Genomic DNA, 288358 nt, shown 5'->3' with positions numbered 1-288358 from the left:
CATAAGCGGTTTGGATGCTATTTTAATAGGCAAACCCATGTGTTAACAAGGCAGCAGTACACGGTCATGTCTATTGTGTGCTCAAATTAATAGCATCCATTGTGGTTTTATGGGCTACAGCATGAGCCCCGAAGAGCAGATGTGTACTATCCACTGAAACAAAAGAGGTGCAAAACTGAACAGCTGAGGCCCTAATGATTTGTAACAAGTAATGATTAACTTAGACTTATTACTCTAAAACCCATTATCTGTGAATGTGATTACATATTGCTTATTGTAAAACAGCATATGTCCTTTTTTGGTTGTAACTTTTCAGTGAACCATACATAGTGGAAGTATTTTTTTTTTTTTTTTTTGCTTTTTTTCTATAAATAGATGCACCCAGTTCTGTTGGGTAATGATTTTGGGGAACTATAATGGCTTAGGGTCAATTTTATTTAACATCTTTTGTAAGTTTTTCACTATATGTACTGTGCCTTGAAAAAGTATTCATACCCCTTGAAATGTTCCACATTTTGTCATGTTACAACCAAAACCGTAAATGTATTTTATTGGAATTTTTATGTGATAGACCAACACAAAGTGGTACATAACTGTGAAGTGGAAAGAAAATGATAAATGATTTTCAAAATATTTTGCAAATAAATATCTGAAAAGTGTGGCATGCATTTGTATTCAGCCCCCTTTACTCTGATACCCCTAAATAAATCTAGTGGAACCAATTGCTTTCAAAAGTCACCTAATTAGTAAATAGAGTCCACCTGTGTGTAATTTAATTTCAGTGTAAATACAGCTGTTCTGTGAAACCCTCAGAGGTTTTTTAGAGAACCTTAGTGAACAAACAGCATCATGAAAAAAAAACATTACATTTTCTAATGGAAACTGATATTCTGCCAGTTTTATGCCCTCATCCAGAGTATCTATACAGCCAATATATTATTACCTGCATCTAAGCGCTTCTATGGAACTTTCTGCAGCTTTCTATGAAGGCCAAGGAACACACCAGACAGGTCAAGGACAAAGTTGTGGAGAAGTTTAAAGCAGGGTTAGGTTATAAAAAAAATCCCAAGCTTTGAACATCTCACGGAGCACTGTTCAATTCATCATCCAAAAATGGAAAGAGTATGGCACACCTGCAAACCTACCAAGACATGGCCGCCCACCTAAACGGACAGGCTGGACAAGGAGAGCATTAATCAGAGATGCAGCCCATGGTAACGCTGGAGGAGCTGCAGAGATCCACAGCTCAGGTGGGAGAATCTGTCAACAGGACAACTATTAGTCGTGCACTCCACAAATCTGGCCTTTATGGAAAAGAGGCAAGAAGAAATCCATTGTTGAAAGAAAGCCATAAGAAGTCCCGTTTGCAGTTTGCGAGATGCCATGTGGGGGACACAGCAAACTTGTGTAAAAGGGTCCTCTGGTCAGATGAGACCAAAATTAAACTTTTTAGCCTAAAAGCAAAACGCTGTGGCAGAAAACTAACACTGCACATCACCCTGAACACACCATCCCAACCGTGAAACATGGTGGTGGCAGCATCCTGTTGTAGGGATGCTTTTCTTCAGCAGGGGCAGGGAAGCTGGTCAGAGTTGATGGGAAGATGGATGGAGCCAAATACAGGGCAATCTTAGAAGAAAACCTATTTGAGTCTGCAAAAGACTTGAGACTGGGGCGGAGGTTCACCTTCCAGCAGGACAACGACCCTAAGCATACAGCCAGAGCTACAATGGAATGGTTTAGATCAAAGCATATCTATGTGTTAGAATGGCCCAGTCAAAGTCTAGACCTAAATCCAATTAAGAATCTGTAGCAAGACTTGATAATTGCTGTTCACAGACGCTCTCCATCCAATCTGACGGAGCTTGAGATATTTTGCAAAGAATAATGGGCAAACATTTCACTCTCTAGATGTGCAAAGCTGGTAGAGACATCCCCAAAAAGACTTGCAGCTGTAATTGCAGCGAAAGGTGGTTCTACAAAGTATTGACTGAGGGGGGCTGAATACAAATGAATATTTGTAATACATTTTGAAACCCATTTATCATTTTCCTTCCACTTCACAATTATGTGCCACTTTGTGTTGGTCTATCACATAAAATCCCAATAAAATACATTTACGTTTTTGGTTGTAACATGACAAAATGTGGAGAATTTCAAGGGGTATGAATACTTTTTCAACTGTATGTAATTTTTGTTTCACAAATAAACATTTAATACTCGACAAAAGAACACTATTGGTACTCTAAAGAGACAGCACAGCAGAAGCTGCTAGTCCCGGGGCTCAGTTTATCTGACTCAAACTTTAAGCCTCGTACACACTAGTAGTTTTTTTTTGTTCAACCCAGCAGAGATAAACAAAAAAAAATAAAACTGACAGCTCAGGAGGAGCTGCTGTACTAAAGCCTAGCACACATGGGCCGAATGTCAGGTGACATCGGCCAGTTCAATAAAAACGGTCGGCGTCCGGCCTGTGTGTATGGCAGCTGGTCCAACCAGACATGCCAGCTGGAAAACCAGCAGCCGACCGACTCCCAATCAGCGCTTTCAGCCAACAGCCGGAGTGTTCTGGCAGGGAGGCCGTTCCCCTGTCAGAACACAATAGAACAGCAGGGAAGATCGATGTGCTAACATCGGACTGTTAGTACAGTGGCTCCGACCGGAGCTATCATTTTTTTTTTTTTTTCAATCTACTGGGTTGAACAAAAAAAAAAACTAGTATGTGCCAGGCTTAACTATCCGACATTAGTACGGCGATCATCCCTGCTGTTCTATTGTATTCTGAAAGGGGTTGAGAGCTCTGATTGGAAAACTGATCTGCAGACCTTTTTCGGTCATGCCCCATGCTGGCCGAATGGCTAGCTTCTGTGGGGCCGGCTGCAGTACACACGGGCCAAATGTTGTTTGGTTTCTATTGAACAGGTCGATGCCTCCTGACATTCAGCCAATGTGTACTAGGCTTTAGACAAAGCTGTCCAATCAGAAAGGACTCTCTTAATGCATTCACTCATTTCTGTAAATTTTATCTTGGACAACTGAGCTCTGTAAACAGACATAAGCCGGTCATACATGCATTGGAATTCGACCATTTCAGCAGGGATCGGATGAATTTGAATCCATGTATTGGCAGGTTGGTTGCACAGAAGTCGATCTGATCGACTTCTGTACAAACAGCCTGTCCAGTTTTCCCCACTCGATCAGCACCGCCAGCTATATCCAGCAGCTCTGATCAATGTATTCTGACAACAGGGAAGTCCCCCCCACTGTCAGAATACAATAGCTCGGGGGGGGGGGGGGGGGATTCCCCCATCCACCTCCTATGTGTGGATGGGGGAATGGAGTCTTTTTTTTTTTTTTTTTTTTTTACGCTCAATTAGCTGGTTGTATGATTAAAAATTACTCATCTATGGGCTGGTTTACAAGTTGTAAGGAGAAAGAGAGGAAAATGTGTAAAGAAAAGAGCATGACACTTCACCTGCCAGCTAAAAATAAGAATGTAAAATATTAATAGGCAGAATTTCACATGCTGTATACCTGACTGAAAAAAAAAAACCTATTTAAATACATTCCTTGCTATAACAGAAAATATATACAAAACTACAATAAATTCCCTTGAAAGCCCATCTCCAGTCTGATAAAAGAACTCCCCCTCCAAGTGCAAAAAATAGAATGATTACATACCTAAAATCTAACAGTGTTCTGGCCAGTCTAGTGACATTATAAACCTACCCTCTCCACCTCCTGGACTCAAAGAAATGGGATGTGTTGAATGACATTGCCCATCATTAAACCGGAAGACTGGTGATATTTATTGTCAAAAAAAAGGAAAATTTCCTATCAAATACTTACCGTAATTTTCCTTTCCTGATAGACTCCATGGCAGCAACGTGTGGGTAGGCTCCGCCTCCATAATTACCCTATAGGATACTTCTCCCAGAAATCTTTGCTCTGGACTACTGACCATGTTTCGTAACTAGCCTATTCCAGACATTTGGGAGGGAACTCCTGCTGCCATGGAGTCTGGCTACCATGGAGTCAGGAAAGGAAAATTACGGTAAGTATTTGATAGGAAAGAAACTAAAACTAAACTAAAAACTAAATTTATTTAACACTGTCAACCGACAGAACTTGCAAACCAAAATTAAGGGAAGACAATGCGGCAGGTTCAACATAATAGTGAGACACAAATGTGTTAATAGAAGACCAAGAAGCCGCTCTGCAGATTATTTCGGGAGCGACATATTGAGAAGCTGCCCAAGAGGTCGAGATACTCCGGGTTGAATGAGTGGTTACTGCCTCTGGAGGGGCCAAGCCCTTCGCCATATAAGCCCTCTGGATGGTCTGTACAATCCAAGCAGCGATGGATCTAACCGAAGCTGTCATTCCTTAATTTTTTACGTGTAGAAGAATGAAAAGAAACTCTGATTTCCTAAATGGAGCTGTGACCTCCAGGTACTGTTTCAATGTGTTTCCGACATCAAGAGGATGAGCAATCTGATTCTCCGATGACCTAAAGGTGGGAAGCACAATCTCTTGATTTTCATGAAAAATTGTGGTCACTTTAGGGTTTGAACCCAACATGGGAATCAACACTGCTCTATCCAGGAAAAAAGGAAATCCAGAACAAGAGGAAGGTCCCATTTGGTGAACCTCAGTTTCCTCTGAGGTCTAAGCCTAATAGCTCTTTTAAAGAACTGAGGAACCAGGGTACGATTCGCCCAAGACACTCCCGTGAATGCTGAGATGACTGATACTTGAACCCGAAGTGAACTTATTGCTAGGGACAGGTCAAGGCCTGTTTGTAGAAAACTAAGGATGTCCTGCACTGCTGAAAAGACACAAGGATTAGGTCTGGAAGCCACGTGATCTGTGAACCTGGACCATTTTGTAGACCCTGTTGGTACTTTTCCTTCTGGCATTAAGAAGAATCATAATAGCTTCTTCTTCTAGACAACCTAGGGCCTCAAGCCTTCCCCTCTCAAGAACCAAGCCCTGAGGTGCAGGTGAGAAGGACAAGGGTACAGGATTGTGCCTTGAGACAGAAGATCCAGCCTGAGAGTCGGGGGGACTGGGTCTTGAAAACTGAGGAGTGTTAGAAGGGGAAACCAAGGCCTGTTGGGCCAGAAAGGAATCACTGCTATGACTTCCACCATCTCTGTTCTGAGCCTCCGAAGGAACTGGAGAATCACCGGTACTGGAGGAAAAGAGTAGGCCTTGTGGAACCTCCACTGGTCCGTGAGGGCATCTATCCCGTATGCTTGAGGATCTCGGAACCCTCGAATAGTACTTGGTCAGCTTGTAGTTGCATGGGGATGCAAAGAGGTCGACTCCTGGAGACACTCAAAAGGTCAAGAGCCAATTTAACACCTCTTTGTGGAGAGACCACTCGTTGTTCATTTGGACACGAGAAAGTAAGTCCGCTTGTACATTCTGTATCCCTGAAATATAGACCGCTGAGATGTTGGACAAGTACTTATGAGCCCAATTCATAATTGGTTCCACCTCCTGTAGCAGAGACCAGCTGCGAGTTCCGCCCTGCTTCCTTATGAAGGCCACTGCGGTTGTATTTTCCAACCTGAGCATTACTTAAGAGTTCTCTACTAGATGAGGGAATGAAAGAAGTGCCTGAAAGGCAGCTCGCAGTTCCAGGATGTTGGACACAAACCCCAGGGAAGGGGAGTTCCATCTGCCCTGAGCCACTTCCGGTTGCTGGCATCTGAGGTTATCGTGACCCAAGAGATGGGAACAATCGAGTGGCAATTGCGGAGATTTTTCCCCTGGAGCCACCAAAGGAGAGACACTCTCATGGCTGGAGTAAGATGGATGCATTGGCTTTTGCTGTGGGAATCCCACTGTTGAAGAAAACCTTTCTGGAAAGGCCGTGTGTGCCATTGTGCCCACTTCACCATGGGAATGGTAGCTGCCATGGTGCCAATTACCTTTAGACATTGGAGAGCGGAGAGGTGAGACGAAGCGAGCGTTAAGCGAATTCTGTCTCAAATTACCACAATCTTCTCCTCAGGAAGTGAGATAGTTCCTCCCACGGTGTTGAAGAGGGCACCGAGGAACACGAGAGACTGTGCTGGTTCCAGGTGGCTCTTCCCCAGATTCAGAAGCCACCCAAATTCTTGAAGGGTGGAGATGACCAGGCTCCTGTGTTCTAATAGTTGACCTTTGTCTTGGGCTAGGAGAAGTAGGTCGTCTAAGTAGTGATGAAGACGAACCCCTTTGACTCGAAAGAAGAGCAACAACAGCCAACAAAACCTTGGAGAAGACATGAGGTGGCGTTGTCAGACCGAAGGGGAGACAGGTGAACTGTAAGTGTTGTTCGCCTGCCGCAAAGCAGAGGAATTGCTGGAAGTCCACAGCCACCGGTACCGGAAATAGGTGTCTTTCAGGTCGATTGACACCAACCAGTCTCCTGGATGAATCGACTGCTGGATAGTAATTAAAGACTCCATCTTGAATTTTTCTTTTCGGATGAAGAGGTTGAGATGGGTCAAGTCTATGACTGGCCTCCAAATGCCGTTCTTTTTCTGCACCAAGAACAGGGGAGAATACATGTCTTTGCCTCACTTGTCGTCTGGAACAGGAATGGCTGCGCATTGCTCCAATAAACAGTTTACGTAAGCTAATAGGATCTGCTGTTTTTCCTCTGAACCTGGCAGAGTCGTAGGAAAAAATCTGAGTTTTGGAAAACTGTTGAAGGCCCAGGTGTGACCAGAAGAGACGTTTTGACGGTCCAGAAGTCTTGAATTAAGGCCGCCCAGACATGACGAAAGTGGAGAAGATGAGCTCCCACCTGGAATGCCTAAGTGGGCCCAATCTCAAAAGTACTTATTGGAATCCTTATTCCCAGAAGAACCACCTTTTGTTGGTTTCTTAAATGATGATTGCCTGGCTTTCCAGGATCTTGAAAATTCCCGACCAGGCCTATAACTGCGTGCCTGTCTGGCTCGATCAGTATTCTGTCTTCTTGGAAAGGAACGTTTCTGGTTCTGTAAACGCCGATCCTGAGGGAGGAACCCCGACTTATCACCCGTGGCTCTAGTTATGGCACTATCAAGCTTGTTGCCAAAAAGAGATGTTCCCTCAAAGGGAATTCGGCACCAAGCTTGCTTGGAAGCTGGATCCCCCAACCATGGACGGAGCCATAAGGCATGACGTGCCGAGACAGCCAACATAACTGGAGCCACCAGACGGATGACATCAATGGAAGCCTCCCCCCAAAAAGGCGGAAACCAGCCTAATCTCCTGAATAGGAGAACCTCTAGCCACATCACTGGAGATGCTTCTTAGAGTCTCATCAACACTGTGTGCCCAGGTCTCCATGGCTTTAGATACTGCAGCTACAGCTAGGACCGGTTTACAGGCCATTCCTGCTGTCAGGTAGATCCTCTTCAAATCAGAGTCAATCCGTCTCTCCAAGGGATCTTTAAAGGAAACGGTGTCTTCCAAAGGAAGGGTTACATATCTGACTAATCTCTTCAGGGCTGCGTCCACCAAAGGAGCTGACTCAAGATGCTTTACCTCTTCCTCCTTGAAAGGATAAGGCTTCTGGATCTTTGACTGCATGGAACTTTTCTTATCCATCTTGTCCCATTCATCAGAGATGATGTCACCCAATTCAGAAAGAAAAGGAAAAAACAGACGCTCTTTATTGAGCCGTTTGAAAAATTTTCTCTGTTTTGGAGGAGAAGTTACAGGGTCTTCCCAATTGAAAGCTTCCCTTACAGCTTTCACCAGAGAGGGGACCAAGGCATATTCAAAGCCTATTCCTAGATCTTCTACTTCTGACTCGTTCTCAAAAGGAGGTGCGAATGGGCGGCTCGGCTAGGAGGATTCCCATGTTTCATGGGCCTGCCCTTCTCCTGATGGAGAGCATAGTGGCTCTGGTGGAGTGTCACGAGGCTGACGAGCTTCCCTTCCTTGCAGAGACTCCCTAACGACCCGCTTCCCCAAGGATTCCAGGCTTGGTCTGTACCCTCCCTTTCATATGCTGCTTTAGAGAAACAATGGTCACAGAGGGATTTTCCGACAGGGACAGGAGCCTTGCACCCCCAACATGATTTTTCTGGTCCTTTACTAGAGCGAGATGAGTGGGTGTGAGGAGGATCCCTACTATGCTGTCTGGATCTTGAGGGAGATCTGTGATTCCTGGATCTGGAGGAACAGTGCTGATGGTGCGATTTTGAGGACTCACTTCCCTTACGGGAGGCAACATTGTGAATCAGACCTAGAAAGGCTGTGAAAAACAAAGAAAAGAGCAGAGAGAAAGGGCAGGTATATATTAAGCTAGTGCCCTATACCCAACTCTCTCCCCTCCCCAGCAGGCAGAACACAGGAAAAACCTTAGACATACCTGCTATGAGAGGGCTGGCCACCAGGAGGCAGTGAAGGATCCATGTTGTCAAAGCAGGATACTGCAGGGAGAGATACAGAGTTAGCTGCCAGGCAGGGAACTCACTCAGACCAGAGGAGTAATACTTACCAGGAAGAGCCAAAACAGGCGCCCAGGGAAGTCGCCGCAATGCCCACGATCATTCCCAGACTCTGCAGGCTGTCTTCCTTGTTTTTAAAAGTGGCGCCGTATGACATCACTGAAAGCGTCAAACCCGAGACGTTCGTGCGCAAGCGCGAGCCAAGTCTCGTTCTTATTCCGGGCCACACATGCGCAGAACGCTCGTCGAACCAGGAAGAAGAGAGGGTGGCGGCTGGAACGCAGGAAGAACCAGCCGCCATACACAGGGCAAAAGGCACACAGCAAGAAAGAAAAGAACCAGAGGTACAAACAAATACAAACAATGCTACCATGTATGTTTAAAGAACAAACTCACCACTCCACCTACGATCGACTGCGCTGAGGTAACACACACACACACCGGACTTCTCAGCAGATAATGGCCGCCCACATAAAGCTAGGCAAACAGGCCGAGCGTGCTAACCTGTTGATGACCAGGCTTCTAGCTCTTCCGTGCTACTCTGATACCAATGATGGGGCACTATTCCTCTCACTGATACCAAATGATGGGGCACTATTCCTCCCACCAATACAATGATGGGGCACTATTCCTCCCACTGACACCAATGATGGGGCACTATTCCTCCCCTTAGTAGGAAAGAGGGCACATTGTTTACTTCCACTGACATCATGACATTTTCTATTCCCACCAGCTACAGTTCGGCCCAACCTGAAGTTTGAAGAACAGTTAACTGGCCCTTTGTTAAAAAAAGTTTGGAGACCCCTGGGCTAAGCCTAATGGGGCGTACACACGGTCGGACTTTACAGCTACAAAAGTCCGACAGCCTGTTTGACAGACTTTCGACGGACTTTTGACAGACTTTTGGCGGACTTTCTAACGACCGGACTTGCCTACACACGATCACACCAAAGTCCGACGGATTTGTACGTGATGACGTACACAGGACTGAAATAAGGAAGTTGATAGCCAGTAGCCAATAGCTGCCCTAGCGCCGTTTTTTGTCCGACAGACGAGCGGATTTCTGGGTCCGGCGGAGTTACGACGTAAAGATTTGAAGCAAGTTCCAAATCTAAAGTCCGTCAGATTTGCGACTGGAAAAGTCCGCTGAAAGTCCGGGGAAGCCCACACACGATCAGATTGTCCGCCGGATTTGGTCCGTTGGCGTTCGTCGGACTTTTGTAGCCGAAAAGTCCGACCGTGTGTACGCAGCATTAGGAATACTGTAGATGACAGTTTTTTTTTCTTTAGAATAACCATATACCTAAAATGTTAGAAGGTTCAGCTGCTACATGATCATTTTAAGCAATGACAATGGAATAAACAGGCATGCTTGTTTATGCCATGTAGATACCCTGGTGCTGTCTCCTTTTTGAAGTTACAATGGTAACCAGTTAAAAAACTCCATTACAGCAGACCAGTGCTTCTCCTGAAAATGAGGCTTGGACTTGATGGCACTAGTTTGGGGTAGCCCATACACATACGCTTATTTTTCGATTCCAATCCAGCTGAAAGATACATCTGGAGAACACCACAGACTATCATTTCTACTGACTGTGCACCTTATTTTTGTACCTGATACTCATATCTATTGGGTGGAGGAGCCTTCTGAATAATAAAATACATGGGCTAAATAAAACATTGCTCAAGTCTGAAGAAACACAATAACAAGTATCCTGCTCTCTAGCCTACAGCATGAAGGAATGTAAATGATTAAATAGTGTATCTTGAGTCTGTTAGACATGTAGATTACAAAACCAGTTCTCTGAGTGCTGTTACCAAACATTTACAGAGGACATCTCAATGGGTGCATGTCTACAAAGACAAACATTTCTTTGCTTTCTTTTAAATTGTATCTATCTCATAACGTAATGCCTATAAGCTTTCAGATTTGAAAATCAGAGCTAATAAAAATACCACATATATACATTATTTAGTAAAATGTAAAAACTTTAGAATTATGTTTTATGACACATGTATGACTATTTTTTAACCTCTAGACATCCGCGCTATAGCCGAATGACGGCCACAGCGCGGACCTACATTCCCGGGAGGCGTCATATGACGGCCTCCCCTGTGCACGCTCCCTGCGCGCCCTACAGGGCGCGCGCCGGGCGCGTTGTGATCACCGAGTCACTGAGACTCGGCTGATCACCGATCTGTGTAAGGGGCTGGTCCCGGCCCCTTACCATGTGATCAGCTGTCAGCCAATGACAGCTGATCACATGATGTAAACAAAAGATCGGTAATTGTTTTTTTTTTTTACTCACGCTGACAGCGCGAGTAGAAAAAAAAGCCGATCACCGAATCGGATGTGAGGGACATCGGTCCCCAAGTGGAAGAGGCACATCTGCCTCATCAGTGCCCACTAAAAGTGCCACCTAATAGTGCCCACAGTGCCACCTAACAGTGCCCACAGTGCCACCTATCAATGTCCACAAGTGCCACCTATCAATGCCCACAAGTGCCACCTATCAAGGCCCACCTGTAGTGCCAATCAGTGCCACCTGCCAGTGCTGCCCATCACTGCCACCCATCAGTGCCCATCACTGCCACCCATCAGTGCCCATCACTGCCGCCCCATCAGCGTACATCAATGAATGAGAAAAATTACCCGTTTAAAATTTTTTATAACAAAATATAAAAAAATAAATATTTAAAAAAAAAAAAAATTCAGTTTTTTACATTTTTTTAATAAAAAGTAAAAACCGCAGAGGTGATCAAATACCACCAAAAGAAAGCTCTATTTGTGGTGAAAAAATGATAAAAATTTCATTTGGGTACAGTGTTGTATGACCGCGCAATTGTCATTCAAAGTGCGTCAGCGCTGAAAGCTGAAAATTGGTCTCAATAGGAGGGGCGTTTAAGTGCCCTGTAAACAAGTGGTTAAAGCAGCCTCAAATAGGATAGCAATATATTAGAGATGGGCCAAACACCCCCCGTTCGGTTTGCACCAGAACTTCCGAACAGAGAAAAAGTTCTGATCCGAGCGGCAAACCCTATTAAAGTCTAAAGGAACCTAACTTAAAATGGGGAATAAAAATTCCCCATTTTGAAGGCTTATATGCAAGTAATTGGCCATAAAAAGTGTATAGGGTCCGGGTACTGCCCTGGGGGACATGTATCAATGCAAATTTTTTTTTTAATTGTTTTTACAGGAACGGTGATTTTAATGATGCTTAAAGTGCAACAATAAAAATGAAAAAATCCTTTAAATATAATACCTGGTCCTCTTAGTCTGCTGCAGCAAAACTGACATTTTTGAAGAAAAAAAAAAATGAATGAAATTACATTTAAATATCGTGCTCGGATAAGAGTCTGATATGGATTTTGGGGGTACCCCAGGTCATTTTTTCTTCTAAATTTTGGCGTGGGGTTCCCCCTAAGATACATATGAGACTGGAAAGTCGGCTAGCAATATATATATATATATATATATATATATATATATATATTTTTTTTATTCAGCTGTCAGTGGAGAAGACCATTGACAGCTTATGACTCATCGGTTGTTAAGGACGCCACGGACAGCATCCCAGCCCACTCCTTAACAACCAGCTATTCACTTGCCCCGATTGGGCAAAGCTTTGCCCAATCAGGGCTTAGAATGCCCTGTGCAGGGCGGAACGCCCTGCAAATTCAGGTATTCGGCGAACAGGCGATGTTCAGGCCAAGCTCATTTCCCCTAAAATGACCTAAAAAGGATCAGTTTTCTTAAAATGTCCTTATAAAAAACCCTTAAAGTGTCAGTTCCCCTTTAAATTATTTTAAAGGGCACGTGACACTAAAACTCATAGAGCAACTTATGATTTTAGTTATTTTTTAGATTTTGAGTTTAATTACCAACCAGTTTTATTTTTAATTCTTTAATTCAATATCAATACAGGAGTAAAGCCAACCATACATGGACCAAAAATGAGCTGGTTCAGCAAGGACTGGATGAATTTCGATCCATTTTTGGGTTAGCTGGTTGTACACAAGCTGATTTATTGATTGACTTGTGTAGAACTAGCCTGTCAGGTTTTACCTAAACGGTCAGTGCCGCTGGCTACAGCTGGCAACACGATTCATTGTATTCTGCAGGCAGGGAAGGCTCCCCGCTGGCAGAATACAATAGCACAGCAGGAGTGCTTCCCCCATCCACATGGAATGTGTAGATGGGGGATTAGTTTCATTTTCTTTTTATGGCTAGCCTAAGGCACCCAGGTAAACAAAGACATACCATAATTGTACAAAAGAAGTTGTAGGTATTCAAGCACATGGAGTAATCAGGGTAAGTCAGTCACCAAAAGACTATAATAACATCTTCAAATACCCTTTACCATCAAGGTAGAGTAAAAAATAAATACATACCGTAAACAGATGTTACACAGTGGAAAACTCACTGCCTTCTACCAACCATTTTATTTTTTTTTTTTAGAACAGTGTCAAGCTTTGTCCACCAAAGTTGGCAGCTATTTCTCGAGTATAGTTTCGAGTGTAGTTTTCACAAAGGGATTGTATTCTCAATTCTGAATTTTCTTAAAATCATAATATACATGAGATAGTCATACAATGGCTTCATATAACAGTGAACACCTGATTCTTAAAGTGGAACAAACTTCTATCATCATCATTACCTATTTTTAATCCTTATGCTGCTTGCCTTAGTAAATAGATAGGAAGATAGACTGCCTTGAAAAAGTATTCATACCCCTTGAAATTTTCCACATTTTGTCATGTTACAACCAAAAATGTAAATGTATTTTATTGTGATTTTATGTTATAGACCAACACAAAGTGGCACATAATTGTGAAGTGAAAGGGAAATGATAAATGGTTTTCAAATATTATTAACAAATAAATATGTGAAAAGTGTGGTGTGCATTTGTAATTACCCCCCTTTACTCTGATACCCCTAACTAAAATCTAGTGAAACCAATTGCCTTTAGAAGTCACCTAATTAGTAAATAGAGTCCACCTGTGTATAATTTAATCTCAGTATAGATACAGCTGTTCTGTGAATCCCTCAGAGGTTTGTTAGAGAACCTTAATGAACAAACAGCATCATGAAGGCCAAGGAACACACCAGACAGGTCAGGGATAAAGTTGTGGAGAAGTTTAAAGCAGGGTTAGGTTATAAAAAAATCCCAAGCTTTGAACATCTCACGGAGCACTGTTCAATCCATCATCCGAAAATGGAAAGAGTATGGTACAACTGGAAACCTACCAAGACATGGCCGTCCACCTAAACTGACAGGCCGGGCAAGGAGAGAATTATTCAGAGAAGCAGCCAAAAGGCCCATGGTAACTCTGGAGGAGCTGCAGAGATCCACAGCTCAAGTGGGAGAATCTTTCCACAGGACAACTATTAGTCATACACTCCACAAATCTGGCCTTTATGGAAGAGTGGTACGAAGAAAGCCATTGTTGAAAGAAAAGCCATAAGAAGTCCAGTTTGCAGTTTGCAAGAAGCCATGTGGGGGACACAGCAAACACGTGGAAGAAGGTGCTGAGGAAGAAGGTGATGAGACCAAAATTTAACTTTTTGGCCTAAAAGCAAAACGCTGTGTGACGGAAAACTAACACTGCACATCACCCTGAACATACAATCCCCAACGTGAAACATGGTGGTGGCAGCATCATGTTGTGGGGATGCTTTTCTTTAGCAGAAACAGGGAAGCTGGTCAGAGTTGATGGGAAGATGGATGGAGCCAAATACAGGGCAATCTTAGAAGAAAACCTGTTGGAGTCTGCAAAAGACTTGAGAATGGTACGGAGGTTCACCTTCCAGCAGGACAACGACCCTAAACATACATCCAGAGCTACAATGGAATGGTTTCGATCAAAGCATATTTATGTGTTAGAATGGCCCAAAGTCCAGACCTAAATCCAAATGAGAATTTCTGTTCACAGATGCTCTCCATCCAATCTGACAGAGCTTGAGCAATTTTGCAAAGAATGTGCAAAAATGTCACTCTCTAGATGTGCAAAGCTGGTAGAGACATACCCAAAAAGACTTGCAGCTGTAATTGCAGTGAAAGGTGGTTCTACAAAGTATTGACTCAGGGGGGCTGAATACAAATGCACCCCACACTTTTCACATATTTATTTGTAAAAAAATGTTGAAAACCATTTATCATTTTCCTCTCACTTCACAATTATGTGCCACTTTGTGTTGGGCTATCACATAAAATCCCAATAAAATACATTTAGGCTACTTTCAACTGGGGCAGGGGGCGTCAGCGGTAAAGCATCACTAGTTTTAGCGGCACTTTTTACCCGCTAGTGGGGCACTTTTTACCCCCGCTATCGGCCGAATAAAGGGTTAAAAGCGCCCGCTTCGGCAGTGCTGCCCATTAATTTCAATGGCAGGAGTGGCCCCAAAAATTCTGCTTGCAGGATTTTTTTTTCTCAGTCCTGCAAGCGCACCGCCCCAGTGTGAAAGCACTCAGGCTTTTACACTGAGGTGGCTTGAGAGCCACTTTACAGGCGCTATTTTATGCGCAAAAACGCCTGAAAAGCGCCCCAGTGTTAAAGGGATCTTACGTTTTTGGTTGTAACATGACAAAATGTGAAAAATTTCAAGGGGTATGAATACTTTTTCAAGGCACTGTATATTATATTTTCTTGTTTTAAACTTTTTTTATACATTTCTTCTATTGTTTCCTGGTTTCTGGCCTAGGCCAAAATTATATCATACATCCCAAGAGTTTTCATGGCCATTTTGCTTTATTTTCTAAATGAAGCACGCCCTCCTGTCTGTATGCCTGAGCTGGGTTGATAGATTTTAGGAAGTAAATGCTAAAGTAATCAAATGCCATTATGTAAGATGGCCACGGGTAGAAATGCCAAGGGGGTGTTTTTCAAAGTGATTTCTCTACAAATGAAATCAATGAGACATGGATGGATGTTTGGGTTTTCTTTGAATATTAAAAATGAATTAAATAGCATTTTCAGTTTGTGCTGCTCAGGAACAGTTTAGTTTCACTTTAAGGCCTGGTTCACACTAGTGCGATGATATCAGATGCAAATTGAGAAATCATATTTTTTTCAATGGTGCCCATTCACATCAATGGTGCACAACACGGTTTTGGAAAAGGGTCTCTATACCACTGTGGTGCGATTATTTTTTTAAATTTTTTTTTTTCCCGTAATTTTGGTCCCATAGACCTCAATGGAAATACACCAAAAATGCATGTGCATGGGTTTTTTGTAGGTTCCCAACAACCAGTGACTCATCCCTGTTGTCAGCCAGCAGGAATGAGTCATTGATTGTTAAGGAGCCGATATCCCCCCCTTCCGTTGAGGGCATGTGGCCTGATATGGTTCAGGGGGAGGGGGAGGTACACACTCATCCCCACCCCCTTTCCTGCCAGGCTGCATGCTCGAATAAGGATCTGCTATGGATTTTGGGGGGAGCTCCACACCTTTTTTTTTTTTTTTTTTTTTTTGCCATGGGGCCTACTATGGATTGTGAAGGGGTCCCCATTCCATTTTTTTCTGTTTTCACTGACATGCTCATTTGTTTACATTCTGCTGTGTGTGTGTGTGTACACACACACGTCAAAAGTATTAGGACGCCTGCCTTTACAAGCACATGAACATTAGTGGCATCCCAGTCTAATGCTGGCCATACACTATACGAAAAATCGTTCGTATAGACACTTCGTTCGTTTTTCGGCAAGTTAATGGGCACAAATCGATAATCGTTTGTGACGTTTTTGTGGGAAAAAAACGAACGGGAAGTTTGGAAAATTTCTGCCGAACGTACGATAAATTGCAAGGTTAATGTGTTTCCCGTCCGAACTGTCTGCACTAGGTATATGTAAAAAAACGAACAAAAAATTATTTATTCATGTCCACTGAACAATTTATCGGTCATTATATGATGGCACGATCGTTTGCGGTCACGGTCGAACGTTCGTTTTTCGAAAATGGGTTTGGCCGATTTTCTGTATAGTGTATGGCCAGCATTAGTCTGTAGGGTTCAATATTGAGTTGGTCCACCCTTTGCAGCTATAACAGCTTCAACTCTTCTGGGAAGGCTGTCCACAAGGTTTAGGAGTGTCTATGGGAATTTTTGACCATTCTTCCAGAAGCGCCTTTGTGAGGTCAGGCACTGGTGTTGAATGAGAAGACCTGTCTCACAGCCTCCGCTCTAATTCATCCCAAAGGTGATTTATCGGGTTGGGGTCAGTCAAGTTACTCTACCTCAAACTCGCTTATCCATGTCTTTATAGACCTTGCTTTGTGCACTGGTGAGCAGTCATGTTGGAACAGGAAGGGGCTATTCCCAAACTGTTCCCACAAAGTTGGGAACATAGAATTTTCCAAAATGTCTTGGTATGCTGATGCCTTAGGACAGTGGTTCTCAACTCCAGACCCCGGGACCCACCAACAGGCCAGATTTTAAGTATTACCTTGGGGAGATGCAGACTAGAATACTGCAATCACTGAGCAACAAATGATATCACCTGTGATGTATTTCAGTTATCTTGCAAACCTGGCCTGTTAGTGGGTCCTGAGGACAGGAGTTGAGAACCACTGCCTTAGGAGTTTCCTTCAATGGAACTAGGAGGCCAAGCCCAACTCCTGAAAAACAACCCCACACCATAATCCCCCCTCCACCAAATGATTTGGACCAGTGCATAAAGCAAGGTCCATAAAGACATGAATGAGCAAATTTGGGGTGGAGAAACTTGACTGGCCTGCACAGAGTCGTGACCGCAACCTGATAGAACACCTTTGGGATGAATTCGAATGGAGACTGCGAGCCAGGCCTTCTCGTACAACATCAGTGCCGGACATCACAAATGCACTTCTGGAAGAATGGTCAAACATTCCCATAGACACACTCCCAGAAGACTATATCAAAACTGATATAGCTGAAAAGGGTGGGCCAACTCAATATTGAACCCTACGGACTAAGACTGGGATACGTGTTAAGGCAGGCGTCCCAATACTTTTGACAATATAGTGTATATTAAAAAGGAAGGTAATATCCGTGCTTGATAAAAAAACAGCATGCAGCAGCTGAACGCTGTAACCCAGATATAAGGTATAAAATAAATGTGTAGAAAAAAGTGCAGCGCTAAAATATATGAAGAAAGTTGTTGGGCACAATTTACAAAAAAGTGCAAATTAGTGACCATATAATGTGAACAGTGTTACCATAAATCGCATATAAAACAAGAAAATGCTAAATACTGCCAAAAACTTGCATAAATCGCATATAAAATTGCATATAAAACAAGAAAATGCTAAATACTGCCAATAAATAAAACTTGCTTAAATCAAGCAAAACTAAGGAATATACAAAACCAAAAGATCATATATACACACACCCATATATATATATATATATATATATATATATATATAAAAGTGCTACAATAAAGTGAAAAAAATATATAGTTAGTATAAAAAAAAAGTCCATAAAAGTGACAAAAAAATCTTCATATGAATATGTGACTTGATGTGATTGCTTGACCTCTTACATATATATATATATATATATATATATGTGGAAAGTGCTACAATAAAGTACAAAAAAAATCATTTACTCCAATAAACCTTCTTGATGAGACAATATCACACTGTTTGGAGTATTATCTCTTTTTTGCAAGATTTGCACAATCTTTTGAACACTTGGGATACTTACCGTGATTGAGAGACCGTCTGGGACACAGAGTTTATTGACAAGAGACGCCCGGGAGATCAAGGAAGCCCAGGAGATCTGGAGTTCATTGCTGGGGATCTGTGATCCAATTCTCGCTCTTTGACCTCCCTGAGTAAGGGGGGGGGGTCGCTGGCGGTCCGGTAAGCCTTCCTTTTACTAGAGGTGACGGGTATCACGAGGTCAAGCAATCACATCAAGTCACATATTCAAATGAAGATTTTTTTGTCACTTTTATGGACTTTTTTTGTATACTAACTATATATTTTTTTCACTATATTTTTTGCACTTTATTGTAGCACTTATATATATATATATATATATATATATATAATCTTTTGATTTTGTATATTCCTTAGTTTTGCTTGATTTAAGCAAGTTTTATTTATTGGCAGTATTTAGCATTTTCTTGTTTTATATGCGATTTTATATGCGATTTATGCAAGTTTTTGGCAGTATTTAGCATTTTCTTGTTTTATATGCGATTTATGGTAACACTGTTCACATTATATGGTCACTAATTTGCACTTTTTTGTAAGTTGTGCCCAACAACTTTCTTCATATATTTTAGCGCTGCACTTTTTTTCTACACAATATAGTGTGTGTGTGTGTGTGTGTGTATATATATATATATATATATATATATATATATATATATATATATACACAGTATATATATCATTTTACATACCATGCGCCTTAGTTATACAGTATGTATGGTGTGTATGCCATTACCTGCTGGCATCTTCATGAGTATAATGCAAGTTCAAAAGAACGAGTATGGAGAGCTAAAGTAGCACACCTACAGCTTTACAAAATTGCTGACACGTCCTCTATTCTGTGTAGCCATATAGAACAGTTGGGGTGGGTGGATGAAAATTGTATGCATGTTTCTTTTTCAAATCTCTTGGCAGTAAAACAGTTCAATCCATTCCCTGGAGTGCCCTTTAAGATAATTTAGTGCTCCAATCGTATATTTCCAGCTGTTTTAAGGGAAAAAGCAAAAAAAAAAAAAACACCTCCTCAATTGACAACACCTGGGGAAAATATCTAAGAACGAAGCATCTCAGTCATGCAGGATGATTGCTACAGACAGGGTTCAATCATAAATATGCAGTTTAATGTAAGGTTTTTGTTTTTCCACAAATATCCCTATATTACATCTACCATTACATATTTGTTTGGCTGGAATAAGTGTAGCCAGGGTACATGTGTGCAGTTTCTTCATTAATTGGAAAATGCAGAATACTGGTAAACCAAGTAGGTCGGCATTTAAAATGTATAACAGCCCGCCTGCTAAATAAATGTTAAATATATTCGTTTTTTTTTTAACAAAAAGAATGTTAAATATGTTTGCATCTTATATTTTACTACAGCATAAGAAACTGGAATTGCCATTATGAGACCTCAGAGGAACAAAGCCCTAGTTGAACGTACCATCATATTTACTGCATCATTTTCTGCCCAAGAATATGCTCCTTTACAATGTAAGTACAGTTTATATCTATTAGGAACAAATATTAGGTTATTACTGAGCCATCAGCTTGAAACTAATTTTTGACACGACTCATATTTTTACTTGATAGCTTTTCCACATGTAGCACCCTGGTTCTAAATCTAGATGTGCTAGGTGGTAACTAGTCTGGCTAATTGGTAGTTTTTGATCCATCGATTTCTGTCCTAAGTCTGAGTTTGGTTTGTAGTCTCTCTCTTCTGTCAATAGGTTGCACTGTTGCCTTTGGCATTGGAACGATGGATTACAGTGAATTCAGGTGACGGGTAAATAAGTTGTCTCAGCCAATCAGCAGGAGTTTCTTTGGCCACTGTGCATACCTAGGATAGGCTATTTATTTGGGAGGAGTCAGATGATCGGGGTTCTTCCTGTCCGGGTTGCGGCCTGGGTGGGTGTGTGTCAAGTAACTCCTGATTGCTAGGCCTGAAGCCTATCCAGGAGTCATACTGGCTGCTAAGTCTACGTAAGGCCTATCCAGTAGTTCAGGGTTCCGCAAAGGAGGAGCAGCAAAGATTAAGCCCGAAGCCTTGGGCAGAACCGTGTGTGTTAGAGGCTCAGCCCGATCATTGCCGGAGGTAAAGGAGAAGCAGTTGCCACAAAGGGACGACCACCCCTGTTACCAGAGGCAACGTTTGGCAGGGATGAAGTTCTGAAGGAGTACCAGAGCAGATGCTTCACTAGCCGGGAATGGTGAAGTAAGTGGGAAAGCTTTCAGGGGAGACTCATCCAGGAATACAGAGGGTAGCTGTGAGTAAAGCTTGAAGGACTACAATGGGTAGCTGTAAGTAAAGCTTGAAGATAAGTACAGTGGTTAGCTGTGGGTGAAGCTGGAGGGATCCAGCAGTTAGCTGAGAGTCCAAGAAGTCTAGTGAGAGACAGCGAGCTGAGCTTAAGGATCTACAGTGGGATACTGTGAGTTAAGCTGGAAGATCTACAGGGAGATACTGTGAGATAAACTGGAAGATCTACAGTAGGATACTGTGAGAGAATTTGTTGCTATAGGAGACAGCAGTTGCTACAAGATATAGATTGCTGCATACAGCTTAAAGGCCCTTTATCTGTATTGCTGTCTGCCTAGTTCTACTTTTGTCTACGGAGTTAGCCTAATTGCTATTGCATTTGCCTAAGGATGCCCTGAGCCCCAACCCTCTCTCCCACCATTCCTGTTAAGAGAAATAAAACTCTTTGTACATTTTTAGAAAAAGTGACTGGCCCCCAATCTTTTCACCTTGCACTACACCCACTATGCTTAGTAATCTGCACCCTGAGGAGGAATGTCCGTTCTCCCTGGCTCTGCAGGTCATCATCAGGTCCTTAGAGGTTGGGGAGACCACTACACACATATTATTATTATTATTATTATTATTATTATCCATACACAACACTGTGTATGTGGTGTGTGTGTCTATGGCTACTTTTTTTGTTTACCGTCACTTGGCTATTCACTACACAGCTTGGTCTGCTCTAATTCCAGCTTCCCTGTTGGATTTGTTGTCTTAGGCAGCCCATAGTTGGGCTACCATGAGTTAAAGGAAAGAAAATTGATAAATTCCCCATCAACACATTCAGTGTTATTGGGGGAATGTCTCCTGCAGCGCTAATGTGTTCTGTCGGGGGGTAGTAATTGCACTGCAAAAATCGGAAAGGCTGATTGTACCCAAGTCTATCGATGGATCGACTAAGGTACAATTAGTCTGCCCATACATGGATCAAAATTCAACCAGTCTCTTCTGAAATTGCCGAATTTCGATCCAAGCATGGCTGGCTATAACCTTTGGATTAGGCTCTCAGGGGTACTCACACTAGGTGCCCAGGCACAGTTTACCTCCTTAGTCCGATTTGTCTGTGTAGTGTGAGCGCTCTGAACCATACCAGGATCTCCTTAACCATACTCTACCTGGGACCACTGGGAAGAGGTTGTCTGGGGCATGGTTCAGTTGGAGTCTGATACAGTTCACTTTGGTGTGAGAGCAAACTATTCATAGATCACAGGACATGAAGCAGGGATCACTATGGTCTAGCTGTTGAAGTATGCATGCCCAAGAACACTTCCTTTCAAGCATAGTGTGAGGGCAGACCAGTGGGGGAGTAGAGAAAGGGGAACAATCATACTCAGGCACATTTCTGATCAACTATGGTCAGTGTGAGTGCACCCTTAAGATGGCCATTGATGGGTAGAAAATTCTCAGGAAAAGAATGTTCTAAAAAGGTTGTTTTTTTTTAATCATTAGTAGGATCAATTTCATCGTTCATGTTCAACAGTGACGTGAAAATTCAAAGGAGCAGGTTGGAATTTTTTTCTCGAACAAACAAATGTATTACTATTTATGTAGTTTAGGTTTTGTAAAGTCCATTCATTCCAAAATCAAATGTTGAAAGCAAAAGAAGTCTTTTAAATGACATTTGAATGTTCTGAGGACCTTCCTAAAACTTTCCTAAGAATTTTCATTTTAAATACTATCCATCTATGGCAGATTAAACTCCGTGGAGGCCCTAGGCCAAGGATATGCAATTAGCGGACCTCCAGCTGTTGCAAAACTACAAGTCCCATCATGCCTCTGCCTCTGGGTGTCATACTTGTGGCTGTCAATGTCTTGCTATGCCTCATGGGACTTGTAGTTCTGTAACAGCTGGAGGTCGGCTAATTGCATATCCCTGCCCTAGGCAGTCAAAACCTTGGGGCCACCTTCGCAGGTTTCTGGAGGCTTATTGTGGGATAACATTGAGCTAAGTAGTGTGCACATCAGACGCTAGATGGAGATAACCATCAGTACTGTACATTACACGTACATAGGTTGCACCACGCTGTTTGAACAATTTAAGAAAGCTTCGTTGTAATTTTAAGATATAATGAATATAATTTTAATCCATTGTCGCAGGGCCCTTAAATGGCATGGGGCCAATAGGCCGATGCCTACTCTGCCTATCTGGTAATGCAGTGCTGATCCATGGCCAACTTTAGGGCTGGTTCACACCAGATGCAATCCAGTGCACCACACATTGTTTTCTCATGTATTCCAATGGCCCTACTGCTTTGCATTCCAGTGCAGTCAACAAAAGTAGAACATGCTGCATTTTTCTGTATGGAACATAGTCAAATGCATCAGAAATGCACCAGAACACATCAAAAACACACTGGAACAAAAAAAAATTCATAAAAAAGTCACATACAGAAATGCATCCAGAACGCAGAAATTGTGGTGTGACTGCCCAGGCAATGATCTAATAAAGCCTCTCATTTGATGGACCTCGATTTGCCACATGTCTTTCTACAACCACCTGCCTCAGCAGCAAAGCCTTATGCCTAGTACACAGGGACCAAATGTCGGGAGACATCTGTCAGTTTAATAAAAAACCGACTGACATTCGGCCCCTGTGTCTGTCAGCCGGTCCGACAGAAGCCTGCCGTTTGGCCGTGTTCTGTCAGACGAGCATGCTGGAAAACCAGCAGCCGACCGACTCCTGATCAGCACTCTCAGCCAATGGTAGAGAGCGCTGACTGGAGTGTTCTGGCTGGGGGGCTGTCCCCCTGTCAGAGCACAACAGCTCAGCAGGGGAGATCACTGTATTAACCACTTCAGCCCAGGAAGAATTTACCCCCTTCCTGACCAGAGCGTTTTTTGCGTTTCGGCACTGCGTCGCTTTAACTGACAATTGCTCGATCGTGCGATGTTGTACCCAAACAAAATTGATGTCCTTTTTTTCCCACAAATAGAGCTTTCTTTTGGGGGTATTTGATCGCCTCTGCAATTTTTACTTTTTGCGCTATGAACAAAAAACAATTTTGAAAAAAAAACACAATATTTTGTACTTTTTGCTTTAATAAATATCCCCCTTTTTTTTTTAAAAAAAGAGAATTTTTTCTCAGTTTAGGCCGATATGTATTCTTCTACATATTTTTGGTAAAAAAATCGCAATAAGCGTATATTGATTGGTTTGTGCAAAACTTATAACGTCTACAAAATAGGGGATAGATTTATAGCATTTTTATTATTATTATTATTTTTTTTTTTTACTAGTAATGGCGGCGATCTGCGATTTTTATCGTGACTGCGACATTATGACGGACACATCGGACAATTTTGACACATTTTTGGAACCACTGGCATTAATACAGCGAACAGTGCGATTAAAAATGCATTGATTACTGTAAAAATGTCACTGGCAGTGAAGGGGTTAACACTAGGGTGCAGTGAAGGGGTTAACTGTGTTGCCTGAGAGGTGATTCTAACTGAAGGGGGAGGGGATTAACTTGAGGAAGTGACGGATCGTGGTTCCTAGCTAATAGGAACACACGATCTGTCACTCCTGTCAGAACAGAACAGGGCAGTGTGTGTTTACACACACTCGTCCCTGTTCTGTGTCTCCTGCTCACGATCCCTCGTGGCCGGCGGTCATCGCGACCGTTGGCCACGAGCATCGGCACCCCCACTGTGCAGCGCGTGCCTGCTATCCGGACCCCGCGAGCCAACGTATAGCTATGTGGTTTCTCGCGGGGGAGCAGTATAACTGGGGCGGCTGGTCTGGAAGCAGTTAACATTGGATTATTAGTACAGTAGCTCCGACCGGAGCTGTCAGCTTTTTTCATTCAATCCCCTGGGTTGAAAGAAAAAAACCTATTAGTGTGTACCAGGCTTTATACAGCAGTTCTGGCTTAGACACCCACCCACAGGGTGTCCTCTACAAAGGCTGCCCCAGCTGCATGGAGCCCTGGCTGCTTGCAGAAAACCCATCCGTCCTAAATTAGACTTTTCCTTTGGGCTACCTGTCCTGTGCTATCAGACACTTTTTTTCTGCCAGTCCTGGCTCTCCCAGGGTCATTAAACACATATATAACTCAGTCATTGCTTCTGTCCCTATATGGTCACAAGATTGTACATTGGGTTGTGGTTTGTGCCTTTTTTTCTAGATAGTGTCCTTTACTATGGAGAAAACAGAATTATCTTTCTAGTGTAGCATCCTTGTCATAAACAGGGCTGCTAGTAAATTTAGTGGTGCTAGGTGGTAGCTAGCCTGGTTAATTTGTAGTCTTTGATCAAATGGGTTTCTCCTAAGCTTGGGTTTAACTGTGGTTTCTCCCTTTTGTCAATAGGTAGCACTGTTACCATTGGCATTAGTATGGTGAATTACAGTGAATTCAGGTTATGAGCGAGTATACCTCTCTCAGCAAATCAACAGGAGTTTCTTTGGCCGCCGAGGCTCCTGGGAGAGGCTATTTATTCGGAGGTGGTCAGATGATCTGGGTTCTTCCTACTCGGGCTGCGGCCTGGGTGGGTGTGTGTGGAGCAGCAGCAGAGGTGTGGGCCTGAAGCCTGAGGCCTAACCATATGCAAAATGGGCTCGGCCCGAGGGGAGCCTGATCATTGCCGGGAGGTATGGGAGAAGGGTTGCAAGAGAGGCTCAACCACTCTTGTTGCCAGAGGCAGGTGTAAAGGGATGGAGTTTTGAAGGAGTACCAGAGGAGACTCTTCATCAGCCGATGACTGTGACGTGGCTGAAAAAGCTTCAGGAGAGAACTAATCCAAGAAGTACAGCAGATAGCTGTGAGTAAAGCTTAAAGAGCTACAGCGGGTAGCTGTGAGTAAGCTTGAGAAATCCAGCGGGTAGCTGTGAACTAAGCTTGAAGTACAGTGGGTAGCTGTGTGTGTGCTGAGCTTGCTGCTATAAGAGACAGCAATTGCTAAGAAATACAGATTGCTGCATTCAGCTTAAAGGCCCCTTTTCTGTATTGCTGTCTGCCTAGTTCTATTTTTCGCTAAGGAGTCTGCCAATTTGCTATTGCATTTGCCTAAGGGTGTCTTGTGCCCTACCCCTCTCTCCCACTGTTCCTGTTAGAATAAATAAAATCTCTTTGTTAGTTTTTAAAAGTGACTGGCGCCCATCTTTCCACCTTGCACAACACCCACCATGCCTAGGAACCTGCACCCTGAGGAGGAATGTGGGCCAATACAAGACAATACACATAGCATTACTAATGTCACATTAAAAAAAATCACCATTTAAAGCAGTCATTGTTCTTAATTTGCCAAATGCTTGTTTACTGATAGATGTGTAATAAGGGATTATATTGGAACGGGAAACAATATGAGTCACTCCTTCAAAACACTTGTAATTTAATCAGGGCACTGGTTTATCTTGTGACACACATTCAGTTGTTTTCATCCTCGAATTATCATGAGTTAGACTTTAGAATCCTGTAATGAATAACAAAGGCTTCACGCTGCCAACCATGGCATATGTAAACTGGCTCGACATATCTGCAGTTAAGGTTAGTGTGGGTACAGATTACACTATAAATACTCACTGCATGATGTATGGTATTTACAGTGGTCATGAGAGAAATATCTGCTTCTGCCATTTCTGGCCTCCTTATGAAAATGCTAGTTTAATGGCTGTCCTGCTTCCGTATTTTAAGTCACTGACTAGGAACAAGCATACAACAAATAAAAGTCAGAGGAGGCAGAATTCCTAATTGATACATTAGTTCCAGTTAATGGCTCAGAACGTAATTATGCCAGAGCATCAACCTCACAGACAACTGGGGACAGGGGGAGTACAACTGGGGGAATTAATGGCGGAGAAGGATCTGGTTGTTCTGGTAGTTCATAAGTTAATAATAGCATGCAATGCCAAGCTTAGGTTTCCAAAGCTAGCAAAGTCCTTTCTTGTATTAAACAGTCTTTGGACTGCACAGAGAGATATCATTTTGCTCCTGTACAAATAATTAGTAAGACCTCATCTGGACTATGCTGTTCAGTTTTGGGCACCAATTCACAAAAAAAATGATATAGGGGAACTAGAGAAAGTGCAGAGAAGAGCAACCAAACTGATGAGACATGGAGGAGCTCAGATTTGAGGAAAGATTAGAAGAACTGCATTTATTCTCTCTTGAGAAGAGGAGATTAAGGGGGGATATGATCACCGTGTATAAATACATACAGTAAGTGGTACATACAGTGAGTTATTGACTTTAAGGTCATCACGGAGGACAAGGGGACACTCTTTTCGTCTGGAGGAAAATAGATTTAATCTCCAAATATGGAAGGGCTTCTTCACAGTAAGGGCTGTGAAAATGTGGAATGGACTCCCTCAAGAAATGGTTCTGGCCAGCTCAGTAGATTGCTTTAAAAAGGCTTGGATTCTTTCCTAAATGCATATAATATAACTGAATACTAACATTTATAGCTAAAGTTGATCCAGGGAATATCCGAGTGCCTCTTGGGGGATCAGGAAGGAGATGTTTTCCCCACTGGAGTAAATTGGATCATGCTTTATTGTTTGTTTTTTGCCTTCTTCTGGATCAACTGTGGGTATTGGATAGTGCATATGGAGGTTTTCTATATGAGTGAGCTGGTTTTCTTTTTTTTCTTTTTTCTCTTTCTCTGTTGGTTGAACTGGATGGACTTGTGTCTTTTGAACTGGATGGACTTGTGTCTTTTTTAACCAGATGAATTATGTAACTAGCATTTGATTTTATGAAGCGTGATCAGATGAATTGCAAAGTCCCTCTTTGCCATGAAAATTAACTTAATCCTATAAAAAATATTTTCACTGCATTTGTGAAGAAGGCTTCAGGGTGCCCAAGAAAGTTCAGAAAGCGACAGGACCGTCTCCTACAGTTGATTCAGCTGAGGGACCGGTGCACCGCCAGTGTAGAGCTTGTTCAGGAATGGCAGCAGGCAGGTGTGAGTACATCTTCCCGCACAGTGAGCAAAGACTTTTGGAGGATGGTCTGGTGTCAAGAAGGGCAGCAAAGAAGCCACTTTTCTCCAGGAAAAACGTCAGAGACAGACTGATATTCCGCAAAAGGTACAGGGATTGGACTGCTGAGGACTAGGGTAAAGTAATTTTCTCTGATGAATCCCCTTTCCAATTGGGGCATCCGGAAAAAACCTTGTCCAGAGAAGAAAAGGTGAGCGCTACTGTAACAGAATCCCACACTCTGCTTGAGTGCTTCCGTCAGTATATCGCTTCCTAGGCTCTGGAACATGAGACCAGTTGATCTGGCTAGTTACCGCAAGAACTAGGCAGCGCCAGTTTTTAAGTAAACCAGAATAAGACTTTCAAATATGTTTATTTGAACAAGTATACAGGCTTTTATACACTTGAGAAGGACATTCCCCCCTTCTGATCAGATTACCCTAACAATACAAACTGCACTCAGGAATATAATTAAAACAACAGACATCTACTATAAACATGATGTTAAATAACCCCCTGGATGACTCAGAAGCCTGACCTTCCAGGTCAGACTTGCTGTCTCCTAGCTCACAAACTATAATACACATCATAATGTGTCTGGACATGCGTTAGTCGTGTGGAGCGAACTCATATAGTAAGTCTGCATGATCTCCATTCCTGGCTGCAAGGAATAGTGTAAGGAATCGTTGTCATCAGTAGGTGTGGGGCAGAGGTCATTGACTCTTTGACTGCCAGCGCTTCAGCTGCGAGTTTTGCAACATTCTGGCGCTCGGTCTGCTGGGGAGAGAGGCCAATCGCCCCAGCTACCTAAAGTTGTAGAGGGCACTATAGGTGCTGGGCAGAGGCCAGCGGTGCTCTGCCCTGTTGCCAGTGATTCAGCTGGGAGTAGAAGCTTCACTACATCAGCTTGTCGCTGGAGAGAGGGGCCGACTGCCACGGCTCCCTAGAACTCCACGGTTGTTGCTGGTGCTGGGCAGAGGTTGGTATCACTCTACCCTGTTGCCAGCACTTCTGCTGGATTTCTGTTAGTGGAGACCGCAGGCCCATCCACCGACACCAACTCAAGCTGCAGTTGTGAGGTGCCGATTGCATTCTCTCCCTGGAGCTCCTGCGGAGTGGATTGTTGTGTGCAGAGGCCAGTAGTGTTCTGCCCTTTTAGTGCTTCAGCACTCACATCATCTGATCCGCCTCACTGTTGGTGAGGCAAGACAGTTCCTCCACTCTGGCTGACTGTTGGGGAGGGAAGACGACAACCTCCTCTCCCTTCTCCACCTGCATCCTGATCTGCTGCCCAGGAATGACCACCACCTCCTCACCCTGGGCCTCCAGAACTGCCGCAGGTGTTGGACAGAGGTCTTGGACCCTCTGTCTTGGACCCTCTGTCCGGTTGCCAGCACTTCAGCTGGGTTGGTGTCATCATTCTGGGGCGCCATCTGCTGCTGGGACGACCTTTCTCTGGTACTGTCTCCCAGGTGCACGAATCCTTGTTGGGGAGGGGGAATGGCTGCTTCCCCTCCCTGCATCTCTGAAATCTACTGGGGAAGAAGAACCACCACCTTCTCAACTCGGGCCTCCAAAACTGCCATGGGTGTGGAGCAGGAGTCTGCAGTCCCCTGTCCTGCTGCCAGCACTTCTGCTGGGGGCTCGCTAGGTGGTTCCTCCTCTACAGAAAAGTCACTTAAATCCCCAGACTCAGGAATTGCTGAAACTCTAGGGCATGGGCTGGTGGCCCTTGGGCCCAGTGCCAACACTTTGGCAGGTGACTCATTATCTATAACATTCTCTGATGAAAAATCAATTAAATCCATGCTCTCTGTGATCTGTGCCTGGGGCAATGAGCCACCTGCTCCATCTCCCATACCCTTATCTGGCCCTTGGACAGGTGCATTCCTCCATCCAAGCTCATCCTATGCAGAAACAGGTTCATCTAGGTCAGTCAACACTTGCTGCATCTGCCATAAGACCTCTGCATCCATAGCTGTGGGCGGAGATGATTAAAACACATTGTTACTCTGCCACATTGCAGACACTTCAGTCAGGATTTCAGGACTATCGACTGGTACTTCTGGCTAGTCCTAGGCAAAGGAAGCCCAGACCTACTGCTGAGCAGAATCTAGCAGCCGTCTGTAGGCGATCTCCAGCTCCCATTCCTGATTGGCTAGAAACTCCAAAATTTTCCAGTGCCCAGGGAACTTCCGAGACATTCAGCATCCGTTTTCTGTATCCCAAGATTTTTTCCAAAAGCCACTCCAAATCGCTCCCAAAGTCAGGGTCCTTAGACAGCTTCTCTAATAACAGCCCCAGTCCGCCATAGCCAAAGCCTTCTGTTGGGGTGTCGTCTGCTGTCCACAGGCACACTTGGGCTACATACCAGCGGAGGGCTCTATAGCTCTCTTCCAAACAAATTTCCGCCTGGACCAGCCTGGTTAACTCAGCTTTCCATTCTTTGTGTGGTTGTTTTCCCAAAAACACCATTCGCACTTTGTACCAATACCTTTCCTGGAAGAAGGAGAGAATTTTTCCCTGGTTTTGCTGCTCGCGGGCTAGCACTTCCTTCCAGACTTCCCAGCGGATAGAATCATACCATCCCAGCAGGATCTGCTCTGACATTGGTCCCCTGTGCTATATCTGCATCTCTTGCAACCTCCTTCCGAATTCCTCTTCCATGGTGACTGGTATCTGTACCTCTCCTCTCCTGCTATATGGACCTTGGATCTGAGTGGAGGTTTGGATGTCCCAGACTACAGGAAGCAACCCACTGCTGCCACCAATGTAACAGAATTCCTAAGCTCTGGAACACGAGACCAGTGGATCTGGCTAAGTTACTGCAAGTATAATAAAACTTGGGACAATCAGCGCAAACTAAACAGTGAAAGATATATGCAAGCTGGACACTACAGGATTCACCAAGCCTATGTAATAAACTAAAAAAACAAAATGAGTGCAGTGCAAATAATATAAAGAAAGTCTTTGCATTCAAAGATAAAATCTCTCATAATAAAGCCAGTTCTTCTATGTGAAACCTCGATCGTCTCCCCTTAAACACATGTATGTGCTTACCCGATAGGGTGGACCTCTTAAGTTACAGGAGGTCAAACGGGCATGGGTTCCATATGGGCTGGATGGACTCTGCACGGCCCCTCTGGATGTCCTCTGTGGTTACCGAGAAGCAGCTCTCCAATACGGCAGTAAGGCAGATGAAACCAGATTGAGTTGACCACCTAATTACAAGTGGTCAAAACACCCAATTATCAGCCAGGTATGGCTCGCAGAAAATCCAATCTGTTAGCCAACAGATTTGGCTTTAAGCCCCTCCAAACTGGGATGATCAGATGGTGTAGAGCAGTGGTTTTCCAATGGCTATATCTCGCTAATGTACTGGGGAGGACCTCTCCCATCCGCTCTGTGCTGTCTCTCCTCTTTGGTCTGATGACTCCTGGTGGAATCTCCTTTTTGGTCATGCTCCAGGCCACCTGTTGATTGCAGTTGGGGAAAAGGGAGAGAGTGGAGATTCCACCAGGAGTCATCAGACCAAAGAGGAGAGACAGCACAGAGCGAATGGGAGAGGTCCCCCCAGTACATTAGCGAGATATAGCCATTGGAAAACCACTGCTCTACACCATCTGATCATCCCAGTTTGGAGGGGTTTAAAGCTGAATCTATTGGCTAACGGATTTGATTTTCTGCGAGACATACCTGGGGGATAATTGGGTGTTTTGACCACTTGTAATTAGGTGGTCAACTCAATCTGGTTTCATCTGCCTTACTGCCGTATTGGAGAGCTGCTTCTCGGTAACCACAGAGGACATCCAGAGGGGCCGTGCAGCGTCCATCCAGCCCATATGGAACCCATGCCCGTTTGACCTCCTGTAACTTAAGAGGTCCACCCTATATGGTAAGCACATACACGTCTTTAAGGGGAGACGATCAAGGTTTCACATAGAAGAACTGGCTTTATTATGAGAGATTTTATCTTTGAATTCATAGACTTTCTTTATATTATTTGCACTGCACTCATTTTGTTTTTTTTTTAAGTTACTGCAAGAACTAGGCAGTACTAGTTTTGGAGTAAACCAGAATAGGACTGTTTATTTGAACTGTTTGCAGGCTTTTATACACTTGAGAAGGACATTCCCCCCTTCTGATCAGATTACCCTAACAATACAAACTGCACACAGGAATATAATTACAACAGACACCTACTATAAAAATGATGTTAATTAACCCCCTGGATGACTCAGAAGCCTGACCTTCCAGGTCAGACTTGCCGCCTCCTAGCTCACAAACTACAATACACATTATCCTAAGTGTAAACACAGAACGCCTTCAGACAATAGCACAGTTAATTAGCACAAACAAAAATTGGTGAAAGACCCTTAGGTGGCACACTAGACCTACTTAAATTAAACAAATTATGGCAGGGGGCCCCAGACAGATGGCTTGCTGATGACATTAGCATCTGCTATGAGTCCCAAGCTGGCAGAGACCATCATGGCCCCCTTAATAATATCCTTTTGCATTACATAACAGAACATCTTCCCAAATGCTTGTAGCTCCCTCAAATGCCAGGGCCCATAGTCAGTAGGCAAGAAGCTAGCATTCAGTCCCCTCCAAAAGCCTCTGTCCCGGGTGAATCTATCACAGCTATCATCAATCCTATGTCATGTCAACAGTAAAGGATCCTGAGACCATTCATGTGTGGGGTTGCTTCTCAGCCAAGGGAGTGGGCTCACTCACAATTTTGCCTAAGAACACAGCCATGAATAAAGAATGGTACAAAAACATCCTCCGAGAGCAACTTCTCCCAACCATCCAAGAACAGTTAGGTGATGAACAATGCCTTCTCCAGTATGATGGAGCACATTTTCATAAGGCAAAAGTGATTACTAAGTGGCTTGGGGAGCAAAACATGGAAATATTGGGTCCATGGCCAGGAAACTCCCCGGACCTTAATCCCACTGAGAAATTGTGGTCAATCCTCAAGAGATTGTGAACTAAAAACCCCCCACATATTCTGACAAACTCCAAGCATGGATTATGCAAGAATGGACTGCCATTAGTCAGCATGTGGCCCAGAAATTGAATGACAGCATGCCAGGGCGAATTGCAGAGGTCTTGCCAAAGAAGGGTCAACACTGCAAATATCGACTCTTTGCATAAACCTTAAAGTGGACCTTCAGTCATTTTTTCAACTTTCCATCTATTAAATCTTCTGCCCTTGTTGTTTTAACTTTGGATAGTAAAACATTTTTTTTTTTGAAAGTAAATACCTTGTACAGCCCACTTCCTGTTTCTTGTCTGGTAAAAAGCCTAGGCTTATGACATCATGCACAGTTTTCTCTCTCACTCTCGAGAGAGTTTGTCAGAAAGGGACGGTGAGTCATAAGAGGGCCAATGAGAGCTGCAGAGCTGGAGTGTCTGTGTAAATCCAGGAAGTGAACAGCTTCAGCTGCCCACAGTTAAATTGGCTGCAGACAGACATAGTGGAGGGAGATTTCTTCAGCATGTTTGGCAAGTACAGAATCACAGTATATATAAAATAATATGCAAAGTGGTTGGAGGGAAGCTTCAGAATGATGTTTTTATTACAAATTATGTGAGCAGACTGCAGTTCCTCTTGGAACGCTTTCCGCTCGCCGGCCGTTGTTTCTCGGCTGGGCGGCGCGGCTTTTGTTCTGGGTGGACGTCATATGACAGCCTCCCAGAACGACCACCCTCGCGCGCCTCTGTGGGAGCGCATCGCGGCGATCGGTGGTGCGGTGTGTCAGTCAGACACACCGCTACACCGATCTCGGTAAAGAGCCTCTGATGGAGGCTCTTTACCACGTGATCAGCCGTGTCCCATCATGGCTGATCACGATATAAACAGGAAGAGCCGTTGATCGGCTTTTCCTCACTCGTGTCTGACAGACGCGAGTAGAGGAGAGCCGATCGGCTGCTCTCCTGACAGGGGGGTCTGCGCTGATTGTTTATCAGCGCAGCCCCCCCTCGGATGCCCAACCAGGACCACCAGGGATTGGCATCACCCTGGACCACCAGGTATGCCACCCTAGACCACCAGGCAGCTGCCAATCAGTGCCCATCCCCAATGCCTGCCAGTGCCATTAGTGATGCCTATCAATGCCATCTATCAGTGCCGCATATCAGTGCCCATCAGTGCCACGTAGCAGTGCTGCCTATCAGTGCCCATCAGTTCCACCCATAGGTACCCATCAGTGCAGCCTTTCAGTGCCCACCAGTGCTGCCTATCAATGCACATCAGTGCCACCCATCATGCCACCTTATCAGTGCCCATCAGTGCCGCCTTATCAGTGCCCATCAGTAAAGGAGAAAACTTACTTATTTACAAAATTTTATAACAAAAACAAAAGAAAATTTTTTTTTTTTTTCAAAATTTGAGGTCTTTTTTTATTTAGCAAAAATTAAAAAACGCAGAGGTGATCAAATACCACAAAAAGAAAGCTCTATTTGTGGGAACAAAATGATAAAAATTCTGTTTGGGTACAGTGTAGTATGACCGCGCAATTGTCATTTAAACAGTGACAGCGCTGAAAGCTGAAAATTGGCTTGAGCAGGAGGGGGTGTAAGTGCCTGGTATTAAGGTGGTTAATGTAATTGTCAATAAATGCATTTGACACTTATGAAATGCTTGTAACTATACTTTGGTATACCATAGTAACATCTGACAAAAAGATCTAAAAACACTGAGGCAGCAGACTTTGTGAAAATGAACATTTGTGTCATTCTCAAAACTTTTGGCCACGGCTGTATCTGTGTGTATACTGTGGAGGGGCAATGATGGGCAATTTTAGAAAGTAAGCAGCACAAGAGTTACTGCAAAGATTCCCTTAATCACTCTATCATTTAATGTTTGAAGCTATCGGCTCAAAAAGGGGTGGTTTGCGGGCAGACTTCTACCGACTGACCTGTATCCCCTCAGTTGAAGCCACTGGCTAGCACTAGCTGCAGGGGTAGACTATGGGCACAAATCAACAGAGTTACTCACTCATAGGCTACAAAAGTTTCATCCACTGCTTGACCTTATGAAAAATGGACAGTAGGGCAGCACAATGTTTAATCAAACTGTAGTTTCTAAAAAAGGACTGTCCAGTTCAAAACAGGGCATACAGCAACCTAGCTTGTAAGGGGACTCTGTGCGGCATTGTACTTCTGCAGTTCTCAGCACATTGTTGTTTTAGAATACACCCTGCTGGCTGCATACTGATTCTACAGCAATATAGGAACTACAGTGGGGGAGAAAAGTATTCAGACCACCTTAAATTGTTCACTCTTTGTTATATTGCAGCCATTTGCTAAAATCACTCAAGTTCATTTTTTTTCCTTAATGTACACACAACACCCCATATTGACAGAAAAACACAGAATTGTTGACATTTTTGCAGATTTATTAAAAAAGAAAAGATGAAATATTACATGGTCCTAAGTATTCAGACCCTTTGCTGTGACACTCATATATTTTACTCAGGTGCTGTCCATTTCTTCTGATCATCCTTGAGATGGTCTACACCTTCATGTGAGTCCAGCTGTGTTTGATTATACTGATTGGACTTGAATATTAAAGCTACACACCTGTCTATATAAGACCTTACAGCTCACAGTGCATGTCAGAGCAAATGAGAATCATGAGCTCAAAGGAACTGCCTGGAGAGCTCAGAGACAGAATTGTGGCAAGGCACAGATCTGGCCAAGGTTACAAAAAAAATTCTGCTGCACTGGAAGACATTTGGGATGACCAGAACCCTTCCTAGAGCTGGCCGTCCGGCCAAACTGAGGTATCGGGGCAGAAGAGCCTTGGTGAGAGAGGTAAAGAAGAACCCAAAAATCACTGTGGCTGAGCTCCAGAGATGCAGTCGGGAGATGGGAGAAAGTTGTAGAAAGTCAACCATCACTGCAGCCCTCCAACAGTCGGGGCTTTATGGCAGAAGCCTCTCCTCAGTGCAAGACACATGAAAGCCCGCATGGAGTTTGCTAAAAAAACACCTGAAGGACTCCAAGATGGTGAGAAATAAGATTCTCTGGTCTGATGAGACCAGGATAGAACTTTGCATCAAATTGGTCTGCATGGCAGTTGTCCCAAAAGGAAGCCTCTTCTCAAGATGATGCACAAGAAAGACCACAAACAGTTTGCTGAAGACAAGCAGACTAAGGACATGGATTACTGGAACCATGTCCTGTGGTCTGATGAGACCAAGATAAACTTCTTTGGTTCAGACGGTGTAGAGCGTGTGTGGTGGCAACCAGGTGAGGAGTACAAAGACAAGTGTGTCTTGCCTACAGTCAAGCATGGTGGTGGGAGTGTCATGTTCTGGGGCTGCATGAGTGCTTCCGGCATTGGGGAGCTACAGTTTATTGAGGGAAATATGATTGCCAACATGTACTGGGACATACTGAAGCAGAGCATAATCCCCTCCCTTCAGAGACTGGGTCACAGGGCAGTATTCCAACATGATAACAACCCCAAACACACCTCCAAGATGACCACTGCCTTACTAAAGAAGCTGAGGGTAAAGGTGATGGACTGGCCAAGCATGTCTCCAGACCTAAACCCTATTGAGCATCTGCGGGGCATCCTCAAACGGAAGGTGGAGGAGCGCAAGGTCTCTAACAACCACCAGCTCTGTGATGTTGTCATAGAGGAGTGGAAGAGGACTCCAGTCAGTGGCGGAATTACCACGGTCGCAACAGTCGCACTTGTGACAGGGTCCTGGCATTCCGTCACTGTCAGGGTGCCCAGCGGGGTTGCTATTCAAATGGCTCTAAGCGGAGAGTGTGTCTCTCATGGAACAGCAGCACAGAGACACTGGCATTGACCGTTTTATTTCCTCCTTCGTCCGTCCTTTCTTGCACGGATGACAGAGGACACAGCTGATCTGCTCCCCCTTCCCACCTCCCCTCTCCTGTGTGCTCCGTGGACAGTCAAGTGTGAAGCTAACGAGCTCACATTTCCCGTGGAGCACACACAGGAGAGGGGAGGGGGGAGAAGGGGGAGCAGATCAGCTGTGTTCTCTGTCATCCGGTGCGAGAGAGGACAGATGGAAGGGGAAATAGAGCTGTCAATGCCGGTGTCTCTGTGCTGCTGTTCCATGAGAGACATGCTCTCCGCTCAGAGCCGTGCTGTCCTGAGAAGGCAGACGGCACTGATAGGATTCACTGATGGGCACTGATAGAAGGCACTAATGGACACTGATAGAAGGCACTGATGGGCACTGATAGAAGGCAGTGATTGAAGGCACTGATGGGCACTGATTGAAGGCACTGATGGGCACTGATAAAAGGCACTGATGGGCACAGATAGGCCACATTGATGAGCACTGATACGTGGCACTAATAGGTGGCACTGATGGGCACTAAGGAACACTGATAGGCAGAACTCAGGCCGTATTGATGGGCAGCATTGAAGAGTACTGATAGGTGGCACTGATGGACGCTGTTAGGCAGCATTAATAAGCACTGATAGGTGGTGCTCATAGGCAGAATTGATGGGCACTAATAGGTGGCATTAATGAGCACTGATAGGTAACACTTGTAGGCGGAATTGATGGGCACTGATAGGCAGCATTGATGGGCACTGAAAGGTGACATTGATGAGCACTGATAGATGGCACTGATGATTGGGACACTGATTATCATTGTAAATAATTTACTGAGATTCTGGACAGTTAACGGCAGTCCTTTCCTAATACAGACACAGTGTGGGAGGAAAGGGCTGCATATAACCAGCAAGTCTGTTTACATGTGATCAACTGATCACATGCTAAAGGGCCGCTGTGATTGCGCTGGATGCATGTCCCAGGGGGCATGTGGGAAGCACAGTTTTAGGAGGATGTCCATGTACACAGTCCCAAAATTGGAAGCCCGGGGCTTGGATGGAAGGGGAACCCCCATCATGGTTTCTTGCATCGGGGCCCTGAAGGTTCTAGTTACGCCTAACTGCAGTGGCTACCTGTGAAGCTCTGGTGAACCCCATGCCCAAGAAGGTTAAGGCAATGCTGGAAAATAATGGTGGCCACACAAAATATTGACACTTTGGGCCCAATTTGAACATTTTCACTTAGGGGTGTACTCACTTTTGTTGCCAGTGGTTTAGACATTAATGGCTGTATGTTGAGTTATTTTGAGGGAACAGCAAATTTACACTGTGATACAAGCTGTACACTCACTACTTTACATTGTAGCATTTCTTCAGTGTTGTTACATGAAAAGATATAATAAAATATTTACAAAAATGTGAGGGGTGTACTCACTTTTGTGAGATACTGTATATGCAAATGCAAATAAATCTTAAGTGCCAAAAACTGTATGAAGCTTGAAAAAACTAAAAATCACAAAGCCAAAAAGTGTGTTCTTTTCATATATTATTGTGCTGTCCTTGTGCCAGTACTTATTCTTATGCTGTGCTGTGCCATGCTCCCCTCCTTATGTGCCCACACTCACCAGATAATGGTCAATATTACGCCTGTATTAAGAGCAATTGCTTATCAGGTAATCTTTTCAATTTATGGTCTGCTTGTCCTTGCAGTACCTCCAGCAGGTGGGGATGGGTCCAGGTAATGGTGGATATTACGCCTGTATTAAGAGCAGTTACTCATCAGGTAATCTTTTCAATTGATGGTCTGCTTGCCCTTGTAGTTCTCCAGCAGGTGGGGATGGATCCTTATATATATCATAGTGAATATAACCAGAAGATATCCATAGTGTAGTACTGTTTATTCAATTAAAAATGTACAAGATTCTCCTCTTGTATCTGAGCATATGCTAACGCCGTCCTGGAATTCAAAGAGCCGCAGTTTGCAATCCAATCGGCAAATATGACGTCACCGGAAACATCCACCCCCTTATGCATTTCGCTCCACCCAGGAAGCGTAATAGGAAAAATGCTGCGTCGTCTTGTATCTTGTATTCTGTGATTTTCTGCATAATGCAACGGACATCTCCCCAGAAATTCCTTAATCTAGGACAAGACCAGAAGATGTGCAGCAATGACCCCTTGTCCCCCCGACACCACCAACAACGGTCCAAAGTGGCAGGGTAACACCTATGTATTCTAGCGGGTGTGCGGTACCATCTGGTCAGTATTTTGAAATTAGTTTCCTGTATTATGATACACAGGGACAATTTGAGGGAAAAGCTGATGATAAACTCTTTGTGTCGCAGAGAGCTTGCGGTTGATATCTGTCTCCCATCTCTCCAGACAGGGTAGATGTGGTTGTTCTGAGGGTGTGTTCAAAGGATCAGTCCCAGAACAATACTCTTTAAAGATCGTCAGTTGACGAGAGAAACTCTGGGGGTCGGGGATAGAGTGCAGGAAATGGTGCAATTGTACCGCATTACAGAATGAAAGTTGGTAGGGGCCCGCAGTGTTGGTTAAAGCGGAGTTTCACCCAAAAGTGGAGCTTCCGCTTTAAGTACTCCTCGCCCCCTGACATGCCACAATTGGCATGTCATTTTTTTTTAGGGGGGGGGGGTTGCGGGGGGGCGGGGGGGCTGATTACCTGGTTTGGAGTGGGACTTTCTGTCCCACTTCCTCCTTCCGACTTCTGACCGCCTAGTCGATTCCTAGGCGGCCCCTCCCTCCCGGCAATGTTCTGGGACACACGACAGGTCCCAGAACATTGCCTGGCCATTGCCAGAGCGCAGCACACCTCGCACATGCGCAGTGCACGCCCGGCTGTGAAGCTGTAAACTGTCACAGCCGGGCGCCCACACTCACGATGTCGGCACCACGAAGAGGAGGGGGAGAGAACGGAAGCTTCGGGCGGCCACATCGCTGGACCGTGGGACAGGTGAGTGGCTGTTTATTGAAAGTCAGCAGCTATACTTTTTGTAGCTGCTGACTTTTAATAAATGAAAAAACCAGTGGAACTCCGCTTTAACTCCGGGATGGAAGGCCACTGCCCCACAATAACAAACTTAGAGGCATGGTCACAGTCTGAGTTACATAAGATTTTGAATACTGCGGGTTGTGGATGTCCTAGAATCTGGGATAATGGGACGCATACACATTTAGTTAAAGCAGATTCCTGTTAAATTATGAAAAAAAATAAAAATAAATAAAGGTTGCAATGCACTAACCATTTACATTTCAGCAATGCCCTATGTGTTCTCCTTTGCCAAGTTGAATGTTGTTCAGCATCATTTAACCCAAGCAGTCATTAAAACACTACCTAGGGATGCACAATGTCAGCCTGGGTTTACAGTACAATGCTGATAATGGTACCAAAGTCATAACATGAGCAGTGCCCTCTATAAGAATAATCAACCTTCACTGTTGTGGAAAGACCCCACTACCGTGACTGGCCAGAAGATAGCTGGGAAAGTAGGCATGCAGAGGTGTGCGCAGTCTATTGCATTAGGGTGTGCACCCTAAATCTCAAACACACACTATCGATCACTCACAATGTTCATTTAGAAAGAGAAGGGGCCAGTAAATTGCATGTTTACCGGCCCCTTCCCCCACTCATCCTAAAACATCTCCGCAGCAACAGTCAGCAGAAGAGGAGGGAAGCCAGCAGCACTGCGGGGGAGGGGAAGGGGGGGAGCCAGGGCAGTAGGGGGAACTTGTGCTGCACAGGATGATTAGGGTGTGCCTGGGCACACCCCGTGCGCACACCTATGTAGGCATGTATACTTTTTTGTGTATATGATGCTTTAATAACTCGGGGGTATTAAAACATTCAATAGTAAATATGACGTGTGTATTCAATAGTTGTCTGATAAATTTTGCTTTGGCATGCATATTACACACAGTTCTCTGACTTCACCACAATAGCTAAGCAGACTTTGAAAATCCAATCACAAGTAATTAGCAATCCCCCTTTCTGACTTGTATGACATGTTGAGGTAATACTGGCTGTATGCACTGCCCACTTTACTTTACTAAAGGTTTGCCATGTGTCCTCTCTGCATATGTTGGTGTTTGTGCTTACAGGACTTTGTGCTGCATATAGCCTGGTTATATACACCATTTCTTGTCAAAAGAAGTTTATTGAGTATACAATGTTATAAAGATACATAAAGTAAGTTTACAAGGATCTATAAAGTAAGCTCATTGTTTTACAGTAGGGTTTATATAGGTAAATATCATGAAATTTCAAATATTAAACATTGGGTTCACGTAAACCTAAATTAAAGATATATATCATTTCCTTAGTTACTTTTGTAGGTATTTAAATGATTTATACCTACTATACATATTGTTTACAAGTAGAGTGTATATAGGTCAAATAAATTCTGATAATGAGCTTTAATCGTAAGGTGGAGAAAAGGAAAGAGAAAGAAGAAAGAGGGTTGAAAGGTAGAGGTATGGTCCACAAGGTTGTCCCACTCGTCAGTTTATTATTCTTTTTAGTTCTCTTTGAAGCCTTAGAATGGGTGTCTCTGTAAGTCATTTAATCTGTTACCATGGCAACAGGACAGAGTCATTGAAGTTTGACAGGAACTGTTGTTTTATCCAAGGATGCCAAAGTTTTTCAAATTTTGGAATTTGATTTTGATCGATGGCAACCATCTTAGCATGGGACATTGTATTATTCATTCTGTGAATTGTTTCTGCTAGTACCAATGTAGGAGATTTCCATGCCTTGGCCACTGTTTGTTTTGCAGCCGTTATTAGTTGGATCATAAGTTTGAATTGAGAGAGTGTTAACCATTCCGGTTTTAGATTAAGTAAAGTTAAATATGGATCTGGTTGTATTATTTTTTTAAATATTTTAGATGCAATCACGAAGACTTCCTTCCAGAAGGTTTGGATTACTGGGCACGTCCACCATATGTGTAAATATGTGCCTATTTCTGGGCATCCTCGAAAACAAAGAGCTGAGGTATTAGGTGAATATTTTGCCACTCTAGCGGGTACAAGGTACCAGCGAGTTAGGACTTTATAATTTGTCTCCAGTGCTAAGATGTTGGGTGAAGATGACTTAGATGTGAGCCATATGTTAGACCAGTCCGTGTCTTCTAAAGTTCGTCCCAGGTCTTCCTCCCACCTCTGAACGTAAGAGGGTCTATTAAGATTTGCTACTCCATATAATTGATTATAAAGTGATGAAATTGTACCTTTAGCAAATGGATCTTTTGTACAGATTGATTCAAAAATGGATAATTGGGATAATGGTGTATCCCCCTTTAGGAATGGTGTATAGAAATTTTTGATTTGGAGATATCTAAATATCTCAGAGTTTGGTAGATCATATTTTTCTCTAAGCGATGGGAATGAAAGGAATGATTTAGATGCTATGAAGTCATTTAGTGTCTGAATGCCTGATGTTGTCCAAGCTTTAAAAGAATTTGGGTAGATCCATGCCGGATAAAAGGCCGGATTTCTGATAAAAGAAAGGAGAGGATTGTGTGGAGATTGTAACTGATATTTGGTTTTTAGTTTATCCCAGAGAGATAAGAAGTGTTTAGTTATGGGATTATGAATTTTAAAGCGGTCTTTAGGATCAAGCCATAAAAAATTTGATATTAATAGAGGGTCATTTTCTGAAGCCTCTATAAATACCCATAATGGGATTTCCTGTTTTGCATGGTATTTGGACAGACTGGCCAAATGTGCTGCTCTGTAGTAGTTAGTAAAATTAGGGTATCCCAGGCCTCCTTTATTTTTGGGAAGATGTAGTGTGTGTATAGGTATACGTGGTTTAGAAGAGCCCCATATAAACGAAGTTGCTCTTTTTTGTACTATTCTCAAAAAATAGGAAGGAATTGGAATAGGGAGGACTCTGAATAGATAAAGCAATTTGGGTAGAATAGTCATTTTGATTGCATTAATCTTCCCTATCCAGGATAAAGGAAGTTGCGACCATTGTTTTATTGGATTTGTGATCTGTCTTAATACAGGAGGATAATTGGTTGAGAATAAGTCAGAATGAGATGCTGTTAAATGAATTCCAAGATATGGGATTGATTTTTCTGCCCATGTGAATGGGAGTGCAGCCCTAGCCGGGATCAATTCCATGTTTGTGAGTGAAATATTAAGCACTAGGCATTTCTTAGGATTAATCATAAGGCCGGATAGGGCTGCAAATCCATCAAGAGCTGGTATTAAGTTAGGACCAGAGACCTGTGGTGATGATAGAAAAAGTAATATATCGTCTGCAAATATACATAATTTGTGTGTAATACCTCCTACTTCAATGCCAGTTATAGTTTGGTTTGTTCTGATGTATTGGGCCATGGGTTTGAGTATAAGGGCAAATAATAAGGGAGATAATGGGCAACCCTGTCGGGTACCTCTTTCGATATTAAAGGCTTCAGATTTGTATCCAGCATATTTTATATAGGCTTTGGGTTTATTATATAATGCTTTGATCCATGTTAAAAAGTGGGGTCCAAAACCCCATTTTTGTAATGAATATTGCATATATTGCCAGGATACTGTGTCAAATGCCCTCTTAACATCGAGAGATAGAAAACATAAAGGGATTTTCCGTTTTTTTAGCAATATGTGCCAATAACACTGCCCTGCGTATATTATCGCCTGCCTGTCTATTTGGCATGAAGCCTACTTGATCTCTATGTATTAATTTTCCTATAATGCTATTGAGGCGTTTTGCTATTATTTTTGCTAATAATTTAATATCGAGGTTTAACAGAGAGATAGGCCAATAATTCACACAGGAAGTATCATCAGAAAGGGGTTTTGGGATCATACAAACAATTGCCATTAGTGTTTCTTGCCGAAAAGAATGTCCATCTAGAAGTTTGTTAAAAGTTTCAGTGAGAATGGGAGAGAGTATTTCTGAGAATGTTTTATAGTATAAAGCCGAGTAGCCGTCTGGGCCTGGTCTTTTGTTAAGTTTTAGGTCTTTTATGGCGTTAGCAACTTCATCTATAGTTATAGGCTCATCCAAACTGCTTTTTTGATTCTGAGATAACTCAGGTAAGGTTATTTTTGAGAAGAAGGATTCAGCCTCTGTAGGATTAAATTCATTGTTTGTCTTGTATAAAGTTGCGAGATGTGAGTGAAATTTATGGACTATTTTAACTGGATTACAAGTGTAAACATTTTTTGATAATTTCAAACGTATTCGTTTGAAAGATTTGTTAGTTGAATTTAATGCCCGAGCCAAATATGTACCTGGTTTGTTTGTATTCATGTAGAAATTGTGTTTGGAGCGTTTGAGGGATTTATCAACTGACTCAGTGAGAAATAGATCGTATTCCAATCTAGATTTTTCCAGATGAGATTTTGTACTCTGAGATGGATTATCTTGAAATGATAAGGCTGCATTAAAATTGAGTTCTAGTTTTTTTGCTAGATTTTTGCGTTCCCGTTTAAATAGTGCCATTTGTCTTTGTATTGTACCACGCAAGACAGGCTTATGAGCTTCCCACAGTGTTATTGGGGAGATGTCTGTTGTATTATTAATTGATATGTATTCCTTTAAAGCTTGTTCAATGGCCATCTGATGTAGTGGGTGTTTGAGCATTATGTCCGGTAAGTACCACGTTGGGTCATGCGCTTTTGGTATGGCTGAGGCTATAGTAGTGTATACTGCATTATGGTCAGACCACGGAATCGGAATTATATCTGATGCAATAATTTCTGGTATCATTCCTATTGTTAGAAAAATATGATCTATTCTGGTGAAGGTTTGATGAGGGTGCGAGAAATAAGTGAATTTCTTTTTCATTGGGTTACTTTCTCTCCACGAATCTACCAGATTGTATTTGGAAAGAAGTTGAGAAAAAGGTAATCTAGAGGTTATTTTGGATGGTGTAAAAGGTGATTTATCTAGAAATGGGAGGAGGACCTGGTTCGAATCCCCACACATTATCACTGTTCCTATTTTGTGTGTATTAATCACTTGTAATATATGTGAGAGGAATGGTGTAGGTTGTTTGTTAGGAGCGTAGTAGGAAATCACAGTGATTGCTGTATCCATTATATAACCCATGAGTATCAGGTATCTACCTTCTGGGTCTTTAATTTCTGATGATAAGGTGAATGGTGTGGATCGGTGAAATGCAATTAGAGTTCCCCTTTGCTTGGTACAGGCAGAAGCCGTGTAAATTTGTTGATAAAAAGGAGAAATATATTTTGGAGTAGAATCTTTGGTGAAGTGTGTTTCTTGGAGGCATACTATGTGAGCCTTTTTGTTATGGAAAGTACGGAAAGCTTTGGTCCTTTTTTGAGGGACATTTATTCCCTGAACATTCAGGGAAAGTATATTCAGTGGTGCCATGGCAATAGATCAAATAGTTTTGACTTACTTTTTGTTCTGCAGAGCTGACTGCGCAGATCAACCTGTGTGGACTGAAGAGATGAATAGATAGAAAAGAAACCAGTGAATTCTGGAGTAAAGAGTAAACAAAAAACATATGAGATTAGATGATACATTGTATAAATTATTTTTTGCAAGTAATCACAATTTACCCGTGAAAGAGAATAAATATCTCTCTCAGGGGAATAAGTGCCTTCGTCGCACTCCCACATAATATGGTTGGGAGAATGAGGAGGGCTAATGGGGGTACACGGATCTTCCGCTTACAGGAGAGAAGTGCTATGTCAAAAGACATCAAAATGATGTTTCATTAATTGGAGTGCAGAATATAGTTTTTGTTGAAATTATTTATTCCAGGGTGGTTGTATATGGTTAGTCTTGCCCTAGGCTAAATAATTCAGTTAGAAAGGTACTGTTAATAACTTTGGTATTGATGAAGATAGTTTGAATTATTTTGGGATTTTAACCCTTTTAGAGTAAACAATTACATATTTTATTCATATGTAACTGTTTAGATATGTTAACTCATAAAATTGAGGTTGTATTGCTTCAGATTAGAATAAACAAAAACATAATTCTAAGAACTAGTTAGGTACTAATATATTTGTTTTAAGAAAAGAAAGAAAAAGCTTCCATTACTTCTGGGTTATTGAACATATTTGTCTTAAAAAGTAATAAATCTATTGTTATTACCTGATAATATATAACTGAACAAGAATTTCCTTATTTCACTTATATATTCTAAGGCTATATGAATCAGAAGTAATAAGAAATATAACTGGAATGTAACATGATCCCACACAGTGTGTGACTATCAGAATGCAGTTACATTCAGTTATAAATATAGGTTTTTTATAGAGAACCATCTCTTAGTATAATAAATGAAGAGATATCAGGAATTAGGATGTCAGTCCATTGAATCTTCTTGGTCCATGGATGATGTGGCATAACGGCCGCTTTTGTGAGAATGATGATTCCCATTTTGTTCTGAAATTTTCTGGGTGCTGCCTAAAGGTGAAGATGATGCCATTCTTCTGCGTGTGGGAGTGTTGCTGCTTGTGGGTTCTGTCAGATTTAATTTTAAAAGGGTTTGTTGTAGTTCATCTGCTGATCTGCTTCTGTAAATTGTACCTTGGTAGTTAAATCTGACTGAAAAGGGGAAGCCCCATTGATACATAATGTATCAATGGGGCTTCAATGGATACCTTTTAAGCCTGCAGGCTCCGCTTTGTCCTTCTCTTCTCTCCTCAGCGGTGTGGAGCTCTAACAATGCATGTCTGCTCTGCTAGGCTCCGCCTCCTGCCCCTCATATACACCATTTCTAAGAGCTGGTTTGTACAACCGCCAAAAAAAAAAATGGAGGTGGATCATGCACGGTAGAAGATAGGGTAAGAGGCCAGTTTGCTGACAACAGTTACAGGCAAGTGGCACATGCTTATTACTTGTATTTGAAAAAAAAAAAGCAGTCACAATGCAGTAGCCACCTAAATTTATTGTCAATACAACTGGCCACTGGCTTGCTCTTATGAAATAATTGCTCATACATATTGGCTGTGACCCCACTTCTGCTGAGCTTGCATTTCCTCCACATTTCTGTGGTTTGTAAAAAGCACTTATCAGAAATGTCAGCTAATCAAAAATAGAAAGAAAATTAACAATTAAATACTTTACACTGAGGGTCATGTCACACTAGCGATTCTGTCACCAGCACCAGTTAGGAAGCAACGTCTCCCTGATCCAACCAGTGAGCGAGCAACACATGGAAACAGGTGAGTATTTCCGTAGAAAATTAGCCGTGTGTGGCGGTCCTGTCACTGGTGAGCTATTGCCAGCTACAGAATCACTGGGGTGACATGGCACTAGAAATGCCATCTAAACTCAGAAACTGACTCCTTCCCCTTTTGCTGCATATGTTCACTAAAAGCAGGTGCAGCTACATCTACATCACATGCTCCATCGAGAAGGGGTTTACCACAGCTGTGGGGAGATCTTTGGGAATTTAACCCATTCTGCCACAGTTTAACAGATTAAATGTTGCAGCCATGATAGGGTGATGGTTAGCATCTGCCAGGGAAAACTGAGTGTTATGGAGAGTTTCCAACAGATGGTCAGTAGGATCCTTAAAAGTAAGCAAGTTGTCTAGTGGCTTGGTGTTTTTTCTGTTACAATGGTTCACTGGTCAATTTACAGTGGGTAAAAACCAACATTTAACAAATTTCCTCTTACAGGGGAAGAGTTCTAACACATGCTTAGGTGAGGATCAGAGCCCTTTAGGGTGCTTTAGTCTGCGTAGGGTAAAAGCCTGAAAAGTCGGTGTAGTCAATAGGAGGCAAAACCATCTCCTTAAAATCTGGGGAAATAACAGGAGAGCGTGGCTCCTCATTCTCATCAGAAGGACTGTGGGGAGACTGTGACCAGTGGCCCAGCCTATATTAGGGGTTGATTCTGGAGGGGAGGGCACAGGAGCATGTTTAGAACCTCAGTGACCAGCATTCGCAATTGGGCAAATGCGGCCACAAAATCTTGTGTGAAGGCAGTAGAACCCCCTAAATACAGAGGACTTGAACTCACTTGAAAATATAACCATAGGGTAACAGGCAGGGCCGTCTTTAAGGCAGGGCAAAAGGGGCAGCTGCCCTGGGCCCTGTCGTTGTGGGGCCCAAAGCAGCTGCCTCACCAACTATCCCAGTTTAAATTCCCCTGTCCTTTGAAGTTTTAGTCCTGTGCTTTGTCCCAATATCTCAGTGTGAAGTGCTGGTACTAATGCTGCCCAGCTTTGTCTTATTGTTGTGTACAGATGACTCACCTGCAGACCCTGTGATTACATGTAAATAATCGACATTCATATGTAAATGGTGGAATTCATAAGTAAATAAAGGCGGCATTCATATGTATATCATGCCCCCTTGCAGTGAGGAGATGATGTGCTGTAACTTCTAGCAACCAATCACTGAGCAGTAATACTGTACAGTAATCTATAGCAACCAATTAACAAGCAGAAATCATTTGCTGTAACCTCTAGCAACTAATGAGTGAGCCGTAATGTGTGCTGTAGCGACCAGTCAGTAAGCAGTAATGATGTGCTGTAACCACTGGCAACCAATCGCAATTGCTGCCTGGTCTAATACAGTAAACTGATTTTAAGTCTAGCTGCTATTTATTGTATTTCTCAGAGCAGGTGGAGAGTGAAATTGCATGGGAGGGGGGGGGGGGACGCTAGAACATTTTTGCCCAGGGTTCAATCAATATTAAAGTGGTTGTTCACACAATTTTTAACGTTTATCTCAGTCCTTTTTAAATACAACATAGAATGCAAAATGGAACTTTTTTTTTTTCCCCGGGTGTATCTGTATACATGTGCCTTGGTTTTTCTTTGCTGCATACACTCTCTGCGGCTGTGGGCGGGTATTTTGCGGGTATTTGCATAATTTCCTGCCTCGCCGCACTGTCTCCTGGGATCTCGTGTCATTGCTCCCAGGGGTCAGTGCGGAGGCCTGGCGCAAAATCTCACGGGATTTGTTGTGTATACTATTGTTAGACATCACAACGGGGCAGGAACTTTCTAAGACGCCGCCCGTTGTGATGGCAACCAAGATGTTTACGACGCTCCACGCTGTTACAACTGAACATGCGCGGGAACCAGCAAGGAATGCTGGTAGATCTGCAATACTGGAACCAGGAAGTGATTGCTTGTGGGCTTCAAATGCCGACAAGCAAGATGAAAATGGCAGTACACATTTTATATAACTTAGTATTTGAAACAAAAACGGACATCTCAGGAGGAAATGACTGCAAAAAGTGAGCGTGACATTGTAAAGATGTGAATTTTTAAGTATAAAAAAGAAAAAAAAAAAAAAACGCGAGTACACATCCGCTTTAAAGATGGCCCTGGTAACAGGTACTCATAAATAAAAGCACTGAATGGTAGTTTAAAGGGCAATTGCATGTGCAAAACTTCATCCAGCAGAAGGCATCTGCAATCAATCCTTCAGCGTTAACCTCTTCCGCAGTACAACCAGCAGTAGCGGGAAAATGAAAATAGCTGGCAAGTAGAGAGCAGTTCAAGCAGTGATGTAGCAAGGAGACTAGACTGAAAAAAATTTAGCCAAAAGAATCAAAGAAAAAATCTAGCAACAAAAAAAAAATCTTCAGCCTATTTCCAGCATGGCTGAAGAAAAGACATCCATCCTCCTAGGACACTAGCATAACTCTAAGGCATTCTGGGCAGAAGAATAGTTACTCTGGATTGGCCTACAGATTTTTTGTTTGCCAGTGTCTAGTCCTCCTGTAAGTAGTAGTTTAACCTGACAATCTATGACTTTCTGCATCCCTCAATATACGAATAGGAAACACTATTAAGCACAACATTTAACACCATTCCTGACAGACTGAACCACAAACTTTGCATTGAATTTTCTAGGTATGTATCTTCCAGTCAAATGAACTAGGCCATACTCAGTGTATCTATGTCAACCAGTAAAATAGCAGACTTTTAATGAAGATAATTAAACGGTAATCTTCTAGCAACTGAAAACCATGTGAAAAAGTAGAACAGGTTTGTTAATTGCTGGTGGTAACTATTCTTAAAAGGAAGTGATAAATGACACAAGACAGCTCAGCAGTTTTCAATATATGCTGTTTTGCCCGGGCCAGTACAGTATGTGTCACTGCTTGTTCAGCTCCTTACCCTGCAGGGTTACTGATTAGCAGGTTACAGCACAATTGAATGCTTAGAACCATGCAGTGCAAAGGAAGCCATTCTTTTTCAAAGAAAATTAAATGCCTGCCTAACTACTGTATACTGTATGTATAAGCCACTGCATTCCAGATTGTTGCCAGTTTCTCAGTTGTACACACACTAAAAAAAAAAAAAAAAAAAAAAGTCTGTAAAGACCAGCGACTTCCCCTAAAGAAGATACTAAACCTTCAGAAAATACAACAGTTTCAGAGAGTACAAAAACAATTCTTCCAGGGACAGTAATTTTTGTATCAAAACTGCATGCGTGAACATTGTGTGCATTTGTTTAATTATATTACTATGGCAAAATAGTCAAGCAACATAAAATTCCATCTCCACTGATGCATTTTGTTTGCCGATTTTGATTTGTGGCAAGGATATCTTTATCAAAATTTCTCTCCATTTTTAATAAATTGAACAAATAATCTACTGTGAACTGCACATTTATTTAAAAAGATCAGTCATGAGAGAGTCATGGCTGCTGCCAACATTGACTTACTCCTGGCTACCTGGCCATGTGGCTTTAGTACTTTCTAAAATTCTGATTTGCAACAAGTGTACAGAAAGTGAAGCCAGAAGGAACTAGAATTCCAGGACAGATCAGAAATGGCAGTCACCATACTCTTATACCCCGTACACACGGTCGGATTTTCCGACGGAAAATGTGTGATAGGACCTTGTTGTCAGAAATTCCGACCGTGTGTAGGCTCCATCACACATTTTCCATCGGATTTTCTGACACACAAAGTTTGAGAGCAGGATATAAAATTTTCCGACAACAAAATCCGTTGTTGGAAATTCCGATCGTGTGTACACAAATCAGACGGACAAAGTGCCACGCATGCTCAGACTAAATAAAGAGTTGAAAGCTATTGGCCACTGCCCCGTTTATAGTCCCGACGTACGTGTTTTACGTCATCGCGTTTAGAACGATCGGATTTTCCGACAACTTTGTGTGACCGTGTGTATGCAAGACAAGTTTAAGCCAACATCCGTCGGAAAAAATCCATGGATTTTGTTGTCGGAATGTCTGAACAAAGTCCAACCGTGTGTACAGGGCATTACAGTGTTTTGTTTTCTTTAAGGCCACCAACCTATATCTAGTGGTAATCTCAATATAAAAGCACTCGAGAACAAAAAACATTCATAGTAGTGTTTCCCAAAGTGTGAAATATGAGCAGCTGGTTGTACACATATAGTGCCTTGAAAAAGTATTTATATCCGTTGAAATTTTCCACATTTTGTCATGTTACAACCAAAAACGTAAATGTATTTTTTTTATGCCGTGTACATACGGGTGGACTTTTCGAACAGACTGGTCTGACGGAACAAATCCGTCAGACAATCTGACCATGTGTGGGCTTCATCGGATCTGCAGTAGACTTTTTCGGTCAAAAATCAGATGGACTTTAGATTTAAAAAATGTTTCATATCTTTCCGATGGATTCGAGTCCGCACGAAAAATCCGTTCGTCTGTATGCTAGTCCGACGGACGAAAACCAACGCTAGGGCAGCTATTGGCTATGAACTTCCTTATTTTAGTCCAGTCGTACATCATCACGTACAAATCCGTCGGACTTGTGTGATCATGTGTAGGCAAGTCCGTTCGTTCGAAAGTCAGTCGAAAGTCCGTCGGAAAGACTGTCAGACCTTTGATGCCGAAAAGTCTGCCCATGTGTTACCGGCATTAGGGATTTTATGCGATAGACCAACACAAAGTGGGACATAATTGTAAAGTGGAAGGAAAATGATAAATGGTTTTCAATTTTTTTTTTAAATAAATATCTAAGTGTGGCATGCATTTGTATTCAGCCCCCTTTACTCTGATACCCCTAACTAAAATCTAGTGGAACCAATTGCTTTCAGAAGTCACCTAATTAGTAAATAGAGTCCACCTGTGAGTAATTTAATCTCAGTATTAATACAGCTGTTCTGTGAAGCCCTCAGAGCCTTGTTAGAGAACCTCAGTGAACAAACACATCATGAAGGCCAAGGAATACACCAAACAGGTCAGGGATAAAGTGCTGAAGAAGTTTAAAGCAGGGTTAGGTTATAAAAAATATCCCAAGCTTTGAACATCTCATGGAGCACCGTTCAATCCATCATCCGAAAATGGAAAGAGTATGGCGCAACTGCATGGCCATCCACCTAAACTGACAGCCCGGGCAAGGAGAGCATTAATCAGAGAAGCAGCCAAGAGACCCATGGTAACTCTGGAGGAGCTGCAGAGGTCCACAGTTCAGGTGGGAGAATCTGTTCACAGGACAACTATTAGTCTTACATTCCACAAATCTGGCCTTTATTGAAGAGTGGCAAGAAAAAAGCCATTGTTGAAAGAAAGCCATAAGAAGTTTGTTTGCAGTTTGCGAAAAGCCATGTGGCGGACACAGCAAACATGTGGAAGAAGGTGTTCTGGTCAGATGAGACCAAAATTGAACTTTTTGGCCTAAAAGTAAAACGATATGTGTGGCAGAAAACTAACACTGCACATCACCCTGAACACACCATCCCAACCGCAAAACATAGTGGTGGCAGCATCAAGTTGTGGGGATGCTTTTCTCCAGCAGGGACAGGAAAGCTGGTCAAAGTTGATGGGAAGATGGATGGAGCCAAATCCAGTGCAATCTTAGAAGAAAACCTGTTCGAGTCTGCAAAAGACTTGAAACTGGGGTGGAGGTTCACCTTCCAACAGGACAATGACCCTAAACATACAACCAGAGCTACAATGGAATGGTTTAGATCAAAGCATATGCATGTGTTAGAATGGCCCAGTCAAAGTCCAGAACTAAATCCAATTGAGAATCTGTGGCAAGACTTGAAAATTGCTGTTCCCAGTTGCCACCTAATCTGACAGAGCTTGAGCGATTTTGCAAGGAAGAATGGGCAAAAATGTCACTCTCTATATGTGCAAAGCTAGTAGAGACATCCCCAAAAAAGACTTGCAGCTGTAATTGCAGCAAAAGGTGGTTCTACAAAGTATTGACTCAGGGAGGCTGAAATTAAATGCACGCCACACTTTTCACATTTTTATTTGTGAAAAAAATGTTGAAAACCATTTATCATTTTCCTTCCACTTCACAATTATGTGCCACTTTGTGTTGGTCTATCACATAAAATACATTTAAGTTTTTGGTTGTAACATGATAAAATGTGGAAAATTTCAAGGGGGTATGAATACTTTTTCAATGCACTGTATGTGTACAACCAGCTGCTCATATTTCACACTTTGGGAAACACTACTATGAATGTTTTTTGTTCTCGAGTGCTTTTATATTGGGATTACCAAAAGTATGGTGACTGCCATTGCTGATCTGGCTTCCACTGTAGGTGGTAAAACTGGATGAGTCCAATGGAAGATGACACTGCTTTGTCTCAGATTAAATATCTATGCTCCTTCTGCTGCTTGGTAGTTCTCTGCATTATATACAGTAATACTCACCTAAGTAACAAGTATTTAGAGCACCACAGAAATTTTTCAAGTATACACAATGGGATCATCATTTCAAGGGTCAGCCCACCCAAACGTTATATAGTGGTTTGGAAGTTCCATGAAATGGGAATCTGCAATAAAAGCTGTGTAAAGAATTTACAATGTATTGCTTTTATTACAACTATAAAAATAGTTTTCCAAAAGCATAACAAAAACAAACTGATGCATTGAAATACAACAAAACTATTTTTTATCACAAAAAGTAACACAGCCATACACTAAGCATTACTGACAATCTGTCAGTGGCTCATAGGAATTATGTTTTATATGGCTTGCTGGGGAGGCAGTAACACACTATTACCAAATTAGCCATTTCACATCCCAACTCTAGAGTATACAATAACCAACTTTGTTTCCAATGATACTTCCCCACTGATTCAGATTTTTGGATGCTTCTAAATAAAAATGATAAATCTCATCTAATCGCTGTGTTTGATGTTACAATGGGTGACAATCTATAAAACTTAATACTGTTCTATTGGTACTGCAAATCATAATTTTTTCTTAGTAAAATCCTTTTCTTGGAGTTCATTAAGGGACACTGTGAAGTAATTCTGAGACACTGGGTTATGCTGCTGTCCTAAGAAGATCTGACATTGGTAAACAAATCTGTAAGATAGCCTTGTTTAACTCCTCCCACTCTGAGCATGCTCCAGTTTTGTGAATCATAAGTATAGAGGGGTGGGATCAGTGTCCATTAATGAACTCCAAGAAAAAGGTTTTACTGTAAGTCAAAAAAACAGCTTTCTTAATCGTTCATTAACCACTTGAGCCCCGGACCATTATGCTGCCTAAGGACCAGAGGTCTTTTTCCAATTTGGCACTGCGTCGCTTTAACTGCTAATTGCGCGGTTATGCAATGCTGTACCCAAACGAAATTTGCGTCCTTTTCTTCCCACAAATAGAGCTTTCTTTTGATGGTATTTGATCACTTCTGCAGTTTTTATTTTTTGCGCTATAAACGGAAAAAGACCGAAAATTTTGAAAAAAAATGATATTTTCTACTTTTTGTTATAAAAAAAATCCAATAAACTCAATTTTAGTCATACATTTAGGCCAAAATGTATTCGGCCACATGTCTTTGGTAAAAAAAATGTCAATAAGCGTATATTTATTGGTTTGCGCAAAAGTTATAGCGTCTACAAACTAGGGTACATTTTCTGGAATTTACACAGCTTTTAGTTTATGACTGCCTATGTCATTTCTTGAGGTGCTAAAATGGCAGGGCAGTACAAAACCCCCCCAAATGACCCCATTTTGGAAAGTAGACACCCCAAGGAAATTGCTGATAGGCATGTTGAACCCATTGAATATTTATTTTTTTTGTCCCAAGTGATTGAATAATGACAAAAAAAAAAAAAAAAAAAAATATTTACAAAAAGTTGTCACTAAATGATATATTGCTCACACAGGCCATGGGCCTATGTGGAATTGCACCCCAAAATACATTTAGCTGCTTCTCCTGAGTACGGGGATACCACATGTGTGGGACTTTTTGGGAGCCTAGCCGCGTATGGGACCCCGAAAACCAATCACCGCCTTCAGGATTTCTAAGGGTGTAACTTTTTGATTTCACTCTTCACTGCCTATCACAGTTTCGGAGGCCATGGAATGCCCAGGTGGCACAACCCCCCCCCAAATGACCCCATTTTGGAAAGTAGACACCCCAAGCTATTTGCTGAGAGGCATATTGAGTCCATGGAATATTTTATATTTTGACACAAGTTGCGGGAAAGTGACACTTTTTTTTTTTTTTTTTGCACAAAGTTGTCACTAAATGATATATTGCTCACACAGGCCATGGGCCTATGTGGAATTGCACCCCAAAATACATTTAGCTGCTTCTCCTGAGTATAGGGATACCACATGTGTGGGACTTTTTGGGAGCCTAGCCGCGTACGGGGCCCCGAAAACCAATCACCGCCTTCAGCGTTTTTAAGGGCGTGAATTTTTGATTTTACTCTTCACTGCCTAACACCGTTTCGGAGGCCATGGAATGCCCAGGTGGCACAAAACCCCCCCAAATGACCCCATTTTGGAAAGTAGACACCCCAAGCTATTTGCTGAGAGGCATGGTGAGTATTTTGCAGCTCTCATTTGTTTTTGAAAATGAAGAAAAACAAGAAAAAACTTTTTTTTTTTTTTTCTTTTTTCAAATTTCAAAACTTTGTGACAAAAAGTGAGGTCTGCAAAATACTCACTATACCTCTCAGCAAATAGCTTGGGGTGTCTACTTTCCAAAATGGGGTCATTTGGGGGGGTTTTGTGCCACCTGGGCATTCCATGGCCTCCGAAACTGTGATAGGCAGTGAAGAGTGAAATCAAAAATTCACGCCCCTTAGAAAGCCTGAAGGCGGTGCTTGGTTTTCGGGGTCCCGTACACGGCTAGGCTCCCAAAAAGTCTCACACATATGGTATCCCCGTACTCAGGAGAAGCAGCAGAATGTATTTTGGGGTGTAATTTCACATATTCCCATGGCATGTTTGAGCAATATATCATTTAGTGACAACTTTGTGCAAAAAAAAAAAAAAAAAAAAAAAAATTTGTCTCTTTCCCGCAACTTGTGTCGCAATATAAAATATTCCATGGACTCAACATGCCTCTCAGCAAATAGCTTGGGGTGTCTACTTTCCAAAATGGGGTCATTTGGGGGGGGTTTGAACTGTCCTGGCATTTTATGCACAACATTTAGAAGCTTATGTCACACATCACCCACTCTTCTAACCACTTGAAGACAAAGCCCTTTCTGACACTTATTTTTTACATGAAAAAGTTTTTTTTTTTTTGCAAGAAAATTACTTTGAACCCCCAAACATTATATATTTTTTTTAAAGCAAATGCCCTACAGATTAAAATGGTGGGTGTTTCATTTTTTTTTTTCACACAGTATTTGCGCAGCGATTTTTCAAACGCATTTTTTGGGGAAAAAACACACTTTTTTAAATTTTAATGCACTAAAACACACTATATTGCCCAAATGTTTGATGAAATAAAAAAGATGATCTTAGACCGAGTACATGGATACCAAACATGACATGCTTTACAATTGCGCACAAACGTGCAGTGGCAACAAAATAAATACATTTTTAAAAGCCTTTAAAAGCCTTTACAGGTTACCACTTTAGATTTGCAGAGGAGGTCTACTGCAAAAATTACTGCCCTCGATCTGACCTTCGCGGCGATACCTCACATGCATGGTGCAATTGCTGTTTACGTTTGACGACAGACCGCCGCTTGCGTTCGCCTTAGCGCAAGAGCAGGGGGCGACAGGGGTGCTTTTTTTTTTTTTTTTTTTTTTCTTTATTATTTTTTTGCTTTTTTATCTTATTTTTAAACTGTTCCTTTCATTTTTTTTTTTTTTTTAAATCATTTTTATTGTTATCTCGGGGAATGTAAATATCCCCTATGATAGCAATAGGTAGTGACAGGTACTCTTTTTTGAAAAAATTGGGGTCTATTAGACCCTAGATCTCTCCTCTGCCCTCAAAGCATCTGACCACACCAAGATCGGTGTGATAAAATGCTTCCCCAATTTCCCAATGGCGCTATTTACATCCGGCGAAATCTAAGTCATAAAATGCTCGTAGCTTCCGGTTTCTTAGGCCATAGAGATGTTTGGAGCCACTCTGGTCTCTGATCAGCTCTATGGTCAGCTGGCTGAATCACCGGCTGCATTCTCAGGTTCCCTGTTGAGACAGGAGAGCCAGAGAAAAACACGGAAGACGGTGGGGGGGGGGGGCATTCCCTCCCACGGCTTGTAAAGGCAGTCTAGAGGCTAATTAGCCGCTAGGATTGCTTTTACATGAAAGCCGACCGCTGGCTGAAAAGAATGATACCAAGATGATACCTAAACCTGCAGGCATCATTCTGGTATAACCACTCAAAGTTGTGAATGGCGTACCTGAAGACAAAAAAATGGTTAACAATAAAGCACAGTAAACAGTAAAGTATAAATAATTACATACCTGAAAAACAAACATGATAAAACATAATAACAATAACAATAAAACACTGCAGAATAGAATACAGTAAAAAAAGAGCAGAACAATAGAGAGAGAGAATAGAGAGAGAGAACAATAAAACGACAACTATTTTTTTTTATTTTATATATATATTTTTTTTTTTTTACACTTTTTTTGTAACTAACTTTTATAACTGTAACCGGTTCCAGGTTCGGGTCTCTCAAAATGCGATGGCATCTTGGGAGACCCTGTGAAAGTGTGCCTAGTCTGTGCAATGCTGTACCCTACGCTAATACTCAACTAGTGTATGGTAGCGTTCAAAACATTCACCAATGCAAAGACCAGGATTGTCAGGACAGGAGGGACAATAATAGCGGGTGTCACGCCTATATCCGCGTTTGCTGCAGACACAACATCTTTTTGGGGGGGTTCGTTGGGTAGGGGTACTCGGGAGCACATAAAAATGCCTCTCATGCAGCCGACTGCATTTCGTTGGGGGATGTGAATGGGGGAAGTACGGGCGCTGCAGAAGTGGTGGGTTCCCAATTAGGATTGGCGAATGCAGCAGGAAGGGCACTATGGGCACGACGGGCCTGTGTTTGTCTTTTTGGTGGCAGCGGGACACTACTTGTGCTTGCCACCTCACCAGCTTGAACTGCACTTATGGGACTCGCCACGTCACCAAGTGTTACTGCAGCGCTGGTTTGACTACGACCGGGGTGTACTAGGCCGCTGGTGCTTGCCAGTTCAATAAAAAGCTTCCAAAAAAACTGTTAGCGATCGCAGGGATCAGGCCTGACTCTGCGAACGCTGCAGTTATGCGTTTAGTGTTTTGTAAGTGACAGTGATCGATCGATACTGCACTTGGGTGGGCTGGACTGGGCCGGGCGGAGGGGCAAAACGCAGGTGCTAGCAGGTATCTGGGCTGATCCCGCTAACACTGCGTTTTTGGGAACCCTAAACTGCTGGGGACGCTAGTATAGATCTGATCTGATCGGATCAGATATTGATCCGTTCAGATACTATACCACTAAAGGAGGCGTATGCTGCGTGCGTGGGTGTTAGTGGTACTGGCGCTAACCTGACGCTGCCTGGGGCCGGTGCTTGCTAGTTCACCAAAATGCTACCAAAAAAACTGTTAGCGATCGCAGGGATCAGGCCTGACTCTGCGAACGCTGCAGTTATGCGTTTAGTGCCTTGTAAGTGTCAGTGATCGATCGATACTGCACTTGGGTGGGCTGGGCTGGGCCGGGCGGAGGGGCACAACGCAGGTGCTAGCAGGTATCTGGGCTGATCCCGCTAACACTGCGTTTTTGGGAACCCTAAACTGCTGGGGACGCTAGTATAGATCTGATCGGATCAGATATTGATCCGATCAGATACTATACCACTAAGGGAGGTGTACGGTGCGTGCGTGGGTGTTAGCGGTACTGGCGCTAACCTGACGCTGCCTGGTGCTTGCTTGCCAGTTCACCAAAATGCTACCAAAAAAACTGTTAGCGATCGCAGGGATCAGGCCTGACTCTGCGAACACTGCAGTTATGCGTTTAGTGTTTTGTAAGTGACAGTGATCGATCGATACTGCACTTGGGTGGGCTGGGCGGAGGGGCAAAACGCAGGTGCTAGCGGGTATCTGGGCTGATCCCGCTAACACTGTGTTTTTGGGAACCCTAAACTGCTGGGGACGCTAGTATAGATCTGATCAGATCAGATATTGATCCGATCAGATACTATACCACTAAGGGAGGCGCATGCTGCGTGCGTGGGTGTTAGCGGTACTGGCGCTAATCTGACGCTGCCTGGGGCGACGCATATCACCGCCGGGCGATCAGGGGGCTAAACCTTTATTAGGTAATAAACGGCGGGTGCCCTGACACTATAAAAAATAAACGAACTAACCAGCGTCACCCGTAACGGTTATACAGTGATCAGTGGTGAAAGGGTTAACTAGGGGGCAATCAAGGGGTTAAAACATTTATTAGGTAGTATATGGGGGTCCCTGTCACTATAAAACGCTGACGGCGAACCTAAATATTTACCTCACTAACTAGCGTCACCAGCGACACTAATACAGCGATCAGAAAAATGATCGCTTAGCGACACTGGTGACAGGGGGTGATCAAGGGGTTAAAACTTTATTAGGGGGGGTTAGGGGGGTACCCTAGACCTAAAGGGGGGTAATACTCACTGTCCCAACACTGTAACTGTCACAAACTGACACTATGCAGTAATCAGAAAAAAAAAAAAAAAAAAACCTGCTGGTGTCAGTTTGTGACAGGGGGGGGGGTGATTGGGGGGCGATCGGGGGGGGGATCGGGGTGTTTTGTGTGCCTGGCATGTTCTACTGTGTGTGTAGTGTGTTGTGCACTCACATTGATGTCTTCTCCCCTCGGCGCTGGAACGGAAACTACCGAGCCGAGGGGAGATGACATCATTTCCTTTGCTGCTGTTTAGCATACAGCAGCAAAGGAATGTTCCCATTGGCCGGCGGCGATCGCGAGGGGGGGGCCACGAACGGATGGCCTCCCCCTCATCTCGGATCGCCGGGGAACAGAACGGGACCGCTTCGGGCACCGGGGGGGGTCCGATCGGACCCCCCACCCGCGAGAGGCAAATCACGTACATGTACGTGATTTTGCCTGCCCGTGCCGCCTTGCCGACGTAAATCGGCGTTAGGCGGTCCTTAAGTGGTTAAGGGACACAAGATTAAGTAATTTTGAGACACTGTGTCCAAATGTAGTTAAACTGAGGGGTGGGCAACACAGCAAATGAAACACTTACAGGCCCAAAAGTATCAATATTTTAACAGATGGGCTTGACAGAGCTTACAGCGCCACCAGAAAAAATCCTTTGACCAAAGATGGCATCAGATGTGGCTTGAACATTCACCTGGTAAAATCCAACAAAAGTGTAACAGGAGACTGTCAGGTCACCTCAGTCCAGGTGACAGATGCACACCGTTGGAGTCAGGAGTGCACCGCTAAGGTAGTGGACCCTACGGCTGACTGCTTTGGATGGAACTCTGCGTGGTTCAGGAAGACAGGTCCACTGGAGCACCAACACGATCCCACTCGGAGATTGAGCATAAGATTCCCCAGGGCGCAGAGTCTAAGAGCCAGCAGATGTTCACCAGAGCAGCCCAGGACAACAAGGGATAGTCAGGAGATAAGCCAAAGGTTGGGGCATCTAGCAGACAAGGATAGACAGAGAACACGCCAAAGGTCAGGGTAACAAGCAGGCAGGGATAGTCAAAGAACAAGCCAAGATCAGTAACAGAGACAGAAGTAGAGCACGCAGCAAGCAGGAGACAGGAAACCAAACACACAATATTGCTCGGCAAGGCAGGCTTGGAGAACACAGTGTTAAATAATGCTTCCTCTTGAGGCTAGGGTGGAGCCACACTGAGGGAAGATTACTTAACCATGCAGGTGTGAGAGTGCAAGCCCTAAGGCTGATACACAGACCATGTAAGAGACAGACAGGGCATGAAAGTACTACTGCAGAGTCATGACAGAGACCAGATGGCAGCCTTGCAAATCTGATAGACTAATGCCTGTTGCTGAAAAGCCCATGAAGCACCAATTCATCTAGTGGAGTACACTTTGAGAATAGGGTCGTTGTCGCTCATCATGAGCAGCCAAATCCACCTAGAGATGGTGGAACAAGAGGCAGGCTATACCCTAGGGGGAGCCCTCAGATTGGTCTATCTAAAGCAGGGGTCTCCAAACTGTGGCCCGTGGACCGAATGTGTCCCTTTGCTTGCCTATATTGCCTTGAGGGACTATTTCTTTCTCTGACACCAAAGACGGAGCACTATTCCTCCAACTGAGACCAACAATGGAGCACTATTCCTCTTATTGACACCAGAGATGGGGAACTATATCTCCTGCTGAGGCCAATGATAGAGCACTATTTCTCCCACTGACACATATGATGTAAATTTTACTTCCACTGACTACCAAGCCTATGGCATTGTTTATACCCACCGATGCCTGGGCATTTTCTACTCCCACTGGCCACAGTCCAGCCCCCATAAAGTTTGAAGGGCAGTAAACTGGCTTGGTGTATCAAGAGTTTGAAGAACCCTAGTCTAAAAGGAAGCTAAAACAGAGAGATAAACTCAAACAGCACATATGACTGTGGAAGAATATTTCCTTAAGATGTTTTGGAGCAGGGCAGAGAGAAAGACACGGGCCTTTTTTTAATATTCTGTCAGAAAGTTGAGTTGCAACACTCTGGAGTGAAATTGGGCATGCCTTAAACAAGGCCATCATTGAGCCCAGAACTCTCATTCAAAAGCAAGTGGTTCCATGACTGTACAGTTCATAGGAGGCAGTAGAGCCTCCTAAACACCTGCCAACAATTGCTATACCACCCTCTGAGGGCAGTAAGCATTACCACCTGTCTGAAATAGCCCTAATTATCAAAGAAATGCGTTTGTTTCTCTCCGAGTAGAAAAGACATCTATTATCCTAGAAAAAACCTGGAGCATGGTGGCAGTGAAAGTGGTTGGGATGGGGATGAGCAGCTATACTAGGCTTTGTTTGGCAGTGTTCTGTCTCCCGAAGACAGCAACATAATGTGGTTCCTCAGAATTACTTCATCCTGCATCCCTTAAAGAACAATTAAGAACATGCACAGCATTAGCATTCCTGAATAGTTTCACATATTAAACTAAGTCCTTCACATTTTGTATAACGGTGGGATTAATACAGTTGACACTGATAGAGTGGTACATGTGATAAATTACCATGCCTCCTCAAAGCCTAACGCCCCCTGCATACTTTGTCAAGAAGCATGGCATAATGACTCCTATTCAGGAATGTGTACAGGAAAAAAAAAAAAAACTCTTTCTGCAGTATAAAGCTGTTTGATGTGTTAAAGTGGACCTATCCGTAAACATTTTAGAAGCCTGCATAAAAACCATTGCTGACCAGTCACACTGTACAGCAACAGTATACATTTTGAAATTAAATTACTCCTTTTATCATTAAAGTGGTACTAAACCCATGGTTGGGTCCTTACGGTCTGCGCCGCCGTCCTAATCTTGAGTTTCAGAGACATGTATTGAGGGCAGCAGAGTCATAGGCTCTTGCTGCCCTCAGTCAAATTGCTGAGAGAAGAGAGCAAGGGCATGGCACTATGCGCGTCTATGGACATTTAGGAGTATGCATGAGTGTCTCCTTAGCTGGCTAGATATAGAAACGCCCACAGATAGACAGTGGGGACTGTGCTGAGCTGAAGTACATAAACATTTTTTTGGAAGAATCATCTTCTAAAGATATTGTGAACCTCCTCTTGAAAAATAAATAAAAAGTGTTTAATATCATTTTAAACACTTGAGTTCCATTTCAAAATAACACAATTGCATTGGCTTATCCCAATGCTGTTTTAAACAACCCAGAGGCTGCACCCGGTCCCAGGAATCTGACCACTCTGATATCATCAGTATTTCCTGCTAGGTGCGAGGCCCTGTTTGATCAGAGTAAAGTTGATCCAGGTTTAAGTAAATTGAAAAACTGTTAGCCGGAATACTCTGACCTATCTGCATGGTAATAACACTAATGCCGCGTACACACGGTCGGAATTTCCAACAACAAATACTCGATGTGAGCTTGTTGTCAGAAATTCCGACCGTGTGTAGGCTCCATCGGACATTTGTTGTCGGAATTTCCAACAACAAAAATTTGAGAGCTGGTTCTCAAATTTTCCGGCAACAAAATCCATTGTCGGAAATTCCGATTGTGTGTACACAATTCCAACGCACAAAATTCCACGCATGCTCGGAATCAAGCAAAAGAGCTGCACTGGCTATTGAACTTCATTTTTCTCGGCTCGTCGTACGTGTTGTACGTCACCGCGTTTTTAACGTTCGGAATTTCTGACAACATTTGTGCGACCATGTGTATGCAAGACAAGCTTGAGCCAACATCCGTCGGAAATAAATCCAGGATTTTGTTGTCGCAATGTCCGATCATGTGTACGCGGCATTACAGTACACTACTTATCCTGCACTGAAACTAAAAAAATAAGAGAGGACAGGTCAGACTTGTTTTAAAATGACTCTGTCCGAACAACTGCAAAGCCATCTTGATAACCTCTACTGACAGGCAAGTGGACCGCCTCCAACTCCCAACAGGCCTGACTTCTCTGTTGACTGGTTTTATGATGGAGAGTGGTAGGACACTGGTGATTCTGAGGCCAGATAGTTTTTCAATTTATTAATGTGATACAGTCATAGAATTTATATTTAGTTGAAAACACGTAATTGGATTATGTATGTGTGTATTAAAAATATTTATTTTTTAACAAAAATATAGATTTCATAACGAGCAATGCACAAAATTGAGACTATAATCTTTGTTATTCTTTATGTTCTCTGCTTTCAGGAAATATATAAAGTTTTAACAAGGTCTTTAGTAACATTTGCAAGCCAATAATGTGCTTTTAAACGTGCATGAAAAATGGAAAACTGCTTCAGGCAAACAGCTAAATGCACAGTTGGAATGAATATATAAGAGCTGCATTACCTGACTAAAGCTGGTCAAAGATGGATTGAAATTCAGCCAGTTTAGCAGGGATCGACTGAATTTTGACCCATGCGTGGCTGCTCCCACTTGATAAAAGTTGATCTAAGGATTGACTTCTGTTGAACAGGAATAATGATTGGGCAAGCGAGGATGGGAGTTTAAAATATGAATGATAACACAAAAACTTTTCTTTCACTCATGGTTAGTGTTTGGCTGAAGCCATTATCAACTGTGTTTACTTTTTTAAATCCTGACAACAGAAACTACCCAAATGACCCTGATCAAAAGTTTACATACCCCAGTTCTTAATACCATGTATTGCCCCCTTTAACATCAATGACAGCTTGAAGTCTTTTGTGGTATTTGTGGATGAGGCTCTTTATCTTCTCAGATCGTAAAGCTGCCCATTCCTCTTGGCAAAAAGCCTCCTGTAAATTCTTGGGCTGTCTTGCATGAACTGCACGTTTGAGATCTCCCCAGAGTGGCTCAATGATATTGAGGTCAGGAGACTGAGATGGCCGCACCAGAACCTTCAATTTATTCTACTGTAGCCAATGACAGGTCGACTTGGCCTTGTGGTTTGGATCATTGTCAAGTTGGAATGTCCAAGTACGTCCCATGGGCAGCTTGGCAATCTTGCCAACATTTTGACCAAACTTCCTGTGCCTTTGTAGCTCACACATCCCCAAAACATCAGCGATCCACCTCTGTGCCTTTCATCATAGGCCTTGTTGACTCCTCTCCAAATGTAGTGTTTGTGGCCAAAAAGCTACACTTTGGTCTCATCCTTACAAATGACTTTATGCCAGAAGGTTTGAGGCTTGTCTCTGTGCTGTTTGGCGTATTGTAAGCTGGATACTTTGTGGCATTTGCATAGTAATGGCTTTCTTCTGGGGACTTGACCATGAAGCCCATCTTTCAAGTGCCTCCTTATTGTACATCTTGAAACAGCCACACCACATGTTTTCAGAGTCCTGTATTTCACCTGAAGTTATTTGTGGGTTTTCTTTGCATCCTGAACAATTTTCCTAGCAGTTGTGGCTGAAATTCCAGTTGGTCTACCTGACCGTGGTTTGGTTTCAACAGATCCCCTCATTTTCCACTTCTTGATTAGAGTATGAACACTGCTGATTGCCATTTTCAATTCCTTGGATATCTTTTTATATCCCTTTAATGTTTTATACAGTACAACTACCTTTTCCTGCAGATCCTTTGACAATTCGTTTGCTTTTCCCATGACTCAGAATCCAAAAACATCAGTGCTGCACTGGATTAAAGATACAAGAGTCTGTCAGGAGTCCAGAAATGTATCGACCTTTTATACACATACACTAATTACAAGCTAACAGATCACAGGTGAGGATGGTTATCTTTAATAGCCATTTAAACCCCTTTGTGTCAACTTGTGTGCATGTTATCAGGCCAAAATCACCAGGGTATGTAAACTTTTGATCAGGGTTATTTTGGGTAGTTTCTGTTGTCATTATGATTTAAAAAGAGTAAACAGAGTTGACTGATAATGAATGGCTTCAGCCAAACACTAACCATGATTCTCATATTCTCTGAAAAATGACCAAGAAATCATACATTCTGCCAGGGTATGTAAACTTATAAGCACAACTGTAAAGGTCTTACAGGAGCTCCAGAAGAAGCCATGTGTATTTATTTTGTTCTGGTAAACGGGAATGTTGGTAAATTTTTACCAATGATGCAGCCGCTGATCAATGTATTCTGACAGCAAGGGGTCCCCACTGTGAGAATACAATAGGGTCGATTTACTAAAACCGAAGAGTGCAAAATCTGGTGCAACCGTGCATGATAATCAATCAACTTATTAAATTAAAGAGATTGTAAAGCATTAATGTAAAAAAAAAAACTCTGTGCTGCACGTGTCCGCCCTCACCCCCCCCCCCCCCCCCCGCCTCGATATTTACCTGAGCCCAATCCAGCAATGTGCATTAAACAACAGCTCCGGGTCTCTCTCAATGCACAGACTGATAGCAGAGGGAGCCATTGGTTTCTGCTCCTGTCAATCAAACTCTGTGTTAAGGGGGAGCAGGGCTGAGCTGCCCTGTGTCAATAGGACGCAGACAAGGCAGCTCGGGAGTGAGCCTGCATAAGGGCTGCTGTAGGAAGCAGCTTCCTATGGGGGGCACTCGCTGAAGAGGAGGAGCCAGGAGCGCCGGCGGGGAACCCAAGGAGAAGAGGATCAGGGCTGTTCTGTGCAAAACCAGAGCAGGTAAGTATAATAGGTTGGTTATTTTAAACGAGAAAAAAAAAGGAACCTTAAGCCCAGGTTCAAACTGACAGTGGGATTGAAATTGTGCAAGTTCAGCTGAACTCGCACGATTTCATACCCGCATGTCAGTCCCAACTTTGGGGGTGATTTCAGACATCTGTGCGGGTTGCTGCACAGATGTCTATACCAATCGCACCTGTAGCCTCCCTGGCAGTTTTCCCGAGTGTGGCTCGGGGTTAAAATTCAGTACCATTAGCGGTAACCCCGAGCCACACTCGGGATCGCATTGCAGGATCCTGGGGCGGCTTTACTTACCTTGTCCCCGGGATCCTGCGATGTCACCCGCAGTGTCCGAGGGCTCCGTCCTCCTCCGAAGCCTCTCCGTGCCAGGCTCCGTTCCCTGCGAGCGGCGCGACGCAAGGGGGCGGAGCCTGGCGGCAAATTCAAAAAAAGTAAAAATCATAACACATACAGTACTGTAATCTTACAGATTACAGTACTGTATGAAATGATTTCACATCCCTTTTGTCCCCAGTGCTTTGGCCCATGCCCTGCATGCAGTTTTACATGATATACACTGTTCTTTCTGCCTGGAAACTAGAGATTGTCCATAGCAACCAAAAAGTGTCCCTTTACGTCAAAAGTGGCTTTAGACCAGCTAGAAAACAGCGATAGTAAATTAGAACGCTTGCAGAATTGAGCGATAGTGAATTGTGGGGAAATTTATTTTATTACAATTTTTTTTTTTTTTTTAATTATTTATTTTTATTTATTATATTATAATTTATGTTTTTGTGTTTCAAACTTTATCATACCCGGGATATCTACTAGACTCTGGTTTGGACAGATTTAAGTGTGTTATTGTTAAGATTTACAGACCTACAATATAAAACGCCAAATTTCCATGCAAAATAATGGTACCGCTTTCAGCACCTAAAATCCAAAATAATCATACCGCCAGGGAGGTTAAGTCACCAAAAGTAGTACAGAAACTACTTCTGGGAATCGGTGCGACGTCGCAAAGTCAGCATCGCACCGATTCGGACGGTGCCAGTGCAATAGCCGCCGATTTGACATGTAAAATCGCTGCAATGAATTGGTTAATATGCAGAGCTGCACCAGATTTTGCAGTCTCCAGTTTTAGTAAATCAACCCCAATGCATCAGCAAGAATGTGTGGATGGAGGAATGGATGGATAGCATAGGTGTGCACCCCAAAGCTCAAACGTGTGTACGTGTGTGTGTGTGTGCAATGGACGGTATCAGTAGAGCAGTGGACAATGTCAGTAGGGCAGAGGTTATTGTTAGTAGTTTATTTTATTATTACTTTTTTACAATTTTTTTCAAACACAAAATTTTTTTTATTGCAATTTTTTCGGAGCCCCATTGGGGGGATTTTGTGAAATATCAGCCGCTTTCTCTGCAGCCAAGCAGCAGCGGTTATCTCTACAGCACTGGGTGATTAGGGTGTGCCCAGGCACACCTGGAACACCCTGTGCGTACGCTTATGATGGATAGGCTGAACGAAAAAAAAAAATCCTTCTATGGCCAGCATAAGGCTTCATAAATTTGTTCACCCAGTCCTGAAATTTACTTAGTGAGGTTGATGACTTCACTTTTCTTATCAATACTTAAGCAGTACAGCTTGGACATCTCCCTGCCCTGCCCCCAGCCTGTAAATAAACAGTGAAGTTACAGCAGCAGACTCTCTCTCCTTTTTCATCCTATTTACATGTTCCTTGTCAAAGCATGTGCACCCAGGTTTCTAGTGTTTCTCCCCCCTCTTCTAGTCTGGGTGCTACTGAATGGGTGATTATAAGAGGCCGACATCAAAATGGATTCATCATAAAAGCTACATTTAAAAAACTTTCTTGGATAACTGCACTGAATGGTGTTGTCGGCCTGCCTTTAGTTTAGCTGTAAACTTTATCCAGACAAGAAAAAGTACCAATCAGATAAGCTTTTCTTTTGCGCAACATACACAAGAAACTGGAGATCAACTGCTGGCCCAGTTTGTTAGTTGAATCCAAAGGGTACATTAGCTTTCACTTTTCTCAGTCAAAACAAGTTTATTAAAAGGTTTGAGCAAAGAGGAGAAGGATTGGAACCGCTTTCATGTTATCATTGTCAGTGGCTCTGCTGTCGAGTTAACATTTCACTTCTTGTTCAGGTGACCATACTGCACTACTGAAACTGAACGGAAATCTCTTTCAGGATCACAATTGCAGTAAAATCTTTTATTTTATTTATAGCAGAGTGGGAAGGCTAGATCATCAGAATGTATTGCTGTCTATATACCTGCTGAAGATTTTTCTCATTTATTGTCCTAGTGAAATTGTCACAGATATGAAATTTCTCTTTAGACTGCATTAAAAAACCTCACCAAGCTTCTAACCCCTCCCAACTTCACCCAAAATCCTAAAAATATTTTGATGGAAGGTACACTTCAAAGTAGAACTATAGGCAAAACTTTTTTTTTCCCATTTTGGATAGAGTAAGGGAGGGTTATAATTATTATTATTGCCCTCTTTGTCCCAATGGGGAGATTTACTTTTTTTTTTATAATCAAGCTTTTTAAGCTTTGTATGTACAAAAAAGAGAATACAGAATACAAAAATATACAGGTATACAAAAGTACTGGTTCGTACAGCAGGAACCAGTCTAACATAGTCAATCTATAATTAAAATGTATGGGTCCGGTATGTAATACTCCAAAGACGACACAAGGGTCCTCCAACCGTCCCCACGCCGTCATCAGGCTTGAGGACATTGGGGGGGTAGACCCCAATGCTGCATATAGGGATATTTACATTTACTTTCTGTCCCATAGCCAAAACAGGAAGTGAGGGGAAATCCCTGCACATTAAGGGCATCTGTTGGGGCCCCCCAGGTCACCAGAACTAGTATTCCCATTGGAACATTTTTCCTCTATTTCTTTTCTGGGAACAACCCAAAACTTGGGACTTTTTATTTTCAATGATAATGGTAAACAGGATAAATAGAGAGAGTGATTCTCCTGAACGGGGGCACAGACAGCAATAAAAACCTGACAGGTGTTCTGTTCTAATCATTTTTTTCATTAAATGGTTTCTTGAGAAAAAGGAGGAACATTACAAAGCAAAGCATCCAACTATCCTCATATGGCTCTGTATATTCAAAGTAGATACACACAAGAGGGAGCAACAAGGGAACCTGACAAATGGGTTAAACCATCTATGAGGTCTATTATAGTTGCATATAAATAGGAACACCAAATATGTGGTGGATAACTTCACATTATAGATCAGTGGTTCTCAACTCCTGTCCTCAGAACCCACTAACAGGCCAGGTGTGCAAGATAACTGAAATACAACACAGGTGATATCATTTGCTGCTCAGTGATTGCAGTATTCTAGTCTGCATCTCCCCAAGGTAATACTAGCCTGTTCACATACATGGCTCGGCTCCAGTCTCGCCTAGCTTAGACATTGCATTGTTGGCCCTGGCATTTAAGCGACTTGTCCAAACGAACCAATATTCTGTGGTCAACAACCTTACTAATATTGTGTCCAATTAGCCAACAAACCAGGTGTGAACATTTTGTAATGGATATATGAGTGGAAAACCTAATTCACGATAGTTCATGGTATTTCAAGATGTCATATGCTTTTAAAAAAAAAAATCTTTGAGGTATGTATCCACTCCTTATCGTTCCTAGTTAGGATTGGGATCCTCCTATCCCAGTGATGGTGAACCTTGGCACCCCAGATGTTTTGGAACTACGTTTCCCATGATGCTCAACTACACTGCAGAGTGCATGAGCATCATGGGAAATGTAGTTCCAAAACATCTGGGGTGACAAGGTTCGCCGTCACTCTCATATCCTCTCCCTGTAAGGGAGGGAGGTCTGTCCACATGGACTGAATGTCTGGGACAGGGCAGGTATCCCAGCTGTTACAACATGTTGATATATCTCATTGTTTCTTCTATTGTTCTCATTGGACCATACAGTGGGGACGGAAAGTATTCAGACCCCCTTAAATTTTTCACTCTTTGTTATATTGCAGCCATTTGCTAAAATCATTTAAGTTCATTTTTTTTCTCATTAATGTACACACAGCACCCCATATTGACAGAAAAACACAGAATTGTTGACATTTTTGCGGATTTATTAAAAAAGAAAAACTAAAATAAATATCACATGGTCCTAAGTATTCAGACCCTTTGCTGTGACACTCCTATATTTAACTCAGGTGCTCTCCATTTCTTCTGATCATCCTTGAGATGGTTCTACACCTTCATTTGTGTCCAGCTGTGTTTGATTATACTGATTGGACTTGATTAGGAAAGCCACACACCTGTCTATATAAGACTTTACAGCTCACAGTGCATGTCAGAGCAAATGAGAATCACAACGTCAAAGGAACTGCCTGAAGAGCTCAGAGACAGAATTGTGGCAAGGCACAGATCTGGCCAAGGTTTCAAAAAAATTTTCTGCTGCACTTAAGGTTCCTAAGAACACAGTGGCCTCCATAATCCTTAAATGGAAGACCAGAACCCTTCCTAGAGCTGGCCGTCCGGCCAAACTGAGCTATCGGGGGAGAAGAGCCTTGGTGAGAGAGGTAAAGAAGAACCCAAAGATCACTGTGGCTGAGCTCCAGAGATGCAGTCGAGAGATGGGAGAAAGTTGTAGAAAGTCAAACATCACTGCAGCCCTCCACCAGTCGGGGCTTTATGGCAGAGCGGCCTGACGGAAGCCTCTCCTCAGTGCAAGGCACATGAAAGTCTGCATGGAGTTTGCTAAAAAAAAACACCTGAAGGACTCCAAAATGGTGAGAAATAAGATTCTTTGGTCTGATGAGACCAAGATAGAACTTTTTGGCCTTAATTCTAAGCGGTATGTGTGGAGAAAACCAGGCACTGCTCATCACCTGTCCAATACAGTCCCAACAGCGAAGCATGGTGGTGGCATCATCATGCTGTGGGGGTGTTTTTCAGCTGCAGGGACAGGACGACTGCTTGCAGTCGAGGGAAAGATAAATGCAGCCAAGTACAGGGATATCCTGGACGAAAACCTTCTCCAGAGTGCTCAGGACCTCAGACTGGGCTGAAGGTTTACGTTCCAACAAGACAATGACCCTAAGCACACAGCTAAAATAATGAAGGAGTGGCTTCACAATTCCGTGACTGTTCTTGAATGGCCCAGCGAGAGCCCTGACTTAAACCCAATTGAGCATCTCTGGGGAGACCTAAAAATGGCTGTCCACCAACGTTTACCATCCAACCTGACAGAACTGGAGAGGATCTTTTTTTTTTTTTAATTATTTTTTTTTATTTAGGAAAAAATAAAAGACAATAACAATATTGCAAAATAACAGACAATTGGAAAAGGAGGATGGTACAAGAAGTGGAAGATATGACATAACAAGGATATGATTGTTATTTGGGGTAAATGGGACATAAAAGACTCACATACTTAATATATCTTATACCCTCTGATAGGAGAGTAGGTAGTTCTTACTAAGCATAGGAGAACGAATTTCTATATCAAATCTCAGTACCCAGAGTAATTAGGTTCTTTCTCAATTTTTTAAAGTTTTTCCGTGGTGGGATCGACTTCCTTGTTATGGTACATCCCGGACAATGTTGTCCCGGCAAACTCACAGCCATATGACAGTGTTGTACCATTAAAAATCAAATACTTAAACATGAATAGTTAACAGAGATCGCAGATAAGAAAATTATAAGAAGACAGATTGAAGAGGATGGGGGGAGGTAGAGGGGGGAGATAGGGGGGTAGGGGGGAATGGGGTTTCCTCAGGTCCTGACTCTGGTGTGCAATAGTCGTCATCTAAAACATTTTATTCAGGCTTTGACATAATTTCTGAAAAGACTGTTGTGTATTTAAAGGCAAACCAGCAGGACCATATTTTCGTTGCATAATCAGATTTGTTCCTGAGCGAGAGGGTGAGGTCTTCCATGTAATATGTGCGATCTACTTCCATTAGCCATTGGCGTAATGTGGGTATGTTTTTTTGTTTCCAGAGTCTAGGGATCAATGCTTTGGCAGCATTAAGAAGGTGAGGAATTATAGATTTTTTATATGCTCCTACTGGTCTGCCTGTACAGTGTAGTAGTACCACTAACGGGTCATTGGGAATCTCATCTCCTTGGATCACCTTAATCCAGTGAAGTATAGATAGCCAAAACGGTCGTATCAGTGGGCAGAACCACCAGATGTGGGCATGTGTTGCATGTTCCCCGCATCCCCGCCAGCACAAAGGAGAGACATCTGGAAAATATTTGTGAAGAAGGGCTGGCGTATAATGCCATCTGGTTAGTAGCTTATAGTTCACTTCGGCAGTTTTAGTGGCTGAAGAGGTGATATGCGACATTATGAGAATCTTAGATTTTTGTGTTGGGGACAGCGTTTTTTGAAGTTCCATTTCCCAGTTGTGAAGGAAAGCCGGGTCTCCCGCATGGGTTGCCGTTTGCATTATTTGGTAGAAGTGGGAAACTGGTTTTTCCACCGGATGTGACTCGGTTAAAGTTGACTCAATGGGTGTAAGGTCGTTGATAGATCGAATGGGTTTAGGAAGAGATTGAATAAAGGCCGCAAGTTGTCTGTATCTCCAGTGTTCCATAGGTGTCGCCATTGAGTTTTGTAGGATTGTGTTTAGGGGCAAAACTCCCTTTGAGGTAGTGACCTGGTGTAAATGGGTCGACGTCCCCAGAGACCATAGGTGGGCCCCGCGGTCGAGGTTCCCTGGTAGGAAATAGTTGTGACCGGTTAGTGGCATGAGGGGTGAGTTATATGGCCAGTTGTTTGTTTTACAGATAGAGTCCCATGCCATAAGGGTGGAATGAGTAAGTGGAGAAGTCTTGGATGATAAGTCTCTGAATTTCTGTGGAACCCATAGTTGTGTAAAGAGGTCGGATCCGCTTAGTTCTGTTTCTAGTTCAACCCAAAGCTTGGTTTTTTTATGGAATTTCCAGTCGGAGATTCTAGTTAGAACTGGAGAGGATCTGCAAGGAGGAATGGCAGAGGATCCTCAAATCCAGGTGTGAAAAACTTGTTGCATCTTTCCCAAAAAGACTCATGGCTGTATTAGATTAAAAGGGTGCTTCTACTACATACTGAGCAAAGGGTCTGAATACTTAGGACCATGTGATATTTCAGTTTTTCTTTTTCAATAAATCTGCAAAAATGTCAACAATTCTGTGTTTTTCTGTCAATACGGGGTGCTGTGTGTACATTAATGAGGAAAAAATGAACTTAAATGATTTTAGCAAATGGCTGCAATATAACAAAGAGTGAAAAATTTAAGGGGGTCTGAATACTTTCCGTCCCCACTGTATATGATGAACCTTTCTTTCTACTTTTTTGTTGTAATGTCAAAAATGTTAAACTAAATAAAGATTATTAAAAAAATAATCTGGCCTGCTAGTGGGTCCTAAGGACAGGAGTTGAGAACCACTGTTATAGACAGTATTTTTTTTTTATAGTGCCATAATACTTGGAGTAAAGCCATCACAAGAGACCTTACAGGTGTTCTACACCATCACCCCACTATCTAAATCTAAAAAAAAAAAAGTTTTGCCTTTAGTTATACTTTAATCTTCTTGTGTATGTTCATCAACTCATATTCCAACGATCAAAACATTTCTGCATATTTATTAAAGGTTTAAAAAAACATTATTCAAACACAGTGATACAGGCATGCGGCGTAGTCCATATTGAACAAACATGTTTGTTTTCTATATTTGGGTAACTTTGTGCTGCCTAAGTAGGTGACTTAAAGAGCAAGTCTGGCTAAAACTGATATCATGTCACCAAGCTGAATAATCTCCTGGCTTCTATGCATCTAAGGAACCCTGGTGAGAAGATCAATTTTGGATAGACTGTGTGTAGTCAAGTGAAATGTATCTACGTGTTATGCACAGCAGAAAGTGAAAAAGAAATCCCCACTGCAAAACAGAAATATATATGAAAATAAAAATAAAAAATATATACAATTTCTATGATAAACATAAAAGGTCAAGGAGTTCTGTCCTTAGCAGTGAGGATGCCATAAGTCATTCATTTGCAGTAAGTGCTCCAATTACCATCTACAAGTCATGTGATGACGTACAAAGCTATCTGCAATACTAACAGTAATGTAATCAAGGAAATGGTTTATTGTACAACTGGCTACCATTAAGTTATGGATACTATGTAATACAAACCTGAGAGTGAAAGGACTGAAAGTCAGGAGGCTTGTTTTTATTTGCATCAACAGCTCAAGGTAAAAAAAAAAAAAAAAACAGGAAGGACAGTGTGTCCGCTTATCAGCTTTGAAATCACAGTATACTTCACAAAACAAGACACTAATTATAGGACACTGTACACCAATATAAACAATTCATTTTTATTGATCTGGAATAACAATGTACAGATGTCTTGCACAACAGTCAGAAAACAAGGTAATATCTTTTTTTCTTTGTCATTCAGTAAATAGCCTGTGTAAGTTAAAAATATCGCCGTCATGGAGTTCAGTAATGTTTTGCTGCATACTGCAACTAATTAAGATGCCCAGGCTGAAGAATGACACCATCATCTCAGCCATGGAAGGACATTTATTACAACAATAAAACTGTATAAACTGAGCCTTGTATATTATAGTAAGAAAAACAAAAAGATGTACACAAAAATAAATTATGCTCCTATATAAACATTTAAACCAAGACATTTTGCATTATCGATTTGCTTAGCTGGTATATTTATACATTTTAAGTAAAAAGTGTCTATTTTTTCTATACCGAGGTATTCATGGACCCTTGTGAGTTTACATTCTCACTGCTAATATTCTGTTCACTTGGTCCACTGCAATTATTTAGGGAACAATACCCTTGAGCCAACCTGCTTGTTTGATACTCATGGAGATTTATTTGTAAACCCATGTTCTTTCTGAGTGTTAACTGTAAGATTACGTTTTAGTGGCCATTAAATTGTTTTTCTTAGCTCTGTACATGTCTCATCTGCCAATAAAAGTTTGTTGGATTAAAAAAAAAAAAAAAGGTGTGTAATGCCGCGTACACACGAGCGGACTTTACGGCAGACTTTGCCCGGCAGACGGGATTTCGTCGGACAATTTGATCGCGTGTGGGCTCCAGCGGACTTTGTTTTCTCAAAAGTTGGACGGACTTGAGATGTTTCAAATCTATCCGATGGACTCGAGTCCGGTCGAAAAGTCCATTCGTCGGTATGCTAGTTCGATGGACAAAAAGCCACGCTAGGGCAGCTATTGGCTACGAACTATGAACTTCCTTATTTTAGTCCGGTCGTACGTCATCACGTATGAATTCGACGGACTTTGGTTGATTGTGTGTAGGCAAGTCCGTTCATTCAGAAAGTCCGTCATAAAGTCCGTAGAAAAGTCCGCCAGGCAAAGTCTGCTGTAAAGTCTGCTCGTGTGTACGCGGCATAAGTGTTACACTGGACTTTAAAGTGCATCTGGCTAAGCCCAATGGGGTGTGAAGACATATTCCACACCAGGTTTATGAGGGGTGCAGGTAACTTTGCCACCTTGCTTGACACCTGGCGGCTTGGACACTTAGATCTGTTAAATGGAGAACATTCTCCCTGTGGACTCTCTAACTAGACTGACTTGAAACTTACACAACTTCTTCTTTCCTGCTGCAGGTGAAATGAACACCAGGAGAGCAAAGGGAAGGCAAGGCAAGTATGAGACACTGCAGAGAAATAAGATGAATGTATTGCTTTACCCTGCGCAGGCAAAACAACAGTGTGCTTTAAAGTGGATGTAAGCCCCAGTGAAGTAACTGGCCTCAGGTGATACACAGAGATTAAACAAATTCTTCAACATATGTTGTACCTGTTTATCTGCAGTCTTTTCTTCTCCACGTCCATTCAAAGTGCAGGATTTTAAAGCGTGTTTCAGAGTTCAGAAAAAATAAAATAAATTGGAGAGCTAAAGTTACATTCTGCAAACCTTAGTAGGGAGAGTTCTGAGAGCTGATTGGAGGGTTGGAGATAACCCCCCCCCCCCCCACACACACACACAAACACACACACAGAGCTGAGGCTGCCAATCACCTGGAGCTCCCTCCTCTGTCACCATTTTTCTCTTGGTGTCAGGAAAACTTGTCAGAAGTGATTCATGCCAATAGCAGAGGAATAAGGCAGCAGATAGAAATTATACTTAATGCTCTTAATTTAGACAAGTACACATTATAGAGGGATATGCCTTGTTCGTATTTCATGTCTGAGGTTTACAACCACTTTAAGAAGTACTGGTACTCTAAAAGCTTAACATCTGTTGTCTAACAGTGAGTACTGCAGTTACTGGTGCCTGACTTTTGCTTACTCTGTGGCTAAGCCCTGCCAACTGCCATCCTCCTGTCCAATGACAGACTCCATTATTGGCCAGGAGGAAACTAACTGGAAAGGGAAGGAACATGACTTGTAGGAATTTATGTTTTTAGAACATTTATTACAATCCAAACACTCATTCATAAGTCTTCAGATCTTTCCAGACAACAAAGCAATTCCGTAAGGATCTTCTAATGTTTGTGGTACAGATACAATGACTATGCAAACAAAAATCCACTCCACTTATTTTAAATTTTATTACAACTTTCCTTTTTGCCAGAAGTTTTTTTTTTTTCAGAGGCTCTCTAATCAGGACTGCAGCCTCTTGCCAGTCATTCTGTGCCACCTCCATGTATGAGTGTAACATTTCTTGTAAACTTATCCATGACTGACTGATCTGACATGTGCCTAGAGTCTTCCACGGGCAGAGCTAATAATGCTTGGCTAGCAGGGTTTAAGGATTTACCCCCCCCCCCCCCCCCCCCAATGAGAATACTGGAAATTAGATGTATTTATACACAGCAGTGTGCTGCCATATACAAGTATAAAAACCCAGCACAGATGTACAACAATGTCAATGAAAAAAAAAAATAATAGAAATGTTACAGATTTGAGTCTGCAGAGAAGAGGCCAAAACAACAACACTTAATACAAAAAAAAAAATACAAAATGTTCCTAGAGGTCATGAAGCGTTAATAGCACATGTCAGCCATGGTAAAGGAACAAAACATCATTTAACTTTTTGTATTTCAAGCTAAAACTTTAGCTCCACCATAAAATAATCAATGTGATTTATAGGGCGAGAAAGATTGTATTGTCGTTGCTTTTCAATAATTTCTTCACTCTCACTAAACACATTTAACAAATAAATGCATTAGCAGTACAAGTATCAAATAGTAGTTGTGACATTAGAGCCTCATATGCACAAACGCCCTAAAAATCATATAAAACTAAAGTAAAATAAATCCAGGGTAAAGTCTCCATAAAGGTCTACCAAGAACTGAAGTTTCCAAACCCTCGAGTGACTTTTTCTTTTTTACTAGTAGAGGGGCCACTGTCATCATCAACAGCAGAACGTTTCCTATGGATAAACGCAAAACAGAATTATAAGAACTCCAGGATTTCGAATGCTTTAAAGAACGAAAAATTTGGACAATCTAAAAAGCTGTTGTTTGCCTTTGACACAGTACTACTAGCCATTACTGCTGGGAAAACCCATAAGCTTAAAGGGGTTGTAAAGGTAAACATTTTTTCACCTTAATGCATTCTATGCATTAAGGTGAAAAAACTACTAACCATACCGCCGTCCCCAGCCCCCCCGTTTTACTTACCTGACCCCTCGAAATTCGGCTGCTCGTTCACGTCCTCGATTCCGCTGCTCAGCCTGACCGCTGATTGGCTACAGTGGATGGATTGGAAGCAGCGCAGCCATTGGCTCGCGCTGCTGTCAATCACATCCAATGACGCGGCGCACTGGGGGGCGGGGCCGAGTGATACAGCGAGCGGCTATAGCCGCCAGCTGTATCACGGGAGCGCGCCCGCAATAACTAACCACCATGCGAGGGAGCTCGCATTAAGGTGGTTAATTATTGCGGGGAGGAGCTGAGACAGCCGCCGAGGGACCCCAGAAGAGCAGGTTCGGGGCCACTCTGTGCAGAACGAGCTGCACAGTGAAGGTAAGTATAACATGTTTGTTATTTTTAAAAAATAAAAAAAAAATACCTTTACAACCCCTTTAAGCAAATGTTAATAATGTTAAAGCGAATAGCACTCTGGGACCTTTCTACAGGAAGAAGAAAAATGAGCCCACCCAATGAGCTTTATTTTATGTATAATCTGCAAGGAATTTTTAGGTTACTCAAATGCTGGCAGAGGTTGCTCACACTGGACCGACACTGCTCTGGATCTGAAATGTCCACACCACTGTTATATTATATCTGGTTTTTAATTATTTGTATATGCACCTTATATGGGAAGTGTTAGATAAAAAAGCAAGCAAGCCTCTAACTTTGTACACCTAGATTGCTGGCTACCTTGTATGTACAGCCGTCCAGACAGAAAAACACAGAACACTAATAGTAAGGTAGTGACAGCTAGTTGTGAAATATTTGTTTATCTTTAACATGCTTAATAAAAATGGCAGTGCAAATAACAAAGATAATGTGCAGGCTCCAGAAACCCCATAGCAACCAATCAGATTTCAGTTTACTACTGTCAAATGAGAACAAAAAAAAGGCCAGATCTGACTAGTTGCTATAAAGTAGTGCACTTTGCTCTTTTCTGATTAATCCCAGTAAAGTACAAAGAAATGTCTAACTTCTATTTAGGTATTTCAGTTATAGAGACAAACAATACCTTTCAGGAAAGACCTACATACAGTACAGGTCATCATTTCAGTTTAATGCTGCCAGTTTCAATCCCACATTTAAAAATAGGTTAGTATATCATAAGTTGCCTACCACAGACACACCTACCTACAACTCCCTGAATGCGAACTTCAAGGCACTAGAGGAAGCTAGCATCCAGCACTTCTCACACCTTATGGTATGCCCAGTGTGTTAGCCCCAAGTGAGTAAAATGGACTCTGCTCATCTCCACAACTGCCATTACATTGGCCCTTTTATACTGCAATATGTGGGTGCCTTGTGAGCCACTGTATCACTGTCTGACATATGATATCTATTTGAGATCTGAATTGTATTATATACTACACTACTTGGTGACTGTGGACTGTTTAGCATATTTGCTTGACACAACTCAATAAGCGCCAAGATCTAGAACATCAATATTTGAGACTCCTAGTGGTGATGGGGGGTAAGGGATGTGGTCCTTGGGTAAGACTTAGGTCATGCATGTGACTGGTGTTTTATTTTTTTTGAAGGTTTGAGCATACTCCCAATACTTAGTCAACCCCATTTAGCCTCTTTGATTTATACTCTATTATTTATGGAGCAAGATGTGAGCATGTATAAGTGTGCTGTGTGATTTTAATTTTAGGATGGTGGAAATTATGTGTTTTTTATGCTCTGTTTTTTGTCTTATTTAACGATTTTTCAATAAAGCCTTTGCTTTTTGTGCTGTTTGGTCCTATTAGTAACTATTCTTCTGGTACCCTCACAGCCCAGCTTCGTCGCTCTGGAGTAAGTTGTCTGCCTTACCATTGAAATCATATCAATGGATTCAGGTGCTGTGCAAACCCCATACAAACTGGGCAGAGCAATTAACCGGATCAAATGCTTTGAGGTGTCTATTGATCGTTACACTTTTAGTCGATATCATATGCCAAGTTTCATCTAGAACTAGAGTTACTTTTTAAAGTAAAGAGAGGGGTAGAGAAGGAAGCGCCACCTGAGTGTAGTATTAACAAATGATGTTTAATAACACCAGGTAAAAACACACAGGACGGCTTGGTGCTGGGTTTAGAAGAGCTTTTGACGTAGGGCTTCTGGCCCTGCGGCTTGCCCCTGGCCCTAGCGCCCTGTTAGCAGCGGAACCGCCTTGACGCTGAGACATTTGAGGAAGCAGTCCCTGAGGTTTTAAACGAGGGATGTCTAGTGCTTTTCTTCGCAGGAAGTAGAGAACTCTTCCCTCTGGAAATCTTTGATATATTTGTCCAAATGATCACCAAATAAACCTTCCCCATGAAAAAGGAAACCTGCCAATAACTTTTTACAAAGAAGCTTGGCTGACCAGTTCTTAAGCCACAAAAGTCTGTGCATATGTACAGACAAGAGAGCCAAATGAGAAACCTGCTGTATTGAATCCTTTAAGTAGTCAACAGCAAAACACAGCGCTCGAGGAATATCTGTCTTACTTTCAGGCAGATCATCCTCCTGGTTAGGCCTGTCAGGCCATTTGACTAGATCCTTTACGGACTGGCAGATACCAATAGCTGCAACAGCTGGCTGAATAGCTGCACTGGCCAAAGAAAAGGAAGCCTTTAATAATGACTCCAATTTCTTGTCAACAGGGTCTTTAAAGCCTGTGCGTTATCTACTGGACAAGTTAAGTTCTTGATTAAGGAAGAGACTGCTGCATCTACGGCTGGCATGCCCAATTTTTTCAAACAAATTTTCATCCATGGGGTATAAAAGGGAAAACCTCTTAGGAGGAACAAAAATCCTGTCAGGATGTTCCCAATCAGCATACAACGCTTGTTCCAACAATGGGTGTAGTGGGAAAGCCTGTGCAACCTGAAGAGGCCTCAGGGACCAGGGGGGCTCAGTCACCTCTGCAAGAGGCAACTTAAAGGCAGAACGAACCATTTCGGTAAGAGTCAGGATCAAAAGCCTCTGACTGAGAGGCAGACATCAACTGGATATCTTCTTGTCCAGATTGCTCGGAAGCAGACAAATCCGCCGGGCCCTCCACAGAATCCTGAGCTTTAAGCTCTTCCCCATCCTCAACCTATTCCTGCTTCAGACTAGGAGGCTCTGGGGAGGGGGATCTGTCACGCTTCTCGACACCCTGCGAGATGGAGGCAATCATGCCAGAAGTCCTGTGCTCTAACCCGGCTAGGGCCGAGGACAGTTCATCCTTGGTGATAAAGGGTGAAGCAGCAGCGTTGACTGTAGGTACAATACCAGATAGGCGCATCGGCTCAAACTGCCCGGAAGCCTCTGGTCCTTGTGGGGATACAACACTAGGGATACGACTAGGTTCATCAGGAACTATTGACGACATAGGTGTGCCCTTCTCTGTAGTGTTAGTCCCGTCCTCTTTTTTTGAACATTTACCAGCCACAAAAAGAGAGTAATATTAAAACACCTCAGAAGGGAGACCCTTTAATAGGGCTCACCAAGCCCCTATGTAACAATCCTGCTAAGCACCTTTAGCCTGCCAAGCAACATTTGCTGACTCACGTGACCCAGGTAAGGAAAAAATTAACCGCTGCAAATGTCTGTTCAGAGCCTGCTCTGTGTCCCACAGCTGCCTTCTGGAAGCACCGTATGCTTGGCCTACACAGTTTAAATAATTGAGTGTGCGCCAGAACGTCCTGTGCGTGCGCATGTGGCCCTGGCGAATGGGCATGGCTGTATTCGCGTATGACATGAATCTTCGTGCGTCCAGATAAAGGCTACTGCGCATGTGCGGCGAAGCCACATGTGCCATGGCCACCAAACAAAATGCTAAGTCCAGCGGCGCTTTTGCGAATGCGCGTGCACCATGGCCGCCAAACAGCTGCTAAGCACAGCGGCACTCTTGTGAATACACGTACGCCATGGTGAACCAAGGCGAAATGGCGCAGCGTCGTGTGCCATCATACAGGTGAAAAACAGCCAGACACAAGCAAAAAAGGTACACTTTGCAAACACCCACAGCTAGCCCAAAACTCCCCCGTATGGTCACCACACAGGGGTGTCCAGCCTCTAGCCAGCTTGGCTGATTGTTACAATCACTGGGACACCCCACAATATAAGTAAATCGGTTTCACTTGCCGTTCAGGCGCAGGGCAGCTTAGAAACTAAGAGCCCAAACTTCACCCATCACGGCGGGGTCCTATCACTTGAGGACCTTCAAGGACTGGGTAACCTTTTCATATTTAGGGTCCACTGCCTTGGACCTGTACAGCACCCTGCAGGAATGCCTTAGCGCTGTGGTGTCCAGGATTTCACTTCGCAGGGTCCAGCGCCTGGAGGCCGCATTACAGGCAAAACCTTGCAGGATCTTGAGTCTTCTTTGTGTGGCTCAGTACCATTTATCTAAGCAAATAAAGTCGGTGTCAAATGGATCCGATCAGTCAATCCCTTGATTCATTTAAGAACCGTTTGTAGGACTAGAGACCTGGAGCTCAGAGAGCTCAAACAAACTGTGCCATGCACCTGGCAGACACTGGTGAAAAAACTGAAGTACTTCCTGTATGGGAGGTGTTATATAGCGGATCACTTCCTGTCTAAAGGCCTTTGGTCTACCAGTGTCCATTCACCTGGAGGAGGAGTATAACCCAGCAAGGAATGAATATTAACCTGACTCTGTGTCCCATGATGTTTGAAAAAGAAATACCTTTTCTCATCAGCAATATATAGCAGTCTTGTGACTTCTATCAGTGTCTGGTAAAGCTTGTAGGAGGAGTTTTCATTCTACTCTGACTGACCTCTGACCCTTTGTCTGGATGGTGCTAATTGCCCCCCCCCAAAAAAAAACTCTAGCAATACACACCAAACTCAGCATATACAGAGTGCCCCCAAGGCTCTGTACTATCAGGATATGGATTGGAGACTGTGGAAGAAAGGAAGGACCAGAGAAGACAGGATCAAACAGCCTTTTTACACAGATGATTAACCCTTTAGGTTCTACAGTTAGTTTAACACACACGCTTTACTGCATATACAGACTGATTTTTTCTTGTTGTGGGTTTAGTAACACTTTAAAGCTATTGTCTATTCATTGAAAAGTGTCAGAACACCCCCCACCCACTAAAACTTACCTTTTCCACACTTTCCTGCAACTCTGACAGAGTCATAGGGAAATACTTGGTACTTCTCACCTTTCTGTGCTTTGTCATATGGTGGAGGGGATAGGGTCATTAACTGTGTAAACATTGACACCATTTGAGATGGAGCATACACAGGATTTTAAAGGGGTTGTAAACCCTCCTGTTTTTTCACCTTAATGCATAGAAACTTCTGGCAGTCACCGCCCCCCCCCCCCTATAACTTACCTGAGCCCCGTAATTCCCACGCAGGAGACGCGCTGCCCCTCTCTGCCAGGGGTCCCAGCTCTTGATTGGATAGATTGATGGCAGCGCAGCCATTGGCTCCCGCTGCTGTCAATCAAATTCAATGACGCGGGCACAGGAACCGAGTCCGGCATTCGTGTCTATGGACGCGGGAGCGCGCACGCAAGATAACCCCCCGGGAGAGTGCTTCTCCTAGGGGGTTATCTGACGTTAGGAGCTGTGAGAGCTGCCGGGGGACCCCAGAAGTCGAAGATCGGGGCCGCCCTGTGCAAAACGATCTGCACAGTGGAGGCAAGTATGACATGTTTTTTTTTTTTAATTTAAATAACAAACAAGCCTTTACAATCACTTTAAACTATCAATTCAGACAGGGCAGCATGGGAAAAATCCCTTCAAGAGAACCTGTCACTTTACCCCGAATAGGTCAAATTTAAAATAAACACCGTATTTATAGGCGTATAACACACACTTTTTCCCCTTAAAAGCAGGGGAAAATCGTGGGTGTGTGTTATACGCCCATCCCCCGCCGATTGTGAGCCTCTCGGCTGCTCTCGACGGCTCTCGCAGTCCCGCGTGAGTGGCCGAAAGCCACTGAGAGCCGCCAAGAACGGCGGCGCCATTTTTAAATGGGAGTTCAGCGTACTGACAAGCCTGCAACGATGGACACTGACTAGGCTGCAATGATGGACACTGACAAGGCTGCAATAATGGACACTGACAAGGCTGCAATAATGGACACTGACAAGGCTGCAATAATGGACACTGACAAGGCTGCAATAATGGACACTGACAAGGCTGCAATGATGGACACTGACAAGGCTGCAATGATGGACACTGACAAGGCTGCAATGATGGACACTGACAAGGCTGCAATGATGGACACTGACAAGGCTGCAATGATGGACACTGACAAGGCTGCAATGATGGACAAGGCTACAGCTGGACACTGACAATGCTGCAGATGGACATTTAAATGTAAGTTTTTTCCTTAAACTTCCCTCCTAAAAGTTTTTTTCCTTAAAATTCCCTCCTAAACTTGGGGTGCGTGTTATATGCCGATAAATATGGTACATGAACGAATATATATATGAATTATGTACACAAAAAATAAACCTTACATCTGTATAGAAGCTTTGATATTTTATGTTTACAACATGCTGTACAGCCTACTGCTCTGTTTCTTGTTATTGTAGGAAAAAGTAATTTACAAAATGGGATTACTGAACAAAAAATTGGCTCTGTGCTGGACTTGTACAATATTAATTTTCTGTGGCTAAATTAAATTTTTACCCATGGATATAAAACTGCATTATCTTTACATAAACCAGGTTTAAAAAAAACTGTGTATATTAATAAATATAATAATTCCTATGGTTTTTCCAGGTGCCATGTAAAAAAGGTACTTACGCTGCTGCCATATTGATATATTTTCCAATACCGGACCGGTACGTTTTAGGCTCCTGCTTTTGCTCTTTTTTTGGCAGCACAGGTTCCTTTAATTGCTCTTCCTCTTTCTTGGCTTTCTCTCTTTCTAAAGCAACCTATAAAAAGTTTCAAATGTTTCAGATTAGTAAAAGATCTAACTTGAAATTCCACCAAAAATGGTTATGAATGTGCCTATTCTGCCATTTCACCTGAGCAAGATCACTTTCCAAATGCACTGAACTTATAACTGCCAAAACTATAGCCCAAAGAAAGATGGAGCACAACCAAGACACATGGTCCAACAGATAATAATAAAAAATAAAAAAATAATAGTGTTAACAGCCGTGGCACAGATAGAGCACAATGCAACTCGTGTTTCAGTAGGAACTAAAAGGTTAGCTCATACTGACCTATAGTTATTATTTTCTGATCATGACAATACTGAATTAACCAAATTAACATAAAACAGATCTTTACCAGATATTACAATATAGTGTAAAGAGGAATGTAAGATGTACAAACCCAATCCAACCATCCTATATTTGCATCTATGATTGCCCTTTCTTACTAAAGCATGGTAACAGTTTGTGTGACAGAAGTATTGAAACGAAGCCACTGGCTTACCTCTAGGGCCCTAGTGCTAAACCTGTAGCCAAAGGGCCGTATGCAGCCCTTAGGCACCTTTTTATGGCCTACAGGGCCCCTACAGACACCAATCTGTTTCCTTATTGCCCTGTTACAAAAGTGATTTCTTGCAGCCGTAATATATATTACATATGTAATATATGTCTCCAGTCTGACTGTTTCCTGAAGCATGTCTCCAACCGCTCCTTAGCATGTTCACAGTCTCTAACAGTCTCCTGCAACATATCCACACTCTGACCATCTCTTGTATCAAGTATACAATCTCTGACCATCTCTTGTATTAGCATGTCCGCAATCTCAGACCATCTCTTGTATCAGGTCTGCAATCTCAGACCATCTCCTGTATTATGTCCACATTCTCTGGAGCATCTATTGTATCATGCCCATAGTCTTTGACTATATCCTGTTGTGTCTCTGCTCTCTCTGATAATGAGCTGAAGAAAGGAAGTCCGCTGGCATCATGGGCAGGTGCAGCAAGACATCTGCTTTATTAAGACATCGATTTATACAAGCACAAGCTGTCAACACGTTTCTGCCATAACAGCCTTACTCATGGCCCAGTAATAAGTAAATCTGTTATGGCGGAAACGTCGGCCATCTTCCTTTCTTCAGTGGACCACAATCCGTGCCTGAGCACCAGCCATACAGCCGTAGATATTTAATTAAGGAGGTAGAATATTCACTGAATTTTATGTGCGGTCCTTTGGTAATGTTGGAGGGGGGGGTTGGGACAAATGAGGCACCCATTTAAAGAAAGTTGACCAGCACTGCTCTAGGGGGAAAAAGGATAAAGACAATACATATTTTTAAGGATGGCCAGCAACTACCTCCTGTGAAATAGGCTAGGTTTGTCAACAACAAACATTTAAATTCTATAGCTAGCTGCAGAACCATACGCCCCAGATAAAGTCTTCTGCAAAATAACTTTTCCTTCTCAGTTTAAGGGGTTATACAGGGATGATGCATGCAGCTGTATGCATCATCCCATTACTGTTTTTTTTTTTGGGCGGGCGGGCGGCTCTTCAGGGATAACAACCGATGCGGCTAAAAGCAAAGGAGTGTTTGGGGTCTTTTAGAACCCCGATCCCTCCATAAAGAGTACCTGTCACCACATATTACTGTCACAAGGGATGTTTACATTCCTTGTGACAGCAATAAAAGCGATCAGATTTTTTTTTTCAAAAGAGACAATGTAAAAAAAAAAATAAATTTTTTAAAACTCCCCCGTCCCTGCCAGCTCGCGCAGCAAAGAAAACGCACACAAGTTACGCCCGCATATGTAAACGGTGTTCAAATCACACATGTGAGGTATCGCCACGATCGTCAGAGTGAGAGCAATAATTCTAGCACTAAACCACCTCTGTAACTCTAACCTGGTAACCGTTATTTTTTTTTTAAAGCGCCGCCTATGGAGATTTTTAGTTTGTCGTCATTCCACGAGTGTGCGCAATTTTAAAGCATGACATGTTAGGTTTTCTATTTACTCGGCATAACATCATCTTTCACATTATACAAAAAAATTGGGCTAACTTTACTGTTTATTTTTAATTCATGAAAGTGTCTTTTTTCCTAAAAAATTGCGTTTAAAAGACCGCTGCGCAAGTACAGTGCGACATAAAATATTGCAACGATCACCATTTTATATGATAGATTCTCTGCAAAATATATATATATATATATATATATATATATATATATATATATATATATATATATATATATATAATGTTTGGGGATTCTAAGTAATTTTCTAGCAAAATACGTATTTTAACTGGTAAGCAACAAATGTCAGAGATAGGCTTAGTCATGAAAGGGTTAAGGTGAAAAAACTTCTGTCACTGAGCAGCCCCCCAGTTTTACTCACCTGAGACCATTCGTTCCCCCGCTGCAGACGCAGGGAGGAGCCACGAGCGCCATTGGGGGACTTCAAAAGACGATGACTGGGGCTACTCTGTGCAAAACGAACTGCACAGTGGAGGCAAGTATGATATTTTTGTTATTTAAAAAAAACAAGGGTTTACAATCCCTTTAACGTGTGTTGTGATAAGGCAGCTAACTCATTTTTAATGGGCTGCCAGTGCATCACAATGGACATATTAACAGAAAATGAATGGCTCTGCTATGCAACATATTATGGCAACTTTTGGTAAGGTGTACTTTACTGCAATGCAAATATGTGAATACGGCCTAATTATTATTTTTTTTTTTTTTTTTTAAGTTAGTATGTTTAAAGTAGTCTATTCATGACAACTTTTAAAAAACAATTCAAATGTAAAATGTCCTTGCTGTCTAATTTTGCCCAGACCAAATTTAGCAGTGTAAGTACTGTACGTTGTCAACTCAATTGACACATACTGATGCTGCTAAACTTGATCTGGCTATTTAGGCTTAAAAAAAAACTCTGGTCACGAAAATAAGTTATTACCTGTTAACTCACTTTCCAGGAATCTTCCAGGGTCGCTTACGGAGAGAGACAGGCTCCGCCCACCAAGCACAGGATCCACATCATAAAAGGACAGATCACAGGCAGTAGCCCCTCAGTATTAATAAATAACCAAAGGCATAGATAAAAACAATAAAAAAACTCCCATTACTGCAACCAGCTTAGGATTACATCATTGGTGTCATAAAAACAAGGGAGGGAACTGACGCCGTCCTGGAAGATTCCTGGAAAGTGAGTTAACAGGTAAGAACTCTCATTTTCCCCAGTCATCTTCCAGGACACCTTACAGAGAGGACAAAATAGAACTACCCGATCAGGGCGGGACCACAGCTTTAAGCACCTTCCTCCCGACTGGTTAGAGAACAGGCCCGGTCGGTAATGTTTCATGAAGCGCTGACCTTTTCAGCTCAAGAAATGGCCCCTGCCCTGTCTGAATAAGCTTTCATGTTTTCCAGAGGCTTCCATCACTGCATGTTTCAATCACCTAGTGATAGTAATATTTTGACGCCCGCTTGTCTTAATCTGGACTCCAGAACAGAACAAGCAAACTAGAGGTAGATCTCTTTAGCTCTCATCCTACAGAATCTCCATTCAATGAGATTCCTATGGACATTTAGATAATAGGCCCTTGTATCTATTTAGCGAGATTTCTGCCCCAATGTTAAATAAAATTCAATATATATATATATATATACACACACACACACACACACACACACACACACACACACACACACACACACACACATACACTAGAGGTCGACCGATATGGGTTTTTCTCTGGCCGATGCCAATATTTAGAAATCGCGGTGGCCGATGGCAGATATGTGATGCCGATTTTTTTGGGCCGATATATTAGGCCGATTTTTTTTTTTTCTTTTTTTCCTTCATCTCATAAAATTTAACAGTTAGACCCCTTTCACACTGGGGCGTTTATCAGGCGCTTTTGGGCTAAAAATAGCGCTTGTAAAACGGCTCCCCTGCAGTCTCAGTGTGAAAGCCCAAGTGCTTTCACACTGAGGCGATGCGCTGGCAGGATGTTAAAAAAAAAAGTCCTGCAAGCAGCATCTTTGGAGCGGTGTATACCGCTCCTCCACCACTCCTGCCCATTGAAATGAATTCGCACCAATGCCAAAGCGCCTCCAAAGCGTTTCGGCAGCGGCGCTTCAGGGGCGCATTTAACCCCTTCCTCGGCTGCTAGCTGGGTTATAAGCGCCCCGCTAGCAGCAGAATAGCGCCGATAAAATGAAAGTAAAACGCCGCTAAAACTAGCAGCGTTTTACAGTCAACGCATCCCCACTGCAGTGTGAAAGCAACCTTAAGTGATACAGAAAATTTTTTACATTTAAACATTTATTAAACAAAACAAACCTCCAATCAGTTCACTTGTATGTAGAATTTAGATAAAAACAAAAATTAAAAAAAACTATATCTTAAAAATAAATACACAAAAACAGGTAATCAAAACTTTTGGACGAAAAAAAATGGGCTAACTTTACTGCTTAGTTTTTTTTTTTATTTATTAGTGTATTTTTTTTTAAATAAAATTGCGTTTGAAAGACCGCTGCGCAAATACCGTGTGACATAAAATATTGCAACAACCGCTATTTTATTCCCTAGGGTCTCTGCTAAAAAAATATATATATATATAACGTTTGGGGGTTCTAAGTGATTTTCTAGCAGAAAATACAGGATTTTTACTTGTAAGCAACAAGTGTCAGAAAAGATTTAGTCTTTAAATGGTTAAACTGATAAATTCTACACAGGGAGCTCAGTTCATTCATAAGTGTAAACATTATATCCTTCAGGTTCTTTTTATCAGATTTGGCAGGCTGCCCAGAGGAGGGAGAAGTTGCTTCACAGAAGAATACAGGCAACTTGCATTGACTTCTATATTACAGAAGTCATTTTCAAGTCGCGCTGAAGTTATATCGGCCTTTTTTTATCAGCACAATCGACTGATGCCGATTAAGTAAAAAACACTTAAATTTGGCCGATATATTGGTCGACCTCTAATATACACACACACACATATACATACATACATACACACACACACATATATATATGCCCATAACCATGACCTTTCTCCCCTCTGAATGCAGGTACCACAGCTATGAGTGTTTAGAAAGGAACTGGGTAGAAATGAACCTGAAAACTTTATGAATGACAGGAGCTCCGCCCAGAGTTGGAAGTCTGACTTCATATGGCACATTGAGATGCTGGTGGTAAGTTATGTAGATCACTACTTGCTATAGCTGCTCTGTTAGGAAGGCTGAGCAAAAGAGATGTACTAATGTCTTTGACATATACAGAATACTGAACTTAAACATACCCATTAAGGTATAGGGTCAGAGACATAACAAAACATGATACCACATCTACAGGCCATATTCCTGCCCATTAGTGCTGCTAGGAATGCATCACATGAAGAAGCTGTCTGTATCTGAAGCAAAATGACCCGATACACCACCAGTCATACAAGTTTATACTTCTGTATAAATTCTAAACCCTAGGAAAGATTATAATGACCACACAACCCCAATTAAAGGGCTCAGTGATGCAAACGATAAAGCTTTACAAATTATTAAAAATTTACAAAACTATGATGTTAAAGTGAATGTAAACCCAATTCATGAAATTTGAGCTGGGTACATATTACTTATCTCTCTTCAAAAGGACCAAAGTCCAGTAGCGGTCTCCTGCTCCGTTCTTCTGTTATCCTGATAACTTCTGCCTAGTTCTCCATCAACAGAGACAAAAGCAGCCAGAGTTTTGTGTTGGGGAGCATGCTATAAATAAATTAGCAGAGTGCTGAACTATTCAACTAACAGCTGAGGAAGTCTCTACCTATGAGGAGAGGGGGGGTGCCCTTTCCTCCAATCAGCTGTCTTGGCTGTATGCTCAGACTACACTTCCAGTGCTGAACAGGAAGAGAAACTCTCTAAACACAATCTGAATTTTCTAAAAACATATAAAGCTTAAGACAGCAGATATGCAAGTAAAGCCCATGCAGGGAGATCTGCCCCATCCCTGTGCACCATATGAGGGCGTTCACCCCACTGGGTACCTGCAAGGGTCCACATTCACTCAAAGTCCTTCCTGGAGGAAGAACACCAAAAAACACAAGATTATAAGAAGGAACCTCAATTACTTTTCAAATTATTGACTTGCAAAGTAGAATTGTTATGTCTGTATGGCCTGAGAGATTGCATAAATGTACCTTGGTAAGGTCTCGGCGACTAGAGATTTTCTCTCTAAGCCACTTACACATCTGCTGTCTATAAACATTAATGCATTAAGACAACCTACTGGAGATTTTACGAGACAATGAAAAGGTCAAGGAAAGAAAAAGATCCAGGACGGCCGCACACCATATAAGGCATCTTTATTGATATGAAGAAATAAAATCCAAATGCAGTCACCTCATGTACAGGGAGGAACAGGAAAGATATCTAACAAGTTTCACGCCCCATCATGGCGCTTATTCATAGCTGAATGATTAAAGTTTGATCATGGGTATATATAGGGACTTCAGGTTTTGATAGCCAATCCAGAGACGGTCTCAAATAGAGACCTGCCCACATAATCAAACTCTAGAACGACACCCAAGAGATAGGAGACACCTGGGATGTGAAGTTGAATTTTAAATCAAAAATTGAAGACAAGATAATATGACAATATAATAATGCCTATAAAGGTCCATCAAACTAAAAAAGTTTACTAAGTGAACCAATGCGCATATATATATGTATGTATATACATGCGCTAGACACATGATTTTTTTTAATGTTCGCATTATTCAACTTCTCCCATTGTATACATCCATAACCTTGGGATAAAGACCATGATAAATACTAAAACAATAATAACCACTTCCCGAATGGCGCACGCCGATGTACGTCGGCAGAATGGCACGGCTGGGCAAATGGACTTACAGGTACGTCCATTTGAATTCCCCGCCGTGCCATTGCGTGTATGCCGGCCAGGAGCTCCATGAGTCGGGTCGCAGGTCTCGCGGACTCGATTGCCGCGGAGATACCCGCGATCGCCTCACGGAGAGGACGAACGGGGAGATGCTGATGTAAACAGCATCTCCCCGTTCTGCCTAGTGACAAGTGTCACTGATTACAGCTCCCTGTCATCCGGAGAAGTGATCAGCGTAGTGACACAGACAGCCCATCCCCCCTACAGTTAGAATCACTCCCCTAGGACATACTTAACCCCTCCCCGCCCCCTAGTGGTTAACCCCTTCACTACCAGTGTCATTTACACAGTAATCAGTGCATTTTTAAATGCACTGATCGCTGTATAAATGACAATGGTTCCAAAAATGTGTCAAAAATGTCCGACATGTCCGACATAACGTCGCAGTCACAATAAAAATCGCTGATCGCCGCCATTACTAGTAAAAAAAAAAATAAATAAAAATGTCATAAAACTATCCCCTATTTTGTAAACACTATAACTTTTGCACAAACCAATCAATAAACGCTTATTGCGATTTTTTTTTTACCAAAAATATGTAGAAGAATACGATCGGCCTAAACTGAGGAAAAAAAATGTTTTTTATATATTTTTGGGGGATATTTATTATAGCAAAATGTAAAAAATAATGCGTTTTTATCAAAATTGTCGCTCTTATTTTGTTTATAGCGCAAAAAATAAAAATTGCAGAGGTGATCAAATACCACCAAAAGAAAGCTCTATTTGTGGGAAAAAAAGGACGTCAATTTTGTTTGAGAGACAAGTCGCACGACCGCGCAATTGTCAGTTAAAGCGATGCAGTGCCGAATCGCAAAAAGTGCTCTGGTCAGGAAGGGGGTAAAATCTTCCGGAGCTGAAGCGGTTAAACAATAACAAAGTACAAAGTAACAACACTAATTTTCATAAATGATAAATAATCTCAAAGGAAAACTTGTGTATAAATGATGATAAACAGATTTCGTAAAAATGTAAAACATGCTGAAACCATACAAAATCACAAAATAACATATACATGAAATTGATGTGAAAATACCAATAATCCTATTCCCAGCACTATCAATAATGTTGGTAACTGTAAAATATATATATATATATATATATATATATTTATATACACACACACACACACACACACACACACACACACACCATCCTGAAATATATAAGCCTAATTACATTTGAAAATTGTGTAAATAAAACCTTAATTTTCGTTTAAAAATTATTATGTATAAATCATTATTCCCACATAAATCCATGCACTCAAGAAGAACGCAAGCCCCATTCGACGACATCTGGAATCCATTCATATTGGATTCAGAAACAAAAAATATATCTCAAATTTGCAACAAACGGCCAAGAAAAAAAGAGAAGAAAAAGACAGAAAAAGACAGAAAATTGTCATCCGATAGGGAAGCATTTAAATGGTGCATGGAAAAGGTGGGAAAATAAAGTGAACATCTTTTTAATAGACTAGCTATATGTGCTAAATAACGTAAACTTCAGACGGTGGTCCAAAATTTATAGAGATCTATAAATATTACCTGGATGGCTATGCAAGGAACAGTAAACAAAGAGCAATGATCTCGTTGTATCTGTAATTGCTATGGGAAAGGTGGTCACGCTACTGATTTTTTCAGTTGAATCTCAAAGAACAATGAAAAGGTCAGGTAAGCAACTCCCAATTCATACAGCCTCTTATACAATTGAGGGCTAAACTTCAAGCAGGTCATTAGAATTATTAGGTTCAGTTTCCACTAGTGCGACACGTCATGTGACCCTGGACACAAAGTCGCATGACAAGTCATGGCCCATTGATTTCAATGGCACTTGTTCCAATCCATGCGACTCAAACCATAGCAACATAGAAAAGGTCCCAGCACTACCCTGATGTGACCTCTGATGCAATCCAAATCCAGAGGCTGTAAAGTTGGATTAAAAGCTGCACTCCAAAGTCGCAACAGAGGAAACATAGCCTCAGAGTCCATACATTAGATCACATATGAGGCATGAACCACAAATGGTACCAAAAGAATATAACACAAGCATAAGTTCCAGTGTTGTGTATTTTGTGTATTTAAATACACAGTTATAACATACTTGGAGAAGTGAACGGTCAGAGGCATAGTGTACTTGTCTAATACCCCAAACACAGCAATTCATACGCAATTAAAGCCAAAGCCAACAATTTGTATAATCACGTCATAGATATAGCCGGCTATCAATCTATTATAAATCTATTCAGTGGTGGAACCCAGGAAGCTCCAGGTGATAGAAGTCAAGGCACACAAACTGGAGTGCATAGCAGATACTGTTACCCCATAATAGGTACAGCTTCAGCTCCTAGACATAAACAAATATTTTATTTGGAATAGAAGTAACAGTGAGTGAGTCTACCTGAAATACCAAACACAACTCATTCTTTTAAAATCCATCCAACGTAATCCCTCCTATAATTAGTTCACCACAAATCGCTTTTCACAGGGGCAGCAATAATAGCCACACATGTGAACAAGCCCTTAAACATAAGGACTTTGATACAATATTTTTGAAACGGTAACCAACAGTACAGGACTTAGTTGTATTTTGTTAGTATGTTTTTAAACACATTATTACAATGAAGTATATCATTTTATATGACAGGAAGCTTATTTTTAAGTGTCTAGTTATATTTTTTCCAGTGCCAAATAATTGAATGGTGAATTTGCACAAACCCAGATAATACGTTTTTGGTGAATTTGGGCAAGTTGCATCATAATTATGCATTTGCTTTTATGAGCATCTAGAAATGTTTTCTGTGCCTAAGCAATACAGCTTGCAGAGTACAGGTCCTTGTATAATGCACCCATTTCAAGCAAGGTTCCAGTCTCCCTGTTATATTTTATAAATATGTTATATTATGGAAAATGTATCAGGAAAAGTCAGACTCCATATAGAAGGGGAAAGTTGTGGATCCTGATACCAATGGAGTCCTCGAGAAGAAAAAAAAAATTATAGTCGATTGCAACGGAATCAGGAGATTTATTTATATATATGGCACACTTGCCAGTATTCCCAGTGCACACCCATGAACAAACTAAATGACACTCCAGACCATTCAGTTTCCACATAGGTGCTAATATCACTGATAAATGACCAAATTCTGCTTAGTTTAAGTAAAGGAGTCCAACTCCAGCATCAAACTTTTTTTGAATTTTGGATAGGGGGAAAGGCTTAGAACTTTGACTGTTTTTTGCTACTGTCCATATCCTCATTGGCAAACTTGCCTTCCACGTCCTGTCCTGGTTGCATCCCCATTGGCAAGATTGCCATCCAATTTCTGTCCTGATTGCATCCCCATTTGCTAAACTGCTGTCCACTTCCTGTACTGGTTGCGTCCCCGTTGGCAAGATTGCTGCCCATTCCTGTCTTGGTTGCATCCCCATTGGTAAGATTGCCGTCAACTTCCTGTAGCGTTTGCAGCCCCATTGACAATATTGCTGTCCACTTCCTGTCCTGGTTGCATCCTCATTGGCAAGATTGACATCCTTTTCCTGTCCTGGTTGCATCCCCATTAGCAAGATTGTCGTCCACTTCCTGTCCTGCTTGCATCCCCATTGGTAAGATTGCCATCCACTTCCAGTACTGGTTGCGTCCCCATTGGCAAGATTGCCATCCATTCCTGTCTTGGTTGTGTCCCCATTGGCAAGATAGCTGTCAACTGCCTGTAGTGGTTGCATTCTCGTTGACGATATTGCTGTCCACATTCTGTAGTGGTTGCATCCTCGTTGACGATATTGCTGTCCACATCCTGTCCTGGTTGCATCCTCATTGGCAAGATCGCCATCCTTCCTCTGTCCTGGTTGCATCCTCATTGGCAAGATTGCCACCCTTCTCCTGTCCTGGTTGCATCCCCATTGACAAAATTGCCATCCACTTCCTGTCCTGGTTGTATCCCCATTGGCCAATTGCCATCTACTTACTGTCGTAATGGCATCCTGTCTCATGGGGTGTCAACAGGAAAACTCCACAGGGAGAACAAAGATCAATATAAAAACATGATGAAGGCTCTAACCCTTTACCTTCGGCTGGAGGTGGGCTTTAATCTTCCTCGACCCACAAATCATGAAACATTTTTGGAACAGAATACCATATGAAACATTTTAGTTCTGTGTTCTAAGATAATGAAAGTTCAACAAAACTGTGATGCCCCTTTTTCTGCTGTGCCCTGTACTTGCTGTACATAGAATCGTATAAATAATAATAGTTCAGGTAATATATATATCTCTATTTATGCAAAAATGTTTAACTTGCCAAGAAAAAAAATATTAAGAATATACTAATGATTGTATAAAAAAAAAAAAAAAAAAAGTAACAGTGAGTCTCCTTAAACTACATATTTAAACAATGTTTGTTAACAGAGGTTTCTGTACATTTAACTTGCTTTATATAGCCCACACTAAAAGGTGGGAGACAGACAAAGCCTCCCAGCTTATAACATGTCTAAATCTAGTGATAAATGAAAGCTTCTGACACCTTTGGATAAGCCCTGAAGTGTGCAACAGGAGCAATCAGAAGGCCAACACCTGCCGGTATTATCAAGCAATCATCAAACACGGGTTTGCCCATGCAATCCTTGCATGGAGGTTATGCCCAGGAGACTGTCAATTAAATGTTGCGGGGTTCACAATTGACGTTTCTAGTTCAGCCTAGGGGTGGGCTATTGCCCAAATCCCAGTACAAAAAGTCCTGAATAAACCAAAGCAGACCCCACTTGCTGAAAGCAAAGAGTGTGTAATTGATTGTAAACATGGAGTAGGAAGGAGTTAACGGGTTGCAGCTTCTGCCGATCTCTGAGATTACCAGCCTGAGCTCTGCAGATTGCTGTTAGGGCCTCTGCCTCCACATGACCACACTAATGGTGGACAGGAACAAAAAGCACATTCAACCCTGTATTTGTAGGAGGTATGCAAACACCCACAGAAACCAGTACCCAAAGAGAGGACATCCTCTTAAGGGTAACCACCATGTGGCCACCTACCACAATTAAAACAGGTGTCATGGTGGAACCAGAGTACATGGTGTAGCTGTGCAAATCAGATGAAGTCTGCTGTAATATCCCTGGGAAGTTCGAGGTCTGCCTACTGCTTTCCTGATCGCGCTCCCTCCCTGGTGTCTGTTGAAGCCACTCAGGGGGACCTGCGGCATAGCAGGCTGCATACTGTCCTGGCTTACCAACATAGTTCACCTGCCTCTGCAGATGTGCCCCCCTCCCCCCATCTGGAGGTAGCCAGGGACTCTGGATGCCTCTGCTCCAGCCATACAGTACTCCTGCCAAAAGATCTGGGGAAGCCAGCGGCCGTGATCCATTCATATTAATCGGCAACCATCAGGATTTCAGACAGCAACAGAGAATATGGTGCTTGACCAAACATGAGTAAGGGAGGGCTCCCCCAGAGCCTCAGCGTACATGAGGATAGCTGCTTCTCCGGCGGAGAAGGAGCCTTCGTGAAAATCAAGAAATAAGGTTTGTCATTTCTTTTTCCAATGCTCTTTAGGAATCCCTTAATCTGGACTCCATTTCAAAGAGCGTTTCAGCACTGGAGCTAGTATCCAGGCAGCAGATAACCTGTACTTGTAGAGAGACAAGGTGCAGACGATCGCCCTATGACCAGCACCCATCCACCTAGGGAGACCCAAATGAAGCCCCACCACTAGTAGGGAAAAAAGGGATACACATAGCCAGACTCCCCAGACCAGCCTTGTCGGTCTGAGGATAATACAGAGAATCATCTCAAAACCCCTGGTGCCCCCTTCACCAGGGAGCAAGAAAAGAGGAACCCCCATTTGCCTCTTTCTTACCTTAGGGCCAGAGACTGCAGGTGTCCCAGACCTGCTTCCCTGATTACAGTCTCCTCCCTGGTGACCTACCAGCACAGGACAAAATGGCTTCCACCATCTTCTCTGTAGCCCTGAAAGGTCGAGCAGTGAGGATCCCAGTCTGGCGCTGTGGATCAGAATGCCTCCCCTGGAACAGTGCATGGAGCTTGTAGCCCCGACCACCAGGCCAGTGTTTGCTACCAACAACATGGCTGCTAAGCCACTTCCTCCGTTCCGCTTTCAAGATAGGAGCATAGACCACTATGCTATTGAGCTAAGGACCAAGCATCAGGACACCATAAGTCAGCACTGTCCACCGGAAGACTCACCTGAGTCAAAATCCCACACTGCCAGTGTACCTGAATCTACAGGCATGCTGCCGACCAAACTCATGTGAGGAGAGGGGGTCCCCTGGAGTAAAAATTCAAGACTCCCTTTCCAGGACAGACCGAGAAAGCCCGAGCTACCTGCCTCCCTAGGTTCACTGCCCCTGTTCTGGGATGCTGTAGCTGGAAGGCCCGAAAAAAAAAAAATTTCTTCAGAGTTCCTGTCTGGCCGGAGGAAACACAAATACTGAGGAACTACTGCCTGTGGGCTGTCTTTTATATTTGTGGATCATGTGTTTCCTGTGCTACGTGGGAGGATCCTATCTCTCTGTAAGCCGTCCTGGAAGATGACTGGGGAAAGAGTTATAATATAACTGCTTATGTGCCACTTACCTAGCACCATGGATGGGCCCAGACTCTTTGAACCCCTAACTTGTGTTAAAAAGTAAAAAAAAAACATACATACCCTGTTTCCCCGAAAATAAGACCTAGCGTGAATGTCGGTGATGGCTGCAATATAAGCCCTACCCCCCAAATAAGCCCTACCCTGTTTCCCCAAAAATAAGCCCTATTCTGAAAATAAGACCTACAGGGACTTTAACTAGGGCTTATTTGGGGGGTAGGGCTTATATTGCAGCCATCACTGACAATCACGCTAGGTCTTATTTTCGGGGAAACAGGGTACATACATAGTATATCTCCTTTTCATTTGTGCATATATATATATATATATATATATATATATATATATATATATATATATATGTATAACATTTTATGCACATTTGCTAGCTACACACAAACATCCACCAATGTTCAGTTTTAAGTCTGTGTTTTTGGACATAAAATTGGAGAATATTTCTAAGGGGGACAAAAATGATACAGAGTGGCAGATTTACTAAGAAGTGGAGAAAACAGAAACTGGTACAGTTCTGTATAGAAACCAATCACCTTCCAGGTTTTTGTTTTGTCATTGAACAGCTGAATTTAGAAACTGATTGGCTATCATGCACAACTGCACCAGATTTTGCACTCTTCAGTTGTAGTAGCCCCAGTGTTTATATCTATAGATTTATTTTTCACTTAAAATATCCTTTAATTACAAGCTCTTAAAGTCTTTAGGCAGTGTTTAGTATGGAAAAATAAATATACAGGAAAGAACCCATCAAGTTACAAATTATGTGACAACTGGATACTTACTTGTGCATCAGCCTCCTCATATGGATCTACAAAGACAGTGGCACTTTCTATCCGGATTTCCTCCTGGGGGGGGGGGGGGGTGAACAGAAAAAAAACACACTACTTTATCACTTTTGAAGACTGTATTCTTCCTAAACCAAGCAATTTCACAGCTAAAATATTTTTTTCCATCAGATATCATTGGCAGTTTTTCCCCAAAAGACATTTTCAATTTCCTCTACAGCAGAACAAGTGGAATAGCCTTGTAAACAATAGAAAAGGCACATTAAAGAAACAAGGAGATTACACTCCAAAACAGGTATTATTGGTTGAACTGGATGGACCTACTGTATGTCTTGTTTCAACCTTATAAACTATGTAACAATTTAAGGTACACTGGAATTTTAGATCACATTTACAATATGGTTACATTTTATTAATTAAACAGAAAGTAAACACAACAGCTTTTTGGCAATAGGAGTGTAAACTCTTCCTATAATAATAGGATTTTTATAAAAGCTTACCTGTAAAATCATTTTCTGGGAGTACATCATGGGACACAGAGCCTTAAGTAATTACTTAATGGGTTATAGGACACCTTCAGGTGATGGACACCGATATACCCAATCCAGGAAGTTCACTCCCTATATAACCCCTCCTCCTTCCAGGAGTACATCAGCTTTTGTAGCAAAGCAATATACTTAAATCCCAAAAAAGAGGGGAGGGACCCCTGTATCCCATGATGTACTCCAAAAAAAGGATTTTACAGGTAAGCTGCTATAAATATCCTATTTTCTTTATCATACATCATGGGACATCCCATAGCAATGCTACTTGAGGGGAGGGAGACACAACCCGGAGGGTATCCCCAGACTTGAGGCCCTATACTGCTGCCTGCAGCACACTGCGCCCGAAGGCGATATCCTCATACCTCCTTACATCCAGCTGATAAAATTTTGTGAATGTATGCACTGAAGACCAAGTTGCGGCCTTGCAGATCTGATCCATGGAGGCCTGATGACGCACTGCCCAAGAAGCACTAACCGCCCTGGTAGAGTGCGCCTAGAGTACCAATCTTACCCCTTAAATTGTAAGTTTGAACTATAACTTGCCAAATCCACTTAGCGTCAGTGGATTTCAACGCTGCCTGTACGACAAAACTAAGTTCAAGTCCCAAGGGTTCAAGGGAGGTTTGACGGGCGGATTAAGCCCCATCACCCCTTGCATAAAACCTCGGACTAAAGAATGTGTAGCAAGCGGTCTTTGAAATAAGACTGATAAAGCTGAGACTTGGCCTTTAATAGTACTCAAGGCCAATTTCATTTCTACCCCTAATTGTAGAAAGGCAAGAGTTCTGCCTATGATATATCTCCGAGGGTGCCAACCCTTGGATTCACACCAAGAAACATAAGCCCTTTCAGACTCTATAATATATAGTTCTGGAAGCTGGCTTCCTTGCATTAATCGAGGTAGAGATAACTGACCCGGAGAGCCCACGATGCTTCAGAATGTGGGTTTCAATAGCCAAGCCGTTAAATTTAGAAACTGTAAGGTAGGATGGAATATTGGTCCCTGTGAGAGCAGATCTGGCTGTAGTGGGAGGGACCATGGGCCCTCCACTGCCATCTTTACCATTTCTGCATACCATGACCTTCCGGCCACGTTGGTGTCACCAGAATTACCGGCTTTCTTTCCAGCTTGATCCTGCAAAGAAGTCAAGGCAGCAACTGAATAGGGGGGAATGCATAGATCAGTGAGAACTGATCCCACGGGGTCACCAACGCATCCGTTCTGCATGCGAATGGATCCCTTGTTCTGGCCACAAAGTTGACTAACTTCACGTTGAACCTGGACGCTAGAAGATCAACGTCCGGAGTCCCCCATCGGGGCTAAGAGACCATTCCCCTGGGAATAACTGCTGGTGACTCAAATAGTCCGCCTGCCAATTCTCTACTCCCGGAAAGACGACTGCCGATAGGCACGGAGCATTCCTTTCTGCCCAAGTTAGAATACGGTTCACCTCTCTCAGAGCTGAGAGACTTTTGGTGCCCCCTTGGTGATTGATATAGGCCACAGCTGTGACATTGTCGGACTGGATCCTGACAGGACAATCCCGTAACCTGAAAGTCTAGGCCTTTAGAGCCAGACACACTGCCCGAATCTCTAGGATATTGATGGGCAAGGTTCTTTCGGCTCTTGACCACTGTACCTGGACAGTTGTCTTTTCTAGTACTGCTCCCAAGCCTGAATGGCTGGCATCTGTCATTACCACTTTCCAGATAACTGGTCTGAAGGATTTTCCTTTCAGCAGATTCTGAGTTAGTAACCAGCAATTGAGGCTGTCCCTTGGGGACAGCCGCATTGGCAAGTCTAAAGCTTGAATCGTTTTGTTCCAAGCGAACAGGATACTGTTTTGCAACAGTCTTGAATGGAACTGGGCATAGGGAACTGCTTTGAATGGAGGGATCGCCTTTTGACCTGACCATCCGCACCAGCTCTTTTATGAAGTTGATCTTTGCCTGAGGCAAGAACACCTTTTCCTGGGCTGTGTCTATGATCAGACCCAAGTACTCAATTCTTTTTATCGGTATTAGGGAAGATTTCTCTAGGTTGAGAATCCAACACAAACTTTCCAGGTAACTGGTTGTAATGCGTATTCTTTGCACCAAAGGAGCCACGACTGGTCTATTAGCAATTAGATAGTCTAGGTACGCTACGACTGTTATGCCCTGTGCCCTTAACCCAGCTAGAGGTGGGGCCAGCATCTTTGTGAACACCCGGGGTGCTGTGGCTAGCCCGAAGGGCAGGGCTACAAACTGGAAATGCTTCTGTTCTAACTCGAACTGCAGAAACTTTTGGTGAGCAGGAAATATAGGGACATGAATATATGCATCCCTGACGTCGATTGATACCAGACGTTCATCTCCTAGAAGGATAGAAACTACTGACCTTATCGTCTCCATGCGAAAGGAGCGGATCTTCAGGAACTGATTTCGATTTTTTAGATCTAGAATGGGTCTGACATCTCCATTTGGTTTTGGTACCATAAAAAGATTTGAATAAAACCACAGACCTTGCTCTTTTGTGGGGATCTGTATGATCACCCCTTGAGATATTAATCGGTCTAGTGCCTGAAACAGACATTGTCTTTTCTCTGGATCTTTGGGAACGCTTGACCTCAGGAAACGAGATGGTAGAAAGTCCAGAAATTCCAGCTTGTACCCCAGCGTTACCGTGGAGATGACCCATCTGTCCTGAATTTCCTCTTGCCAGACTTCTGAAAACTGCAGAAGTCTTTCCCCCACCCTGGTGAGGGGGGTTGCCTCTTCATGATGAGGCTTTAGGATTCTGCTTTGCAGGTTTCTGACTCCAGGACTTCTTCTGAGCATGGGTCTGACCCTGAGGCTGTCCTGCAGAGTCTGACGACGGAGGCAGTCGCCACTGCCTAGAGGCAGAAGCCCCTGGAGCAGGGAAAAGGGCTCGTTTAAGTGAAGGGCGTTTATACTTTCTTTTGACTGGTAAAAGAGTACTTTTCCCACTAGAAATTATTTGGACTTATTTGTCCAAATCTTCTCCAAATAGTCGCTGCTCCCCATGAAAAAGGAACCCAGTTAGGAGGGTTTTACATGATGCTTCGGCTGACCAATTTTTAATTCACAGGATTTTATGCATATGTACAAGCATAAGTGTAAGGCAAGACGCCTGGTGAATAGAATCTTTAATGGCATTTATGGCAAAGCATAATGGTTTTGGTAGTTCAGCCAATTGCCGGGCTTGTTGCGCAGGCACCTCTTTAAGGGCCTGTCTAAATTGGTCCTTTAGGGATTGACAGACGCCTATTGCAGTGTCTGCAGGCTGAGTAACGGCACCTGCCAAGGAAAAAGTAGATTTTAACAGGGATCCCAACTTCTTATCAGTTGGATCCTTAAGCATTTGTGCATTGTCTACAGGACAAGTTAGGCTTTTATTCACACTGGAAATTGCAGCGTCAACTGCTGGTACTTTCCATCTCTAGGTGAATTTTTCCTCCATGGGATAGAGAACTGAAAATCTCTTAGGAGGGAGAAAATGTTTATCTGGGTAATTCCATTTAGCAAAAACAAGCTGTTCTAGTAATGTACGGACAGGAAACGCATGCAAAGGCTGAGAAGGTTTTAAGGAACCCAAGGAAGAAACCGAGCTTTCGGGAGACTCCGTTAGGGGCAACATGAAAGTGGAATGAACCATCTCCGTAAGAGTTTGTATCAGCAATTTCTCAGATTGTGAGGCTGAAAAAGGTTCATCTACCGTTGTTTCCTCCACAGAGGAATCATCGGTTTGTTTTTCCTCCTGATCGACTGAGGGTAACACCTCATCCTGAGCCCACTGTTTCCCTTGCAAAGGTTCTGAAGTGGGGGGGGGTCTAGCATGCTTCCGATCCATTTGAATGGAGGATGTGATTAAAGCCGCTAATCTTCCTTCCAGAAGGACATCTTCAGGCATGTATACAGGGGCTGAGATGTGAGAAGCAGTTGCACCATCAATTTGTTCCAATGGCTCACCCTGTCTTGCCATAACTGGCAGTTCAGGCGAGGATGACAGCATGGAAATGCGACTCGAGATCCTAGCACCTGGGGGTGAAACCTTTAGTACTTTTTTGGTCTTTGTGGTGTCTTTTTTGGTAGGCATAGTCCTAAGCACAAAAACAGAGGCACTATACAATTGCACTTAATCGCTGAATATAGTCATGACAAATAAAGCCGCTATAAAGTTCAGCCTAGTGCTGGGAGAAAAAAAGTGTCCTTCCTGTATCAGGAATGCCAGCTTGCAACCCTCACGTGTCCCACAGCTCCTGTGTCCATGTGTGCAGGCTGCTTGTTTCCTCCCCGTCAGCAGAGGAGAGACTGTCACAGCTGTAGTTTTATCTGTTTAGCTGTAGTTTTATCTGTTTTTGCCTGCCGTGCGTCCTTGTGGACGTTCACGGCACCGCGCTTAAGCCCCGCCCCTTCTAGAAAAAAAATTCCCCTAACCCTCCAGTCCCTTCAGGGGGGAGAAAGGAAAACATTTGGCAGATTTCTTTTACCTGAGAGGAATCCCCCTGCACACACTGCTGCGGCCACACACAGACTGACTGAGACTCCCTTTAGTGGAGAATTAAGGCATGACAAAATTTTTTCCCTAATAGAAGAATACATAGGTGTTTTTAGGACCTAAGTTTCTTCCCTTACCTTATCCCCGCCGCAGGATTTGATGAACTAACAGACAATCCAGCCTTCACCCATCACAGCGGGCTACGTTTAGCAAACCCTCAAGGACCGGGCCCCTAGATATCGGGGTTCCAACTCCCTTGGACCTGTATAGCACCCCACCAGGAAAGCTTTAGGTAATGTAGCAAGACCTAAACCCTGGGTTCCTGGGGTCCAGCCCTACAAAGAGGTGTTACAGGCAAAACCTCGTGCTTCAGATACAAGGCCCCAGGTACCATCCACTTAGGCCTCAGTGGCTCTTTGGATGGATCTGGTCTATGGAGGCTATTTAAATCCTGCCTGGAGCTCCTTAGAGCTCATCTTCACTTGTGACCAACACCTTAGACACTGGCGAAAAAACTGATGTGCTCCTGGAAGGAGGAGGGGTTATATAGGGAGTGAACTTCCTGGATTGGGTATACCAGTGTCTATCAACTAAAGGTGGCCTATAACCCATTAAGTAATTACTTAAGGCTCTGTGTCCCATGATGTACGATAAAGAAACATTGGTAGTGCTGTAGTTAATACTACTTCTTTCTACTGGGGATGGAACTGTGCTTTTAAATGTGACCCACAAAACTACATGACATATGGTTTTACACATATGTGGTGAAGACTAAGGCTGGGTTCACACTGAGGAACAGAGCAGCTCACAGCAGGGGTCCGGTGCACCTGAAATGGACCAGAAAACGCATAGTACTCCTGTGCAATTCGCACCGGAGCCACTCCGGCGAGGTGTGAACTGCCTCCATAGAGAGCAGGTCACAATCTCCTGACATGCGAATTGGATGCGGTGAAACCTACATCCAATTCGCACTGGTGTGAACCCAGCCTAAGAACTTCTGTTGGATTAAATTTTTTTTTTTTTTTTAGGAAGTAACATTTGATACAGCCCTCAAGAGAATTAAAGTGTATGTTTAGTGGGGAAGAATAAAAAAACGTTCTTTGGTTTTAGCCAACATCTAGTGCCCTTTCCTCTCACATTTTGTCAGGACAGCAAACGTTTCACCAGGCAGGAATTTCTAGCCTTCCCCTACACTAGTAAACAAAGAATTTTTCATGGTCTGTATTGCTGTAGGATATTTTCTCTCCCATCCTATAGGGCAGTGATGGAGAACCTTGGAACCCCATGTGTTTTGAAACTTCATTTCCCATGATGCACAACTACACTGCAGAGTGCATGAGCATCATGGGAAATATAGTTTCAAAACATCTGGGGTGCCAAGGTTCGCCATCACTACTATAACGGGTGATCCTGTTGTCACATTGACAGTAAATGAGGAGAAATCTGTCTAACAGAACCCAGCACAGCAGGTATGGGAAAAAAAAAGGGTTTGGCAGGACATATGCTTTAGATCATGAAGTCAGTATTATAGGTTTCTTCATTAAAAAAAATATGCATAAAAACAGCATTCCAAAAGCATAAAATGAACTGTCCCATAGGGGTAGATTTACTAAAACTAGTGCAGTCAGAATCTGGTGCAGCTGTGCATGGTAGCCAATCAGCTTCTAACCTCAGCTTGTTCAATTAAGCTTTGGCATTAAAACCTGGAAGCTGATTGGTTTCTATGCAGAAGTGAGCCTGATTTTGCATTCTCCAGCTTTAGTAAATAAACTCCATAGAAACAAGTACATTTTTAAAGGTTTCCAGTGGTGAACCTCATGATATATAATACAAGAAACCACACAGGTGTGAATAAGCTCATACATCTATGTGTTATTCCCTATTACCCTGTATTTTTAGACATTCTTCAAATCAGATACACTAGGCAATGGATGGAGATAAATCTTTACCTTTGGTCGATCAGTCTTGTGATCAGTGTCAACATTTTCCATTGCAGTCAATGTATCAAACCCTCCAACAACTCTGCAGTTATGTATAGAACAAAAAAGAGTGAATATGGGGGTATACAGTAGACCATATATTATTATACAGGTTTTATTTAGCGTTGACAGTTTATGCAGCGCTTTACAACCATACTCCAACCTGTGTACTTACCGTCCAAAAACTGTGTGTTTATTGTCTAGATAAGTACAAGAGCGAAAAGTAATGAAGCTGCAAATCAAAAGTGAAATATATTAAAACGGAATCTATTCCTTTTAAAGTACATAAATCCAAAACATATAGAACAGAGAACAGCATTGACATTTATTCAAATTACTTACAACTGGGACTTGTTAGTGTTGGGCCCAGAATTTGCCATACTGAGAACTCCCCTGCCTGTGTGAGACAAGTTTGGCTTAATCTCATCTTTAAATGGCTTTCCCCAATAGGATTCTCCACCTGAAGAAGACACAAACCACAGGCTAAAATGCACAAAAAAATGAACAGGGCTCAAAGTCAAATTGTCAATAAAGAGGGTTCACCCTACCTGTTCCTGTGCCTGTGGGGTCTCCTCCTTGTATCTAGAATAATCAAAACGTTAAAGTAAAAAAGACTTTGCTTTGCAATATATTAAACGAAAGGTTCGAGCAGTATTGTACTTACCACAAAATTTCGAATAGACCGGTGGAAGATTGTTCCATCATAGTAATTCTTTTTGCACAGCTTGATAAAATTCTCACAGGTCTTTGGTATCTGAGGGAAGAGATGAATTAATTAAACTAAAGGATACACAGACGTTAATCCACCAATATATTTGTTGCATATGGTAACAGAGTTCAGATAATACTTTTCTAGCACTTTTAAAGGAAATTTAAAAGGAATTAAAGGCATCTCCACAAGCTGAATGCATTAGTACAGCTTTTTTATTTTTTTTTTAATTGTATGTAGTATTTGGAGTCTAAGCTGGCGCAACTTTACTTAAACATACCACATCACTAAGCATTTCATTTCTACAAATGTTTGACATTTGCCTCCATTCGTGTAGACATTCAAAAGCCTTGAAACTGCTGCTACACAATGACACTCACACTTTATAGTGCTTCCCTTTTTTCCTCCCCTGGCAGCTACACAAAAAGTTATGTAGGGAGGCGAAGGTAGAGGGGAAGGTAGGGGAGGAGGAGCTGGGCCAGCACAGGAAGTAAACAGACACTCCCAGCAGAGAAATGGCTATGATGTGCAAGCAGGGAAAGGGATGTGCTAGGGAGCCAACTACTCCTCCTTGAGTAGTCAACATTTTTTTTTTAGCAAGTTCAAATACACAGGCAATACACTGGGAGGACATATTTAAATACCTAGATTTTTCTGTGCTTTTACCTGCAATTTTTCAAGTTGATGTCTCTGTAAAGTGGAGTGGGTATTGCAGAGGAAATAGCTGAATTTGGCCTAGGGGCTGTTTGTGGTAAAATGCCACAGTGCAGCACTTAAGGATCAAGGTTTGGTGTTTACTTGCATCAGGGGCAGAATGAGCAGGAACATTTTCCATGTGTGCTTGTGTTAAGCAAAATATAACATGGCAGTACTCTAGCAGTTTCCTGTAACTTAAAATGGTTGTAAAGCTTTCTGTGTGCAGCAACCCCCCCCCCCCCCCCAACACTTACCTGAGGTCCCTCTATGTCCGAGAGTGTCCCAGCCGTCCGAGAATCTCCCTCCTGATTAACTGAGTCATTGGCTGCCGCTGCTGTCAAGTTCAGCTAGCCAATCAGGGGAGAGAGGGGGCGTGGCCGGGTTGGGGCTTTATGTCTGAATGGACACAGGGAGCTGCGACTCGGCTCAGGTGCCCCCATAGCAATCTGCTTGCTGTGGGAGCACTCAACAGTAGGGAGGGGCCAGGATCACAGGAGAGGGACTCGAGAAGAGGAGGGGTTGTAAGGGTTGTAAAGCACAGGAAAGGAAACAGAAACAACCCTTACAGGCTTTTAAGAAAAAATATTTTCAGTGACTACACAGTATAAGAGTTTGTCATTCTCTAGGGCAGTGGTCCCAAACTGTGGCCCGGTGGCCAGATGCGTCCCTTTGCTTGCGTTTATCTGGCCCTTGGGGCATTATTTCCCCCACTGACAGCAGCAGTGGGGCATAATGCCTGTTACTGACACCAATGATGGGGCACTATTCCTCCCACAGACACCAATGATGGGGCACTATTCGTCCCACAGACACCAATGATGGGGCACTATTCGTCCCACAGACACCAATGATGGGGCACTATTCGTCCCACAGACACCAATGATGGGGCACTATTCGTCCCACAGACACCAATGATGGGGCACTATTCGTCCCACAGACACCAATGATGGGGCACTATTCGTCCCACAGACACCAATGATGGGGCACTATTCGTCCCACAGACACCAATGATGGGGCACTATTCGTCCCACAGACACCAATGATGGGGCACTATTCGTCCCACAGACGCCAATGATGGGGCACTATTCGTCCCACAGACGCCAATGATGGGGCACTATTCGTCCCACAGACGCCAATGATGGGGCACTATTCCTCCCACAGACGCCAATGATGGGGCACTATTCCTCCCACAGACGCCAATGATGGGGCACTATTCCTCCCACAGACGCCAATGATGGGGCACTATTCCTCCCACAGACGCCAATGATGGGGCACTATTCCTCCCACAGACGCCAATGATGGGGCACTATTCCTCCCACTGACGCCAATGATGGGGCACTATTCCTCCCACTGACGCCAATGATGGGGCACTATTCCTCCCACTGACGCCAATGATGGGGCACTATTCCTCCCACTGACGGGGCACTATTCCTCCCACTGACACCAATGATGGGGCACTATTCCTCCCACAGACGCCAATGATGGGGCACTATTCCTCCCACAGACGCCAATGATGGGGCACTATTCCTCCCACAGACGCCAATGATGGGGCACTATTCCTCCCACAGACGCCAATGATGGGGCACTATTCCTCCCACTGACGCCAATGATGGGGCACTATTCCTCCCACTGACGCCAATGATGGGGCACTATTCCTCCCACTGACGGGGCACTATTCCTTCCACTGACACCAATGATGGGGCACTATTCCTCCCACTGACACCAATGATGGGGCACTATTCCTCCCACTGATACCAATGATGGGGCACTATTCCTCCCACTGACACCAATGATGGGGCACTATTCCTCCCACTGATACCAATGATGGGGCACTATTCCTCCCACTGATACCAATGATGGGGCACTATTCCTCCCACTGACACCAATGATGGGGCACTATTCCTCTCACTGACACCAATGATGGGGCACTATTCCTCCCACTGACACGAATGATGGGGCACTATTCCTCCCACTGACACCAATGATGGGGCACTATTCCTCCCACTGACACCAACGATGAGACATTATAAGTCACACTAACACCAATGATGGGGCACTATTCCTCCCACTGACACCAACGATGAGACATTATAAGTCACACTAACACCAATGATGGGGCATTATTATTCCAGCTGACACCAATGATGAGGAAGTATTGCTTCCATTGATACCAAAGATGGGGCATTGTTTACTCCCACTGACACCAGAACATTTTCTACTCCCACTGGACAAGGTCTGCCCCCCTAAAGTCTGAAGGACAGTAAACGGGCTCTTTGTTTAGAAAGTTTAAAGACCGCTGCTCTAGGGTAACAAGATTTGTGTATGTCAAACTGGCAAGGGACCAGGAAATATATTTCAAAATTTTGCCATAAAATAACAGAGCTTTATTAATACAGAAAAATAAGCAAATACGAGTAACTAGAAACAGCTGGCACAACACATTTATAGATGAACAGATATGAAGTCTCAGCTGATATCCCATCATTTTTCAGGTCACATAAAATGGGTCACAACTTCTTTAAATATTTAACAGTGCACTTTATATTTCTCTCTCGACCACCTCCCCTTCACTTAGTAGCTAGAAAGACACACCCGGATCTCTGTTTCCACAGTAACAAAAATGGAAAAAAAAAATCTGGCAGCTGATAAGGTGTTGCTATGGCAGCTACCCGGTCTCTTATTCAAGTAGGTAAAAAAAATAAAATAAAAAGCAGTATTGTTTTAGTAAATCCTTTAATGTTCCTTCTTATGTTTTTGTTTATAATTATTCTGCATTCTTATCAGTGTTTCAGCAATCAGAAGTTCAGTCATGAAAGTGTACAGTATGTAGAAATGGAGCATACTGATACTCATCTTAGACTAGACATATCTATCCGCCCACATAATGAATCATACCAAGAGATTAACAATTATCATGTACGTATCCGTATGTGTTGCCTCACTGCATTACAGTAGTGTAACTACTCGATGTTATAAATCACTTGCCTTGTCACAGTACAGCTCCAGGTTAAGGTCTCCTTTGTTAGTGTGCAGGCGAACATAGCCTTTCTTCTTCACATACTGGTAACGTACAGTGTCTTCAGCAATGGCCGCTGCATTATAAAAGGGGCAGTAGTGTTAGACAACAGTAAAGCTAATGGAGTCACTTACCCTGCAATTCTGTGCTATCTGGACAGGGTTACAGTGGTCAACATGGTTGTAACTTACAGCGGAGTTCCACCCATTTAAAAGTCAGCATCTACAAAAAGTGTAGCTGCTGACTTTTAATAATCAGGCACTCACCTGTCCCACGGTCCAGCGATGCGAACGAACGAAGCCTCGCTTCTCTCCCCCTCCTCTCCGAGGCGCCGACATCCTAACTGTGGGCGCCCGGCTATGGCTTCACAGCCGGGCTCACACTGCGAATGCCATGCTGCGTGCTGTGAATGGTTGGGCAATCTTCTGGGACCTGTGACGTGTCCCAGAAGATTGTGGGGGGGGGGTGAACTTCCTTCCGGCACCACGGAGCCCGGGGAGGAAGTGGGAGCTGGGTGACCATTAAAAACTGGGTATCCCCCCCCCCCCTTCCCCCCCAAATAAAATTGACATGCCAAATGTGGCATGTCAGGGGGTCACCATTACTTAAAGCAGAAGTTCCATTTTTGGGTGGAAATCCACTTTAAAGCAGAACTAAACTGCATCTGAGCAGCAAAAAACTAAAAAATTCTAATTAATTTGTAATATTCAAAGCAAACTCATCCACCTTTCCATGTCTCTGTGCTTTATCTAGCTGAGAACTCACTTTGCAAAACACCCCCCCTAGCATTTCTGGCCTTGACCATCTTGAATAAGGGCAGATGATTCATGTAGAATTTACTTACTGGAATCCATTAAAAAAAAGGTGTTGATTGAGAGAGTTTTAGCTCCACTTTAAGCTGGACTTATATGACTCAAAAAACATATTTACTCATCCACATAAGCAAGGTGGATGTTGCAATCCTCCCTGCTGTGCTACGGTATTCAGACAGCAGCAACTCCTCCCAATTGTCTTCAGCACCGATTAAAAGGAAAAATTACCAACAGTCCTGTTCGAGAGGAGTTGATCATTAGATTGACTCCTCTCGAATGGGCATGGTCATAGATGGATCGAAATTTGGCCGGTCTCTGCTGAACCTTCTGGATTTTGATCCACCTATGTACATAAAGTAGGCAAAAGAGGAAAAAACAAAGCCATTGATGAGATGTAAATAGAGCCAAGTTTAAAACAAGTTCACAGTAAAAGGCATGCATATAATTACAACTTTATTATGTGTCAGCCTTGCTTTCACACAAGTTTCCAATCTTTATTTATTCATTTACTTAGTGAACAGACAAAACAAGACAATAAAACAAAATAATGAAGCAGCTTTAAAATCCACTCACAATACATATATGTATAGTAGCCATTGCAAAAAAAAAAAAAAATTATATATATATATGTATATATATATAACAAATTAATTATTCAGCAATTAGCTTAAGTATCTCCATAAGCATTAGATGCCGTATATGGCTTATCCAGCCCCTTTGCCCAGACTTTATCAAACTTACTAGGACAGCCCCTATTCGTGTAGGTATCTCTATACAGTGGAAGATTATTATTTACCAATTGTTTCCAATATAGGAGCGTAGGAGAAGGTTTCTTCCAATACAAAGCAATAGCTTTTCTTGCATATAATAATGTAGTATTAGCAAACACTGACACTGTGGGAAAAATAGCCTCCACCAGACCTAACAAACATACAGACATTGAAACCGGTAAGGGAACAGAGGTAATAGAATTTACCAAGTCTACTAAAAAATAGCTACACGTGGACAGGTCCAAAAAATGTGTGAGAAATCCCCCCGAACTGCTCAACATTGCCAACATTCAAAAGAGCACTGGATGGTGTACGGGGCGGACTGACCATCGGGCACAGACCGAAGGCCCATGGCCAGTAGGGGGCCCCATGACAGCTTCCACTTCGATCTACCCATCAATCACAGCTAGCTGACGGGAGGATCGGGTCCCAAATCACTGCTCCCTACTAAGAGACTGCAGTGTAAACAGACCGCAGTGTAAACAGACCTCTCGTGATGCGCTCCTCCCCGCCGGCCCCTCCTTCCCTCCCGTCCACCCCAGGTGCTTGTATTTGTCATCACCTCGGACGGACGAGAAGAGAGGAGGGGGGGGGGGCGGCGGGGAGGAGCGCATCACAAGAGGTATGTTTCCCGTGCTACTCTGCATCTAGGAAAGAAAGTGCAGCAGCTTGTATGCTGTCCTGTGTCCCTCTATGTGCCCAGCATCATGCTCTGTGCCCCTCCATGTGGCCAGCATCCTGCTCTGTGCCCCTCTATGTGCCCTGCATCCTGCTCTGTGCCCAAAAACCCTGAACGCTGCCCTATGGACTGCCCAAACCCTGCTATCTGCCCCATGCCCTGTCTGCCCATGCCCTGCTTTGTGCCCCCATGCCCTGCTCTTTGCCCCCATGCTCTGATGTGTGCCCCCGTGCCCTAACGTCTGCCCCATGCTCTGATGTCTACCCTGTGCCATGCTCTGTGCCCCCTTTCCCTGCTCCGTGCCCCCATGCCCTGCTCCATGCCCTGCTCTGTGCCCCCACGCTCTGATGTGTGACCCCATGCACTGCTGTCTGCCCTATGCCCTGTTCTGTGCCCCCATTCCCTGATGTCTGCCCCGTGCTCTGATGTCTACCCCATGCCACGCTCTGTGTCCCCATGCCCTGCTGTCTACCCTATGCCCTGCTTCGTGCCCCCATGCCCTGCTGTCTGCCCTTCATACCCCGCTGTCTGCCCCCCATGCCCCGCTCTGTGCCCCCCATGCCCTGCTCTGTGCCCCCCATGCCCTGGTGTCTGCCCCATGCCATGCTGTGCCCCCATGCCCTGGTGTCTACCCTATGCCCTGATCCGTGCCCCCATGCCCTGATGTCTACCCCATGCCATGCTCTGTGCCCCCATGCCCTGATGTGTGCCCCCATGCCCTTCTGCCTGCCCCATGCCCTTCTGCCTGCCCCCATGCCCTGCTGTGTGGCCACATGTGTCATCCCATGACCTACTGTGTGCCCGGTGATATGCCCTACTGTGTGCCCTTGTGGTGTGCCCCATTCCTTACTATGTGCCCCACTGTGTACCCAATTCCCTCCTGTGGGCCTTGTGGTGTGCCCTGAGCCCTACGGTATGCCCCATGATGTGCCCTGTACCCTGCTGTGTGCCATATGATGTACCCTGCTGTCTGCCCCTTGATGCATCATTCAGTACCCCATAATGTGCTCTTATGTGTGCACCATACAGTGCCCTATATGTGCCCTCTTGCGCCATGTAATATACCCTGCTGTGCCCCATAATGTATCCTCTTGCCCCCATGTAATATGCCCTGCTATGCCCCCAATATGAGATTTTATCCCTCCTAATGTGCTCTGCTGTGCCCCTTAATGTGCCCTCATGCCCCCATGTAATATGCCTTGCTGTGTCCCATTATGTGCCCTCTTGTCCCCATTTAATATGCCCCATAATGTGCTCTGTTGTGCACCATAATGTACCCCCATGCACCTATGTAATATACTCTGCTGTACCCCATAATGTGCCCTCCTGCCCATGTAATGTTCCATGCTGTGCCCCCTGCCTCCCCCCCTGTAACGTGCCCTATAATGTTACCTGCTGCCCCCACCATGTAATGTGTCCTACTGTGCCCCCCCCAACCTGTACTGTTCCCTGGTGTGCCCCATAATGTGCCCTGCTGCTCTCCATGTAGCGTGCCCTCCTGCCCTCCACACACACATATTGTGCCCCCCTGACCCCTGTGCTATGACCTGCTGACTTCTATACTTTGCCACGGTTCACACGGCCCCCTGTGTACTGTGCTTGCTTGACATCCAATGCACTGCCCCGCTGCCCCCTCTGCAATGTTTATCTCAGGTTCAACCCAGAATTGAGGCATCCACGCAGTGCAAGCTGGGGGGTGGGGCTTTGTGTGGGTGTGGCTTGAGTGTGGGCGGGGACACAGGGGGCCCCATGATCTCCTGTTGCCTGGGGGCCCTATGAGTTTTCAGTCCACCCCTGATGGTGTAAGATAAGCTCTACGTACCAATTTAAATTGGATCATATGATCTCACAAAGACACCATAGATCACAAGGGAAAATCCCACACACTCCTCCAATCTTCCATGTCCAGATCTAGTATGTCTCGCATCCACTTATCCCTAAGACTCTCCAATGGCAATAGGGAAATTAGATTAAGATGGGACTACAACCTCGAGGTGGACTTCTCCGTACATTCAGATCTAAGCACTGATTCTAGAGTGGGTTGTGTAACAAATTAAACTATCTTGTGGAAACTGGGCATGAAATGCATGGGAAAGCTGTAGATATCTATATAAGTGAGAGCCAGGCAAACTAAAAGCTGAAGCAAGTGTAGCGAAAAGGGTCATTTTCTGATCAGTAACCACCTGAGAAAGTAATTTGACATTATACTTAGTCCATGAGATAGGCTCTGGTAATTTATAAAAATTATGAAGGGTAGGAGTTATCCAGAAAGGGGCATTTGGAGAAATCGCTTCTTTGGGATAATGTTCACATCTGAGACCAGCCTCCCAAGCTTGAATAGTGTTAAGCATTGAAGCAGTCAACTGGTAGGGTGCCCTACATCCTCTAAATACAAGTGCCTTAAGAGCCTCTATAGAGCCAACCACCACTGCTTCCAGCCGAGTGGAGGAGTTGGTTAAATCCGGACTCAACCACCATATGACCGTAACCAGCTGAGTGGCTAAAAAATAGTTATATAAATCCTGAAACGCTAAACCACCCTGATCACAAGGACGCATCAGGGTGGTTAATTTATATCTGGGTTTCTTTGATCCCCATATGAAGGTTGAAAAAAGTTGATTTCATCTTGTAAAAAAGAAGCCAGGGAGCCACAAAGGAGAGTGTCTTAAAAGGTACATAAGTTTTGGTAAAATTTTAATTTTTAAAAGATTAATATGTACCAGTAAGGATATTGGTAAAGACTTTCGGCTTTAACACGATATCTCCTAAGATTGGAGTCAAATTCAGAGGCTTGGTGAGAGATCATCACTCCCAAATACTTAAAGTTCTCCACCCACCACAATGGAATATCATTTGGAGCCATACTACGGGCCTCAGTATCTACTGGGAACAAGCCCAATTTACCTTCAGCCCAGTGACAGTTGAGAAAGGCTTTCACACAAGTTAGTGGCATAATTACAATAGCCCATACCTCTCCATTTAGACATAATGAATGACACACCTGCGTACTGCTATGCTGTGTGCTAGTATGCATCTGCAATTACAGGAAAGTTCTCATCTTTTGTGTTACTGTGGGCACCATAATCGTTTCCAGTCTGAGCCAGATCTGGTAGACCTGGTTCTGGGCTTGGGAGCAGTGCATTCTACTTTTTTGAAATATATGTGGGAATTGACATCACCCATGTTAAAGTGCCTGCATGTTGCAATGCTGAGGAATTTGTATGAATGTCAGGGCAGTTCTTAAAAGTGTTACTAAACCCAGGACCCTGCATTCACTATATCTGGTCTCCCACAGTACACACAACACGGAAATGCAATTATTTTAGTAAATATAAACTGCTAAATGCCTTTTCTCATCAGCAGTATATAGCAGTCTTGTGACTTCTATCACTGTCTGATTAAAGCTTGTAGGAGGAGCTTACATTCCCCTCTGACTATCCTATGAGGCTGCATGACCCCTGACCCTCTGTCTGGATGGTGCTAATTGGCCCTGTGCTGATCACATGCACCCCCCCCCCCCCCAAAAAAAAAAAAAAAAAAAAAATTCTACGAGTATGTGTAGAATGCCTCCTAGAGCACTGTACTGTCAGCAGATGGATTGGAGACAGTAAAAGAAGAGGATGATCTATGCATACAGGATCAAACAGCCTTTTTATACAACGCAGAGGATTAACCCCTTAGGTTCCACAATGAGTATAACAAGCATGCTTTACTGCATATACAGACTGATTTTACTGTTGTGGGTTTAATAACACTAACACCACTACCCACACCTGCAGTACTGCCTCCTGCTGTCTGGGTGGGCTCTTGTGAGCGGTAGGATTGAGGGCTGCCCCTATATGAGCTAAAAGGGCATTGTGCAAATCCCTCTAATCAGCAGATGCCGGAGACTGAAGTTGTAGGAGTCCTGTGAGGATATCACAATGTATGAAATCCAACTTAATAGAAAAGGTCAGTGAAAAATTGTTACCGCACAAGTAGAAGTATGAAGCAAGTTTTAGGTTAGGCCAAAGTTTAGTTTTAAAAGGCTGTAAACAATAAAGAAACTCTAATAGGCAAAGAAGAAGAGCAGCAGGGTGCCAGGTTACAAATACAAATGTTTTTAACGTGGCGCCCTGCTGTTTTTCTTTGCATGCTCATTAGAGATCTCTCCCAGCTATCATCATACGAACACTATGGACTGTTTGCTTTCCAGTTGTAACATTTGTGTGTTGACTGTATTTGTTTGGTATACAAGCCTTTGATATTGTTAAATAAATAGGGTCTAATGTGTGGCATGAGTTCCAGTTATAATTTGAGACCAAGACAGCTCGATTACAAAGGTATTCAAACACTAAACAGTGTAAAAAGGAGAGGCTCTTACCAGCCTCATGGGTAGTTTCAGGAGTCATGGCCGTTGAGGTGAAAGATGCACTGACAGTTCCTGTAGAATAATGAGCCTACCATAAAGAATATACAAATCTGGTTAGAACAGAACTATGATACAATTAAAATAAAAACATCTTATATTTTTTAAGAAGAGGTATCACTTCCTTATCCCCTTATAACCATTGCCTGGTACAATGATCTGCCATGCTGGATGCAGTTAAGTTCACCTATGGCAGCACGGGGCTTGAATGAAACAATGAGCCAGCAGGGAAAACATTCAGCATGGCCACAGCAAGTGCCTATGGAAAGGGCTGCAGGTGTTGAAAAGAATGCTGCTTTGACCACACTTCAAATCAACCATGGCACTGTTTACTCTAGGGCCCCACCACCTATGAATACAAAAAGACAAAGTTTTGGGTCTCGAGCTGTTCTGATCTACAAGTGCCAGCATAACTAAAGAACTAATCACAGGCACTTTAATTACAAGAACGCTAGTAGTATTCCCCTAGTCTGCGTTCATAAAATTTGTATCTGTTGATTATACACACCATCACTTCGTAGAAGACAGCTTATTGCTATGAGCAACAGCTTCAAATTGTTCCAGTTTTCATAATCTGCAACATCTTTATCAAAGAGCACCATTACTTCGCATAGTGGTTCTAAGTGGATGGTGGTGGTGGAGTTTAGTTTTAAAGCAAGAACTCAATAGGAGGCTTCTGTTAAGTGCATGCCTGAATCAAGCATGATGAAGGAACTCCAGCCCAAGCTATAATAATATTCCTGACATTTCCTTACACCCCTGATTCCTCCTCAGCCCAAACAGGCAAACTTTTCAAAATAAAATTATACTAGTTGTACTCTTATAATAAAATGGAAAACCTAAAATGTTCAATACCAAATAACACTCACTGCATTCAGTTTATCAGTTGCCTTTTTCTCAGGACCCTTCATAGTGGCAGCAAGAATTTGATCCCCTTTGAACTCCTTGTACAGCTCGCTCAGCGTCTCCCGGGTCTCCATGTTGGCATTCTTCAGGTGGTATTGTGGGTCTTGACGTGCTTTCTCCTCATCTAATTTAGAAATCATAGCATTAGAGGACAAGACTCTCTAAATTTCACATTTTACCTCTAGTTATACATTAATGGTTTGTAGTTATGTTCAGAACTTTTGCTGGAAGCTAAAAGTGCCAATAAATTAATATAGTTATTAACGATGATCAGAAATGCATGAAAACTTTAGGGTTTACAGAAGGCAGATAATCAATCTGTCACAAACCTTGACAACAGGAACATTTAACTACCTGGATCATGAATTAATATAGCAGTGTGTGTGGCCGTCTTAAAAAAATAACACAAAAATCACACTGTGACTGCTTTTGTTGCTTCCACAGATCCACAACTACATTAGATTAGGTTACACTATTTTAAAATGGCCAAACATGAATTCACTTGTGATATGAAACTTGACTCTGATCTCTACACAAATGAAGATTTAGTATAACCACAAATCATTAAAAGCAATAAAAAAAAAAATTCTCACAAAAATGGGAAATAACTAAACTCACCAGGGTCTGTGACTTTCAAGTTGTTTTTGACATGGTAGAAATTTGAGACATTGAATTTTTCCAGCTGTGTGGGATCCTAAGGGACAAAAGGGGAAAAAAAAGATGCTGAATATGTAAGCTAATCGCCATTGCACACCCATTAAAAACTGACCTTTAAAGCTGAACTAAACTCATCAATTTAACAGTTTCCCAAAACATTTACATTCAAGACATGTTGTGAATAATAACTGTCACAAGCTGATTGTGCTCCAAATCGAACTGTCTAGCCATCAAATTACTGGTGTCATAACTGACCACATGTGTGGCAGCAAGGCAGCTGCAGATCAAACACAAGCTAAAAGGGCAGCTTCCATGGCTGTAAAGGATAGGAGGGGTTTGTTCTGCTTTAATGCAAATCTTTAAAAAAGAAATGTAAAAAGTTGATTGTTCACACCACAATCTGACTAAAGCTGGCCATACATTATACAATATTCTTATTCAATTTCCTTTAGATTTACCTCCAACTATGTAGTGCAAGGGCCTGCCTGATTGCATACAAAGAAAGGTGTTTAGGTTTGACCTCATATATTATGGGTTTTGGCAAAACGAAAGAAAAATCATACAAGAAAATTGTATAATGTATGGCCAGCCTTACACCTGAAATGTGTTGTATACGCTAAAAAACATACCTTTTATGATAAACATCTACTGAGAATGTCCCCACCCATAACCACTGTCCAGAGTATTACATGCCACAACACTAAGATGTATGGAATTGGTTTGGAAAATAGCTGCAATCTTCCTATATCCCCAATTTAGGGCAAATCTACAGCTTTTTTTTGTTTTTCTACAACTTTGATAACCTGCACACATTTAAACGAACTGATAAACAAATTTAACCTCATTTGCATTTTAGATATCTGCAGCTAAGGCATGTAGAACCGTCCCAGCGGTCCAAATTATGGACCCTGTGGTGTAAAGGTCTGGAGACTTTAGGCCCTATAGATGGCTCAAAAACCAGTCAACTCCTGCTGAATTGGCTGAAAATCAAACTATTCATAGAGGTGAACCATAGGATGGTGTACGAGAGGCATATTACATATGGTCTGCCAAAGTAAAATGGCAGCTCAGAAAAAGTATTGAATTGTCAATGCTATACAGCCCTGGTGACCATTGCACCGATACCAGTGCTGAGGGTTATTATTGCGTCCACTGACACCAAGGTTAAGGGTTATTATTGCGTCCACTGACACCAATGTTGGGGGATATTATTGCACTTACTGACACTAATGACTGGTTCGACTTGTCACTGACAGTTCCAAAATTGCACTCACCGACACCAATGACAGGGGGTTATTATGTCCACTGAAACCCACGATGGATGGTTATTATTGAGTCCACTGACACCAATGATAGGGGTCATTATTGCACCCATTGTCACCAATGATGGGGTGTTATTATTGCATCCACTGACAACAATGCTGGGGGTTATTGCACTTACTGACACCAATGCTGGCGATTATTATTACTGCCACTGACACCAATGCTGAGGGTTATTGTACTCCACCTTCTTCAGTGTATTGTGATATTCTGCAAAAAATGCAGCAGGATTGGAACTTTTGGCCGCCGAGGTGCTTTATAGACCATTCATTTTAAATCGGCTGCCTAACTGCATGCAACGCACCTCAATGCACAAAAATGCGCTGCTCTTTTGTGGAGCTCTGGAAGTGTCAAGGGTCGCATTTAAGGTACTCTATAATTTTTAAGTTGAACCACCACTGCTGAACAGGATAATAATTGGTCTTCAGAGTCAGATCATAGAATCAGACACGTTTGTCACATTGACTATGTTTTGTAGAATCTGCCCTTGACAATCATTATAAAGGCTATTAATTGTTCTTTTAATGAGTGTAGGACAGTCCATCTATAAATCTGAGCATAAACACATTTCACCCGTCATGAGTTGACTGCTGCCAGTGTCTGGGATCTTAAAACTAAATGATTTCGCTGCAGGGACTTCATATCTGTGATCAAATGTCTGCTTTTCTTATCTTTATATGCCATGTCATTTATTGTAATTAAATGCTGTGAACATGGAAGAAACTGCAGAGATAAAATAATCATTACTAAGGCAGACATGGTAATCTCAATTGAGCCAGAGTATAAGACATTAAATTAAAGAAAATTTGTTGTTATTTCAACTGATTAACACTCTTTTTAAACCTTTGATGTGAACCATGCTTCCCCAACCCTTGACATTTCTTCTGCCTGAGCTAACCACTAATCCTTTTGTGGAGTTTAAGAAATAAAAAAAAACATGTCTATATTTATAACATATGTAACTTGAGGCATCAACCAACCATAGCCATTCCTTCTGCCACCTGAGACAACTCTTTGTTGAGAAAAAGTAATAAAAACGAGAAAAAAAAACAACTACTACTGATAAGTGCCAGTCTACTGTATAAGAATAACACCAGTAACTTGGACCACTCACCTTACTATATCTATGGAGAAGCAGGAGTGGTCACAGTACCACTACACTCCCCTCCTCTGTTTCATAACATAGGGATAGGTGTTCTGTAGTTCTGAGTCATAGCTGGGAACCATATTAACTGATAATAAGTGTAAAGAGCACAGGAAAGTATGGGCTCACAAGATTTATGGAAGGATCAAGAGGTGTCTTGCACGTATCGACCAAATATAACAAAATACTTTAAATGGCATCAAAAGTAAGCGAACAGGAGAAGTTTATTGTTAGATCTTAAATAAAACTTTATGATATTTTAAAATAAACATTTATGTCTCTACTACAAACAAGATTTTCAAGCATAAAATGCTCCCACATTTCTCTTTGGTATTGCAATATTTTTAAAATATAGAACATTGGTAAAGAAAATTGAGGACTACTTCAGTATATTTAACAGCACTATAGAAAATGATCCGCAAGCTTCAAGACACCGCCTCTATCAAACATGCTTTTTTTTTAATGCATCAACTAGACTGCTGCTGCTGAGAACACCTTATAAAGCTTCCGTTTCCCTAGGGTCCTTTCACACAGGCTTTCTGATCAGGTCCACCTGTCAGTTTTTCAGGGGGACCTGATCAGACTCTCCAGTCTCCCCTATGGAGTGGCGGATGTTAGCTGACACCCGCTGCCATTCGATCTTGCCTGCAAAATCCAGACGGATGGCGGTCCTATTCTCCATCTTTCTGGCAGATCGGATAGGATCAGATGAAAATGGACAGGTGGTCCGTTTCCATCCAATTTCCCCATAGAGGAGAGCGGGACTGACAGGACCGGTCATCCGCCTGCTCAGAGGGGATCAACTGACCGATCCCCTGCTGAGCATGCGGAATCCACAAGATGGAGGCGCCCGTGTGAAAGGGGGCTTAAGCAGATAACTCTAATTTTATAATGCAGTACTTATCACACCCCATTGCTGGCAATGGAACCGTTCATTTCACCACGACTCTGAAAACTATGAAAAATGTTCCTTCACTACTTTTTACCAATTTCATTGGGACTTGCATAGACTTCTGTTAAATGAAGTTGCAAGCCGCAATGAAATCGGAAGTGAAAATCACACTAATGTGCGGCTTTGAAATCGTGCTGAAGTAGCGTGATTTCAAAGCTGCACCGGTGTGAACTAGGGTAAATGGTCCTTTGTTTCAATGTATTTTGCATCATTTGATCATAAGCTGGCAAAGATCTGGTTATTCTAATATTTCAGTTGACATAGCCCAACTTAATATTCCAAAAACTTTTTAGTCTGTAGATGTAACTTGTATTTCTAATAAAAAGTGGGTTGAAAGTAAAAATATACAATTTTGGCTGATAAGTTTAATCTCAAACATAAAGAACCTCTTTTAACCAGTTCCCAATCTGATTTATGTATTTTCCAACTCCCAGATACATAGTTGAGAAAAAACCCATAGAATGACCCTGTGCTATTCCCATGCAAAGAAAAATATGATTTTTGTACTTAGACTCTGCATCTTCTTTGCGTGTTCCCACGCTTTGTATTTAGGGTAGTGTATTTATTTTAATGGGCTGCTCTATGCTCGAGAAATTTGCAGAAAAGGGTGCCTATGTTACCATGTTTTTGGCATGTACAAACGCACATGCTAGCAAGATACTTGGGGGCGCCATTAAGAATTAATGGCATTTATGCACATCTGTAAATAAGGAGTGCATTTCTGTGTCTTGCAGAAAAGAACATGATTTTGCGAATGAAGCCCTACCATGAAATCCTTTTCTTGGAATCAATTGAGGGACATAGACATTTTGGGTACTGCTGGGTTATACTGCCATCTGCAAGCTGACATGCCACTGGCCAACAAGAAATTGTAGGCTAGCACTGGACTAACCCTTTCTCTACCCCAGAATGCTTCAGTTTTTATCAAGCAGTACCAAGGGCATGAACAGAGGGTTGGGGTCTGTGTTCCTCAATGGACTCCAAGAAAAGGATATTAAGGCAAGTACAAAAACCCTATCTTCCTTCTCATCCACTGAGGGACACAGGAGCTTGGATACTGTCAGGGTGTCTAAAAGCAGTCTAAGGGGTGGGCAACACAGCAACAATCACTAACAGGTCAAACAAGAGAACTGGGGATTGCCTGCAGCCCAGGAGCTGCATGAAGGACAAAACCTGAACTGGATAAGAACTGTCCCCCCCATCAGAAAGGTGAACCTGCCAATATGACCAAAAGGCAGGACAGGCAGAAGCTGATGTTCAAGACACAGAATAAAAGTAACCACCAGAGGGAAGGATTGCACGTAGAAGGGGCACCAAATCTGAACTAGCGAGAAGATGATTAACCAATACTCAGCAGAAAAAAAATGGAACCATAACAAATTCCTTTGAAAAGAGAGAAAATCCACAATGCTGAGGTTGCAAAGGTCCCAAAAAGGAAACTAGGACCAAACAGGTCCAGGTGAGGAAGACCAGCCACTTTTATCTGGGAAGGCCCAACCCTTACACCTCTGACCTTTTGGACCAATGGAATGAAAACTCAGTTACTAAAGAGGTTGTCACAGACCAGACTCCCAATCTTGCTAGGCAAGACTTACCAGGAGAAACCCCTTCGCAAGCAAAAACTCAACAAAACACAAGGGGTGTAAAGTGACTTCTGAGCTCAACAGAGAACTCAGGGGTTTGATTCCACAAAGTCAATGTGACTAAAAGGGTAGGTTGAATATGAGGAACCACCACAAGGGTAAGCAAGAAATGCAAGTGACACCTTAGCCCCATACTCTTACTCAAAAGATAGGAATCATCATATAGAACTGAGGATGAAGCCAAACACTCTCCAGAGCACAAATGGGAGGCTGCTGGGACACTCCAGAAGAACATCTACTGAAGAAGCATTCTGTCTATTCCTAACCACACTATAGTTCTAAGAAAGCTCCTGATCCTCAAGATGCAGATAATCATCTGCCGCCATGGATCAAGGGCCAGTAATCTTAAGCAATACTGAAAGCAGGAAAACTAGTGTATTCTGACTGCTGACAATCCGGGAAGGGACAGGACCCCCCAGCTACAATCTCCACCTGACAGGTAGGATTTCAGGTTCACCTGAGTGATTGAATCTCTTCTCCCAATTCAGAGATTACCAGTTAGGAGGAACAAGTTCTCAAGGCACTGTCCTTAAAAGGAGAAGTCCAGTCTGAGCTTTTTAGGCTGGGCTTCTTTGGTGTCCAATTCGTTTTGCACTCCTGTGCCCCGTTTTCAGCGGAGAGTGGTCTGAAGTCCTCTCTCTGCTGACACCACTGCCATCAGTCGAAGCAGCGCGTCATCCCAACTTCCAAATCTGCCAGCTGCCTTGATTGATGGCAGTCTCAGCGAGCCGCTGAGACAGCCTCTCCCCACCCCTTCACAGCTCATCGCTCAAATGAGCGTGGAGAAGCAGACTAGGAGCGATGCTGACTAACATTCAGCATCACTATGCTCACGGGGGAGTGAGAACCGAGCCATCGGCGGTGTTCGGTGGCTTAGTTCTCAGTGCAGAGACGCCGGGGGACAGCTACAGCATCGGTCTGATGCTTCATCCACTGAGGTAAGTATGATTAGGAAAAAAAAAAAACCATACTTCTCTTTTAAAGTGGGAGTAAATTCCCATTAGTTATCAACCTATAGGTAAGCCTATAATAAGGCTTATCTATAGGTACAGTAAATATCTCCTAAACGTGCACAGTTTAGGAGATATTTACTTGTGAATGGGCAGGCGACATCACTGGAGCACGTGCTTTGAAGGAATAGCATGCCCATGCTGTTCCTTCAGAGTCCTGTGCCATGAATAGCGACTCCCATGCGCATGCACGGGAGTGACGTCATTGCGGCGACTCAGACGGCCAGAGGACGCGAACCCGGAAGGAAGACCTGGTGAAGATGGAAACCCTGTCAGCGGTGACAGCTCATCGCTGGAGGGCTTTGTTTTAAGGTAAGTTAATGTACTAGTATGCAATGCATGCTTTACCTTCAGGTTAAAAAAAAAAAAAAAAAGAAAAAGAAAAAAGAAAAGCATTGAGGTTTACTACCGCTTTAATGGAATCAGTATGAGCAAGGTTGAGACTCTCAGCATGGTATAGCACAGAGACCAGACTACCTCCTCTGTAGCAGGAAAAATACCCGCACTGAAGCCTGAAAAGCCAGTTCCAGACCAGATCCTACAGGTGTTAGCTTCTTAGGGAAGATGCTGATTATAAAGAATATACAAGGTTGCCTGAGCATCTCACTATAGGCATGCTAGGAGAAAGCACAATATTGAACACAAGAGCCAATGCCCAGAGAAGCGCATGGGTGACACTGAGGATCCAGTTCTTTATCCAGGCAGGAATTGGTCAAAACTTGTCCGAGCTGACCTATGAGGCCAAGGGGGCCCTCTGAAGAGGAGGAGCTATGAGGGATACTGTGTGCTATTAAGGGTTTTGAAGTTTTAAGGGCTAGGATTTCCCTGAGGGAAAGAGTTGTGGCCCAAATGGGCCACAGATTCAGAAATCAGGTTGGAGCAAGAGGGTCCAGGGGTGGGAAGAACCCAAGAAGTCTGGGGAAGGGTACATATTTGAGTAGTACCAATGTGGGGTTAGGTGGCCACAGGTGACTAGGTCACTGTATGCAGACAGTAAGAACAGATCAGAGGTCTATGTGCCGCTTTGCAAAGCAGAGGGTGGCCCTTCCTCTAGAATAAACAGCAGTAAAGAGCACAGAGCACACACATGCTACACTCTATCCAGCAGGCGATGTTAGCATTCAGTCCCCTCAGTATTAAACGTTTTGTACAGTAAAATTGAGGTAAAAGATCATTTAAAGGTCACCCAGCAGTGCAAAACGTGAGGTAGCGCCTGGTGTTTCAGAATGAATGGCCATATTGAGGGAATGCTACAGCTCTGGACATGGAAAGTGCTATATAGTTAACTTTTACCAGTACATCAAGATCTGGATAGACCCACAATGCAGAACCCAGTGCCCAAAGGTCACATCCCAGGCTAGCCCTGCATGTCCACTTCAGAGGGGTCCAGGTACAACACTCCAAAGTCTGGCTAAGGAAAGGCGATTACAAAAGCAGCTCAAACAGTGATCGAAGGAGGACAATGATAGACTTCAAAGAATAACCAAAACTGATGAAAAGGCTAGTCAAGTCTGGATAGATATTTTGCAGCAGAGCTAAAGAAAGGTTATCTATCCTTCCAGGACACTGGAAAAAACTGAGGCATGCTGGGTAGAGGAGGAGTTATCCAGAAGCTAGCCTATATTTTTTTTGTCCAATCCTCCTATAGACGTCAGTATAATTCTACATTAAGTTGCAACTTTCAAAGGACCAAGGACTCTCTCTCGCTCTTTCTTCATGTGCCAGGATGGGTGCCTGGAAACTAGTACTCTTTAGCCACTCAGTGTTACATTTTGGGAAAAGGGCAGTGAGCCACATACTCCCCACACCTAAAAGTACCAGGCATTTCTCTTCTCTACTGCCATCTAAGCAGAAGAGCAAGGAAGAAAAAGGGAGTAGTGCTGCCATGAACTGGCCCAACAAAGCACATGTTCACTAAAACCTACAACAGATATATCAGAAGAAGACTCAACAAAACACAAGTTATATTTCTATTAAGAAAAAAGCTGCTGGTTCAGCTTCCCTGCTTCTCACAACAGAGCACTGGCTGCCTTAGTGGTAGTGTCACATTGGGGAGCTGCTTTAGCCCTGAAGGAGTATGCATGCTCCGCAACGTGTATCCAGACCAGCGTCACATCACAAGTGGCATCACATTCGCTTCCCCAGTATGTTATGCGCTGCACCAGGAAGGCTCCGGTCCTTCAACCGAGGATAACTAGCAGGACTCCCTGTGCCTCTCCATCCCGGCACAGCAGGATTTTCAGGATCTGATGATACAAAAAGCAGTTGATTGAGATGAGCTTTGTTTTTCTTTTTTTTCTACACTTATGCAATAAAACGTGTTTTAATTTCTGTTACATTTAGATGGCGCTTGTCCTATCTATGTTTTTATGCTGCAGTGTCTGCTTCTAGCCCCCCCAGTACAATTTTTTTGGAATTGGGGTTGTTTGCCCAAAAAAGGAAGATTTGGGGAAGGGCAGGCAGCCTTATAGCTGTAGGATTCAAAACTTTAATTTTGCCATTGCCTGCCTTTCCCACGGGGCCATAATATTTCCCCCTTCCAATTGCTGCTGTCTGCTTTTACCAGTGTTAAAAAAGACTGCCCACCCTTGTGCATAAAAACAAGGTGGCGTATAGGCCTAAGGCTTTCTGTATTTTGTTAAGGGAGTACCCAGGTTGCATTCCTGGTCTGTTTGCTTTCCCTGGGCAGGGACAACCTTACAAGTAAACAGAAATGATAAATGTCATTCTTTTACCATGTGTAAAAATAAAAGAATATATGAAACATGTTTGTAGAACAACCACAAACCAAGGACAACATCCAGTCTATGACAGCTGAGAGGCTGCTCAAGACTGCCTCTGTCCATTTGCTTGTTGAAGTAAGATTTGTGGAATGGAATATGGCAATAGGAATATACACTAGTTGCCTGCCCTTCCCCCTGACTGTAAAATGTTCCTACCTCCGCTTTATGCCCCCCTGCCCTTCCCTCCTGTGCTGTGGAAGGGTGGGCAGGCTTTTTTATTTTTGATGTACTCCTCACCTCAGCATCATATCCCTCCTCCCCACCAGAACCCCAACCCTCCTATGGAGGGATTAGCAGAAGAGGAGGAAGAAGAGAATGCAAAATAAACACAGGATTTTTTGTTACTCACCATAAATTCAAGGGCGCATATTAGCTATTTTTCTTAAGTTCATTGACGGACACAGCCTCTTCTTCTTTATCCATAATCAAACAGGGTTTTATAGCCCCACCTACAGGAGTAGGACACTAGGCAGAAAAAAAACTCAGCAACTCCTATGGGCGCAGTCCTCTCTGGACATAAAACCCCCTCTCTGCTATAGGTTTCCAGTCAGTCACAAGCAGTTGCAATGGAGAAAACTCCATAGAGGGATGGGTTCTGTGTCTGTCAATTAATTTAGCGAAAGGGACTTCATGGCGAGTAACAAAAAATTAAATTTTCTTTTAGGTTAATTGATGGACACAGACTCTTATCATTATCCATACCCAAACAGGGATGTCCCAAAGCAATGCCACAATGAGGGGTGGGGCAAACCAACTAATGGAGAAAAACCCCAGGACAACATATTGCCAACACTCCTAACCATCCCGAAAGGGCACCAGAGAAGCCTAGACAGCTGCCTGCAAAACATTGTGGGCAAAAGTAGCATCAGAAGATGCCAACACATTGATTTTATAAAATGTAGGAAATGTGGAGACCTATAGCAGAGAGAGGGTTTTATGCCCATACAGGACTGCCCATAGGAGCCTACTGTCCTACTCCTGCAGGGGGGTAAAAAACTCTGTTTTGCTATGGATAATGAAGAGAGGCTGTGACTGTCAATGAACGTAAGAGAAATGGCCAATACGCGCCTTTGAGAAGGAGGGGGGAAAAAAGCGCATTATCAGCACTCTAAAAGAAAGTGGCTGATATGCGCCCTTGAGAAACGTGCAGGATGTGTCTTTTGTTGCCGATTTGTCTCAATGAGGTGCTGCTCCCACCAATCTCTGGTGCAGAGTCATGTATTTCCTCATGTGGTACCAAAAATGGCTGGTATTTCTACTAAAGCTGATAAACTGCAGGCAGAGGATGCAGAACACACTGACACACACTGCAGAGCTATACTTGCTGCCTACTCAAGTCTTCATATACTGTGCTGATCTTGGTCAACTTCTTCCAAACACATAACAGAAGCCTATTTTTAGAGTATTTTGGGAATAATTGGGGATACAGGGATGGGATGGGGTTTGGGGTTGTGGTTTTGAGACAATGTAGTTGGTACTGCTAAAAAAGAAGCTCACAACTATACTATGAAACGGTTTTGCCACTGACCAATTTGTATGAAGTTGAAGGCTGTAGTTATTGCTTTAAGATCTGTTGTGGCTCTTGCTTTCACTGTTCAATACAATCCTAATACCACTGAATAAATATCATGCATTTCATATGTTTTTTGTTGTTGTATGGATTATGTTGAGATGCTGCTTCTGATGTATTTTAACCAAGCAAGTAAAAAGTAAAAAAAAAAAAAAAAAAAAAAAAAAAATAATAGCATTTACACACATGGACAAAATGACAAAAAAGACAAATGGGTGATACTCCTTGGGGACACCCAGGTCACCAGAACTATTGTCCCTACTGGGAGATTTCCCCTAAATTACTTTTTTGGGGACAACCCAAAATTTGGGCTTTTCTTTCACTTTCAATGATAAATGGTAAACAGGACAATTAGAGAGGGTGAATTTCCCTAACGGGGGCACAGACAGCAATAAAAACAGACAAGCGTTCTAATCCCTCTCCACTATCCAGAATATCCAAAACTAAAAGAAAAAGTTTTGCCCTTAGTCATACTTTAAGTGAACTAGACACTTTGCCCTGAATTTATAAAATACAGGTTTACATCAGGCATTCAGTACTGGCAGACAGGATTTGAGAGAATAAGAGTATTGCAGCATAAAAGATAATTGCAGTTCTAAAAAAATAGGCAACGTAGTAACAGAACTGTGTAACAGAAGAAGTTTCTTTGCAGATCTGAGAACACATTTTGCAGTATACACAGATGCAATAATAAAGCTTAGGTACAGTACAAGCATAGGTCACCACCATGCATTGTCTGAAGTAGTAAAGAACTTGCTCTTAAGACACTCCTGTTCTCCAAAGGACATAAACTTTTGAAGCTGGCATAAATAAAGCCAATCACACCAAATTTTACACCCTGCCCATCTCATAACCAGCTGTTGTAAAAGGATATTGGATTCATAATAGTATGTGCAGAACGGTACATATTGGTTAGTTACCACAGCTTTTAAACCCGACTCAAGACAAAACATTTTATTTCGTTTTTTGCAGTGCAAAGAAGGGTTGGAAAAATTTCTCTTTACTTCCTATCAGCACAGGAAGTGATGTGAAATCTCTTCAAAATGAACATTGAGAAAGGAAGAGAAAAAACACATAGGCCTTGTGCACATGGACGGTGGGAGGCTAAAAATACGCCCAGCATAAAATTGCAGGTGATCTCCTGCCGTGGCGTCACATACAGTCTGTCATACAAGTGAATGGCTGTACGCAAGCCATTGGAAACGCCCATGCTTGTGCCCATGGGTGATTACCTGCGCATGCACATAAGACATATTTCCTCAAATGCGAAACTTCAGCATTTGGGAAATACGCCGTACACACAAATAAAATCGAATGCACAGAATCATCAAAGCTTACATGAGTATGGCCACGTACAGCCATTCACTTGTATGTGGCACTTGTGCTTCCCCAGGAGTGGGAAAACATCTGGCATTTTACGTTGAGCATATTTTCAGCCTCCTGACGTCTGTGTGTATGAGGCCATTGAGTTAGGACGGCTTAGAATGTCTTAAAGTTTTTATTGTGGTCTGTGCCTTTCTGCGGTGACAACTGCTTACACCTATTTCTTGAACATCACCGGGACAGAAGTGAGATCAAAGTTTTCCAAAAATGTCACAGAATGAAATAAAAATCTCACAGAAAATACAACTTTTCCTCACTCTATCAAAAAAATAAACAAAAGTCATTTGCTGGCGTTAGGATTTAAATTGTTATATGGAAAGGATGCCAACTCTACATCTGCTTGTTATATCAAATATAAACTACAAGCTTTCTGGGGAAAAAAAGATTTACGTTAAAGTGAAGCTGTACAAAGAATAAAATAATAAAGATTATCTAGTAAATGAAAAGAAGCACACAGATGTATTAAAGTGTTTTTTGTCTACTTTATACCCATTCAATCCCCTTATTTATTCTTTTTACGGACAGGTTTTGTGTGAATGAATCCTGTGCCAAGAGAAATATGCCATCGTTGACTTCTGAAAAGGCTAGTTTTCTGGCTGGCTGTAGCTACATTTTGCAGCACTGCAGTTCTTTTAGACAAGCTCCAGTTTTTTTTTTTTTTTTAAAGAAAAGCTGCAGTTCTTTTACCCTCTGAAAAGTGATCCACAGTGGATAGGTGTTCAGCAGGCGGTACTGCCCCTTTCTGAGGCTTTGATTTTTAAATTAGAAAAGGACATTGCAGGAGCGCACCACAACTGTGAGCCTGAACGTTCGCTTGCAGTTGCAGTGCAGCCCCATTAAACTTAATAGACAAGTTGGACAGGCAATACTACCTGTCAAACTCTGTATCCCAAGTGAAAAAAACTGTGGTGTACAGTCCTGTCATTTCAGGTGGGCGACCTGAGGGCAGTAAAACCACAGCTCAGCTGCCTATTTTTACTGGCCACTCATCTAAAAAGAGCACTAAAATAATTTTGACTCATGTACCTCCTTCTCCATCTGCGCGATTGTGCTGAATCAATGATTTACACCTGAAGTCAGAGGTAGCCAGGTAACTAGCTTTTTCATGTTGCCACATTAGGTCACACATTAAAGTTTTCTTTATAGGAAAAACTTTTTTTTTCCATTTTGGATCAAGTAAGGGAGGGTTAGAACTCCTATCAGATTTTTTTTTTTGCCATCTGTGTCCCATTGCGATTTCCCTTTGCTTCATGTCTCATAGCAAAACAGGAAATGAGAGGAAATCCAAGCAAATTAAGGGAATTCCTTAGGGACCCCCAGGTCACCAGACCTAGTGTCCCCTTTGGAAGATTTCCACTCTATTATTTTTCTGGAGACAGCCCAAAAATTGTTTTTGTCTTTCACTTACTCTGATAATGGAAAACAAAACAAATAGAGAGGGTAAATCTCCCTACTGGGCGGGCAGTGCACGGCAGCAATAAAAACTGACAGGGGTTCTAATCCCTCACCACTCTATACAAAACGAATAGGCAACGGTTTGCCTTTAGTTATACCTTAAGTACCCATGTATATTCTATTAACTCACCAAATTAGTTACATATCTCACCCCCAGAGTTCTAGCCAGGGCTGAATGTAAAAAACAGGACTAAATACATTATGAAGGCTTTACAGGCTGTAAAATTCAGTTCTGGACACATCCCTAGAAGTACAATCACAAAATCAGTGGCTAGGTGCCATATTCCGACCAATTTTATATTAATCATTACCACAGAAACCCAAAAGGTAGAACTGTATCAAATCTTATCCCAGTGATTGAGTAATAAAAATACACGTAGACATGAAAAAGGCTACCTGGCCTCAGAAAACGCTCAAAATGACATGTTTCTTCCTCATCCACTGTAACAGCTGCCTCAAATATTTGCATTTGCAAACAGTATACACTAAAGAAAGAAATTGGTATACTAGACCCTCCGAAATCTATGGGAGCCTTTAGTCACCAGCCCTAATATTTGAGGATCATTGGCTATCAGGCACAGGGATGTTCCTATTATTGCCATAATACAAAGTCTAATTTAGTGTGGTTCTCACTAGGGCTGAAACCACTAATCAACATAACCCATTATAAGATCGATAATAAAAATAGTTGTCAACAATTTTCCTTATTGATTAGTTGGTCAGCTGAATAGTTGACCCTCATACAGAATGCATTCTTTGTTTACATGTCAGTATGAATGGTGTACGGAGCTGTATGTGTACTGCACTGTGTATACCAACATGTATGAATGGTGTACTGAGCTGTATGTGTGCTACACTGTGTATACCAACATGCATGAATGGTGTACGGAGCTGTATGTGTACTGCACTGTGTATACCAAAATGTATGAATGGTGTACTGAGCTGTATGTGTGCTACACTGTGTATACCAACATGCATGAATGGTGTACTGAGCTGTATGTGTACTGCACTGTGTATACCAACATGTATGAATGGTGTACTGAGCTGTATGTGTGCTACACTGTGTATACCAACATGTATGAATGGTGTACTGAGCTGTATGTGTGCTGCACTGTGTATACCAACATGTATGAATGGTGTACTGAGCTGTATGTGTGCTACACTGTGTATACCAACATGTGTGAATGGTGTACTGAGCTGTATGTGTGGTGCACTGTGTATACAAACCTGTATGAATGGTGTATTGAGCTGTATGCGTGCTGCACTGTGTATACCAACATGTATGAATGGTGTACTGAGCTGTATGTATGCTGCACTGTATATACATATAAGTATACATAGGGCAGCAGACAGACATACAGCTCAGTACACCGTTCAATGCATGTCAGTATGCACAGTGCAGCACACATACAGCTCAGTACACTGTCCATGCATGTCAGTAAGTGCCTGAGGACTTGTGAATGTGAGAGGAACAATGTCTCATGAGACATGTAGTCCTGGGCAGGTGAAGGAAGTGAATTAAAGTGATTCTAAAAAGGCAGAAGATTTTTATGCATTAGAGTAAAAAAAAACCCTCTGTGACCAATTGCCCCTCAGCCTCTCCTGTGTTCTTACTAGGGCTGCAACTAACGATTATTTTCATAATCGATTAGTTGGCCGATTGTTGTTTCGATTAATCAGTTAATGACCTTAAAAAGTAGTGTGGTGTATAATTTAGTTAATATGTAAAGTTTAAAAAAAAGGCAATTTATTCCTAAATATCTTTATATGCAGGGGTAAATATTAATAACCAACTATATGGTTAGGGAGTAAAATCTTTAATCCTCTCTGAGAATAACAGACAGAAGAAATATACTCTATATACTATTAGAGGTTGAATCTGGTAAATATCATCAAACCCAGATCAATTTTTTTTATTTAAAGAAAGGAAAAAAAAATTCTAGGCTGTTTTGCAGATTTTCAAACAGAACCGTAATATTATATGCTTTTCTGCAGCTTCTCTATTGAACCAAAAAAGCACCATTTTGCATTGAAAAAGGTCCTTGAACCTTTCCAAATACACAGCAGCTGAAAAAAGCATAGATGTGAACGTTAAATGAACTGTAGTGTATTTCTGCAAAAAGCACCAAAAAACACATGAGTGGGAACCAGGCCTAAGACATTTAGTAACATAATGGAGTTAAAAAAAAAAATAAATAAAAAAATTAGTCCTTCGTTTTTTACTGTGCAACAGTGAAAGTAATATTTACAGTAGAGATTATTTGTTCTTTTTGTACTATAGGGCTAATTTTAGCTTTTTTAACCCCATTATGTTACTGGCCGATTAATCGATTATGAAAATAGTAATCGATTAATTTAATAATCGATTAGTTGTCAATTAATCGATTAGTTGTTACGGCCCTAGTTCTTACCTGATCCTGATCTCAAACCAGCGCTGTGCCCAGGAGCAGCAGTGCTGCTTTCCCTCTCTCTCTCCTCACAGGACTCAGATGCAGCAGCGAGGAGGTAGTGAGGGGGGTAAGGCAAAGCGCACAGTGCATATAACGGTCGAGCCTGCGCAGTTGCACTCTGAAGGCAGGAGGAGCCTGGAGAACCCCAGAAAGAGAAGGGTCTGGCTTGCTCTGTGCAAAACCTTTGCACAGAGCAGGCAAGTATGATATGCTTGTCATTTAAAAAAATTTTAACATTTACAATCACTTTAAGGGTTCTGTGTAGGGAATATCAGCATCTGAGCTTAGAGAATCTGAATGCCAATATACTGGAGGTAAAAAAAAAAAAAGGCATTGCAATTTATTTTAAAGTAAACGTTTACTAGTATGATGCATTACATTTAAAAGTGCTACTGCTTAAATTTAAAAATAAAATTATTCCCCATCCCCCACCCTTCATGTGGCTGCATATTTGACTTTCAGTTAAAATAACCTGTATATCCTACTTCGGGGTATATTATTATATATAAAAAAATAAAAATCTAAAAGACAGTGTATTCTGTCTTTTTTTTCCCTTTCTTTCCATATAGCTGATTATTTATATCTATCACTACATTTAGATATTCAAGAATAATTCATTTTTTTAAAACTTTACATATTAACTAAAATGCAAACCACTTTTTTTTTTTTTTAGGTTTTTATCCGATTACTCAAACAACTAATTGATTTTGAAAATAATCATTAGTTGCAGCACTAGTCTCAACTGCTTGATCCATTTTAAGACCCTGGTCTCAACTGCTTGATCTATTTTTAGAACCTGGTCTCAACTGCTTGATCTATTTTTAGACCCTGGTCTCAACTGCTTGATCTATTTTTAGACCCTGGTCTCAACTGCTTGATCTATTTTTAGACCCTGGTCTCAACTGCTTGGTCCATTTTTAGACCCTGGTCTCAACTGCTTGATCCATTTTTAGATCTTGAATCCATTGCTAGATCCTGGTCTCAACTGTTCAATCTATTTTTAGAGCCTGGTCTCAAAATTGTATAATGTATGGCCAGCCTTATGCCCCGTACACACGGTCGGACATTGATCGGACATTCCGACAACAAAATCCTAGGATTTTTTCCGATGGATGTTGGCTCAAACTTGTTTTGTGTACACACGGTCGCACAAAGTTGTTGGAATTTCCGATCACCAAGAACGCGGTGACGTACACCACGTACGACAAGACTAGAAAAGGCCAGTTCAGAACCAAGCGCAGCACCCTTTGGGCTCCTTTTGCTAATCTCGTGTTAGTAAAAGTTTGGTGAGAGACGATTCGCGCTTTTTCAGACTCGTGGTTTTCAGATCGTTTTCTGCTGTTCAGTTTGTGCTTGTGGGTTTGTATCTGCTCTTCAGTGCGTGCAAGCAAGCTACGCGTGACTTTGTCATTGTGTTCTTCTTCGTTCGTTACTGTTTTCAGGTCGCTCTTCACAGGCCTTGCTGTTCTTCAGTGCGTTCTGTTACTTCGTTCTGAGCAGCCGACCGTTTTCTAGCCATGTTGCGTATACGTACTCCTCGTAGAGTTTGTGCTGTGCGGGGGCTTGGTGTTGGGGTTCTGACCTTGACACAAGTCCAGTCCATGAACAGGGTGGGGACCAAGAATTGGTTGCTTCAGCGTGACCAGTTCTGTCATATGCCTTTGCTCTGTGAGATCCGTGAGAATAATCCTGATGATTTCAGGAACTTTCTCCGGATGACGGACCCCGTATTTCACCGTTTGTTGGCTTTGCTGACCCCCTATATTAGCAGGCAGGATACCTGCATGAGGCAAGCCATCACTCCGGAGCAGAGGCTCGTCGCCACCCTGCGGTACTTGGCGACGGGGAGAAGCCTGCAGGACTTGAGGTTCGACAGACATCTCCCCCCAGGCTCTGGGGATCATTATCCCAGAGACCTGTTCTGCCATCATCCAGGTCCTGCAGAAGGAGTATATTAAGGTAAGATTTATCCTTTAATATCACATTTTATTGTATTTAATGTTTGATAATATATTGTATTTCTTTCCTCATTCCCTAATTACCCTGATTGGAATATGCTGTGAATGTCCCCTTTGTCCTCATGCATGCTGGATTTTTATGTAATTATTTAGTATTATTTTGTTGTCCTTCATACATATTTGCCTTCACTTACCTCCCCAGCATGGTCTCCTGGTCCTATATTCACCTCATGTAGTCACTTAACAATGTATTTTATCAGCTCCATAGTAGTGCTTTACCCCAAACACCCCCTAAAATGTATTGAAATCCGATTTGTGGTTTAAATTCAGGCAGAGTGCCAGAGGTTTTTTTGGGGGGTTCCCCAAATCATTTGGAACCCTCCCTCCCCCAACTGCTAAGTCAGCTGATAACAATTCTCTATCTAGCCTCAATCATCTATCTGCTGACTTTGCCAAACCCATACACACTATACCCATGTCTTCTGTGCTCAGATTTATGGATGAATTCCCCAAAGTATGTAGTGCAAGGGCCTGCCTGTATCATTTCAAATGGTACTGTTTAAAGTTTTTGTATCCTATTATTATCTTGATAGGTAATAGCAGAATGTCCAAATGTGTAGTGTGTATTTATATTTTTGCATTATGACACTTCTTACCTGTCCAGTGGGCTGCCAATAGTGTAACTAAGGAGGGGCTGTTCCAAGTAATACACATTATTTAGGCATTCATCTCTCAATTAAGTGGAGAGGGTTACCTGTCCAAGAGCCCCCCCCCCATAATGTTAGAAATGGCCCATGAGAGGGGGGGGAATATGATAGGTGTACCTTATACTTTGGTCTTCAAAAATTCCCATAAATCAATGTTATCTTGATGTTAGCCAAGAATGTTTGTGTCTAATCTGCTTTCCATGTTTATGTGCAAAAAGACTAATTTTTTTATGTTTTCCTCCACAGTTTCCTTCCACGCCACAGGAATGGCAGACTGTGGCCTCCCACTATGCCCAGCGGTGGGACTTTCCTAACTGCGGAGGGGCAATTGATGGGAAACACGTCCACATCATCCCACCACCCAACTCGGGGTCGTACTATTATAATTATAAGGGGTTCAATAGTATTGGGATGTTGGCGGTGGTGTCGGCTACTTATGAATTTCTGTATGTGGACATGGGGAAGAATGGCCGGATGTCCGATGGTGGAGTCATCACCCAGACAGAGTTCTACAGGCATCTCCAGAATGGCAGCTTGGACTTGCCACCTCCAGAAGACAATGTGGAAGGACTCCCATTCGTCTTTGTTGCGGATGAAGCTTTTGCGCTGGGGGACCATCTTATGTGGCCATTCCCGATGAGGACCCTCACCCCGGACCAGAGGGTTTTTAATTACCGGCTGGCCAGAGCCAGAAGAGTGGTGGAGAACACGTTTGGAATCATGGCCAGCCGGTTCCGCCTATTTCTTACACCCATACATATGGCGGAGTACAAACTGAATCACATTATCCTGGCGTACTGTGTTCTACACAACTTTTTATGGCAACATTCTGCCAACTATGCTGGCTCAGTTGGGCCTGAGGCTGGAATTCAAAATGAACCAACCCTGACGGCGCTTGAAAGTGGCCGTCCTGGCTTGCCCTCCCTGAGTGCCCGTAATGTCCGGCTAAGATACCTTGAATTCTTTGCGGGTAGGGGGCTATCAATATGCCAATGTGTGAAACCTTTTTCAAATAAAAAAAAAATAATGAAGCAAATCTTTGGTGACATTTACTGTTTGTGTTTGTTTTAGCTGACCCTGACAGAAATGTGTGGAGTCCTGAAAATGGCGTGATTGTGTAACTTTACAAAGCATTGTTGTGGTGTTATTTACTAAAGGCAAAGACACTTTGCACTACAAATGCACTTGAAACTGCACTTGTAGTGCAAAGAGGATTTGCCCTTAGGAAATAACCCCCATTGTCACAGAAGGCAGCAATTAGAGCACCACAAAAGTGTTGGAGCATTGAGACAATAATCCACACATTCTTGATGAACAATCTTTTTAATACCAGCACAATCACATGTGCATTTAGAAAAGGTTTTTAAAACAAACCAACATGTTTGTTGTATAACAATTTTTGGGGTGGCATTAGAAAAAGTAGAAATGTCCATTTAAGATAAAACAGGCATGTTTAAAACCAACAAGAAAGACACAAATCTTGAACTTACAAAGTTCACATTTGGTAGAACTTGAAGGCAATATCAGACATGAGTATTTAGGAACTGTGTTTGATATTGCGTTCAGATGGGGTGAAGTCCCCCCCGGAAAAGCCAAATTTTGAAGATGCACACAAATTTACGAATGTCAACATGTGCTACCTGCCATCACGGGGGATCAAGGGACGTGTTTTGGGGGAGCAACCCCTTCCTCTCAGCTACTTTATTGAGGAAGGGGTTGCACCCCCAAAACGCGTCCATTGATCTGCCGTGATGGCAGATAGCACATGTTGACACACTGTGTGCATCTTCAAAATTTGGCTTTTCTACTATTTGACAAAAAAATTTAAAAATTGTAGTACACCATAAAACAAAGGGATTTGGAGGGGTTTTAAACTCTCCCCAAAACATCAATGATGTTCTTATTTTTTTGAAGAACATCATTGATGTTTTTCTTGATGTTTTCCAAGTCCCTATTACACCCCATGATCTCCCCAATCAGGCCCTGGATCCACAACATCACGATCACCTAAAAAGATAGAAACAAAAACACACCATGTATTATAAATATGCCGGCATCCATCTTATACCTGAGCCTGTGGTCGCAGACACTCACCTGTTGTGGTGCCAATTTCCACCACGTCTTCCTCCTCCTGCTCTTCTTGTCTTGGTTGGATTTCCCCTTCTTCCAGAGGTGGGGGGGTCTCTGGTCTCCTTGGATGAGGGGTGTCCTCCGAGTCTTTTCTCCCCTATGTAAAAAAAAAAAAAAAATCGTATACTTAGCACACAGATATTTGAGGGAAGAACTATAAATATGAAACATTGCTTGGAAGTGGGGTACAATTGTCTATTTTGGCTGAGTTCCAAGATGTAGAATTTTTAGTGTCCTTTGTCAAGCTTCAATACTTTACCTGTTTTGTACAAGCTTCACAGATGGAGACACCCCTATAGTATACACTGGAGCACCTGTGTGGGCCCCCTAATAAAAAGGGTGTTCTTGTGTCCCACACTAGTGCTCCAGCGTACAGATGTCTAAACAGCTGCTGAGTGTCCTCTCCTTACACAGAATCTAGTTTGCATTTCATTCTATTAACAAACACATCTACACAACCAAATTATTTTCAGACAAGTAGGCCCTAAAAAATGTTGGCAAATGCATATGGCCCAAACAATGGTATTTTATAGGCCGAAAGAAAAATGTTTGATACAAACGAATAATGTGCCCATGAACATGAAAGTTGATATTTTAAACTGGATTAACAGTTAAGAAAAGCACATGGAGCAGCACGAACGTAATAAAGACAAAAAGAATAGGAACACAGCACAACTACTTACTTTTTTGCAGCACTCGCCGGATCTTTCTGTACTGCTCGTGTTCTCTTAATTTCAGGTCCGACCACCGCTTCCTGAGCTGATCTTTCGATCGACGTACCCCGAAATTCCGGTGCAGACTTTTGACCACTTTCGCCATGATCTTGGCCTTACGGACATTGGGGTTGGGCTAAGGTCAATACTTTCCATCATAATCGGCCCTCTTCATTATGTCGACCATCTCCAACATCTCCCCAAAGGACATATTTGATGCCTTAAATCATCTCCTTCTGGATCGGGACGTTTCAGGCTCCGGGCTTTCCTCCTCCTCGTTGGTGTAAATATCAGACACCTGCTCTGACTCCGCCATGTGCTCTTCCCCACTGCGCCGAACGCGAAGGGGTGGGGAATAGACTAGAAAGAACGTCAGGGTGGGCGGAGTTTCATGCATGCGCAGTGTCTATAAAGCGTAACACGCGTGCGTAGTACGTACGATCTGTGAGCGGAGGAAGGAGTAACGGAGGCGCCGATCGTGATAACGAAGGTAAGATTTAACATTGGGCCTATACTGCTTCAAGATTGAGGCCTGTATTTGCACAAGTTTAGAAGACTTTAGGCTGACATTAGGGTTTGTCTTGTGTTGTGTCTTGCAGTGAAAATGGATATCTTGAAAGATAAGGACTTTATGCCAATCTTCATTGATATGTTCAGGAAGCTGCCTTGTCTGTGCGAGATAAACCACCCTGAATATAAGAACCAAACAAAGAGGAAGGCAGCGCTGGATTAATTGCTGGAATTTGTGAAGGTGGTGATCCCCACGGCAGACATCACCTATTTGAAGATCCTAATTGGTGGCCTGAGGAGCACTTATCTAAGGGAGCACAAGAAGGTCCAGGATTCCCAGAGATCAGGAGCTGAAGATGACATTTATGTCCCCAGGCTGTGGTACTATGACAGACTGCATTTTTTGGCAGGTCAGACTGAACCCAGGCCAGCACTCTCCAGTCTTCCTTCCACGCTTCCTTACCCCCCAGCTGAGGCTTCTGACGCCCAACCTGGGCCTTCCAGGCAGCAACATGTGGAGGAGCTTGAGCCAGGTATAGCATTCCTCTAAATATTTCTGGTTGTCAAATCAATGATGTTAACTAGATAGTTTGGAGTACTAATTTATGATTGTGATTGATGATGCAAAAACTAAAACCATGTCCCTTTTCCATACACAGGGAAGTCTCAGCCAGGAGGTGGCCGGGTCAAGCAGGCTGCCTGATATCCATGTCCCTCCCCTACACCTTCAAAGACAAAGTGGCAGGAAGAGGAGTAACCTGGAGGAGGCTGCCATAGGCCTCTTTTGGAAGGCTACAGAGGCCCTGAGAAGCCCCCACAGTGTGGAGGAGGACTTTGCTGGCCTAACTGCCTGCAAAATGCTGCAGATGGAGGAGGGCCAACGACTCCTGTGTGAGTCCTTAATTTTGGAAGCTCTCAATAGGGGGTTGATAGGCCAAATAACATCTGCTACCCACATTTGTGACCTCACACATAATCCTCCTCCAGGATTTTTTGTTTCAATTATACTTGCCTATGTGTGTTTTCCATAAAAAAGGACAGTTTGTTTGTGAGGATTCAGGTACATTTCAAAAATACAATGTGAAATTACCAAGGGATACCAACACCAAGAGATTAAATAATATAAGATATCAATGGTGTTGTGGTAACTTCACACACAAAACACACACAAAAATATTAGGGAGTAAAACTAAAAATAAAATAAAACAAAGATCAGCCTTGAAAAAAATACAAACCCAAAAAAAAACAAAAAACAGCCTTTAAAAAATAAAAATAAAAAACAACAAAAAAAACATTTTGTCAGATGTAACAAATCAAAATATAATTGAGGGAATCACAATAAACAATAAAGAAAGAAGTATGAGAGAAGTCTGTGTGAATATGAGCAGCAAAACTACTTCATTCTTCTCACATTATAAAGAAGAGAGTGCGCTGTATTAAACCATTTTTTACATTGCAGTGTGACGAAAGTGCTGTATCTATTGCGAACGCTAATTTTACCAGACCGAGCTGTTCCGTCTCGGAATTTCTTCTGAGCATGCGTGGCACTTTGTGCGTCGGAACTGGCCACACACGGTCGGAATTCACACAATCGGATTTTGTTGTCGGAAAATTTTACAGCCTGCTCTCAAACTTTGTGTGTCGGAAAATCCGATGGAAAATGTCCGATGGAGCCCACACACGGTCGGAATGTCCGACAACACGCTCCGATCGGACATTTTCCATCGGAAAATCCGACCGTGTGTACAGAGCATTAGTCTTACAAGATAGGATCATATCTGGGGCTGTGCTAAGGCTCTGGACCCAGAAAGGATCTGTGGCTAACTAACACAGTACACCAGGGTCTGGAAAGCACCATAATGTAAAGCCGATTGCCCAAAATTTACATTCAAGGCTAGCCCTGCATGTCTAGTCCAGCTGGGCCTAGGTATGACCTCCAAAGCTAGTGCTTAGGAGCTGCTGACCTGGATGGCTGCTATGTAAAGACAGGCTCAAGCAATGGTTTAGTAAGGAATCTTGTTTTCAGTCAAGAAAAAAGTAAACCAGTGAAAAGGCAAGAATGTTGATTGAAGTCACCAAGGAAAAATACCACAAATATCATAGCAAAGGGGCACTTTAAATGAGAATGTGCACTACAGAAATTAGTTTCGAATGCTCTCTCCAGGAATCTTTTTCTCTAAAAGATGGTACATAATAAAATTTGTATCAGAAATAAAACATTAACCAGAACACATTAAAACAAAAACCATTTAAAAGAACTGAGGTAATAGTAACATTCTTGTGTGCAAATACAGAGGTGCATTCATGTGAAACTGTCGCAGCTTTTGACCTTTCAGAAGACCGGATGATGCAAGTTCCTACCTGTAGAGTTATAATGTCCTGACGGGTAAAAGGTTCATCAGTTAGCAGATCTTTGTAGTTCTTCGGCTTAATGTTTAATTGTTCAACAGCCTGGGTGGGGAAATTGCACACGTTGTTTTAATGCAAAGACAGATGTATAAGTAGATCATATAGCATATTTTACAAGCATGGCTCACGTTGTGTACAACAGTACTCTGTGCAAGCTACAAAGCAAGCGCTTCATCATTAGGTGGTTGCACATTAACGCTAATGTTTTGATGCTACAATGTTTATACTTTCCTACCTCATTGCAGAAGACATTTCCGGTGTTGCCAATAGCCACAATGTGTGAGTTATTGGTGAATACAGAGAAGAGGACAGGGCAGTGATACTTGCCTAAAGAGGTAAAAAAAAAAAAAAATTTTTTTTATATGTAAAAGGAAAAAAAAAAAAAGAAAAAGTTAACTAGCAAAGAAATGGAAAGGTATCTCAACTATTGTTGATGGCAAGTGACAGTCAACCTCAGCTATTAAGTAGAACTGCACTTCAGTTTTTATATACAGTAAAACCTTGGTTTGAGAGTAACTTGGTTTGAGAGTGTTTAGCAAGACAAGCAAAATTTATAAATAAATTTTGACTTTGATAAACAAGCGATGTCTTGATATACAAGTAGCGTCATATCACAACCGAGTATAAAAGAGAAGAGAGGCGCCTCTAAGTGAAGCAATATGGTTACATTTAATGAAGGTAAAACATTTAGCAACTCACATGGTTGATGATTAAAAGAGGCACATCTAGGTATGCAGGCACCCGGGGTAAAACTGTCCACATAGACCGTCCTCCGCTATCGACGTCATCTCTTCCACGCTGTGCTCCACGAGCGATTCAAGCCACGCTTTCAGATCGCTCTACTGCAGGGTAGTCTTCCCAGTCACCATTGTAGACGGACAGTGGTGAGAGCCAGTGGTGCGGGGATGGTCTCTGTAGACAGCTTTACCAAGGGTGCCTGCATACTTAGATGTGCCTCTTTTAATCATCAACCATGTTGCTAAATGTTTTACTTTCATTAAATGTTACCATATTGCTACACTTAGAGGCACCTCTCTTTTCTTTTTTTGTAGCTCCTGCTAGATTTTGCTTCTAATCCCCTTGTGGGGGCTTCCATTTGTGGATGGACATCCACATTGCTATAATCTTTTTTATATGGACTATAAACTAAAAGACTTATGAATAAATGGTTGTGGAATAAATCATTTGAGTTTCCATTATTTCTTATGAGAAAATTTGCTTTGATATAAGAGTTCTTTGGATTACAAGAATTATGCTCACAGTCCAAGGTTTTACTGTACTTTATAATGCAGCTCTCGCAGGAAAAACACTTTAAGAGTATCAAAATTATGACAAAATAAGCCATTCATGCATTTCAGAAGGAAATTACAAACTTTGACAAGGGTCTCTATGATGAAAAATTTCTTAAAGGATAACTTCACCTTTTGTAACATGCTACACTTATAATCAGGGTTTAACATGTTACAGACGGACTGGCCCCCGCACCTCCCCAATCTCACAATTAGCAGGGGATCTTCTCCCCCTGCCACACCCTGCTAGCTGTGAGAATTAAAAGAAAAAAAACCTGGCTGAGCGGGGCTCTGGCCACATCACTCATTCACAGTGCCCTTTAAATGGAAAAACTACAAGGTCCAGCAGCCTTTGCGGCTGTCAGCTTGTAATTTTCAATGAACTACCACAGCGCTGTGGAGGGCTGTGGCAGTTCATTCTCTCTTCCTTTCAGATTGTATCTGCTTTCCCATACAAGATGTATGGGCGCACAGATACATTGGCAGATCTGCTGGAGACCTGCAAGGCACCAGCAATCTGCTTGTCATTGGTGCAATGCTTTATACTGTAGGTTCCAAAAAAATAATAAATGCACTTTTTTTTTTTTTTAATTGAACTTATCCTTTATACGAAATCTGTGGCAAGATATTAAACAGGCAGCAGAACCAGTGAGTTGAAAGAAAACACAATTTAACTTTAAAACCACACATTCAGTTCTGTTTGGAGCTTTGGGCAAATAATGTCCGATGGTTGCTTTTTACCTAATTGTAGGCCAAAGGTTGCAAAGGCCTAAGCACTGCATGTGGGATGGGTGCAGAGAGCAAGTATACACTCCAATATTAGCACAGGAGGGGTGTTGCGATAGTGCTGAGGTGTGTGTGTATGCAAACAAATGTCCAAGTAAAAAGACTTGCGTAAGGCCCCTTTCACACTGGGGCGGTAGGGGGCGTCGGCGGTAAAACAGCGCTATTTTTAGCGCTGTTTTACCGCGGTATTCGGCCGCTAGCGGTGCGGTTTTAACCTCCCGCTGGCGGCCTGAAAAAGGGTTAAAACCACTTGTATAGCGCGGCTATAGCCGCGGTATTGCCGCGCTGTCCCATTGATTTCAATGGGCAGGAGCGGTTTAGGAGCGGTGAATACACCGCTCCTTCACCGCTCCAAAGATGCGGCTGACAGGAGATTTTTTTCTTCTCCTGCCAGCGCACCGCTTCAGTGTGAAAGCCCTCGGGCTTTCACACTGAACAAACAGCGGAGGCTGTTTTGGGGCGGTTTGCAGGCGGTATTTTTAGCGCAATAACGCCTGCAAACCGCCCCAATGTGAAAGGGGCCTTATGGACTTCTGCAAAAAGAATGTAAAGTGGTTGTAAACGCTGAAGGTTTTTTACCTTTATGCATGAAGGCGAAGAAACCTTCAGTGTGCAGCAGCCCCCCAATACTTACTTTAACCCGATCACGATCCAACGATGAGCACAAGACCCGAGGCTCTCCCGGGTCTCTCCCTCCTGATTGGCTGAGATGCAGCAGCAGGAGCCATTTGCTCCCACTGCTGTCAATCACAGCCAGTGAGGCAGAAGCGGGGCTGAGTCGCGCTCTGTGTCTTATGGATCCAGAGAGGCGACTCGGAAGCGAGCACGCACGAGTGCCACCAGAGCAAGCAGCTTGCTTTGGGGGCAATCTGCAATTGGAAGGGGCAGAGAGCCAGCAGGGGAACCGAGAAGAGGAGGATCGGGCCTGTCTTTAGTTATACTTTAACCACTAACTTACCATCCTGGTTCTTGGCAATGTTCAACTTAATAAGAGATTTAGCCTCCAGTTTCTGTGTAAAAAAAGAGATAAGTATTACATTGTAAAGAACTTTCTGAAACATACATTAATACACTACCTTGGAGATGATTACTATTAATTGGACAAACAATTTGAAATAATATCCACTGGATTTGTATCATGGATAAAATTACTAATGGGGTGGATGCGAAGAATGCTGCCTAGAGATACTAAGGATATGGTATTAAAGACTCCAAATGTGACTATCAAGATGATGATAAACTTCATTTATCTTTTGTTTTTCTAACATTGTTTGCATATTTTTAGGACTCTTGTGGCAAGACACAGGTTAACAAGATCTAGGGTGGAGTGTCTATGACCTACTTTCTATAAGGAGATGGCACATCCAGTGTGAGGGGTTGGTGACACGCTATCCTCTGCAGGGTTTGTGTGCGCATATATACAGTATATGCGAGACTCAACCTTCTTTTAAAAGATACCTAAACAGCAGCAGAATATAGATATTAAATGAACCCTGCAGTCAGAATTAATAAAGGGACAAGTGCCCTGGAGGAAATACTTCATGCTTGAAATGTGATCCTGTGTTGCAATGGCTCTTTCTTTATATTGGGATCAGTTTGACATGGCCTCAACACACCTGGAAAATCTGGTCATTCAGGAATAGCTCACCTAGCTATTAATGAGGTTCACACAAACACTGCTTAAATGCCTGTGGGGGATAAATGTGGCGTTTACTGCGCCCAATGAGAGAGGCTGAAATGTGCAAGACACGCTTATGCACGCCAATAGCATGACAGATATTCAAAGTATGCAGACAGTCTGGGTAGAGGGCGTACAACCCAATACCTAAGAAGTGGGTCAGAATAGATTATGTGAAATACAGCATGTGGTTATAAATATAGGCCTGTATTTATAGAGTGCTATTTAAAACCCACACATTGTAATGCACTTTACAGAAACACTAACATTGAGGCTGTATTCACACCTGAGCGTTTTTAGCTCATAAAATGCTTGTGAAACGCCTTCAAAAAAAGCCTGAAAAACGCCCAACAAGCAAAATCCCATTCATTTCAATGGCACTTGTTCACACCTGAGCGTTTTGTCACCTGAAGCAAAATGCCTGAAAAACGCCTTAAGCATAAAAAAGAACATGAGCTTCTTTGGGGCAGATTACAGGCGTTTTTCTGCTTTTTATATTGGTGACCTGTACAAAATTGCAGGAAAAACGCGTGACTTTGAAACAGCCTTAGAGAATAAATAGCTCAAGTTTAAACCTATTATTTATGAAGCGCAAATAGGAATCCCATAAAACACAGCCTAATAGTCAAATACAGCAAGACCCCTTTCACACTGAGCTGCCCCGGGCATCAGCGGTAAAACAGCGCTATTTGTAGCGCCCCTTTACCAGCGCTATTCAGCTGCTAGCGGGGTGGTTTTGCTCATATGCACCTGTGACACGGAGTCGCATCTCCACAGCGGCTTTAAAATTCAACGCCTGTGTAAACACAAAAAACCTTACGGGGGCCAGTTCTGATGTTTTCATTAGAAAAACTGGTGAAAGTTGGACAGAGTTTTCATTGCATTCCTGTAACGGTAAAATGTGTTCAGCTCTACACAGCTTTAAAAAAGGCTTGAAAACATGACGTGATAATACTTGTATTGCCACTCCAAGCAAAAAACTGAGTATATATAGTCCCGCTGGTACTCAGGAATGGGGTGCTGGCAAAAAAAATACTTAAAAATGGCCGCTCAATCCTATCCAGTCTATGTGGTTAAGTTGGCCTCTGCCTTGCACCACTCCACACACTATGTCCTCTGACATGTTTTGCCCCACCCACCAGGGCTTAGTCATATAGGTCAAAACACGTCAGAGGACATGGCGTGTGGAGTGGTGCAAAGCTGAGGCCAACTTATACATGTTACCACGTAAACTGGAAAAGGAAGAGCGGCAATGTTTTAAAATAAACTTGAAAACATGGATATATGCTAAAATTCCCATAATTTTCTTGACAAACTATACACAGCATAAATCAAAACAGTGCTGCGCTAATTACAAGATATGTGAATGCATAAATAAATATAATTTAATATGAATAAATCATCTACAGTGTATATAAAAGTAAAAAAAATAAAAAAAAATAAATAATAATTAAAAAAAAAAAAGTATGGTAAAGTCCACACTACATAAGTCAATGTCCTTAAATAAATCCAAATCTTGCCGTGAATATCAAACTTGTGCCGAAATAAAAACCAAGGATACTCCTCCAGGTATGGAACATCAAATATGTGCTCCTTCACCAGTGCCACACAAAAGGCTTACCGCAAGCATATGAAAAAAAAAAAAAGTCAACAGTGCAGTCCATCACAATCCATACGTCAGCATGCTGTCATCCTACGCACAGCACAACTACTAGTGTGAACCAGCCCCTAAAAGAGGCCTGTAGGGTCAAACATGAGGCTGCCATTGATGAATAACAAAACAAAAGTATGACAGCCCTGAAATCCCCATTTTTCATCAGCAAATCAACTTTGAACCGCAAAGCTAAGTAAATAATTTGGCGTTTATTTGTGTATATATATAAAACCCAGCTTTAAGTTGACTTGAAACCTAGATATATGAGCAAGATATTACAAAAAATACTAAATTTGCTTAGCTCAGCGCACTGTTCATTATCTGAAAAGCAGTGCTATGCTGCAATATTTTTTGAAAATCATTATCTGGTAATCATCAATATAAGGGTCTATATTGATGGCATCAGTTTAAGATACTTCCAAGATCATACAGAATTCATTTAAGTGTGCATTTGAACTGCTGTTCACCTGCTTTAAGAAGGTTTTGTATTTTCATAGTAATATATGGGAATGCAAAACCAGTTTGAAGTGAACAAAAGCTTGTTAACACAGACTCTTAAAGGTACAGTAAGAGGATAGGGAAAGAAAGTCCCAGCATTATAAAAAAAAATTACTTTACCCATATTAAAATATATGATTTTTAAGTGAAATTAACTTTGCCCATTTCTTAAAGAAAAACCTAACCCAAATGCTTAAATTAGCACATAGATTACACAGTGCTTTCGTACGTGTCATGCGTTTTATTTATTAGGGTCAAGACTGGAAATAATGAAAATACTTTTATTAGGTAGGCAACCTATTCAACCAGCAGGTGGCGCACTGGTGTCCTTTTCTCCTTCAAGCTTTGTCACTCTCAGCTCTGCTGAAAAAAAGTCTGTTTGTTCAGAATAATCACAGCAATGACTCATCTATGAGTCAGCTTAGTTGGATGTTTAATCAATTAAGCAAGACAAAGGCAAGGCATAGTCTATTTTAAGCAGATTTAATTTTGGTGGAATTTTTTAAAATTCTTTACTCCAGATAGTTTGGCACATAAGTGCTGTTTTTTTGTTTAAAACTGAAGTCCAGTGAAAGAAGCCTGCACCATCCCTACCCCTCTACAAAAATCGTCCCAATAATTAAAAAGAAATAAGGCAAATGCACTCAAAATCCTTATATAAATCTATGGTCATGTGATGTTCTGGGTCTTGAGTCTTCTTGTTTCTTTACTGCAGAGTGAAAGAGGTTTTTTTTTAGGTGCCCATATCACTGCCTGGTGACAGACACCTTCCATTGGATTCATCGGCAGAGTACTCATAGGGTCCTGAAGACTCCAGTGACGGCGTAGAAATATCTGCTATAAGTAATTGGTAGATCACTGGTCTTCACTCCTGGAAGAGGGATTGTGGAGGGTTGCAGATTGCGGTTGGTTAAAAAGTGCTTAGGAAAGTTTTTTTCAAATGTGAATGAATGGGTGAGTGTCACTTCCTATTTTGTCGTGATGAGATATTATATTATATATATATTTTATTTTTTTTTATATTTTTTCTTTTTCTCTTGGTTAGTTTTGGTCCTTTATTTTAGCAGTGCTGTATTAAATAAAAAGGACAAATGAAAGTCTTTTTTACTTACCTTTGGTCTGCTCAAAATACCATTGAAAGGGTTTTGTTACATCATCTGTTAGAAACACTTGAATATCGCACATATTGTACATAACCAACCCTCTAGGTTCAATAACCTACTCCTATCAATCTAAAGACCTCCGGATGCACCCCCTTCCCTCATAATGGACTCTTCCCCTTCTTCTCCCCTTCTTTCTTTCTCTTCTATGTTTCCTTTATTTTTTCATCTCTACTCATTCGCTTCTTTTAATTGTACTCATCTTTGTGACTCCTGAAACCAAGGAGTCAGGTTTAATAATGATGGTTACAGTGATATAGAAGAAATAACATAATTAGAATGGACTATTCTATTCATTTTTCTCACTAATTTTCTTATTGTAACGGTGAATATTGTTCCACATTTACATAGCATCCCTGTGTTGTGATCCTCTTTATCTCATGTTTGATGTAACCTTCAATCAGTTGCACTTATTTGTTGTATTCACTTTTCTATCAATAAATCTTTGTAAAAGAATATCGCACATATTCTATATCTTCCTTACTGCAACTGTCATTTATCTTAACTCTTTCCCGCCGAGCGTACTCATATATGCGGCCTTGGCTTTCGGGGATTATATCAGGATGATGCACGCAGCTGCAGGCATTATACCGGTACCGTTTTTTTAGAGCAGGCAGTCGGCTTTCCAGGGATAACAACCGATGCGGCTAAAAGCCGCTCGGTTGTTATCCCGGAGGAGCAGGAGGGGACATCCCCCCCTTCCGCCTCCTTCTGCCGCTCTTACCGGGTCTCCCATCCCACAGGGAGACCTAATCCTCGATCCGCCACTTCCGGCGGCTAAAGAAAGCATAAAGCCGGAAACGGCTTTGTTCCAGTCTTCTCTCTGTAAACTCAGAAGTGACATCACAACGTCACTCTCGGTTTACGCGGCGGCCAATAGCGCCGTTTTTTTTAAAATATACAGTATTCAGAATCGCCGTTTTCAGCGATCTGAATACACTGAAGTGCAAAGGAGGGATTGGGGGTCCCCCCGATCCCTCCATAAAGAGTACCTGTTACCACCTATTACTGTCACAAGGGATGTTTACATTCCTTGTGACAGCAATAAAGTGATCAAAATAAAAAAAAAAAAACAAAAAAAAACCACAATGTAAAAAAATAAAAATTAATGAAATAAAACCAAAAATGTTTTAAAGCGCCCCCCCTTACCGCGAGCTCGCGCAGCAAAGAACACACATACGGAAGTCGCGCCCACATATGTAAACGCTGTTCAAATCACACATATGAGGTATCGCCGCGATCGTCAGAGCGAGAGCAATAATTCTAGCACTACACCTCCTCTGTAACTCTAACCTGGTAACCGTTATTTTTTTTTTAAAACGTCGCCAGTAGTTTCCGTAGTTTGTCGCCATTCCAAGAGAGTGTGCAATTTTAAAGTGTGAAATGTTTGGTATCTATTTACTCAGCATAACATCATCTTTCACATTATACAAATTGGGCTAACTTTATTATTTTGTTTTTTTTTAATTCATGAAAGTGTCTTTTTTCCCAAAAAGTTGCGCTTAAAAGACCGCTGCACAAATACCGTGTGACATAAAATATTGCAACAATCGCTATTTTATTTTCTAGATTCTCTGCTAAAAGAAAATATATACATAATGTTTGGGGGTTCCAAGTAATTTTCTATCAAAAAATACAGATTTTAACTTGTAAACACCAAATGTCAGAAAAAGGCTTAGTCATGAAAGGGTTAATGTATCCCAGAGCTAACTTCTTAAATTATGCTATGCATTCTGAATGATGGTTATGGTCCAATGGTTCTGCAAGTTTTTCTTATTTTGCATTCTGTCAATAAAAACCTTTGTAAAAGAGAGGTGCAAAAATACCTGTTGATTTTGCCAGGTATCTTGTCAACTAATAATTTTGTGTTAACTGCTGCGGTAAAGGGAGGGATTAAGCTGAATTTGCACAGGCGGCTAGTGCTGGTGCAAATGACAGTGCAGGAATCTTCTGACTCCTGCAGCTGTTTCTTCCATCCATGAGCAGCTAGCCGTGGTCGCCAAGCCCTGTACACTTCAGTTACAGGTCAGTGGCAGCCACAGCTATCTCTGGTTGTCCCCCCAGCCAGCGGTTACCTGCAGTGATAACTGCTGGTAGCAAACAAAGTGAGAAGAAGTCTGTCTTCTGTGTAAGGCTAGCCATACACGTTAAGGTTTCTCATGTTCAGCCCCATGTTGTTTGAGAAGTTTTGTCTTTATACTTAAATATAAGATAAAATAATGAAAAGTGCTCACAGCAAAACCTTCATAGTACATATATACACATTTTTAGAGTGCCACAATCTCTAGAACATTGATATTGTGAAACCTGCACTGCAACATGCTTATGAACAGCATCATAGCAGCTAAAGTATAATTAATGAACTATTATCACAATCACTGCCTATAACTTTCTTCAGCCCTAGCACATTCAGGCATCTGCTATAAACACAATCAACGCTGTTGGATTGTCATGTGATGAGTCACTTTTCCATCACTATTATTAACTGTAAATGCGTTAAACACAGATTGTGGGAAATGATGCTTCAGTAATACACAAATAAGACTGTTAAAAGCAATGTGTGTCTCTGGTAAATAAAATAACTCCACCTAGTGTTAAAACAGTGAACTGCAAATAAAGTCTAACCACCAGGCAATATACCCCTGTTGTAAGATTCAACCAGAAAAGCGGAACGCATTTCAGTGACAGATTATGCTACCATTATGATCCCAGCATTAACGTAGTGCAACATAAATATCTACACACAATTGGTCTTGATGCACAAACTATATTGAGTATCTGCTCACCAGGCTGGCAGGGAAAACGTGCCCCCCCCCCCCCAAAAAAAAAAAAAGTGTGAGAAAAGAACTGTTGGCAACCATGTTGTTTAAGGCTAAGGTCTGCATTGCAAAAAAAAAAAAATCTGTGCTTTAATTACAGGCCATGAAAACTGAGGCTTGGCCAGTTACATAAGCATTCTATATTTTAAAAATTTGAAAGCTTTGATTGCCAAGTTCAAATAAGAAGAGCAATATACAGTGGGGATGGGAAGTATTCAGACCCCCTTACATTTTTCACTCTTTGTTAACCTTCTCCAGAGTGCTCAGGACCTCAGATTAGGCCGAAGGTTTACCTTCCAACAAGACAATGACCCTAAGCACACAGCTAAAATAATGAAGGAGTGGCTTCACATCAACTCCGTGACTGTTCTTAAATGGCCCAGCCAGAGCCCTGACTTAAACCCAATTGAGCATCTCTGGAGAGACCTAAAAATGGCTGTCCACCAACTTTTACCATCCAACCTGACAGAACTGGAGAGGATCTGCAAGGAGGAATGGCAGAGGATCCCCAAATCCAGGTGTGAAAAACTTGTTGCATCTTTCCCAAAAAGACTAAAGGCTGTATTAGATCAAAAAGGTGCTTCTACTAAACACTGAGCAAAGAGTCTGAATACTTAGGACCATGTGATATTTCAGTTTTTCTTTTTTAATAAATCTGCAACAATTCTGTGTTTTCCTGTCAATATGGGGTGCTGTGTGTACATTAATGAGGAAAAAAAATTAACTTAAATGATTTTAGCAAATGGCTGCAATATAACAAAGAGTAAAAATTTAAGGGGGTCTGAAAACGTTCCGTCCCCACTGTAAATCAATTTAAAATATTGAGCTTTTTATCATTTTGATAAATCAGCGATATACTGAAACAGTTCCTATTAAAAGTTTTATTATTTATTTGGGTTTTCCCAGTATGAAGAATAATTGCAGGATTAGAAAATGTAATTACAACAGAATATAGTCTCATGGAGCTGCTTCACAGAGTTCATATCCACACAGACAGAGATAATGTGTATGGCCACAATTGCCTACAGTTTGGTATACTAATACATTTTTAGTGGGGTTTAAAAATACACACTCCAGCTATACAAGCACAAATATTCACTATTTGCCAATAAAAAAAAGTCCTGCAAATTTATTTTAGCTGCCTGTGGTTCCATTGGGGAAAAGTTTTATCACTTTCAAACTTAGGGGGAAGCTCCAGCGTTGTCACTACAGGAAGAGTTTGGTAAACCAGATTATTATCCTTTATCACACGTAAACATTTAGGCAAGACTTACATTTTAAAATAAAAAAAAACAAAAAACTCCCATATATTGTACATTTTCATCTGTTAATACCTCAGTTACCTGCACTGAAACCGACTACGTTTTTACTGTGGAAAAATATTTAGAGAGAGAAGGAACAAAATGAACAACATCCAACATGTAGACAGAAAAACACACCTCTCCTGTGATAGGGTTAGTTCCATATCTCTTTATCCATGGAACAATACTCCTGCAGGAAAACAAACAGAAGATCAAATCAAAATCCCTTATGATTATGATCAATAATCAGAATTCACATTACACTTTAAATTAAAAAAAAAAAATGCAACAGACAGTTGTAATCCTGGTTTTCTGGAAACTACTGGTTTTGGTGTTGAGATCTGGGAGCCTGTAGTGTTTGGCATGGGACCGCATTTTTGATGTCCAAAAAGGCAAGTCTATATTTAGGGGTTAAGGTTAATGTTGGAGGATAGGCTGGGGTTTTGGTTAAGCTAAAGGAAACCTTAGACTAGATTTTAAAGTATTACTAAACTGACAACAGTAAAATCAGTGTGTATATGCAGTAAAGCAGGCTTGCCTTACCTTCTTTTACCAATCCATCTGCCGATAAAACAGATTCTTGGGGGGCACTCTGCACATGCCTAATTTTATCGGCATTTTTTAAAAAGTTTATTTTTTTGGGAGGGTGCATGTGATCAGCACTGGGCTAATCAGCACTGTGCAGACAGAGGGTCATGGGTCAAGCAGCCTCATAGGACAGTCAGAGGAGAATGAAAACTCCTCCTACAAGCTTTAACCAGACACTGATAGAAGTCACATAACTGCTATATACTCCTGATGAGAAAAGGTAATTAGCAGTTTATATTTACTAAAATAATTGCACATTCCATGTTCTGTGTACTGTGGGAGAACAGATATACTGAATGCAGGGTCCTGGGTTTAGTAACGCATTAAACATGTAAACATTCTTCCTACGAGAAGTCCTCTCAAGATGCCTGAAATTACTAGCTCTCTTTTACCTTTTCCCATGCTCCCCTACAGAACTTTAAATCTCCTAACCTGTCCACCTTTAGACAAATTCTGAAAACCCATTTATTTAGGGAAGCCTACCCCACCTCCACCCCAATCAGATCACCCCCCACAGCTATTACTTTTTTTTAACATCTCCCCCTTCCTTTAGATGGTAAGCTCCCCGAGCAGGGCACTCTTAATCCTTCTCCATCCATCTTCCCATCAACTCTGACCAGCTTCCCCGTCCCTGCTAAAAAAAAAAAAAGCATGCCCACAACATGATGCTGCCACCACCAGGTCTCACTGTGTTGATGGTGTGTTCAGGGTGATGTGCAGTGTTAGTTTTCCGACACACATAGCATTTTGCTTTTAAGCCAAAAAGTAAAATTTTGGTCTCACCTGACCAGAGCATCTTCTTCCACATGTTTGCTGTCCCCCACATGGCTTCTCAAAAACTGCAAACAGGACTGCTTATAGCATTCTTTCAACAACGGCTTTCTTCTTGTCACTCTTAAAGACCAGATTGGTGGAGTGCACGACTAATAGTTGTCCTGTGGACGGATTCTCCCACCTGAGCTGTGGATCTCTGCAGCTCCTCCAGAGTTACCATGGGCCTCTGGGCTGCTTCTCTGATTAATGTTCTCCTTGGCCAGCCTGTCAGTTTAGGTGGACGGCCATGTCTTGGAAGGTTTGCAGTTGTGCCATACTCTTTCCATTTTCAGATGATGGGTTGAACAGTGCTCTGTGAGATGTCCAAAGCTTGGGACATTTTTTTATAACCTAACCCCGCATTCAACTTTTCCGCAACTTTATCTCTGACCTGTCTGGTGTGTTCCTTGGCCTTTATGATGCTGTTAGTTCACTAAGGTTCTCTAACAAACCTCTGAGGGCTTTACAGAATAGCTGTAATTATACTGAGATTAAATTACACAGGAGATGGACTCTATTTACTAATTAGGTGACTTCTGAAGACAATTGGTTCCACTGGATTTTAGTTAGGTGTATTAGAGTAAAAGGGGATGAATACAAATGCATGCCACACTTTTCAGATATTTATTTGTAAAAAATTTTGAAAACCATTTATCATTTTCCTTCCACTTCACAATTATGTGCCACTTTGTGTCGGTTTATCACATAAAATCCCAAAAAATACATTTACATTTTCGGTGGTTACGTGACAAAACATGAAAAATGTCAAGGGGGTATGAATACTTTTTCAAGGCACCGTATATAATAATAATAACGAGGCGTCCAGTTACCTGTCTCATGAACACAGCAACAAGTGGCAGGAAAGAGATTATGTCATTGGTCCCAACTTTATCTAAAAACATACACACTAAAGAAAGTTGGCTGGCAGTCACTCTAACTTACCAGCCACTTTAAACTTCAAGCAAAATAGTACTTCTGTGATTTTAACCACAAATATGTGTATTAATGTACATGATTTCTCCCTAGAACACAATTATGATGCTTAGGACACTCTAGAAGCCTAAAAAGAAGCTCAGAGCTTCAGTACTGCTGAAAATCCCCTCAATATTAAGCCTTTTATCACAGATGAAAGGTTTACTATGCAATATCTGATGTATACATACACACCTTTCATTTTCAAAACACTGGTGGAAATATAGCTAGTGCCAAGACTCTAGGTAACATTTTTTTTGGCAAAATAGACAGTCTATTATTGTACCCATTCAACAACAATTTTAGTGTGTTCATGTAAAGATAACTGGGTACAGACAACTAAGCTCATCAATTACAAAATGCACTTACAGAAGATCAAAAACTATTCCATCTGGTGTGCAGACTGGATATTCAAAGGGCTGCAGGGACAAGCTGAAAAAGTAACAGAATTTAAAATCCAAGTAACTTAACGTTCAAAAATATATTAGTTCCAAGGCAAACACAGATTATTATACAGGATTTATAATGAGATGAGTGCACTAATCAACAAAATGTTACACATCACTCGAATCAGAACCTGCAGACTGGATATTCAAAGGGCTGCGAGGACAAGATAAAAGAGTAACAGAATTTAAAATCCAAGTCACTTAAAGTAGAATTATAGGCAAAACTTATTTTTTCATTTTGGATAGAGCAAGGGAGGGTTATAACTCCTGTCAGATTTTTTTTTCCCGCCATCTATGTCCCATTGCGGAGATTTCCCTTCACTTCCTGTCACATAGCCAAACAGGAAGTGAGAGGAAATCCCTGCAAATTAGGGGCCCACGTCACCAGAACTAGTGTCCCCCATTAGAAGATTTCCCCTCTATTACTTTTCTGGGGACAACCCAAAATGTGGTATTTTAATTTTACTTTCACTTTCAACGATATTGGTAAACAGGAAAAATTGAGAGAGGGGGGAGATCTCCTTAACGGGAGGCACAGACAGCACTAAAAACTGAGAAGAGTTCTAATCTCTCTCTTCTCTATCCAAAACTAAAAAAAAATAAAAGTTTTGCCTTTAGTTATAATTTAACATTCTAAAATATATTAGTTTCAATTAGGGATGCACCGAAATTTCGGCCGAAAATGGCCCTTTCGACAAAAAGCCGAAAGAGAATTCTTGCCGATAATGGCGCAGAAAATGGGGCGGGGCCCCGCCCCTGGTGCCGCCCATCACGGGGGTGTCATTCTGGAGAGCCTGTCCTTATTCTCTCCTTCTCCCCTCCCTCCTCGTCCATGCTGCAGGCGGCCTGTGGGGTCTCTGTGTAATGTCCCTCTCTCCCCGAGCGGTGGCTGCATATGGATCCTCAGCCGATGTGTAAATCGTCTGTGCAGGATCTCGGTCACGCTTTTTACTCTGAAAGTGAAAGTAAGGGAGAGGTGTCTAGCAGTGTGTGCTGTGCTCTCTGCTTCCCCCTACAGTGCAGTACCCGGCATGGAGATTGAAGGTACAGAGCTGCAGCTGCCAATTTTTAAAAAGGCTGTCTATATATGTTTGTATGCATGTGTGTTTTTATATGTGTGTATGTTTATATGTGTCTGTGTGTGCACGTTTTATATGTGTATGTTTATATGCACTGGTGAGGCACAGGCAGGCTGCATGACAGGCACTGGTAGGCTGCTGGGCACTGGTGAGGCACTGGTAGGCTGCTGGGCACTGGTGAGGCACAGGCAGGCTGCAAATGATGGGCACTGGGTAGGCTGCTGGTCACTGGTGAGGCATTGGTAGGCTGCTGGGCACTGGTGAGGCACAGGCAGGCTACAGATGATGGGCACTGGTAGGCTGCTGGGCACTGGTGAGGCACAGGCAGGCTGCAAATGATGGGCAGTAGTAGGCTGCTGGGCACTGGTGAGGCACAGGCAGGCTGCAAATGATGAGTACTGGTAGGTTGCTGGGCACTGGCAGGCTGGATATGATGGGCACTTGTGAGGCTGCATTGATCTTCTGTACCCTGTCTGCAGTCTCTGACCATCTCCTGTACTATGTCTGCAGTCTCTGACCATCTCCTGTACTATGTCTGCAGTCTCTGACCATCTCCTGTACTATGTCTGCAGTCTCTGACCATCTCCTGTACTATGTCTGCAGTCTCTGACCATCTCCTGCATAAAAATATTTTTTAAAAACAGTCACTTTCGGTATCGGTTTTCGGGATCAAGGAAGATTTATTTATTTTCGGTATCGGTTTCAGCACCATAAAACCCATTCGGTGCATTACTAGTTTCAAGGTGATTAAAGATTATTATTATTATAAAGGATTTATAATGAGATGAGTGCACTAATCCACAAAATGTGATACATCATTTAATTCAGAAGCTGAAGAATCAGTAGAGTAGACATCATTAAGTAGGCATTACTATAAAAACACTTACTTTAAGTGTATGCATAATCAAAACTACTGTTTTTTTTTTTTTTTTTTTCGAGGAACGCAGAGATAAAACCCATGTCACATATTTTTTTTCGTCTGAGCCGCTTTGGGGAGATTTTCCTGCACATCCTGTCCTGAACACCTGACAAAGTGAGAGGACATCCTTTCTTAGACAGTAGTTAGAAGATTTCCCCTCACCTTCAGTACAGTTTTGGATTTCTCCATCACTTTCTGTCTCCTTGATAATGGTCACTGGGACAAGTAGACCGGGTACTAGAGATGCACCGAAATTTCAGCCGCCGAAACATACCAGGCGAAAATGGTGTTATCTGCATTCTGCCGATAGGAGAAAAAGGTGCCAAGGTGACAATGGCACAGAAAACGTATGCGATATTGCCGCAATTTTACCACCATTTTACTGTGCTTATGGTGTGTTTTTCATAGGTCATGTGACTCAAAAATCGCATTAAAAACGTAACGTGGGAGCGTTGTTAATGCGTTCTTGCTGCATTTTCAATGCATTTCAACAGGGAGGTGCGTTTTTTATTAACTGACCAAAAATGCATCAAGCAGGATTCTTAACACCACAATGGAAGTGCACTGGACCAGTGTGAAGACATACATAGAATTCAAAGGGATAGATTTTTCCATGAGCTTTTCCTGCACTAAAAAGGTGCCAATAATGGCCAACAAATTCATGTTCATTTAAGTTTATGATATTAATTGAAAAGTCGAATTATATGTAAAAATATATATATTTTTTAAAAACAGTCGTCATTTTCGTTTTTCTTTTTTGGCCAAGTGTATCCTGCATTTTCGGTTTCAGCACCAAAAATTTCTGTCTGTTGCACCTCTACCGGGTACATCTCCTCAGTGAGGACACAGACCTAACAGGGTTCCTATTACTTTCACACTTTACCCAAAATAAAAAAATTTTGGTTATAAATACACCTCAAGCAAGGCACAATTCAAAATATATGAAAAAAGAATGCATATACTTGGTATATTTTCTTATTATGTTCAGGACTAACATAAAAATTTTAGAAGAGGGAAATTTTTCTTGGAATTACTAGAAAAAAATACATTCTTGCATAGTAATAAGGCTGTAAAAAAAATAAACAAAAAAAAAAAAAAGACTCATCAAGTTCATCAAGGTACCCAGTGTGACTGATGGCATACTCCCAGCCGATGCAAATAGACGTACAGCAATTGGGACTCATGTACCTGGGAACTATAAACCAAGGGTGAGATTCATGTTCCCCAATAAACTCAACAAGAAAAAAAAAAAAAAAAAAAAAAAAAAAAAAAGATTTTATGGTCAATAAACAAAAAAGAATAAACAAAGAAAGAAATAAAAATCAATTTCTCTATAGGTTAATGGGGGGCAGGTGTTCAAATCACGGACATCCTAAAGCAAACCTAAAAATGGGTAGGCAAACTGAAGAAAAAAAAAGCCCGGCATCCCAATCAGCACAGCAATGATCCAGATAAACTGCAGTCTTAAGAGCCCAAGTGCCTGAAGGACAGCAACCAACAATTGGGAATGGCAGAGAAAAGAAGACTGGTGACAAGTGACAAAAGCATCTACAGAGAGATGATATGGATGCCAGCATTACCATGACATTTCAAACAGCCAAGAAACAGAAACCTTGCAGGCACAGCAGGCAGGTATGCACAGAAAAACAAGATAAAATAAACAGGAGAAAAATCTCATGTACCATTTAGTAGTGACTGATAGGGAAAGGGAGACTCGGATGCAGCGCTGCTAAAACCAAAAAGTTGAAAAACAACTGGCTAGCAGCCTTGGATGAGCTTAAAACTAAGACAGGAATATTCTGTGCATGGAGTGCACTACTGGGCAATGGAAAACATCTCATAGGCTTAATATTACTCCTCCAGATGTGCAAAGACAATCAGTCAGAAAAGGCTCCCCAAACAATACAGCCTACCCAATTAGACTACTTCTGTTTAAAGAACCAAAAAATTAGAAAGCCATCCGGTTAAAAATGAGAACAGCATGACATAGTGACATCAGACAGTAAGACAGCTCTAGAAGGAAAGACGATCATTTAAATGGGTGTCAGTTTATAAAGGTTAGTCTGAACAGCGATGTATACTGCAAGGCATTCACAAAGCTTTCAGCAAGCATTAATCAACTTTCTTAAAGTTTTTAAAGCACCATCCAGCTCCAATGTGGATTGTTGGCTGTCTTTAAACAAAGTTTTAGTAGGCTTTGGCAAGTACCGAATTGTGCTGGAAGACTGTAAACGGTGACAAAGAGCAAGTAAGGACTCCTAGAAAAATAATAACTAAAAAAGGGAAGGGGGGGTGACACAGGAAGGCTTGAAGGCTTTTACCTTCAGGACATCTAGTACAACTGATGAGTGGGCAACAAAGCAAACAAATGCTAACAGGCCCAAGAATACAACAAAGAAATGGGGACTACCTGAGGTTCAAATAGCCGTCTGAAGAACCTTATACCAGAAGTTGGCATCAGACAAGACCAAAACATCTACCTGGGTTCTTAGAACTTAGAGAACATGTGAACAGTAGATAAGGTGGCCGCCTTGCTAATCTGGTAAACATTTGCTTGATGTCGAAAAAGAACAAAAAGAACTGACAAACCTAGCAGAGTGCACCATGACAGAAAAGGGTTAAACCTGATCTTTGAGACCAAAAAGCTTGGATGATAATCTGCCTTAGCCACCTAGAAACGGTGGTATGAGAAGCCAGAGCTCTTTTCCAAGTACCCTGTACAAAGGTACCCTGTACAAAGGTCTTAATCAAAAAAGTGAGAGGCCAGTGGTCTCTGAAACAGGATAGAAAGAACAGAAACCTGGGCCTTGACAGTGTTAAAAGTCAAACTCTGGTCCAGACTCAGCTGCAAGAAGAAAAGGGATTTGTTCCACAAAGAAATGGGTGAAATTCCTGAGACTAATGCCGCGTACACACGACCGGACTTTACGGCATACTTGGTCCGGCGAACCGGAGTCCGTTGGACAATCCGATCGTGTGTGGGCTCCAGCTGACTTTTTTTTCTCAAAAGTTTGACGGACCTAGAAATGAAACACGTTTCAAATCTGTCCGACGGACACGAGTCTGGTCGAAAAGTCCGCTCGTCTGTATGCTGTCTAAAGGGATTGGTTAATTAGCCCATGTTAATTAGGTTTCTGGTCACAGGTGTATGTTCAGAGTAATATGAGCCGGAGGTATGCACCTCCTCTTTTACAGTATAAAAGAGCCTGTATTTTTCAATAAAAGAGATTTCTGGTTGAACTTACATACAGCCTGCCTGAACGGCACATAGCTGTAGTTCTAGTCCCGGAGCATCGGATGACCGAACCATCAGATGTTGCGATCTGCAATCTGATTCTATAGCCGCAGAGGAGTGTCGGGAGAGTGGAACCGAGCGAGCAGGCGCTCGTTACATTGGTGGCAGCAGTGGGATTTGCTCTCCATTTACACTCCAAACCAGCCTGCAGGGGAGCCACGCTGAAAGACTTACTTGAGAGCCGTGGAGGGAATGGTGGGATCGTGCTTCCTTGCCGTGAACACATTCAAACCATCACCTGGATCCAAGGTCCAGATAGCAGGAGAAGAGAGGTACAGATACCAGCCACCATGGAAGAGGAATTCAGAAGGAAGTTGCGAGAGATGCACATACAGCACAGAGGACCAGTATCAGAGCAGGTCCTGCTGAAATGGTTTGATTTTATCCGCTGTGAACTCTGGAAGGAAGCGCTAGCCCATGAGCAGCGACACCAGGGAAAAGTTCTCCCCTCCATCCATGTAAGGTACTGGTCGCAGTATGAAGTACGATTGCTGTTATTGGGGGAACAGCCGAACCAGGAGTGGACAGCTGAGTTAAGCAGGCTGATCCGGGCAGAAATGCGGTTGGACGAGAGCTACAGAGCCCTCCAGTGGTATGTAGCCCAAGTGTGCCCGTGGACAGCGGATGACAGCCCCACGGAAGGCTTTGACTACGATGGCCTGGGATTGTTGTACTGGAGGCTGTCCAGGGACCCTGACTTTTGGAGTGATCAGGAGTGGCGTTTGGAGGAAATAATGGAGCACAGAGAGCGAAGACTGAATGTCTCGGAAGTGCACTGGGCACAGGAAGATTTGGAGTTTCTGGCCGTTCAGGAATGGGAGCTTGAGATGGCCTACAGACAGCTGCTAGACTCCGCTCAGCAGCAGGGTGGGGCTCCCTTTGCCTGGGACTATCAGGAAATACCAGTTGACAACTCTGAAATCCTGGCTGAAGAGTTGACAATGTTGCAGAGTAACAGTGTGCTTTGCCAACCTGCCCCCACAGCTAGGGAGGCGGAGGTCTTATGGCGGATTCAGCAAGTGCTGACTGACCTTGATGATCCTGTTTCTGCATGGGATGATCTTGGATGGAGGAATGGGCCTGTCCAGCAGCATGCCAGAGAATCGGCAGTGGAAAATCTGAAGACTGCCGTCCCCAAACTTGAAGTGCTGACAACAGGGCAGAGCTCTGCTAACCTCTGCCCAGCACTGATAGCATCTTCTGGGTTCCACGGAGAGGAGATGGTGAACCTTTATCCCCAGACACCAGTTGCAGAGACAGGGGATTTGATAGACTTTTCTGCTGAGGAAGAACAACCTGGTGAGCCTCCAGCAGAAAAAGAGCTGTTATTAGGGCCAAACTTCACTGTGCTCTGCCCAGCACCAACAGAAGTATCTGTGAAGTTACAAGGAACTTCCCCAGCTGAAGCGCTGGCAACTGGACAGAGGGTCCTTGATCTCTGCCCTATACCTGCGGCGGTTCCGGAGGCTCAGGGTGAGAAGGAGGTGGTCACATCCCAGCAGCAGATCAGGATACAGGGGGATAAGGGAGAGGAGGTGTTCGTCGTCCCTCCCCAACAGTTGGCCAGGGTGGAAGAAGTGGTCTTTTCTCCCCAGCAAAGATCTGTGCACCTGGGAGACAGTACCACAGACATATCGTCCCAACATCCAGATGAGAGAATGGAAAAGGAAGCAGCTGGCTCACCTCCCCAATGGCAGCTACACAGTTTGGGAGTGGAGGAAGCCAGCCTCCTGCCCCAACAGTTAGCCGGAGCAGATGGTGTGGGGTTTCCAGCAGAAGGGCTGGCAACAGGGCCGAATACTGCTGGACTCTGCCCTCAACTAACAGAGGATGGATTTCCTGTGAAGGTGGATGGGACTTTAGTCTCCACCTGTATACCCCAGGGATGCTGGGTAGTCGGCCCAGATCCCCAACAGCCTGACAGTGTGAGTCCAGACACCCTGTCTTCTCTCCAGCGGCAGAAAGGACTCCAGGGAGAAGGGCCAGTCCAGGCCTCTCCCCAGTGGCAGATATGTTCTCTGAGAGAGGCAGAGGTTGGCTGGGTGAGTAATGCTTTGTTTGGAACAATTTGTTTGGGGTACTGTGCGGGTACAGGCATTAGAGGACTGGAACTACTGACTAACTTTGGAGTCAACCCGTCTGGGGTCTCCTCCTGTGTTAGTCTCCTGCCGAAAGGGGAGAAATGTGACAGACCTAGCCGGGAGAGAGACTTTTGGAGGGGACTGAATGCTAGCCTCTTGCCGATCGATCGTGGGCCCTGGCATTTGGGGGAACGGTGCTCTTTGTGAGCTGTATGCCTAGGGACCCTTGAGGTGGTATTACTGTGGATTCGGGTCCTGGTCCCCCAGGACACACAGACTATGGGGACCCTGGATTTGCCATATTAGAAATAGTGGCTGATTCATAATGCTGGGACAAATACTGTTAGGAGATGCTGATGTCAATTCCAGCCACCTGTCTGTTGCCTGCTAGAATGTGTATTGTAAATAAGTCTCTAGTATGGGATCTACGAGTCATTAGATCCCCATTGTTGTTTGTGTTAATTAACTCTGCTATTGTGATAATGTTGATTGTGTTTTCTGAGCTACAAGACGGCCAGTCTGGCCTAAAGGTCATGTCTGAGTCATCTAGGCTGTCTAAAGGGATTAGTTAATTAACCCATGTTAATTAGGTTTCTGGTCACAGGTGTATGTTCAGAGTAATATGAGCCGGAGGTATGCACCTCCTCTTTTACTGTATAAAAGAGCCTGTATTTTTCAAGAAGAGATTCCTGGTTGAACTTACATACAGCGTGCCTGGTGTTTGTTCTGAGCTACAAAACTGGATTAGAACGGCACATAGCTGTAGTTCTAGTCCCGGAGCATCGGATGACCGAACCATCAGATGTTGCGATCTGCAATCTGATTCTATAGCCGCAGAGGAGTTTTGGGAGAGTGGAACCGAGCGTCGAGGGGCTCGTTACAAGTCCGACGGACAAAAACCGACGCCAGGGCAGCTATTGGCTACTGGCTATGAACGTGCTTATTTTAGTCCGGTCGTACGTCATCACGTACGAATCCGTTGGACTTTGGTTGATTGTGTGTAGGCAAGTCCGTTCATTCGGAAAGTCCGTCGAAAAGTACGCCGGACAAAGTCTGCCGTAAAATACGTTCGTGTGTACGCGGCATCACACTTTCCATGTCTGATGATAGAACCTGCGGGAAGAAGTCTAGCATTGTAGGAATTACAAATGCGGAGCCTGGGCTTTAACAGCGATGCCGTTAAAGCCAGCGACCATGAAGCAGGGTGGTAAAACAGACCCTGGGATCCAAACGATGTGGCAGAGGCCTCGGATCATCCACCATGAGTCTTACCAGGTAGGGATACCATATTTGCCTGGGCCAGTCTAGAGCAATGAGGATCATCGTAATGCTCTCCATTTAAATCCTGCAAAGAAGACGAAAAAGAATTTCATGGAGGGAAATTAATACATCAGGGTGTATTGATTACACAGGGACCTCCAGAGCATCCACTGCTTCCGCCAGAGGATCCCTGCACCTGGAGACAAACTTGTTAAAGCGGGGGTCCACCTATCGTTTTTTTTTTTTTTTTTTTTTTTTTTTTTTGAGTTCATTCACAAACTTTTCTTCTCAGCATTACATACTCACATATTGTGTGTAATATGTCCGCCTGTGTCAGATTTCGTCGGAAAGAATAACTTATATTATTCACTGCAGGCGGTTTCCATCTTCATTGTGGGCATTTGAAGCCCACAAGCATTTATTTCCTGGATGTGGTGAATGCTGTGCTCCCAGCATTCACCGCTCGTTTCCGCACATGCTCAGTGGCATCCTGGGAAGCCTGAGACTAGCTCCCAGGAGTCTGGGAGAGGCTAGAAACACGCCTACTCCCACGGGAGGAGAACCAGGAAGTGCAAAGAAGAATAGAAAAATAAAAGGTAATTACGGCGATTGAAATTTTTTTAAACGGCATGTCAGCATCTAGGCAAGGAAGAGAATACATACAGATATTGTTCAAAATTTGGGTGGAACTCCGCTTTAAGTTTGTTGCTGAGCTTGGAGGCCACATATACTGCATCCCCCACCTGCAACACAGGTCCTGGATTACCACTATCTGGACAGTAAATGCACCTGGTACAGAGGAACTGTGCACTCAATGTCCCTGCTGGTGTCTAGAATGTGATATGTTGCAACAGAGGCAACATATAGGATCAGGGTGAGGCATAGCCTCAGATATTTATGAAATTGAGACAGCCAGTAGCAGATGAGGTTTGGATGGGCAGGGATGACCAAAGTCAAAGTCAAAGGCAGGCAGCACAAAGGAACGAAGAAGTAGCAGCGGGGAAGATGCTTGACACTGTATGGTAGAAAGAGAAAGTGAAAAGTGTGTGCAAAACTCCACCCAGCAGATGACATCAGCGCTCAATCCCAGTGTCAACCTTCTGCAGTATAAATTGGAATGAGGAACGAAAGGCACTTGCCGGCAGCTCCCCTGCTGGCCCGACCAGCCTATTCACTAAGCAAGTCATCTGAGAAAGGATAAGCACTGAGGCAATGCCAGCAGCTCTGAATCCTGAAAATGCTCCACAACGAAAATTCACCAGAACGAAGTCTAGAAAGCCTGTTAAACGAAACCCACTGCCAAGGGGTAACCTCCAAGCTATGCATGCAATGCCCAGCCCAGTGAGGTCTAAACATGGTATTCCAAAGCTAGGTTGAGGATGACTTTTGAGACAAGCTCTAGCAGCCATGTGGAGAAATCTTGACTGAAGGGAGGAAAAAAAAAATAACAATATATACGCACACACAAAAAACAAAAAAAGAATTAAAGAATAAACCTATCAGTGCTACAGAAAAGATGTCCATCCTCCCAGGACACTTGCAAGACACATGCTAGTAATAGGAGAGGTTATCTTCGGCTGGCCTATGGTTTTTCTCGTTTGCCAGTTGTTAATCCTCCTGTAGGTGACAGTATAACCCAAATGTGAAAGACTTTCTGTGTCCCTCATTGGAGGAAAAAGAAAAAGTGGGACCAGCAGTAGAAACAATTTTGATGAAAGATCCATAACCAAAAAAACAATAAAGAGGCTGTAGGCCATGACTCTGGGTCACAAGGCTTCCAAAAAGATCAGGGCTTCTTTGGAGCCCTGTAGAAGAGCCCAAAACCCCTAAGGTGGATACAAAAAAGTCAAGTTCAAAACTAAGTAAATGTTGGGCTCCTAGTGAGGTTCAAGCACAGGATCCAGCAAAGCAAACAAAAGCATTAACTTTTCAGCTGGCATTCTTTGCTTATGAAAATACAGGAAGTCTCAACTGTTGGCAACCAGCTCCAAAAAGGTAATGTTAAATCTTCTTTGGAAAGCTTTAACAACTCACTGAAGAGTTTGAGTTTCAGAAAAAAAAAAAGTAGAGGGCAGAGAACATCATTAATCCCTGTTCAGTTATTACCATGCAACACAAAGGAAAGCAAATTCAACATGTGTGTGAAAAGGCAGGAGTTGCAAATACACCTAAAAATGGTTGTTAAAAATTTGATGAGAGGTGGCCTGATTTGTGTCAGTAATTTGCCTGATAATTATCCACTATATATAAGGTTGAAACAAATAACTGAATGATTCTAGAGTGAAACAGCAGTGGAAGAGGAGAGAAACTGTTGGGTGCATAGAGCAGGAAGATGGGCCATGGTCATCTATGGTAGATGGACAAGCTGTAAGAAGAGGAAACTGCAACACGGCAGAAGTTTGGCACACCTTACCACATAAACGACAAGGGTAGTACCTGTAGTAGAGCATGAAACCGGAGGAAGAATACAGCTGGCAGCCATTAAAAGGAGGACAAATATGCTGCTTGCCAGGAAACAGTTCAGACTGGACACTATTTTAACACCTTATACAGTAAGTAGTCAATGGAGTGCATCTTTATTGAATCGCCAATCAGGATGTGAAGAGCAAATAGTGCTGAATACAGGAACCGTTCCATATACCGTATTCAGAGAGTAGTGGTTAATGATTCATACTCTGAATGGTCTAAGGTTATCAGTGGTGTACCCCAAGGTGCAGTGTTGGGACCCTTACTTTTTAATATCTTTATAAATGATATAGGGCCAGGGATTAAAAGTACCATTTCAGTCTTTGTAGATGACACCAAGCTATGCAGTGGAATAACATCCTTACAGGATGTCTCCAACTTACAAGCCAACCTCAACGCACTTTTAATTTGGCAATTATGTGGCAAATGAGGTTTAATGTTGATAAATGTAAACTTATGCACTTGGGGGGCTAAGAATATGCATGCACCATACCTACGAGGGGAATCCATAGTGGAGAAGGGTCTGGGTGTTTTGGTAGATCATAGGCTTAATAATGGCACCCAATGCCAAGCAGCGGTTTCCAAAGTGAGCAAAACCTTTTCATATTATAAGTATATATAAATAAATAAGAGATTATTTTGCCCCTGTACAAATTAGTAAGACGTCCTCTGGAATATGCAGTTCAGTTTTGGGCACCAGTTCACAAAAAGGATATTGGGGAATTGGAGAAAGTGCAGAGAAGGGCAACCAAACTGATATGAGGCATGGAGGAGCTCAGCTATGAGGAAAGATTAGAGGAACTGAAAACTGAAATATGTAAGTGAACCATATAGTGAACTTGGTGTTGAGTTATTCAATTTAAGATCATAACAGAGGACAAGGGGTCTCTATTTATGTCTGTAGGAAAGGAGATTTAATCTCCAAATACTTAAAGGCTTCTTCACAGCAAGAGCTGTGAAAATGTGGACTAGACTCCCTCAAAAGCTGGTTCTGTCTAGCTCAGTAGATTGCCTTAAAAATGCCTGGAGTATTACATAACTGGATACTAACATTTATAGGTAAAGTTGATTCAGGAAACATCTGATGCCTCTTGGGGGATCAGGAAGGATTTTTTTACCCTGCTGGAGCAAATTGGATCATGCTTTGCTGTTTTTTTTTGCCTTCCTCTAGATCAACTGTGGGTATAGGATTATAAAAATGTTTTTACTTTCCCCTTTTATTGGTTGAACTAGATGGACTTTTTTCCAGACTAACTATATGTAACCATGTAAGGAACAGGAAAGTTACCCATGTTACTAGCTCCTTGGCATTTCACCACTGGAGATATAGGATAGGCTAAACGCGCAGAAAAGTGGGGTTGCTGATGTGTGGGGGTGCCATTAAAGTATATGTGAACACTCACCACGTAAAACAACCCATTTCATTTAAAATAGAAATGAAAGGCAGCAAAATTTGTATATACATACAGTATAACATTATAAATACCTTTTTTTTTCTTTTTTTTGCTTATAACTGATCATATAATCTCTGTTCTCAGCTGCATAAGGGGCTTGGAGAGGCAGGGGTGGAGAAATAGCAGCACACTGATTTTCCCAGTGAATGACTGTGCAGGGGGGTGTGTCAGCAGAAGTCTTGGCCATTGAAAGACAGACAAGCTGTGTACCGAGCACAGCCAGAAAACGAACCACACTGTGATGGATGTGCTCTCATACCTAGTGTGGTCAGTTTGAAATAAGAAAGCGGGGGGACTGGTAGGAACACCAGGCAATTCACACAAAGGAAGCAATACGAAGAGAACAGGATACAGTTTACCCAAGTATGTGGCACAACAGACACATATCAGGAATATGAAATGTTGTGTGTCACATTCTTTAAGAATTAATGACACCCCTACACATCCGCTAAAGTTCACAACGTTTCTCTGTAAGTCGGGAACGCGAGCGATTGTGCAGAGATGTGAACCTAGCCTGATATATGACAAACGTGTTATAAAGTATGTTCAATACCTGCAGTGATCAAAAGGTAAACGTCTGAAGTTTGTCTTTGGAATATCTGCAAAAAAAAAAAAAAAAAAAAAAGAAGGGTTAGATGTTCATGGTTTTATTTTTCAGGTGTTTAGTGTTATAAAAAAAAAAAAAAAAAAAAAAAAAAAAAAAAAAAAAGCGCTTTATTTAGGTTAACAAGCCATAAATTTTAGGAAATGCTTTGCTTTTTTTTTTCTTTTTTTTTGTTTTACAGTAATGCCATCCAACACGGAGTTGTGTTATTTTGAGTATATTGAGCATTGTTCAATCCTTCATGGATTAAAGCTGGCTTTCAAGTGTTTACCATTTAATGTACTTGAGGGTACATTAAAAAATAATTTACTTTACTTTCAATAGTTTTTATTGAATTAAAGTTCAAATACGGGTACATAAAGAAAGAAAGGGGCTCAGGAGTCATACATCAAAGATCATAGTAGTCCAGCGTATACATTGTATGGTTGCAGGCAAAAATAATTTAAAGTACACTTGTACCCAGAATATGCACAATAATACTATCTGCATATTCCTAATAGGCTTTAAAGCGGAATTTGACTCAAAAACTGAAGTACTGCTCATTCTCTTCATTCACCTAGCAGGAACAGATGACATTTTTTTTGGAGGGAGGTGGGGAGCGAATGGCATTTTTTTTTGTCAGTACACACCCTTGTGTGTATCTGGGTGTGGTGAAACGGAGAAATGCCGGCATATAAAGTCAGTATTAGAAAGTAACAAAGGTGTTAATTAGTAACAGAGGTGAGGAAATGGGTCAATCACTCTCATTCCCTTAAACCTTGCCTAGGTGGAGTGAGTAATATTTTTTGTTGGTACCCGCTCCCACAATCCCATTCCCTCTCCCCACCTGCAACCTCCTGGGAGATGTCACATGTCCTAGTAGGCTGCAGAACCAGAATCACTGTGCCCTGTGATCTCAAAATGTGCAGTGGGGAGCTGACAGCAATTCATTAGGAAGTTACAGCCAGCTCCCAAATCCAAGATGGTGGAGCTGGGGACCTGCAACTGTTGGAAGAATTGGCTGTGGGAAAACAGCACTGGAATCCATGGACTGGTAAATACCTGATCTACAGTATTTGTAGCTGCTGAATTTTAGTTTAAAAAAAAAAATGGGTGAAATTTATCTTTAAGAAATTTAAAACAAGCCCTCGTTGACCTAAATACATGTACTTTGAAGTATTTTATTCTCAGATCACAAGGAAAACTATAAAGTCTGGCTTCAGAGATTTCAGTGCCTTTCTTTTAAACTTGGAAGACACATTTTTCCACAACGCCTATAGTCACAGATGTGAATGAGGACTCGGTTTAAAATGGTTTTACTGCTTGTTTAGAACATGTAAACACTTTAGTGTGCACAGGTTTACTTTAATGTATCTTAACATACAACAGGCACATGTACCACGGTCTGTCTTGAAGTTAGCCTCTGAATTCCATGTAGGGTAGCAGTAGTAGCTAACCAGGCTCTGTTGATAGTTGGATTTCTAGCCCACTTACTCTAGTTTCTCTAGATCCAGGATACTGACTTATTGGTTTCTTGTACGATTGGGTTTGCTGTACCCGATATAAACTCTAACTTTGTTATTATGGTAATTTAATGATGGGACCATTGTTGGTTTATGTCTTTTTTTCTGTACTGTCCATTTCAAAACCAAGAAATATATCTAAAACAAAATAATCAAGCACTGCCACTTATATGTGCTGACAGAAGAAGAGAGCAAAACTGATTACATTTCAGTGCGTTGCTGTTCTTTTCACTGTCTAATCAGCAGGTGAGTGGGTGATACCAGCACATTCATAAAAGAAGAATTATGACATCATATATCATCTGATACTCCCTTGGGATACAAAGCACGATTTCCCATCTTTCTAGTAGCTGTAAAAGCCGAGATCCAGTATGTGACAACACGCCACAAACTGCTTACTGATTTCTGACCACAACATTTCAAGGAGATAAATGTATGACTGACAGTGTGTCATCCTCCGTGTGCATTCCCTACACAAGGGAACCTTACTCTGAATGCAGGGGAAGGGGCATTTCAATTTAACACCCAACACCAGAGGAACTTTACCCATAACAACCTGATAAAAAATAAAGTTCTTTAGTAAGGAACATACATTCCACATTAATAATAATGCTACCAAAATTAGTTTGTGCTATAAATTGCCTTCAACATTGCTCCAGTTTCTTTTTGCTGGAGGCTGCCACATTTATACCCAGAGCCACTGAGCAGCAGTAAATTATAAAATGGTACTAAACCCATTGTTGTAACGGTTTCAAAATACAGTTACATTACTGGAATGCTGGGATTGCTAACCGTCACATTTGTGTCCTCAACCAAACTGTCAAATCATCAAATGGATGGTATCATAACTGATCACATGTGCAGCACCATGGCAGTTGCAGATCAAACAGAAGCAGCTTTCTTGGCTGTAAAGGATAGGAGGACTTAATTCTGCTTTAAGGCTGTCAGCAGATCGGGCTCTACAAATTCGGCAGTGCCTAAAATAGAGAGAAGATGAGCATGTGCAGAGCAGGCCAAGACTGTGTATTACTGGATTTTAAACAGTATAGACACTTATTATTAATGTTTTACATACAGTGCCTTGAAAAAGTATTCACACCCCTTGAAATTTTCCACATTTTGTCATGTTACAATCAACAACATAAATGTATTTTAATGGAGTTTTATGTGTTAGACCAACAAAAAGTGGCACATAATTGTAAAGTGGAAGGAAAATTATAAATGGTTTTCCAAATTATTTACAAATAAATATGTGAAAAGTGTGGTGTGACTTTGTATTCAGTCCCCCTGAGTCAATACTTTGTAGAAACACCTTTCACTGCAATTACAGCGCAAGTCTTTTAGGGGATGTCTCTACCAGCTTTGCACATCTAGAGAGTGACATTTTTGCCCATTCTTCTTTGCAAAATATCTCAAGCTCTGTCAGATTGGATGGAGAGCGTCTGTGAACAGCAATTTTCAAGTCTTGCCACAGATTCTCAATTAGATTTAGGTCTGGACTTTGACTGGGCCATTCTAACACAGGAATATGCCTTGATCTAAACCATTCCATTGTAGCTCTGGATGTATGTTTAGGGTCGTTGTCTTGCTGGAAGGTGAACCTCCACCCCAGTCTCAAGTCTTTTGCAGACGCTAACAGGTTTTCTTCTAAGATTGCCTTGTATTTGGCTCCATCCATCTTCTCATCAACTCTGACCAGCTTCCCTGTCCCTGCTGAAGAAAAGCATCCCCACAACATGATGCTGCCACCACCATGTTTCACGGTGGGAATGGTGTGTTCAGGGTGATGTGCAGTGTTAGTTTTCTGCCCCACATAGTGTTTTGCTTTTAGGCCAAATGGCTTTTCGCAAACTGCAACTGCAAACTTTCTTTCAACAATGGCTTTCTTCTTGCCACTCTTCCATAAAGGCCAGATTTGTGGAGTGCACGACTAATAGTTGTCCTGTGGAAAGATTCTCCCACCTGAGCTGTGGATCTCTGCAGCTCCTCCAGAGTTACCATGGGCCTCTGAACTGCTTCTCTGATTAATGCTCTCCTTGCCTGGCCTCTCAGTTTAGGTGGACGGCCATGTCTTTGTAGGTTTGCAGTTGTGCCATACACTTTCCATTTTCGGATGATGGATTGAACAATGCTCCGTGAGATGTTCAAAGCTTGGTATAATTTTTTTTATAACCTAACCCCGCTTTAAACTTCTCCACAACTTTATCCCTGACCTGTCTGGTGTGTTCCTTGGCCTTCATGGTTCCTTTTGTTCACTAAGGTTCTCTAACAAACGTCTGAGGGCTTCACAGAACAGCTGAATTTATACTGAGATTCAATTACACACAGGTGGACTCTATTTACTAAGGTGATTCCTGAAGGCAATTGGTTCCACTAGATTTTAGTTAGGGGTATCAGACTAAAGGGGGCTGAATATAAAATACATGCCACACTTTTCAGATACTTATTTGTAAAAAAAAAAAATTGAACCATTTTTCATTTTCCTCCCACTTCACAATTATGTGCCACTTTGTGTTGGTTGCACTGTAGCTATACCTGCAAAAGAGGCCAGCCTGAAGTAATCTAACAGGTCTTCATTTTCTGACTAAAGTTCCACTTTAAGAGAAGGTTGTGGTGCTGGTGTAAGGTCTCAGAAATCTTCAACTGCCCGGGATAGGACTGAACTCTGTTCTAGTCCAAATTAAAAACAATTGATCTGTTTTGAACAGATTTGAAGTATAATGCACACACAGTGACATTATATACAGGTCATACCTGGTTTCTTTCCTCCATAGAAGTGTGTATACTCAGCACATGTGATGTACCTAGCAAAATAACACAAAACGTTCATTATAAAATTATTTTACAGAAAACTCAGTTTTTACATAAAGTAAACTAACATATTCCATTGCTACACAAACCTATTTATAGTTTGATTCAGAACTCCAGACAAACAACTCAAAACCCAGTTGAAATACATATATAAGTTACGGTTTTAGTTGCCAAACCATTTGTCCTTTAGTACAGCAATTCTCCAATCCACACACCATTTCCACAAGGTACAGTCAGATAGGGGACGCACATAGTCCTCTGTCACTTGGTTAAAAGGATGTAAAAAGCTGGACATGCAAAAGCACCTATCCTGCCCATTCTGCCATGTTCCTCGTCTGTTCGCAGGTAGACACTTCTTGTGCAAATACATGTGAACAACTATATACAGCGTCAGTCTATCATTGATTCAGGCTGGGTTCACACTAGAGTGCGGCTCACAGCAGGAGTCCGGTGTGTCTTCATTCACCGTTTCAGGTTCGATTTCAGCCTGAATTTGGACCTGAAACGGACCAAAAGATGCACAGGGCTTCTGTGCAATTTGCACTGGAGCCGCTGCGGAGATGTGTGAACCAGCTCCATAGAGAGCAGGTCACAATCTCCTGCTATGCAAATAGGATGCGTGGAAACATACAATTCGCATAGGTGTGATCCCAGCCTTATACAGGTTTCCTGTCTGAGGCTGATCAGAAACACCTAGCTCTACCCCCCCTGCAGAAATAAACTGATCTGGACAGTGTACGACCCTGAGGCTGCTTTCACACTGAGGAGTTTTTCAAGCACCTGAAAAGCTCAAGAAAAATGCTTCCCTTTAAAATTAATGAATGTGTTTACACTGGGGTAGTGATGTGGTGATGTGAAGTAGTGAGATGACAAAAACATTCAGAGAGCTCACTGGCTCAAGTTAGCCTGCTCACAACAGACCAGTGCATACCCAGCAGGTTACCAGAAAAAAACTGCACCAATAGAAGGAGCACCAGATCAAATAATAAAGAGAGTCCAAATTTATTTATTGGTTTACACCAAAAAAACAGCCAAGGGGTTTCAGGGGCTCAAAAAAAACCTCCCTATTCATCAGGGCTACAAGCTTTTAACAGCAGTGAAACTGCTTAAAGTGGAGCTCCAGTCTCCACAACATTTTTTTTATAAAAGCACCACCATGATTGTAACTACTTGTACAGCAATAATTGGCTATTGCTCTATGTTGTTACATGTGTAATCGATCACATGATCTCGTCAGCAGGCAGGGGCCATGGTGGATGTGGGAATCTGAAGCCCGCTCCTGTTTACTTCTGTGATTCAGTGCTGCTGGCTACCCAGCATGCACTCCCCTATCTTGTGCCTGCACAGTACTGACACTGCGTGGTGCAGCTTATTGTTTGCAGAAAACAACCTAAAAGCCAGCTGCGGTCAGGGGGAAATAACACGAGATTTCAATATTAGGCGACTCCTGGGTAGATGACGCTGATTTCCCAGGAGTCCAACAGAATCACCTTATTGCAACATCACCTAGGCGGTCTCACTGGAAGTGCTCCATACACAGATAGAAATAAGGTATTAAGTCATTAAAAAAAAGGATTATCCATTTATGAATGCACTGCGGGTGGGTATGTGGATGAAAGCAACTTTAAAAATGGGTGGAACTCCGCTTCAGCAGAAGATGATTTTTTTTACTCTTAACAGCACTGGACTTATACTTGAACCAACATCTATATATGCTGAAAAAAAGCATGGATTATGTACATCTAATGTAAGAAACTTGTACTGAGATGTGAGTGGTTGGAAAAGCATTGTATCTGATCTTTGGCCCATGTTATCATCACAACAGGCCATATATAGATTGTATAGAAAAATTCACCTGGATTTTTTCAAAGACACTGAAAAAATGAATTGTCTACTGACTTCTTATGTTTTTTTTACATCTATGAGATTATGCTAACCTACCCTAGCACCAAGGAAGGATGTGGGTATTGCTAACTGGGAGTTATTGTGGAAGGCTTCCAGAGGGCCCAAACAGCCTACAGATATGACAATAAAAATGAATGAACATTTTGCAATGTTGCACAGTTCTTTTTTTAAAGCATAACTCCAAACTTAGCAGCAATTTTAAAAAGGCTCTTCATCTCGCTCATGAGTGGTAAAACAATACTGAGAGATCTTTCAGCTTAGCTATGAGATCTCTCTACCCAGCTGACCCGCATGAGAATCACATTGGAACAGCACTGCATTTCTGTGCAATTCACATGCAATTTAGTGTGGTGCGATATGAGTCCATTCATTTTGAATGGACTCAAATCACACTCCATTGCACCAAAGAGGTGTATGCACCTTTTTTGGAGCCGCATTGCATCGCATGGTCATTTTGTCGACAATTTTGTACCATGCAATCCGGTAGGGGGCAAACTGCACTGCATTTGAAATCCTTTTGGGCTAGCGTTAACTTTGTATTGACACCCACAGCGGATAACAGACACAGTGCGGTTGCAAATCGGTGCAGAAAATGCACAAGGATCACTGCATTTCCTGCGCCACATAAGTGTGAACCTAGGCTAAAGGCATTTCCAATGTAGCCTCTCAAGGGAACACCTATATGGCCTGGGCTACATCACCAGTGCCTTAAGGCAAGAGTACACAAAAAAGGGAAGTAGACGTAAAAACATATTTAAAGAAGAACTTTACCCATAACAACTTGATAAAAAAAAAAAATGTTCTTTAGCAAGGAACATACATTCCACATTAATAATTATGCTACCAAAATTAGTGTGTGCTGTAAATTGCCTCCAGCATTGCTCCTGTTTGTTCTGGCTGGAGGCTGCCATGTTGCTAGAGCCCCTGAACAGCAGTAAATCATAAAGCGGAACTAAACCCATCGATTTAATGGTTTCAGAAAACTGTTTAATTCGTGAAATGCTGGAATTGCTAACTGTCACATTTGATTGTTTCGCCAGCCAAATTGTTGAATCATCAAATGTCTGGTGGCATAACTGATCACATGTGCAGCACCATGGCTGTTGCAGATTAAATAGAAGCAGCTTCCTTCCTTGGCTGTACACAATGCTGGTACACACACACACGTGTATACAGGACTCTATGTACTACAGGGTGCTGAGCTGTGATGTGGAATGCTATGCCATGTGATAACTCTGGGATAAAGCAGAGAACACACTGATCACAGGGTACTCACATCTTATCCTTCTGATGCTGTCTTTTCCCCATTGTTGCTGTAAAACAGACACCCTCACACACAGCACAACTCCAAAACACGGCTTCTCTGCTACTACAGGGACCCGGAAGTAGTGTCAGCGAACGAACAGGAAGTGGGCGGGGCATACACAGAGCGGGACCCGGAAGAACTCACATCTCACTGTAACTATGATACCATTAGGTAGATATGTGGGATGACATAAGAGAAGCCGGGTGATACAGGGGTTCAGTGTCAGCACTGTAGAGTTATGTGTAGTGACAGATAAGGGCAGTGTTTGCATTGTGGAGTAAGGGGATATGACTGGCAAAGGGGGCACTATTAGAATTACAGGGTGATTGGCAAGGGGGTGAGGGAGTTGGATGCCTGGTGGTGTAATGTCAGTGCTTAAGGTGACAGGAGGCGCAGCATTTACATTATAAGGTGACATGGAGGTGCTGGGTGACAGGAGGTGCAGCGTTTTTCATTATAAGGTGACATGGAGGCGCTGGGTGACAGGAGGCGCAGCGTTTACATTATAAGGTGACATGGAGGCGCTGGGTGACAGGAGGCGCAGCGTTTACATTATAAGGTGACATGGAGGCGCTGGGTGACAGGAGGCGCAGCGTTTTTCATTATAAGGTGACAGGGAGGCGCTGGGGGACAGGAGGCACAGTGCTTACATTATAAGGTGACATGGAGGTGCTGGGTGACAGGAGGCGTAGTGTTTACATTATAAGGTGACATGGAGGCACTGGGTGACAGGAGGCGCAGCGTTTACATTATAAGGTGACATGGAGGCACTGGGCGACAGGAGGCGCAGCCTCCACATGATAAGGTGACATGGAGGCGCTGGGTGACAGGAGGCACAGCATCCACATGTTAAGGTTACATGGAGGCACAGGAGGCGCAGCATCCACATTATAAGGTGACATGGAGGCGCTGGGTGACAGGAGGCGCAGCATCCACATTATAAAATAACATGGAGGCGCTGGGTGACAGGAGGCGCAGCATCCACATGGCAAGGTGACATGGAGGCACTGGGTGACATGAGGCGCAGCATCCACATGATAAGGTTACATGGAGGCACAGGAGGCTCAGCATCCACATTATAAGATGACATGGAGGTGCTGGGTGACAGGAGGCGCAGTGTTTACATTATAAGGTGACATGGAGGCACTGGGTGACAGGAGGCGCAGCGTTTACATTATAAGGTGACATGGAGGCACTGGGCGACAGGAGGCGCAGCCTCCACATGATAAGGTGACATGGAGGCGCTGGGTGACAGGAGGCACAGCATCCATATGTTAAGGTTACATGGAGGCACAGGAGGCGCAGCATCCACATTATAAGGTGACATGGAGGCGCTGGGTGACAGGAGGCGCAGCATCCACATTATAAAATAACATGGAGGCGCTGGGTGACAGGAGGCGCAGCATCCACATGGCAAGGTGACATGGAGGCACTGGGTGACATGAGGCGCAGCATCCACATGATAAGGTTACATGGAGGCACAGGAGGCTCAGCATCCACATTATAAGATGACATGGAGGCGCTGGGTGACAGGAGGCGCAGCATCCACATGATAAGGTTACATGGAGGCACAGGAGGCGTAGCTTCCACATTATAAGGTGACGTGGAGGCGCTGGGTGACAGGAGGCGTAGCATCCACATTATTAGGGGACATGGAAGCGCTGGGTGACAGGAGATGCAGCATCCATATTATAAGGTGACATGGAGGTGCTGGGTGACAGGAGGCGCAGCGTTTTTCATTATAAGGTGACATGGAGGCGCTGGGTGACAGGAGGCGCAGTGTTTACATTATAAGGTGACATGGAGGCACTGGGTGACAGGAGGCGCAGCGTTTACATTATAAGGTGACATGGAGGCGCTGGGTGACAGGAGGCGCAGTGTTTACATTATAAGGTGACATGAGGCACTGGGTGACAGGAGGGGCAGCGTTTACATTATAAGGTGACATGGAGGCACTGGGTGACAGGAGGTGCAGCCTCCACATGATAAGGTGACATGGAGGCGCTGGGTGACAGGAGGCGCAGCTTCCACATGATATGGTGACATGGAGGCGCTGGGTGACAGGAGGCACAGCATCCACATGATAAGGTTACATGGAGGCACAGCATCCACATTATAAGGTGACATGGAGGCGCTGGGTGACAGGAGGCGCAGCATCCACATTATAAAATAACATGGAGGCGCTGGGTGATAGGAGGCGCAGCATCCACATGGTAAGGTGACATGGAGGCACTGGGTGACACGAGGCGCAGCATCCACATGATAAGGTTACATGGAGGCACAGGAGGCGCAGCATCCACATTATAAGGTGACATGGAGGCGCTGGGTGACAGGAGGCGCAGCATCCACATGATAAGGTTACATGGAGGCACAGGAGGCGCAGCATCCACATTATAAGATGACATGGAGGCGCTGGGTGACAGGAGGCGCAGCATCCACATGATAAGGTTACATGGAGGCACAGGAGGCGTAGCTTCCACATTATAAGGTTACATGGAGGCGCTGGGTGATAGGAGGCACAGCGTCTGCATTATAAGATGACATAGAGGTGCAGGGTGACAAGAGGCGTAGCGTCCGCATTATAAGGTGACATGGAGGCGCCGGGTGACAGGAGGTGTAGCACCCGCATTATTGGGTGACATGGAAGCGCTGGGTGACAGGAGGCGCAGCGTCCACGTTATAAGGTGACATGGAGGCGCTGGGTGACAGGAGGCATAGCGTCCGCATTATAAGGTGACGTGGAGGCGCTGGGTGACAGGAGGCGCAGCATCCACATTATAAGGTAACATGGAAGCGCTGGGTGACAGGAGATGCAGCATCCATATTATAAGGTGACATGGAGGTGCTGGGTGACAGGAGGCGCAGCATCCACATTATAAGGTGACATGGAGGTGATGGGTGACAGGAGGCACAGCGTCCACATTATAAGGTGACGTGGAGGTGATGGGTGACAGGAGGCGCAGCATCAACATTATAAGGTGACATGGAGGCGCCGGGTGACAGGAGTCGTAGCATCCACATTATAAGGTGACATGGAGGCGCTGGGTGACAGGAGATGCGGCATCCACATTATAAGGTGACATGGAGTGCTGGGTGACAGCAGGCACAGCGTCCACATTATAAGGTGATAGGAGGCACAGCTTCCACATTATAAGGCAACATGGCGGGTGACAGGACGCGCAGCTGTGTGACAGCATTGCAGAGTGAAAGGGTCGTTGGCTGTGCAGAGATAGGTGCATTGTAATCATTGCAGGATGACATGGGGGTGCTTGGTGAGAGCATACAGTATGAGGTGCAGAGAGACATTGAAGGTGACGGGAGCAATGTCAGTGCTACAGGGTGTCCTCAGTTGTCAGCAATTCAGGGTGACATGGGGGTGAGGAAGGGAGTTGCATGACAGGGGATGCAGCATTGGTGCTGCAGCATGATATAGTAGTGCTGGCTGAGGGACCCTGCTGACAGGGAGGTGTAGAAATCTTGAACGTGAGGAAATCCACCACTGACCTAGTAGCTTCCCTGTATAGACCACTGTAAGGTAAATCCTTCTCAAATGAGGACAAATCCAGTAAGCACTCAGTGGGTGTCCAGGACCCATCAGGGTGCTTTCAATCCCCACAGAGGAATACCTCGAAGAGCAGATGCATTGGAAAGGGGTTTGCTGCTGTAGGTACTCTGAAAGTTGTGTCAAGTCTGTAGTGTGAGGCCGGGTTGCTGAGAGGGCGCCCCTTGCGGCTGAGTGCAGCACGTCCCTGGATTTGGGTACAGGGAATGCGATGCACAGAGGTGCACGGGTTGCCAGGAATACTGTAAGCTGGCTGGTTGGCTGTAAGTAGCTAGAGTGCGTTGTGGCAGCCGTGCGGAGAGAAGTCTTGAACGGTAACAGCAGGGTAAACCAGGAACAGGGTCCGCAGCCAGGCCAGGGGTCAGATACCAAAAGACAGTCCGAGAGAGGTACAGGAACAAGCCGGGTCATACACAGAGGGCAGAAGATCGGAGAGTGGTCAGCCAAGCTGGGGTCAGAGCGAGGAGATAAACAGGAACACAGGTCAAGCCGGGCAGAGGTCAAGCAGGGGTCTTCAAAGTATACAAGGCACAGGAACACAGGAGCTGTTTGATAATCCAGCAAACTGCAAGTGTCAATGGCAGGTTTAAATAGGCCAGAGGGGTGTGCCTACAAGATCAGGGCGTGCTCACTAGACTCGCCTGCCACCATGACGGTTACTGGCGGAATTGCCCACAACATGGCCATTTCCCTGACATTGCCCCCCCCAAGGGGCAACCTCCGGATGCCCAACCGGGCCCATCTTTCGGGGTAACGAACTCGGAATCTCTGAAAAAGTCTAGGAGCATGTATATTGGCTGCAGGTTCCCAAGAACTTTCTTCTGCTGGGTAACCCTTCCACTTTATAAGAAATTGAATGATCCTACCTCTCCGGCGGCAGTCCAGGATGGCCTCAACTTCATACTCTGTTTCATCTCCCACAGAAACTGGAGGCGGAGGATCTTCTTTCCTTCCTGAAAAAGGACTAGAGATAACAGCTTTAAGTAAGGAGACATGAAACACAGGGTGCACTTTATAAGAACTCGGGAGTGACAGTTCAAAGGCTACTGGATTGATCTCCCGTCTAATCTTGAATGGGCCAATAAATCTTGGTCCCAATTTCCAGGAGGGACAAGGAAGCTTAAGATTTGCCGAGGAGAGCCAAACCTCATCTCCAACCTTAAAGCTAGGGCTCTCCCCCCTCTTTTTGTCATATTGTTCCTTGTAGTCCTCTTGGGCCTTTTGCATGGTTAACTGGAGAGTTTGAAAGTTAGTCTGAATGGATTTTATCCTGTCTTGAACTGCTGGAACTGAGGTCTCTGGAATGACATTAGGTAGAAATGAAGGATGGAACCCATAGTTGGCCCAAAACGGTGATTGATCGGTGGTTGAGTGTACAGAGTTATTGTATGCGAACTCCGCACAGGGGAGTATCAAGTACCAGTCATCCTGGGAAGTGGAGCAAAAACAGCGTAAATATTGTTCTAAGGTCTGATTAGTCCTTTCAGTCTGACCGTTGCTCTGGGGGTGATAGGCAGAGGATAGGCAAACTTCAATAGACAAAACTTTGCAGAGCTCTTTCCAAAATCGGGAAGTAAATTGGACCCCTCTATCAGACACAATGCTGTCAGGAAGGCCGTGAAGTCTGACTATCTCTCTTATGAAGGCCTTTGCTGTGTCTGCAGCGGAAGGAGTACCTATCATAGGCACGAAGTGTGACATCTTGGACAGACGGTCTACAACAACTAGAATCGTTGTGAATCTTTCAGAGGGTGGCAGCTCTACTATGAAGTCCATAGATATATTCCTCCATGGTTGTTCTGGTACCGGCAAAGGACGTAGCAGACCCCAAGACTTAATGTTGGACCCCTTGTTTCGCTGGCAGGTAGTGCAGGAGATTACATACTTTTTGCAATCAGTTTTCAAGGTAGGCCACCAAAAGGATCGCTGAATAAGATCTATAGTTTTCCGTACACCAAAGTGGCCAGCAAGTTGATGATCATGTAAAGTTTGTAAGACCTGGATTCTGGCTTGTTGTGGGACAAAGATCTTGTCCTGATACCAAAGATACCCCCCCTGGCTTCTTAAAGAGGAAGTCTCTGGTTCCTGGCATTGGCGAGAGGCCTGTTCAAGAGAAGACCTTAGATCAGGTTGAATCAAAAGAAAGTTCTGTGGAGACAAGATTGTACTGGATGTTGTTTCTTCTGGGGTATCAGGAAACATTCGGGATAAAGCATCGGCCTTGCCGTTCTTGGAGCCAGGGCGGTAGGTGATGTGAAAGTTGAATCGTGAAAAGAACAGAGCCCAGCGAGCTTGACGGGGTCTCAGGCGTTTGGCAGTGCGGAGGTACTCGAGGTTTCTGTGATCGGTGAATATCATTATTGGGTGCGTGGCTCCCTCAAGAAGGTATCTCCACTCTTCTAAGGCTGTCTTAATGGCCAGAAGCTCACGATCACCTACGTCGTAATTCCTCTCGGGCTGGCTCATTTTCCGGGAGGAGAAGGCCACAGGGTGAAGCAGCGACTTGGGTCCCAGGTGCTGTGAAAGTACTGCTCCTGTAGCTACCTCTGAGGCATCGACCTCTAAAATATAGGGCAGGGCAGGATCGGGGTGTCGAAGAATTGGTGCAGAAGTAAACGAAGACTTCAGTTTCTCAAAGGCAGATTGGGCTTCGGAGGACCACAGGAAGCGAACATGTAGGCGGGTTACTTGGGTTATGGGCGAGATGATGGAAGAAAAGTTCCTTATAAACCTTCTATAGAAGTTTGCAAACCCTACAAACCTTTGTACACCCTTCATGTCTGACGGAGTTGGCCAGTCTAGGATTGCCTGCACTTTCTGTGGATCCATAGCTACACCACCGGTAGAGATGATGAGCCCTAGGAATTGTATGGATTTCTTTTCAAAGTCACACTTTTCTGCTTTCGCGTAAAGTCCGTGTTTTCTTAGTGTGAGTAATACTGTCTTTACGTGAGTCCGATGGAGCTCCAAGGTGGTTGAGAAGATAAGGATGTCATCCAGATAGACGATGACAAAGTAGTCAAGATATTCCCGGAAGATGTTGTTTATGAAGTGCTGGAAAGTAGCCGGGGCATTACAGAGCCCAAACGGCATCACCAAATACTCAAAGTGCCCGAACCTCGTTCTGAATGCCGTCTTCCACTCATCGCCCTCACGGATGCGAACGAGGTTGTAGGCACCCCGGAGGTTGAGTTTGGTGAACACTTGGGCTGAACGAAGTCTCTGGAAGAGTTCGGGGACCAGTGGGAGTGGATATCGGTTCTTTATGGTGATTTTATTTAATTCCCTATAGTCCACACATGGTCTTAGAGTCTTATCTTTTTTTCGACAAAGAAAATGCCGGCACCGGCAGGAGAAGAAGAAGGACGAATGAAGCCCTTTGCCAAATTTTCATCTATGTACTGCCAAAGTGTCCCCAATTCCACTTCAGAGAGGGGGAATATACGTCCAAATGGAACTTCTGCCCCTAGAAACAGCTCGATAGGACAATCATATGGCCGATGTGGTGGTAGAACCTCTGCCTTTTTCTTATCAAAAACGTCCAGGAATTCATGGTACGCCTGGGGTACATCCTGGTTGGTGGAGGATACCGACTGGACTGTCAGACAACTGGTGGTATCTCTGGATTCAGGGATGAGGCAATGTTGTTGGCAATAGGGGGAAGTGAACAGGACTTCCTTCTTGATCCAATCGATCTGGGGGTTGTGGGCTTGGAGCCAAGGGATACCCAAGATAATTGGAGACATAGGTGAACTCAAAATGTATGAATTCCCGATGGCCATCGGTAGAGGTAATAAGGAGAGGAGAAGTCTCTTGAGTAACAAGGCCGGAGTTAGGTAGGGTGCCATCTGCTAAATGGACTTCCAGACCCCGTTTCTTGTGGAGGAGGGGCAACCTAAGGTTCCTTGCCAGGTTCAAGTCCATGAGGCAACTGCATGCTCCAGAGTCGATTATAGCCTGGAGCCGGATCTCTTCTTCTCCCAACTGCAGTGAAATGGGAAGAACGAGTTGTGAAGGAGAAGTCCCAGAAACCTGGAAATATGCTGGAGAGTAGGTAGGTGGCTTCTTGAACTTCCTGGGACAGTCGCATAGAAAATGTCCATTTCCTCCACAATAGAGGCAAAGATTGGCTAGGATACGACGACGTCTTTCATCAGGAGTTAGTGCGGAACGTAACAGGCCAATCTGCTTGGGAACTGATCCAAAGGTGGGTGTACTGGCGGGTCTGCAGGTTCATGATCGTTCGGACTGTCTCTCCCGCAAACGTCGATCCAGTTGGATGGATAATTGGATGAGACCCTCGAGTGTAGTGGGAATCTCGATCCTGGCCAACTCGTCCTTGAGGGATTCGGAGAGTCCTAGACGGAACTGGTGTAGTAAAGCTGCCTCATTCCAGGCTGTGTCTGCGGACCACCGCCAGAAGTCCAGGGTATACTCCTCTACTGGTCGCCTACCCTGCTGCAGAGAGTGCAGAGCGGCTTCAGCGGTGGCAGTACGCTGGGGATCCTCGTAAAGCTGTGCCATAGCTGCCAGGAATGCATCCACCGTGCAAATGACTGGACTCTTTTGTTCCCATAAGTTATGGGCCCAGGCCTGAGGTTCATCGGACAGCAAAGAGATGAGGAACCCGACTTTAACAGTCTCTAAAGCAAAAGTCCGGGGTTGCAGGGCTAGGTACAATAGACAGGCAGTCTTGAATGATCTGAACTTTTTCCGGTCTCCGAAGAATCGCTCCGGAACGGGAACTCGGGGTTCTGGAGGCGGGAACATCATCAAGGGAGCTGCAGAGGATTGTTCGTGAGCAGGTGACTCTGACAGGTGTTGCAACTTATCCGTTAGTTGCAGATAACCTTCCTGTAATTTCTGAACTGCTTGGGTCAGAGTGATGGCTTGTTGGCACAAAGTCTCTAATGGGGACGCACCTCCGCCGGCCTCAGTCATGGCTGGATTATACTGTCAAGTCTGTAGTGTGAGGCCGGGCTGCTGAGAGGGCGCCCCTTGCGGCTGAGTGCAGCACGTCCCTGGATTTGGGTACAGGGAATGCGATGCACAGAGGTGCACGGGTTGCCAGGAATACTGCAAGCTGGCTGGTTGGCTGTAAGTAGCTAGAGTGCGTTGTGGCAGCCATGCGGAGAGAAGTCTTGAACGGTAACAGCAGGGTAAACCAGGAACAGGGTCCGCAGCCAGGCCAGGGGTCACATACCAAAAGACAGTCCGAGAGAGGTACAGGAACAAGCCGGGTCATACACAGAGGGCAGAAGATCGGAGAGTAGTCAGCCAAGCCGGGGACAGAGCGAGGAGATAAACAGGAACACAGGTCAAGCCGGGCAGAGGTCAAGCAGGGGTCTTCAGAGTATACAAGGCACAGGAACACAGGAGCTGTTTGATAATCCAGCAAACTGCAAGTGTCAGTGGCAGGTTTAAATAGGCCAGAGGGGTGTGCCTACAAGATCAGGGCGTGCTCACTAGACTCGCCTGCCACCATGACGGTTACTGGCGGAATTGCCCACAACACGGCCATTTCCCTGACAAGTTGCAAGACTGAAGACAAAATGCTTATCCAATAAATGCAGGGAAGTACATACATCAATAAGAGCCATTCGTGGATTCCTCAAAGTCTCAGAGGTGGTCAATAAGACCACGGGCAGATCAGTAATAGACTCTGCAGGGGAAGACATGGAGTAAGTTTAGTGTCTTTGTGGTCAAAACCAGCAATTAACTGGATGAATTTGGCCACAGATTCCTGTGGGACTGTAGTAGAGGCTCTGGTTGATAAGGTAAGGGACTCAGATGATAAAGTAGACTCCAAAATTTTGGGGTGACAGTGTTCCAGATTCCAGACATCAGTACCCCTTGGAAGGTACAGAGCGAACATCTCTGGAATGTCTCTGGAGAGTGTGAGCTGGGGATACCCTTTGCAGCAGAGCAACCCATTTCTGTGTCTAGATACAGGCATGTTGTGAAAATGTGGCAGTAAGTCAACTCTGCACAAAAGGAGACTAACAAAACCCAGACAGCTGGCAGTTGGTGAGGCTTGAAGGCCAGAGATGACCAGAGTCACTGTAGATGGGCAGTAGTAATGGACCCAAGATATGATGGTCCGTTAAAAGGTGCCAGTGATCCGAAAGGAGGCTCCGTATTACACTGTGGTGAGCAGAGAATTTGGTAACTAGTTTAACAGTTGCTGGTTGCTTTACACGAGGGGGGCCGTAGATTAGAGATGATCTAGTCCTAGCAGAGGCCTTATTAAAGGCCTTCCTAAGATTAGCCAGGGTATACCCCCATGCCAAGAGCCGCTCGCGTAGGGCAGCAGCCTGGATGTAAAAATACCCGTCCTCTGTGCAGTTGCGCATAGTCTAAGGTATTGGGCATACGGAATGCTGCGTACTAGAGAGTGGAGATGGGCACTGGATGCATGAAGTAATGTATTGCCCGCTGTGGGCTTATGGTAAAGGTCTGTGCCAATTTGGCCACGAGAGTCCTTGACAATCTTGAGGTCGAGGAAGGGGATATGATGGCGATGAAAGCTGAACGTGAAGCGTAAATTAAACTGGTTCACGTTCAGATGATCAATAAATTCTATAAGCTCAGATTCTGTTCCTGTCCAGATGACGAAGAGATCGTCGATAAATCTGTACCAAAAAAGGACATGGTTTAGGAGGGGCTATAGAGACTCATCCACAAAGACAGTTCTCTCCCATCCTCCCAAATACAAGTTGGCATAGGAGGGTGCACATGATGTGCCCATGGCAACTCCCTGGGTTTGCAGGTAAACCTGGTTCATATAGGTAAAATAATTTTTGGTCAAGATAAACTGCAGTAGCCTAAGTATAAAACAATTCAGAGGCTAGGTGTTCCTATCCTGCTCCATCAAAAATGTCTCAGCCATCTGGACGCCCTGCTCATGGAGGATACTCGAGTACAGAGCCTTGATATCTATGGCCACGAGGAGGGCGTCCAGAGGGACCGGGACCCCCTCGAAGTGTTAAAGCAGGTCCGTGGTATCCCATAGTGCCCAACTGTCCCTGATTTCGAGGGACTGTCCCTGATTTGGAGTAATGTCCCTCTGTCCCTCATTCCTCCTCATTTGTCCATCATTTTGGTCAGATCTATATAGAAATTAATCTATATATATAAATCTGATCTATATAGAAATAAAAATGCACTTTTTATCTATCAAAAAGTGTTTTCCAGCGCTAAACCTTTCATCTGATTCCTAAATTGCTGCATTTATAAATTCCAAAAGCCAATATAATGGAATATTAGTGGTAAAACAAAGCACTTGTGGGTTTAACCAATCTTGTTTTTTTTGTACAATTCTCCTTTAAGGGGGTGTGGCAAGGGGTGAGTCCTATGCCTGCATACTTTTGCTGATAGGTGTCCCTCATTCCCATCTCAAAAAGTTGGGAGGTATGGTATCCCGTATACAGGAGTTTTACATCCAGGCTGCTGCCCTACGCAGGGTGTGCCCGACCCCGATGCGAGTGCCCGCCGGGCTCCGGCGATCGTTCGTGACAGAGCGAGAACCTTGATCTGTGTGTGTAAACACACAGATCCCGGTTCTTTCAGGGGAGAGGAGACAGATCGGGTGTTCATGCTATTTATGAACACCGATCTCTTCTCCTCCTAGACAGTCCCATCCCCCCTACAGTTAGAAACACACATAGGGAACACAGTTAACCCCTTGATCGCTCCCTAGTGTTAACCCCTTCCCTGCCAGTGACATTTACACAGTAATCAGTGCATTTTACAGCACTGATCGCTGTATAATTGTCAATGGTTTCAAAAATGTGTCTGATGTGTCCGCCATAATGTTGCAGTCCCGATAAAAATCGCAGATCGCTGCCATTACTAGTAAAAAAATAATAATAATAAAAATGCAAACCAATCAATATACGCTTATTGTGATTTTTTTTACCAAAAATATGTAGAAGAATACATATCAGCCTAAACTGAGGAAAAAATTTTTTTTTTTGATAAAAAATGTGGGATATTTATTATAGCAAAAGTAAAAGATATTGTGTTTTTTCCAAAATTGTCGCTCTTCTTTTGTTCATAAAAATAAAAAACACAGAGACGATCAAATACCACCAAAAGAAAGCTCTATTTGTGAGAAAAAAAGGACGTCAATTTTGTTTGGGTACAGTGTGGTGCCCTGGATCCTAGAGGGCACCACGTTTGTGCTCCCCAATGGAGAACTCTTTTCGTCCCCTAAACATGCCATTTGTGGCACTAGGGGAGTTATCTACCTCATGGTATGTGCCTGCAATGCATTTTATGTAGGCAAAACTATCAGAGAGTTGAGACAAAGAATGGGAGACCATCTGTACTACTCGTCCAGTGGGAAATGTACCAATGTGGGACGCCACATAGGCCTACATCATAGATTCCAGCCCGAAGTGGTTAAGTTTATGGTCCTAGAGGTGTCATTTTTCTTCTACATCGCACTTGTGGTCTCCTTTTCTTTCTTTTTAACAGTAACGTTTTTGTTTATTTTCATAGGAGAAAATTTTCAGTACAAATCATAAAAGAAGTACAGTTGCAGATATGTAAATATAAAAAAATCACAAGGGAGGATTAAACAAAAAAGAAGGATATTAACAATCTAGAAAAGATAATATCAGATCTTACAATAAAAAGCAAGACATCTCAGATCATACCGTGATAGCAAGTATTCGTTCTTCATTACAACATTATATTGGTAATAATGTACTCCCCACAGAAATAAAGGCACATTTTCTTAATATTTTTTTGTGGGTATTCCTATTATTTCTTAATCATGTTGGCTATGTGTGAGCCCAGAGGGCTCTTCCAGGGGAGCTCTTCCAGCAATATACATCTATCTAGAGGCCCATGCACCCCAAATTTTCTCAAATTTTTTGGGACATTTCCGGCTCATATATGTGAGCTTGTAAAGTGGAAGGGTCTTATCAATGAGTGCTTTCCACTGACCCACCGTTGGAGGGTCTGCCTGCTTCCATTTAATTAGAATGGCTTTCCTCGCATAAAATAGAGCATAGAAAATGAATAGCCTCTTGTGGGTGTTCATAGTAAGTGTATCGCAAATCCCCAGGAGGAGGACACGAGGGTCCAGTGCCACTGTCAGGTTCCCAATCAGGTTGACGTATTGTACCACCTCCCCCCAAAACTGTTGGAGAAGGGGACATGACCACACCACATGTAGAAAAGTACCCGTATCAGAGTTACATTTTGGGCATCTATCAGAATAAGAAGGATATATTTTAGCAAGCCTTTGAGGTGTATAGTAAGCCTGATGGAGGAATTTTAATTGGATGTACCTATCCCTGGCAGATATCATCAGAGGGATATATTGTTGAATGCCTTCCTCCCAGTCCTCGTCCGTCAGGGAGGGCACATCCGACTTCCACTTATTGAATAGCCTGGACCCCTGGCCATCAACCCCCAGGGACACCCGGAGGTACAGCGAGGAGAGGACACGGTCTACCGTTTTGGAAATAAGGAAACGCTCCACCATGTGTGACTGTAGTTGAATCTCTGAAGGGAATTGGGCCTGAATTGCGTGTCTCAGCTGCAGATAGCGGAAAAACATTTTGGTGGGGAGTTGAAAGTCTGTCGCATTTCATCAAATGAAAGAAGTTTGCCCTCTGGCATGATATGCTGTAGGATCTTAATTTCATAGTTTGCGCACACTGCTGGGTCTGGAATCATTAACAAATGTGGCAATTTAGGGTTACCCCATAGTGGCGTATAGGGTGAAAAGGTTTGTGGCGGATTAATCTTAGCTGTCAACTGTTCCCATACCCTGACGGTTGTGCGCATGGGGACCGCCATCGTATCTTGTGCCTTTGGGCCCCTGAATACCAGGTTACTCAAAGCTGAGTACGACCCTAATATGGCTGCCTCTAGGTTAACCTAGGTTGCAATTTTGAAACACCCAATACGAGGACAATATGCGACCGGTCTAAACTATGTGGCATGTTCACCAACGCCAGGAGCATGGCAGACAAGATGGGTGAACTAGAGATACTGTTGTACAAGGTGGATTTGGATTTTGTGGGAATTTCAGAGACCTGGTTCAACAGCTCTCATGATTGGCTGGAAAACATTCAAGGGTATACCCTATACCGCAAGGATAGAGAGGGTAAAAAAGGGGGAGGGGTATGCCTATATATCAAGAATAATGTACAAGCGAATGTGAGAGATGACATCACTGAGGGAGCTAGAGAGGAGGTGGAATCCTTATGGGTAGAGCTCCAAAGGGATGAAGCTAAGGGGAAAATAATACTGGGAGTATGCTATAGGCCCCCTAACCTGAAGGAGGAAGTGGAGACGGATCTCCTATCACAAATTGGATTAGCAGCAAGGATGGGAAGTGTTATCATAATGGGGGATTTTAATTATCCAGACATAGACTGGGCGGAGGGAACCGCGCATTCATTTAAGGCTCGCCAGTTCCTTAATGTCTTGCAGGACAATTTTATGGGTCAGATGGTAGACGCACCAACTAGAAATAAAACATTACTGGATCTACTGATTACCAACAATACAGACCTGATCACAGATGTGGAAATACGGGACAATTTAGGTAACAGCGATCACAGGTCAATTAGTTTCAGCATAAATCACACAAATAGGAAACATAAAGGGAATACAAAGACACTGAATTTCAAAAGAGCCAACTTCCCTAAACTACAAACCTTGCTAAAAGGCATAAATTGGGATAAAATATTAGGAACAAAGAATACGGAGGAGAGATGGGTTTGCTTTAAGAGCATATTAAATAAGGGCATTAGCCAATGTATCCCATTGGGTAATAAATTTAAAAGAGCGAACAAAAATCCTGGATGGCTTAACTCAAATGTAAAAATGCATATAAAAGCAAAGGAGAAGGCCTTCAAAAAATACAAGGTTGAGGGATCATCCTCAGCATTCAGACTTTATAAAGAATGCAATAAGAAATGTAAGGGTGCAATTAGGACGGCTAAGATAGAACATGAAAGACACATAGCGGAGGAGAGCAAAAAAAATCCCAAGAAATTCTTTAAGTATGTAAACAGTAAAAAAGGGAGGACAGACCATATTGGCCCCATAAAGAACGAGGAAGGACATCTGGTTACAAAGGATGGGGAGATGGCAAAGGTATTGAATTTATTCTTCTCCTCAGTCTTCACGAGTGAATCGGGGGGCTTCAGTAACCAAAACTGCAGTGTTTATCCTCATGACACAACACAGGAAGCACCTCCATGGTTAACAGAGGACGGAATTAAAATTAGACTTGAGAAACTTAACATTAATAAATCACCGGGACCAGATGGCTTGCATCCGAGGGTACTTAGGGAACTCAGTCAGGTGATTGCCAGACCGTTGTTCCTAATTTTTACAGTCTATTGACTGGAATGTTACCAGCTGATTGGAGAAAAAGTCAATGTAGCACCAATATTTAAAAAGGGCCCAAAAAACATCCCTGGGAATTACAGACCAGTTAGCCTAACATCAATAGTATGTAAAATCTTGGAGGGGATGATAAGGGACTATATACAAGATTTTAGTAATAAGAACGATATCATTAGCAGTAATCAGCATGGATTCATGAAGAATCGTTCTTGCCAAACCAATCTATTAACCTTCTATGAGGAGGTGAGTTGCCATCTAGATAAAGGAAGGCCCGTAGACGTGGTGTATCTGGATTTTGCAAAAGCATTTGACACAGTTCCCCATAAACGTTTACTGTACAAAATAGGGTCCGTTGGCATGGACCATAGGGTGAGTACCTGGATTGAAAACTGGCTACAAGGGCGTGTTCAGAGGGTGGTGATAAATGGGGAGTACTCAGAATGGTCAGGGGTGGGTAGTGGGGTTACCCAGGGTTCTGTGCTGGGACCAATCCTATTTAATTTGTTTATAAACGATCTGGAGGATGGGATAAACAGTTCAATCTCTGTATTTGCAGACGATACTAAGCTAAGTAGGGCAATAACTTCTCCGCAGGATGTGGAAACCTTGCAAAAAGACCTGAACAAATTAATGGGGTGGGCGACTACATTGCAAATGAGGTTCAATGTAGAAAAATGTAAAATAATGCATTTGGGTGGCAAAAATATGAATGCAATCTATACACTGGGGGGAGAACCTCTGGGGGAATCTAGGATGGAAAAGGACCTGGGGGTCCTAGTAGATGAGAGGCTCAGCAATGGCATGCAATGCCAAGCTGCTGCTAATAAGGCAAACAGAATATTGGCATGTATTAAAAGGGGGATCAACTCCAGAGATAAAACGATAATTCTCCCGCTCTACAAGACTCTGGTCCGGCCGCACCTGGAGTATGCTGTCCAGTTCTGGGCACCAGTCTTCAGGAAGGATGTACTGGAAATGGAGCGAGTACAAAGAAGGGCAACAAAGCTAATAAAGGGTCTGGAGGATCTTAGTTATGAGGAAAGGTTGCGAGCGTTGAACTTATTCTCTCTGGAGAAGAGACGCTTGAGAGGGGATATGATTTCAATTTACAAATACTGTACTGGTGACCCCACAATAGGGATAAAACTTTTTCACAGAAGAGAGTTTAATAAGACTCGGGGCCACTCATTACAATTAGAAGAAAAGAGGTTTAACCTTAAACTACGTAGAGGGTTCTTTACTGTAAGAGCGGTAAGGATGTGGAATTCCCTTCCACAGGCGGTGGTCTCAGCGGGGAGCATTGATAGCTTCAAGAAACTATTAGATAATCACCTGAATGACCGCAACATACAGGGATATGTAAGGTAATACTGACACATAATCACACACATAGGTTGGACTTGATGGACGTGTGTCTTTTTTCAACCTCACCTACTATGTAACTATGTAACCGCCGGATTATTCTGTGATTGAACAAACCACCAACGTACCGTCACCAGTATTGCTGCCCAATAATATTGTTTGAAGCACGGCAGTGCCAACCCACCTGCAGATAGGGGAAGCTGCAGACTTGTTCTGGCCACCCTGGGGGTCTGACCTGCCCAGATGAAAGAATTGATCACTCGATCTAATTGCTTAAAGAACGATTCAGGTATAGGAACTGGGGTGTTCCTAAACACATATAAAAATTTGGGGAGGAATATCATTTTTAGGAGGTTCGGTCTACCTACCGGTGTCAGGGGGAGGGACTTCCATGTTAGACATCTTCGTGTCAGTTATTGTAAAATGGGGTATACGTTGTCTGTCAAATAACAAGAAAGGTCTTTTTGTATTTCAATGCCCAGATTCCGGAATTTAGTAACCACTTGCAGGGGTATGTGGGGGGGAGGGAGTAAGGGTGGCTGGGAGATTGGGAAAAGTATAGATTTGTTCCAATTAATGCGTATTCCAGAGAAGGAGCCAAATAGATCTATGGTTCTCAAGGTCTCCTCAAGGGAGTTAGAAGCGTCTGGGAGGTAAAGAAGGGAGTCGTCCGCATATAGGGAAATTTGTTCCTTCAGAGGGCCCAGCTCCATTCCCCCTGTAACCACAGAGGACCTAATAAGTATAGCGAGAGGTTCAATAGCCAGGGAGAACAATCCCGGGGATAATGGACACCCCTGTCTCGTGCCCATGTGTAATTTAAAGGGGGGGGGAGAGGGATCCATTGGTTCTGACTCTGGCAGTGGGATTGGCATACATCAGCTTAATCCATGAAATAAATTTAGACCCGATGTTAAATTTTGCTAATACGTGCCAGAGATATTCCCACTCGACCGAGTCGAACGCCTTTTCGGCGTCTAGAGAGGCCACCACTCCAGGGGAACCCGTGGCCACCGCGTGGGATATATTCGTATACAACTGTCACAGGTTGATGTCTGTTCCCTTCTCTGGCATGAAACCGGTCTGGTTCCCATGAACCAGGGAAAGGATGACTGAGTTGAGCCGGTTCGCTAGAATTTTTGTGATTATCTTAGCGTCAACATTTAGTAGCGAAATAGGCCGGTATGACTCACAGAGCTTGGGGTCCTTACAGGGTTTAGGTATTACGACAATCACAGCCTCCGACATCGATGGGGGGAGGCATTGACCTTCCAGCATAGATATCAGAAGCTCATGAAACTGGGGTGCCAGAGACTCGCTATTTGATTTATAAAATTCGGTCGGTAGTCCGTCTGGGTCTGGGGATTTTGCAGATTGCAATGATGAGATTGCCGTCTGCACTTCTTTAAGGGTAATAGGCGCGTCTAGTTTGCTTTTTTTTTCCTCTGATAAAGCCGGAAATTCTACTTGTCCTAGAAAGTGTTGCAGGGCATCTATGGTGTAGTCTGCCCTAGACGTATATAGGAGTTCATAAAATTGGGCAAATCTTGCATTAATCATTGCAGGATCGGCCAGAGGATGTCCCATATCGTCCTTTATGTTGGCAATGTGTGTTATGGTGGAGCGCTCCCTAGCCAGCCGTGCCAGCAGTTTCCCCGACCTCTCCCCCTGTTCAAATATCCTCTGCGACTGTGAGAGCAGGAGCTTGCGAGTCGCAGTTGCTCGCAACAACACTATCTCACGGTGTAGGGCCTGAAGTGTGGCATAGGTCCCAGCATCTTTGGTATTGACATAGGTAGACTCCAGACTCTGAGCCCGTCCCTCCGCTTCCTCCAGTGCAAGCTTATTCGTTTTCCTGACTTTGTTAATAATCATGCGATACTGTCCTCGTGTGTACGCCTTAAAGGCATCCCATACCATTGGAGGGGAAGCTGTCGCTCTGTTCTGTAGCAAGTATGTATTCATCTCTCCCGCCACCTCAGGGGCAACCCGCACATCCGTTATCCAAAAACCCGAAACTCGCCAAAGGCCTGTGCCCACTGGCGAGTCCGTGTTAAGTTGCAAAAGCAGGGGGGCGTGGTCAGAAATGCCACGTGGTAGGATCTTAACCTCCTGGACACGGGAGAGGATGGGACCACTGGCATAGAACAGATCTATTCTCGAGAATGAGGCGTATGTAGCAGAGTGGCATGTATATTGCCTCTCCCTGGGGTACCGCCATCTCCATATATCAACAAGACCGTATCCCTCCGCCCAGCGCATCAGTGGGGAATCAACAGCCCTATCGTCACCGAGCCTATTCATACTGGGGTCTGGGGGCATGTTAAAGTCTCCAGCCAAAAGTATGGCTTCTGCCAGATATTGAGCCAGTATAGGGGTCAGTTTGTGTAAAATTGTCACAGAGGCTGGGGGTTGAACATATAGGCCCACCACTACCATTTCAATCCTGTCGCACATAGCATGCATGACAACATACCTCCCCTCAGGATCTAGATGGAGATCCAACAATGTGAAGAGCAATGATTTGTGGATCAGGACACTAACTCCCCTGGAGTACGTAGAGTACATAGAGTGATAATAAGAACCCACCCAGGGCTTTTTTAGAGCCAGTATCCTGCTCCCTGTTAAGTGTGTCTCCTGCAAAATGCATATGTGTGGGTTATATTTTTTAATGTAAGTAAAGACCAAGGAGCATTTTATCCTGGAGTTCAGGCCTCGTACATTCCAAGACATAACATTAAGGGGACTCATTCTATTGCCCTGGGATATGTGCCACAGGATTGATACAACATGGACTCCATACAGAGCTCACACAGTAACATAATATACTTAGGGAAACATATATATATGATATATATATATATATATATATATATATATATATATATATATATATATATGATTACACAGCAATCCTCTCCAGTTCATTCAGGTTGGATGGTAAAAGTTGGTGGACAGACATCCAGCAGGGCAAGAAGTGGTTCTTGTACCTTTGTGAATACTCTGGGAGCAGAGGATAGGCCAAGAGGCAGTGCACAAACTGTAAATGATTTCTGCTGCTGCAAAGTGCAGAAAATGTTGATGTGGTGGATATAAGCTGCATATGAGGGAATATTCAGATAGGCATCTTGTATGTCTATGGATCCCAGGTGTTCCCCTAGTCTCAGAGAGGAGATAAACAGCCTTCTGGATTCCATGTGAAACTTTGGAATTTGAAGACATTTGCTCAGGAGTCTTTAGATCCAGAATAGGACAAATACCCTCTGTGGGCTTTGCTACTATGAACAGGTTTAAATATGAACCTTTGAACCTGTCTTGTCAGGATACTGGCACAATATTTCCTTGGGAAAAGAGATGGTTCAGGACATTCTACAAATCTCACTGTGGCTGTCTTTGGTTGATTTGAGAGAAGAAAGCAGTGATGGAGTGTTTGGGCTCTATTTTGAACCCAATGATTAAACTCACAGGTCTGGGACATCTGTAACCCAGAGAGAGGCAAACTGTAACAGATGTCCACCCACTTTTAGGAGAGAAGATGCCTCTTCATTGGGAAGATGGTTTTGGGGAAGACTTGGCGGGCTTTGTGGACCAAGTCCTGCACCGAAAAGAAGGGCTGAACTTTGGTCTTGAAGTTGAAGTCTGGGTACAGTGATTATTTGCTCTGTTTTTTGAAGAGGTAGAGGTTACTAAGGAGCCGGTTTTGGAATCTCCCACAATGAAAATAAAACATTCAATAAAACCTTCCCTCCAATTACCTCTTTTTTATGAATTTGTCAAGTGCCTCCCCAAAAAAAAATGTGCCTACAAAGGATTTACATGTTAGACAACAGGCAGCTTCAGCTATGCAGATTTTAATCCACAAGATCATGTGCATGTGAATAGAGATTATGGCACTTCTGTAACTTTGTGTCATCACATCACATTCTATCTAGAGCATTCACACAAAAGAGCAGAGCAGAAGATAATTACTCAGTTAAGGCATGACCCTGGCACAAACAATAGTGTTGGCTGTTCATTGCTCGAGTCCAGTTAGCTGCAGTTTGACATATTAAAAAATGCAGCAAGAGCATAGCCGGAGCGTGCGAACCTGGAAGACAGACCGGGGGAACATGTCAGCTCCATCAGCGGTGACAGTACAGCGCTGGAGGGCTTTGTTCCTAGGTGAGTATTTCATAATGTGCTAGTATGCGATGCATACTAGTACATTATGCCATTGCCTTGCAGGTCTTTCTTTTTTTTTTTTTAACAACATCCGCGGTTTACAACCACTTTAATAGTTTATTTTCATCAATTAACAAAATGAGTAAAAAAAAAGTAAATAAACAGAAGAGAAATCCAAATCAAATCAATATTTGTTTTGACCACCCTTTGCCTTCAAAACAGCATCAATTCAGTATAGATACATTTACAAACAGTTTTTGAAGGAATAAAAAAAGATGTAGCTCTGCGCTGTGGTGGGGCGGCAGCTGACACAGATAAGTAATATACCATACTTATAAATAATCTTAAAGCGGTTGTATGCCCTGACCAAAAAAAAACCTGTAAGGCAAAGGCATAATGAGCTAGTATGCACCGCATACTAGCTCATTATGAAATACCTTAGAACGAAGCACCCGCACCGCCTCCCGGTCACCACTGAGGGAGCTGACATGTTGCCTCAGCGTTTCTTCTGGGTTTGCGGCTCCGGCGCTGTAAGTGGCTAGACCCATGATCACGTCACTCCCGTGCATGCGCGGGAGTCCTCTGTCCTGGCAAGGAGCTCTGATTTTCCATTAGCATCTGCCGGACATTCAGAGCTCATGCGCCACTGACGTCAGCGACAAGGCGAATATCTCCTAAACGGGACAGGTAAGCCTTATTATAGGCTCACCTGTAGGTAAAAATGTGCAAGAGGAGGATACAACCTCTTTAAGAAAAAGTGTGTAGTGCCAAAAGTAAATGAACAGCAATGAGATGTGAATATTGGGGGTTGTTTACGAAAGACAAGTGCAAAGTGCACTTGAAATTGCACTGAAAGTGCACTCATTGTAAATCTGAGGGGTACATCTGAAATGAGGGGAAGCTCTGCTGATTTTATCATCCAATCATGTGCAAGCTAAAATGCATAGTCCCATGATAGGATCAGCAATATAAACTTATTGGTGAAAACACAATAGTTCCGTGCAAAGATGTGCACCAAAAATTGGTGGTGACTGGAAAAGTGAAGAGGTGATCCAGTACAGTGCTCCAGAATCACCCACCGCACCTCTGTGAAATGGACACTCACCGGAAAAGCTGGCTGCCATTAGGGCCCTTTCACACTGGGGCGGGGGCGGGGGCGGTGTCCGCGGTAAAGCGCCGCTATTGTAAGCGGCGCTTTACCGTCGGTTTTCGGCCGCTAGCGGGGCGGTTTTACCCCCTGCTAGCGGCTGAGAAAAGGTTGATAACCACCGCAAAGCGCCTCTGTAGAGGCACTTTGCCGGCGGTATAGCCGCGCTGTCCCATTGATTTCAATGGGCAGGAGCGGTATATACTCTGCTCCTTCACCGCTCCGAAGATGCTGCTAGCAGGAATTTTTTTCCCATCCTACTAGCGCACCGCTCCAGTGTGAAAGCCCCCAGGGCTTTCACACTGGATACAGAGCAGCAGCACTTTCGGGTCGGTTTGCAGGCGCTATTATTAGCGCAATAGTGCCTGCAAACCGCTCCAGTGTGAAAGGGCCCTTACAGCAGCAAACGTGAACTCAGTGTAGATCCGCCATCTGTTGTGGGGAAGGCTGTTCAGCAACTCGCACCATCCAGATGTAGCTGTAGTAAATAAAGCTCACCGGGAACCAGATGAAGTCTCCATAGTGTAGTATTTATTGAATCACCTCTTCACTTTTCAAGTCACCACCAATTTTTGGTGCACATCTTTGCACTAAACTATTGTGTTTTCACCAATAAGTTTATATTGCTAATCCAGATTTTTTTCTTTCAGATTTACAAAAAACATATAATATGAGGTCAAATCTTAAGTTTCAATTTGTATGCAATCAGGCAGGCCCTTGCACTACATGGTTTTGGTAAATCTGAAGACAAAGGTCTGCAGAAAATCTAATAGTGTGTATGGGGTCTTACACTTTTTTGGACTTTATTTCAATGTGCTGTCCATTTATAACACAGTATTCACGTCTCATCGTTGTTCATTTATTTTGCGCGCTACACACTTTTTCTTAAGTTTTTGAAGGAACTCGGTAGGTAGGTTGTTCCAAACATCTTGGAGAACTAACCATAGATCTTCTGTGGATTAAGACTGTCTCAAATCCTTCTGTCTCTTCATGTAATCCCAGACAGACTTGATGATTTTGAGATCAGGGCTCTGTGGGGGCCAAATGATCACTTCCAGAACTCCTTGTTCTTCATGCTGAAGATAGCTCTAAATGACATTGTGTGTATGCTTGGGGCCGTTGTCCTGTTGCAGAATAAATTTGGGGCCAATCACATGCCTCCCTGATGTTATGGCATGATGGATAAGTGTCTGTCTGATTTCTTATCATTGAAGACCCCATTGATCGGGCAATGTTGAGGACCATAGATGCAGTGGTCGGTTAAGGAAACCTAATGCAGCAGATCAAAGACACATTGGGGGTTGTTTACTAAAGGCAAATCCATTTTGTAGTAGAAAGTAGAAGTAGAAGTAGACGTAGAAGTAGTCGCTGTAGATCCGAGGGGGACATGCAAGGGAAACAAAAAACAGCATTTTAGCTTGCACATGAGTGGATGATAAAATCAGCAGAGCTTCACCTCATTTCATAGCTTCCCCTCAGATCTACAGCAAAGTACAACGACTGCACTTACAAGTGCACTTTCAGTGCACTTGTAGTGCAAAGTGGATTTGCCTTTAGTAAATGAACCCCAATATGCTTACTTCCATTCAACATTGGAAGTTGTCTAGCAGTGCCATCAGCACAGAACTGGCAGAAACCAGTGGGACCCATCATCTGTATTTTTAACCTGATCTATCTTCTTAGGCGTGAAGGTGACAATTTAGCTCCAGGATGATGAGTTAGAAAGCACCAGATAAAACTGAGGATGAAGCAAATATTTCCTCCCACGCACCCAAGGAACTCTGGTTAAGAATTCTGCTAAGGACCTCCCTGCCTCAAGCTATAGGTTTAAGAAAACTCCTTACCCCCCCCCCGAGCCAGTATAACATCAGTTGCTGTGGAGCAAGGGACAGGAATCTTACAATATCGCCAACAGTGTTTTCCTGATTAGAGTCAGAACAAGGGAAGACATCTGAAGAACCCTCCTCCACGAAGGAGGAGCTAACACTGAGTGGACAGGCCCTACAAAGGAGCAAAATATATTCTGTCGCTGGCAGAGGATTCCTGCAGCAGAAGACTAGTGCATTTCACCTGCTGACAATCCAGGGAGGAACAGGACCGTCTAGTGATGATTTGCACCTGCCATGCAGCCTTACTCACCTATGTACAAAACCCAGAAATCTGTCCAAACTGGATTCTCCTGACATGGGATGAACTACCTGTTCCAAAGAGCCAGAAAGAAGCATGGGAGATGCAAGTTCTCAGTTGAGCAAAGCACCCCAGGAATGGGGAGAACAGACTATACCAGTAACCTGAAAAGGCTGAAAGAGATTGCAACAGGAACTACCAAATTCACAGAGGCAGACCGATAGGGCTGCTCACAATCCAGTCCCACAACATCAGATAAGTGGGCTAAAAGGAACTGGGAAAAAATAGGAGAGGGGAGAAACCCTGGAAGAGGATCCCCCAATGTTCCCACAAGGAAGGAATAGGAGTTGATTCCCTGTCTAATGATAAAGGACCTGAAGGTACACATGGACCTTCGTAGCGAGGACAGGTGTACATGGGCAACACTCTGGATCAGGGTAGGGAACAGTCAAAACTGGTCCCGGACTACCTAGTAGGACAGGGGGTTCTTCTGGAGAAGAGGGGCACTGAAAGCTTTTTTTGCCCCAAAGATGGAGAATTTCCCTGAGGGAAGGGGTGGTGGCCCAGATGGGACACAGCTCCAGACATTGGAGTTGACACTTGGTCTGAAGCAAGAGGTCCAGGGATCTGGGGAAAGTGTAGAAATCTGTGCAGTATAGAAGCTGCAGTGAAAGGGGGTATCAGAGGCAAAAGATTTTCCTGCGATCCCAAAGAGGCTCCTGAATGCCAAAAAAACAAGATATCAAACAACATGCCAGGGTTTGCAAGCAGCCCGCAGCAGTGGGAATTTTAAAGACACCCAGCCATGTAATAGCAAAGTAGCTCCCAGTACTATCCTCAACAGGGTGTGTCTTCAAAGACAGGGTCAAGTGCTGAGGCAATGCTATGGCTCTAATCCTGGAAAGTGATCCGCGGCTAACTTTTACAAGCATAAGTAGGTCTGGAAAGGGCAACAATGCATAGCCCACTCCCAGGAGGTTACATTCCAGCTGCACACATCCAATTCAGTGGTGTCTCTGTACGGCACTCCAAAGTTATGCTTGGGAAAGCTCCAGCTCAACTAACAATGAAGTGAGATATCATGATTAAAGTCGATGAAAGAAAAATCCAAAATAAATATTTAAAATGAAGAAAAAATTGCAAAGTTGAAGAGAAGATGCCTATCCTATTTTTGCTGGTGTCCAATTCTCCTGTGTTACGATTTTTAGCTTACCTGTAAAATCCTTTTTTTGGCGTACATTACAGGACATACTCAGACTACTTGGGTTATGCTGCCACCTTCAGATGAATGGCCGAAAAAAAAGGCAGGAATCCCTGCCAGGTGTAACCTCTCCCAGCTCAGCTAAGCCTCAGATTTGTAGCAAGCAATGAGGATCAGACAACGGGAAGGGATCTCTCTGTCCTGTGATGTACTCCAAGGAATAGGATTTTACAGGTAAACCAAAAATCCTATTTCTTGGGATATCCCAAACACTGAACATGAAGAATGAACAACAGAGCAAAAAAGCCAAACATGCCCTACAGCCCAAAAACAGAACCCAACCCCCGCTCGTAAGACCTTTCACTCAAAACTGGTGTCCGCAGAGGCAAGAACATCTACATAGTAGAACTTAGTAAATATGTGAAGAGAAAATCAGTAAAGCAGCCTTACCAACTTGAACAGAAGCTTGATGGGGAATAGCCTGCTAAACATTGACACTCCTGGTGAAATGGGACTTGACCGGGAAAGGGAGACCCATGCCTTTGCTACCATAGGCCTGAGAGATGAGCCAATGAATCCAGCTAGATATAGTGAATTGAGAAGCAGCCCGACCCTAACGAGGACCCTCAGACAGAACAAAAAGGAAATCAGGCTGTCAAAATGAAGCTGTAGACTTCATAGAATCTCAAAAACCTCAAAGTATGAAGCACCTCCTTAGGATGCTTAGAATTAGGACATAAAAATGGCAACACAATGTCCTGATTCAGGTGGAACAAAGAACCACCTTGGGTAAGAAAGATGACGAGGTCTCCGCACAACCTTATCCTGTGAGCAACCAGGAAAGTTTCCTTGCAGGAAAGCGCAGCCAATACTGAGACCCTTTCGTCACTCACCTGAGTGCTCCAGATCTGGAGGATTTGGAAGTCCAGTTCTTATTACAAAACTGGGACGTAGCCTTTTGCTTAGAGCCCAAGACTTGTAGCTTACAGAAGGAACTCTTCTTGGAAAACGAAGGCGTCATCCATTTCTGACCGCTTACCTTCACCTTATTCGGGGTAAGGGTGTGCTTTTACCCACAAACAAGATTGGATGAAGACATCGAAGGACGGTCCAAACAAGTGGGTAATCTTTCAATTTACTTCTTGCAAAGAAGTTTCACCAGTGTGCACCTGTTCCTTTAAGGGGGCTTGGGCTGCCTCCAGGCCCACCTGCCCCTCATCTATCCATTTAATGCATGTGCTTCCATTGTGGAGACGCTTATAAATTCAGTAGCATTAGGACTGCAAGCATACACAGGGTGCCGTGAAGAGGCCTTGCAGCTTATGCATGCGTTTGCAAATGCGTACTAACTAAACCCCTGTTTTTAACGCAGACTGTTGGACAGGTTAATTTGGTCAGTTGGCAGACTGGTTGGTGAGTTGAGCTATGGAATGTTCTGTTTTTGTCTTTTGAGAAGTTTCACCAGCCAACATCTAAGCCATAGAATGCTTCTCTTACAGACAAAAATAGTGCCCAACCGGTAAAGCTGCCTTATGGAGTCTTTAAAGTCATCCAGCGAGAAACTCAAAGCTCCCAGGAACGAACAAATTGCAGGGTCCCCTGGGTCCAATTCTCTGAAATGAAGCATATGCTTTTTCCCTCACCTTGAGCAGGTGGCAAACTCCCACCGCAGCCTACAGAGCCACTCCGACTAAAAAAGTAAGAGACCTAACAAAGGGTCTCTAACCTCTTGCATTAAACCGCCAGGGTCATATTCAAGTAGGCAATGGCTGGGCCAACAGCCAGAGAACCCCATTTCTTGTAGATTTCCTCCTCCGTGGGGTACTGCTGAGTGAATCCTTTGGAGGTAAAAACATCTTCTCTGGATGAGCCCAATCGGCATTCATCTCTTCCTGCAAGTCAAGGTTGACTGGGAAAATTTGGGCTGTGATTTCTCCTGGGTGGACTTGTCTTCAAAAGATTCCCGATTCTCTACAGTTTCCTCCTTTTTTCTCCTCTTGAGGATATTTCTCTGAAGCTTAATTCGCTCACAAATGAGTTGAGGGGAAGGACAGCACAAACGCTTGCATTCCAACACAGTGAGAACCCCTGAGAGTTGATCTTGCAATGGCTTGCTAAGCATTTATATGCCTTTGATACACACCTAAGTTGCAGTTACCCCTGATGAACAAGTGTGATACTTACTACGCCCTAGTGCTGAAGCTGCTGCTTTGTGCAGGGGCTTTGGCAGAGTATCTGAACCTCTGGCTGTTCTATGCTGTAGAAGCCTGCAAGGCATGTGTTACTGTGCCCAGGGAACCGACAAAATGACATGTGCAGTTGCGCTCAATGATATCACTATGCTGGTCCACCCCTTTTGAATGTTACTGCAGTGTATCACTTAGTCTGCAAAAAAACTGCCTAATGGCACCAAAACACAGGATGCACTGTAGGGAAAGACTGCCCCCTGCTCCACCTATTCCAGAGGCCCTCACCAGTCCATGTTGCAGGGTCAGAGGGAACATTGCCCTAGACCTGTAAAGCTGCCAGCAAGGTCAACTGGTATCCTGGTGATCGCTGTCTACAGGATCCAGCACCAACTGGCAACAGTACAGCCTATCCTGCTTCTGCATGCAGGCTCTGGGTACAATCCATCTTGGTCTTCTGGCCATAGCAACTGATCTAGATGAAGTCCCAAAAGAGGTATTAGGCTTTAGTCCCCTATTTTCTAACCTATTCCTATGAAAGGAGATATTCAGAAAAACAAGGTAGATAATACTTTATTGTCATTGTATATATACAATGAAATGTATTAAGATACTCTTTAAAACATTTCTCAACACAACCACACATACATACTCCTAGCACATGCCCGCATATCTGTTCTTAAATATAACAAAATATAAAATGTTTTAAAAAGTCCAATTTCACATAAAATGCTGTACCTGGTGGGGTACAACAGTAGGCACATGAGTCACTAGCTAAAAACTGACACATTATACTCAAAACTAAGACTTTTTAAATCGCCACCTGCAAATTAAAAGTACAAAGGGCAATGTTTTCCCAGACATAAAGAATAAGTTCACTTTTATTTTTTTTCTTAAACAGCAAAGAACTTTATTAGAAAGCTTTTACAAAATGTTTTTGTACAAATCCAGTGGTCATGGCATTATACAGAGCACAAAAAGATAGGAATTCAGTATACTCATCCAGGTAATATTACAAAGACACATACAAAAGCAAATGCTGTGGTTATTAAAAAGCATGCTGAGATATATTGAGCTAGACTCAGAGGGAGATACAGTCAAAATAATAAGGGCCAACGTTTCCACCATGAATTCCCAGCTGACCAACCACTAGGTCCAACGGGCTTAGACTTGGTGTATCTAACCGATTAAAATTTGTCTGGACAGCCTCTGTGCTGGTATATATAAACGCTCTAACCGAAGGGCATCACCAACATGTTTAATCCATTCAGTTAGTGTGGGTGAGTTTTTTTGGACTTCCAATATATGGAAATGAGCTTAGGGGCACAATCTCTCAAGGGTGTCCATTTTACCCAGGATGCACTGCTTTGGGTCAACATATATATGTAAATACTCTATTTTAAAGAAAAAACTCTGGGGAAAAAAATACATGTTAACTGCCAGTTTTATTTCTAGGGGATTGCAGAGCGGATTTATACTTACCTATCCTGCTGATTCTGTTACCGCAAGACCGGTCCCTTCCGCTCCTGCCCCTCCACAGCCTAGTGGTCTTGTGCAGTGGACTGTTCCTGACATCAGCACGCCCATAGACCGGCTCTGAACGTGAGGATGGCAGGAACAGTCCACCGCTGGATGTGGGGGGAGCTTGGTTTTCCAGAGGATCGGCGGTTCAAGTGAGTATAAAATTTGTGCTCACCCCTAGACAAAATGAGCAGTTAACCCATGCAGTGCAGGCACAGCCCCACTGAAAGTGAAATTTGTTTTTTTTTTCCCTGGAGTTCTGCTTTAAGTTATTCACTACTCTCACCCAATAGAGATATAGCTTGGGACAGTGTCATGGCAGGTATATAAGATTTCCAGGATCTATGTGGCATTCCTACCTAGACCATACCCATTTTAAACAGCTTAGAGGAGATGTAGTGGAAATGCAGCAAATATATAATTGGGTAAGCCTCTGTGGGTTACCTTTAATTTAAAAATAATAAATGTACATATTTTGGCAAGTTAAAAAATGTGCATTTATAATTTTTTAAAACAGCAGCCTGCAAAGTATTTCACCCGCAATCAGCAGATCGCAGGTGTAATGTCAGAGCTCCTGCACACACTGTCTAAAGCTCTGTGCACGCACCTCTGTATGGGCTGTCAGTTTCAGTTGTAGGCAGTGTGAAGGGACTAGGAGTGTACTGATTAGCACGCTCACAGTTCATTTAAACTACAAGTCGGTCTGTCTTGGTGGAAGATGGGACTTGTAGTTCCTTCATTCACAGAATGCTGTGAATGAATGACACGGCTGTGCAGGTGGAGCCCCATACAGCTGCACTGTTTTTAAAATGTGAGGAGAAGAAACCCCGTCCACTGTAGGGGGGTCAGCTAGAACATGTTACATCCTAAATACAGGTGTAACATGTTCTAAAAGGTGAACTTGACTTTTAAATGAACTAATTAGCCTTAAACCATTTGTTTAATGAGAGTAAATATGTAGTAAGATCTATCACTCTTTATCCCCAGGCTGATCTGAAAATCAGCTTGTTGATAAAATATACAATACAGTAATACCTCAGATTGCGAGTAACGTGGTTAACGAGTGTTTCGCAATAGGAGCTATTATTTTTTAAAAATCCTTACTCGGTCTGCGAGCGCTGTCTTGCAAAACAAGTAGGATTCAAGCCTCTGCGGTGTGCAGTACCACATTTGGCCAGAAGTGCGGGGGGGGGTGGAGCTGGTGACATTTGGAGCCGCTCGGATGCACTCAGAGCCACTAGGTTCCCGTGTGTCTCTGGCGCCCCCCTACCTCTGGCCACATGCGGTACTGCATACCACAGAAGTCACTGTGTACATGTTATTGGATGTATAGGGACTAAGCCATAGTGTGTGTAATAATTGTATATTATATAAGTTGGTGTATTTTTTATGGTGCATCTTTAACTCCATGCCGACCAGCAGCAGTACCCTACAATGTACACACATGCCGTGATGGACTTCCTGGTTTAGAAGCACACATATATACGCCCCCTGCTGAACTGTGCTAAGATTGGATACAGCACAAGCTTGTCAGCAGGGTAAAGGCAATGATTTTGGCTGTGTACCTTCTGATCGGCTGTGGCCAATCACAGCACTGAGATCTGTGTGGTTGTGAATACACACAGATATTGGCTGGGTCTCTCCCTGCTTTGTTACAGTTCAGAACTGAAAGCAAGGAGAGACCCAGCAAGAGCTGTACGTAAAAACAGCACACAAACACTTGTTAGGCACACAGTTAACTTGGTTGCCCTCCTGTCACCCCAGCCAGTGTCATTAGTACCGTATGATCACTGTATTAGTGTCACTACTGACGTTAGTGTCCCCCCCCTGCCAGTGTCAGTTAGCGCCAGATTGCTAAACACACTATCATCGCCGTTACTAGAGTCTATACGGATCAATATCTTGATCACAATCAGAACTATACTAGTGTCCCCAATAACGCAGTTTGGTTTTTACCAAAGACATGTAGCAAAATACATGTTGGCCATAGTTTTTGAAGAAAGTTTAATTTTTGAATAGGTTTTAAAACAGAAATGTTCAGTATTTTTTCATTATATTATGAAAAATTGAAAAAAACCAGTAGTGATCAAATACCACCAAAGGAAAGCACTATTTGTGTGAAAAAATTATATACATTTAATTTGCGTAGTTTGGCATGACTGAGCAATTGCCAGTTAAAGTAGCGCAGTGCTGAATAGCAAAAAAAAAAAAAAAAATGCCATTGTCATAAAGGTTGTAAAACCTTTCCGGAGGTCAAGTGATTAATATTGCTTTTCTCTCCCCTTTGTTTACCTTTTTGGTGGTGAGCCGTAGAGGGGCAGACTTTTCACCATGTGGCTGTGGTTACCAGTTGGCATGGGTGAGGTGGGGCTATTTCCCAATGCACTTCAGGTTGCCATGGCTGCCAGCCTAGCCCTATGAACATGTGGAGGTGATGTCATCACGGCAGCAAGCTATTCGTTATGAAATCCAGAGGCGTTATTCTGGGGCTAGACTATGCAGGGCTTGAAAAGGGGGGGGGGAGGCAAAGAGTGACAGACAATTGAGATCCCCTGCCACGTGTACCAACATCTGCATTAGATAGAGGGTGCACAGTTGAGGTGCCATTGTTGGTAGCAACCATCAGGTATTCTGTCTGCCCCGTTTGGGCTATGTTCAGGGGGGTTTGTGTGTTCACGGCACATATATAAATATATTTGGGGTCTTGGAGGGCAATTTAAATGTATCAATTCTGTTAATGTTTTTGTTTGTGGTAATTTAGAACACCTCCTGTGTTTACACTGTAGCAGGGCAGCCCCTTGGCATGGGACATGGAAGCTAGTGGAGAGCACTGGATTAGCAGGGTTTACTATTTTTAGAGGGATCCCACAGGTATGGTGTATACATGGTCACATTCGTCCAAGCTGGACCAGTGTGACTATGCATAAAATGCCATACTTTTAATTCTGATTTTCTTGAATAGCTAAAAACTGAAGCTTAGCGGAGCTGGGAGGGGTTATGCCTAGGTGGAGAATAACTTTTTTTGGCCAGTGTCCATTCATCTGAAGGTGGCAGCATGACTCAAGTAGTCATGCATATGTAGCCCTCTGTGTCCTGTGATGTGATGTACAATTAAAGTGTCAGTCACAAATTATTAACAATTGTCAATACATGCTATATGTCATTCTGTTCATACATAATTTGTTTTCTGTATTCTGCAAAAATCCTGGCTGATCCTGCTGTTCACTGTCCCTTCCTCCTTGTCTGTGTCCCCGCAGCTTGAGATTGTGTAGACCTGCCATTGCCATACCTGCAGAGCATGCTTCAATTTCAGTTCCCTTCCATTGCCTCCTTTTGCTTATCTGTGCAGCCAACATGACTATAGTCACACATGTGGGCATATGCAGTGGTAAATGACAGTCTCCTTCCTCTCTATGTCCACGTATTGCTAAACAGCTTGGGGGCAGCATATAAGCTGGTGATTGTGGAGGCTTCACCTCTCTGTTGTGCCAGCATATAGACACAGGCTGGAGGGGCGTGACACAGCCTGTAATTGGCAGAACTTTCTCCAGATATCTTTACAGTGTGAACAAAGTGAAACTCCTTCAGTGAGGCTGGGAAAGACCTGTGAAATGTCATGTGACCGTTGAACAGCAATGACTAAATATGATAGTCAGATTTTCTTTTTTTTATATATATATGAAATAGTAGCGTGATCTTTATACATAAATAGAAGGGATAATGGCATTTACACATTGTATGTTTAGAGTATCACCTTTAAAGAATGTTACCCCAAAATTTCATATTCCAGATGTGTTAAATAGTATTCTGTTCTTTTTGTATCGTTTCCTTTGTGTAAAATACCTGATTATCCTGCCAGTCCCTCTGCTTTCTTATTTCAAACTGCTCATGCTAGGCATGACAGCAAATCCATCCCAACGTGGTCAGTTTTCTGGTTGGGCTGGGAGAGCAGCCTGCCTATCCTCCGAACATCAGACTTCTGCTGTTAACCCCGCCCCCGCACAGCCTTGTACTGCTGTTTCTTCACCCCCACCTCCCCAAGCCCCTTATTCAACTGAGAACCGAGATTATATGGTCACGTAAACGAATTAAAAAAAAAGTATTTATAATGTACTTTTTATATCTATACACAAATGTTTTGCTTTTCATTTCAATTTTAAACTGAATGGGTTGTTTTACAAGGTGAGAGTTCACATAAGAAATGCTTTTTATTTTTGCCTAGTCATACACTTTAAGGAAAGATAGCAGGATGTCCTCAGGGTTTAAGGGGGCAAATTTTAACATATCACAGGCCGACATTAGATAATGACAGAAAAGAAATTACAGTGAGCATCTTAAAGCTAAACTCTGCGGGACTACCATTGCACTGCAAGGGTTAATGCTTGCTTTCTCTAGTCTAGAGTATCGCTAAAAATCAGTTTTACCTATATTATTTCTTGCTCTCAGTTTCCTCTGCAACGGTTTCCCTGAAGTCGGTTCTCTTCCGCCCTCCATTGGATGCAAGCACTCTGATGTCATCCCATACAACACAGGACCAGCAAGCTGCATTGTAAGGAGAATGAGAGACCACACACGATCCAGAGCGAAGTAGACAGCACTGGCTGCCAGGGAGCAAGGTAGGTAAAATTACTTTTTAATGGTACCAACGAGCAGTTAACGTGGTTCTAAAGTCAGAAGGTTTTTTTTATTCTAATGCATTCCATGCATTAAGATAAAAAAAACAAAGAAAACTTGTGTGTGCAGCAGCCCCCCTCATACTTACTTGAGACCCATTTGATCCAGCGATGTTGCATGAGAGTCTCAGCTGTCCGAGATACTCCCTCATTGGCTGAGACAGCTGGTTGCCATTGGCTCCCGCTGCTGTCAAAGTCAGTGAGCCAATGGAGGAGAGCAGGCGGGCTGAGCTGCAGCTCCCTGTCTGAATAGACTCACTGAGCAGCGGCTTGTCTTGGGTGCCCCCCATAGCAAGCTGCTTGCTGTAAGGGTACTCAGCAGGAGGGAGGCGCCAGAAGCGCTGGTGAGGGACCCGAGAAGAGGAGAATATGGGCTGCACTGTGCAAAACTTCTGCACAGAACAGGTAAGTATAACATGTTTTTTAATCTTTAAATTAAAAAAAAAAACAAGACTTTTGTATCACTGGTCAATCGGAAAAAAAGTTGATGTGACTCAAAAAACCACCCAAAACCACCACGTGGTGCTTTTTGTTTGACTATAATGGAAGGTGCATTTTTGGTGTGTTTCTCAAACAGGGCACTAAAGATGTAACAAGCAGGACGCAGCACACAGATGTTCACAATTAGATAGAATATAAAGGGGATATTTGTCATGCACTTTTGCTGCGCTGGGCCTCAGTTTGATATTTCCATGGAGTTCAGCATTAAATAATTTTCCAATTTCCTTTCAGGACTAGAGAAAAGCAGAGAACGACGTAAACTTCTAATTTTATTGTATGAAATGGTTGTGAAGGGGGTTCACATTTACTGTTTGGTGGTGATAAGACTCAGATCTAAATCTGAATCCAGTGAACAAAAAACATCTGACGTTAATTTCAGTTGCCCATAATTAAGAGCAAGACAAACTGCTGCATTTTTGATAGGGACCTGGGAGTGTGTGCTCCTTACAACTTCCCCGTATCACAGGTGGAAGAGAATCAATAAGTGATTATATAAAAAAGAATGCTCTGTAACTGATGTTATATATATCTGAGTATCCAATTTTCAGTCAGCCAAGCCAAGTTACATCCCTATCCTAGAGGACCCCATTAATGGAGCATGGCAGACAAAAAGGCCCAGAAAATCTCCTTTTAATACAAAAACAGTTGCCCCTATCATCTCTTTACAACTCATGATTTTAATAGTTTGTAAAAAAAAAAAAAAAAAAAAAAAAAAAAAAGGAAAAAAAAAAATGCAATTTTTTTTTTTTTTTATTCGGTAATTAGAAAAGGAATGGAAAAAAACCCTGTCTTTTACAAACATTTGAAAATTAAAAACTGAATGAGTACAGAATCGTCTATTGTATTACTTAGACACAGTATTCATCATAATAGCATCCTACATTCAGCAGAAATGTAGGTATTTGGGGTTGGGCATTGAAAATGTAATTACAAGTTATCAAAGTCTAATACAAAAATAGTCTGCGATGGGGCAGCATTTTTCTATATTTAAAGGTGAAATCAGGCTGCAAAATGACACACTGTTGTACCCATCATTGTTACTTAGTATAGTGCAAGATCTTGGCTAAGCAATGGGACACAACCCTCATTATGGATAGGGTAGCGCGCAATTCAAGTGTTTCAATAACATACTGTGCTTTTCTTGCAAACGACGACTATTATCTTCTCATTCAATTTCTAATGTTTTAACAGAAACTCTCAGTCTTTCAGCAAATGTGAAAGACATAATGGATACAGGGCTTCTAGCTGGTGCTCAACAGGCTAGAGCAGATTGTGTCATCCCAATGTCCATGCATCTTCCCCTCAGCACCATTGTTTCTCACAGCGGAAGCTGCCTTGCTGTTCATCTTCCTAAACTTGCAGGCATTTACGCAAAGGAGAACAACCAAAGAGGAGAATCTGGATGTGAACCAAAGTTATTTGTCCCTTAAACTGTCCAGTTGCTCTTGATACTCGGTAAAGAGTCGCTGAAATCGAAGATTCTGTCCAATAAGTGGGAGTAGTTCCTTAAGCAGCTCTCTTTTACGATAACCCTGGACAACAAGATAAGGACAAAATTAAAAGCCATGACACAAAAGGTTGAATAGTAGACATTGGGGATGGTTTACTAAAGGTTAATTGGATTAGTGAACTTATATATTTATTTCACTTAAATAGGTTGATAAGAGCCTAAAAAGAAAACTAGCGTGACTGAGGGTCTGCAGCTCTTGCCATAAACTGCAACTATGCATAACATAATTGCCCATTATGGCACACCTACATCTGGGTTTGCCATTCAGCTCTGTGATACATGATGCCGCTGTGTCTGTCACTGCCATTTCTCGGTTAAAGTGTAAAATAAAATAATCCTGATCCTTTAAAAGCAGAATATAAATTTACATATAAACCTGGCTGATTCTGCCTGTTCCATAGCTAAACAGGAAGTAAGAGGAAATCCCTACAAATTAAGGGAATCCCTTAGGGACCCCCACATTATCAGAACTACTGTCCCCATTGAAAGACTGCCCCTCTATTACTTTTCTGGGGACAACCCAAAAATTAGGGATTTTCTTCACTTTCAATGGTAATGGTAAACAGGACAAACAGAGAGGGGGAATCTCCCTAACAGGGGCACAGAGAGAAATAAAAACTGACAGGGGTTCTAATTCCCCTCCACTCTATCCATTTAAAAAAATCTATCCAAAAAAAAAAAAAAAGAAGATTTACTAAAACTGGTACACACAATAACCAATAAGTTTCTAGATTATTGCCAAAGCTTAAAGTGATTGTAAACACAAAAACAATTAAAAAATAAACAAACCAGTCTATATTTACTTCTGCACAGAGCAGCCCTGAACTTCCTCTTCTTGGGTCCCCCGCCGATGCTCCTGGCTCTCTCTTCTCAGTGGTATGCCATAGGAAAATTCTTCCTATGGGGGCCCACCTGTGTGCTCACTCCTGAGCTCTGTTGCCTGCATCTGTGTAGAAAAACATCGGCCCTGCTCTCCCTCATCACTGGCTTTGACAGCAGCGGGAGCCTGCCTCAGCAAAGCCTGCAAGAGGAATTGAGAGGAGCTACAGATGGGCACTGAGCTGGATCGACTTAGGGCTCAGGTAAGTGTGGGTGGAGGGGGGTGAGGGAGCGATACTCATGCCTAAATATTTTTTAGTTCCATAGACTATAATAAAGTTTGTCATCCACGAGAGAAAAAACCCCCAACAAAAAACAGAAACATTGACACATACAGTGGGAACGGAAAGTATTCAGACCCCCTTAAATTTTTCACTGTTTGTTATATTGCAGCCATTTGCTAAAATCATTTAAGTTCATTTTTTTCCTCATTAATGTACACACAGCACCTCATATTGACAGAAAAACACAGAATTGTTGACATTTTTGCAGATTTACTAAAAAAGAAAAACTGAAATATCACATGGTCGTAAGTATTCAGACCCTTTGCTCAGTATGTAGTAGAAGCACTCTTTTGATCTAATACAGCCATGAGTCTTTTTGGGAAAGATGCAACAAGTTTTTCACACCTTGATTTGGGGATCCTCTGCCATTCCTCCTTGCAGATCCTCTCCAGTTCTGTCAGGTTGGATGGTAAACGTTGGTGGACAGCCATTTTTAGGTCTCTCCAGAGATGCTCAATTGGGTTTAAGTCAGGGCTTTGGCTGGGCCATTCAAGAACAGTCATGGAGTTGTTGCGAAGCCACTCCTTCATAATTTTAGCTGTGTGCTTAGGGTCATTGTCTTGTAGGGAGGTAAACCTTCGGCCCAGTCTGAGGTCCTGAGCACTCTGGAGAAGGTTTTTGTCCAGGATATCCCTGTACTTGGCCGCATTCATCTTTCCCTCAATTGCAACCAGTCGTCCTGTCCCTGCAGCTGAAAAACATCCCCACAGCATGATGCTGCCACCACCATGCTTCACTGTTGGGACTGTATTGGAGAAGTGATGAGCAGTACCTGGTTTTCTCCACACATACCGTATAGAATTGAGGCCAAAAAGTTCTATCTTGGTCTGATCAGACCAGAGAATCTTATTTCTCACCATCTTGGAGTCCTTTAGGTGTTTTTTTTAGCAAACTCCATGCAGGCTTTCATGTGTCTTGCACTGAGGAGAGGCTTCCATCGGGCCACTCTGCCATACAGCCCCGACTGATGGAGGGCTACAGTGATGGTTGACTTTCTACAACTTTCTCCCATCTCCCGACTGCATCTCTGGAGCTCAGCCACAGTGATCTTTGGGTTCTTCTTTACCTCTCTCACCAAGGCCCTTCTCCCCCGATAGCTCAGTCTGGCCGGACGGCCAGCTCTAGGAAGGGTTCTGGTCATCCCAAACGTCTTCCATTTAAGGATTATGGAGGCCACTGTGCTCTTAGGAACCTTAGGTGCAGCAGAATTTTTTTTGTAACCTTGGCCAGATCTGTGCCTTGCCACAATTCTGTCTCTGAACTCTTCAGGCAGTTCCTTTGACCTCATGATTCTCATTTGCTCTGACATGCACTGTGAGCTGTAAGGTCTTATATAGACAGGTGTGTGGCTTTCCTAATCAAGTCCAATCAGTATAATCAAACACAGCTGGACTCAAATGAAGGTGTAGAACCATCTCAAGGATGATCAGAAGAAATGGACAGCACCTGAGTTAAATATTAGTGTCACAGCAAAGGGTCTGAATACTTAGGACCATGTGATATTTCAGTTTTTCTTTTTTAATAAATCTGCAAAAATGTCAACAATTCTGTGTTTTTTTTTGTCAATATGGGGTGCTGTGTGTACATTAATGAGGAAAAAAAAATGAACTTAAATGATTTTAGAAAATGGCTGCAATATAACAGAGTGAAAAATTTAAAGGGGTCTGAATACTTTCCGTCCCCACTGTAATATGCCAAAGTCTGTGTTGTACCTCAAGATCACAGAGGAGCAAAACTACATGACACAAATCTAAAGCTTGAAAATAAAACTTGGTTTGGTGTAAAACCATAACCATATAGCTATAAGTATAGGTAGAGAGACCTTCTCCACAGAAGGGGAGAATAGCTGGGTGCAACAATACACTAAGAGCGTTGAATAGAGATAGCAATATCCTGATTTGAGGTAGAGAGGGTTAACTCTATGGTCAAAGCTACCCGTGTATGCAAAAATGGTCAGCCTAAATATTTTTTTACCTCACAAAGAATGCATTAAGGTAAAAAATATTTAGGTTTTATAAACACTTTAACTAAACAAGCTGAAGTTAGAAACTGATTGGTTACTATGCACAGCTGCACCAGATTCTGTGTGCATGTTTTAGTAAATCTCTCCCTTTGTCCTCCTTGTGGAGGACTAAAAGAAGGTGCAAAAGAGCTCAACAATTTATCTTCCTTCCTTCATCTATATCAATCTAATTTTGCCCGCAAAATGTTCAAAACTTTCCATTACTTGTGGTCACCCAACATACATAAGCTTAGCGGTTTACTGAATGTTCACACTGTATACTGTTTTGACTTGAAATTTGATGTAGTCTTTCTTGAACACAAGGGTGAAATATTTAACATGTAATTGATAACGTACTTTGCTAAATTATCACATTTCTGTATCTTTTGTATTCTTGTTTTTTTGAAAAATGTGTAAAAAAAAAAAATACTATGGTATTAGAAATTAAAAACATAAGGATGTGCAATAAACATGTATCCTGTTGGTCCAAATTATGTTTTTGGTAATGGCTACAAGACTCAATGATTTATGCAGGAAGGCATTCTTTAGAGAATGATAAATGCTCCTCTAGTTGTATAAAAAATTGTAAAGAAAATTCTTAGGAAAAAAGTCTTAAAAAAATTTGTACCAAAATTCTCAAAGCATTCGAATTTCGTTCAAAAGAATGTTTGCTTTTGGAATGAATAGACTTTACTGAACAAAAGCCATATATACTGTTAGAAATTAATTAATTTGAGAAAAAATGTCCATCTTGCTCCTTCAAATTTTCTCATCACTGCGGTTTAAAATGAAGGTTGATTTGACCCCACTAATGATTAGAAAAAAAACAAACAAAAAAACAACTTTCTTAGAACCTTCTTTTCCATAGAACTTTCATTCGAAATTCTACCCATTTATGGCCAGCTTTACACTTACCAAGATTCTTGATTCCCACTGGCTGCCAGATGATCGATGGACTGGGCCCAGAAGATCCTGACAAACCTCCCGCAGCTTCTGCTCAAAACCTGCATAGCGTAATGTCATCATAAAACAGGCTTTAGAGATCAAAGCTATATTTTGCCCAAATAACATCACTAGAACATTCATTAGGATACATAATGTTGGTTAAACTGCAAGTTGGCCATGTAATTTTCTTTAAGAATATATGCAACCATTTATTTTTTTTAACTGTATTAGATTTCTGTAGTGCGGCTCACCTTCATTAACAAGGAAGCGTGCATAGATGAACAGCCAGTATCGGTACTCCTGGCTGGACTGTAGAATGAGGGCAGCTGCAATCTGATTCTCCAGGTAAGCCATGGTGGTCTCCTGTTGTACCTGATGAGGCATTGTGAAAAGACGAGCAGCCTGTCTGCCTGCACTACAGTGGACACAAAAAGGTACAAATCAGACAAATTGTGCATGAGCATGTGATATGTTATAATCTTTGCTTCTGATATCTCCAGTTTTCATAGGCTAGTCATACATGGGCAAACATCTTATGGCGAGTAAGTGGTAATAAGACCCTGCCTTCCCTGCCAGGCCCACGTTAATCTCCATAGACAAAAAAACAAAAAAAAAAACAAAACTCCTTTCTCCAGGAGAGGCACCGCATTAAGGGCAAAGAAATGCCTATCAAAAGGCAACATGAATTTGTGTTGCAGTATGCCAGCATTTTTCAACCAGGGTTCCACTGCACCCTGAGTTGCCATCTGGGTTCTTTAGAGGTGCCTAAAACTGCCCCAAAATTGTCAAACTAGTGGGACGATCAAGTCTGCCTTTTACACAAAGCCACAAGTTTTTGTTGAGCAGAATTACACCATTTAGCACCATGCAGGCCAGCTGCTGGCATCCTAACAACTGATGACGCCATAAGTTGATAATGAGGATGTTGGACGCCTGTCGGTGTCCTTGTTTGCCCCCTTTGCTGCTGCTCTCGCAGCACTAGTCAGTACCAATGTGCAAAAGGTGGAGAAATAAATCGCCTCTAACGTTGGGTGTCCTACGTGTGTGGATACTGCTGCAATATATAAAACTATTAGTTTAGTGTTTTATATTTTAGAATGGGGTGCCTCAAGATTGTGCAGAATTTTAAATGGTGCCTTGACTGAAAAAAGGTTGAAAAACACTGCCCTGTATCATCCATTCCTTACGTTTGTCACAAATGATCATCTTATTAAAACAGTCTATGGGGATATTTTTTTACTAGAAATGTTAAATTTTTTGAATTTATAAAAGACAAGCTGCTGAAAGCATTGTTTGGTCCCTGAACTCAATCAATGAGACAAGCAAATGTGTGGTCACCCATCACCCATGTTCAGTGAATCATCAGTCTGTCTATTGATAAGATTTAGTCAACATATTCTTGTTTTGATTACTACTAAAAAAAGGCTATTTCAGACTTCACCTGCTTATTTTTAGTACATGTCTAGGCCAGTGTTTGTCAACTCCAGTCCTCAGGGCGCGCCAACAGGTCATGTTTTCAGGATTTCACTCAGATGAAACGGCTGTGGTAATTACTAAGGCAGTGAAACTGATCAAATCACCTGTGCAAAATAGTGGAAAGCCTTAAAACTTGACCTGTTGGTGCGCCTTGAGGACTGGAGTTGAGAAACACTGGTCTAGGCAACCACTATTTTCAACATGATATCTGCTGTGATCTCAGAGAGGACTGAAAACCCCATTTCTTAAATCATACATCAGATACTGTGTGAGTTATTCTTCCACCTTCAGGTGAATGACACAAAAGAAAAAAAAGTCAGGAGTTCCTAGAAGTATAACCCCTCCAAGCTCAGCTAAACCTCAGTTTTGTGTAAGTGTTCCCCTATGCCTGTTCCTTACATGCTCTCTGGAGAGGAGTAAGCCTTATCCTGATTAGTCGCTACAGCCTGCTGGCCAATTGCGATGGTACCCAGCCCCCGCATGCACCAGTGGGGACAGCCAGTAAATCTGCTATTTGGTGCTGGATCCTGCGGGCAGTGAACTCCACTGTACAGTGTACCTAGTGATCTCACTGGCAGGGTTTTCTACAGGTCCCGGGCAGCGATCCTCCTAGAGAGGAGTGTCTGAAGGACCTGTGGAGCATGCCCGCCATGATGGGTGAAATTTGCTCATACTAATGACCCACAGTGTAGACTGGTGGCTGCCTCTGTGTTTGAGGAGTTATGACAGCCCCCCTCCCCCGTTTCTACAGTGCCTCTTCTGTGTTGTGAGCATGTGGTGCAGGATAGCATAGAATCTAGAGTTTCCCCTTTAATATGAGTGATATATAGGTTGTGGCAGTGTACAAGAGCAGCCAGATGGTATTCCACAGGATGATGTCATCATGTGCTACTGCGCATGCACCATCTTGTGTCTCATTCAACTCTATGGGTTTTACTACCCACTGTGCCATACAGCATCCAGCCTTCCACAACTGCTAAATGAGCTGCATCCTTGTCACAGGAAGCCAGCAAGTACAGGGGCAGTTGTATTTTTGGGGTGCGGTCAGTCAGCAAGTAGGGCTGGGGGAAAAAAATCGATTTGAATCTTGAATCGAGTCGAGAGGTCAAATTGATTCAAATTTTCAGCAAATCTATTTTAGATTTTTTTTTATTCACCAGGACCAGCACTGACACCGCGCCGGTCCTGAGGAGCTGTGGGCAGGAGTTTTTAGGCGAGCCCACAGCTTCGGCCTAGTCTGCGAGGCCGGACGCCGTGGACTAGGCCAAAGCCGTGGCCTCGCCTAAAAACTCCTGCCCGCAGATTCTCAGGACTGGCGCGATGTCCATAAAAAAAAATAAAATAAAATAAAAAACTTGATTTAAATCGTGAATAGAGTTGTTTTTTTTAAAAAAATCGCAGATTTTTTTTTTTGGGAGAAAATCGCCCAGCTCTATCAACAAGCCATGACTTCTTGCAGGCAGAGGTGTGGGGAGAAGGAAAATAGGGGCTCTCAGATTCCCTTGCCAAAAAGAGAGGCTCCCCTGCAGAGTTTACCCTTTAATAGCTCCCCCTAGGGGTCAGATTAGCTCTGAATCCCTGCCCTTATATGGTGTTCTGGTGTTTCCACGGTTTCAGGGGCTCAAGCCAATACTTCCTTTGTGTCACAGGAAGAATTCTCTACAGTCGGATCGAGAGATCGGCTTTCAGGTGTTCTTACTAGTCTAGAATGCCTGGGATGCAAACTTAAGTGCTCTCCTTCTTATTTCTGGGAGGAGGAAGAAGTTCCTCTGGAAGAGAAAGGGGAAGCTGATGGGGCAAATCCTTCCAAGAGGAATGTCAGGGACCAGGCTTATCTCAAGACTAAAGCTGGCCATAGATGGATTGAATCTCAGCCACTTCAGCAGGCACTGGCTGAGATTCAAGTGATCTATGGGCAGGCTGGTTGTACCCAGATTGATGTGGGTACAACCAGCCTGTTGGATTTTTTACTTTTGATTACTACCGGTGGCTATAGCAGGGAGGGATTCGTCCAACACTGACTGTGTTGATGGGGGAATCTAGTGATTTTCTTTTTCCGCTCGTGCCACCCATGGTGGAATGAAATTAAAACGCATAATCTGCGGGCTGCTTTAGAAGGCACAATTGGTTTCCTGGCAGATGTGGTGCATACAGATCTTAAGTTGCCACTACCAGAATCCTCTTCTACTAAGGTTTGGGGCCTGGAGGCTGCTCAAGGCTCCCAAAATCCTTTACAGTGCATCCCCACTTACAAAGTGTGATGTATGTGGATTGGCCTCACTCAGAGGTGTATTTGTCACCAAGCCTAAATATCTTTGTGGCTACCTAGACCAAGGATATAAGATGAATGGGTGTGCAGCATAGTGCCCACAGGATTTTGCTGTCTTGCCACTTCAAGTTTAAAGTAGTTGCAAACCCTTACATATACCCAATGAAATAACTGGCCTCAGTTGATAAAATAACACAGATAAAATAAATCCTCCTACGCAAGTTGTACCTGTCTATCTGCAGCCCTCTCTTCTCTAAATCTGTTCAAAGTGCTAAATTATACAGCTTTTCCGAGAGTTCAGAAAAAAGGGGGCACACATTGCAGAGCTCAGTGAGGAGAGCAGATTTGATAAAAAGGGACACATCCCTCCACACAGCTCACAGGAACAGAGCGGAGCGGAGGCTGTCAATCAACTGGAGATCCCTCCCCTGTCACCATGTTTTTCTTGGTGTTAGGAAAACTTGGCAGAAGTAATTCAGGCTGATAGCAGAGGAACAAAGCAGTAGACAAAAGTTTACAAGTGCTCTTAACTGAGAAAAGTACCCTCTATAGAGAGATATGCTTTGTTCATATTTCATTTCTGAGGTTTACAACCACTTTAATGTACTCGGGTGTCTTTGGATTAGCAAAAAAAAAAAAAGGGGGGGGGGGAGCAGTTGTCCTGGCAGGCCTAGGAGAACTTCTGTCCCAAGCTGTCATTGTGCCTGTACAGGTAGGGGAAATGGTCTCAAGGCTTTTTACACCAACCTTCTATATTAAATTGCGCTATGCTCTCATGTGAGTGAATACTAGCAATAAAATGCTAAAATAAATAATATATATATATATATATATATATATATATATATATATATATATATATATATATATATATATATATACCGTATTTATCGGCGTATAACACGCACCCCAAGTTTACAAGAGAATTTTAAGGAAAAAAACTTTTAGGAGGGAAGTTTAAGGAAAAGAAACTTACATTAAAATGCCCATCAATGCAGCCTCATCAGTGTTCATCTGCAGCCTTTTCAGTGTCAGTGCAGCCTTGTCAGTGCAGCTTTGCCCCAGTGCAGCCTTGTCCCCAGTGCAGCCTTATTAATGCAGCCTTGTCCCCAGTGCAGCCTTATCAATGCAGCCTTGTCCCCAGTGCAGCCTTATCAATGCAGCCTTGTCCCCACTGCAGCCTTGTCCCTGCAGCCTTGTCCCCACTGCAGCCTAGTGTCCATGCCTCCTGCCGCCGCCATACACATAGATGTAGTTTTAAATATGGCGCCGCGGAGTTCGGAGAGACTCGGCGCCGGCGGAAGTGAACGAACGCCGCCGAGATACACATAGCCGAGGGTTCTCGGCTCTTTCCGGCGCCGCTCACAGTCCCGCCCAGTCCCGCCCTATGATGGACATAACACAGGTCCAATGGCGGGACTGGGCGTGACAGTGAGCGGCGCCGGAAAGAGCCGAATACACCCGACTATGTGTATCTCGGCTCTGTGATTTCGGCGGTGCTCGTTCAGCACCGCCGAGTCCTTCCGAAGTCCGCGGCGCCATATTTGAAACTACTCGCTATGTAAATGTCGGCGGCGATCGCCGACATTCACATTGCGATAGCGGGGATCGGCGTATAACACGCACCCACGACTTTCCCCTGATTTTAAGGGGAAAAAAGTGCGTGTTATACGCCGATAAATACGGTGTATGTATATATATATATATGTGTATATATATATATATATATATATATATATATATATATATATATATGTGTGTATGTATGTATGTATGTATGTATGTATGTATGTATGTATGTATGTATGTATGTATGTATGTATGTATATATATATATATATATATATATATATATATATATATATATATATATATATATATATATATATATATATATATATATATAATAAATATATTACCCGTATTTATCGGCGTATAACACGCGCCGGTGTATAACACGCGCCGGTGTATAACATGCACCCCAAGTTTAGGAGGGAATTTTAAGGAAAAAAACTTTTAGGAGTAAAGTTTAAGGAAGTAAAACTTACATTAAAATGCCCATCAATGCAGCGTTATCGTGTCCATCTGCAGCCTTGTCAGTGTCAGTGCAGCCTTGCCCCAGTGTCCTTGCAGCCTTGTCAGTGCAGCTTTGCCCCAGTGCAGCCTTGTCAGTACAGCCTTGCCCCCCAGTGCAGCCTTGCCTCCCAGTGCAGCCTTGCCTCCCAGTGCAGCCTTGCCTCCCAGTGCAGCCTTGCCTCCCAGTGCAGCCTTGCCTCCCAGTGCAGCCTTGCCTCCCAGTGCAGCCTTGCCTGATCGCCGCCGACATACACAGCCGTGTGTAAATTAAAATATGGCGCAGAGACTGCAGGGACTCGTCAGAGCCGATATACACATACCCGAGTGTCCTCGGCTTTTCTCGGCGCCGCTCACAGTCACGCCCAGTCCCGCCCTATGATGGACATAACACAGGTCCAATGGCGGGACTGGGCATGACTGTGAGCGGCGCCGAGAAAAGCCGAGGACACTCGGGTATGTGTATCTCGGCTCCGAGTCTCGGCGCCATATTTGAATTTACACACGGCCGCGTATGTCGGCGGAGATCGCTCCAATCAACCAGAATTGGCGGGGATCGGCCTATAACACGCACCCACGATTTTCCCCTGATTTTAAGGGGAAAAAAGTGCGTGTTATATGCCAATAAATACGGTATTTATATTATAAATATATTATTCAGTCTTATTCACTTTCTTTCTTGTGTGAATAAGACTAACGGTGAGTGAGCTCTGAATATAGCCATTGTGGGACACAGTGGCGTTCAAAAAGCCCCAGGACGACGCCAGGTGTGACGAAATGCGTAGGCAAGAGTGGTGTACTGACGTCACCGCCTTCACGCAGGTCCCGGAGTGACGGGCTGCTATCAAGAACCAGCCGGCTCATTTATACTGCAATCTCTTATTGTTTTAACTGTAAGTGCAATACTTTATGTAACCACTTGCCGACCGCTGCATGTACATTTACATTGACACAATGGCACGGACAGGCAAATGGGTGTACAGGTACGGCCCTTTGAATTTGTTGCCGTGGCATCGCACGCGCGCCGCAAGCTCCGTGAGTGTGATTGCGGGTCCCACGGACTCGATGTCCGCGGGGATACCCGCAATCCTCTCACGGAGAGGAAGAACGGGGAAATGCTGATGTAAACAAGCATTTCCCTGTTCTGCCTAGTGACAGGACACTGATCACCGCTCCCTGTATTCGGGAGCGGTGATCAGTATTGTGTTACACATAGCCCCTCCCCCCACAGTTAGAAACACACCCTAGGACACACAACCCCTACAGCGCCACCTAGTGTTAACCCCTTCACTCGGTTAAGCAGCAGTGTGTGCAGAGGTGGAGGTCTTTATCTCTTTTTACTCTTGGGTAAATTTCACATTTCCAATTACCTTAAAACAGTGGACTATTTAAAATATGATCTAATAAATTTATGTACGGAGTCACTTTCTATATATATATATATATATATATATATATATATATATATATATATATATACACACATACATACATATATACACATACGCACACATACACACACATACACACACAATTTAGCATTATTAAGGTTTATTGCTAGTATTCACTTACATAAGAGCATAGCACAACTTAATATAGAAATTTGTTTAATTTGTGCGTATCTCACAGGAAGTTGCAGCTTTGCTTTCTAAAAAACAAACTTATTTACGTTTCATCCATTCACTTATTCACGTGCCCTTTTTGGCTTATAAGCGCAGTAATTTTAATTCTATTCTATTTTACACCAACCTGTTCACAGTCGCCGAACCAAATTGAAACATCTGGCCTATTTTTGACATCTCAAGTCTCAAGTTCCTGAATTTACACAAATTCAGGATGGAGACTTTCTAGTCTGTGAATGCTACATTTCATCAAGGAAAATTCCTTGCGTCAGTGGACATCAAGGATGCCCATAATTACATTCTCATTTTCCACCCTCACCAACAAATTCTGTGTTTTGCAGTGGAGTATTGCCACTACCAATTTGTGGCTTTACACTTCAGTCTATTCACGGCTCCCAGGGTGTTCACCAAGGTGTTGGCACTGGTTCTGAAGTTGAGAGTCCACAGGATCCCCATTATGGGATACCTGGATGACTTGCTTCTTCAAGAGCAATCACATCTGTGGTTGGCACACCATGTACAGATGATGGGTGAGGTCTTGGAGAAATTCAGCTGGATTCTAAACCTTCAAAAGTCAGCCTAGTTCCCATCCAAATGCCAGGAATATTTGGAATTTCTCCTGAATACATCTCAGTCAAATGTTTGGCTTCCGCAGAAAGAGTCCCTCGATCCAGACTTGTATGAGGGTATTGGGGAAAACGGTAGCAACCTTTCAAGCGGTCCTCTATGCAGTTTCACTCCAGAGTTCTGCAGCTCAATTTCCTGGCGGCATGGAACAAGTGTCAGGAGTCCTTGCATCAGCCAATGCACCTGCCCCCCCCCCCCCCCCCCAAAGACCAGAGCATCTCATGGAATGGTGGAAACTGGAAAATCCTTCCTTCGACTGTGCTGGAATGTCCTGAGGATGCCATCTTAAGAACATCTTTCTCTTTAGGGAACGTGGTCGCCAGAGTAACAGAAAATGCCGGTCAACATGCTGGAACTTTGCTTTGAGCGATTCACCTGACCCTCATGAACTAGTCTGTCTATCTTCAGTCTCCTTGTAAGAAAGAGTGCAGTTGGACAATACTATGGCAGTGGCATATATCAATCATGAAGGAGGGACAAAAAGTAATGTGGCACAAAAAAAAGAAAAAAGGATCCGAGGACCTGGTCTTGGCCAGAACTTCACATTCCTCCTATTTCTGTGGGTCACATTCTCTGCGTCCAGATTTAACAACAAACTGGACAGGTTTGTATCCCACACCAAGGATCCTCTGGCCATTGTGGTGACTCCTTGGTATCAGTTTTCTTTAATCTTTGCATTCTCTTCACTCCCCTTTAAACTTGTGTGCAAGAAGTCTTAAACTGACATTTAGCTGAAGTAGGAGGGGGTTTGCCTGGGCAAGATCTCCTGCCTTTTCTTTATCGTACATCATGGGACACAGAGCACCATAATAATGACTATGTGGGTTATACGCTTACCTTTAGGTGATTGAACACTGGCAACCAATAGTAAGACGGTTCCTCCCATATAACCTCCCTCCTATACCGGAAGTACCTCAGTTTTTTCGCCAGTGTCTTGAAGGTGATGGTCATGGCTGTTGAAGCTCTTCAACTTTCTTCAAAATAAATGTCCCACTGAGGACATTATAATCGGATCCATTCGGATGGCTTAACAAAGCTAAAGTGGATGGTACCCGAACTTTGGTTCAAGAACGAGGTATTGCTTGTAATGTGTCCTATATAGGCGCTGGACACTTGTTAAGTTGGTATTCCTGGTCAATCTTGCCCAAGGTAAACCAGAAAGGGTGCTTTACAGGTCCAGGGTGTGGACCCCAATATATGGGGGACCCGGTCACTGAAGGTCCTTAGAGGTGCTACCCGCTGTGATGGGGGAAAATTGGGCCTGGTAAGACAGGCCCTGCTGCTTGGGATGGTGAGTACTCCCTTTGGGCGCGCTCACTCTCAAGCTAATGCTTTATAGGCATGGAGCTCCTGGCGTGCGCGTGGACAACACAGAGCGATAGCTGGGCATGTGAGTCTGGTGGTCTTGGACACAGTGGTGACAGATTAAAGGCTGGTTATAGTTTGTGGGGAGTACTCATTTTCTTCCTCGTGTGTAAGCAATGTCTTCCAGAAAACGAGGTATAGGGAACAAGGCAAGCACAGGGGTAAGAGTAAACACAACAACTTTAAAAACAGGAGAACAACCCCATGCTGATGCAGCCTCAGTTTCTCCTGAAAGACCTGCGGCATCTGCCCTGGCTGAGCCATTGCATTTGTCAGGCATAGGGGGCACTACCAATATACCTGCCTCGGCTTATGTTACAAAGGAGGATTTGGCATCTGCCTTAGCGGGCCTTGAGGGCAAAATAGCTGGCATGATTGCCTCTGTAACACAGTGGGGGAGGAAGCATAATAGATCTCCCTCCCCTGAGCCTGGGCCAAGTGGAGAGTCACTAGAGCACCAGGACTCTTATAGCCATATGGGTCCAGGTGATCTGGAACCAGAATGGGCAGAGGATTTGGAAGAGGTGGTCATGAAGGACTGAGAGGAAGGAGAGGCTGAAGGATCCTCGGCTGAGGACTCTGGCTCTGAAGAGCCAAAAATCAGCCTCCCATTCCCAAAAATTGTTTATCCAATCTCTAATTGAGAAGGTACGAATTGGGTTTAAGTTACCCCCGGTTCAGGAGTCTGCACTCTCCTGTTCTACTTTGGGATCTTTGCGACCTCGGCAAATTTCCCAAGTGTTCCCTTTGCATCCGTTACTGGAGCAGGTGGTTTACGCGGACTGAGAGCACCCTGACAGGATATACTTACCTCCAAAAAGGTTCTCTATCTTATATCCTATGGAGGAGAAGTTCAGGAAGAAATGGAGCACACCGTTGGTGGACGCTGCCATATCTTCTGTAAACAAAATTTTAACCTGTCCAGTGGATAATGCCCAGGTATTCAAGGATCCTGCTGATAAAAAGCTAGAGTCCTTATTAAAGGCCTCCTTTTCGGTGGCTGGTGCAGTTCAGCCAGCAGTTGCAGCTATTGGGATTTGCCAATCCCTAAAGGATCGCTTTAAAAGGTTGGTCAAGAACATACCTTGCCAGGAGGAATCTGCCGAGGAGTTATCGGAGATTCCTCATGCCTTATGTTTTGCAGTAGACGCATTGAAAGACTCAATCCAACAGATGTCTCGTTTTGCGTTACTGTCGATTCATATGCGCAGAGTCTTGTGGCTAAAGAACTGCTGAGATGCCATGCAAAAGGCTACTCGCAGCTTTTTCATTCCATGGAGAGCGCTTGTTTGGCGAGGATCTGGATAAGTATATCCAAAAGATCTCTGGAGGAAAGAGTTCCCTGCTCCCTATTAAAAAGAAAGGGAAGCAACCCTCTTATAAAATTCCCAATGCTCCAGGACCTGGTGCTTCTTCCCCTAAGCGGTATCGATGGCCTCAGCCGTCTGGGTTTAAAAGACCCCAGGGTCAGAAGAAACCCTGGACCCAAAAGACACCCAAGCCCAACTCCAAGTCTACCTTGTAAAGGGGCGCCCCCGCTCTCATGGGTGGGGGGCAGGCTTCGGCTGTTTTGGGAGGCCTGGGAAGAACTGGTTCAAGACAGATGGGTCATTTCCACTGTAAAATACGGTTACAGAATAGAGTTCCAGGAGATCCCCCCGAAACGGTTTCTGCACTCAAGGGTTCCGTCGGATCCAGAGAAAAGAAGATGCCTATTCCTAGCTTTACACCATCTGCTGATGCAGGGGGTAATTGTAAAGGTTATGCACGAGGAAAGATTCAAGGGGTTTTACTCAAACTTATTTACCGTGCCGAAACCAAATGGGGAAGTAAGGCCCATTTTGGACCTCAAGGCTCTCAACTTCTTTGTAGAAGTCCGATCCTTCCGCATGGAGTCGGTTCGTTCAATAATAAAATCCCTGAGAAAGGGAGACTATTTAGCGTCCATAGATATCAAGGACGCGTACCTTCATGTGCCGATCTTCGGTCCACATCAAAGGTTCTTACGCTTCGCTGTAGAGGGCAGTCATTTCCAATTTGTGGCACTACCTTTCGGTCTGGCCACGGCCCCCAGGGTTTTCACAAAGATTCTGGCCCCGGTGTTGGCTTCCCTAAGGTCTCAGAAAGTCTCCGTAGTAGGATATCTGGACGATCTTCTAAGGGAATGCTCTCGCCCCATACTGGTTCAAAACGTGTCAAGAAGAGTACGGGTTTTACAACGCCTAGGTTGGATGCTAAATATGGACAAGTCAGCTCTTTGTCCAACCCAAGCATTGGTGTATCTGGGTCTGGTCTTGGACACTTCCCAAGAAAAGGTGTTTCTTCCTCTCTTAAAGGTTGCCTCCATAGTGGAACTTGTACAGAAGGTGAAAAAAGAACTAACACCTTCTATTCGGCTGTGCATGAGGTTACTAGGCAAAATGGTGTCATCCTTCAGCGCAGTGCCATATGCACAGTTCCACTCCAGAGTGTTCTAGAACAGTATTCTAAAGGCCTGGGACAAGTCAGCTCGAACCCTGGATCAGCCTATGGTTCTATCTCCACAGGTTCTATGGAACCTCTCTTGGTGGTTAAGAACCAGCAACTTGGAAAGAGGGAAATCTTTCCCATCGGTAGCCTGGAAGGTCGTAACCACGGACGCCAGTCTTCTCGGTTGGGGAGCAGTCCTAGAGGAAGCGTCTGTTCAGGGAATATGGTCACAGACAGAAAGGACCCTGCCCATCAATCTATTGGAGATTCGGGCAACTCGTCTGGCTCTGAGATTCTGGACATCCAGATTGTGGGGTCTTCCTGTCAGAGTCCAGTCCGACAACTCCACGGTAGTGGCATATATCAACCACGAGGGAGGCACCAGGAGTCGGGCAGCCCAAAGAGAAGTAGATCATATATTGACTTGGGCAGAAAAACATGTGCCGTTTCTGTCGGCAGTGTTTATTCCAGGGGTGGACAATTGGCAGGCGGATTTCCTAAGTCGCCAGAAATTGTTACCAGGGGAATGGTCCCTGCATCCCAAGGTTTTTCTACAGATCTGCCAATACTGGGGGACCCCAGATGTGGATCTGCTGGCATCTAGATTCAATGCCAAGCTGGACAGGTTTGTATCCTGGACCAAGGATCCGCTGGCTGTCGGGATAGACGCATTAGTAGTTCTTTGGAATCAGTATTCTCCGATATATGCCTTCCCTCCGATCCAAATTCTGCCGCACTTACTACGCAGAATACAGGAGGAACGAAAGCCGGTGATCTTAGTGGCTCCAGCGTGGTCCCGGGGATCCTGGTACTCGGAGATTGTGAAGTTGGCAGTAGTGGACCCATTGGTCCTTCCTTGCCGTCCAGACCTGTTGTCTCAAGGGCCCATATTCCATCCTTCTTTACGGTTGCTGAATTTGATGGCCTGGCTATTGAGACCAGACTATTGAAAGACCGTGGTATTATAGGTTCAGTCTTGTCTACTTTGATAAATGCTAGAAAGTCAGTTTCTAGAGCTATCTATTATAAAGTCTGGAAGTCATACATTTCTTGGTGTGAGGAAAGAAAAAGGGAACCCTCGTGGGTATACGATTGGAAGAGTTCTCGCCTTTCTTCAAGCAGGAGTAGACTTACAGCTCGCTTTAGGGACAGTTAAAGGACAGATTTCAGCCTTATCTTTTTTTTTCTAAAGACCAATTGCATCCCATTCTTTGGTGCGAACTTTTGTTAAGGGAGTAGCACACCTGAGGCCTCCGCTTAAACCACCTTTATGTCCCTGGGACCTAAATTTGGTACTGTCAGCCTTACAGAGTCAAACCTTTGAACCTATTAGGCATGTTCCTTTTGTCCTATTGACCAGAAAACAGAGTTAGGTACCTGGTAACTCTTTTTCTAAGAAGTCTTCCAGGGCAGCATCCGAGAGATAGGCTCCTCCTCCCTAAAACAGGAAACACATTAGTCCACCATTATAAATTTCACACTCTTACCTGTGTGCCTCAGTTATGTTAAAGCACCGAAGGAATTCCCTGTAAGCTGCAAGCTCCCCCTCTGTACCTGGTTTTTGTTGTTTCAAGGGTGGGAACTAGTGCTGCCCTGGAAGACTTCTTAGAAAAAGAGTTACCAGGTACCTAACTCTGTTTTCTCGAATCGTCTTCCAGGGCAGCATCCGAGAGGATATATCAAGCAATACTTACTAGGGTGGGGTTAGAGACTGGAGCACTTTACGACCAAATGCTTGGTCTTGGTCAGACAGCTGGTCTATGCGGTAGTGCTTAGCGAAAGTACTGAAGCTCGACCATGTCGCTGCCCTGCAGATCTGCTCCGGAGTTGCCCCTGCTTTCTCTGCGGCCGAGGTTGCCCAGGCTCTAGTTGAGTGCGCTCTGATTTCACTAGGTGGAGTGAGATTCTGTGCCTTATAGGTAATCTGTATGGCCATCCTTATCCATATGCTGATGGTGCTTTTTGAAGCTTGTTTCCCTCTGTTGATTCCTGCATAGAGGATGAAGAGGGAGGTCGTTCTACGCCATTCTTTTGTTCTTTCGAGATACGCTATGAGCGTGTTCCTTACATCAAGTTTGCTGTAAATGTTTCTTTTCCTACTATCCATGGTTGTTGGAAGTGAGGGTATGACGATGTTTTGGGTTCTGTGAAATGTAGAAGAGACCTTGGGTAGAAAGGCCGGATCTGGAGAGAGAATTATCTTGTCCAGATGTATTAGACAGTATGGTTCTATTGAAGATAGAGCTTGGATCTCACTCACTCTTCTGGCGGATACTAAGGCCAGAAGCAGCGCAGTTTTTAACGTGAGGTTTTTGTCTGAGCTGTCCTCGATAGGTTCAAACGGAGGGGAAAGAAAGCCCTTAAGTACTGTGCCCATGTCCCAGGTGGGAGTTTTGTACAATTTGGCTGGTTTGGATCTTTTAAGAGCTATGAGGAATCGTCTTATCAGTGGGTCTTCTGCTAGTCTAGTATCCATGACCGAGGAAAGTGCTGCAACTTGTACTTTCAGGGTACTTGGTGATATGTTTTTGTCTGCACCATCTTGTAGGAAGTCCAAAACTATTGGAATTATCCCACCGTTGGAGATTGGTCTGTCTTCGTACCAAGAAACAAATTTTTTCCTTATTTTCTCATAGATGGCTCTCGTTACCGGCTTTCTGCTGTTTAAGATGGTGTTGATTACTCTGTCTGACAGGCCTTTGTTCTGGAGTTTTACCCTCTCAGTAACCAAGCCGAGAGCTTCAAGATTTTGTGGTTCGGATGGTTGACTGGGCCTTGTGACAGTAGATCCGGGCGGTCCGTCAGTGTCAGCTGAGGTTGTATGCTGAGATTTTTTAAATGACTGAACCATGCTCTCTGGGGCCAGTGTGGTGCTATTAGTATTACTGTTGTTTTCTCTGCCTTGATTTTTTGGATTACTTTTGGGATTATGGCAGTTGGAGGGAATGCATAGCACAGATGCCATTTCCAGTTTTGGTTGAAAGCATCCACCCCGCTGTTGCCATCTGTAGGGTCCAGGGAGAAAAATATCGGAGATTTTGCGTTCGCCCTGGAAGCAAATAGGTCTACTTCGGGTATTCCCCACTTCTGGGTGATTTGAGTGAAGGTTGTTTGGTTTAGCGACCATTCCGTGTGTTTTATCGTTTTCTGGCTCAGGACATCTGCCACTGTATTGTCTGTTCCTTTTAGATGAATACCGGATATCGATCTTATGTTCACTTCTGTCCACAGTAGGATAGATTGTGTCAGTCTCATCAGTTTTTGGGATTTTGTGCCCCCTTGTCTGTTTAGGTATGCGACTGTCGTTGCGTTGTCTGATTGTATCTTTACATCCTTCCCCTGTAATGCTGGCTTGAAGGTTTTTAGCGCTTCCCCCACAGCTTTCAGCTCTCTCAAGTTTGAGGAGGCTTGTGCCCATTTGGGTGTCCATTTCCCTTGCGAGAACCGCCCTTCCATGTGGGCTCCCCATCCTAGGGCGCTTGCATCGGTGGTGATGCTGACTGGATAGACTTGAGCCCATCTGCGCCCCTCGATGACCCGAAGTGGGTTGAGCCACCAGTAGAGTGTTTGTTTGACTGTGGCGGGGACGGGAATGGATTTTTCTAGGGATGCTTGCCTGCCATCCCATTGGGACAGAATGTAGTTCTGTAAGGGTCGCATGTGAATTTGTGCCCAGGTGATGGCTGGAATGGAAGACGTCATCAGTCCTAGTACGGACATTCCGTGCCTGATCATTGTGGAATGGTTCCTTAGCAGGGACGTAATTGCTTGTGTCATTTTTACGTCTTTTTCCTTTGTTAGGAAAATTTTTGACAGTCTGGAGTCCAGGACGTATCCCAGGTACACTACTCTCTGGCTTGGGATCATTTGCGATTTCTCTGCGTTTATTAACCATCCCAGGTTTTGCAGATAGATCATACTTTTGCGCAGGTTGTTTTCTAGGATTGCTGCTGAGTCCGCAAAGAACAGGAGGTCGTCTAAGTATGGTATTATTCCAATACCCTCCTGTCTTAGACCTTTTAGCGCTTCCGCCATTATTTTTGAGAATATTCTTGGACGGTGCATCCCCCCCCCAGGATTTTAACCACAGGGCTCTGCGGGCCGAGTTTAGTAGTGCCGTGGTCCTAGAGGATATTCTGACAGTTTCTGCTGAAGCATCTGCCAAGAAAGCTGCCGCTCTAGTTAGTGTGGGGATGGTTTTAATTAGTTCCTCCCTGGGTGTGTCGTTCTCCAATAGATCTTGCAGCTGGGTTAGCCAGATTAGCAAGGTTCGGGCTGTGCAGGTGGAAGCAATAGCCGGATTTAGGTTTGCCGCCCCTGCTTCCCATGCCCTTTTCAGGAGAGCTTCTATTTTCTTGTCCATGGGGTCGCTGAGGGTACCTGCGTCATCAAAAGCCAAGTCCGATTTGTTCGTGATTTTTGCCAGAGAGGCATCCACCTTGGGGCATTTAGCCCAGGTTTTGGTGTCTGCTTCCGCAAACGGGTATCTGCGTTTGATTGTGGCGGGGATGAAAAGCTTTTTCTCTGGGTCTTCCCATTCCTTTTTGACTATGTCTTTAAGTGTTTGGTGTACCGGGAACGTTCTTGGCTTCTTGGGCTGGAGCCCTTTGTACATTCTGTCATGCATAGTGAGTTCTGCGGTTTTCTGTTCTTTAATGCCTAGAGTGTCAGTGATTGCTTTGAGAAGACTGTCTGTGTCCTCAGAAGGAAACAGGTTGCAGTCTGTCGTGTCATCTTCCTCCTCTGAGTCTGAACAGATACCGTCTTCTGATTCAGATTGTTCAGATTCATCTGAATCCACCTCTTGTTCTGCCTGTACCTTGTTCTCCCTTGGAATGTGTGTTCCGCTGGTAGATGGGATACTGGCCTGAGAGACACTTGCTGGCGTTTCTAATTTCTCTATAGCTGAGCGTAGTGGTGCCATGGTGCTCTGAATTTCTTTCTTAAAAGAATTGAGCAGGTCTTTCAAAAATCCCTGTGATTCTTTTGCCACCATTTTGTCTAAGCATTTCTGACACAGGGGCTTTTTCCAATCTGGGGAAAGCCTGTGGCTGCATGAGGCACATGTTTTGCCTTTAGCCTTCCTTTCCTCAGGGGTCTTTGCCTGCAAGCGAGCATAGAGAACAAAAAAACCCCGTGAGTTTAGGTGGTCAAAGGAACTGCCTGTAGATAGGCAGTAAAGAGGTTAAGACAGAGATAATTCAAGAATATTCTGGCTTACCTTGGAGCTGTCCTGATTTGCAGGATCTGCAGGGCAGGGTGGGGAAGCGTCAGACATGATCAGCCACCAGGATCCTCTGCTTAGAGGCCTTTTTATCTGCTTCCTGCATAAGCTCCGGCCCCGCCCCCGGCTGACCCCGTGCAGGTTGGTGGACACACCTGCACATGCCGCTGTATTGTAGAGTAACTGTGCTGGTAGTGAAGGGTAGCATTGAACAAATTTGCTATTTGTATTCGGTTTTCTTTCTCTTTTTTTTTTTTTAAAACTTCCCGCCCCTAGGTGTCCCTGCTCTATCTCCGCAGTAGATAGACTACGGGAAAATGGCTGCCAACCCGGAAGCGGAACTTCCTCGGCGCCATCTTGGTACACCCCCGACTTCCTGTAGCGGCCTGTGGCGGTGAGGACGCTGCTGCGCCGCCCCGGATACGTTTGGGGGGACAGCCGCAGCCACCAGGGACCTAATTTAGAAGGTGCAAAACCCTCCCTGCTAGACCCTCTGCTGCTGAGGTTTTCGGCAGCAGTCGGCGGCGGGGGGGGGGGGGGGGGTGGGGCGCCCATCTATGCATGTATCCATCCCCCCTGGCGGGCTCCAGATTCTGCGGAAAGCCAGAGGGGGGTGCTTGCGGAAGCATACACAGGCCTAAACAGCGGCATGGGGTGGGGATGACAGAGTCCTCCTGCAGCCTGGGGGGATGATTGCAGACCCCTCAGTAGGGGCGAAATCTCAGGCTTTGAGCAATGTTGCCCAGTGCTGCGCCTGCTCGCCCTCCCAAAGCCCCTTGGGCTGTATGGGATGCTGGCAGGGGGTCTCCTGCAACAAGCACAGAGACAGGTGAAGATAAAATAACAAACGTTCTTGCAGCTCCTGTGGGTCCGGAGGAAACACAAACAACTGAGGCACACAGGTAAGAGTGTGAAATTTATAATGGTGGACTAATGTGTTTCCTGTTTTAGGGAGGAGGAGCCTATCTCTCGGATGCTGCCCTGGAAGACGATTCGAGAAAATTAGTTTTTTTGGTGGCTATAACATCGGCTAGAAGGGTGTCAGAATTGGCCGTCCTTTCTTGCAAAGAACCTTTTTTGATTCTTCATCAGGACAGAGTGGTCATGCCCCCTCGTCCGGATTTTCCAGGTGGTTTCCACATTTCATTTGAATCAGGATATCATTTTACCTTCCTTTTTTCCAAACCCTAAAACTAGGGAGGAAAGGTCGCTTCACTCACTAGATGTGGTAAGGGCGATAAAAGTTTACTTGGAAATGTCAGCTCCCTTTCGAAAGACTGACTGTTTTTTTGTCTTGCCTGAGGGTCCTAAAAAAGGACAGCCGGCAACAAGTTCAACTATATCCAGGTGGATTTGTCAGACTATTATCCAGGCGTATGGATTAAAGCGCAGGGTTCCACCCCAGGATTTAAAAGCACACTCCACTAGAGGGATTAGTGCATCATGGGCAGCACGCCAACAGGTGTCTATGGCTCAGGTTTGCAAAGCGGCCGCTTGGTCTTCAGTTCATACGTTCACCAGGTTTTACCAGGTGGATGTGAGATCTCAAAAGGAGACTGTTTTTGGCCACAGCGTGTTGCAGGCAGTTTTAAAGTCCCAGGCCCGTTGGGCTTAGGGATAATGTGTCCCCCCCCCCTCAGGTGCATTGCTTTAGGACATCCCACATAGTCATTATTATGGTGCTCTGTGTCCCGTGATGTACGATAAAGAAAAACGGATTTTTAAAACAGCTTACCTGTAAAATCCTTTTCTTGGAGTACATCATCACGGGACACAGAGGTCCCTCCCCTCTTTCTGGGATCGTCATTGCTTGCTACAAAACCGAGGTCCTTCCGGTATAGGGGGGGGGTTATATGGGAGGAACCGTCTTACTATTGGTTGCCAGTGTCCAATCACCTAAAGGTAAGCGTATAACCCACATAGTCATTATTATGGTGCTCCGTGTCCCGTGATGTACTCCAAGAAAAGGATTTTACAGGTAAGCCGTTTTAAAAATCCGTTTATCTGGTCAGTGTCCATTCACCTGAAGGTAGCAGTAGAACCCATGCAGTTATGACTATTAACGTCTTTGTGCCCTGTGATGTAATCCAAGAAAATAATTTTACAGGTAGACCAAGAATCCTTCTCTCTCATTACAACAGTAACTTAATAATGGCTTTGATGTGCAGGCTCTCTCTTGTTTCTTCAACAGCCAGTACTTAACAGGGTTTTAAAAATGGCCAGATTGTATAGACTGACCCTAAAATGATCAGAAAGCACACATTTTTATATGTATGGCCAGCTTAACATTACAGATGAAAATGCTTTAACATAAACTTACTTAGACGCTCGTCCTTGAACTATGGCTAGTGGTCCGGAGCACAATATGGCATCCTGCGAGGTCAGACAGTTCCTATAATCTGCGCACTGCGCCAAGGAATCTTGCTTGTCAGATACCAAGTTCCTGTTGTAGAAAGGTAAGCGGTTAAAAGGTGGCTCAATCTGTATTTTTTTGTTCATTGCTCAAAACATGTATTTCTTTGGGCACACTTCAAAACAAGTGTTTTTTTTTTTTGGTCACAGAATCCTGTATTTATAGAGTAGATTGCTGGAGGCGAGTACAGGACATGGTAAACTGGTAGAATTTGTGTGAATAGCTAATAAGTTACACTGTCATGTATCAAGCACTTATGTAAACTGGAAACCCTACTTCTCCTGTTTGGTTGTCAGATTTGAATACATTCCTGTGGGTCTAATGATTACTGCAGGGAGATCCAAGGTGTGTGAAGGCAGCAACTATTGTCTATGTCACAATCATCAATAAATATAGTACTGTAGGCACTTTGATACCTCCTGTGTACTGTTAGTCCTTTTGACGGCAAATGAAAATTTGTATTTTACCATTTTGCAAACCATCAAGCCTAAAGTTTAGTTATTACCTTTAGGCCTAATGCACAAAAGCTCAAAAACGCTTCTCTTGCAGGTGTTTGAGCTTTTTTTCTCTGCCTCTAAATTCCCCTCCATGTTACCCTAGGTGCCCATGCATAGATGTTTACAGTTTAGTGGAAAAACAAAACAAAAAAAACCCATCACTTGTGCTTTCAGGAGAGGAGCTTTTGAGCGTATAAAAACGCCTGACATGTCTAAATGGAGGCAAATGCACGCTAATGTTAGGTGCTTTAGCATTTTGTTTTTTTCCATTTAAGTTGTCATAATGAACTATATTCTGCCCAATGAAATGAATGAAGAAAAATATGAGAGAGAACCACCTATGGATATAGTACTGGAAACCTTTGCCACATCCCAATTCGAAAGAGGAAAATGCAAAAAGGGGGTGCCCCAGGGATTTTATGGGCAAAGGGTAAAAACCAGAAGAAGGAGTAACAAACGTATATAAAAGAATTTATACAAAATTTATTCAGTACAAAAACCATAATAAATTACTGCTTTGTACTTAATACATTTTGTATAAATTCTTTTATATACGTTTGTTACTCCTTCTGGTTTTTACCCTTTGCCCGTAAAATCCCTGTGGCACCCCCTTTTTGCAATGAAATGAATAAATGCCCAAGTGCTTGACATGCCCAAATGCTCTTGAAAAAAAAAAAAAAAAAACAAATAAAAATACTGCTTAAGGGGAGGTTTTGCAGCTGCTTTTCTCCTGCCAGGAGAAAGAGCTTAGAAGAGATAGAGAGGTCATTATGCTCACAACTGATTGTAATCATTTGTAGTAAGGGGCCTAGTTATTAGGCAGCAGAATGAACGTGCTTTACCAATCTGCTTTTTCCAAGCTTTGGATACCCTAGTTCTGAGAGAAGAAAAGCAAAGTCACGTGATCTGTAAAAGTTAGGCATAACCAGGTTTTCCTACCATAAAATGTTCTCTGCAACGTTATGCAGATCATTTAGTAGGACACTGTAGCCTGCATTTCATGAAGGAGTTGGTATCTGCTCTGTTATAAATAAACTCATCAACCCAGAATTACTGCAGATTAAAGCTATGAATTAAAATATCACAAAAGACAGCCTTACAGATTAACAAATGTTTTTGTTACAAAGACATTAACTTTAATTTCTGTAGTACATTTTACCAAATAGAGTATACATAGCATAAACATAATATAGATGCATTTATTTACAGCTTAGTTTCTTACCATGTGGAGAGTGCAGGATTAAAGCAATACGCTTTGCCATTGGACAAGCTCAGCACAGGTATACCTCTCTGGGTAAGTAACGTCTGAGTAACTGTCATATCATTTCCTGGAATCAAGATGTGAATAAATAAGCCCATGTCATCAATATCAATTCCCATTAAAACGAACACACTCCATCTAAAACGGACATTTCAGTTATAGGTTGATACTAAAACGATGTTCTGTTTTTTTTCCCTTTGTCATAAATCTAAAGCTGACCATACACGGATCAAAATTTGTTCCCTGGGTGGCCTTGCTGCAGCCAATAAGTTGTAGTCACTGTTTGGGTATCTGGATAGCCAACAATAGGAGATTCATTCACCACCAATTTTTACTGGTGGTGGCTGGAACAGAGATGTAGGATCTCTATTCCAATAATCTGAGTGACTGTGATGAGACCTCTGAGATGTAGGAACCCAAGTTCCTACATCTCAGAGGTCTCAACACGGCCACTCAGATTGTCAGCATTCATCCAAAACTGCAATACCAGTTTTAGGTTGACTTCTCATTTAACATTTTTTGAAGCAACCCTGTTGCTATCGCAACAAAACTCAGTTAATGGCACACTTATCAGTACACCCCAGATTGCGAGATAGCAGCGGCATCAGGGACTCTTCCAGGAAGCATTCTGTCACCGCCCACTGGATAGGCAAGTATTCAGCCCATTCTTTTACATCACAAAGATGAATGGTTTCAGTAAAAACACTCTCACCCTGCTCTGCACATGCTCAGTTGATCTCCATTTTTCAGCACGGGTGGGTTTGTAAAAGCCGATCTGCCGACAGCCGTAAAGCGAAATTAAAGTGGTTCTAAAGGCTCAAGGTTTTTTAACCTTCAAGCATTCTTTGCAGTAAGGTAAAAAAACCTCCTCTGTCTAGCAGCCCTCCTAATACTTACTTGAGCCCCATCGTGATCCAGTGATGTGCAGGCGTGCCTCAACTCTCTGGGGACTCTCCCTCATTGACTGAGACAGCAGCGGGAGCCATTGGCCAGTGAGCCAATGGAGGAGAGAGGGGACAGGGCTGAGACTTTAATATCACTTTAAGCCCTCCTATCCTTTACAGCCAAGAAAATTTAAGATTTACTTCTGCTCAGGGGCTTTTATCAAGTTGTTATGAGTAAAGTGCCGCTTTAAGTCTATCCAACAGTTTCTTTTCGACCCCTGCAACTGTAATTCTGGACAACCAACACAGACAGATTTTCACAGGTCTATGACAGATTTATGATTTGACAAACTAACCTTGCCATAAATCAGCTGTATAAATTGTCTTGCTGCTCCTATTTAGCACTGCCTTGATGTGTAACAAAATTGATAAATGTTCCCCGAGGGATTAACAGCACTTGTAGTGGTAAAATATCACCATTTACAGAACAGGCTTAATAAAGTGTTAGGCATCCTTGTGAATTGGGATTTAAACGATTCCTAAAGCTATACATAGAACATATATAGATAAGGTATGGTATCAAGGAAAAAGGGAGAGGGTTCTTTTAACATATATGTTTACATTAGGATCATTCATTACCTGATAAAATGGTCTGTAAAGACTCATCCTTTACAACAACTACCTGGTTCTGGACATCCCTGGAAAGATAGAAAAATAGATCTATTCAGAATTGGCATTTAACGACACTAGAACTAGTTGAAAAGTATTTAAATTATATAAAAAGGGCAACAGCACTTTTGTGGGGAAAAAGAAATAGCAAATTAAAAAAAATAAGAATATGGCGTATACAATTGCGACACAAGTCATATTTTAACTGAACATTATTAAAAATCACCTTTCCTTTTCAATCTGCAGCCCTTTAAAGTGGATGTAAACCCACCACTCACCCAGTATAAACTAAAGGCACAGTATTAATGTATATATATATATATATATATATATATATATATATATATATATATATATATATATATATATATATATATATATGGACAGCATCTCAAAAAAGTGAGTACACCCCTAACATTTTTGTAAATATTCTACTTTTCATGTGACACTGAAGAAATTACACTTTGCTATAATGTAAAATAGTGAGTGTACAGCTTGTATAACAGTGTAAATTTGCTGTCCCCTCAAAATTACTCAACACACAGCCATTAATGTCTAAACCGCTGGCAACAAAAGTGAGAACACACCTAAGGGAAAATGTCCAAATTGGGCCCAATTAGCCATTTTCCCTTCCTGGTGTCATGTGACTCGTTAGTGTTACAAGGTCTCAGGTGTGAATGGGGAGCAGATGTGTTAAATTTGGTGTCATCGTTCTCACTGTCTCATACTGGTCACTGGAAGTTCAACATGGCACCTCCTGGCAAAGAACACTGAGTATCTAAAAAAAAAAAAAAGAATTGTTGCTCTACATAAAGATGGCCTAGGCTATAAGATGATTGCCAAGACCCTGAAACTGAGCTGCAGCACGGTGGCCAAGACCATACAGCGGTTTAACAGGACAGGTTCCACTCAGAACAGGCCTCGCCATGGTCGACCAAAGAAGTTGAGTGCGTGTGCTCAGTGTCATATCCAGAGGTTGTCTTTGGGAAATAGACGTATGAGTGCTGCCAGCATTGCTGCAGGGGTTGAAGGGATTGGGGGGTCAGCCTCTCAATGCTCAGACCATACGCCGCACACTGCATCAAATTGGTCTGCATGGCTGTCGTCCCAGAAGGAAGCCTCTTCTAAAGATGATGCAAAAGAAAGCCTGCACATAGTTTGCTGAAGACAAGCAGACTAAAGACATGGATTACTGGAACCATGTCCTGTGGTCTGATGAGACCAAGATAAGCTTATTTGGTTCAGATGGTGTCAAGCGTGTGGGGTGGCAACCAGGTGAGGGGTACAAAGACAAGTGTCTTGCCTACAGTCAAGCATGGTGGTGGGAGTGTCATGGTCTGGGGCTGCATGAGTGCTGCCGGCACTGGGGTTCTACAATTCATTGAGGGAACCATGAATGCCAACATGTACTGTGACATACTGAAGCAGAGCATGATCCCCTCCCTTCGGAGACTGGGCCGCAGGGCAGTATTCCAACATAACGACCCCAAACACACCTCCAAGACAACCACTTCCTTGCTAAAGAAGCTGGGGGTAAAGGTGATGGACTGGCCAAAGCATGTCTCCAGACCTAAACCCGATTGAGCATCTGTGGGGCATCCTCAAAACGGAAGTTGGAGGAGCGCAAGGTCTCTAACATCCACCAGCTCTGTGACGTCATCATGGAGGAGTGGAAGAGGACTCCAGTGGCAACCTGTGAAGCGCTGGTGAACTCCAGGGTTAAGGCAGTGCTGGAAAATGGCGGCTACACAAAATATTGACACTTTGGGCCCAATTTGGACATTTTCACTTAGGGGTGTACTCACTTTTGTTGCCAGTGGCTTAGACATTAATGGCTGTGTGTTGAGTTATTTTGAGGGGACAGCAAATTTACACTGCTATACAAGCTGTACACTCACTACTTTACATTGTAGCAAAGTGTCATTTCCTCATGAAAAATAGAATAAAATATTTACAAAAATGTGAGGGGTGTACTCACTTTTGTGAGATACTGCACATGCAAGCCTCCTGCATGTATCCCTAACTTGCAAATTTCACCTCCTTCAGCAGTAGGAGCTCTGCAAAACTCAGACAGGTCTCTTTGCCAGAGCTTGTGATGTCACAAGACTCCCCGCCCACCTCCACACTCTCCTACTCTTTCTGCTGGCTCTGGGGAGCCGACTGCACCATGAATATCCTCCTCAGTCACACTGATAATGCCCCATGAGGAGTAACATCCAGTCAAAACTCAGGAAAGGCACCACATGACTTCAGCCTGCCTCATCATTCTGAGGTGTGAAGCAGCCAATCCTGGGAGAGCTGGAGAAGAAAGGGGGGGTGATGTGAAGCTGGAATCACAACACACTATCTGCTCTCATGCTCCTTCATGAGATAACAAATCAGATGTCAGTCACAGCAGTGGGGGATGTGGCGACACAAATTTATCTGTGGGTCCTTTTTTATCTTACTAAAAAAAAACACAAGAGGCTTGCTCAGAGCTGGATTAACTCTTCGTGGCAAGACTGGGCACAGATGACTTGACATCCTCTACTGTATCCGGTAGAAGTCTTCATTAAAAACTTTTTTTTTTTTTTTTTAGGTTTACATCCACTTTAATTTTCTGTAAAATGCAATATGGCAACCTGGGAGGCGTTCTGTACACAGAATGCCCCCCAGAAATGTCCTGCTTCTATGATTCGCTTACAGATTTTCCCAGAAGTCTGCACTAAGCTACAAGTCAGATTTTGGGCATCCCCTGCAACAAAAATGTAAGAGAGAAATTGCGTCTAAAAAGATGCAACCCTGCCACTTTACTCATTAAAGTCCTCCAGGTGCAGCAACTGATTGATAATTCTAAAATCACTTCTGTACAGATTCACTCACTTCATGAACATGGACACAAACAGCTATTTCTTCAGAATAACACAAGGTAGGACTCTGCAAAAAAAGTTTGTTAAAATTCCTGCAATGCACATTGATTATCCACAGGGGAATGTTTTTTCTCAACAAAAGTGGAGTTACTCTTTAACAAACTCCCCAATTTCTATTTCACGATGAATTAAAATTGAATCAGTTTTTAGGAATACCATTTATGTAGTAACTAACGTAGCTTTTTGCTACACAGACTGCCGAAACCAGTATAACTTTTTGTACCTACCAGACAGACAGAGCAGCAGCAGCTGTAAGTGCCATGACATAATAACCTGTACATTGCAATGTGGAAATAGGGGAGGACATGATGATAGGTGGGAATACTCTTCTTCCACTACTAGAAAACATGGACAACATTCGCTTTTCACAGGCCACACAGACTAACTCGCTGCAGAATGAGAGAAAAGATTTGAAGAGGTTATTCGCACACACGCATATACACACACACACACAAGTATTAAAAAGTGTCACAAGACATACTTGCTGCCAGCTGCTGCAAGGATTCGATTAGCCATTACAGTCTCCCACTCCTTTCCTTCCCGATTACATTTGAGCCGGCTAATCTTTGATCCAGCAACTACCCGGACTTCATTTTCTACTTCGATGTACATTGAGGGATCTGAGCTTATCTGGAAAGTGAGAGGATGGGTGACCCTGGAGTTAGACTTTCAACAACAAAATGATCAATCAAACCCAAGCAAGATTAAAATAGTACTGGAGCGGTTGACAAATCAGTAGTCATAACTTGGTTAAAATTGTACTCGCTAAATGCGTTTTTAGATAGGACCAGCATGAGCACCTACTCTGACTTGAGATTGGTTGCCCGTAATTCTATGCACAGTGGAACACAGAAGAGTACCTGGGAGAGGACTCTCAGTGAAGGCCCTGATGACAGGCAAAATGCTTAGAGGAGGGGTGAGCACAGGCATGATCTCAGAGTGTTACTGCTACCTAACTGTTCAGTGTCTGGCTGAGGTAGGTCCTGGACTGAGCTGCATTGCTCAACTGCAGTATACTCAGCAGTGAGTTCCAGGCCTGAGCTATATTGTCTGGCAGGGTTTCCTGGATCAGAACACTGGCTAAACAGAATGACAAATTATGTGGTGTTAAAACAGTCCCCAAATATGCACTTCAACTGTTTAACAATTTGACAGCAGTTTAATCTTAAGATAACTGTAGGTGATGGTGGTAAGCAATATTTGTTTACATAAACATATAGGCCATGATCAACTACAATAGAAACATCCCTGAAACAGGTCTCATTTCATAAGAAAATTGGCAATTGATATAAACTCGGTCAGCTGACTAACCCCCTTTCCGAACAAATACACACTAGATTGGTCAGCCAGAGAGATTGTTGCAGTCAGTAACGTTTACAGAGAAACTTAAGTGCATTGTGCAGGAAATACTGACGGTCTCTGCAAGTCTCTTCTGCCATAATTACTTCTCCCTGACAGCGTTTTTTTTTTTTTTTTTTTTTCTAACTGTACACTGAACTGTGCATGCACATTTCCATGCATGGATTCTGTGCCAGGACAAAGTAACTCCTATGCACAGGAGTTCAGTCAATCAGAATGGAGGAACACTAAAAACCTGAAAAAGAAACCAAGAGAAAATGGAAGTGCCATTGACAAAGGACATCTCTGGGAGGAGGGTGCTTTGCAAGCAAGTTAATGGTTCCATAATTTGCTGACCATACGTGCACAGTATGGCAAGAGCTCCAAGGGGCCTCAACATTTTTATCCAATTTAGTTTCCTATTGAGGGGGTTACATAAACCTATGTATAAAGCAAAATATCCCTGTAATTAACAGGACTCTGGATTAGGACCTTGTGTACTATTCCAAAAGTCAGTGCTTTATTTTATGGTTCAAAGGCGTTAAAAATAGTGACCCACCTGTACAGTAAAGGATTTCAGGGAGGCTGGAGTTGGCAGCCTGAGTGTTAATGCTGGCGTAGTTACACATGTTAATTCTTTCTCAGAAGTCGTTGCCACTTGAGACTAGATAAGCAAAATAACAAAACATAACTAAATAATTCCAATTACTCAAACGTTGCAGAATCTAAAAATTAAAATGCAAAAAAAGTAATGTATGAGAAATTATATTAATGATTTCAAAAAAGTAAATGCATTAGCCCTGACAGAATTGCTCTATTAGGATGTTCAGCAAAGAGGGGAGGGGGGTGCTGGGTGGAAAAATGAATGCATACAAACTTATGTGAAAACTTAACAGGAAAACTAAAAATGGCATATAAATTTAATGGATGTAAGAGGAAAACCGTATCCAATCAAGTTAGTTTAGGAAAATGTACACTACACCCCCTAACTACAAGACTATTGTTCAGTGTTATTAATTCCAGCCCAAACAGCACCAGCTTCAGCAAGCATTTGTCAAGATCTGAGCAACTTTCTTGAAAGCCAGTAAAGCGTGTTTAATCCTTTAGCTTCTAAACTCATTTATCTGAAAGAAATCTGCACAGAACTTAAAAAAAAATGAAAAATAATAAACAGAGGTTTCAAAATGTTAATTTAGATTTGCACCAAAAAAATACATTAAAATTCATTTTAGTGCACACAAAAACTCAATATATTTTCAATTTTTATTTGTAAAACCGAGACTGTCAAAGGAAAAAACAAAACACAAAAAACACCAAATAGAATTACACACCGGCTTTAGAAAACCTCATCAGTTGAGGGTTAAGCATTAAGGATGGCGCTAGTTAATACTCTGTGGCATGCCTGGAAATACCTTCTGTGTTGTTCATGTTCACATACAGTGCCTTGAAAAAGTATTCATGCCCCTTGAAATTTTCCACATTTTGACATGTTACAACCAAAAATGTAAATGTATTTTATTGGGATTTTATGTGATAGACCAACACAGTGGCACATAATTGTGAAGTGGAAGGAAAATGATAAATTTTTTCAACACTTTTTACAAACAAATATCTGAAAAGTATGGCGTGCATTTGTATTCAGCCCCCTTTACTCCGATACCCTGAACCAATTGCCTTCAAAAGTCACCTAATTAGTGATTAGAGTCCACCTGTAATTTATTCTCAGTATAGACAGCTGTTCTGTGAAGCCCTCAGAGGTTTGTTAGAGAACCTTCGTGAACAAACAGCGTCATGAAGGCCAAGGAACACACCAGACAGGTCAGGTATAGAGTTGGGGAGTCGTTTAAATCAGGGTTGGGTTATAAAAAAATATCCCAAGCTTTGAACATCTCACGGAGCACTGTTCAATCCCTCATCCGAAAATGGAAAGCGTATGGCACAACTGGAGACCTACCAAGACATGGCCGTCCACCTAAACTGGCAGGCCGGGCAAGGAGAGCATTATTCAGAGAATCAGCCAAGAGGCCCATGGTAACTCTGGAGGAGCTGCAGAAAACCACAGCTCAGGTGGGAGAATCCATCCACAGGACAACTATTAGTCGTGCACTCCACAAATCTGGCCTTTATAGAAGAGTGGCAAGAAGAAAGCCATTGTTGAAAGAAATTTGCAGTTGGCGAGAAGCTATGTGGGGGACACAGCAAACATGTGGAAGAAGATGGTCAGATGAGACCAAAATCACATTTTTTGGGCCTAAAAGGAAAACACTGTGTGGTGGAAAACTAACACTGCACATCACCCTGAACACACCATCCCCACTGTGAAACATGGTGGTGGCAGCATCATGTTGCAGGGATGCTTTTCTTCAGCAGGGACAGGGAAGCTGGTCAGAGTTGATTCGAAAATGGATGGAGCCAATAGTTAATCTAAAAAAAGATAAATCAGCCAAGGACAGACTGGGAAAGTAGGTATTGAAAACACCTGATCAGTTTAGCCAATATAAAAAAGGTAAAACAAACTTTATATATTACAGCAATACCGTATTTATCGGCGTATAACACGCACTTTTTTCCCCTTAAAACCAGGGGAAAATCGCAGGTACACGCATCCCCTGCGATCCCGACCTGTCACATTTTCAAAATCGCCGACCGCGATTTGAAAATGGCGCCGAAATACACAGAGCCGGTCCTCGGCTCTTTCCGGCGGCTCTCGTTCACTTTCGGCTCCACTCGTAGTCCCGAGCAGAGCTATCCGAACCTACTCGGCTAGGTTCGGATAGCTCCGCTCGGGACTACGAGTGGAGCTGAAAGTGAACGAGAGCCGCCGGAAAGAGCCGAGGACCGGCTCTGTGTATTTCGGCGCCGGCGGCGCCATTTTCAAATCGCGATCGGCGATTTTGAAGCCCAGAATGGCTGGGATCACTGGAGCAAGGCTGCACTGGGGAAGGCTGCACTGGGGAAGGCTGCACTGGGGAAGGCTGCACTGGGGAAGGCTGCACTGGGGAAGGCTGCACTGGGGAAGGCTGCACTGACGAAGGCTGCACTGGGGAAGGCTGCACTGACAAGGCTGCACTGACAAGGCTGCACTGACAAGGCTGCACTGACAAGGCTGCACTGACAAGGCTGCACTGACAAGGCTGCACTGGGGAAGTCTGCACTGACAAGGCTGCACTGGGGAAGTCTGCACTGACAAGGCTGCACTGGGGAAGGCTGCACTGACAAGGCTGCACTGGGGAAGGCTGCACTGACAAGGCTGCACTGGGGAAGGCTGCACGGGGAAGGCTGCACTGACAAGGCTGCACTGGGGAAGGCTGCACTGACAAGGCTGCACTGGGGAAGGCTGCACTGACAAGGCTGCACTGGGGAAGGCTGCACTGACAAGGCTGCACTGGGGAAGGCTGCACTGACAAGGCTGCACTGGGGAAGGCTGCACTGGGGAAGGCTGCACTGGGGAAGGCTGCACTGGGGAAGGCTGCACTGGGGAAGGCTGCACTGGGGAAGGCTGCACTGGGGAAGGCTGCACTGGGGAAGGCTGCACTGACAAGGCTGCACTGACAAGGCTGCACTGACAAGGCTGCACTGACAAGGCTGCACTGACAAGGCTGCACTGACAAGGCTGCACTGACAAGGCTGCACTGACAAGGCTGCAATGATGGGCATTTAAATGTAAGTTTTTTTTCCCCTTCAACTTCCCTCCTAAAAGTTTTTTTTTCCTTAAAATTCCCTCCTAAATTGGGGTGCGTGTTATACGCCGATAAATACGGTAGTTAAAAAAAAAAAAAAAAAAACTTAAATAAAAAGGTAAATACATGTAAGAACACCTTCCACAACATTATAAATAACAACATTATCAGCCCGTTTACCCAATACAGATATCAGAATCCTATTGGTAAATGACTCATGCCATTTAAAACTCTAGGAGCCAGGAGCGAATCACAGAAGATAAACGACACAGTATTAGGACATCCACTCAAGGTGATTAGATATTTAAATAGTTAACTGTGATAAACAGACCAATAAATAAATTCACAGTAAGCATCCAATAGGATGCGGATATCTGGATTGGGTGAAATAGGCCGACAACATTGTCATCCCGCATGTATTTACTTTACTTAAGTTTTTTTAACTATTGCAATCAGTGTCCCCCTAACCCCCCCTCTGTGCAAGTGGAACTGGTCTAAGTGTCCCCTTATCTCCCACTGAGGCAACCCTCTATGGGATCTGTGAGCATACTGCTGTACCCTAAGGAGGAATACTATTACACACACCACCCAGAGAGATCCTGTCTACTATCCAGGGAGGTCAGTGGATATCCCAGATGGTGATTGCCTGCTATTGATGGCATTGAGGTAAGAGTTCTGGGAGACTAAACCATTGAGGAAGTCACAGCAGGATTATGAATGGATAATCATCTCCATCAATCATAATAGCCACAGGATTTTACCACTTCCCATTTACTGTAGAAATATTGGACTTCTATTGTCATTATTTTTAATTTGAAGTTGTGTTTTCATTGTTCATTTTTTATTTTTACTTTTATTTTTTAAAAATATTTTTTCATTTTTTTCCATTTTGTCACTTTTTTTATGTTTAGGGATTTTGTGCTTTTTCCCTTACACCAGGTGATACACACCCAATTTCACATGATTATATAAGGATTTATTTGATTTTGCACGGCAAGATTGAGATTTTGTATTATATATTTATCATTTTATATAGCAATGATGTTATTCCAGATAGATGTTTAATACACTACCTATATTTTAATACACTATTTATATTCTATTTATCCCGTATGGCAGGGATATGCAATTAGCGGACCTCCAGCTGTTGCAGAACTACAAGTCCCATGAGGCATAGCAAGACTGACAGCCACAAGCATGACACCAAGAGGCAGAGGCATGATGGGGCTTGTAGTTTTGCAACAGCTGGAGGTCCGCTAATTGCATATCTCTGCTTATTTTGACTACTTCATCACAAATTGCGCAAAATCACTTCACTCACAACACACTGGTGTGTACTGATGTCTGTCTCCCTTCATCAACATCGGGGATGTTTTTTTTTTTTTTTTTAATTCAACCCCCTGATTGAATGAAAAAAACAATAATAAAAACTCCATGTGTATATTCAGCCTTAATTTGAGAGTGCTATGTGTGTGGCTGTTGCCGTGTTATGCAAAACTATTAGTTTAGTTTGTTACATTTTAGAAAGGGGTGCCTCAAGATTGTACATAATTTTAAAGGGTGCCTTGAGTGAAAAAAGGTTACGAAACACTGCTTTAAAAATTAGAAAAAAGTTGTGTAAAGCTTGTTAACTGCTTGCAGAAACTCACTCTATTCAAAACAACATTTACAAAGCCTAAACAATGCTTATATGATCCAGTCAATTTTTTTCTGAGTATCGTAGGAATTGGTTTTGTTAGTTGTCTTAGTCCCTGTTGAGATTTCTCTTTATTATGAGACTCATGACTTGGAAAGGAAATTAAGAGAAATATTTCCAACGAAGTCACAAATCACAAAAACTCAGTAGAGCTCTACCCTAGCCAAGTTGTTTTAATACTGTGTACCCATTGGGGAGATTTCCTTTCACTTTCCACTTTGTCTGGAACTCAAATAGACGAGAATATTCTCCCAAAGAATGACAAAGATAGCAATAGACCCCTTTCACGCCAGCACTCCGATCGGGTCCGCCTGTCAGTTTTTCAGGCAGACCCGATCGGACCACCCATGATCCTCTATGGGGCGGCAGATGTGTCTGCTGACACCCACCAGGCATCCGATCCGCCAAAATCCGCTGAAAACAGACCTATAGTGATACGTGTCATCCGATCTGCTTGACGGATGGCAAAATCGAATGGAAACGGACATGGAGTCCATTTCCATCCGACCACCCCATAGAGGAGAGCGGGCTGTCCTCCGAGCAGGCGAATTCCACTTGGACGGATCCACTCCATGTGAAAGGGGTCATAAAGTTAACAAAGGTCTGTCCAAAACAAAACAAAAAAAAAAAAAAAGAAGAGCTGGAATTGGGCATTGCTGCATCACAGGGGTAACTTTGCAAAAATTGTAAAATACAGTACAGTTTTTGGGTCGTAAATTTTGTTGCACTTGCAAAAAAATAAAACAACATCAGTAACCTGCACAGCAAGAGAGACGGACATAAGCCGAGAGTCTTTCCGAGGTCGTCCCTTCTTTCTCTTTTCACCAAGATCGGCATCAGTTTCAACCTTTCGCTTGGAAAGAGACTTGGTTACAATCTTTTCTTCGCTGTCGCTACTGCTGTCCAAGAGGTCACGCTGTTTTGCTTCTTTAGTAGCATTCTGATCTTTCAGTCTGTGTAGATAATATAGAAAGTGTTTTGGGTACTGATAGATGTCATTTAAAACAAAGCTGTCCACAAATATTGTATCCAGTTGTATAAGCCAATACTCCTATGGGAAGGATATGCATATAGGAAAATGTATTAAGTATGCTCACATTAATCTGTAGATTTGCCTGCCATCACACAAATACACAGCCTTAAAAGACCCTTCTCAGGAGACAAAGGGATCACCAGTTTGCTTCTTTTTTTCTTAAAGCTAATCTGGGGCAAAATAATCCTTTTCCAAATGCAGAGCATTAAGTAGATGAAATAAAAAAAATGCATGTATCAAAGAATAAATGAATAAAATAATAAAAATAATAATAATAATAATAATAATAAATACACCTGAGTTTGTACTAATGTTATCAGGCCAGCTAGGGGAGAGGGATGTGCATGGTGACCTGCAGATTATCCTGTGCACAAAGGCTCACCACACAAGACTACACACTTCCAAAAAGCCCATGGGCTTCCTCTTGGGAGTGTGTGGAGGTGCTTTGGGTAGTAACAGAGGAGCAGAGAACTACACTGTCATTGCTCAGGCATCTGAATATGTACAGAGAGTATCTTTAGATCTAATAAGATGAATACAGTCATGCTGCTGTGAGCTGAGTGAACAAGTCAGACACATGCACTGACGTCATATTTCCGGATGTCAGCGTGCACACAGAGAAAATTGTATAAATTGGATAGGAAACTGCTACTGCAGGTAGCACTGACATGGTGACATCAGAGCTGCCTACATGGAACTACAGAAGGGTGGCAAGGGGACCGGTTTCCATACCAGGAAATGATACCAGTCTAGAACCAGGTTTTTAACACGCTTTCCAGTCTGAGATGTTTTAGTGCGAAAATGATCATCTCTTTAGTAAAAGAAGGAGAAGTTGCTACATTTCTGCATTACTCTGCATGTACCCAGAGTTCAGCTTCCAGGCAGAAGCTTGGCTTGGATTGGATTGAGCAGGTCCAGGCATCCATTCCCTGATGTCTGTGCTCACCTTTAGAGAGTAATAGTCAATTACAAAGTTGCTCTACATACTTGTCTGCAGCAGCCTGGTTCGTGTGAGAGACCCCTGTTGTGCCGGACGTGGCTTTCGATCGCTCTGTAAATCGCGAGTCTAGTGCTTTCATAGGTTCAATCTTAGGCTGAGTCGAGACACCTGCGAGGGCTGTAGGAGTAGCAGAGGGAGCATTTCCACTACAAGAAAAGATAAAATGGAATTACTAACACTCTTTATCAACACAGAAGGAGACATGTTATGCTTTGCATCAATTAAAGTTATTTAACCAGTTCGCGCCTGGCTGTCATTTGTCATATGACGTCCTCCCAGAACTGGCCACGCTGCGGATAACCAGTGTACTGGCCGCTTCTGGTACCATGTGATCGATGTGACCAATCACAGCAGATCACATAACAATTGTGCACAATGGATGGCTTTAATTCATGCCATCCATTTTGTACTAATACAATGATCTCTGTGATTGGTCACAGTGATCACATGGTACAGACAGGGCCAATCACAGCCCATCTATACCATGTGATTAGCTGTGGGCAATCACAGCTAACCACAATAGTAAACACTGAATGAACTGATTTCATTAAGTAAAAATGGTTGCTTAAACATAAAAAATGATCACTGCCACACCAGTTATATGATGCTGTACTGCGCTGGTGATCGTGTGTAAAAAAAAAAAAAAAAATTGTGAAATTTGTATTTAGGTTTTAAATTACGTATACAAACAAAATTGTGACAAACAATTACAACTTCAAAAAGCTTGCCATGCCTCTTATTAAATAGCTTAGACTGTCTACTTTCCAAAAAGGGTCATTTGGGGATATTTGTACTGTCCTGGCATTTTAGGGCCTCAAGAAATGAGTCAGTACATCAGGATTGATCAATCTTCAGATATATATACCAAAGTTTGTGGACTCTATACCATTCCTAAATACTAAATAACAAACACTGATTTGGGTTATTTTCCCCAAAGAAATGTAGCAGAATACAGTTTGGCCTAAAATTTATGAAGAAAGAGGATTTGCAACATTTTATAACAGAAATGAAGAAAATTTTGTTTTTCCATTTTTTTTCCAGAAAACAAAAACAAAAAAAAACACACAAACACAGTGGTGCTTAAAGAGGAGGGCCAGTCAAAAAAAAAAAATTAAAAGTCAGCAGCTACAAATACTGCAGCTGCTGACTTTTAAATTGGACACTTAACTGTCCCAGGGTCCAGCGATGCGGGGGATCGAAGCCCCGCTCGTCTCCCCCTCCGTTCAGCATCGCCGGCATTGCAACTGTGGGCGCCGGCTGTGGCTTCACAGCCTGGCACCCACTGCGCATGCGCGAGCAGCGCCACACGCCGTGAGTGGCCGCTCAGTCACCTGGGACCTGTAATGGGTCCCAGATGATTGACAGGAGGGAGGGAACAGAGCTGAGCCCTTCCTGTGCCGAGACGGAAGTGATGTCACCAGCCCAGGCACTGAAAGAGGCAGACTACGAGGGACCCCCTAGCAAAAGGCATTTAGAGGTGAGTAAAAAAAAAAAAAAAAAAAATATCCAAATGTTTTTTTGTATTTTTTTTTAGAATTTTTCATGTAGTTTTTTTTTTGGGTGGAACCCCACTTTAAATACCACCAAAAGAAAGCTCTATTTGTGTGAAAAAAAAAAATCATATGGGTACAGTGCTTCATGACCGCGCAATAGTCATTCAAAGTGCAACTGAAAAAAGAAAAAAGAAGCTGTTTGACAACCATGTAAAACCCTTCCCACTCACGGGATGCTTCAGTTTTGTTAGTAAAGTAGTATTAGGAGTAGATCATAAGTTCAGAGGGCTGGGACCTTCGTCTCTCAATGAGCTAAAAGGAAAGTATTTTATGGTGAGTAAAAAGAAAAAAAAAAAAAAAAAAATTGTGTTTGTTTTCCTAATCATTCATCAATGGAAAGAGGATCTGCAGAATTCAGGAACGTCCTGAAGCAATCCAATTAAGGGGAGGGCAACACAGCAATACAAAGAAAAATGAAACACAAAACTGGCGATGCCTGCACAGAGATCTACGCAATGCGAGATTAAGAGTCACTTAACCACTTCCCGCCTGGCATATAGCAGAATGACGGCTGGAAAGTGTCCAGTTATCCTGACTAGACGTCATATGACGTTAAGCAGAATAAGCCGCGATCGGTGTCGATGTCATTCTGACACACCGCATCAACGATCTTGGTAAAGAGCCTCTGACGTAGGCTCTTTACCATGTGTCCAATCACAGCTGATGACAGGAACGTTTATCTGCTTTTCCTTCACTCGCACTGACAGACGCGAGTAGAGGAGAGCCAATCAGCTGCTCTGACAGGGGGGGTCTGTGCTGATTGATTTTCAGTGCAGCCCCCCACCAGGGATGCTCACCCATGACCACCAGGGATGACAATCAGTGCCCGTCAGTGCCGCCTGTCAGCCCTGTCCATCAGTGACCGTCAGTGCCGCCCATCAGTGGAGAAACAAAAAAACTAAAAACTTAGTTAAATTTACAAAATTTTATAACAGAAACAAAGAAAAAACATTTTTTTTCAACATTTTTGGTCTTTTTTTTTTTGTTTAGCAAAAAATAAAAACCCCAGTGGTGATAAAATACCACTAAAAGAAAGCTCAATTTGTGGGAACAAAATGATAAAAACCTTGTTTGGGTACAGCGATGCATGACCGCGCAATTGTCATTTACAATGCAACAGCGCTGAAAGCTGAAAATTAGCATGGGTATGTCAGGACTATTGGCTTTAAAAAGAATTCCTAAGGCCTCTGCATCATATATTTTTCATATATATTTTTGTACAATTCAGAAGCCATTTTGTTAAAAAATTTTTCTCTCTCTCTCTCTAAAGTTGAAACTAAGTTCACTGTTTTTAGAGAAGAGATTTTCATAGGAAGGTTTAAGGCCTCACCATATATTTTACTAAGTTGTAAATTATGAATCTTTGTCAGGTGTGCCCCCGTTTTGGCTGCACAGCCGGGCACCCACTGCGCATGCACGAGCCGCGCGCCGTCACTGGTCAAGCAATCATCTGGGACCGGTCACGTGTTCCAGATGATCGACAAGAGGGAGGGGGGAGAGGCGATCTCCCTTCCTGCGCCGAGGGATGTGACGTCAGGAGCCCAGGCACCGAAGGAGGCAGACTTCGCAAATTTTTTAAGAATTTTTTTAAGCACATTTCTAATTTATTTTGTTTTGGGGGGGGGGGGGGGGGGGGTGGAACTCCACTTTAAGGCATTATATTATGTTAAGATAAGGGACTCCTAAGTTTCAAATAACAATGAACAAACAGACATCATCTGTTTGACTAAGGAATGAAAGTAGAAGAGACATGTTAACCAATTATGTTTCTGAAATACTTTATATTAATTAATGCAAATCTACAAATTAGTAATAACGTTCGTCATTATTATTACATTATGGTATATTAGATTATGTATATAAATTACTCTAACAGAGTCACATATTTTGGTTTGTGCAATATATATTTGATGTATTCACTGATTAGTCTTCATATTATTCATATGAGGGAAATACTGTGTATGAATGTGATGTCTAGAAGTTCTATTAATGGGGATGTTTAAGAACAAGCCATTATACTTTTAGTCAAATACACAGGGTTAAATTCCACATTACCTAGTTTAAAGGAAATTAAAGAAAAGGTAATTAGTGTGGGTATATTTTCTTAACCACTTCAGCCCCGGAAGAATTTACCCCCTTCCTGACCAGAGCACTTTTTGCGATTCGGCACTGTGTCGCTTTAATTGACAATTGCGCGGTCGTGTGACGTGGTTCCGAAACAAAATAGATGTCCTTTTTTTCCCACAAATAGAGCTTTCTTTTGGTGGTATTTGATCACCTCTGCAATTTTTATTTTTTGCGCTATAAACAAAATAAGAGCGGCAATTTTGAAAAAAAATGCATTATTTTTTACTTTTTGCTATAATAAATAACCCCAAAAAATATATAAAAAAAACATTTTTGTTCCTCAGTTTAGGCCGATACATATTCTTCTACATATTTTTGGTAAAAAAAAAAAAAAAAAAATTTGCAATAAGCGTTTATTGATTGGTTTGCGCAAAAGTTATAGCGTTTACAATAGGGGATAGTTTTATGGCATTTTTATTATTATTATTTTTTTTTTTTTTTACTAGTAATGGCGGCGATCAGCGATTTTTATTGTGACTGCGACATTATGGCGGACATGTCGGACATTTTTGACACATTTTTGGGACCACTGTCATTTATACAGCAATCAGTGCTATAAAAATGCACTGATTCCTGTGTAAATGACACTGGCAGTGAAGGGGTTAACCACTAGGTGGCGGGGAGGGGTTAAGCATGTCCTAGGGGAGTGATTCTAACTGTAGGGGGTGGGCTGTGTATGTGACATCACTGATCTCTGCTCCGATGACAGGGAGCAGAGATCCAGTGACACTGTCACTAGGCAGAACGGGGAGATGCTGTTTACAATGGCATCTCCCCGTTCGTCCTCTCCGTGAGGCGATCGTGGGTATGCCCACGGTGATCGAGTCCGTGGGACCCGCGACCCAACTCACGGAGATCGCAGCAGGCGCGCGCACACGGAGGCAAATTCAAAGTAACGTACAGGTATGTTACTTTGCGCAGCCGTGCCATTCTGCCGACGTATATCTACAGGAGCCGGTCGGGAACCGGTTAAAGTAATAGATCTTAGGAATCGCCACTAGATCTGGAGAGTATGACACATAAATGACAGTTCTTGATATTTTATGTGCTTTTCCTAAGCCAAAGTCAATAGGGTACTCAAGTACAGTATTAAATTCAATTTTTTTTACAACACCCCCCCCTTTGGCAATGGTGAATAAAGGAAACTACAATTGTCCTATAAGGGTTATCCAGAAAATGACACTCATGACGTGAAAGGCATTTCCACACCCACATTCTAAAGGGGGATATAGACTGGTTACACATTACAGTGAGGAGGCTGAAAGAATTTGGAGAGGGGAGAAGATCTTGAGTTTTGAGACGGGAAGAAGAGAGGAGAAAAACAGAGTGCAGAGATGTAGTAATGAGGGTCAAATAAGTCCTTTGGACATCCACTTGATACTTCTCAAAACAAAAAAAACAAAAAAAAGTCTTAAGCCATGGTAAAATATTAATGTTTTTATTTTACCTTTTGGGTAATTGAAATTGTTTGAGCACATGCTTAACTAACCCAATCAATATTGGTTGTTCAGTTTTGGAGTGCAGTGAATTGAATTCTAACTGCAATACGAATTCATTTCGCTTTTAAACCAAGGGAGATACACATCTTGTTATATCTCACAAAACTGACTTCAAAGTCTTAGAATTGGATTAGTTATGTTTGTGTTGAACCACAGATTCATTCTAAAATTCATTTTTATTTAAAAATGAGTCTTGGTTAAATTACCAAGTTTGTATATGGTTAACAAAATTGTCCATATACTGTAAAAGAAGTTTAAGCTTGGAGGTCTATTTGTTTTGAGAAAAAAAAAAATCACACGTTAAAGCCAACACCTAGTTTGTCTATATAAGTCTATAGAGCCACGGAAAGCTGTTTACTTAGTGTTGAAATATGACATGTTGTAACAAGAGCTTGTGGTAAAACTTATTTTCATCTGTATCACCCATATATATTTGATATTTGAAGTTAAATATCTTTTTGTATATCACCAATTGTATTGGATATTATTTTACACTGAAATTTTAGTTAATAAATATATATTTTTAGCATATTGTTGTACTCACTTATCTTCAAACTAGCATGGATAAACAAAGGTGAATTAATTGGTTGTATTGTGGGAAAAATGTGAAAATCTCCTTAAACACTACCCGCCCGCCAGCTGTGTCCTATCACGATGTAAACAGGAAAAGCCGTTGATCGGCAGACGCGAGTAGAGGAGAGCCGATAGGCTGCTCTTCTGACTGGGGGGGGGTCTGTGCTGATTGTTTATCAGCGCAGCCCCCCTCGGATGCCCACCCAGGACCACAAGGGGAAGGCCACCACACTGGACCACCAGTTATGCCACCCTAGACCACCAGGGAAATACCAATCAGTGCCCAGGCAGCTGCCAATCAGTGCCCATTCCCAATGCCTGCCAATGCCATTAGTGACACCTATCAGTGCCGCCTATCAGTATCACTCATAAGTACCCATCAGTGCAGCCTTTCATTGCCCAGTGTCACCTATCAGTGCCCATCAGTGCTACCCATCAATGCCCATCAGTGCTGCATATCAGTGCCACCCATCAGTGTCGCCTACCAGCGCCCATCATCAGTGCCACCTCATCGGTGCCGCCTTATCAGTGCCCGTCAGTGAAGGAGAAAGCTTACTTATTTACAAAATTTTATAACAAACAAAAGAAAAACTTTTTTTTTTTTTTTTAGCAAAGAATTAAAAAAAAACAACAAAAAAAAAAATGCAGAGGTGATCAAATACCACCAAAAGAATGCTTTATTTGTGGGAACAAAATGATAAAAGTTCTGTTTGGGTACAGTGTAGCATGACTGCGCAATTGTCATTTAAACAGTGACAACACTGGAAGCTGAAAATTGGCTTGGGCAGGAAGGGGGTGTAAGTGCCTGGTATTGAGGTAAACATAGATTTTGCATAACGCCATAAACTTAATACTGTTAGTATTTCAATATTTCAGTATAAACATCTGCCCTGTCTTGAAGCGGTTAACATTTGTGCAGTGCCTTTTAGGTGCATGAAAATGTTAATATCACACCTCTCTTTGTTGGGAGTTTCTTCTGCAGATTTTGCATTTCCCATAGGCTCCAGGCTTGACTTGGCCCCCTGTGAACTAGTTGTGTTGGAATCCACAGATATGAGCTGCTGGTTGCTCTGAGAGGAGAGCATGGATCCTGCCAGTGACCCTGATATGGGGATACTATTGAAAAATGCTGTAGAAAAGTCTCTGAAAAAGAACATTACAAAAGTACATAAAGTAAGCCTCGCCGTCAACATGTATATAACATTTACAGCATTGGAAACTAGTACTTACCCAGTATCCAGCTGGGCGATACACAATGGGGTTATCCTACGACGACCATCTGCTGTCCGCGTTTCCACTTGTTTCTTTAAGAGATTCTAAAACACGCACAAAATGTAGTCAATACAGTAAACCCCAACTGCATGACATTTACTTTGCTTAAGCACTGTGTTTCAAACAACTGTTAATATGTCTGTGAAGATTCTCATTTATCCAGGTTATAGTAAAGTTAGTAGTCACATTCAACTAGACTTGTTTTCTAATTTTAAAAGACATTTCACAGCTTAGCTGAGCCACTTCTGTTCTAGTAAGTATCAGGAAGTTACCCCAGCATCTATATCCAATTATGTGTTATATCTACACATTCCAAGGTGATTGGAACAAAAAGGGTCTGGGCTAACAGTGCTGGGGTATCTTCCTGACACATAGTGGAACTGAACATGTCGCTTGGATGACAAAAGAAATTACAGAACAAATTCAGTTGAATGCAACCTACTATTAGCTACTCCACAGAATTGCCATTTCTTTTCAAAAACGCCTTTCCATCTACACGTAATGTTCCCGTATGGTGGTTCTAATCCTTCAGGACCAAACCATTTCACATCCTAACTAACCTTCTCATCTATGCTGATCATGCCTTAAATGCTCTTAAACAAGCAGCCTCCCAGAAATGCCACATTTACAATATAAACTTTTACAGAAGCTAAACATACCATAGCTAGGGCTTGGAAGAACCTCTGTGTTTAACTAAAACTACATCCAGTTTGTAAATGTAATCGTTCAACTTGCTTCTTATAAAGTAACTCCGCTGACCATCACTTCAGCCATAAGTTTCAGGGTATGTGCACAAAGAGAATACCAAGGTGACAGCTGTTGAATAGAGTCCGTTAAGGCATCCACCTAGAAACTAAGAGCACAAGGCAAAACCTCCAGGCATCTGCCCGAATCAGTATCCCTGTGATAAGGGCCTCTATTTCTCAACATTGGATGAGCCCAAACCTTGAGGCTTTGACACACTTCTACAGCTGAAATTGCCCGTTATAAGGCTGCCCCCACAAGAGTAAGACAGGCTTCAAATAAGGGCTCCAGACAATTTTTTCGAAGCATTCTTAAAACACCAGGAACTCGTCCGTTAGAACTGTGAGGGTCTCCCGACACCCGTAACAGTCAGATCCACTATTGGCATACTCCATTTCTTTCCAGGGAGGCTTTTACATGTACAAGCTTTTTTACACTATAGGTTACAAAAAAAAAAAAAATATTTTAAAGCACTTTTAACAAAAAAGGGTTGGGGTTGTGCAGTTACTCTCTTAGGGCTACCTAGTAAGTAATTTTTCCTCTCGCATGACACATTTTTGGATATACTCCATTTCTTAGTGAAATTTCTGTAGAGCAAACTATTTTTGTGGAATGAACACTTTATCAGGGTGAACACAATCCGCTTACAAAACACACCCTTTAAAAGGGTAATGCCACTTCCATGGGGGGGGGATTATAATTAATAAATATATCATATACAATTGCGACACGACAAGTCATATTGTCGAAAGGGCCGAAACAACTAATTGATTATGAAAATAGTTGTCAACTATTTTCATAGTCGATTAATCGGCCAGCCAATTAGTTGGCCTGCATACAGAATGCATTATTTGTTTACGTATCAGGAAATACCGTGCAGCACACATACAGCTCAGTACACCGTCCATACATGTCAGTAAGTGCATGAGAACTTGTAAATGTGTGAGGAGCAATTCCTCATGGGACATGTAGTCCTGGGCAGGAAGTGAGTGGTTCTAAAGGCAGAAGTTTTTTTTTTTTTTTTTTTAACCTTGCTATAGGGGCACTCTATACTATTATTTGCAGCTTGCTATTGGGGCACTCTGAAGCCAGGAGTACAACCCCAGAAAAGGAGAATCAGGGCTACTCTGTGCAAACCACTGCATGGAGCAGGTAAGTGAAACATGTTTGTTTAAAAAAAAAAAAGTCACTTTAAAGACTCTGTGCAGGGAAGATCAGCATCTGAACCCAATGAAGGTGCAGGCTGATAGACTGGAGGTAATAGAAGGCATTACAATTACATTTAAAGTAAACTTTTACCAGTATTGTGGATTCTATTTAAAATGATCATATCCATGAAAAAAAAAAAAAAAAAAAAAATTCTCAGCTTTTAGTACTGCTTTAAAGCGGTTGTATAGTCAATTTTTTTACTTTTACCTACAGGTAAGCCTATAATAAGGCTTACCTGTAGGTAAAAAAAATATCTCCCAAACCTGTACGGTTTAGGAGATACTTACCTTGCAATGAGCCGCTGATTGCAGCGCCGCATGCGCACAGGGGATTCTCGGCTGAACCCGGTAGACGCCGGACCTTGCCAAAAAGAAGTCTCCCGCGCGCATGCGCGGGAGTGACGACATCGCGGCTCCAGCCACTCACAGAGCAGGATCCGCGATACTCGGAAGACACGCCGAGGCAACATGTCAGCTAACTCGGCGTGGACCAGGTAAGATACTGACGCCTCGTTCTAAGGTAAGTATTTCATAATGAGCTAGTATGCAGTGCATACTAGCTCATTATGCCTTTTGCCTTAAAGGGGTATAAAAAAAAAAAGTGTCAGTGGGTATACAACCGCTTTAATATAAAATATTTCTATCTCCCTTCCACCCTTCATGTCTGACCCCTAGTTAAAATACCCATATATCCTACTTCTGGGTGTATTTATTATCTATATGATATCAGTAATATTTATTATTGCGGTAGTTTCACAGCATAAATGAACCCCTTATAGTAGCCATTATCTATATATAAAGGGCTAATTTTAGTTTTTTAAACCCCATGACAGGTGATACAAGAAAAAAAAAAAAAAACATGCTGCTGCTTACTAAACATCTTAGGCCTGGCTCACATCTATGCATTTTTTGGTGCTTTTTGCAGAAACGCACTACAGTTCATTTTACATGGTTTCCTATGGGACACGTTTCCATATTATCCGATTAATCGACTAACTGAAACAATAATCCGTCAACTAATCGATTATGAAAATGGTTAGTTGCAGCCCTAATTGTAGTTGAATGTTATTAAAATTACCTTTCCTTTTCAATCTGCAGCTCTGTAAAATGTAATGCAAAATGGCTTCCTGGAGGTGTTCTGTACACAGAATGCGTATAGAACGCCTCCCAGAAACATCATTTCCGGCTTGTGCGATTGGCTCACTGATTTTTCCAGAAGTCTACACTAAGATACAAGTCAGATTTTTGATATCCCCTGTAACAAAAATGTCATTTTTGGTATGATACTCCCAATAGAAAATCAAGTCTAAAAAGGGATGCAGACCCAGCAGTTTTCCTCATTAGAGCCCTACAGCTAAAGCAGCTGATTGATAATTATAAAACCACTCCTATTAGACTCACTCAGCAAATGGGCACAGAGGAACAAACCATGATTTCTTTCGAACAAAAAGGTAGGAATCTGCAGCAAAGTTTGTTAAGATCCTTGTAATGTACATAGACCACCCAGAAGGGAATTTTTTTTCTGAACAGTAGTGAAGTTACGCTTTAAAGGAGTATGTACAGAGAAAGATGGGAGATGCTGCAGTGGTTACCAGAATTCCCATCCTGTAGCCTTTGGGACAGGTGCCTCAGGAAGTGGTAACTTTAAGCTAGTCCAGACCTTCTCAAGAAAGCCTACAAAGTCCTTTTGGGTCAGAGATGACCCCGAATGCTGGGATTCCTCTGGTGTAACTTCCTCAGAAGAGGAATTTCTGCATCTCCCCTTTTCAGAAAAGTCACTTCCTCTTCAACCCCTTCCTCTGGCGGATCCTTGGCAGGTTCTTCCTCCATTAACAATACGGGAGGAGGGGGAAGAAGAGCATTTTTCCTTGCAACCAAGATGGTCTAAACCAGACAGGACTCTGATGCTGTAACCCAACAACAGCAGATGAGAATTCCTCCCATGATATTAAATATTACACAGGATTTACATTGCACCAACAGTTTGCGCGGCGCTTTACATGGGGCAGACAGTACACTTACAATACAAATCAATACAGGAGGGATCAGAGGGCCCTGCTCGTTAAGCTTACAATCTAGAAGGGAAGGTCAATTGTAACAAAAAAAAAAGTAATAACTGCAGGGGATGAGCTGATGAAGAAAATGAAAATACAGTTAGGTGTGGGTAGGATAGGCTTCTATGAAGAATAGGGTTTTCAGGGATCGTCTAAAAGCTAATAGAGTAGGAGATAATGGGACAAATTGGGGGTAAGGCGTTCCATGGAACTGGAGAGGATCTGAAAAAGTCCTGGAGGCGAGCATGGGAGAAAGCGACGAGAGAGCTAAAGAACAGAAGGTCTTGAGAGGAACAAAGAACAAATAGGTGGGTACTTAGAGACTAGGCTAGTGATGTAGTGGGGGGCTAAGTTGTGGATGGTTTTGTAAGTAGTAGTTAGTATGATATAATAAAGGAACTGGAGAAAGGTGCCCCAGAGGTAGTGAAAAGACCAGGCAAGTGAAGAAAATCAGAGCCACATGGAACTACCTGACTCCCAGTGGATATAGTGCAAGGGGAACTACGTTCAGGTTCCTCCCAACCTGATAAAAGGCTTTTGGGAACTCTCTCCCTCATAATCCCTCTGCTATTGCCAAGACATGACCTGTTGACCATATAAATATGGGACTGATGCTAATGTAGCAGTCCCAAGTAAGGAGCAGGTACCATTTCAATTAGACGCCGATGCTAGTACCCACAAAAAAGGAGAGACTGTGTCCCAATAACTCCTACCTTTATTCACCAGTGGACAATGCCACAACATAACAGCGGTGTGCTACAAATTAATACTTGCTATACTGTACATCCAGAATAACAGCTGTAAAGACACTGCCTCGAACGCCTGTCTTGTCTCATGTGGAAGCTTCCAATGTGGTGGCTTCTAGTAGTCTCCACCTCTCTTGTGACATATCTAGTTCATGCTGCACAAGTATAGAGACAGAGTTATTACCCCCATACCACTGAATACCAGTATGTTAGGGCTACCAGCAGGACATTTGCCAGTCTGCACTACAGGGCCCCCCAGGGGGTTCAAACATTACCCATCATGGTGGGCTGTCGGCACAAGGGCCTTCAGGGACATTCTAGAGTTGGGGGATCACCCCTCTGGACCTGTATAGCACCCTGCCAGTCCACAAGACAAGATAGGAGTGCTCAGGGTCCAATTAGTCCTGTGCCAAATGGCAATGCTGTAGTTCGTACCCGCACTGTCCGGTATGGGGTCTGGGTATTGTTTCTTAGCAGAAGCTGCAGTAATAAATCTTGATAAGCCAGTCTCCTATTTCTGATGGAAATCTTGCTAAAAAGACAGCTAAATAGAATAACTTGTGCAGAGACTGCACAGACATGACCATCACCTAAGGCACTAACAAAAAAAGATGTCCAATTACCTGAAGGTGGTAGCATAACCCTATCGTAATGAATATGAAGGATACCTGTATCCTGGGATGTACGATACCAAGGAACATTTATTAACATTCTGGTGGTCAAGGTGTAGCAGCGGGCAATGGGCTTTCAGGGAAAAGAGTGTTCCAGGTGACTCTAGACACCAAAACACTTTTATGGAGCTCTAAATGCATTTCATGTTTAGACGACTTTAATATAAGAAACTTGCAATAAATCTGGAAAAAACACAAAACAAAACAAAAACCCCACTTTAGAACAAAACTAGAGCTTCCCTTTAAAGCTGGTACAGCATTAGCAAACTATAAATACTAATATTGTACAAGATGTACAGTTTGAATTAATAAATTTATATAAAACTGCAGACGTGTTGCTGTTTCATTACGATACAGTACCTTCCTGATGTCTTCCAGGCTCTCTCCATTTACCATGCTGGCTACTTTTGGAGCCTGGGTCTCCCTGTGTGCAGCTGCACCATGTTCTCCATCCTGCGGTGTTTGCTGCTTCTGCTGAAACTTCAGCATTTCAGGGTTCTCTATGATGGTGTTAGGAATCTGGGAACCTGTTGTGATGGCAAGACTTTTTCCATAAGTGCTTTGGTGGATGTTATTCTGTAATGGAATATGTAAAAGGATTGATATAAATAAAATAAAACCATGACTTGATACAGATACACAAAGAAGAGGTAAACGCTGTGAGCAGAAAAATCTTCCCATAAAAAGGAAAGGGGGAAAAGTAGTAAAAAAAAAAAAAAAATATACAAGAATATGGAAGGTTTCATACCTTCTCCTCTTCGCTCAGTGGATCACCCAGCTCATCTTGTGAAAAATCCAAGTAAGCGACCGATCCATCCATTGAACAGACCAGTATGCCCAGCCCATTTAACGTCCTGTAAATAACCCAGAGAACAAACCGTTATGAAATGCTAAAATAATTAAGTGGTTGGAAAGCAGAACATGAGGATGGAAGGATAAAAGCATCTGTCACTTGTCCAGAATTTAATTCATGAATGAAACCCTTGGGGCAGCAGTGACTGGAAGAACAAATATTTTATTCTTACACATAGAGTATGATAAATACAATCATAACAACACTTATACAGAGGATGTGGATAACATAAAATATACAGTGAGGGGAAAAAAGTATTTGATCCCCTGCTGATTTTGTACATTTGCCCACTGACAAAGAAATGATCAGTCTATAATTTTAATGGTAGGTTTATTTTAACAGTGAGAGACAGAATAACAAAAATATCAAGAAAAACTCATTTAAAAAAAAAGTTATAAATTGATTTGCATTTTAATGAGTGAAATAAGTATTTGATCCCCTATCAATCAGCAAGATTTCTGGCTCCCAGGTGTCTTCTATACAGACAACGAGCTGGGATTAGGGGCACTCTCTTAACCAGTTGCAGATCGAGCCACAGCCGAATGACGGCTATAGCGCGGTCGGATAACTTTGGGAGACAGTCATATGATGTTCTCCCAGAATTTCGTGCACCTGGGAATATCCGTGACCGTCGGGTCTCCCAGACCTGGCATGTCATGGATCGGGGTAAAGGGCAAATGACAGCGGCCCTTTACTACGTGATCACGCCATCCAAGGATGGCGTAATCTATCGTAAACAAACCGGAGCTTCTCCGGTTCTGCTCCTCCCCTCACACCGTTCGGAACAGCGTGTGAGGAGGGGGGAGAGCCAGGTGCAGTAGCGCTGTGGGCTGTATCTGATGTTCCCACAGCGCTGATCTGTGCCCAGCCATGGCTCATCCATCCATCGCTCATCCGTGCCACATCAGTGATCATCCGCACCACATCCATGCCACTACGGTGCCACTACAGTGCCTCACAAAAGTGTAATAGGTTGTCAAATTAGATTTTAAATTTATGCCCTTAGAACACCTGACTGTGCTCCCTATATGTTGGGGCTCTGTACGTGGTAAGGCTGTGAAAAAGTCTCCCACATGTAGTATTGCCATACTCAAGTGGAGTAGCAGAATATATTTTTGGGTGTAATTTTTTCTATATACATGCTATGTGTTAGAAATATCTTATAAAAATTGTCCTGGTGCTCCAGGACCTTCAAAAGTGTAAGAGGTAGTCTAGAAATTACATGTGTAATTAATGCTCCTAGAACACCTCTGTATGTGGCCAGGCTGTGTTATAGTCTCACACATGTGTTATCGCCATACTCGGGAGGAGTAGCAGAACGTGTTTTGGGGTGTAATTTGTGGTATGCATATGCTGTGTGAGTGAAAACGCGTTAATAAGACAATTTTGTCAAAAAAAAAAACAAAAAAATTTGCTAAATTTTATAACAGAAAAATGCATTTTTTTTAAACCAAATTTTCGGTCTTTTTTCATTTATGATGCAAAAATAAAAACCCAGAGGTGAACAAATACCACCAAAAAAAAAAAAGCTCTAATTTTGTGAAAAAAAGGACAGCAATTTCATATGGGTACACTGTTGCATGACTGAGTAATTGTCATTCAAAATGTGAGAGCACCAAAAGCGGAAAATTGGTCAGGTTAGGAAGGGGGTTTAAGTGCACAGTGGGCAAGTGGTTAAAGGGAGTGCTCCTAATCTAAGCCTACTACCTGTATAAAAGACAGCTGTCCACAGAAGCAATCAGATTCCAATCTCTCCACCATGGCCAAGACCAAAGAGCTGTCCAAGGATGTCAGGGACAAGACTGTAGGATCTACACAAGACTGGAATGGGCTACAAGACCATCGCCAAGCAGCTTGGTGAGAGGGTGACAACAATTAGAAAAAGTGTTGTGGTCAGATGAGAAAAAAATCAAACTCTTTGGCATCAACTCGCTGTGTTTGGAGGAGGAGAAGGAATGCCGCCTATGACCCCAAAAACACCATCCCCACCGTCAAACATCGAGGTGGAAACATGATGCTTTGGGGGTGTACCATCAAATCTTGGGTGAGAACCTCCTTCCCTCAGCCAGGTCACTGAAAATAGGTTGTGGATGGGTATGGTGACAATGACCCAGAACACACGGCCAAGGCAACAAAGGAGTGGCTCAAGAAGAAGCACATTAAGGTTCTGGAGTGTCCTAGCCAGTCTCCAGACCTTAATCCCACAGAAAATATGTAGAGGGAGCTGAAGGTTCGAGTTACCAAACGTCAGCCTTGAAACATTAATGACTTGAAGAGGCTATGCAAAGAGGAGCGAGACAAAATCCCTCCTGAGATGTGTGCAAACCTGGTGGTCAACTACAAGAAACGTCTGACCTCTGTAATTGCCAACAAGGGTTTTACCACCCTGTACTAAGTCATGTTTTGCGAAGGGGTCAAATACTTATTTCACTCATTAAAAAGCAAATCAATTTATAACTTTTTTGAAAAGTGTTTTTCTGGATTTTTTTGTTTTTCTGTCTCTCACTGTTAAAATAAACTTACCATTAACATTATAGACTGATCATTTCTTTGTCAGTGGGCAAACTTACAAAATTACCAGGGGATCAAATCCTTTTTTTTCCCTCACTGTAAACCAAGAAAGAAAAAAAAAGTGTGGGAAAATAATCCACACAAAAAAGGTTTTTATTTCATAACACAGCAATTCAAAATTATTTTTCTAGCCACAAATAAAAAACTGCTGTTCCATCAGCTCTCAGGGTAGGTCTCATTGTGTCTGACTACTAATGATTACGGTCCAGGGTTCCAATCAGAAGTTAAAGGATGAAAGGCTGCCCCTATATTCATGTATAATCTCCCCTATACCGAAAAACATTTAAATACTGTATTTATTGGCGTATAACACTCACTTTTTCACCCTAAAAATTGGGTGCAAATAGCACGTGCGTGTTATACGCCAATACTTCAATTTTAGATGCCTCGGAGGGGACAGGGAGGGGGGCGGGATGAGTGCTGTCAGATTACATACAGTGAGAATCTCCTGTTTACTTGGCGGCCTCTGTAATAGGAAGTCCCGTCTCCTGGGCCGCCATTGGACCACTGTTCTGTCTATCATAGGAGATTCTCACTGTATATAATCTTTCGGCGCTTGTCCCGCCCCCTCCCTGTCCCCTCTAGGTTGCAAATGGGCATCGATCAGGCTGCACTGATGGCAATGGTGAGGCTGCTACATTGATGGCAATGGTGAGGCTGCTGCATTGATGTGGACTGATGAGGTCGCATTGATGGCACTTGTGAGACTGCAGATGGGCATTGATGGGGCTGCATTGGTGGCAGTGGTAAGACTGCAGATGGGCACTGACCCTTATTTTGCTTCAAAGTTCCTTATTTTTTTTTTTTCCCTGAAACTTCCCTCTTAAAATTAATGTGCGTGTTATACACCTGTGCGTGTTATACGCCGATAAATACGGTACTTTATATTCCCAAATCTTTTTTCCCCTGTCAGGTTTACTGCTATTCAGGGCTGTGTCAGAGAGATGTCCCCTTACTTTCTGTTCTGGGGACAACCTTTTACCAAACAGGAAGTGAGGAAAATCTGCAATAGGGAAAAAAAAAAAAAAAAAAAAAAGAGTAAATATATATTTTTTTATTTCTGTGTTGCTAATAGACCAATTTCCCTCATTTCCTGTTCTGGAGACAACCTTTTATTAATTTAAATTCCATTCTATTTTTACTTTGTTATTTAGTTAGGTTTTCATTAACTTTAAATTAAATCTACAAGCCAATCAGGCTTTCTGCATTACTCATTTCATGATCCAATCACAGCATTTACAAAGCAATAATACTTTGACTGCAGTGAGGAAAGTAAATCTGGTCAGGGCTATCACTGGGAAGTGCAGTATACTACTGCTTCTCCTCCCCCAGCTCTTATGCAGCTGAGAACAGGAGGGAAGGTGATCATTTACAATTTAAAAAAAAAAAAAAAAGGAAAGGAGGAGAAAAGGGTTTTTATAATGTTTTTTAAAACTATACAAAAATGTTTTGCCTTTCATTTCTTTTTATTTTTTTAACTGAATTGGTTGTGTTACAAGGTGATCGTTTACAATCACTTTAAGTGGAACTGGAGTCCCGAGGAAGCAAGCAGTGAGCAGGCAGGCTTTTACAGTAAAAGAGACATGCTCGGCCTCTTCTGCAACAGAATGCCCCCTACCTGCATGCTTGCTGTCTTCTATGGCACTGTAAACCTTAAAGTTCCAGCCCAGTCTCTGTTTCATTGGGTGATGGGCTCCTGCACATGCCCATAAAAGTGACGCCATTCCATGCCGGCCAATGAAGAGCACACAGGAGAAGATGTTGGCACCAGCGAAAGAATGTTGGAAAGTTGAGTAGTCATGCCTTATGATCCGCATTAACAATACTTTATTTCGAAAAAGATAAACAAACAATCTGGAACACACAAAGAAACCCAGCAGAACTCACACGTTTCAGCTGAAGCCTTAGTCATCAGCTAAGGCTTTGGCTCAAACGTGTTAGCATTCTGCTGGGTTTGTTTGGATGTTCCAGAGAACAATACTTTATTTAGTAAAAGATAAGTGAAGGACTGTTATTGGACTCCAGCTCTGTCTTTAAATTTGTGCCTCTGAGGTGTGCAGGAACCTGAGCTGGTGTGTATACTGTACACTTGAATCTTGGTTCACACTGAAGCGGTGCTAATCTGATAAGATTTCACAGTGCGATTTCTGTTGTGACAGGTGCGATTCTAATGCGATTTCAGAGGGGATTTGGCATAGCTGGAGATAGAATTTGCACCAAGTCCACACTAAAACTCGCACAGGACCCTTTTTTAAATGGATCACAGATTGTACTGCATAGATATGAATGGCTTTCATAGCAAGCAATGTTTTTTCAGATGACATGAAAATCTATGCCTTTCGGTTCGGATCAAATCCACATCAGTGTGAACTGGGACTTAAAGTACACCTCTCATGCCAAAAAAGGCTGCCATTTCTGAGAATGCTAGTTACCTGGCTGTGCCTGGCTTCCTTTGAATCACAGGCCCAAAACATGCTGTAAAAAGGGTTAGTATCCCCACACTCTATCAATTACATGACCTATTAAGCAGAAATTAAGCATTTCAGTTTGCACAGAAATCACCTGGGAATCATATCAGTGACAAGGAAGCCTCCGACGTGTGCAAGCTGCCAAGCTCTTTTTAATGTGAACCTTCATTATGCGAAGTACAATGCACCCAGATAAAAATTAGGTTAAAAAAAAAAAAAAAAAAAAAGGGGGGAAGGATGTCAGATGAGGAGACGCGTAGGACGGGTCATTACCATGCACGCCAAGTTCACAGCCATGGGTGACTTGGTAATACTATTTTGCTGTTATACTTGGGTCAGTGGAGACATACAGAAATGCGAATACATTACTTGTTTTTAAAGAACAAATACATCTTAGACATTTTTACGTCTTCCTTTCTTGTTTCCTCCATTATCCGAACAGTGAAATATATGAGGAGTATCATCGGAAGGTGTCTTTTTAAATGGAAAGTATCAAGCTGCAGGTTTCCTACTGTGATTGCTATGTGTTTTGGCTGGTTTATAATCTTACCAGCATCGAGCTCTGAGTTAATTTAGGACTTTTGGTGGTGGACAGCACTGTGTTTTGGCACTTACTGGAAGAATTTTTGGAAGAAGTCACTCAGAATACTTTTTGCATTTTTCTGTCATTGCACGATTTATGTCACTTGGGACTTTTAAGGATCTGGTTATATGAACTTTTTTGCATAAAGTCTTTTTACATTACGGATTTATATTTTTTGCTCGATTTTACACGATACAAATTTTTTCATTTTTTTATTTAGAGGGTTTTTCGTTACACATTCTTTTGCACAATATTTTGTATTTTTTGCTAATTGCACTTTATGCTGCATATTTATGTATAAGTGTTTCGATTGCATGTATTTTTTTTTTTTTTGTGAATCGTATGAACTGAATTTATGCACATATTGTATTTTACACTTATAGTGAACACAAGTTTAGAGAATATGAATACACCATTATAATGATAGTGCTCTCCACTTTTGGATAAAAAACAAAAAAAAACCAAAAACAATAGTAAACAATTACCATGAGATGTCCATTATAGATTTGTCAAACAGATCATGGATTACCACCAATGGTCTCTTAAGGCAGGTAAGCTACAGAAAAAAAAAAAAAAATTAATCCATTACTACTAACAAAGTCCCGTTTTATGTCATATTGAAAATCTGGTATGTTACAAACTTTTAGTCCTAAATTAAGATATGACAGAAAAAAAAAGGGGAGAAAAATAACAAACATGGTATATTTACCTGCTCTGTGTAAGGGTTTTGCACATAGAAGCTCCGATTGTCCTCTTCTGGGGTCACCCACCTGTGCTCCTGGCCCCTCCCCCAGGCTTAGTGCCCCCATAACAAGCTGCTTGCTCCTTAGCTCCCTCTATGTGTCTTTAAGACACACTGATGGTGGCTCAGTCCCGACCCTGCTCCCTCCTCACTGGCTGTGATTGACAGCAGCTGGATCCAATGGCTCCTGCTGTGGTGTTTCAGATAATGAGGAGAGGGAGACCTGGGCGAGCCAAGGCTCCTGTGCACAGCGCTGGATTGGGTAAATATTAGGAGGGACCTGTGGGGGGGAGCAGCAAACCAAAAGGTTTTTACCTTCATGCATAGAATGCACGAAGATAAAAAAAACCTTTAGCCTTTACAACCACTTTAATATATTCTTGTGTAGCGTAATGCTTAAAAGGCTAAGCTGACCTTTTAGGGGAAAAATAGGATTTTTATAACAGCTTACCTGTAAAATCCTTTTCTTTTGAGGTACATCATGGGACACAGAGCCTCAGTAATTACTGATGGGTTATAGCAGTGTTTCTCAACTCCAGTCCTCAAGGCGCCCCAACAGGTCATGTTTTCAGGATTTCCCTCAGATGAGATGGCTGTGGTAATTACTAAGGCAGGGAAACTGATCAAATCACCTGTGCAAAATAATGGAAAGCCTGAAAACATGACCTGTTGGGGCGCCTTGAGGACTGGAGTTGAGAAACACTGGGTTATAGGGTATCATTAGGTAATTGGACACTGGTCACACCCTAAACAGGAAGTTCAACTCCCCATATAACCCCTCACCTTCCTGGGGATACCTGTTTTGTAGCAAAGCAATATAAGTGTATTAGAAGAGGGGCGGGACCTCTGTGTCCCGTGATGTACCTCAAAAGAAAAGGATTTTACAGGTAAGCTGTTATAAAAATCCTATTTTCTTTCTCGTACATCACGGGACACAGAGCCTCAGTAATTACTGATGGGATGTCCCAGAGCAATGCTATTTGAGGGGAGGGGACCACACAACGTAGGGTGTAATCAGACCTGAGGACCTCGTACTGCTGCCTGCAGCACACTACGCCCAAAGGCGATATCCTCATGCCTTCCCATATCCTCCTGATAAAATCTGGTGAATGCAATGACTGACGACCAGGTTGCGGCCCTGCAGATTTTATGCCATAAGGGCCTGGTGATGCACAGCCCAGGAAGCACTAATAGCCTTTGTGGAGTGTGCCTTGATTTGAAAAGGTGGAATTTTCTGTTTCAAACCGTAAGCTTGAAAAATCATTTGTCGAATCCATTTTGAAATGGTAGACTTGACGCTGCCTGTCCTCTATTGGGACCTTCTGGCAGTACGAACAAAACATCTGTTTTGCGAATTTGAGCAGTTGCTTTCAGATAGGCCTTGACTGCTCTTACTACATCCAAAGAATGTAGTGACCTTTCTTCCGTAGAACAGGGATCTGGAAAAAAGGAAGGCAGAACAATATCTTGGTTTAGATGAAAACCTGAAACCACTTTCGGTAGAAAGATAGGATGGGGGCGCAATACTACTCTATCCTTGTGTATGATTAAATAAGGCTCTTTACAGGAAAGAGCTGCTAATTCTGATACTCTTCTAGCAGAAGAAATGGCTAGCAGAAAACTTAACTTTCTTGTCAATAAGACCAAGGGAATTTGACGTATTGATTTAAAAGGCTGTTTCTGTAAAACTGACAGAACCAAATTCAATTCCCAGGGGTTTAGGGGAGCCTTAACCGGAGGATCAAGACGCGTCACCCCCTGCATAAAGCTTCGAACCAAAGAATGTGAAGCAAGTGGCCGTTGAAAAAATACTGATAAGGCCGAGACCTGGCCCTTGATGGTACTCAAGGCCAGCTTCATTTCTAATCCCATTTGTAGAAAGTCAAGAATTCTACCTATTACATATTTTCTGGGATGCCAACCCCTGGATTCACACCAGGATACATAAGCTTTCCAGACTCTATGATAAATCGCTCTGGAAGCTGGCTTCCTTGCATTGCTCAAGGTAGAGATCACAGGACCTGAAAGCCCACGACCCTTCAGAATGTGGGTTTCAATAGCTAAACCGTCAAATTTAGCGTTTGTAAGGCAGGATGGAACACTGGACCTTGAGATAACAATGGATCTGGATGTGACGGTAGGGTCCCCGGGGAACCCACTGTCATCCTTACTATCTCTGCATACCAAGCTCTCCTGGGCCAAGCTGGGGCCACTAGAAGTACCGACTTCTTTTCCTGCCTGATCCTGCGAAGGAGTCGTGGCAGTAGCAGAATAGGAGGGAATGCATAAATCAGTGAGAACCGATGCCACGGAATCACTAACGCATCTGTCCCGTATGCAAGAGGATCCTATGTTCTTGCCACAAACTTGTCGATTTTTTTGTTGAATCTGGATGCAAAAGAGATCCACATCTGGAACCCCCCACCTTTGGCATATGGCCCAAAAGACATCGGGGTGAAGAGACCATTCCCCTGGGACTAACCGCTGGCGACTCAAATAGTCCGCCTGCCAGTTCTCTATCCCCGAAATGAAAACTGCCGATATGCATGGCACATGCTTTTCTGCCCAGACTAAACTCTGGTTCACTTCTCTCTGAGCTGCCCGACTCCTGGTGCCTCCTTGATGATTGATATAAGCCACTGCTGTGGCATTGTCGGACTGGATCCTGACCAGGCAACCCTGTAGCCTGAGAGTCCAGGCATTTAGGGCTAGATATGCCGCATGGATCTCCAGAATGTTAATGGGTAAGGTCCTCTCGCTTTTGGACCATTCCCCTTGGAACGCTAGAAGGAGTGACTGCTTTTTCTCTGGATCTCTGGCGACACTTGATCTGAGGAAACGAGGAGAGGGGATTTCTTGGAACTCCAGTTGGTAACCTAGTTACCGTGGAGTTTACCCATCTGTCCTGGAAATCCTCCTGCCAGAGCTTTGAGAACCGTAGCAGTCTTCCCCCACCCGAGCGAGCGGGGGCGCTCCTTCATAAAGAGGCTTTAGCGTCTTGTCTAGTAGGCTTCTTCCCCCAGGACTTCTTTTGTCCCTGGGCTCGACTCTGAAATCTAATTTCTAGACCCTGACGGAGGAGGCCGTCGCGACTGCCTGGAGGCTGACGCTCCTGGAACTGGGGAAAGAGCCCGTTTGAAAGAGGGACGCTTACTCCTTTTCTTAACAGGTAAGAGAGTGCTTTTTCCACTAGAGATCTTTTGGATATAATTGTCCAAATCCTCTCCAAACAGCCTTGCACTATGAAATGGAAATCCAGCCAGAAGTTTCTTACATGGTGCTTCGGCTTACCAGTTCTTCAACCATAAGATTCTATGCATATGCACCAACCCACGTGAAAGACGAGAGGTTTGGATGATAGAATCTCTGATGGCGTCAACAGCAAAACATAAGGTCGCTGGAAGGTTAGCCAACCCCTGGGCCTGCTGTTCAGGTAGAACTTTAAGGACCTGCTTAACATGGTCTCTTAAGTATTGACAGACTCCGATCGCTGCTACTGCAGGTTGAGCTACTGAACCTGCTAAGGAGAAAATATCCTTCAACAGGGATTCCATTTTCTTATCAACAGGATCCCTGAGCCTCTGAGCATTGTCTACAGGACAAGTCAGACTTTTATTTACGGAGGAAATGGCGGCGTCAACGGCCGGTATCCCCCACATCTTTATAAACTTTTCTTCCATAGGATAAAGTTTTGAAAACTTTTAAGGTGGAAAAAAACGTTTATCTGGGTGATCGCACTCAGAATAAATGAGCTTTTCTAGCAGATTATGAACAGGAAAAGCATGTGTTGTTTGAGGAGGCTTCAGTGACCCCAAAGAAGAAGAGGGTTCTTTAACTGACTCAGATACGGTTAACTTAAATGTGGAGCACTCCCCACCCTAGAACTCCTACTTTTTTATTCGCACTAGAAATCAAAAGGTGGAGGAGGATGTGATGTGCACAGGTGTAGGGGAGGGGCCTGACAGTGGGGTGGAGGAGGTAGCGGAGGAACATGCGGGCGAGGATGAAGGCGGGAGGGTCAGCGTGGGGTGAGAGCTTACGCTGGGCCCAGTAAACCCACCGTATCACACCGTGTCCAGCTTCAGTTTACAGCAGGGGTGCCGCACCCGAAGAGGACGTGTTATAGGAGAGCGAGAGTGCAGGTGGAAGGCGGCTGGTAAACCTCCCGACCGCCTCGAGGGGTCGAGCGCTCCGTACGGTCCTATCCTCCGGAGCTCGGGCTTTCGGCAGCCCTCGGCTCGTTGCCCTCCCCCCCCGCGAACTCCTGTATGCCTCTCACCCCTCTCTCCTTCAGCCCTAAGAGCAGCAGCATGTAGACCGAAGGGTCGGTTACTGGCTGTAGAAAAACTAAGCGCAAGCACAGAGAGGAAGCCAGAGGAGAACACACGGAAGCCTGCCGAATTGCAGAGCCTAGAGCCGGCACAGAGATCACAGAGGACGCCCCCGCCAGCCCAGCTGCAGTGAAAAGCTCGATCTGCAAGCCCGTACCCCTGAATGCAAGGCGACCCAAGGTAGGACTATGAAGCCGAACTTATGTGCAAAGATATTTCTGTTGGTCACCTTGTCGGTCGTATGGGGGGAGTAACAGAGTAGTTTAAAATGGCACAGGCAAAGAGTGAAAGAAGAAAAGCTGAGCAGAGGGGGAAAGGAATATAAAAGGCCGCTCTCATAGAGTGGCAGAATCCAAAAAACCAAGAGACAGTCTAAGTACAAGCAATATTCAAAATTTTTTAAAAGAAACCCAAAATTAAAAGCCCCATTATGGATAACAAGCAGCAAAGCACAAAAGACAAAAAGAAAGATTCTTTGAAAAATAAAGGTGCAGTAGGGGGGACTCCTAGAGGCGACATCTCTCCAGGACCTGACCTTGATTTAAGCTCTGAAGTAAACTCGGAGGCATTACCAACAAAAAACCAAGTTAGACTTACCGGTAACTTGTTTTCCAGAAGTCTTTCAGGACAGCACCTGAGAGATAGCGACTCCACCCACCGGAAACAGGAAACACCTTCTTCCTCCAAACTTTAAAGGGAGGCGCCTCCCTACCATACCTCAGTTGTAGTAGAGAAGACCTCCGGCCCCGGCTGGAACACATAAACACATACGTTAGTCACAGCATAGTATATACAATACAATAGGGCGGGATGTTGCTGTCCTGAAAGACTTCTGGAAAACAAGTTACCGGTAAGTCTAACTTGGTTTTTCCCAAGGCGTCTTTCAGGACAGCACCTGAGAGGATAACAGAGACTTACCCCCTTAGGGCGGGACAACAGCTTGCAGGACCTTTCTGCCAAACGCCTGATCATTAGCAGATGTGAGGTCCAGCCTGTAATGTTTCACGAATGTGTGAAAACTTGACCAAGTTGCCGCCTTGCAGATTTGTTCATCGGTGGCACCAGCTCTCTCTGCCCAAGTGGCCGCTAATGCTCTTGTTGAGTGTGCAGAAATTCCTGCAGGAGGAGACACGCCTGCATGCGAATAAGCCTCTGAAATGGCTAGCTTCAGCCACCTTGCTAAAGAGATTTTAGAAGCCTGGCAACCTTTCCTGTTGCCTGAAAATAACACAAACAGAGAATCTGAACGTCTAAAGAGCCTTGTCCTTTCCAGGTAACATAACAAAACTCTTCTAACATCCAACATGTGAAAACAAGTCTCCTTCTCCCCTACTGGGTTGGGGCAGAAGGTCGGAAGTACAATGTCCTGAACACGATTTTGTACTGAAGCTACCTTTGGTAAGAATTTCTGATCTGTTCTAAGTATAACCCTATCTGGGAAGATAGATAAATAGGGTTCCTTAACTGATAAAGCATTAAGCTCACTGATCCTGCGTGCAGAGACCATGGCAATCAGAAACACAGACTTAAAAGTGAGATATCTGAGTGGCGCTTCTTCCAAAGGTTCAAAGGGACTCCTTGTTAGAGCCTGGAGGACTATCGACAGATCCCATTTGGGAAACAACTTAAGTGGTGCTGGTCTGGATCTCGTAAGGGATCTGAAAAATCTGGTTACCAATGGATCTGAAGCCACAGATCTTTCTAGGAACACTGCTAGCGCAGCCACCTGTACCTTCAAGGTACTAACTGCTAGTCCCTTGTCAGCACCAACCTGTAAAAATTCCAGAATGGTAACAAGACTCCCTGGGTCCTGGTCAGATGAATTACACCACGTATTGTAAACCTTCCAGACCTTGGAATAGATATTTCTAGTCACCCTTTTCCTACTGGATAATAGCGTTGAGATTAACCGGTTGGAAAAACCTTTGCTCCTTAAGAGCTGCTCTTCAGATACCAAGCAGTGAGCGCCAAAGTGGCTACCTCTGGGTGATTTACTGGTCCCTGAAATAGTAAATCGTGCCTGAGGGGCAGATGCCAATAAGGCCTGACCGCCATTTTCAGAACGGTTGAAAACCAAACCCTTCTCGGCCAAAAGGGCGTGATTAGGACAACCGGTACCGTTTCCCTTTGAATTTTTCTTAATACTAAGGGAATTAACTGAAATGGGGGGAAAGCGTAGCAGAGATGGAATCTCCATGGATACGCCAAGGCATCTGTTCCTAGTGACCCGTCGTGATTGCTTAGGGAAAAAAAATTGCGGAACCAAGGCATTCTCCTTTGAGGCGAACAGGTCCACCTCTGGCAGCCCCCACTTCTCGACAATCATGGCGAAAACCTCTGGGTTCAGCGACCATTCTGCTTCCCGAATGGGGTTTCTGCTCAGGAAATCCGCCACTCCGTTCAGGGATCCCTTTAGATGGACTGCTGATAACGACAGCAAGTGTCCTTCTGCCCAACGGAGAATGCTCATGGCTAGTACTTGCAGCGATTTGCTCCTTGTACCTCCCTGCCTGTTTATGTAAGCCACTGCCGTGGCATTGTCTGTTAGTATTTGAACATGCTGGGCCTGAAGCCCCTGAGCAAATGACTTCAGAGCCAAGTCGATCGCCTTGAGCTCTCTCCAGTTTGAGGACTTGGTCGCCTCTTTCCTGGACCAGTTTCCTTGAGTGAAACCTTTTTCTAGGTGGGCTCCCCAACCCCAGGAACTGGCATCGGTTGTCAGCCTTTTTTCGATTGGAAAGGCCCAGACTAACCCCTCCGATAGGATATCCTGCCTTTTCCACCACCATAGTGACCTCTTCACTTGGGTTGGAACTCTTACCTCTGAGTCTAGGGATTCTAAATTGCGATCCCAAGATCTCAGAAGAAAAGCCTGCAGATGTCTGAAGTGTAGTCTTGCCCACTGAACAGCTGGCATTGACGAAGTCAGAACCCCCAGGGCTGACATGACCAATCTTACCGTCAGCTGCTGGTTGGTCTGCAAAAAAGACACTGTATCCTGGATTTTTCCTTTCTTCTCTGAAGGAAGAAAAATTTTTTGGCTTACCGAATTTATTATATACCCTAGAAACCGAATCTCCTGAGATGGTTCCAGGGAAGATTTTTGGAGATTTAGGATCCAACCTAGAGACTCCAAATGGCTGCATGCTCTGCTTAAATTGCTCCTCAACTCCTCTCTTGAGGGGGCAAAAAATAGCAGATCGTCTAAGTAAGGAATTACTGCGATTCCCTGAAGACGCAGCGGAGCTAGGGCCTCTGCCATTACTTTGGTAAAAATTCGGGGTGCGGATGATAGCCCGAAGGGTAGGGCTCTGAATTGCAGATGTTGAATTCTGCCTTCCAACCTTACCGCCAACCTGAGAAACCCCTGGGACTGGGATGAGATTGGAATATGCAGGTATGCATCTTTTAGATCCACTGACGCCATGAAACAACCTGGAGTCAGAATATTTCTGGCGGTGAAAATTGAGTCCATCCTGAACCTTCTGTATTTGATGGCTCTGTTTAGTGGCTTTAAATTTAGAATTAAACGAAATCTTCCTGTTGGTTTTTTTACCAGGAAGACATGTGAATAGAAGCCCTCGTGCCATTCCTCTGGTGGCACTGGGATTACTACACCCTGTTGCATTAGTTCCTCCAGAGAGGATTTCATGGCCAGGGCCCTCATTGGATCTCGGGGAGCATTTGTTACCAGAAACCTTCTTGGGGGGCTTCTGGAGAACTCGAGAGTATAACCCTGCGAGAGAGTGGTCAGAATAAACTGATTTGTAGTTATCACTGACCACTGCGGAAGAAACTCTCGTAATCTTCCGCCGACCCGCAGAGATGAGTCATTGTGAGTTTTCGGCCTGTGAAGGAGGACGGAAGAGAATTCCACCTTTGCCCTTCGCCTTTTGCGCAGACCAATTTTTCCTCCTGCCCTGAAACTTACTTTCCTGCTGTTGCTGCTGAGTTTTTTGAGGTCGAAAAAGACGTTTTGGGGTCTGCTTTTTCTTTTTGACCGGAAAGGACTTCTTCTTATCGGCCGTTCTGTCTAGGATATTATCTAGATCTGGGCCAAAAAGAAGGTCACCTGAAAAGGGGATACCACAAAGTTTACTCTTTGAAGCTGTATCACCTGGCCAGGTTTTTAGCCATAAAGCTCTTCTCGCAGCATTTGCTAAAGCTGCAGACCTAGCTGACATTTTGATAGCTTCAGCCGAAGCATCAGCAATATAAGCAACCGCAGAAATCAGGGTAGGAAAGGAATCTAAGATCTCCTGCTTGGGGGAATCTGCCACTATATGAGATCTAAGTTGGTTCACCCAGTATTCCAGATTCCTGGCTACACAGGTTGTGGCCATTGCTGGTTTTAAATTGCTCATGATTGATTGCCATGATCTTTTGAGCAAAAGATCCATGCGTTTGTCCATTGGATCCCTTAGAACACCCATGTCTTCAAAAGACAGGTCTGTGGATCTTGAGACCTGTGAAAAGGCCGCATCCAACCTGGGCACCTTATTCCACACCGCAGAAGGGTCCTCCTCAAAAGGGAAGCGCCTTTTGTGGGCTCTGGAAAAAAAGGGCTTTTTCTCTGGATCTTGCCATTCTTTAGTAATGGCGTCAGAAATGACCGAATGAACTGGAAATGTTCGCCCCTTAGGCTCATTTAACCCTGCATACATGTGGTCATGAAGAGATAACTCCTTCTTTTCCTCACTTAAGCCAAGTGTAACATGGATAGCCTTAAGGAGTCCGTCTACCTCCTCTAGGGAAAGCTTAAATTTGGAAGGAGCCACCTCCGCTTCCTCACCCTCCTCCTCCGAATCTTTAACGGAAGGAGTAGGGGACTGCTCTTCCCTGATAGGGGGGCCTTCAGGTAAAACTTCTACCATGGGGAAAGAAATAGAACCCTGGGAAGCCTCAGAAGTGGATGGCTGACTAGCAGCTGGATTAACTAAAGAGTCACGAAAAGTCTGAATCGTGGCGTATAGTTCCTTCTTTACAGAGGTAACCAGATCATCACAAACCGAAGCTGATTCCTCCTTAACTAAAGAAGTGATGCATGTACTGCATAAGACTTTTTTTCCAATTTTCTCCCATTTTGGCCCTGCAAGAAGGACATCTCTTTTTTGGGTCAGAGCTTTTAGCCTGTGAGAGAAAAAACAAAAAAGGGAAAAAAACCAGGGGACCTTTTAGTGAGACCCGGTCTCAGCTACACAAGAATCACCCACAGGTGCACTAAGAAGAAACCAGTCAGCCTCCAGTGCCCAGACAGGCCCCTTGCCACTAGGGGGTAAGAAAAAAGAAAATAGACCAAACCCAGGAAAAGGAAGAAAGGCAGACTTAAACTGCTGCTCCTACCTGAGCTTTACTGGCGCCTGTGCCTGTCCCCACCGCTGCAGACGCTGAGTCCTCCATCTCTGGTGTGCAGCTCTCCACCTGTGGCTTCATATGCCGCTTCCGGACTCCCATAGTGCATCTGCACCGGACCGGAAGCGGAAGTAGGCGCCAGTTCCTGTCCTCCCTCCTCCCCTCTCGCATCCACGCCGGAAATGACGCTTCTGCTGACCCAGTGACCCGCCTTGTCACTTCCGCCGCGCCTGCCGGCCAAAAAAACATGGCGGCGGCGCACGCGCACCGCCGCTCCTATGACCGCGCGGATCACCGGGTCTACGGCTCTCCCCGAGCACCAGGAGGGGAAGAGGAGCCCGATTGCTACCGCTGCCAAGGCTTGGGTAGGCCGGGAGGACAGCGGGTCTCCAAAAGGAGGAAAAAATGAAAAGGAAGCCCTGTCTCCCAGGCATCTGAGAGACCTTGACTCCCCTTCAAAAAGATGTTCCCTCCGGGCCGGAGGAAACACAAAAACTGAGGTATGGTAGGGAGGCGCCTCCCTTTAAAGTTTGGAGGAAGAAGGTGTTTCCGGTGGGTGGAGTCGCTATCTCTCAGGTGCTGTCCTGAAAGACGCCTTGGGAAAATAGAGATGCAAGAAATGTTTGCGAAGCTAGAGAATGTACTAAAGGCAGAGGTTCTTAATATAAGGACAGATCTGGGACACCTCCTGAAGTGGGTGGAAATGGTGGAGGAGGTATCAGAACAGCATACGCTTAAGATCGAGGATTTAAAAAAACAAGTCAAGAATCTTCAGACAGGTCCTCAAATTGGAGGAGCAGGAAAATCAAAATAGGAGACTGAATTTAAGAATTAGATCCATCCCAGAGCAAAGAGGGGAAGATTTGTTCGCCACAATGAAAGATATTCAACCCTCTTCTAGGAAGAAATAAAGAGGAGGAATTAAAACTGGATCGGGTTCATGGGATAAGAAAACCCCGAAATATAAAAGAGGACACACCTAGAGACATTATTATGAGGTTCCACCAATATGAGGATAAAATAAAGATCTGGAAAAGCTTGAGAGGAGTCCAATCGGTGAAATATAATAACGGTGATATTCAGATTTTCTCGGATCTTTCTGCCAGAACTCTAGCAAGGAGAAGACAACTAAGGCCGCTATTGGATGTACTGAGGGGGGCTAATCTGAAGTATAGTTGGGGTTACCCTCTAGCACTTGTGGTAGTGAAAGAGGGGAGAAGTTGGAGATTAAATCAGTTAGAGGACTTACAGGACTTCTGCAGGAATTTGAATATAGCGGTTTCGCTAATTTTAGGCAATGTGTTTTTCTGACGGGATGGGGAGTGGGTAGGGAGGAGGGAATAGTAAATGGAAAAATGGGATAAAAGGAAAAAGGTGATGGAATAGAAATACTGTACTTCGCCCTCCTCGGCCCATAGTAATGGGGGGAGGAGGGAGAACCAACTCACCCCACTGGGAGAGCTCAACCCTATTGCACGGGGGGTCGTAGGCATCGAAGGAGGTGAATTAGATGTCACAGTCCCAAGGTCAAGAGATGGCAGGGGGGGATGGGGGAGGGAGGGAGGTGGGGGCCCCCGCAGATATTTTGAATTTTATTTTTTTCTCGGGTAATAATCTTTGGTCAAACTGGGGGAAAGGTGGAGGTGCCCACAAAGGTTTTGGGAGTAAGCTCAAAGAGTAGCGGAAATGGAAGTTAGGTGCTTGTCGTATAATGTAAAAGGGTTAAACTCCCCGGGGAAAAGAAGTAAGGTGCTAAAAGAAATACAGAGGTATGGCGCAGATATTGTTTTTTTACAGGAGACGCATCTGGTGCAGGAGGAAGGCATTAAGCTAGACACAAGGAATTATCCTGCCTGGATATACTGTGATACACCAACTAAAAGGGCAAAGGGAGTGGTTATCGGGTTCTCGCAACGGACCAAATTTACACTGTTGGATAAGAGGGTGGACATAGAGGGGCGCTTTTTGTTTATTAAAATAAAACTCGGGGGTAGGATATATACATTGGCTAACATCTACTGCCCAAACAGAGACCCGATTAAATACCTCTCCCGGACTCTGAATAGGTTGGTGGAATTTAGAGAAGGGGAAGTGATTCTGGCAGGGGATTTTAACCTCTGCATGTATCCAGCCTTGGATAGGTCATCTGGAATAGGAGGGGAGGGCCACAATCAGTTGTCAAGTCTTAGGCGAAAATTACATGACAGCCACCTGATTGACATTTGGAGGGTGCAGCACCCTAAGGAGAGGGATTACACCTTCTTTTCCCCGGTCCATGGGACCTATTCAAGGCTGGATTACTTGATAGTGGACCATAGCTTGCTGGACTCAATAGTGGGATCGAGGATAGAGATTTTGACTCTGTCAGATCATGCTCCCGTAATAATGACAGTAAGGATAGAGGGTCTCCAGAAGATCCCCTTTGCATGGAGTTTAAATGAAAAACTCCTCGAGAAAGATAGAACGCCTTATAGTTAAAATACACCAACTAGAACAGCTACACAAAGCCCATGGGGGAGACGAAAAGGAGGTATTTTCAGAACTAATAATTAAAAGGGAGGAGTTGAGGGAACCAGTAGAAGAAGACTCCTATAAAATTAGAGATAAATACCTTTAAAACTTCCATCAGAGAGGGAACAAGGTTGGGAAACACCTGGCATCAATCATAAGGAAAAAGAAGGAAGGATGAGAATTATATAGAGAAGATTAAAAACAAAAAAGGTGAAAGATACACCATTAGAGAAATAGGTGAGGAATTCAGACAGTTTTTTGCATCTCTCTATTCGGTGGGGCGGAGGGAAAAATGTGGAAATAAGGAGGAGAAGATTAGAGTTCTTAAATGTGGAGCGGACCAATCCAGCAAGGATCTGTACTAAGACCTTCTCATCCTGAGAAGCTGAAGAGGGCCCTTCTCCACTTGATTCCTCAGAGGAGGAATCATCAGTCCCATCCCGATCCTCCCAAAGGGATTCCTCTCCTTTTTCCCCAGAGTTCCTCTGCCTGAGGGTCCTGGGTAACAGAGGAAGGCCTAGTGCGTTTTCTTCCACTGAGTGAAGATACGATTAAGGCCATTCATCTTTCCTCTAATCCATTAATGTTTGAGGAAAAAACCTCCTGCGTAATGTATACAGGGGCTGAAGTGCCAGAAGCAGATGCAGCCCCCGACCCCAACGGCTCTCCCTGGCCGGCCATCCCAGGTCCTTCAGGTGGGGGAAGGCACTGCAGAAGGGGGTTTCTCAGAGCCTGAGGGAGATCCCCTAGAGCCTCTGGTTTTTGGGGTATTTGTACCTCTTCTACCCATAGTGCAAAGCAACAAGGTGGAGGTATCACACAAATGAAACACTGACTGCTGAGCGATGTAGTCCAGAAACTTGCTACTGCTACCAATGCCCAGTCAAGTGTTTCTTAGTAAATGCTGCCTGGGAGAATGCCTGTGTACCACCTTACATGCAACCGTCAGCTCTGTGTCCCTCCATAGGCTGTGTGCACCTGAAAAGTGTGCTTCCTATAGCCAGTGCAGCCGGCGATGTGGGCGTCTAAGCACGCCGGACGTCGCGCTGACGCTCCCTCCCCCCCTCTGACCACCCCCCTCGTTTTATTCAAAAAATGTGCGCTTTCCCGCGAGAGCTGACCCTCCGGGACCAGCATGGAGGGGAGGCTGGGGTAGAGGAGGAAGGAGAGAGGCTGGCAGATGATGGGGTCTGCCACATGGTAATGGTGGCGGCGATAGTGCGGTATACTACCGCCTCACAGACCACTGCGGCCCCCCCTAATCTTGGGGGGGAATATCCCTGCAGGAAGAGCCCCCCATCCCATCCTACCTGGAGCTCGGCTGGAGGAGCTGTGCAGCGTAAACACTGAGACAGACAATCAAGCATGTGAAGGTATGTGCTCTTGGCAGCCCCCGGTGGAGACAATAGGCATAGCATACATTTACTAAAAGGAGAAACCTACTAGAATTAAAAAATTCTGTGGAATCTCCCTTACCTTATCCAGCTGCAGGGTTCTGTTATACAGACCCAATTTTCACCTCTCACGGTGGGTTCCGTTTGGAAAACGTTCAGAGACTGGGGCCCCCTATGAATAGGGGGATCCGCAGTTCTGGGCCTGTAAAGCACCCGGCCAAGAATAAGGCTAGAAAAACCAAATTCTGAAATGCGGGGTCCAGCTCTCTAAAAAGAAAAGCGTTACAGGTAAAACCTCATTTCTTTGGACACGAGGCCCGGGTACCATCCAATTCGGCCTAAAAAGGACACTTTGAAATGGATCCGGTTCGCCTGGCTTGCCCCAGTATAGGATATAGGATATTCCCTTTGGAGCTCAGCACAGCACATCTTTACACGTCCAACACCTAAGACACTGGTGAAAAAACTGTGGCATCCCCAGGAAGGGGAGGGGTTATATGGGGAGTTGAACTTCCTGTTTAGGGTGTGACCAGTGTCCAATTACCTAATGATACCCTATAACCCATCAGTAATTACTGAGGCTCTGTGTCCCGTGATGTACGAGAAAGAAAGTGCATTTATTGTTTTTTTGCCCTCAGGAGCCTGCAAAGCATGGCACCCATAATCAGTGGATCAGGGATGCAATGTCAGGCTCACAGATCTCTGTGAATGAATGATGTGGCTGTGTGGGCAAGGCCCTGCATGGCTGTACTATCTTAAAGCGGGGGTCCACCTAAACCGCCAAAAAAAAAAAAAAATATATATTAAAAGCCAGCAGCTACAAATACTGCAGCTGCTGACTTTTAATAAATGGCCACTTACCTGTCCCAGGGTCCAGCGATGTCGGCAGGTGACGCCGAGAGCCCGCTCGGTTCTCGGCAGCTGCCGCCGCCATCCTAGGTGAGGGAATCAGGAAGTGAAGCGTTGCGGCTTCACTTCCCGGTTCCCTACTGCGCATGCGCAAGTCACGCTGCGCATCGTAACTGGTCCCCGCTATCTCCTGGGAGCTGTTTGTTTCCCAGGAGATAGCACGGAGGGACAGGAAGAGGCATAGACTCCCATGGGAGTCTATGCCGGAAGTGGGTGCAAATACCTGTCTTAGACAGGTATCTGCACCCCCCTCCCCCCTGAAAGGTGCCAAATGTGACACCGGAGGGGGGGAGGGTTCCGAAAAGCGGAAGTTCCATTTTTGTGTGGAACTCCGCTTTAAAAACGTGACAGCGGGTGCCAGTCTGGAGCATGTTACACATTACACCCAAATTATGGTTGTCAACCCTCCAGCCACATTGGAGTGTGTGTGCTAATAGGCTCCGACCAGCAGACTGCGCACGCAGTTTCCTGCACATCTGCGAAGATGGCAACATTTTGGGAATTCCCTAACAGCCACATTGGCACATGTGAGGATAAACCCAGCTAATGCACAGATGTCCGGGGGAAACCTATATGTGCCGCAGGGCTTGCTCAGGACCCAAAACCCTGCGGCAAATCTGTGCAAGCAGGGGAACATCATCATTCTTACCTTCGCAGCACAAATACAGGGCAGCAGTAAAAAAGAAAACAAAAAAAGAAAAAACACACACACACTCACACAACACATGCTGCTGTAGGAAAGGGGTGGGATGGTAATGGTAGGTCAGGGTAACATCACGCTTTTTGATAAAAGGTCTGCGTCAAACTAGCTGCATGATTGTCAATGACGTGTTTGCTCGAACAGAAAGTAAAACAGTTTGAGGGTAACAAAAACAAGATCGTGGAAAGATTAAATGTGAAGCTTTAAGATTAAGATTGGACTTACCCACACAGAAAGCGAACGATCCTTGCTACCCACTGCACAGCAGCAGTATGGACAACTAGCCTTATTGGAGCTCCCATTCTTTTGTTTCCTTTTGAAGATTTTTGGATTAAATTTCTGGAAAGGATAATGTTCAGAAAAATGTTTCCTTAAGTCAAACATGCAACATTGTTAAGCATTAAGCAGACCACAAGGAGAAGCAAAGCCACTCTTAATATTCTGCACAACCAATTACTTGTCTTCATTGTCAAACCTGAACTAGAAAAGGACAGGGGGACTGTTACAAGCTGCTATGTGCAACAGTGATACTTTTATAAACTTTTCATACAAGAAATACAAGAAATCAATACGTTAACCTATTCATCCAAAAAACAAGTCATTAGTATGCAACAGAATATATTTAATAGAAAGTATAATTGCCCATCAGTAAAAATTCAGTTAGTGTAGCAGGTAGAAGAAAAAAAATAAATAAAAAGTTCTCTATGTAATATAAAAGTACAGTTGATCTTACCACAACAGTGACTGCTTTTCGATGTCCCACAAAGTCCATGTTGGTTTTCCAACCATCACGCTCAATAATCTGGGCTGTTGGCCCAGAGTTGTTCATTGCATGAGCTGATACCAGGTAATGTCCATCAGGGGACCAACTAAGACGCAAGACGTGGGTGGTCCCTCCACACTGTGAGAAAGGTTTGGAGTGCCAAGAGTTAGTTACATGCTGGGTTCAACCACTGCTGTTACAGTAGTATATAATAGGTTATTTGACTAATAAAAACCAGTAACTTTCTTGCACTCCATGGGAAAAAGAAAGGGGAAAAATTCTTGCAATTAAAACAGCGGTGTAATTGTTTGTCCAGCCATTAAGGTCATGTATGCTCGTCCCACTAAATGACTTGTACCTCATCAAATGGTTTGGTGATACTGGTTTCTAGCTGCCAGTCCATGGTTCGCCAGACCTTCAGGCTGTGGTCATCAGCTTGAGAAGCAATGTACTTTCCTACAGGATCCCAAGTAAGTCCCTTCACCAGTCCTGAGTGGCCTCTCAATGTGGCAATAATCTCTAGATTACAAAAGAAAAATTACCCATTTAAGAGGCTTCAGTGAATGTAGTATTATTGCATTACTATCCTTTATGGCTCATTCAGATGGCAGATTAGTACTGTCCTCCAAGCAGAGCCGCTGGCAGATACGTGTACATCCAGACCATGGAAGTGGATGCGCACACAATCGCACCTCAAAGTTTGACGTGCGGACAGGAGCTGGTGCACAGATCCAAAAACAGAGGCTCCGTGTTCATATCTGTGCACCCACTCCTGCCTGTATGTCGAACTTTGAGGTGCGATTATGTCTGTGCCAGCGCTGCATGCGCATCCACTTCTATAGGCTGCCTGCACACAGCTCCAGGGTAGAGACACACGCATATGCAAGCAGCTCCGCATGGAGGATGCGCTAGTCTGTCATCTAAATGAGCTGTTAAAAACCCTATTATCTTCAGGGAAGGAGAATATCTTTCTCACTTACCTGGAAACTTCAGTGCATTCCATATAACTACCGTATTATCCACACTACAAGAAGCTAACCAGGCATCATGAGGAGACCATGCCACATCCATTACATCTGAGAAACACGTTTACAATGTAGTTAGTGAAAAAATATAGATACACAAGAATATCAGCATTTTGTTTAAAAATACTTTTTTATATTGACCAACGCACTTACCTCCAGAATGATTCCTGAGAATGGTGAGACAGCGCCACTGCTCTACATTCGCAAGTTTGCTACTAGAGCCAAAAACCGTACTGGGTCCAATATACCTAAGATATAAATATATATGTTACAGTACAGTTAACATATGAACATAACATTCATACAACTGATCCACTTTAACCCTATCTGCCCCGGCATCCTTTTAAACGTTTTTTAATGTCATGTGACAGTGGCACTAATATGCAGCACTGATGAGGCGTGGACTGTGTCAGTAGTTTATTTTATATTTTTTTAAAAATTTTTTTACAATTACTTTTTTGTTATTTTTTTTTTTTACAGGACAGAGGGGGCGGAGGAGCACAGAGGAGGACACAGAAGACAGTGTGGGACGATCGGTGCAGTGGTGGGGGCAGTTACAAGCATCGATCTCCCGGTATAGATTTCAATAAAGCAGCTGAAAACCACGGGAGGGAGAAAAGGAGAAGCGACTGTCAGCTGCTTTTTTGAAATCTATACAGGGAGATCGGTGCTTTTAACTCCCCCCACCGCTGCACTGATCATCCCCGACTGCCCAGGTATCGGATCAAGCGTCGGAGCATTTGCACAAGTACTCATGCAAATGCTCGGTATCGGCACCGGATACCAGTATCGGT

The 288358-nt window shown here is 43.2% G+C and overlaps 2 protein-coding genes and 1 long non-coding RNA gene across 4 annotated transcripts in view; 1 reads left to right on the top strand and 2 right to left on the bottom strand.

The window, feature by feature from the left end:
* The first annotated feature begins 75211 nt into the window (after window positions 1-75211).
* Window positions 75212-93631, top strand: LOC141141331 (uncharacterized). Of its 2 annotated transcripts, none has more exons than XR_012244048.1 (3): window positions 75212-75254; window positions 89206-89328; window positions 91757-93631. It is a non-coding gene; the product is annotated as an uncharacterized lncRNA (long non-coding RNA). The 2 variants fall into 2 exon arrangements; XR_012244049.1 differs by lacking the exon at window positions 75212-75254 and adding an exon at window positions 87289-87343.
* On the bottom strand, window positions 76385-177076 carry PPIL2 (peptidylprolyl isomerase like 2). The gene is made up of 20 exons (XM_073628996.1): window positions 176944-177076; window positions 173706-173755; window positions 169399-169444; window positions 156215-156277; window positions 153611-153662; window positions 145321-145372; window positions 142523-142614; window positions 142240-142329; window positions 118112-118187; window positions 117457-117617; window positions 116543-116618; window positions 109888-109994; window positions 106162-106251; window positions 106046-106079; window positions 105840-105957; window positions 105673-105729; window positions 105468-105540; window positions 98470-98532; window positions 83995-84128; window positions 76385-76989 (listed from the first exon to the last, which is right to left on the bottom strand). Exons 1-20 carry the CDS (start codon window positions 176973-176975, stop codon window positions 76899-76901), a joined length of 1557 nt encoding a protein of 518 aa, XP_073485097.1. The 5' UTR covers window positions 176976-177076; the 3' UTR covers window positions 76385-76898.
* Window positions 177077-205873: 28797 nt separating this feature from the next.
* The window catches only part of HIRA (histone cell cycle regulator), an 88956-nt gene continuing 6471 nt past the window's right edge, over window positions 205874-288358 (bottom strand). The window contains exons 5-25 of the mRNA XM_073628989.1: window positions 287718-287812; window positions 287520-287615; window positions 286898-287058; window positions 286510-286677; window positions 286002-286115; window positions 270323-270393; window positions 264111-264216; window positions 263723-263938; window positions 257898-257983; window positions 257622-257810; window positions 250903-251061; window positions 249640-249835; window positions 244066-244170; window positions 242650-242798; window positions 242396-242557; window positions 239230-239288; window positions 237668-237773; window positions 235856-235978; window positions 216662-216825; window positions 216381-216469; window positions 205874-212322 (exon numbers count right to left, since the gene is read on the bottom strand). Of these exons, the coding sequence (XP_073485090.1) occupies window positions 212206-212322; window positions 216381-216469; window positions 216662-216825; window positions 235856-235978; window positions 237668-237773; window positions 239230-239288; window positions 242396-242557; window positions 242650-242798; window positions 244066-244170; window positions 249640-249835; window positions 250903-251061; window positions 257622-257810; window positions 257898-257983; window positions 263723-263938; window positions 264111-264216; window positions 270323-270393; window positions 286002-286115; window positions 286510-286677; window positions 286898-287058; window positions 287520-287615; window positions 287718-287812 (2731 nt within the window). The 3' untranslated portion in view covers window positions 205874-212205. The remainder of the gene's footprint in view (window positions 212323-216380; window positions 216470-216661; window positions 216826-235855; window positions 235979-237667; window positions 237774-239229; window positions 239289-242395; window positions 242558-242649; window positions 242799-244065; window positions 244171-249639; window positions 249836-250902; window positions 251062-257621; window positions 257811-257897; window positions 257984-263722; window positions 263939-264110; window positions 264217-270322; window positions 270394-286001; window positions 286116-286509; window positions 286678-286897; window positions 287059-287519; window positions 287616-287717; window positions 287813-288358) is intronic.

This window comes from Aquarana catesbeiana, linkage group LG01 (assembly GCF_042186555.1).
Source record: "Aquarana catesbeiana isolate 2022-GZ linkage group LG01, ASM4218655v1, whole genome shotgun sequence".
In the NCBI taxonomy this organism is placed as follows: domain Eukaryota; kingdom Metazoa; phylum Chordata; class Amphibia; order Anura; family Ranidae; genus Aquarana; species Aquarana catesbeiana.
This window is presented reverse-complemented; position numbering and strand designations above follow the sequence as displayed.

What these genes read in the sequence shown, in the direction of transcription:
- PPIL2 (XM_073628996.1), bottom strand. Translation starts at nt 176,975, where the DNA reads ATGGGGAAAAGACAGCATCAGAAGGATAAGAT. An exon ending in AACACTAACAAGTCCCAGTT is followed by an intron (nt 105,730 to 105,839) that starts GTAAGTAATTTG and finishes TTTGATTTGCAG; the next exon opens with CTTCATTACTTTTCGCTCTT. An exon ending in AAACACACAGTTTTTGGACG is followed by an intron (nt 105,541 to 105,672) that starts GTAAGTACACAG and finishes ACATAACTGCAG; the next exon opens with AGTTGTTGGAGGGTTTGATA.